The sequence below is a fragment of the Rhinopithecus roxellana genome, chromosome 20 (assembly GCF_007565055.1).
Source record: "Rhinopithecus roxellana isolate Shanxi Qingling chromosome 20, ASM756505v1, whole genome shotgun sequence".
In the NCBI taxonomy this organism is placed as follows: Eukaryota; Metazoa; Chordata; class Mammalia; order Primates; family Cercopithecidae; genus Rhinopithecus; species Rhinopithecus roxellana.
Genome location: NC_044568.1, coordinates 15,920,158 through 16,155,267, shown reverse-complemented (window position 1 = coordinate 16,155,267; position 235,110 = coordinate 15,920,158). Strand labels below are relative to the sequence as shown.

The 235,110-nt window shown below is 44.3% G+C and overlaps 3 protein-coding genes across 7 annotated transcripts; 1 reads left to right on the top strand and 2 right to left on the bottom strand.

Moving 5' to 3' along the window:
• Positions 1–7,359: 7,359 nt before the first annotated feature.
• LOC104660506 (liver carboxylesterase 1-like) lies at positions 7,360–38,221 on the top strand. 2 transcript variants are annotated; one of them, XM_030925663.1, is made up of 14 exons: positions 7,360–7,484; positions 9,320–9,527; positions 12,359–12,503; positions 14,957–15,090; positions 17,349–17,502; positions 18,390–18,497; positions 21,800–21,904; positions 24,739–24,777; positions 28,606–28,746; positions 30,678–30,758; positions 31,022–31,169; positions 35,253–35,384; positions 37,465–37,537; positions 37,845–38,221. In XM_030925663.1, exons 1-14 carry the CDS (start codon positions 7,433–7,435, stop codon positions 38,026–38,028), a joined length of 1,704 nt encoding a protein of 567 aa, XP_030781523.1. In that variant the 5' UTR covers positions 7,360–7,432; the 3' UTR covers positions 38,029–38,221. The 2 variants fall into 2 exon arrangements, with proteins under 2 accessions (XP_030781523.1, XP_030781524.1); XM_030925664.1 differs by having other exon boundaries at positions 7,383–7,484; positions 9,323–9,527.
• Positions 38,222–43,354: 5,133 nt separating this feature from the next.
• Positions 43,355–73,146, bottom strand: LOC104671477 (liver carboxylesterase 1-like). Of its 2 annotated transcripts, none has more exons than XM_010374979.2 (14): positions 73,095–73,146; positions 69,487–69,694; positions 66,837–66,981; positions 64,636–64,769; positions 61,317–61,470; positions 59,559–59,666; positions 58,763–58,867; positions 55,933–55,971; positions 52,359–52,499; positions 50,392–50,472; positions 50,017–50,164; positions 45,871–46,002; positions 43,832–43,904; positions 43,355–43,535 (listed from the first exon to the last, which is right to left on the bottom strand). In XM_010374979.2, exons 1-14 carry the CDS (start codon positions 73,144–73,146, stop codon positions 43,355–43,357), a joined length of 1,701 nt encoding a protein of 566 aa, XP_010373281.2. The 2 variants fall into 2 exon arrangements, with proteins under 2 accessions (XP_010373281.2, XP_010373282.2); XM_010374980.2 differs by having other exon boundaries at positions 69,487–69,691.
• Positions 73,147–108,993: 35,847 nt separating this feature from the next.
• Positions 108,994–158,558, bottom strand: SLC6A2 (solute carrier family 6 member 2). 3 transcript variants are annotated; one of them, XM_010374981.2, is made up of 15 exons: positions 158,459–158,558; positions 157,657–157,981; positions 144,928–145,059; positions 142,483–142,720; positions 129,529–129,667; positions 122,606–122,740; positions 120,511–120,614; positions 119,217–119,341; positions 118,405–118,517; positions 117,107–117,235; positions 116,567–116,666; positions 115,488–115,588; positions 114,837–115,004; positions 113,200–113,271; positions 111,362–112,811 (listed from the first exon to the last, which is right to left on the bottom strand). In XM_010374981.2, exons 2-15 carry the CDS (start codon positions 157,928–157,930, stop codon positions 112,788–112,790), a joined length of 1,854 nt encoding a protein of 617 aa, XP_010373283.1. In that variant the 5' UTR covers positions 157,931–157,981; positions 158,459–158,558; the 3' UTR covers positions 111,362–112,787. The 3 variants fall into 3 exon arrangements, with proteins under 3 accessions (XP_030780856.1, XP_010373283.1, XP_030780857.1); XM_030924996.1 differs by lacking the exons at positions 111,362–112,811; positions 158,459–158,558 and adding an exon at positions 108,994–109,955 and having other exon boundaries at positions 157,657–157,974; XM_030924997.1 differs by lacking the exons at positions 122,606–122,740; positions 158,459–158,558 and having other exon boundaries at positions 112,359–112,811; positions 157,657–157,930.
• Positions 158,559–235,110: the final 76,552 nt, after the last annotated feature.

The following is a 235,110-nucleotide window of genomic DNA, read 5'->3' as shown; positions in this document are numbered from 1 at the left end:
CCACACTGGCTGGGTGTAGTGGCTCATGGCTATAATCCCAGCACTTTGGGAGGATGAGGTGGGTGCATCACTTAAGGTTAGCAGTTCAAGACCAACTTGGCCAACACGGTGAAATCCCATCTCTACTAAAAAATACAAAAATTAGCCGGGCGTGGTGGTGTGTGCCTTTAGTCCCAGCTACTTGGGAGGCTGAGGTGGGAGAATCACTTGAACCTGGGAGGTGGAGGTTGCAGTGAGCAGAGGCTGCACCACTGCACTCTAGACTGGGTGACAGAGCAAGAATCTTTCTCAAAAAAAAAAAAAAAAAGATAAGATAATAATCAATCAATCAATCAATCAATCAATCAATCAATCAATCTACACTGAGCGTCTGATATATACCAGGCGTATCCCCACCAGGGATACAGCAGTGAACAAAACCTGGCTGCTACCCAAGAGTGAGCAAACAGATATTAAGCAAACATTCACACAAGTGGATATCTCATTCTGTAACTTTGATAGGTGTTACTCAGGAGAATAAGGTGTTTTCAAGAAAGTGTAACAGAGGTAACCTAAGTTAGATTAAAGTCTAGGAGGCTCTCTCTGGAGAAATAGCATTTACATAAGAAAGGACAAATCAAAATTAGTCACAGGGTAGGGAGAGTGTTAAATACCGTCATTCAAAGGATGCACTCTTACTTTGTATAGCCACATAATCCATATTATATCCATATAATTCACCAGAGTCATTATTTTTTCTTTGCAATTGCTTCAAGATTACATAAGATGCATAGAATAGGAGGGTTTCTGAGATGCCAGCAACTCGTCTGGGTGAGAGATCTCCAACTCAGAGCCTGAATCTGACCCGCTGAAGTGTTTTGTTTGGCTCACACAACGTTAAACCTGTTTTGGAATTTGTTGTCAGCAAATTTTAAATTAGGGAAATTTCACATTAAATGCCATTTTTCCAGCTTCTTCAGGAAACAACAATAACAAGAAAACCCAGAAGATACTATTACAGAGCTGCATTCCCACATGATAACCAGCACTTCTGGCGGGCCATACAACACCTTTTATGCAAATTACAAGGTGCCCCTTCCTCAAAACCTTCTACAGACATCTTCAGAAACTGCCATGGATAAATGTCTGCATCTATGATGCAAATGACACCTTCTGTAAAGTGTATCCTTCTGCAGTGCACTCCCTGTGCAATTATCCTTAGCAAAAATAGAGTAATCTCCAGGAACTGAGTGGTGGCTGCCCCCTTTACAGAGGCATAAGTTCTCAACTTTCCCCAGTCTGCACCATTCCACTTTGTGCTGTGCCTGGTCCATTTTACTCACTGTTATTACCCAACCTCTGAAGGTGTTAAACTTTGGACCCTTGACCTCTCATTTCATAGTGAACCTCAGAGAGGTGAAAGGATTCACCCAAGATCACTCAGCAAGTATGCAGTGTCAGCAAGCTAGCAGTAAGTCAAAACTAGACCTTAAGGCTCTTGTCACTTCGGAGCAGGACTCTTACTGCCATGCAGCTACCTCTCTCACCAGATGGTCCAAGGCATTCGGTTGTCTCTGGATTAGGTGGTTGTGGGAGGGGTGGATCAGTGATGCTCTGGGCCACTTAATGTCTCTAGGCCACATGAAAGCAAGCTGGAAACTGAATTACCTCTACAGCTGCAGAAGACTAATTTCTATATTGATATTTGGAAAAACTGAGAGCTAGAAAACACCACTCAACTCTTTTTTTAAAATACAATCATATTAGATGACATTACACACATCATTTATATATTGCTCGCAGTGCCAGCATCCTCAAATATGGTTCTAATTTTGGTAGATATCTTGCTAGGGGGAGCACATTACTAAGTTATCCAGATATAGGGCCCTCTTTCCTTCTCTTTCTGACCACATGCAGTCAGATGTTTTGTGGAATTAAAGTTGACATTTATTTAAGTGCCACTTGGTGTCTTTTTTTTCCTCTTTAATTTAGAGTTTTCCATCAGGGGTGTAAGTAAAAGAATCACTTGGAGGGCTTTTCCAAAATGCCAATGGCCAGGCCACTAGCCAGTCAATTGGAAGCAAAATTTCCTTGGATGGGACCGAAAAGTCTTTTTCAGTTTTCCGGCATTTTAATGAACACCCCTGATTAAGAATCACTGGGTCTTGGATGCTTTGTTCATTTCTTTTTACTCGTTTTTCTCCTAGAAATATGGGATTATGTGAAAAGACCAAATCTACATCTGATTGGGGTGCCTGAAAGTGACAGGGAGAATGGAACCAAGTTGGAAAACACTCTGCAGGATATCATCCAGGAGAACTTCCCCAACCTAGTAAGGCAGGCCAACATTCAAAATCAGGAAACACAGAGAATGCCACAAAGATACTCCTCGAGAAGAGCAACTCCAAGACACACAATTGTCAGATTCACCAAAGTTGAAATGAAGGAAAAAATGTTAAGCGCAGCCAGAGAGAAAGGTCGGGTTACCCACAAAGGGAAGCCTATCAGACTAACAGCAGATCTCTCTGCAGAAACTCTGCAACCCAGAAGAGAGTGAGGGCCAATATTCAATATTCTTAAAGAAAAGAATTTTCAACCCAGAATTTCATATCTAGCCAAACTAAGTTTCAAAAGTGAAGGAGAAATAAAATCCTTTGGAGACAAGCAAATGCTTAGAGATTTTGTCACCACCAGGCCTGCCCTACAACAGATCCTGAAGGAAGCACTAAACATGGAAAGGAACAACCAGTACCAGCCATTGTAAAAACATGCCAAAACGTAAAGACCATCGATGATAGGAAGAAACTGCATCAACTAACGAGCAAAATAACTAGCTAATATCATAATGACAGGATCAAATTCACACATAACAATATTAACCTTAAATGTAAATGTACTAAATGGTCCAATTAAAAGACACAGACTGACAAATTGGATAGAGTCAAGACCTATCAGTTTGGTGCATTTAGGAGACCCATCTGACATGCTGAGACACACATAGGCTCAAAATAAAGGGATGGAGGAAGATTCCTCCATCCAAGCAAATGGAAAACAAAAAAAAAGCAGGGGTTGCAATCCTAGTCTCTGATAAAACAGACTTTAAACCATCAAAGATCAAAAGAGACAAAGAAGGCCATTACATAATGGTAAAGGGATCAATTCATCAGGAAGAGCTAACTATCCTAAATATATATGTACCCAATACAGGAGCACTCAGATTCATAAAGCAAGTCCTTAGAGATTTACAAAGACACTTAGACTCCCATACAATAATAATGGGAGACTTTAACACCCCACTGTCAACATTAGACAGATCAGCGAGACAGAAAGTTAACAAGGATATCCAGGAATTGAACTCAACTCTGCACCAAGTGGACCTAATAGACATCTACAGAACTCTCCACCCCAAATCAACAGACTATACATTCTTCTCACCACCACATCACACTTATTCCAAAATTAACCACATAGTTGGAAGTAAAGCACTCCTCAGCAAATGTAAAAGAACAGAAATTATAACAAACTGTCTCTCAGACCACAGTGCAATCAAATGAGAACTCAGGACTAAGAAACTCAACCAAAACCGCTCAACTACATGGAAACTGAACAACCTGCTCCTGAATGACTACTGGGTACATAACGAAATGAAGGCAGAGACAAAGATGTTCTTTGAAACCAATGAGAACAAAGATACAACATACCAGAATCTCTGGGACACATTTAAAGCAGTGTGTAGAGGGAAATTTATAGCATTAAATGCCCACAAGAGAAAGCAGGAAAGATCTAAAATTGACACCCTAACATCACAATTAAAAGAACTAGAGAAGCAAGAGCAAACACAATCAAAAGCTAGCAGAAAGCAAGAAATAACTAAGATCAGGGCAAAACTGAAGGAGTTAGATACACAAAAAAACATTCCAAAAAATAAATGAATCCAGGAGCTGTTTTTTTTTAAAAGATCAACAAAATTGATAGACCGCTGGCATGACTAATAAAGAAAAGAGAGAAGAATCAAAGAAATGCAATAAAAAATGATAAATGGGGATATCACCACTGACCTCACAGAAATACAAACTACCATCAGAGAATACTATAAACACCTCTACGCAAATAAACTAGAAAACTTAGAAGAAATGGATAAATTCCTGGACACATACACTCTCCCAAGACTAAACCAGGACGAACTTGAATCCCTGAATAGACCAATAGCAGGCTCTGAAATTGAGGCAATAATTAATAGCCTAGCAACCAAAAAAAGTCCAGGACCAGATGGATTCACAGTTGAATTCTACCAGAGGTACAAGGAGGAGCTGGTATCATTCCTTCTGAAACTATTCCAATCAATAGAAAAAGACGGAATCCTCCTTAACTCATTTTATGAGGCCAACATCATCCTGATACCAAAGCCTGGCAGAGACACAACAAAAAACGAGAATTTTAGACCAATATCTCTGATGAACATCGATGCAAAAATCCTCAATAAAATACTGGCAAATCGAATCCAGCAGCACATCAAAAAGCTTATCCATCATGAGGAAGTGGGTTTCATCCCTGGGATGCAAGGCTGGTTCAACATATGCAAATCAGTAAACATAATCCAGCATATAAACAGATCCAAAGAAAAAAACTACATAATTATCTCAATAGATGCAGAAACGGCCTTTGTCAAAATTCAGCAGCCCTTCATGCTAAGCCTCTCAATAAATTCGGTATTGATGGAGCATATCTCAAAATAATAAGAGCTATTTATGACAAACCCACAGGCAATATCGTAATAAATGGGCAAAAACTGGAGCCAAATCATGAATGAACTCCCATTCACAACAGCTTCAAAGAGAATGAAATACCTAGGAATCCAACTTACAAGGGATGCAAAGGACCTCTTCAAGGAGAACTACAAACCACTGCTCAGTGAAATAAAAGAGGACACAAACAAATGGAAGAACATACCATGCTCAAGGATAGGAAGAATCAATATCATGAAAATGGCCATACTGCCCAAGCTAATTTATAGATTCAATGCCATCTCCATTAAGCTACCAATGACTTTCTTCACAGAATTGGAAAAAACTGCTTTAAAGTTCATATGGAACCAAAAAAGATCCCGCATTTCCAAGACAATCCTAAGCCAAAAGAACAAGGCTAGAGGCATCATGCTACCTGACTTCAAACTATACTACAAGACTACAGTAGCCAAAACAGCATGGTACTGGTACCAAAACAGAGATATAGACCAATGGGACAGAACAGAGCCCTCAGAAATAATACCACACATCTACAGCCATCTGATCTTTCACAAACCTGACAAAAACAAGAAATGGGGAAAGGATTCCCTATTTAATAAAGGGTGCTGGGAAAATTAGCTAGCCATAAGTAGAGAGCTGAAATTGGATCATTTCCTTCCTCCTTATATGAAAATTAATTCAAGATGGATTAGAGACTTAAATGTTAGTCCTAAAACCATAAAAACCCTAAAAGAAAACCTAGGCAATAGCATTCAGGATATAGGCACGGGCAAGGACTTCATGTCTAAAACACCAAAAGCAATGGCAACAAAAGCCAAAATTGACAAATGGGATCTAATTAAACTAAAGAGCTTGTGCACAGCAAAAGAAACTACCATCAGAGTGAACAGGCAACCTACAGAATGGGAGACAATTTTTGCAATCTACTCATCTGACAAAGGGCTAATATCCAGAATCTACAAAGAACTCAAACAAATTTACAAGAAAAAAACAACCCCATCAAAAAGTGGGCAAAGGATATGAACAGACACTTCTCAAAAGAAGACATTCATATGGCCAACAGACACATGAAAAAATGCTCATCATCACTCGCCATCAAGGAAATGCAAATCAAAACCACAGTGAGATATCATCTCACCCCACTTAGAATGGCAATTGTTAAAAATCAGGAAGCAACAGGTGCTGGAGAGGATGTAGAGAAATAGAAACACTTTTACACTGTTGGTGGGCCTGTAAACTAGTTCAACCATTGTGGAAAACAGTGTGGCGATTCCTCAAGGATCTAGAACTAGAAATACCATTTGACCCAGCCATCCCATTACTGGGTATATATGCAAAGGATTATAAATCATTCTGCTATAAAGACACATGCACACGTATGTTTATTGCTGTACTATTCACAATAGCAAAGACTTGGAATCAACCCAAATGTCCATCAGTGACAGACTGGATTAAGAAAATGTGGCACATATACACCATGAAATTCTATGCAGTGATAAAACAGGATGAGTTGGTGTTCTTTGTAGGGACATGGATGCAGCTGGAAACCATCATTCTCAGCAAACTATCGCAGGAACAGAAAACCAAACACCACATGTTCTCACTCACAGGTGGGAATTGAATAATGAGACCACTTGGACACAGGAAGGGGAACATCACACACCGGGGCCTGTTGTGGGGAGGGGGGAGAGGGGAGGGACAGCATTAGGAGATATACCTAATGTAAATGACGAGTTAATGGGTGCAGCACACCAACATAGCACGTGCATATATAGGTAACAAACCTGCACGTTGTGCACATGTACCCTATAACTGAAAGTAAAATAAAAAAATTTTTCAAAAAGCAAAGGTATATGGTTAAAACCAAAAAAAAAAAAAAAAAAAAAAAAAAAAAGATGCTGAACCATTTCTTGAATTGGCCTTTGTATCCATTATACGTGGCCAGGTGCCCAGCATTTTGGTTAATGTTCACAGAATGGGTGGGTACATGGATGGGTGGATGATTAGAGCCAGGGACTACGAATAGATGAAGTTCATTTTTTACATTATGTCCAAAAATTCCTGCTTTGAAAAGTAGTGAGTTCTCTGACACTGATGGTGTGTGACAGGAGGCTGGGCCAGTTGGCAGGACACTGTGAAGGTAATTCAGGCCTCAGAAAGGGGACTAGATGAAATTTAAAATCGTTTCCAAGCTTGAGAGCCTGCAACGCTATGAAACACAAGCTCTGGGAGCTGAGATATGTCCTAACTTACCCAGCTGAGCTGTGAGGTGTGAGTGGCTCTAACATTTTACAGTTTTTTTTCTGAGGACCTCAGATTAAAGCTCCCCTTTGCCTAAAAGCATCTGCCTGCTGGTGCGGGCCTTTGAGGACCCTCACAGCGCACTGAGGTTAAAGTCCTGCAAGGGAGAAACCCTTATCTAACAAGTAGTTGGGCGAGGTTTTAGCTCTCTGTAATCTGAGAGTATAGTCCAGAGTGGTTTGATGAAAGAGAGTAAACTGCGGGTGGGCGTGGCTTGAGGTCCCAATAGAAGCCCAAGGAAATCTGGGGAAAGGGAGGGCTTTTCTGCTAGCTCCCAATTAGAGGATTAGGCAATTGGCAGCTCAGGGCGGTAACTCGGGGCGGGGCTGGGGTCCAGGACTGAATAGGGCAGTCCCTCTGAGCTGCAGGGAGACCTCGCAAGCCCTGGGTACTGTCGCCCTTCCACTATGTGGCTCCATGCTCTTGTCCTCGCCACTGTCGTTGCTTTCACGGCTTGGGGTGAGTCCTTCTGAAATCAAATATGCGGGGCACTTTTTGAAATCCTTGTTCTGGGCCAAGGTTGACGCAGATGCATAGAAAGGCAAACACACAACAGGTCCGGCTCCGCGACTGTGCGTCCTCACTACTTGGACTTGGACTTGGAGCTGCTGAGCCGGATCAAACCAGTCCACGCGGAGATACAGGGAGGTTGAACATCCTGAGACCGCCCTGCACTGCTAGCCCCCATGCAGGCCGGCAGCTGGCCTACCTCAGGCCTCACACACGAGAAATTTAGGCAGCTCAGTTTACTGTCCCTTAATTAGTGCCGTTATGGCTGGATCACGGAGAGCGGCTCAGCAGAATATTCAGAGCATCGTCTCTGTACCAGAGTGCGTGGGTCTGAGTTCCCGCTGGGCGCTTCATAGGTGTGTGCCCTTAGACAAGGGACTGAGCCTTTCCGTGCTTGGGTTACCCCCTCTCTGAAATAGAGGTGGCAGTGCTACCTACCTCATTGGGCTGTGGTGAGGACGAAATGAGTCCTTGTTTTTAAAGCACTCTTGGCAGCGCCTGGTATGTAGAAAGCACGAAAAAGGGGTGGATAAATATAAAGGCCTTGTTTAAAAATGTAGTGAATGAGTAGAAAATTTGAGCAGTGGTCAGGCCACTATATCAGGACCTCTTGCCATTAAAAAGACAGTTTCTTACTCATGATCTCAAAAGGAGGAGGACACCAGTGTGGGGGGCACAAGGGGAAGTAGCAGAGCATGAGGAGGGGACAGGGCGGATCTCCGGCCAAGGGGCTTTTACTGTGGCTTCCAAGGATAGAAGAGGAAAGGCACGACAGGCAGGCTGAAGATTGGAGAGTTGGGATAATTCAAGGGTCTCTGGGGCACAGGGGCTGTTCCTGGTTGTCTGTACCTAACCCTGGCGTGATTAGGGCAGGTGGGTAGTGGCCAGGGCGTGGCCACCAGATCAAAGAGGCGGTTGGGATGTGGGATCCGGGTTGGCTGGACTCTGGGAGGGACAGTTTCTCCAAGGTCAACAAGGCCTCAGATGCCAGAGCATCAGAATACAGAAAGCAAAAGACATGGTACATAGAGGGGTGCAGGGAGGGGCCTCGAAATGCCCCTGTGCCATTTTATAGACGGAGAATCTGAGACTCACACAGGGAAATGTACTTGCCCAAGGTCAACGCGAAAATCATGCCTGGGTCTGTATCTGGGTCCTGAATCCTGACAGCCCAGGCCCTCAGCACATTCCCTTCTCTCTGCTGGGTACCACTCTGCGTCTCATCTTCCCTGATTCAATCCTCCCCTACCGCAAGTGTCAGCTCCTCCATGATGCCCGCAATCAGAAGACCTTGCTCCCTCTTCTAATTCCTAGACTGCCTTATGGGTACCTCTCCCAGGACACGGCCACTTCCTTCCCAGCTGTAGGCCCAGGTGTATATGTGACCCTTCCCTACAAGGGTCAGTGCGTCTGAGAATTCGGGGCACCTCTTGTTCATCCTCTCATCCAGCATGCGGCTCAGTGCCAAGATTGTAATGGATAAATGTTTCCAGAGGCTTCTAACGGGGAAGCTAAATATCTTGTTCTTTCCTAGTAGCTCTCCTTCTTGCATTTATTTTTGGCTGGATGTTTTTATGCCTCCAATTCTAATTTGTTCCTTAAACCAGCTTGATGAGTTAGTAAGGACATTGATCCTCATCCCTATTGTACATCAAGAGAAACTGAGGCCTAGACGGTTTAGGTGACTTTTTAAAGGTCACTCACTTGGAAAGTGGCAAACCCCACCTTGAATCCGGGTCCAGCCTTTTGCCTCTGATGAATCCTGATTTCTTCTCCATGTCCAGCAGGGCACCCGTCCTCACCACCTGTGGTGGACACCGTGCAAGGCAAAGTGCTGGGGAAGTTCGTCAGCTTAGAAGGATTTGCACAGCCTGTGGCCGTTTTCCTGGGAATCCCTTTTGCCAAGCCCCCTCTTGGACCCCTGAGGTTTACTCCACCGCAGCCTGCAGAGCCATGGAGCTTCGTGAAGAATGCCACCTCTTACCCTCCTATGTAAGCCAGGGGTGGCTGTGGCATGTGTCTGTGGGGGATGTTTGCCTCAAAGTGATGCAGGAAGGAGTCAAGGCAGTTCCCCATGGGCTGATCCTTTGCTCTGGAATCCTTAAGATCATTGTAGACCCTTAAGAACATTCCAGAACTCTCACAGCATTCTGCAGTCCATTATTTAACACATATTTATTGACTACCTACTGTGTGCCAGACATGTTTCTGGGTTCTTGGGATCCATTAGTGCACAAAGCCAAGATCCCTAGGTTCATGGAGTGTGCATTCTAGCAGGAGGAGACAGGTAAGAACAACATGCAAATTACTCCATGAATTATGTGATATGTTAGAATGGGGTAAGTGCCTTGGAAACAAAGAAGCAGTTAAGCAGGTGAGGGAGATCAGAAAGAAGGATCTCATGAATTCCTCTGTCTTGAATTTTGACATAGTTGGGTAGAGGGGTGGGCCAGGAAGTGTGTAGGTGGCAAGTGTACTGAGGTGTCCGCTCGGCAAGTGCTCAACTCTCAAGTGTGTCCAGTTCCGTATTCCCGAGGAGAACGATGGCAGGTGTGTCCATTCACCCTGGCCAAGCTGGGAAGAAAAGCCCAAAGGTTCTAATTGGCCTCACCGACACTCCCCAGGGTACCAAGGACCCTACAGGCATCAGAGCAGACCCCACTCATCTCGGCAGCCAGGCATTCGGAGGTTTTCCAGCAGTCCATCTCTGGCTACCTTCTTTACTTTGCTTTTTTTTTTTTTTTTTTTTTTTTTTTTTTTTTTTTTTTTTTTTTTTTTGAGACGGAGTCTTGCTCTGTCGCCCGGGCTGGAGTGCAGTGGCCGGATCTCAGCTCACTGCAAGCTCCGCCTCCCGGGTTTACGCCATTCTCCTGCCTCAGCCTCCCGAGTAGCTGGGACTACAGGCGCCCGCCACCTCGCCCGGCTAGTTTTTTGTATTTTTTTTTAGTAGAGACGGGGTTTCACCATGTTAGCCAGGATGGTCTCGATCTCCTGACCTCGTGATCCGCCCGTCTCGGCCTCCCAAAGTGCTGGGATTACAGGCTTGAGCCACCGCGCCCGGCCTTTTTTTTTTTTTTAATATTTTCTGTTTTTGTTTTGTGACTGCAAATGTAATATATACTTATTACAGAAAATTTAGGAAATTCAGAGAAGGAGATGTAAGAATATTAAAATCACATACAATATCCCACCACCCAGAGAGAACAACTGTCAATATTTTAGATGGTAAAATATTATGATCTAATATGTTGTCTGTATTTCAGTTTTTTGTCTGTTGCTATGCTTTCTCCCTTTAAAGTGGAATGCTACATTAAGATAATTTGGATGCCTGCTTTGCTCATTTATAAGTATGTCATGAGCATCATTCCATCCCATGAAATAGCACAGCCTGATGTTAACAGCTGCATTACATTGGGTATTGAACCATAATTAATTTCCCCCAAGCTTGTATTTCGGTTCATTAAGTTACATGTGATGTTTTTAATAAAATAACATCATGAATGTGAAACCTTTATGCACATTTATGAATATTTTAGGATAACTTCCCAGAAATGACATTTCTGAGTCAAAGAGTATATATCTCTTGTTTGATTTCCCTCCCAAAATATTCCAACTACACTCCTCCCATTGATGTATGAAAATCTCCATTTGGCACACTCTTGGCAATGCTTGGGATTATTAAAAAATGTTTTTGGCTATCGGATAGGCAAAATAATAATAACAATAACAGCAATATTATTTTCCTGTTTAATTTGCATTTATCTGACGACCAGTGAAGTTGAGTTCTTTTTCCTTTTCTTCACATTGGAATGTCTTTTGATTATTATTATTATTGTTATGCCGCTTGTACTTGGTGTTCTGTAGGAAAATCTCCCAGGATGGAAATCAGGAAGTCATCTTTGCTGGCTCTGATTCTGTCACTTGACAGCTGTGTCATCCCAGAGCCCGAGTGCCTCAGTTTCCTCATGTACCTACTGGGGGCGGTGACACCTGCCTTCTGGTACTTTGAGATCTGGGACTGTGGCTTATAATATACTTGTGTATAAGAACCACATGGCATGAATCTTCCTAGCTATGTGAAATTGGTCAGGTTCTCTAACCTCTCTGGGTTTCAGTTTTCTCCATTTTCAGTAAAATGGAGATAATAGAACCTATGTAATGGGACTGATCTGAGGCTTAAATGAGTTAATATACAAAAGGTCATTAAAACAGTGCCTGGAACACTGGGAGGACTCAATAACTATTACCAATGTTCATCTATGTTGTATCCTTGAGATCGTTTATCAGGGCAACACAACAGCACTTTCCTGGAAGAGCCAGATGATAGAATCTTGGCATGTCAGGGCTGCAAGAACCATGTAGAAATCACTGCTCTCACTTAGACCTGGTAGATTTGGGACCCAGAATGCGAAAGGAATTCACCCAAAGTCACCCTGCAAATAAGTGGCAGAGAGAGGACTAGGGCACAGTTCTCCTGATGTTGTCCCACGAAGATTTCACCCCTGAGCTACTGAGGGAAATGTCACCTCCCAGGGAGGATCAGTGTATTTGTTGTCTCCCCTCCTTGATGCTGGGAGTCCCAAAGGCTCCGGGAAGGAAAGAGGTGTGAAGCCCTTCTCACTCTGCTTGGTCTTAGGAGACCTTAGTGAGTCCCAGCGCCCCCACCTGAAGCCCCTGATAGCCTCCTACTCACTACAATGTGGTAAGTCTGTAAATATCAAGTTCATTTTCAGGCTTAAACCTCCCAGTCCAAGGCCCTGCCAAAGAAGACACCTGGCTTAGATCCAGCTGAACTTCAGGGGTTCTTTTCTCCCCCTCCCCAGGTGTTCCCAGGATCCCAAGAGGGGGCAGTTTCTCTCAGACCTATTTACCAACCGAAAGGAGAACATTCCTCTCAAGGTTTCCGAAGACTGTCTTTACCTCAATATTTACACTCCTGCTGACTTGACCAAGAAAAACAGGCTGCCGGTAAGCCCTGGGATGCCCTGGTCAAGGCGTGTCAGTTCCAGGACCGTGGATCTTCTGGGGCAGACCAGAAGGGGATGAAGGCAGCTTGAGGAGGGAGCTGCACAGGCCAGGACTGTTTCAGGGACCCCAGGGCTTCCACAGGAAATACAGGCTTTCCACACCTCAGTTTCCCCTCATGACACAGGGACTCTGGGGGAGTTTGCTGTGCATCTCTAATGAACATCTTAATTGTTCCAAGTTCCCTCATGCTAATAGAAAGATGAGAATGATTACTTTTAGTTACTAGATGAACAATCTGTTACCCAGAGTGGGTAAGACATGATTTCCAATAATGTTAGCAGCGGAAGGAACTTAGAGAAAAGCCTACACCCCAACTCTTCTTTTTTAAATGGAGAAACTGAGGCCCAGACTGGGAAGGAGAGGTCACTGAGTAGGGTAGTTTTGGCTCAAGTCTTCTGATCTTCAAACCAGTGCTCTTGACACAGAGTAGGGCATTGAGCTTGTAGGTGGCCTTTCTCCAGCACACCAACATTCATCTGGGGTCACTTTCACTGTCCGGGTACGGGCTTTAAGGGAAAAACGTGGGACAAACCCAGAAGCACTTCCTTTTGCCTTTGGCCAAATATCTGGGATTTTTCTGTACCTATTTTCCCTCCCTAATTGTCTTGGCAAAGGCTGATGACCCAATGAGTCAGCATTTCCCAAATAAATGAAGGGCAGGAGGTGGGGCAGGCTGCCAGCTGAGGGTTGCAGGGTGGGTAGGATCTTCTGGCAAAGGAGGCCACTCCAGGGTGTAAAAACAAGGGGTGTTGCATCCGACCAGTCTCCCAGGGGCACCGTGGCATGGTGCCCAGGAGTCGGAGAGCAGGTTTGCAAATGTGGGACTAGAAGTTGGCTCTACATGTGCTTTGTAAGACACAGGAAGTGGGAGAAAGGCTTACTCATTCATTCATTCATTCATTCATTCATTCATTCTTCTATTGTGTACTCAGTGCTCCATATACACAGTTAGACCTGGGGTTTCCGCAAAAGGAGGAACATGAACCCCGTCCACGCAGCCCCTGCCTTCAGGGATCTTGCCACCTGGGCTGTAGAGACATATTCTCTCTTCAGTATGTTATTGCAGGCCAGCCTGAGGGCTCAGCCTTCACACAAAGATGAATGTACATTCAGTCCCTCCCCAGGACGCAGGCAGGGATTAGAGGTGTGGGAGAAACAAGGTCTCTGAGAATCTGGAGGCAGGAGAACCTCCCGGAATGGCCACAGGTTCTAGAACTACACAGTCTAGGTTTAAATCCTGGTTCTCCCTTTGACTAGCTGGACATTTCTTAACTTTCTTAAGCCTCTGTTTCCTCAAAATGAGAGTTATCACACAGTCAAGGGTGACCACTGAGCTTGATCTCAGTCCCTGGCTAAGTAGGCAGAGGCAGGCTCGTACCTCTACCCTAACAGTGGACCCACTGCAGTGTGGCCAGTGCCTGCAGTATGCTGGGCAGGTCAACATGTGGACTCTGGAGCCAGATAGCCTGGGTTAAAGTCCTGCTACTACCACTTTTAAGTTGTAGGACCTTGGGCAGTTTAAGTGCCTCCATTTTCCACCTGGAGAATGGGACAGTATTAGTATCTACCCAATGGATAGTTTATTTTACTGTGCTTAGAACAGCACTTGGGACATAGTTTATGTTATGAGTTATTTTATATTTTATTAGTATTATTATTACAATATTATTATTTTAACGCTTTCACTTCTTCCCTGCTATGTGGACTTTTAAAATGCAAGAACCATGCGTGAGGAATTGTATCCACTCTCATCCTCGGGTATTAGCAGAGTCCCTGGCACATAGTAAGTTCTCAGACAGTGTTAGTCCATTGATTGAAGGCATCCCGAAGTGGGTGGGTTTTAGTCTGGGCTCCTGAGGGATGGATAGGATTTGGGGATGCAGCGGCATAGAGGAGGCATTTGAGGAAGAGACACCATCACAGGCATGTGTGCTTCCCGAGACAATCATTCATGCACAGAGAAGTTTAATTCACCAGGAGAGAGTTAACTGAGATGAAACTGAGATACAAGGGCTCCCCAAGGGTACACTGAGCTGCATGAACAGTCCAGGCTTGAGGGTGATGGGAGTGAGAGGGAGAACACAACATCCTTAGCCTTTGCTATACCCATGATGATGTTGTCAGCATGAAGAGCCTTGGGAGGAGGAGGCACTGGAGGCTGGGTAGAAAGGAAGCGGCAGCTGAAGTGTGTACAGTGGGGTGGTGGCTCGGGCCCCGGTTGGGAGAATTTTGGAGGAGAGAGACTGCCTTTGGCAACCTTGCTGGGCGCTGGTGAACTTTGGGTAACATCCTCCTTCAGTTGTGACCCACAGGTAGGTCACCAAACAAGACGCCTTCTGAGTGCTCCCTGGCTCTGCGTCCTGTAACTGGTATGTTGCTTCCTCCCTGCCCAGGTGATGGTGTGGATCCACGGAGGGGGGCTGAGGATGGGTGCGGCATCAACCTATGATGGGCAGGTCCTCGCTGCCCATGAAAACGTGGTGGTGGTGACCATTCAGTACCGCCTGGGCATCTGGGGATTCTTCAGGTAAGAAATGAGACTCTCCTCACTGCACTTTGGCCCCCAACAAGAGGATGCTGGGTCCCAGCTCTGGTCAAGCCAGACCTCAGGGGACCTTAGCTAGGTTCCACAGTAAGGCATCCAAGCCTCATCACAACTGGACACTACCTACCCTCTCACTCCCCAGCCACACTCGTCTGCTTGCCTCTGAGCTTTTGCATGTGCTGCTCCCCCTTCCTGGAATGCTAACTCTACCTGAAGAACTCCTCTTCATCCTGCAAGACCCAAACCCCAGTTACCTCCACTGAAAGACTCATCTCCTCTTCACCTATGTTTCTCCAGCACATTGAATTTCTCTGTCATGACACTTAGCAGGCAACACAGCCCTTGAAGGTTGACACATCTGACTTCTCATGTAAAGGAGGGACAGGGCAGAGTCACAGAGGGAGCTCAGAGCATGTTGTGGGTAAAGGAATGGGGGCTTCAGATGGTGGGGTGTGGGAGCATCTGACCCCTTCTTGTAGGACTAATAGGGCCACCTCACCCCGTTTTCTGCTTGAAATCTGGCAAGTGCAGGAAGCAAGGATGGAGTCTTCCCCATCAGGTCTCCATGGGGACAGGAGTCAGATCTCCTTCAAGGTGCAATTACTATGAACCTTTACTAAGTGTTAACATCCCAGCACCCTAATCCCAAGTGAGTAATAGGAGGGCTGTGGGAGGGATTCCACTCTCTGATGAGAAGGCCTAGGGAGATGGAGGATGGGTTCTGGTCTACCCATCAGCAAGGCATCCCAGGCCAGTCTTGGCAGTATCATCTTCATCCCTTTCAGCCACAGACTGTATCTCTGTTCCCCATTATAATAAAGCTGCTTCATGATCTCTCTCCACTTCCTCTTTTCTGTGTATCTCCTCCACCCATGCCAGTCAAGTTTCTTCCCCATCATGCCACTGGGCTGGTCTCCTCAGGGTCACCAGTGACCTCCCCCTGATCTCCACTCAACCTCACAGGACCTCCTAGCAGCAGTGGATGGCCACGCAGCCTCTGTGACATGCTTCCTTCCCAGCCCTTTCCTGGTCCCCACTTCCCCCTGTCCACAGGCCTTTCTTGTCTCCCTCTCCCTCCATACTAAGTCCCAGTGATCCCAGGGAGCAACCCAGAGCCCCTATTTCCAGCTCACTTCAACTTTGAAGCCCGAAGGCATCACTCACTGCCTTCTCCCTGCCCCTGATGTCTAAAGGGCGCCCCACTCTTCCCAAGGACAAGCTGAATCCTTGACTCCCACTGCCCCTCCCCAACAGAGATCTCCTCCTCCTCCCACCATGCCTCCCCTCATGCTGCTGCTGTATCCTCCCAGGGACTCACGAGAAGGCCTCATGGGCAGCCTGGACGCTCTCTTTTCTCACAACCCTCTTGACTCCACCTTCAGAATCCACTAGTTTGCAATCTTCCCTGGCTCCTATCCCAGGCAAAGCTCTCTGTCTCTCACCTTGATTATGATCCTAACACTTACTTTCAGATTCCTGCCACTTTTATACTGAGGCTGAGTCGCACAGTACCGAGAGTGATCACTTAACATGTGCGTTGAATCATGCAGTGCCTCTGCACAAAACCCTGCGGCGACTTCCCATGTTCCTTACGATGACGGCCAAAGTTCTTGCCAGGCCCCAGGGCCCTCTCTAGCTGCATCTCCTGACTCACACTGTCCTTCACTGGGCCCCAGGGCCTTTGCACTTGCTTTTTCTTCTGTCTGAAATTTCTTTCTTTGGATATTTGCAAGGCTCATGTACTTGTTGTGCTTGTTTTATGAAGGTCTTTGTCTCCAAAACCTCAAATGCCACTGCCTCCAAAAAGCCTTCCCTGATTGCAATCTGAAATGGCATCCCCTGTCCCACCCCTGTTTTTTTCCTTATTCCATTGTATTTACCTCCATGCACTTTGATTACCTGACATCGTTATATTCTCTCTATATATCTATTTATCTGCTTGTGATCTGTGGTGGGAGCTATGTGTCATCACAGGTTTTGCCTGTTTTGCTCTCAGATATGCTCTAGCTCATAGGATAGTGTCAGGCATACAGTAGATGCTCAGCAAATAGTTGCCAGTTGAGTGAATGTAGAACCATACATCACCACAATGCTGTAGGAATAAAGGCAGGGTCTTAGAGATGCTGAAGCCCAGTCTTATTCTTAAAGGCTCTCTGAGAGCCCCCAGCCCTATCTCTAGTCCTGAAGGTCCTGCCATGACATCTCTGCTCCCCACCCTCAACCTGTTCTCTTCCTCACAGCACAGGGGATGAACACAGCCAGGGAAACTGGGGTCACCTGGACCAGCTGGCTGCCCTGCGCTGGGTCCAGGACAACATTGCCAGCTTTGGAGGGAACCCAGGCTCTGTGACCATCTTTGGAGAGTCAGCGGGAGGAGAAAGTGTCTCTGTTCTTGTGAGTGCTCCTGGCACCAGGCCCAACCCCACACTGGATGTGATGCTGATGAGACCTTTTGGACACCTGTCAATCCAGCTATGCACACCTCTGATTACCCTGATACCTAGTTTCAGGACTGACGTTACTCACTGCCTAGCATCAGGGGGTGGAAAGCTAAAGACCAAGCTCTCCTTGGCCCCCAGGAAGCTCAGATCTCAGCTTAGTGTCCTGGGGCCATATGAATCTCTAGTTGTGGCCTACAATGGTGGCATTCTCCTCTTCTAGCTTGGTTGAGCTCTTTCTCTCTTTCTCTCTCTCCTTTCCACTCATTTTCACATAAGGACTCACATCCCTTCTCTTGGGCGGTAGGGATAGGCATAAATTATGAGTGAGGGCAGGCAAAGACAAGAGATGGACAGAGGTCATTGTTTAGTTAAAACAGAACTAGGTGTGGAGGGGACATGGACACTGAGCAGGCTGGGGATTCCTCTGGGGTGGTCTGATGGCTGGTCCATGCCTAAGAAGGAGGCAACAGTCTCTGTGACTGTGGGGCCTGGTGGGCTAGGGGAGGCGGGCTAGAGGAAGGAGGGAGGGAGCCGGGGATGGGGAGGGATGGGGCAGGTGTTGTGGGACACAGACACAATCTGGATGTGTGAGAAGTCCTGCTGGGGTGGGGTATTAGGTGCGGAAGATACTGGGGAAGCTGGGTTGAAAAACCAGATGAGTGGTACCAGGAGCTGTAGGAAGCCTTCTGCCTGCCTTGAGGTGGGCAGACGGTAGCCCACTACTGGATTCTTCAATCCTGTGTCGGTTTTATAGTGTGGTTTCATGTAGCCTGGGAGAGCGAGCAAGTCGCTGACCCTACCCCTGAGCATGAACTCTCCTCCCCTTCACTCTGCTCTCAGGTTTTGTCTCCATTGGCAAAGAACCTCTTCCACCGGGCCATTTCTGAGAGTGGCGTGGCCCTCACTGCTGCTCTGGTGAAGAAAGGTGATGTCAAGCCCTTGGCTGAGGTAGGTCTCCCGCTGGATACCCCCACCCCCTTGGTTCTGTGCTCCTGAATCCTCAGGGGTCTCTCTTGCGGTGGGTTCTAGCTAATGTTCTCCTGCAATCACTGAGACACCAATGGCTGAACAGGAAGGGCGAGGAGACACCTTGATCAGCATCCCAGTTTCATAGCCGGGCAAACCGACACAGGGCTTGGAAGGGATTTGCCAAGGGCAGCTGGTGATCAGGGCAGAGCTGGGAGTCCAGTTCATGGGCCAGCAGGCAGTACAGTGCCCTTTCAGTGCCCACACTCCTCCTATGTGCCAGGGCCTGGTGCCATGTTGGGCAGTGATGTTGTCTTGTGTCTCTTAGGGTCTGAGTCCTGTGGACCCACTTGTGGGCTGTCGGCCTGGAGCGGTTCAACACTGAGCACCTGATAACCAGGGTTGCTCCCTGGAGAATTCACTCATTGATTCATTTGTTCACACAACAAAACTAGGTGAATAAATGAAGGCAAGAACAAGAGGTGTGCAGAGGTCATTGTTTGGCTCAAAACCAGATGTCCGTGTGGAGGAAATGTGGACACTATATGGCCTTATGTGGCTCTGCATTCTAGCCAAACACCTAACACCTCCCCAAACTTCTGCTATAGTGTAGGGAATAGATGAGTAGTTACAGAATCACACAATTACAAAGCATCACCTGTGACAAGAGCAGTGAAGGTGAGGTACTTGCTGCCACAGCAGAATCTAAAGCAAGCAGTGAGTCCCGGGGCAGGAAGAGGTTACCAGGGAAGGCTTGCTGGAAAAGTGACCAATGAGTCAGGAGCAAGGAATGTCCAGGGAGTGAGAGTAGCACATGTGTGTGTCCTGTGGCAGGAGGACGCATCCCAATCATGAGGGAGAGAGAGAGACAGGGTTGACGGGGCCAGCGCAGGGAGAGCAGGGGGAGCATGGCAAGTACTGAGAGTGGGAACGTTGGCAGGGGCCACAATGCACAGGACCCTGGCAAGGATTTTGTCATCGTCTGGAGAATGGTTGTAAGCCAAAGGGAGAGGTGATCAATAGGAATCCAGAACTAGGCCGAGAATTCCCCACTGGAGCCAGTGACCTGGAGGATTTCGGTAGATATGAAAGCTTGTTTGAGGACAACGTCCAAATTTAAAGGGCTAGTACATAGGAGGAGAGAAAATGGGGATGCCAAGAAGTTTTAGCATTTCTGAGAATTTTTTAAGAATTAATTGGTTATAAGCAACAGTTGCCCATTGACCCGACTTAAGTCAAGAAGGAGCATTAGCCTGGTGTGGTGGCTCATGCCTGTCATCCCTGCAATTTGGGAGGCCGAAGCAGAAGGATTGCTTGAGTCCAGGAGTTTGCGACCAGCCAGAGCAACAAAGTGAGACCCTATCTCTACAAAAAAAAAAAAAAAAAAAAAAAAAAATTAGGCTGGGCATGGTGGTGCAAGCCTGTGGGCTCATCTACATGGGAGGCTGAAGAGGGAGGATCACACCAACCCAGGAGGTCTAGGCTGCAGTGAACTGTGTTTGTACCGCGGCACTCCAGCCTGGATGACAAAGCAAGACCTTGTCTCAGAATCTTCTTTATAAAAGTAGAATTAATTTTTGAAGGAAATAGAGGTCTGGGATGAGGCTGAACTTTGTGAAAAAACAGGAAACAGAAATTGCACAATGATGGGAATCCTAGACTCTCTTACTCTTTTTCCTCTCTCTCTCTCTGAATGTCTTTGTCTCTCTCTTGCCCTCTACTTCTCCTGGTCCCTGTTTATTTACTTGAGAAACACCCTGGCCATTGATTCTGTCCCAGATCCTGTACCAGGCTCTGGGGGCCTGTGCACTTGCCCTGCCTCCCCACCATGGAGCCTGCCTGCTCTCCCTCTGTGCCCTTCTTTCTGGCTGCACTTTGCTTCCAGTCTGCATCAGCACCTTATCTGCCCCTAAGCTTAAGGACTCTTTTTGGTTCCAGAAAGTAGTCAGGCTGTCTTTTCTGTTGTGAAAAATGAGCGTTTTCATATTAGCAGCTCTCCGCCCCAATTCCAGGTCACTTAGGAGAGAGGCTCACTGTCCTGTCTTTGCTTAGATGTCCCTGGACTCTTAGAAAAGAAGGAAACCAGAGTGTGCTGGGCAGGCGGACTCCAATCCCCAGGACAGGCAGAAGGGAGCCTCTCCCCAGGACAGTTATTTTATTTTTATTTTTTTTACATTTTTTTAAAGATGGAAAGAGGTTCTTGGTCCATTAATTGGTGTTGCTCTGTGGCTTGACTTAGGACAAAGGTGAACAGACCATCGCTCATGGCCACATCTGAATCTATGCCTGCATGACCCTTGAGCTAAGGATATTTTTTTAAAATTTTTTTTGATGATTGAAAGGAATCAAAAGAAGAATAATATTTCATGCACCATAAAATTACATGAAATTCAAATGTCAGTGTCCATAAAAAAGTTTTCTTTGAACACAGTGACACCCGTTCATTTACCTCATGTCTATGGCTGTGTTTCATGTCAACAGCAGTGCTGAAGTTGCAGCAGAGACCATGTGGCCCACAAAGCCTCAAATACTTACTATTAGGCCTTTGATGGGCACATTGCCAACCTGTGCCCTAAAGAGTCGTGCTTGATTACTGCTTGGGACTCTAGTACACAAATGTGCAGCTGGAAACTCCTGGCTGTGCCACAGACACCTCACTCAGCTGAGAAACCCCAACTATGTCTTACAAGGGACAACATCGTGTTTATATTTAGAACTCACTTTTAAAGCACATGCGCTACCTTCTGAAGTGCCTCTGTGTGAATCGTCTTATCTAGGCCTCCTGCAATTCCGCACGTGTGAATTGTGTGGGAGACATGGCACTCTCCCACATGTATTAACTCATGAGGTAGGTGCAGTCATTATTCCCATCCATGGGTGGAGAAACCAAGACCCAAAGAAATCAGGTGGACTGCCTGAGGCCTAATGGCTGGTAAGTGGAGCAGCCAGGATTTGAAGGCAGACAAGGAAATTCAGGAATCCATGCTCTCTACCCCAGCTCTACCTCACTTTCTTGACACATTCAGCTTGAGATCATTATATCCATTGCAGTGGAGATAAGGTAGCAGAGATGAGAGATTACATAATTGACCCATGGTACAATTGAGATTGGTAAGAGAGGCAACACTCTGTGGGACCTGGAACCCACACCTGTGGGTCTACAGTATCTTCTGCTGCCCCCTTCCACTTGTACAAGGTGGGCTTGGTGTAGAATGCCACTTTCCACGTTGATGGAGGGAAGGGACATCGGTCTTGAACTCTACCACTGCCTGTGATCTTTGCAGAAATTTGCTATCGCTGCTGGGTGTCAAACCATCACCTCAGCTGTCATGGTTCACTGCCTGCGACAGAAGACGGAAGAGGAGCTCTTGGAGACGACATTGAAAACAGTAGGTGTAACTGTTCCCATAGCCCAAACTCTGTAAACTTGGTCCCAGACTTCTTCATTTCAACTGTCCTCTTTCCCTGGGTCAGTTACCTGTGACAACTTCTCAACTCTCAGGAGTGTGAGTATCTGAATGGGGAATCTAATTTGTCCTTTTTAAATTGTAAAATGGCACAAATGTAAAAAAAAAAAAAAGTCCAAAAATAACATGATAAAGAATTGACCAAATTTAATATTTGACCAAAATTTAATATTTTGCCATTCTTGTTTTCAGATGTATTTCTGAGAAACTAAACATTACATATTCCCACGGGATATCATCATCCTGAATTTGGAGGATGGAGATATTAAGCTCAAAGATTTTCAGAAAGATGTCACAATTTATCTTGGTTGACTTAGAAACTGTCTGTGTTAGACCTGGTGGTGGTCCAGTTTTCTAGATTTTCTGAGACTCTGACTCAGTTGTCATTCTAGGATAGCCATCTGTCCACTCAATCATTAATCCATCTACTATGATCTTCTTGTCCATCTATCTGTTCACTAATTCATCCAATTCACTGATACATTTTTATCAATCTAATATCAACCTGTTCATAACTTTTTATTTATCTCTTTTCAATCCAGCCACCATTCATGGATCATCCAGCCACTTTATATCTTCACTCCATCACCCATTCCTCCAAAATCAACAATCCAGTTATCACCTATCCACTAGTTTTTACCCATCTATTCATGCGTTCATCCAATTCAATTGTACCTCATGTATTGACCAACTCCATCCATACCTCTAATGATCCATGCTCAGTATGTAGGGGTGGGTGTTAGAGGTAGTGAAACAGACATGAAGGGGACATACTCCCTGCTCACAAGGAACTATCCAGAGAGAAACACATTCGTGTACTTCGCAGGTTGAGTATGGTGGCAGCACAGAGGGGAAATATTCATTATAGTAGTCATCAGAGATGCTTCACAGGGAAGGTGGAGGAGCCGGGTTTGAGACCAGACAGCAGAATTTGAGAGTTCATGCCCTTAACCCTGACTCCACCTTGTCTTTCTTGAGAAATTCAGCTTTGAGATCATTGTGCCCATTTTAACAGAGGTAACAAAGATAGATGAATTTTGTAGTTGCCCCATGTCACAGTTCAAATCAGTCACAGAGGCAACACTGTGGGACCCAGAACTCACAACTGCAGGTCTAGAGTATCTTCTGCCACCCCTGCCATCCTCACATATTAGGACTTGTGGACCTTCAGGATTGATGGACGGCCATGGCAGTCTCTCATCACAGGGAAGGCCAGCAGGACAAACACCCAGAGGATACAGCACCCAGGGACACTGTAAACTATTGCCTTTGAGGGGGAAGAGTGTGAATTCCAAGCATAAGAGTAGCCTGATCCCTGGATTCTCTCCTTGGACCTTTGGCTACTCCTGGGTCTCAGGGCCAGCCTCTACCACTGGACTCTGCTTGTGTTTCCATGGGTTGAGTCCAATGTGGTCTTGGGACTTAGGTCTTGGTTCAGACTCTAAGTGACCAAAGTGTTCAAGGAATTCAAACACACTTGTTTTCTAATGCCTGGAAGGAGGGAAATATCCCAGCAATTCTGCATGTGGCTTCAGAGGACCCAGACTAAAAGGGAAGAGTTGAGTCTTTGGGGAACCCATCCCTAAGATCCTGGGACATCCTTTTGAGTTTCTGAGATCTTGTGGAAGCGCTTCCATGATTACCCCCTGCCTCCAGTACACACACATATAGACACACAGACAAACACACATAGACACACACAGAGAGAAACACACATAGACACACACACACAGAGACATACAGACACACAGAGACACACACCACACAGACACCCACACACAGACACACACACACACAAAGACACACACACACACTCTCTCCTGGCTAGTGGGACAGCAATCCTTAATGGAGGAACCTGCACTGGTTATGTCCTGAGCACAGGTCAGATGTGTGGGAACTGCAGGGCAACAACTACAGTTACCGCAATCTTGGTGAACACACACCAAAGAGAAGCATGGGGTAGGATGAGTCTCAGTGAGCTTGTGTGAGTCAGGACTTTCTAATAGGAGATGAGCAAACTCCCCCAAGTGCCTTGAACAGAAAAAGAAATGTGTTGTGATAGCATTCTCGTGTAAACTGAAAATTTCACGAGTTGATGGCTTCAGGCATGGCTGGATCCAGATGATCACAGGATATTATTGAAAATCTACCATTCTCTATCCTTCAGATTTGCACATCTCTGTGTTGGCTTCACTCTTAGGCAGATATGTCTCCTGGGAAGATTAAAGACAATGGCACTTATGTTCTAGCTACTTCAAAACTCTGTTACTAAACAATTCCTGCAGAAGTTTTGTGGTAAACTCTATTGGATTGACATGGGTGTATGCCCATCCCTGAACTAATGTTCATGTTCAGGGAGATAGAGCACCCTGGGTCACATATCAATATCTGAATTCATGGAGTGATGAGGGAAGAAGGAGGTCTCCGAAAGAGAATTGGCGAGTACTTCCCAGGGGAAGAGGAAGGGGAGAGGGATGGGGGGCCAGTCAGTCTCAACGAGCGGGCTTCCTCTCCAGAGCTCCATCGACTCTGGCTCAGAGTCCCCGGCCCATCTTTCCCATGCTGGAGCCCACCGCTCCCTGCTATGCCTTCACCCTGTGCTCAGGCCCAGCAGAGCCAGAGTCCTGCCCACTTCCTTTCAGCCCAGCCAGCATGGCACCAGGAAGGAGAACCTGAAACCTCTGTTGTCCCAGTCACCCAGGTCAGTGTTCTCCTGGGAAGCCTCTAACCCACTTCATCTGCCTTTGTCTTCACAGATATCCTTCTCTCTGGATTTACATGGAGACCCCAGAGAGGTAAGGACCTTTTGTTTCTTGATTACAGGTTTTGAGTCTTAGCACCTTTAAGCTCCAATTAACTGTGAGTGAAAGAATCCTCTCTCAGGTAATTATAGTAACTCCTGTGTGTTTGTTGCTGAGGCCTAGAGAGGGGCAGTGACTCACCTGGGTAACACAGCCAGGAGGACTAGCGGCAGGCCTGGAACCCATTTTCTTGACTCCCAGTCCAGTGCTCCCAGGCATCACCTCTGCATGCACTGGGCTCTGCCCACTCCCCTTCTATTTTGCATTGTCTGCTCCTCAAAATGGCACTATGGGAGGAGGCTGAACCAGAACCTTCCACTATCAGGAGGCAGAGATAGCAGGGATGATTAGGCATGGAGAGGGTAAGCCTGAATCTCAGTCCAAGGACACTCGCCTCCTCCCAGCACACAGGAAATTCCAACATATCCTCCCGATCTCCTCACCCCCACCCCCATCTCCCAGTGGGTTGACTGTTTCTGATGACATCACCTCTGCAGCATCTTACAATTCTGTCCTCTATGCTGCCTCCCTGGAGGTCTCAGCACTCTCCTTAAATGGTCTTGGGTGGAGTGCATGAGATTCATTCAGCAAAGACTTAATAAACACTTCATATGTTCCAGGACTTGTTTTGGAGCTGGGGATATAGCAGTGACACAAGAAAAATTCCCTGCCCTCTTGGGACCCTCCATTACAGTGCAGGGAGAGTGCAATAGAAAATCAAATCAAGTGTGTATTCTGTTTGATGGTGTGTAGCATTAGGGGATAGAGTTTGCAGGTGATTTCAATTGAAGTAGCAGGATCAGGGAATGGCTCAGTGAGAAGATGGCATTTGAGCCAAGCTCTGGAGAAGGCAGGAAGTCAGCTGTCAGGAAACCTGGAGAAGCCTATTCCGGGCAGAGGGAAAAGCCACTGCAGAGACCCTGATGGAAGTGGCCAGTCTGGCTGGAGAGGACTGACTATACTCTCCAGTACTGAATCCAAATTACTTGGATTTGGATTCAGAGCAAGATGGGAAGCCTTTGGAGGATTTGAACAGAGGAGTCACATGATCTTAGATCTCACAAAGGTCTCTGCCTCTGGTGTTCAGGTAGACTGTAGGAAAGGGGAAGAGTGGATGCAGTTGACCAACTGGGTGGCCACTGTATTGCCATAATCCAGGCCAGGGCTCCTGGCTGCTTAGACAGGGCTGTGGCAGTGGGGATGAGAGGAGTGGTTGGAGTCTGGATATCTTTGAGGGAATAGCTGAGAGGATTTGCTGATGGACAGGATGCAGCGGGTGAGAAAGAGAGAGGAGTGGAGGATGCCCTGAGTTTTCTGACACAAGGAAGGTCATGCCCACACAGGGCAGCCCACTTGAAAACTCAGAGTGGACAGCGGCAATCACTTGTCATAGTTGCTAATGGCAGTCTTCCGCATGGCTGCCATCCAACTGGGGTGCTCCTGTCTCTCTCCTCAACTTTTATATCTTCTACTTCACCTTCCCTCCCCATTTCCATGTCTCTTGGTGCAGCCAGACTCGCCTTCCTTAACAGAGTTAGAGCATGTCACCCCCACTTCTTAAAAGCCTGGCCTTCCTTATGAGACAAATCCCCTTCCCTCCATGGAGTTAGTCCTTCAAAGCACACCTGCATGCACACTGTGTGCCAGACTGTGCAGAAGGTAGGCTCTGCACCTGTCCCTCCCTCTAGACCCTGCCCCATGGCATTTCTCCAAGCCCAGAACTCTTGGGTGTTTCTGGAATTGACCCTGTAGAGAGACCCCTGTGTCCTTTTGCTCATGCGATTCCCACTGTTTAGAAATTCTCCCTCCTTTCCTCACCTGTCAATATCATTCACTGCCCAGAGCCCACCGCAGGCGGGCAGCGCCTCCTCCATGTAGCCTGCCCTGCATCTCCTTCCAGAGGGGCTGCTCCCTCCTCTTGCTGCCCTCCCAGGGCAGGCCTACCTAAACTGGACAGCCTCTCAAGGAGGCCAGACTTGCACCCCAATCCTGTTCTGTATTTTCAGCCATATTGGATTAGGATCTGTACCTTGTCCACCTGGGTCTGGTCCCCGTCACAGAACATCTCCCCCAGGCAGCCCAAACTAGCTTATCAATCATTGGCTTTTGTAGAGCAGATCAAAGGTCCCTGAAGCCATAGGGTCTCAAAGGCTAGGAATTATCCAGTTCCATCTGATATCCAGGAGGGAAATGCAGCCCATGGAGTGTGGAACTGGGAAGATGGCACAGAGGACTGAGGTCTAGCAGAGGGACCCGCAGCAACCCTGCTAACAAGTAATACCTAACATTCACTCAGCCCTTCCAGACACCAGGTGCTGTGCTAAGTATTTCACATGTGTTCAGCCATTTAATCCTCATAATAACTCACCTCTTAGATGAGAAAACTGAGGCCCATACAGGTGAAACTCCCAGCCAGTAAGTAGCAGAGCCAGGCTTCAGATCCAGTTAATCTGCTTTCAATATCCATGCTCTATCTTAGCAACTACACCATTGTGACTAAACATGAAATATAAAAATATAACTGTACCCAGAACCAGCTGCCCTGATGGCAACACGTGAGTCAGGCTCTCTCTAATCTGTGACAGTATAAAAATTATTCATCAAAGGTAAAACCTAAAATTAAGACATGGATCAGTATACTGTGAGTTCATCACTGATTCTTTCCTTAATGATTTTCTCTCTAATAGGGAATCAAGTCCTAGTCTAGGCTCTTTGAGTGATGACGGTTCAGTACCTCCTCTAAGCCACCCATGGATCAGTAACAGCTCTTGTTTAAATACAGATAGATAGCAACATCTCTCCTCATTAATCATGGATTCTGCATTTATAAATTCACCTGCTTGCTAAAATGTCCTTGTAACCCCAAAATCGATACTGGTGGCACTTTCATGGTCACACACAGGCAGGTACAGAGCAGGGGAAGCTGGATTTGCATGATGGGCACGTTCCATCTGAGATCCGGCGAGGCCACCTCTGTCTTCTCGTTTCATCTCTCGTGCTAACAAGCGTCCTCTTCGTGGTCTATTTAATGCCATGTGTTCTGCATTTTTGTGCTTTTTATGGTGATGTCACTGTTTAGAGTGGCCACAAGAGTAGCGTGGCTGTCTGGCATTCCTGAGCTAAACAGGCTGTGCTGTGCCTTACGGGGAAGGTGCCTGTGTGAGACAAGCTTGGGTAAAGCAGGAGCTGCAGTGCTGCTGGCCATGCATTCGGTGTTGAAAAATCCACAAAATAGCACATTCAGAAAAAGGAGAAGGAAACTGGCAGATTCATACATGAGGCTGTGGTGGAAAGGGCTAAAGTAACATCTCTTGTGTGGGATGGAGCTGTGGAAGTGTCTTTCAACAGAAACCCACACATAAAAGAAGGTTGATGAAAATGTTGTGGCCAGAGGTTTGCAAGAGCCTAACCCAGTATTTCCCCTTTGAGAGATGACTCTGTATTCTCTAATTCAGCACTCATGGGAGCTTTATCGGAAGCAACTGCCAGGACTACCTAAAATCAACTGTGGACAGAGAGAGGGAAATGCACGCACTTCAAATTGAAATATATAGACATGTAATTTTATATAGATAATACATATATTTCAATCTGAGTGAAGATTTCTTCCTCTCCTCATCACCTGACCAGTGTCAGTCTCTGCCTGAAGTTCTACCCCTGAGTCACAGAGATCCACCCCCTTAAGTTAGGACCCGGAGCATGTACAGCCATGGCCCATAGTCATGCCAGTCTGTGGTACCTGTCTCACCCTCGGACAGGCACTGTTGGGGACATGGGTGTGACCAGGGAGGGAATCACAGGCACTGCATTGCTCTCTCCCAGAGTCACTCTTTGTTTACCACCGTGATTGATGGGGTGCTGCTGCCGAAAACACCTGAAGAGCTTCAAGCTGAAGGGAAGTTCCACACTGTCCCCTACATGGTCGGAATTAACAAGCAGGAGTTTGGCTGGAATCTTCCAACGGTGAGAAGGCGCAGGCCTCTTGGAGGGGCTCACCCACCCCCAAGAGCCCTCCTGTCTCTGGTCCCAGAAGTGCTTCCCTCTCTGAGCCCCACTCTGAGTCCCGGGCAGCTGTCCCCTTCAGAAGGTGTTACCATTTCCATGGAAACCTTCTCCAGGAGGGCACAGAGGCCACCTGGGTTTCAGGGCCCTGGGATTCCCTCTCCCTATATTCTCTGATTGTCTTCCTTGAAGAATCCTGAAGTGGCTGTTCTGGGAGGGCCCGTAGAGAAAATAATTGGAGAAAATAATTGTGCAGATGGGAAAACTGAGGGGGCTTAGGAGGAGGAAGGAGTTGAGGAGTACAGAGAGGCAGTCAGTCAGGGGTTTCCTGGCTTCCCGCCTCGGGCTGGCTATGCCTAGTTCCCCCGAAAATCACTCATGTTCTTCATCATCTCATTGGAAATATCCAAAGAAAGTGGCTCTTCTTGAGTTACTATTGACTTCTAGGGAATAGTAGACATCAGACAAGACATCTCAATGCTTGAGAGTGCAGGGTCAGAGGAAGATGAGGATGGAAAAGCTACCTAATCGGGTGCCATGATAAATACCTGGAGATAAAATAATCTATGCAGCAAACTCCATAGACCCAAATTACCCATGATCAAACCTGCACAGGCATCCCCAAATCTAAAATAAAAGATGGAAACAAATAAATGGAAAAACTGATTGGCTTCTAAAAGTAAAGATGGGTTCTCCTTCCAGCTGAAGATAAACAAAGCTGACCCTGGTTAAAGTTGTAGGACGGGTTTATTCAGTAACATGATTGCAATAGGGAAAACAGTCCAGCATGGACTGGACTCACATCCCCGAACCAAAGCCTGGCAATGTTTCATAGGCCAGGTGTGTCAAGGGAAACACACTGTGGTCTGTGGGGAGGGGCTTGGTCCGTGTGACTAGGCCACCTGGATGTCTTCATCCTGGCTCACCTGGGGCAGAAACAAACTTCTCTTATCTTCAGGATAGGAAGCCATGCGTTAGACTGCAGGAAGAACCCACTGAAGTCAGTCTCTACTCCTTCCACAGGGACTGGGAAGATCAGGAGTGAGCTCCCTGAATGTTTGCATCACAAAGAGAAGGCTCTCAGGTCCTCCAGGAAACAGGGTTGGGTGGTAGATTCACATCCCAAAGGGCAGAGAAAGGGTTTATCATTGCAGGCTTTGTAAAATAACTGCTCTAATTGGGTTCAGCGGCCTTTCTGCTTCTGTCCAGGTTTTGGTTGGAGCAGAGTAAATTGTCCTGGCAGGGTTGAGCCTTCCCAGGCAGGTATGTTAAGGATACTGGGGTCATTCTAGGGACACAGCGTTAAGCTGCTATAAGCGATGCTAGAGTTTGGTCGAGTCTCTGAGTTCAGAGGTTTGGGAAGAAATGTTATGTGAGTAGAGATGTGCAGTTCACCCCTCAGAAGGATTTCAGAGGTTCTACCAAAGACCAAAGTCATGAAGGCAGGATCTAAGGCTTTCAGTGTCATATGTGATACGTGGCAGTACTTGGGAGGTCTACATCCTCTTCTCCAGGAGTCCTCCATTCCACACTGGCCTGGCAGAAACCTTGGCTCTCCATGTCACTGACCACTATAGGGATCCCAGCCACACACACACACACACGCATACACACACACACACACACACACATGCACAGCAAAATACTGCCACAGCTTCTCCAGTTTTTTTTTTTTTTTTTTTTTTTTTGTAATCTTTGCAATGCTTGAGTTTCTGGACATAAGCCCATTTGATTAATTGATTTTGCCCATTTCAGTAAAGACCCACGTCCTTAAAAGCCCCCAAAATGAGAGGACTTTCAGTCTGCATTGGTTTGGTCAGTTGGTCAGTTTGTTTGTTTCTTCTCATTAATTCCCAATGATTCATAAATGCTTAACTTTTCTTTTTTAACAGTTGATGGGCTATCCACTCTCCGAAGGGAAACTGGACCAGAAGACAGCCATGTCACTCTTGTGGAAGTCCTATCCCCTTGTTGTAAGAGTCTAAGAATCATGGGAATTAGCTGAGACGCAGAGAGGGACAATGACTTGCCACAAATCGTAGAGCAATTAAATGGCAAAATGAAGACTGGGCCTCAGGGTTTCCCCCATCTTTCCACCTTTCCCACTTCGCTTTCCACCTTAGCAGGAAGTAGCACAGAGCTGGTAAGGTTCACCATTGAGGTAGACCTTTCCAGTGGGCTGGAGATGGTGCATCACTCACCAGGGGATTATGGTAACTTTATTGATCTATTTCAGTACATTGCTAAGGAACTGATTCCAGAAGCCACTGAGAAATACTTAGGAGGAACAGATGACCCTGTCAAAAAGAAAGACCTGTTCCTGGACTTGATAGCAGATGTGATGTTTTGTGTACCGTCTGTGATTGTGGCCCGGCACCACAGAGGTGAGTCCCAGAGGTCGAACAGGGGAGGGACCTGGACCCCACCAGCTTCTGTATGTGACCCACCTACCTCCCAGCATAGACAGACCTGGAAACAGCTGAGTGTCAGGCTTCAAAGGCTGATTCCATATGGCATCGAGTGATGTGCTGTCTTATTCTGGTTTATGCCAGCAGCAGATTGTTAGAAAAAAAAATTCCAGAGGCAAGTGGTTTTTTAAGGTGATGATCCCAGATAACAGCAGTAGGGATGTGGGGAAGTGAGAGAGGAAAGAGATTGAATCCAATCCATGATGCATTACCAAGGGAGTATCCACTGTGGACAACTGGAGCTGGGAAACTCAAGGAAACATGGAGAATACAGTGCTCAGGGGCATCCCATCTGAGTGGCAAGGGAGACGGTATTTATCTCCCAGCTTCTGCTTGTCATTGGTTGAAGGTTCTTGCAAGGAGTTGTTTATTCCCTGTGACTTTGACCTGCTGCACACCAGGGCAGAGTAGTCTCTTGTAACCAGACAAAGGCCTCAGGCCCGGAGCTACAGATGCTGGAGATGGAAGTCAGGCTGGCATGACTAGGAGGAGGGGATATGGGTGAGATACTGACAGCATCTGCTGCAAGGGCTCCATGCCTGGAGTTATTGTGGGACACAGGGCTGCTGTGGGACAAACACTGAAAGATGAGTCGTGCAAGGTATTTAAGGTCCAAGCCGGCTGCAAACAAGTTTATTAAGTATTGGAGCTGGATAAAAAGTGGGAGCCCTGCATGGGATCTGGAGGATTGTCCAGGACCAAGAAGGCCAAAGGGAGGAGCCAGGGCGGGTGTAGGGGAGGTGGTCTGGAAAATGGCAATGTGTGCAGCTGACTTTTGTGCATCTCAGTGGATGCAGTAACGGGCAAGCACAGGTCCAGGGCAGGGTCTATGCAGGACCTTTTACCACTGACCCAAGGCTGTGTGGGTGGGGCGTGAAGTTAGGGATACTTGGGCGCATCTAGAGAGGAGTGTCTTTTCCTGGGTGCCAACTAGAGAGAGCTAACAGGACTCTTTCTTCCAGCTCTCATTTGCCTAACCTGCAAGCCAGGAGATGTCCTTTCTCTAACCATGCTGGAAGGGTTTTTAAATGTAGAACTTCATAAGCATGATAAAAACTAGCTAAAGCTGACCTAGCAGGTGCCCAGACACTGGTTTGCACAGGAGGGGGCAGGTGCTCATAACTCTCACTTCTTCGCAGGGTCCTGATTAATCCCTATAACCAGGACCACTGGAGTTGAATCTGTTCTTAAACTTGGCCTTGTCCCATGCTCTGCATCTGATCTATATATAATGTTCGCATCTCCATCTTCTGATGGCTTGAGCAATACTGAGCTTCTGTCTTTCATCTGATTTCCCATAACTTTGAGTTCAGCGTTTTGTTTTTTATTTCCCAGGACAACACAGATTTTATCAACTTTCTCCTATTGTCGTGTCTCACATTTTTTGATAAAAATAACATTTCTGGATATAAAATTAATATGTAAAATTATAGAAAGTTTAAAAAATATGGAAACACTGAAAGAAGAAACTAGGTATCACTCGTAATTCCACTACCTGGAGGCAAGTGGTATAAATTTTTTGTGTTTTCATCTAATGATTTTCCATGTCCTATACGTTTTAAAAATCAATTTTATATTTTACTTTTGTTCATAGAACACTATGTTGTGAGGATTTTCTGAATGTTGATACAAACTCATCAAAGCATTCCTTCTTCCATGGAATGGCTGTATTAAATTGACTTCAATATTCCTATCCTATTAGACATTTAGCCTGGCTGCTCACACTCTGATGCTACAATAAAATTGTGCTCAGCCTAATGTTCATAAGTCTCTAACCACATGTCTAACAATTTTCTTTGGATTATTTTTAGAAGTGAATAACTATGCTGGACAATAGAAAAGTTTTAGAACTCTGGGCAAATACTGCAAAATTGCATTCCATTGCATAAGAATGTGGACCTCTTAATTTTCCCTCTCATTTGGGATGCTAAGGTTAAATGTTAACATAAGACTGCCAGTTTCATAAGCCTTCCCCACCAACAAGAAGCACATCAGCCTGTTTTAATCTGCATGTCTTTCATGGCTAGCCCTCTCATTGTCTCTGCTTCTCTTATTGTGCCAAATTGTCATGACCCAAATCTGTGCCCTACTTTCCTGTGAAGACTTGTGTTGTGATTGTAAGAATTGTATAAATATCAATGGCTTTAACCAAAGAGTTTCACAAAGTACGTTTGGGGCAGCATGCTGCCTATAATAAGTTCTGTCATTCCCAAAAGCTCTTTCTTCTATGGTTGGCTCTGAGTTTCTTTGGAAAATGTTCAAGGGGCAAAGGCGAGGTCAAACCCTCCCTTTAGCAAGTTTTGCTTGACCTTGAAGCAGCCATTTAACAGGTGGATTACAGAGCCACAGAAGGATGGCATCTTCCCAAGCGCGTTTCCTGCTGAGCCGAGGGTGCAGTGAAGGAGGCTGACAAAGATGAGTGAATAGATTCCTCTTCATTCTTACATTGAAATGACATGTGCGGGTGGGGCATGAGGTTAGGGATGCGTGAGCTCCCATTGTTAAATCCTTTTGTGGATGAATATTTAAGAATGTTAAGAAATGATGGCTGGAGGTGGTGGCTCACGCCAATACTCTCAGCACTTTGGGAGGCTGAGGTGGGAGGACTGTGAGAGCCTAGGATTTCAAGACCAGCCTGGGGAACATAGTGAGATCCTGTTTATACAAACACATTTAAAAAGGAAATAATTATACTACAAAATACCGTATATAATGTATGGTATATATATACTACAAAATACTGTATATAATATCATCCCAAGTTTATATACATGAATGAGAGATATGCTAAAATCAAAAAGAAGCATTCTCTGAGTGGTCGAGTTACGAGTGATATTCTAAATTTGATTGTTAAAATGGATTTTTAAAAGATAGGATATGGAAAAATTTTAGAAGGAATTCCAAAAAATGCATAGCCCTTGCCTCAGGTAGTGGAATTATGAGTGATATCTAGTTTTGCTTTATGTGTTTCCATATTTTTGTCTCTTCTAATTATTCCTAGATGTTTTTGTTTTGTTTTCCAAATTTCTTACTGTACCCAAAGGGGAAGACATTGTAAATTTTCTCCACCAGCCTGGCATTGCCCTGACTCTTTCCTTCTCAGTGTCACTTCTCGGTGGGTATCATGACCAATGCAAAGTGCTGAGGCACAGGGCCGGGCGGCCCACAAGGTAGTCCTGAAGGGGCAGCGGTGTGTGGCTCCAATGAGCCAATCATTGGGAAACTGGCATCTTCTTGGGGCTGGGACAGGAGAGCTTTGTTGCTGGGATAGGAGGGCAGAGCAGAAGGAGAGAGGGCAGGGGAGAGGCAGGGTCACCCTTGCTCAGCCCCTTCTTTTCTCTTCCAGGACTTTAATGCCTTAACACCCTAACACTCCCAGGCCGGGCAGGCAGCAAGACACATGGGGACAGTGAGATATAAAGCAGTGAGTGCCGCAGATTCCTGAGACACAAGAGGCAGATTGTTCCTTCTCTGCGTATGTTTGTATTTAAATAGCCTCACATTCAGACAAGCAACTTGGATTTGCTTCAGTCTTCTCAGGATGGGTGAGAAAAACACTGGAAATGCTCAAAACAAGGCAAAACAGAAGACACCTGTCAGGGTGGAGATAGTGTCCAAGTGAATGAATGTGAGACTGTTATCAGTGAATTGCATCGAGTGTAACCAGATGTAGAAAGATTTCTTCTGTGAGAATTCACCAGCAGGCAAAGGGGTTTATGAGGCTGAGTCAGTGTCCCTGCACTGGCACTTATTTTAAATGAATTGACCCAGGATTTCCACATTCGTTCATTAAAGATTTGTTCATTGAACAAATATCTGGCTCAAATTCCAGTTCCACATCAACCAGCTATGCAGCCCGGAGCATGACACTGAGCATTCCCGTGACTCTGTTTCTCTACTGTGCTGACAGCCAGAGGTTTCCTGCAGAGCTGGAGACCTTGGTAGCATCCAGGTGTCTGTCTGGCAACATGAACTGTGCATGAATCCTTGTCTTCTCAGATGCTGGAGCACCCACCTTCATGTATGAGTTTCAGTATCGTCCAAGCTTCTCATCAGACATGAAACCCAAGACGGTGATAGGAGACCATGGGGACGAGGTCTTCTCCGTCCTTGGGGCCCCATTTTTAAAAGGTAATGGTTCCTTGCTGTCCGTGAGCTTGGAGTTAGGAGACCTGGGCTCCAGTCTTGGTGTGGTGAGCTTCAGCAAGTTTCTCCTCTCCTGGTCTTAGTTTCCTGATTCTCTATAACAGGGTTGAACGTCATTGGGTAGTCCCTGAGCTTCCTCCCGCTCTAACACATGTGAGGGGGGATGTGTCTTCATGTGCCTTCTGCACAGACACTCAGAATCCTGGGCTGTGTCATCAACAAGACAGGTGTGGGGTGGTCTCCTGCAGGATTCACTATGACAGGGTTTAATGCCATTGGGTTGTCCCCCAGGTTCCTCCTGCTCTAACACACCTGAGGGGGGATGTGTCTTCACGTGACCTCTGCACAGACACTCAGAATCCTGGGCTGTGTCATCAACAAGATAGGTGGTGGGACACATGCAGGGCCCTGTTCTAGGTTGAGAAGCCACCGATCAATTTCCCTCTCCCAGGAGTGCTGAGAATGTGACTGAGGGTGAGGTTAGAATTGGTGTTAACCCTGAGTCAGGTCTAATGTGTGTCTGTGTTTCTGTCTGTCTCTAACAAAAACTCATAAAACTTTAAATTTGATACATTTAATAATTGTTAATTTATAAATCACAGGATGTATGAATTTGGAATATGAAAGGAGACTTTATTTTTGATATGCTTTATAGTTCACAAGGTGGCCATCCCACAGGCTGGGAAGGTGCCTCTGGCCAAGCCCAGACATAGGCTCATCAAATGAGGAGGGGTTGCATAGGAGCTTTGGGTGAACGGATTGACTAAACATACATGTTCAACAGGTTACAGGGGAAGCAATGGATATTCATGAAGACAGTCCTGACACATGTGTATTAAACATGCATGTAACATGACCCATGTTCACCTGGTGGTGGAGACCTAATACTTAAATGTATTATAATTAGGGCCTATAAGTCCAAAGATCTTCTCAGGACATAAAGCCCAGCAAGTGAGCAGCCTCTGTACACCGGTCAGGTCCAGTGCATGGTTGGTGATGCTCTTATGTGGAGAAAGTTTCTGAAATCAGTCTCTTATGCAATCAAAGCCATAGTTAAGACTGGAGGGTCAGGGTTCTGTTTGCGTATCTGAGCAGCAGCCGTTGTAATTGTTTTCATTTTGCTTAACTCCAAGCCAGTGCTTGTTTAGCTGCTAGAGAAACAGAAGCACCTCGTGGCAGTGAGAATAGAGTGGATTCTTTAAGGGTAGAGATGTAGGCCTGAACCCTTGCCCGACGTGGACTTAGTCTGATTTTTAATTTGGTGTCTTATTGCCACAAAGAGTGTGTTCTGTCAGAATGATGACCTTTATTTTATTGCTGATGCTGGTCAGTGGTGTCTAAACCACAAAAGAGAGGGAGTATTATGAGGCGTGTCTGACCTCCTGTCCGTTCCCAGGCAGGAACACAGTTGAAGGATTTTCTGGGCTCCCTTTAGCCCAGAGAGGGTCTGTTCAGTCAGTTGGGGGTGTTAGGATTTTATTTTTAGACAATATTTTTACATTACACAGTGTACATTTTACATTACACAATATTTTTAAAAGTCATTTCACAATGTCTTCTAAACCTTAACTCTCAGCAGTTACAGAACACATGGGACTCACCCCATGGCTGCTCAGAACACACCAGCGCCTCTGGGCATCTCGCTGTGCAGGCTTAGGAGCCTTGCGGTTCTGTTGGTTTCCAGAATGTGAATTGTAGGTGTGTGCCGGGGAGGCAGAAAAGACCCAAGAGAGAGCAACCCTGGGAGGTGGGGCTGCTGTAGAGGAAACCCTGGGGTGTGGCATTGCCTGTGACCCTGAGCGAGGAGGAGACAGGCGAGAGTCACAGGAGAGAAAGGCAGCCAGCACATGGAATGACGCATGCCCATTGCTGAGCCCTCAGTCAGATATGGTCAAAGGTAAAGTACACACAAATCCACCAGGATCTTCTAGAACTGCAGACCTCAGCTCAGTGGGTGTGGAGCATTCACCAAGACTGTTTCTAGCAGGCTCGCACGTGATGTTGATGTTGCACATCTGCGGACCACACTTTGAGTCACAAAGGCTTTTTTTCTTGTTCCCCACAGAGGGTGCCTCAGAAGAAGAGATCAGACTTAGCAAGATGGTGATGAAATTCTGGGCCAACTTTGCTCGCAATGGGTGAGGCTCTTGGCAAAGACAGAGCAGGACTGGGAAAGATGAGTGGGGGTGGGGTGGGGCGGGGCATGCCTATTGGGAAGGGGCAGCTTCTAAGGTTCTAATGATCAAACTTCTGACCCTGTGATCAAAGCACTTTGACAATGAGAGCACTCTACAAATGGAGAGGCCACCCTGTGATAGTGAGCTCTCCATCTCAGGAGGTATACAACCCTCTTAACAGAGATAACTTGAGCATCCTCGCACATCTCAGAAGATTGTTGGGAACACACAGCAGCTGTGGGGCAATTCTATTTGATTCTGTTTGCAGAAACCCCAATGGGGAAGGGCTGCCCCTCTGGCCAGAGTACAACCAGGAGGAAGGCTACCTGCAGATTGGTGCCAACACCCAGGCGGCCCAGAAGCTGAAGGACAAGGAAGTGGCTTTCTGGACCAAACTTTTTGCCAAGAAGGCAGTGGAGAAGCCACCCCAGACAGAACACATTGAGCTATGAATGGAGGATCCAGCCAACCTTGGGGACCTGGAAGAGCAAAGACTGGGGTCTTTTGCAAAAGGGATTGCAGGTTCAGAAGGCATCTTACTGTGGCTGCAGAATTGTCTGGTGGTGGAGGGCAGGGAACAGAGGCCATGAAGGAGCAAGTTTTATATTTGTGACCTCAGTTTTGGGAATAAAGTATCTTTTGAAGACCAAATTGGTGCTTGTGTCTTGTACTGGAGATTAGTCCATTGTCCTTAGAGACAGAATAATGCTGAAATAGGCAATGTGAGAAGGAAGGTGGCTCTTCTGGGGATGACCGGGCCTCAGGACAAGCAGAGCCCAGAGGGCTCAGCCATGGACGGTGCTCAGGGGAACTCTGGGCCTGTTGATCATTTCTGGGCCCCCAACAATTTCCAACAATAGGAGCTGGGATGGCCAGAGTGTAGCATCCAGACCCTCTATTTGGAGCTGCCTGTGGAAATGGAAGTGGTCCAGGCTGAGAATGTGCCTGGACCAGGGAAGAGGGAAACATGCTGAGGTGATCCTGTTGCACTGTTGCATGGCATTTACTGACCCTTGCACAGGCCTGCAACACCTTTCTAGTATGTACACTAGCCTCTCACAACCCTCCATGAGGCTGAGTCTTCCAACAACTGGTCTAAACTCCTTCTGTAGCCTGGACCACTTCTGGTGCAGGCAGTGACCACCTTGGAGTAAGTCTCCAGAGGGTCATCCTAATACTGTGTCTTTCAGAATCCCACGGGTGATTTCTGGATTCTGTTAGTACATAGAAAGCTCTACAGCATGTCATTACTGCCTTATCAGCAAGAGGAAGCTGGATCATCCTCAAAGTCATAACTTTCCTGCACGAAAGAGCTGAAGTTGCAAGGCACATGGTTCCCTTGAAATCGAAGGAAAGACAAGCACCCAGGGGGAGCAGTGGGATGTGCAAACTGGCTTACTTCTTACCTGCAGGCAGGAGACAGGTTGACCTTAATGAGTAGAAATACTTTATGAATTTTTGTTTTAATCAGTGCTGAAGGCCAAGTCTCACGCGTGTGTGCAGGAGGGAGCAAACATCTTCTTGGGGCTGGGACAGGAGAGCTTTGTTGCTGGGATAGGAGGGCAGAGCAGAAGGAGAGAGGGCAGGGGAGAGGCAAGGTCACCCTTGCTCAACCCCTTCTTTTCTCTGCCAGGACTTTAATGCCTTAACACCCTAACACTCCCAGGCCGGGCAGGCAGCAAGACACATGGGGCAGTGAGATATAAAGCAGTGAGTGCCGCAGATTCCTGAGACGCAAGAGGCAGATTGTTCCCTCTCTGCGTATGTTTGTATTTAAATAGCCTCACATTCAGACAAGCAACTTGGATTTGCCTCAGTCTTCTCAGGATGGGTGAGAAAAACACTGGAAATGCTCCAAACGAGGCAAAATAGAAGACACCTGTCAGGGTGGAGATGGCATCCAAGTGAATGAGCAACCCTGGGAGGTAGGGCACATTGAACGATGCATGCCCATTGCTGAGCCCTAGGTCAGCTGTGCTCAATGGAAAAGTACATACACATCCACCAGGATCTTCTAAAATTGTAGCTCCCTGGGTGTGGAGCGTGCGCCAAGACTGTTTTCTAGCAGGTTTGCACGTGATGTTGATACTGCAGGTCCACGGATCACAGTTTGAGTCACAAAGGCTTTTTTTCTTCTTCCCCACGGAGGGTGCCTCAGAAGAGGAGATCAGACTTAGCAAGATGGTGATGAAATTCTGGGCCAACTTTGCTCGCAATAGGTGAGGCTGTTACCTGAAGCTCTTATGACTCAGCAAAGCCACTCGTAGGTATATATCCAAGAGAAATGCACTCATGTGGTCATTAAAAGATATGTCCTAGAATATTCTTCATAACAACACTATAATAATCTAAAACTAGAGACTATCTATTATGGACTGAATTATGTTCCCCCCAAAATTCCTATGTTGAAGCGCCAACCCCTCATGTAACTATATTTGGAGATAGAGCCTTTATGAAGTTAATTATAGTTGAATAGGTCGTAAGTGTGTGGCTAGCGTCCAGTGAAACTGGTGTCCTTATAAGAAGAAGAAACACCAGAGCGTGCTCTCTCTCTCTCTCTGTGTCTGTTTCTCTGTCTCTCTCTCTCTGTCTCACTGCTCATGCACAGAAGAAAGGCCACATAGGACACAGTGAGAAGGCAGCTCTCTGCAAGCAGGAAGAGAGCCCTCACCAGGAAATGAGTCAGCTGGCACCTTGATCTGGAACTTCTAGCCTAGAGAACTAAGCAAACGTGGATTTTAGCTGATTAAGCTGACTCATTTCCTGGTGAGGGCTGTCTTCCTTGTTTGCAGATTGCTGCCTTCTCGCTGTGCCCTGGTCTGGAACTTCTAGCCTTGAGAACAGTGCAAATGCAAATTTCAGTTGATTAAGCCACCCAGTCTATGGTATTTTGTTACAGAATTCCGAGCAGACTAATACATTCTCCAAATGCCCTAAACCAGTAGAATGGATAAATTATGGCATATCCATACAATGAAAGACTATACAACAATGATAACAAACTGCAGCCATATACAACAATACACGTGAATCTCCTAAACATAATATTGAGGGTAAGGAGCCAGATGCAAGAGTATGTGATGCTATTCATATAAAGCACAAAACCTGGAAAAAGTAATATTGCTGCTAGATGTCAGGACTGTGGTGACCATTTTGGGTAGATAGGCAAGGAGGGGGAAGTGAGCAGGGCCTGGAATTGAGCTCCATATGGCTTCTGGTATGCTGGTAATGTTGTGTCTTGATCTGGGTCCTACTTACACAGTGTTATCAGTTAGTGAAATTACTAAGTCGTAATATATACATAGCATGTGTGTGTTTGTGTGAATGTGTATGTGTGTGTGTATATATATATTTCTTATATGTATGTTTTATTCAATAAAAAACTTAAATGTTTGTACCAGACCTTAAGAACCTGTTATCTAATACAGGAGACAAGATTGATACAGATAAAATTACTGGTGATCATATAAATTATAGTTACAGGATAGAATATAAATGCTCAAATGCAGCAGTGATTTTAATCAGGACTCTATTGTATGTACTAAGAGAAATCCAAATGAAACTTACCTAAAGCATATATTGAATAAATGTGGTCTTTCACATGAAAAGTTCAGGAGGTAAACAGAGCTTGAAACACAATTACATAAATAAATGTAATTAATGAAATAAATAGATTAGATAGATAATAGATAGATAGATGATAGATAATTGGTAGAAAGATGATAGATAGATAGATAGATAGATAGATAGATAGATAGATAGATAGATAGATAGACAGATAGATAGACAGACAGACATTTTATGGCATTATCTTCCTATAAAGAGAGAAGTCCGTTTCCCACAGGTCAAGGTAGAAAAGCTGTCCTCCAGGCACCCATGATGTGCTTCAGCAACCTTGCCAACACCAGCCCTGCTGCCCGTGGGCTGGCCCCCTTGCCACCACTGCTCAGGGTTACACTTCCGCCACGCTGTGGCTGGCCATCCCCTTTCCTACCCATCCTGTAATTTCAGACTTGAGCTCCACCCCATTCGTGGAGCACAGTGAGCTCTTTGCAATGAATTCCCTTGTATTTTGACATAATCATGGTGAGGTTTTTTCTCCCCAGTCCTTCCCGTCCCAAAGAATAATGAGGCACATTATTGATAGAAATTTTTAGCAGAGCACATGGGGCAGGAATGAGTGGGATCTGTCCCTGCTTGGGGAAGGGAGTTTCATTTAGTAGGTGGGTTACCCGGGGCAGCACCAGGTGGGGCAGCTACCCAGGTGCAGGGCCTGAGCCCGCTTCCCACCCTCCCCTGCAGCTCTGCTCTGGGGGAATTTTTTTTTTTTTTTTGATACGGAGTCTCCCTCTGTCACCCAGGCTGGAGTGCAGTGGCATTATTTCCGTCACTACAAGCTCCTTTTCCTGGGTTCACACCATTCTCCTACCTCAGCCTCCCAAGTAGCTGGGACTACAGGTGCCCACCACCACGCCCGGCTAATTTTTTACATTTTTAATAGAGACAGGGTTTCACCATGTTAGCCACGATGGTCTTGATCTCCTGACCTCGTCGTCTGCCCACCTTGGCCTCCCAAAGTACTGGGATTACAGGCGTGAGTCACCGTGCCTGGCCCTCTCCATTCTTACTATCTATCCAATCTTTCTCATGGGCTCCCGATAGACGTCCATTGGATAGAGTCTGTGAATGGAGTCAACTCCTCCTTGGGTCCATAGTTCCCAGAGATTTTATACTCTCACAGTGGCCCGCACTTGGCCTTCAGCACTGATTAAAATTCATAATATTTCTGCTCATTATGGTCACCCCGTCTCCTGCCTGCAGGTGAGAGGTAATGCAGTGTTCAAATCCCACCACTCCCCCAGGTGCTTGTCTTCCTGTTGATTTCAGGGTAATCATGTGCCTTGCAACTTCAGCTATTTGGTACAGGAAAAGTTATGATTTTGAGGACGATGCAGCTTTCTCTTGCTGGTAAGGCAGGAGTGACACTCATTAGAGCTTTCTACATTCTAGCAGAATCCAGAAATCATCCCTGAGATTCTGAAAGACACAGTATTAGGATGACCCTCTGGAGACTTACTCCAAGGTGGTCACTGCCCATAGCAGAAGTGGTCCAGGTTACAGAGAGAGTTTAGCTGTTGAAAGAGACAGCCTCAGGGAGGGGTCTAGGAGGCTAGTGTACATACTGAGGAAGGTGTTGCAGACCTGTGCAAGAGTCACTAAAGGCCATCCAACAGTGGCAAGGGATCACCTCGGCACCTCTCTCTCTTCCCTGATCCAGGCAAATTCTCAGCCTGGGCCACTTCCATTTCCATAGGCAGCTCCAAATGGAGGATAGGGATGCTGCACTCTGGCAATCCCAAATCCTATTGTTGGAAATTGTTGGGGGCCCAGAAACATGCAGCAGGTCCAGTGCTCCCCTGAGCACTGTCCATGGCCCAGCCCTTTGGACTCTGCTCGTCTCAAGGCCAGGCAATCTCTAGTAAAGCCAACTTCCTTCTCACATTGCCTCTTTTATCACTTTCCTGTCTCTGAGGAGGATGGATTAATCTTCAGTACAAGACACAAGCACTGATTTAGCTATCGAAATATCTTTTATTGCAAAAGCTGAGGTCACAAATAAAAAATTTGCTCCCTCATGAACTCTGCCCCCTGCCCCCTGCCCCCCACCAACAGGCAATTCCCCAGCCATGGTAAGATGCCTTCTGAACCTGCAATACCTTTTGCAAAAGACCCCAGTCTTTGCTCCTGCAGGCTCCCGAGGCTGAATGGACCTTCTATTCACAGCTCAATGTGCTCTGTCTGGGGTAGCTGCTCCATTGCCTTCTTAAAGAGGTTGGTCCAGAAAGCTACTTCCTTGTCCTTCAGCTTCTGGGCCTCCTGGGTGTTTGCACCAATCTGCAGGTACCCTTCCTCCTGGTTGTACTCTGGCCAGTGGGGCAGCCCTTCCCCATTGGGGTTTCTGGAAACAGAATCAAATAGAATTGCCCCACAGCTGCTGTGTGTTCCCAACAATTTTCTGAGATGTGCGAGGATGCCCAAGTTATCTCTGTCAAGAGGCTTGTATATCTCCAGAGATGGGGAGCTCACTATCTCCAGGTGTGGCCTCTCCAATTTTAGAGAGTTCTCATTGTCAGAGTACTATGGTCACAGGGTCAGGAGATTGATCACTAGAACCTTAGAAGCTGCCCCTTCCCAATAGGCATGCCCTGCCCCTGACCCTCACCAACCCTGCTCCGTCTTTGTCACCAGCCTCACCCATTGCAAGAAAAGTTGGCCCAGAATTTCATCACCATCTTGCTAAGTCTGATCTCCTCTTCTGAGGCACCCTCTGTGGGGAACAAGAAAAAAAGCCTTTGCGACTCAAACTGTGATCCACGGACCTGCAGCATCAACATCACATGTGAACCTGCTAGAAACATAGTCTTAGCGAATGCTCCACACCCACTGAGCTGAGGTCTGCAATTTTAGAAGAGCCTGGTGGATTTGTGTGTACTTTTCTATTGAGTATGGCTGACCTAGGGCTCAGCAATAGGCATGCATCATTCTATGTGCTTGTCCTACCTCCCAGGGTTGCTCTCTCTTGGGTCTTTTTCCCCTCTCCTGCACACATCCACAATTCATATTCTGAAATATAACAGAGCTCAAGGCTCCTAAGGGTGCACAATTGGGACATGCCAAGCGGAGCTAGTGCATCCTGAGCGGCCATGAGGTGAGTCCCATGTGATCTATAACAGCTGAGAGTTAAGGCTTAGAACACATTGTGAAAGGATTTTTAAAAATATTATATAATATAAACTAAAAATAAAATCCTAACACTCTCAACTCACTGAACTGACCCTCTCTGGTCTAAGGGGAGGCCAGAAAAGCCCTAAACTGAGTTCCTGCCTGGAAACAGACAGGCGGTCAGACACACCTCATAATATCCCTTCCCTTTTGTGGTTTAGACACCACCGGACCAAAATCAGCAATAAAATAAAGGTCATCATTCTGACAGAACACACTCTTTGTGGCAATAAGACACCAAATTAAAAAAAGATCTAAAACCATGCTGGGCAAATGTTCAGGCCTATATCTCTACCCTTAAAGAATCCACTCTGTTCTCACTGCTGCAAGGTGCTTCTTTTTCTCTAGCAGCTAAACCAGCACTGGCCTGGAGTTAAGCAAAGTGAAAACAATTACAATGGCTGCAGCTTGGAGACGTGGATGAACAGAACCCTGACCTGCCAGCCTTAACTATGGCTTTGATTGCATAAGAGACTGATTTCAGTAACTTTCTCCAGATAAGAACATCACCAACCATGCACTGGACCTGGCCGGTGTACAGAGTCTGCTCACTTGCTGGGCTTTGTGTCCTGAGAAGACCTTTGGACTTATAGGCCTTAATCGTAATACAATATTAAGTCTCCATTACCAGGTGAACATGGGCCACGTTACATGCATGTTTGTTTAATACACATATGTCAGGGGACTGTCTTCATGAATATCCATTGCTCCCCCTGTAACCTGTTGAACACGTATGTTTAATCAATCCATTTACGTAAAGCTCCTACCCAACCCCACCTCGTTCAATGAACCTGTGTCTGGGCTTGGCCAGAGGTACCTTCCCAGCCTGCGGGATGGCCACCTTGCTGGCTATAAAGCATATCAAAAATAAAGTCTCCTCTCCTATTCCAAATTCATACATCCTATGATTTCTAAATTAACAATTATTAAATATATTAAAATTAAAGGTTTATGAGTTTTTGTTAGAGACAGAAAGACAAACAGACACACATTAGACTTGACTCGGGGTTAACACCAATTCTAACCTCACCCTCACTCATATTTTCAGCGCTCCTGGGGGAGGGAAATTGATTGGTGGTTTCTCAACCTAGAGCAGGGCCCTGCATATGTCCCACCACCTATCTTGTTGATGACACAGCCCAGGATTCTGAGTGTCTGTGGCAGAGGGTACGTGAATACACATCCCCTTCAGGTGTGTTAGAGCAGGAGGAACCTGGTCACATGAATCAACCCTGTCATAGTGAATCCTGCAGGAGATCACCCCACCACCTGTCTTGTTGATGTCACAGAACAGGATTCTGAGTGTCTGTGCAGAGGTCATATGAAGACACATCCCCCCTCACATGTGTTAGAGCGGGAGGAAGCTCAGGGACTACCCAATGGCGTTCAACCCTGTTATAGAGAATCAGGAAACTAAGACCAGGAGAGGAGAAACTTGCTGAAGTTCACCACACCAAGACTGGAACCCAGGTCTCCTAACTCCAAGCTCACGGACAGCAAGGAGACATTACCTTTTAAAAATGGGGCCCCGAGGACGGAGAAGAGCTCATCCCCGTGGTCTCCTATCACCGTCTTAGGTTTCATGTCTGATGAGAAGCTTGGACGATACTGAAACTCATACATGAAGGTGGGTGCTCCAGCATCTGAGAAGACAAGGATTCATGCACAGTTCATGTTACCAGACACACACCTGGATGCTACCAAGGTCTCCAGCTCTGCAGGAAACCTTGGGCTGTCAGCACAGTAGAGAAACAGAGTCATGGGAAAGCTCAGTGACATGCTCTGGGCTGCATGGCTGGCTGAGGTAGAACCGGAATTTGAGCCAGATATTTGTTCAATGAACAAATGTTTAATGAACGAATGTGGAGACCCTGGGTGAATTCATTTAAAATAACTGCCGGTGCAGGGCCACTGACTCAGCCTCATAAACGCCTTTGCCTGCTGGTGCATTCTCTCACAAGACAATCTCTCTACATCTGGTTACACTGGATGTACTTCATTGATAACAGACTCGTACTCATTTACTTGGACATTTCCCAAGTGTTTCCAAGCATTTCAGTGTTTCTCTCACCCATCCTGAGAAGACTGAAGCAAATCCAAGTTTCTTGTCTGAATGTGAGGCTATTTAAATACAAACATACGCAGAGAAGGAACAATCTGCCTCTTGTGTCTCAGGAATCTGCGGCACTCACTGCTTTATATCTCACTGTCCCCATGTGTCTTGCTGCCTGCCCGGCCTGGGAGTGTTAGGGTGTTAAGGCATTAAAGTCCTGGCAGAGAAAAGAAGGGGCTGAGCAAGGGTGACCTTGCCTCTCCCCTGCCCTCTCTCCTTCTGCTCTGCCCTCCTATCCCGCCAACAAAGCTCTCCTGTCCCAGTCCCAAGAAGATGCCAGGTTCACAGGGATTGGCTCACTGGAGCCACACATCGCTGCCCCTTCGGGGCTACCTCATGGGCTACCCGGCCCTGTGCCTCAGCACTTTGCATTTTCCACCTCTTAATTTAAAAATCAGTTTGAAAATCCATTTTAAAAATCGGATTTAAAACTTCAATCGTAACTCTACCACAGAGAACACTTCTTTTTTTTATTTTAGCATATCTCTTTTTTATGTATATAAACTTGGGATGATATTATACATGTTATTTTGTAATATACTACCATCACATTTTAAAAACAATTTTTTTGTAGAGACAGGGTCTCAGTATGTTGCCCAGGTTGATCTTGAAATCCTAGGCTCTCACAATTCTCCCACCTCAGCCTCCCAAAGTGCTGAGAGTATTGGCATGAGCCACCACCTCCAGCCATCATTTCTTAACATTCTTAAATATTCATCCACAAAAGGATTTAACAATGGGAGCTCACGCATCCCTAACCTCATGCTCCACCCGCACATGTCATTTCAATGTGAGAATGAAGAAGAATCTATTCACTCATCTTCGTCAGCCTCCTTCACTGCACCCTCGGCTCAGCAGGAAACGCGCTTGGGAAGATGCCATCCTTCTGTGGCTCTGTAATCCACCTGTTAAATGGCTGCTTCAAGGTCAAGCAAAACTTGCTAAAAGGAGGGTTTGACTTTGCCTCTGCCCCTCGAACATTTTCCAAAGGAATTCAGAGCCAACTATAGAGGAAAGAGCTTTTGTGAATGAGAGAACTCATTATAGGCAGCATGCTGCCCAAAACGTACTTTGTAAAACCTTTTTGGCTAAAGCCATTGCTATTCATACAATTCCTAGAGTCACAACACAAGTCTTGAGAGGAAAGTAGGGCACAGTTGTGCGCAGTGACAAATAGGCACAGTAAGAGAAGCAGAGACAATGAAAGACATGTCATGAAAGACATGCAAATGAAAACAGGGTGATGTGCTTCTTTTTGGTGGGGAAAATTGGCGGCATTAACTTTTAATCTTAGTATCCCAAATGAGAAAGGAAATTAAGAAATCCACATTCTTATGCACTGGAATGCGAATTTGCATTATTTGCCAAGAGTTCTAAAATATTTCTAAGGTCCAGCCTAGTTATTCACTTCTAAAAATAATGCTAGGAAAATTATTAGACATGTGGTTGGAGATTTATAAACATCAGGCTGAGCTCAGTCTTACTGTAGCATCAGAATGTGAGCAGCCAGGCTAAACATCTAACAGAATAGGAATTTTTTTTTTTTTGAGACGGAGTCTTGCTGTGTTGCCCAGGCTGGAGTGCAGTGGCGCGATCTCGGCTCACTGCAAGCCCCGCCTCCCGGGTTCACGCCATTCTCCTGCCTTAGCCTCCGAGTAGCTGGGACTACAGGCGCCCGCCACCTCGCCTGGCTAGTTTTTTGTATTTTTAGTAGAGACAGGGTTTCACCATGTTAGCCAGGATGGTCTTGATCTCCTGACCTCATGATCCACCCGCCTCGGCCTCCCAAAGTGCTGGGATTACAGGCTTGAGCCACCGCGCCCGGCCAGGATAGGAATATTAAAGGCTATTTAATACAGCCATTTCATGCAATAAAGAATGGTTTGATGAGTTTTTACCAACCTTCAGAAAATCCTCACAACATACTGTTCTATGAACAAAAGCAAAATAGAAAATTGATTTTTAAAGTATATAGGACATAAAAATATTTAGAAGAAAGCACAAAAAAATGTATACCACCTGCCTCCAGGTGGGGGAATTAGGAGTGATATCTAGTTTCTTCATGGGTTTCCATATTTTTGAAACTTTCTGCATATTAACTTTATCACATTAACTTCATATTCAGAAGTGTTGTTTTTATCAAAAAGAGTGAGACACGGCAATAAGGGAAAGTTGATAAAATCTGTGTCTTCCTAGAAAAATAAAAACAAACCTGAACTCAAAGTCATGGGAAATCAGATGAAAAACAGAGGCCCAGTATTGCTCAAACCATCAGAAGATGGAGATGGGAACACTATATATAGATCAGACACAGAGCATGGGACAAAGCCAAGTAAGAGTTAGGAGCACATGCCCCTTCCTGTGCAAAGCAGTGTTTGGGCACCTGCTAGATCAGCCTTAGTTACTTTTTATCATGCTTATGAAGTTCTGCATTTAAAAACCCTTCCAGCATGGTTAGAGAGAGGACATTTCCTGGCTTGCAGCCTAGGTGAATGAGAGCTGAAAGAAAAAGAAGAGTCCTGTGAGCCTCCTCTAGTTTGCACCCAGGAGAGGACACTCCTCTCTAGTGAGCCCACGCATCCCTAACCTCACGCCCCACCCACACATCCTTGGGTCAGTGGTAGAAGGTCCTGTATAGACCCTGCCCTGGCCTTGTGCTTGCCCATTACTGCACACACTGAGATAGACAAAAGCCAGTCTCAGGCATTGCCATTCTTCAGACCACCTCCCCCACACCCACCACAGCTCTTCCTTTTGGCCTTCTTGGTCCTCAACAATCCTCTGGATCCCACTCAGTGCTCCCAGTCTTTCCCCGGCTCCAATACTTAACACACTTGCTTGCAGCCGGCTTGGACCTTAAAAACCTTCCACGACTCATCTTTCAATATTTGTCCCACAGCAGCCCTATGTGATAACACCAGGCGTGGAGCCCTTGCAGCAGATGCTGTCAGTGTCTCACCCATATTCCCACTTCCTGGGCATGCCAGCCTGACTTCCACCTCCAGCATCTGTAGCTCCCGGCCTGAGGCCTTTGGTCACAAGAGACTGCTCTGCCCTTGGGTGCAGCAGGTCAAAGTCACAGGCAATAAACAACTCCTTGCAAGAGCCTTCAATGACAAGTGGAAGCTGGTGGATAAATATCCCGGCTCTCTTGCCACTTGCCACTCAGATGGGATGCCCCTGAGCGCTGTATTCTCCGTGTTTCCTTGAGTTTCCCAGCTCCAGTTGTCCACAGTGGATATTCTCTTGGCAATGCATCATGGATTGGATTCCATCTCTTTCCTGTCTCACTTCCCCACCTCCCTGCTGCTGTTACCTGGGATCATCACCTTAAAAAACCATTTGCCTCTGGATTTTTCTTCTCACAGTCTGCTACTGGCACAAAACCAAAATAAGACAGCACCTCACTCCATGCCATATGGAATCAGCCTTTGAGGCCTGACCCTTGGCTGTTTCCATGACTGTCTATGCTGGGAGGCAGGTGAATCAGATACAGAAGCTGGTGGGGTCCAGGTCCCTCCCCTGTTCGACCTCTGGGACTCACCTCTGTGGTGCCGGGCCACAATCACAGATGGGACATCGAACAGCACATCCCCCATTAAGTCCAGGAACAGGTCTTTCTTTTTGACAGGGTCATCTGTTCCTCCTAAGTACTTCTCAGTGGCTTCTGGAATCAGTTCCTTAGGAATGTGCTAAAATAGATCAATAAAGTGACCACCAGAAAGGCCTGCTTCAATGGTGAACCTCGCGAGCCCTGTGCAACTCCCCCCTAGGATGGAAAGTGAAGTGGGGAAGGTGGAAAGATGGGGGAAACCCTGAGGCTCCAGTCTTCATTTTGCCATTTAATTGCTCTATGATTTGGGCAAGTCCTTGTTTTTCTCTGGGTCTCAGCCAATTCCCATGATTCTTAGACTCTTACAACAAGGGGATAGGACTTCCACAAGACTGACATGGCTGTCTTCTGGTCCAGTTTCCCTTCGGAGAGTGGATAGCCCATCAACTGTTAAAAAAAATTAAGCATTTATGAATCATTGGGAATTAATGAGAAGAATCAAACTGACCAACCAACCAAACCAACGCAGACTGAAAGTCCTTTAATTTTGGGGGTTTCTAAGGGCATGAGTTTTTACTGAAATGAACAGAATCAATGAATCAAATGGGCTTATATCCAGAAACTCAAGCATCAAAAAAATTACAAAAAAAAAAAAAAATTGGAGAAGCTGTGGCATTGTTTTGCAGTGTGTGTGTGTGTGTGTGTGTGTGTGTGTGTGTGTGTGTGTGTGTCTCAGGCTGGGATCCCCACAGTGGTCAGTGATATGGAGAGGCAAGGTGTCTGCCAGGCCAGTGTGGAATACAAGGCTCTGGGAAGAGGACGCAGACCTCCCAAGTACTACCACGTGTCACATATGACACTGAAAGCCTTAGATCCTGCCTTCATGGCTTTGGTCTCTGGTAGAACCTCTGAAATCCTTCTGAGGGGCGAACTTCATATCTCTTCTCATAAAACAACTCTGCCCAAACCTCTGCACTCAGAGATCACCAAATTCTAGCATTGCTTCTAGCAGCTTAAGGCTGTGTCCCTAGAATGACCCCAGTATTCTTAACATACATGCCTGGGAAGGCTCAGCCCTGTCAAGACAATTTTCTCTGCTCCAGCCAAAACCTAGAGAGAAGCTGACACACCCCTGAACCCAACTAGAGCAGTTACTCTAGAAGCCTGAAATGATAAACACTTTCTCTGCCCTTTGGGATGTGAATCTACCACCCAATCCTGTTTCCCTGAGGACCTGAGAGCCTTCTCTTTGCAATGCAAGCATTCAGGGAGCTCACTCCTGATCTTCCCAGTGCCTGTAGAAAGAGTAGAGGCTGACTTCAGTGGTTTCTTCCTGCAGTCTAACGCATGGCTTCCTATCCTGATATAAGAGAAGTTTGTTTCTGCCCCAGGTGAGTCAGGATGAAGACATCCAGGTGGTCTAGTCACATGGACCAAGACCCTCTCCACAACCCACAGTGCCTTAGCACGCTCAGCCTTTAAAACAGCACCAGGGGTTAGTTTTGGGGATTTGAGTCCAATCCATACTGGACTCTTCTTTCCCTGTGCAATCATGTTACTGAATAAATTCTGTCCTACTGCTTTAATCATGGTTAGTTTTATGTGTCCTCGACTGGAAGGAGAACACTTTTTTGCTTTTAGAAGTCAATCTTTTTTTTTTTTCATTTTTCCCCCAACTTTTATTTTAGATTTGGGGGCACGTGTGCAGCAGGTTTGTTACATGGGTAAATTATGTCTCTGGAGTTTGCTGTGTGGATTATTTTGTCACCAGGTATTGAGCATAGCACCCAATTAGGTAACTTTTCCATTCTCACCCTCCTCTGTCCGTCATCTCTCAAGTAGACACTGGTATCTACTGTACACTAGAAGTCAATGGTAAATCAAAAGAAGCCACTTTCTTTGGATCTTTTCAATGAGGTGATGAAGACCACGAGTGATTTATGGGGGAACTATGCATACCCAGCGCGAGGTGGGAAGCCAGAAAGCCCCTGACTGCCTCTCTGGACTCCTCAGCTCCTTCCCTGTCCTAGGCCCCCTCAGTTTTCCCATCTGCACAGTTATTTTCTCTACTGGCCCTCCCGTCACAGACCCTTCAGGATTCTTCAATAGGAAGACAATCAGAGAGTCTGGGGAGAGGGGATCCCAGAGCCCTGAAACCCCGGTGACAACTGTCCCCTCCTGGGGAAGGTTTCCATGGAAGTGGTAACTCCTGCTGAAGGGAACAGCTGCCCAGGACTCAGAGTGGTGCTTGGAGATGGAAACACTCCTGGGACCAGAGACAGGAGGGCTGATTTGGGTGGGTGAGTCCCTCCAAAAGGCCTGTGCCTTCTCACCGTTGGAAGAAACCAGCCAAATTCCTTCTTGTTAAATCCAACGATGTAGGGCACAGTGTGGAACTTCCTTTCAGCTTGAAGCTCCTCAGGTGTTTTTGGCAGCACCACTCCATCAATCACGGTGGGCGTGTGGGGGTAACTCTGGGGGAGAGAGCAGCACAGCGCCTGTGATTTTCACCCAAGGTCACACTCATGTCCCCAACTCTGCTTGTTTGAGGGTGAGACCCACACCCCAGACTGGCGTGACCATAGGCCATGGCTACACACACTCAGGGTCCTAACTAAGGAGGGTAGGTGTGTGGCTCAAGGGTAGAACTTCAGGCAGAGGCTGACACTGGTCAGATGATGAGGAGAGGAAGAAATCTTCACTCAGATTGAAATACATGTATTATCTATATAAAATTACATGTCTATGTATTTCAATTTGAAGCGCATGCATTTCCCTCTCTCTGTCCATAGTTGATTTTCAGTAGTCCCGGCAGTTGCTTCTGATAAAACTCCCATGAGTGCTGAATTAGAGAATAAAGAGTCATCACTCAAAGGGGAAATACTGGGTTAGATTCTTGCAAACCTCTGGTCACAATATTTTCATCAACCTTCTTTTACGTGTGGTTTTCTGTTGAAAGACACTTTATATATGTCTCACAAAGAGTGAATTATAAGTAGGATTATTTTTAATAAAACACCAGCTGGAAAGCGCTTCCCATTTTTGTGACCCTGGGTAATATGACTTCAAATTTCCTTAGTTTTCTACTTCACAACAGTGCTGTCCACCCTGCTTTTTAAAAATTCCTTCATCATCTCGTGAATCTCCCAATGTAGTTGCTTTTCCATCTTTCCACATCTCCATCACACACAGTAGGTGTTACTTTAGCACTTCCCATCACAGCCTCACGTATGAACTGGCCAATTTCCTCCTTCTTTTCCTGGACGTGCAGTTTTGCGGATTTTTCAACACTGAATGCACGGCCAGCAGTACTACCGAAGCTTGTCTCACACAGGGGCCTTCCCTGTAAGGCACAGCACAGCCTGCTTAGCTCAGGAACGCCAGACAGCAGCGCTACTCTTGGGGGCTACTCTTAGCAGTGACATCACCACAAAAAGCACAAAAATGCAGAACACAAGGCACTAAATAGACCGTGAAGAGGATACTTGTTAGCATAAGAGATGAAACAGGAAGACAAAGGTTGCCTTGCCAGATCTCAGATGGAATGTGCCCATCATTCAGATCCAGTTTCCTCTGCTCTGTGCCTGCCTGTGTGTGACCATGAGAGTGCCACCAGTATCGATTTGGGGGTTACAAGGAAATTTTAGTAAGCAGGTGAATTTATAAACGCAGAATCCGTGATTAATGAGGAGAGATTGTGCTATCTATCTGTATTTAAACAAGAGCTGTTGTTGATCCATGGGTGGCTTTGAAGAGGTACTGAACCCTCATGACTCAAGGAGCCTAAACTAGGATGTGATGCCCTATTAGAGAGAAAATCATGAATAAAAGAATCAGTGATGAACTCACAGTATATTGATCCATATCCCAATTTTAGGTTTTACCTTTGATAAATAATTTATATATGGTCACAGATTAGAGAGAGCCTGACTCATGTGTTGCCACCAGGGCAGCTGGTTCTGGGTACAGTTATATTTTTATATTTCATGTTTAGTCACAGTGGTGTTAAAAACGGAGCATGGACATTGAAAGCGGATTAACACCATCTGAAGCCTGGCTCTGCTACTTACTGGCTGAGTTTCACCTGTGTGGGCCCCAGTTTTCTCATCTAAGAGATGAGTTATTGTGAGGATTAAATGGCTGAACACATGTAAAATACTTAGCACAGCACCTGGTGTCTGGAAGGGCTGAATGAATGTTAAGCAGGGTTGCTGCAGGTCCCTCTCAGAGATATCAGTCCTCTGTGCCATCTTCCCAGTTCCATGCCACATGGGCTGTATTTCCCTCCTGGATATCAGATGGAACTGGACAATTCCTAGTCTTTGAGAACCTATGGCTTCTGGGACCTTTGGTCTGCTCTACAAAAATCAATGAATAATGAGCTAGTTCGGGTTGCCTGGGGGAGATGTTCTGTAAAGTGAACCAGACCCAGCTGGACAAGGTGCAGACCCTAACCCAATATGGCTGACAATATAGAACAGGATTGGGGTGCAAGTCTGGGTGCCTTGAGAGGCTGTGCAGTTCAGGCAGGGCTGCCATGGGAGGCCAGCAAGAGCAGCCCCTCTGAAAAGAAGATGCAAGACTGGCTACATGGAGGAGGTGCTGCCCGCCTGCGGTGGACTCTGGGCATTGAATGATATTGACAGGTGAGGAAACGAGTGAGAATTTCTAAACAGTGGGACCTGCATGAGCAAAAGAATACAGGTGTCTCTGTGCAGGGTCAATTCCAGAAATATCCAAGAGTTCTGGGCTTGGAGGGATGCCGTGGGCTAGGGTCTAGAGGGACGGACAGGTGCAGAGCCTACCTTCTGCACAGTCTGGCACATAGTGCGCATGCAGGTGTGTTTTGAAGGACTAACTCCATGGAGGGAAGGGGATTTGTCTCATAAGGAAGGTCAGGCTTTTAAGAAGTGGGGGTGATGTGCTCTATCTTTGTTAAGGAAGGCCAGTCTGGCTGCACCATGAGACATTGAAATGGGGGGGGATGTGAAGTACAAGAGGATAAAAGTTGAGGAGAGAAACAGGATTGCCCCATTTGGGTGGTGGCCAAGTGGGAAGACTGCCATCAGCAACAATGACAAGTGATTGTTGTCCACTCAGAGTTTACAAGAGACTGCCCTGTGTGGGCATGACCCTGGTTGTGTCAGAAAACTCAGGGCATCCTCCACTCCTCTCCCTTTCTTACCCCTTACATCCTGTCCATCAGCGAATCCTATCAGCTATTCCTTCAAAGATATCCAGACTCCAACCACTCCTCCCATCCCCACTACTACAGCCCTAAGCAGCCAGGAGTCCTTGCCTGGATTATGGCAATGCAGTGGCTGCCCAGCTGGTCAGATGCATCCACTCTGCCCCTTTCCTGTAGTCTATTTGAACACCAGGGGCAGAGACCTTTGTGAAATCTAATATCAAGTGACTCATCTGTTCAAAACCTCCAAAGACTTCCCATCTTGCTCTGAATCCAAATTCAACTACTTTAAATGATCCCTCTCCCACGTCCCATTACCTCTTTACCCTCAAGCCAGTCTGTCTGCACACTTGGTTCTCTCCAGCCAGACCTGCCACTTCTGTCAGGGTCTTTGCAGTGGCTCTTCCCTCTGCCTGAAAAAGGCTTCTCCAGGTTTCCCGACAGCTGGCTTCCTGCCTCCTCCAGAGCTTGGCTCAAATGCCACCTTCTCATTGAGCCATTCCCGGATCCTGCTACTTAAATGGAAACCACCTGCACTAGGCCTGCTACTAGTCTTCTTGGCTGTGTTACCCAGGTGGGTCACTGCCCCTCTCTGGGCCTCATTATCAATCACACAGGAGTTATTATAATTACCCAAGAGAGGATTCTTTCACTCAGTTAATTGGAGCTTAAAGGTGCTAAGACTCAAAACCTGTAATCAAGAAACAAAAGGTCTTTACCTTTCGGGGGTCTCCATGTAAGTCCAGAGTCAAGAAATTCTGTGAAGACCAAGACAGAGGATGTGGGTTAGAGGCTTCCCAGGAGAACACTGAGTGGGGTGGGTGGGGCAACAGAGGTGTCAGGTTCTCCCTCTTGGTGCTGAGTTGGCTGGGCCCAGAGGAAGTGGGCAGGACTCTGGCTCTGCTGGGCCTGAGCACAGGGTGAAGGCGTAAAACGGAGGGATGGGCACCAGCATGGGAAGGATGGGCGGGCCGGGGACTCTGAGCCGGGGTTGCTGGAGCTCTGGATAGGACACCTGCTTTTGGAGTCTGACCTGTCCACCATCCCTCTCCCCTTTCTGTTCCCCAGGGAAGAACACCCCCATTCTTTTTCAGGAAACTCTTTCTTCCCCTATCGCTCCATGAATTCAGGTATCTATAAGATACCTGGGGTGCTCCATCTCCCTGATCGTGGATACTAGTGCACGGATAGGCATATACCCATAACAGTCCAATGAAGTTTACCACAGAACTTTTGTAGGAATTGTTTGGAAAAAGGGTTTCTAAGTAGATAAGATATAACTCTAGAGCACTGTTGTCTTTAACCTTCCCAGGAGACATATCTGCCTAAGAGTGAAGCCAACACAGAGTTGTGCAAAGAAGAAGGATAGAGAATGGTAGATTCTCAATAACATCCTATAGGCATCTGGATCCAGCAATGCCTGAAGCTCTCAACTCCTGAGTTTTTCAGTTAACATGAGATGCTATTCCAACACATTCCTTTTTCCATTCACGGCACCTTGGGGGAGTTTTCTTATCTCCCATTACACAGCTCTGACTCATACAACCCACTGAAACTCACCCTACCCCATGCTTCTCTTTGGTGTGTGTTCATGAAGATTGTAGTCATTGTAGCATTGCACTGTAGCTCACATGTCTGACCTGTTCACAGGAAGTAACCAGTGCAGGTCTCTCCATTAAGGATTGTAGTCCCACTAGCTAGGACAGAGAGAGAGAGAGAGAGAGAGAGAGAGAGAGAGAGAGTGTGTGTGTGTGTGTGTGTGTCTGTGTGTTTCTGTGTGTTTCTCTGTGTCTGTGTCCAGTGTGTGTACTGGAGGCAGTGGGTAATCATGGAGGCACTTCCACAAGATCTCAGAAAATCTCAGAAGGATGTCCCAGAATCTTAGGGCTGGATTTTCCCAAAGTTACCAACTTTTTCCTTTTAGGCTGAGTCATCTAATGCCACATGCAGAATTGCTGGAATATTTGCCTCCTTCCAGGCATTAGAAAACAGGTGTGCTTTAATTCCTTGGACACTTTGATCATTTAGAGCCTGAACCAAGACTTAAGCTCCAAGACCACATTGGACTCAACCTATGGAAACACAAGCAGAGTCCAGTGGTAGAGACTGGCCCTGAGACCCAGGAGTAGCCTCAGGTCCAAGGAGAGAGACCAGGGATCAGGCTACTCCTGAGCTTGGAATTCACACCCTTCCCCTCAAAGGGAATAGTTCCTAATGGCCCTGGGTGCTGTGTCGTCTGGGTGTTTGTCCTGCTGGGCTTCCCTGTGATGAGAGACTGCCACGGTCATCCATGAATCCTAAAGATCCCCAAGTCCTGATATGTGAGAACAGCAGGAACGGCAGAAGATATTCTAGACCTGCAGGTGTGGGTTCTGGGTCCCACAGTGTTGCCTCTGACTTACTGGAACCGTGACATGAGCCAATTACAAAATTCATCTGTCTTTGTTACCTCTTTTAAAATGGGCACAATGATCTCAAAGCTGAATTCCTCAAGAAAGATAAGGTGGAATTAGGGTTAAGGGCATGAATTCCCAAATTCCACTGTCTGGTCTCAAACCTGGCTCCTCCACCTTCCCTGTGAAGCATCCCTTATGACTATAAAGAATGCTTCACCTCTGTGCTGCCACCATACTCAACCTGCGAAGTATACGAATGTGTTTCTCTTTGGATAGTTCCCTGTGAGCGGGAAGTATGTCCCCTTCATGTCTGTTTCACTACCACTAACACCCACCCCTACATACTTATCATGGATGGATGGGTGGATAAATGGTGGAATGGATGGATTCTCCAATATATGAGGTACAGTTGAATTGGATGGATACATGAATAGATAGGTTTAAACTAACAGGTAGGTGACAACTGGATTGTTGGTTTTGGAGGAATGGATGATAGAGTTAAGATATATGGTGGCTGGATGATGCATGAATGGTGGATAGATTGAAAATAGATAAATAAAAAGTTGTGAAGAAGTTGATGTTAGATTAATAAAAAGATATCAGTGAATTGGATGAATTAGTGAACAGATAGATTCATAAGAAGATCATAGTGAATGGATTCATGATTGAGTGGGTGGATGACTATCCTAGAATGACAACTGAGTCAGAGTCTCCGAAAATCTAGAAAACTGGACCACTACCAGGTCTAATACAGAGAGTTTTTAAGTCAACGAAGATAAATTGTGACAGCTTTCTGAAAATCTTTGAGCTTAATATCTCCATTCCCCAAATTCAGGATGATGGTGTCCCCTGGGAATATGTACTGTTTAGTTTCTCAAAAATACATCTGAAAACAAGAATGGCAAAATATTAAATTTTGGTCAAATATCAAATTTGGTCAATTTTTTATCATGTTGTTTTTGGACTTTTTTTTTTTTTTAACATTTGTGCCATTTTTCAATAAAAAAGAACAAATTAGATTCCCCATTCAGATACTGAGACTCCTGAGACTTGAAAAATTGTCCCAGGTAACTGTCCCAGGGCAAGAGGACAGCTGAAATGAAGTCTGGGACCAAGTTTACAGGATTTGGGCTACAGGAGCAGGCAACTTAACCATTTTCAATGTCGTCTCCAAGAGCTCCTCTTCCGTCTTCTGTCGCAGACAGTGAACCATGACAGCTGAGCTGGTGGTTTGACACCCAGCAGTGTTAGCAATTTTCTGCAAAAATCACAGGCAACAAGGGAGTTCAAGAGTGAAGTCCCTTCCCCCCATCAGTATGGAAAAACGTGTTCTATCCCAATCCGGACTTGTACAAGTGGCTGGGGTAGCAGAAGAAACTACATAGGGCCATGTAGTGTCCATGTCCCCTCCACATGGACATCTGGCTTTGAGCCAAAATGACCTCTGCACACCTGTTGTTTTTGCCTTCACTTATTCACCTAGTTTTGTTGTGTGAACAAATGAATCAATGAGTGAATTCCCCAGGAAGCAACCCTGGTTATCAGGCGCTCAGTGTGGAACCGCTCCAGGCCGACAGCCCACAAGTGGGTCTACAGAACTCAGACCCTGAGAGACACAAGACACCATCACTGCCCAACATGGTACCAGGCCCTGGCACACAGGAGGAGTGAAGACACAGACAGGGCACTGTACTGGCTGTCCAGGCCCATAAGCTGGAGTCTCAGCTCTGCCCTGATCACCTGCTGCCCTTGGAAAATCCCTTCCAAGCCCTGCATCCATTTGCCCGGCTCTGAAACTGAGAGGTTGGGTGTCTCCTTGCCCTTCCTGCTCAGCCACTGGGGCTTCAGTGGTTCTAGGAGAACATCAGCTAGAACCTATGGCAAGAGCGACCCCTGAGGATTCAGGAGCATAGAACCAAGGGGGTGGGGGCGTCCACCGGGGAACTTACCTCAGCCAGGGGCTTGATGTCACCCTCCTCCAACAGAGCAGGAGTGAGGGCCACACCACTCTCAGAAATGGCCCGGTGGAAGAGATTCTTCGACAATGGAGAGAAAATCTGGGAGCAGAATGGAGGGGAGGAGAGTTCATGTTCAGGGGTGGGGTCAGTTACTCACTTGCTCTTCCGGACTACATCCACCTCAGCTCTGCCCTGGCCCCACCCCAGTTCTGCCCTGACCCATTCCCCTCAGATCCTGGGGGTCACTGGACACGGTGTCTCCTCCACTCACTTGGCCTGCTTGCCAGACTCACCTCCCACCCAAGAGAACCTCCCACCCAAGAGGACCTAAGTGGGATCAGGACAGGGCACAGGGCAGGGACATGACAGGAGGTGTGTGGCAGCTGAGCCTAACCAACAAAGGTATTGGAAAGGCAGCTTAGCATCTCCTAACCACAACTTCTGATTCAGCACCTCCATTACTCAGAGCTTATCCTATAAAATGATCCTGGAGGCACACAAAGATTTCTAAGGATGCCTCTGCTGTTTACAATGGTACACACTAGACATAACCCAAGGGTCCAATATTATGAGATTGGGCAAATAAATGGTTTTTCATTCTTATCGTGGAATACTGTACAACTGTAAAATACATTATTAAGGGACAACATTTAATATTTAGTAAATTGTGTTGTATTATAATATTCAGGACAGTATTTTCATGAATAAAAAAGACAAAGATTGATAATAGATGATAGACCTATTGATCGGTAGATTGATGGATAGATGGATGGACAGATAGATATAAAGTCATGGAAAAGAAGACTAGAAAAATCCATGTCAAACTGAGCACGGTGACTATCCCTGGGTTATGGGATTGTAGATGGCTTTTGTCTTTCTCGGGCTTATCTGTATTTTTCCTTTTTCTCTACTTTAAAAAGTATAAAAATGTTTTCCTCTGTGTTTTCAACTACAAAGCCAACACAGGAGTGAAGACTCCAGCAGTGGGCTGACCCTCTGCCCACCTTGTGGCAGGCGGAAGGCTTCCTACGGCTCCCGGTACTTCTCATCTGGTTTTTCACCCCAGCTCCCCCAGTTTCTCCCGCACCCAATCCCCCACTCCAGCAGGACCCCTCACACCCACAGGTCGCGTCTGTGTCCCACAACCCCTGCCCCATCCCTCCCTATCCCCGGCTCCATACCTCCTTCCTCTAGCCCGCCTGCCCTAGCTCACCTGGTCTCTCAGTGGCAGAGAGTGTTGCCTCCTCCCTAGGCATTAACCAGTCGTCAGACCACCACAGAGGAATCCCCAGCCTGCTCAGTGTCCATGTCCCCTCCACATGTAGATCTGGCTTTGAGCCAAACAATACCTCTGCCCACCTCTTGTCTTTGCCTGTCCTTACTCATAATTTATGCCTATCCCTACTTCCCAAGAGAAGGGAAGTGAATCCTCATGTTAAAATGAGTGAGAGAGAGAGAGAGACAGAGAGAGAGAGAGCTCAACCAAGCTAGAAGAGGGGAATGCCACCATTGCAGGCTGCAACTGGAGATACATAGGGCCCTGGGACATTAAGCTCAGCTCAGATTCCTGGGGGCCAAGGAAAGCTTGGTTTTTAGCTTTCCACCACCTGATGCTGGACAGTGAGTAGGGTTGGTCCTGAATCCAGGTATTGTAAGCAGAGGTGTGCATAGCTGGATTGACAGGTGTCTAAGAGGTCTCATCAGCATCACATCCAGTGTGGGGTTGGGCCTGGTGCCAGGAGCACTCACAAGAACAGAGACACTTTCTCCTCCCGCTGACTCTCCAAAGATGGTCACAGAGCCTGGGTTCCCTCCAAAGCTGGCAATGTTGTCCTGGACCCAGCGCAGGGCAGCCAGCTGGTCCAGGTGACCCCAGTTCCCTCGGCTGTGTTCATCCCCTGTGCTGTGAAGAAGAGAACAGATTGAGGGTGGGGAGCAGAGATGTCATGGCAGGACTAGAGATGGGGCTGGGGGCTCTCAACGAGCCCCAAGGCGGGTGAATCATGATGTCAGGAGATCGAGACCATCCTGGTTAACATGGTGAAACCCCATCTTTACTAAAAATACAAAACACTAGCTGGATGTGGTGGTGGGCACCTGTAGTCCCAGCCACTCGGGAGGCTGAGGCAAGAAAATGGCGTGTACCTGGGAGGTGGAGTTTGCAGTGAGCCGAGATAGCACCACTGCACTCCAGCCTGGGCGACAGAGCAGGACTCCATCTCAAAAAAAAAAAAAAAAAAAAAAAGAAAAAAGAAAAAATAGAAAAGAATCAGGCTGGGCTTCATCCCACAAATGGGTATATACCCAAAGGATTATAAATCACGCTGCTGTAAAGACACATGCACACGTATGTTTATTGCGGTGCTATTCACAATAGCTAGACTTGGAAACAACCCAAATGTCCACCAATGATAGACTCTGGATTAAGAAAATGTGGCACATATACACCATGGAATACTATGCCGCCATAAAAAGCTATGAGTTCATGTCCTTTGTAGGGACATGGATGAAGCTGGAAACCATCATTCCGAGCCATCTATTGCAAGGACAGAAAACCAAACACCGCATGTTCTCACTCATAGGTGGGAACTGAACAATGAGAACAATGAGCTGAGAACACTTGGACACAGGGTAGAGAACATCACACACCAGGGCCTGTTGTGGGGTGGGGTGTGGGGAGGGATAGCATTAGGAGATATACCTAATGTAAATGACGAGTTAACGGGTGCAGCACACCAACACGGCATATGTATACATACGTAACAAACCTGCACATTGTGCACATGTACCCTAGAACTTAAAGTATAATAAAAATAAAATAAATAAATAAATCATAAATTAAATAAATAAATAAAAATAATAAATTTTATTAAATTAAATAAATAAAAAATAAAATAAATCAAATAAATAAATAAAAATAATAAAAAAATAAAAAAGGAATAAGGCTGGGCTTCAGCATCTCTGAGACCCTGCCTTGCCTTGCTACAGTGGTGATGTATGGTTCTACATTCACTCAACTGGCAACTATTTACTGAGCATCTACTGTATGTTTGACACTATCCTATGAGCTAGAGCACATCTGAGAGCAAAAAGGGTAAAACCTGTGATGACACAGGGCTCCCACTACAGATCACAAGCAGATAAACAGATCTATAGAGAGAATACAATGATCTTCGGTAGTCAAAGTGCATTAAGGTAAATACAATGGAGTAAGGAAAAAAACAGGGGTGGGACAGGGAGTGCCATTTCAGATCGCAATCAGGGAAGGCCTTCTGGAGGCAGTGGCATTTGAGGTTTTGGAGGCAAAGACCTTCAAAAAACAAGCACAACAAGCACATGAGCCTTGCAAATATCCAAAGAAAGGAATTCCAGGTAGAAGAAAAAGCAAGGGCAAAGGCCCTGGGGCCCAGTAAAGGAAAGTGTAAGTCAGGAGGTGCAGCTAGAGAGAGCCCTGGGGCCCTGATAAGAACTTCGGCTATTGGCTATTATCGTAAGGAACATGGGAAGCCCCTGCAGTGTTTTGTGCAGAGGCATTGCATGATTCAACACACATGCTAAGTGATCACTCTTGGTACTGTGCGACTCAGCCTCAGGGTAAAAGTGGCAGGTATCTGAAAGTAAGTGTTAGGATCATAATCAAGGTGAGAGACAGAAAGCTTTGGCTGGGGTAGGAGCCAGGGAGAAGGTGCGAAGTAGTGGATTCTGAAGGTGGAGCCAAAAGAGTTATGAGAAAATAGAGAGTCCAGACTGCCCACAGGGCCTTCTCCTGAGCCCCCAGGAGGATGGGGCAGCAGCAGCTGAGTGGAGGCGTGGTGGGAGGAGCAGTGGGAGTCAAGGATTCAGCTTGTTCCTCCTTCCGGCACCTTTAGACAGCCAGGGGTGGGGAGAAGACAGTAAGTGATGCCTGTGGGTTTCAAAGGTGAGATGGGCTGGAAATGGGGGCTCTGGGCTGCTCCCTGGGATCACTGGAAATTAGTAGGGAGGGAGAGGGAGACAAGAGAGGCCTGTGGACAGGGAGGAGGAGGGGCCAGGAAAGGGACTGGGAAGGAAGCATGTCACAGAGGCTGAGCGGCCATTGGCTGCTGCTGTGAAGTTGGGTGGAGAGTAGGGGGAGGTCATCGGTGACCGCGAGGAGACCAGCTGGGTGGCGTATCCAGGAAGAAACCTGACTGGCATGGGTGGAGGAAACATACGGAGAAGAGGAAGTGGAGACAGATCATGAAGCAGCTTTATTATAATGGGGAGCAGAGACACAGCCTGTGGCTGAAAGGGATGAAGGTGATACAGCCAAGACTGACCTGGGATGCCTAGCTGACGGTAGACCAGAACCCATCCTCCATCTCCCTAGGCCTCTTCATCAGTGAGGAGAATTCTTCCCACAGCCCTTCCAGCACTCACTCGAGATTGGGGTGCTGGGATGGTAACACTTAGAAAAGGTTCATAGTGGTTGCACCTTGAAGGAGACCTGACTCCTGTCCCCATGGAGACCTGATGGAGAAGACTCAATCTCAATCCTTTCTTCCTGCACTTGCCAGATTTCAAGCAGAAAATGGGGTGAGTGGGCCCCAACACTCCTCCAGGAAGGGGTCAGATGCTCCCACACCCCACCATCTGCAGCCCTCATTTCTTCACCCACAACATGCCCTGAACTCCCTCTGTGACTCTGCCCCTTCCCTCCTTACCATGAGAAGTCAGATGTGTCAACCTTCAAGAGCTGGGCTGCCTCCTAAGTGTCATGACAGAGAAATTCAATGTGCTGGAGAAACATAGGTGAAGAAGAGATGAGTCTTTCAGTGGAGGTAACTGGGGGCTGGGTCTTGCAGGATGATGAGCAGTTCCTCAGGTACTTAGCATTCCAGGCAGAGGAACAGCACATGCAAAAGCTCAGAGGCAAGTGGATGAGTGTGGCTGGGGAGTGAGAGGGTAGGTAGTGTCCAATTATGATGAGGTTTGTATGCTACAATGAGGAATCTAGCTAAGGTCTCCTGAGGGTTGACATGACCAGAGTTGGGTCCTAGCAGCCTTATGTTGGGGGCCAAAGTGCAGTGAGGAGAGTCTAACTTCCTACCTGAAGAATCCCCAGATGCCCAGACGGTACTGAATGGTCACCACCACCACGTTTTCATGGGCAGCGAGGACCTGCCCATCATAGGTTGATGCCGCACCCACCATCAGCCCCCCTCCGTGGATCCACACCATCACCTGGGCAGGGAGGAAGCAACATACCGGTTACAAGACACAGAGCCAGGGAGCACTCAGAGGGTGTTTTGTTTGGTGACCTACCTGTGGGTCACAACTAAAGGAGGATGTTACCCAAAGTTCACCAGCGCCCAGCAAGGTTGCAAAAGCCAGTCTCTCTCCAAAATTCTCCCAACCGGGGCCCGAGCCACCACCCCACTGCGCATACCCTGGCTGCCCCTTTCTTTCTACCCAGCCTCCAATGCCTCCTCCTCCCAAGGCTCTTCATGATGAGAACATCATCATAGGCTAGCAAAGGCTAAGGATGTTGTGTTCTCCCCCTCACTCCCATCACCCTCAAGCCTGGACTGTTCGTGCACTCAGCGTACCCATGGGGCAGCCCTCGTATCTCAGCTTCATCTCAATTTACTCTCTCATAATGAAGTAAACTTCTCTGTGCATGAATGACTGTCTCAAGAAGCACACATACCTGTGATGGTGTCTCTTCCTTAAATGCCTCCTCTATGACTCTGCATCTCCAAATCCTATCCATCCTGCACAGCGCAGCCTAAAACCCACCCGCTTCAGGATGCCTTCAATCAATGGACTAATGCTGTCTGAGAACTTACTATGTGCCAGGAACTCTGCTAATACCCGAGATGAGAGTAGGTACAATTCCTAATGGAAGGTTCTTGCATTTTAAAAGTCCACATAGTGGGGAAGTAGTGAGAGTGACTAAAATAATAATATTGTAATAATATTGTTCATGAAATATAAAAGAACTCATAATATAAACTATGTACTAAGTGCTGTTCTAAGCACGTGTAGTTCTAGAACCTGTGGCCATTCCTGGAGGTTCTCCTGCCTCCAGGTTCCCAGAGTTCCTGTTTCTCCCACACATCTAATCCCTGCCTGCTTCCTGGGGAGGGACTGAATGTGCATTCATCTGTGTGTGAAGGCTGAGCCCGAGGGCTGGCCTGCAATAATATGCTGAAGAGAGGATATGTCTCTACAGCCCAGATGGCAAGATCTTCGAAGGCAGGGGCTGCATGGAGTGGGCTCTTGTTCCCCCTTTCCCTGAAGCCCCAGGTCTAACTGTGTATATGGGGAACTGAGTACAAAATAGAAGAATGAATGAATGAATGAATGAATGAATGAATGAATGAATGAGTAAAACTTTCTCCCACTTCCTGTGTCTTACAAAGCACATGTAGGGCCAACTTCTAGTCACACATTCACAGACCTGCTCCCCTACTCCTGGGCACCATGCCAGAGTGCCCCTGGGAGACTGGCTGGATGTGACACTCCTTCCTCTTCCACCCTGGGGTGGCCTTCTTTGCCAGGAGACCCTCCCTACCCTGCAGCTGGCAGCCTGCCCCATCTCCAGCCCTTCGTTTATTTGGGAAATGCTGACACATTGGGTCATCAGCCTTTATCAAGACAATTACGGAGGGAAATTAGGTACAAAAAAATCCCAGATATTTGGCCAAAGGCAAAAGAAAGAGCTTCTGGTATTGTCCCAGGCTCCGCCCCCAACATCTGTACCCAGACAGTGAAAGTTACACCAGATGAACGTGGGTGTACTGGAGAAAGGCCACATAAAATCTCAATGCTCTACTCTGTGTCCAAAGCACTGGTTTGAAGATCAGAAGACTTGAGCCAAAACTACCCTACTGCGTGACCTCCCCTTCCCTGTCTGGGCCTCAGTTTCTCTATCTGAAAAGAAAGAGTTGAAGTGTTGGCTTTTCTCTAAGTTCCTTCCACCGCTAACATTATTGAAAATCATGTCTTAACCACTCTGGGTGCCAGCTTTTTAATCTAATAACTAAAAGTAATCATTTACATCCTTCTATTAGCATGAGGGAACTTGGAACAATTAAGATGTTCATAAAGATGCACAGCAAACTCCCCCAGAGTTCCTGTGTCACGAGGGGAAACTGAGGTGTGGAAAACCTGTGTTACCTGTGGAGGCCCTGAGGTCCTGGCCTGTGCAGCCCCCTCCCTAAGCTGCCTTCATCCCCTTCCGATCTACACTAGAAGATCCGGGGTACTGGAACTGACAGGCCTTTACCAGGGGATCCCACGGCTTACCGGAAGCCTGTTTTTCTTGGTCAAGTCAGCAGGAGTGTAAATATTGAGGTAAAGACAGTCTTTGGAAACCTTGAGAGAAATGTTCTCCTTTCTGTTAGTCAATAGGTCTGAGAGAAACTTCCCCGCCTTGGGATCTTGGGTGCACCTGGGGACGGGGAAAGAAGAATCCCTGAAGTTCAGCCAGATATAAGCCAGGTGTCTTCTTTGGCAGGGCCTTGGACTGGGAGGTTTAAGCTTGAAAATGGACTTGATATTTACAGACTCACGACATTGTAGTGGGTAGGCGGCTATCAGGGGCTTCAGGTGGGGGCACTGGGACTCACTAAGGTCTCCTAAGATCAAGCAAAGTGAGAAGGGTTTCACACCTCTTTTCTTCCCAGAACTTTGGAACTCCCAGTGTTGAGGAGGGGAGACAACAAATACACTGATTCTCCTTGGATGGGGACATTTCTCACAATATCTTAGGGGTAAAATCTTTGTGGGACAACATCAGGAGAACTGTGCTCTAGTTTTGTCTCTCCCACACATTTACGGGGTGACCTTGGGTGAATTCCTTTCGCATTCTGGGTCCCAAATCTACTAGTTCTAAGAGAGAGCAGTGAGCAGTGATTTCTACATGAGTCTTGCAGCCCTGACATGCCAGGACTCTACCATCAACCTATCCCAGGCAAGTGCTGTTGGTGGCCCTGATGAAAGATCTCAAGGATACAACATAGATGAACACTGGTAATAGTTATTGAGTCCTCCCAGTGTTCCAGGCACTGTTTTAACTACCCTTCATATGTTAACTCATTTAAGCCTCAGATCAGTCCCATTACATAGGTTCTATTATCTCCATTTTACAAATGAGAAAACTGAAACCCAGAGAGGTTAGAGAACCTACCCAAGCTTACATAGCCAGGAAGATTCATGCCATGTGGTTCTTATACACAAGTATATTATAAGCAACAGTCCCAGACCTCAGAGTACCGGAAGGCAGATGTCACCGCCCCCACTAGGTACATGAGGAAACTGAGGCACTCAGGCTCTGGGATGACACAGCTGTCAAGTGACAGAATCAGAGTCAGCAAAGATGACTTCTTGATTTCCATCCTGGGAGATTTTCCTACAGAACACCAAGTGCAAGCGGCGTAACAATAATAATAATAATACAAAGACATTCCAATGTGAAGAAAGGGAAAAAGAACTCAACTTCACTGGTCTTTGCATAAATGCAAACTAAAGAGGAAAATAAGATTGCTATTATTATTTTCGTTCTGCCTACCCAATAACCAAAAACAATTTTAATAACCCGAAGCACTGCAAAAAAATCTAATGAATGGAGATTTTTGTCCATCAATGGGAGAAGTGTAGTTGTAATATTTTGGCAGGGAATTTTAACAAAAGATACATACTTTTTGACTCAGAAATATAACTTTTGGGAACTTATCCTAAAATATTCATTCATTGGCATAAAGGTTTCACTACAAAATATTCATCACAGTGCTCCCTATATTATCAAAAACATCATATGTAACTTAGTGACCCCAGATAAAAGCTTGGGGAAATTAATTATGGTGCAATACCAAATATAATGCAGCTGCTAATATCAGGCTGTGCCATTTAATGGCATAGAATGATGCACATGATATACTTAATGAGCAAAGCAAGCATCCAAATTGTCTGAACACAGTACTCCTTTTTAAAGAAAAAAAGTATAGCAACAGGCCAAAAAACTGGAATACAAACAAAATATTAGATCATAATACTGTACCATCTAAAAGATTGACAGCTGCTCTCTTTGAGTGGTGGGATATTGTATGTGATTTTAATTTTCTTACTTTTCCTTATCTAAATTTCCTAAATTTTCTGTAATAAGTATATACTATACTTGCAGTCAGAAAATAAAAACAGTAAATATTATTTTTTTAAAAAGGAAAGAAAAGAAGGCAACCAGAGGTGGGCTGCTGGAAAACCTCTGAATACCTGGCTGCTGAGATGCATGGGGTTTCCTCTGATGCCTGTAGGGTCCTTGGTACCCTGGGGAGTGGCGGTGAGGCCAATTAGAACCTTTGGGCTTTTCTTCCCAGCTTGGCCAGGGTGAATGGACACACCTGCCATCGTTCTCCTCAGGAATATGGAACTGGGCACACCTGAGAGTTGAGCACTTGCCAGGAGGACACCTCACTTCACTTGCCACCCACACACCTCCTGGCCCTCCCTTCTCCCCACTGTGTCAAAATTCAAGACAGCAGAATTCATGGGATCCTTCTTTCTGATCTCCCTCACCTGCTCAACTGCTTCTTTGTTTCCAAGGCACTTATCCCGTTCTAACAGATCACATAATCCATGGAGTAATTTGCATGTTGTTCTTATCTGTCTCCCCCTGCTAGAATGCATGCTCCATGAACCTAGGGATCTTTGCTTTGTTCAATAATGGATCCCAAGAACCCAGACACATGCCTGGCACACAGTAGGTGCTCAATAAACATGTGTTAAATAATGGACTCCAGAATGCTGTGAGAGTTCTGGAATGTTCTTAAGGATCTACAATGATCTTAAGGATTCCAGAGCAAAGGATCAGCCCACTGGGGAACTGCCTTGACTCCTTCCTGCATCACTTTGAGGTGAACATCCCTATGGACACATGCCACAGCCACCCCTGGCTTACATAGGAGGGTAAGAGGTGGAATTCTTCACGAAGCTCCATGGCTCTGCAGGCTGCGGTGGAGTAAACCTCAGGGGTCCAAGAGGGGGCTTGGCAAAAGGGATTCCCAGGAAAACGGCCACAGGCTGTGCAAATCCTTCTAAGCTGACGAACTTCCCCAGCACTTTGCCATGCACGGTGTCCACCACAGGTGGTGAGGATGGGTGCCCTGCTGGACATGGAGAACAAATCAGGATGCATCAGAGGCAAAAGGCTGGACCCAGATTCCAGGTGGGGTTTGCCACTTTCTAAGTGCATGACCTTGAATAAGTCACCTAAACCCTCTAGGCCTCAGTTTCTTTTGATGTACAATAGGGATGAGGATCACTGTCCTTACTAACTCATTGAGGTGGTTTAAAGCGTAAATTAGATTTGGAGGCATAAAAACATTTAGCCAAAAATAAATGCAAGAAGGAGAACTACTAGGAAAGAACAAGACATTTATCTTCCCCCTTAGAAGCCTCTGGAAACATTTATCCATTAGAATCCTGGCACTGAGCCACATGCTGGATGAGAGGATGAACAAGAGGTGCTCCATATTCTCAGATGCACTGACCCTTGTAGGGAAGGGTCACTTATACACCTGGACCTATAGACGGGAAAGAAGCGACTGTGTCCTGGGAGAGGTACTCATAAGGCAGTCTAGGAATTAGAAGAGGGGGCAAGGCCTTCTGATTGCGGGCATCATGGAGAAGCTGGGACTTGCAGTAGGGGAGAATTGAATAAGGGGAGATGAGACGCAGGGAGTGGTACCCAGCAGAGAGAAGGGAATGTGCTGAGGCTCAGAGCAGCAGAATGCAGAGCCTGCCTGGGGAAAGAGGCATGGCCCACATGCACCAGGTGGTGTCTGAAGGGAGTGGAATACATTCCTGGAATGAGACAGCGCATGTCAGGGAGGGCCTAGAATGCCAGGTTAAGGGCTTGAGTTTTCTTTAGTGGACAAATAAGCAGCAGGGACCATTCCAGATAAGGGAAATGATCAGGTCGAAGAACATTTTTCTCGTGGCCCTGGGCACATCTGATCCATTCTTGCAGCACAGACAATGCTTCCTCATTGAGCTGAAATTCATTTCCCAGCCTCCACATCAGTCCTGGTTCTACCTGTCATGGGACCGCACTGGCCTGATCTGATCTGTGGCCTGTGGCCTTTCAGACACTTGATTACGCAAGCCAACCCCTCAGGTCCTGTCTGACTCCAGTGACCTCAATTTGTCTAAGCTTCCCTCCTACGAAATGATTTCCAAACTCTTGTCCTCCCAGTTGCCCTGCTTTGGATATAGGCAAGAAGGCAATATCTCCGTCAAAGTGGGGCCAGAGCAGAACAGAACAATTCAGATTTGATCTTACAGGGGAATATCCAATCGCAATGGAAACTCCCTATGCAAAGCCCAGATACACAACAGCATCCATGTCTCATTATCAGCCAGCCCCACACTGAGAATATTTAACTTGTTTTCTTCTGTTGTTGTTGCTAATTACAAATAATATTGAGATAATTTCCTCGGAAGCATGTTTATCAACATAGCAATGGGTGGTGGCATTACATGTGGCCTGTTTTCTTGGTGATTTCCATGTTTTCTGCACTGTATGGGATTTCTAGTCTTCACCTGAAATCCTTCCCACCCCCATATTAATTATTTTAAAATTTTAAATAAAAAAGAAAATATTTATGAAGAAATATGATGATGTCTAAAAGGTATTTTGAAAGACTTGGAGACTGGGCACAGGGGCTCACATCTGTAATCCCAGCACTTTGGGAGGCCGAGAAGGGCAGATCGCTTGAGGTTAGGAGTTTGAAACCAGCCTGGCCAACATGGCAAAACCCCGTCTCTACTAAAAATACAAAAATTAGCTGGGCATGATGGCGTGCGCCTATAATCTTTGTTACTTGGGAAGCTGAGGCAGCAGTCCAGGAGGCAGGGATTGGAGTGAGCCAAGATTGCACCACTGCACTCCAACTTGGGTGACCGAGTGAGACTCCATCTAAAAAAGAAAAGAAAAGAAAGAAAAACTTGGTCCCTGACCAGTTTTGGGGGACATGGAAGATGAAGACCAAAGAGCTGGCTTGTGATGCTGGATCCTTGTTTACATAGGCTCAGTGGAGATGTCAGTGGGTTATCCTGGCAAGATGGTGCCACAAGACGTGGGCACTTCAAGACTGGAAGGAAGCCTGGTGAGAGAGCAGGGTAGAATTTTCTCCTAGATGGTGAGGGTACACACCATGGATGTGTATGGCTTCATCGAAGATGCCAGTGTGAGAGGGAAGGGAAGAAAACAAAGATCAAACACAAGGACCACTACAACCAAGACCGAAGATCCATCAGAGTGGGAAGGAGAGAACATCCCAGCATCCTGGAAGTCCAGGGAGAAGAGGATAAGGTGCGAGCTAAGATTACTGAGGGCTTCAGGGAAGTGGAGGAGTGTCAAGGCAGAGAAACCATTGGGCTGGTCTTTCTCAGCTCAGGGATTCACTTCAACAGGATGAGGTGGATGGCAGCCAGATTGCCAAGCATGAAAAAGTGGGTGAATGGGGGGAAGCAGAAAGAAGAATGGGAACAAGAGCAGTTGTCGCTGATGTTATATGAAGCATGAACATGGTGGGCACCTACTATGTGTCAGGCATGCATTCCAGTTTGTTTAATCTTCAAAAAAGCCTTGCTGGGTAGGCATCAACACGCCCAATTTACAGAGAAGGAAATTAAGGAAGTGGAGGCAGCCTGTATGGTCTTCCTAAGGAAGGAAGTGGATGGTATTGCCAGGAGTAACCAGAAGTAAAGGAACATTCAGCTCCAAGTAGGGTTCCTCTCTTCCTCTGCCCTTCCCCACAATTCCAGAACTCTCACAGTGTCAGGCTGTCAGAAGGAAGACAGGATGCAGATGGGGCCTGGGCTGTCGGGATTCAGGATCCAGAGACAGACCCAGACATGATTTGTACTACATTTCCCTATGTGAGTCTCAGTTTCTCTGTCTATAAAGTGGCATGGGGGTATTTTGAGGCCCCTCGCTGCACCCCCTCTAAGTACCATGTGTTTTGCTTTCTGTATTCTGATGCTCTGGCATCTGAGGCTTTGCTGACGTTGGAGAAACTGTCCCTCCCAGGGTCCAGCCAACCCGGATCCCACACCCCAACCACCTCTTTGATCCGGTTGCCATGCCCTGGCCACTACCCACTTGCCCTAATTTTGCCAGAACTAGGTACCAGACAACTAGGAACAGACCCTGTGCCCCAGAGACCCCTGAATTATCCCAACTCGCCAGTCCTCAGCCTGGGGATGGCCAACTGAGCTGCCTAAATTTCTCGCGTGTGCGGCTTGAGGTGGTCCGGCCGCCGGCCTCCTTGGGGCAAGCAGTGTAGGGCGGTCTCAGGGTGTTCACCGTCTGTGCGTCTCCGCCCGGGCCAGGCTGACTGGGCTTAGCTGCTCCAAGTCCAAGTCCAAGTCCAAGCCCGGAGGGCGCGCATCACCGCGGAGCCGGACCTGTTTTGTCTGCCTTTTTACGCATCTGCGTCCACCTCAGCCCAGAGCAAGGATTTCAAAAAGTGCCCGGCATCTTTATGTTTCAGAAGGACTCACCCCAAACCGTGGAAGCAGCGAGAGTGCCCAGGACAAGAGCGCGGAGCCACATCCTGGAAGGACCACTGGTCTCGGGGCCTGCAAGGTCTTCTTGCAGCTGATCGGGACTGCGCTGTCCAGCCAGGAGCTTAGCCCCGCCCTGAGCTACCGCCCTGCTCTAATTGTGAAATTTCGGAAAAGCCTTCCCTATCTCCAGAACTCCCTGGGCGACGCTTACCTACAGTCCCAACTCGCCAGTTCTCAGCCTGCCTGTCCTGCCTTTCCTCTTCTATCCTTGGAAGCCGCAACAAAAACACCTTGGCCTGTTTCATCAAAGCAGTCTGGTCTACACTCTCAAATCACAGAGAGCTAATAAATTCTACCAACTACTTGTTGTATAAGGGTTTCTTCCTTGCAGGACTCTAACTTCAGTACACTATGAAGGCCCCGAAAGGCCCGCACCAGCAGGCGGATGTTTTCAGGCAAAGGGATACTTTAGTATGAGATCCTCAGAAAAACTTTAAAAATTTTAGAGCCACTCACAGTCCCACAGCTCAGCTGGGTAACTTCACACACATCTCAGCTCCCAGGGCTTGTGTTTCATAGCATTCCAGGTTCTCAAGTTTGGAAGCGATCTTAAATTTTAACCAGTCTCCTTTCTAATGCCTGAATTAGCTTCACAATATCCTGCCGACTGGCCTAGCCTTCTGTCACACAGCTCCAATGTCAGTTAAATCACTATCTTCCAAAGCAGGAATTTTTGGACAGAATGTAAAAACGATTCCATCTCTCAATAGCCCCTGGCTTTAATCATTCATCCATTCATGTACCCATCCATTCTGTGAACACTTACCAAAATGCCTGGCACCTGGCCATGTATAATGGATACAAAGGCCAATTCAAGACATGGTTCAGTGTCTGAAGGGACCTCCATTGGTAGACAAGACAGATGGGGTGGAGAAGCAGCAGGGGTGATGTCAAGGCTATGTGAAATCACCAAATCAGGGTGATACTGAGTGCTCTGGGCACACCTGGAAAGCTGTCATTTACAAGATGCTGGGGACACAAGGAAGTCACTTAAAGCCTCTTTCAGGAAATACAATGTATTCACTCAAAATAGTGATGTGCACAGCTATTTGCTAACAATGAAGACAGGATGTGTTGTGAAAGGAGAAAATAACAGGTTGCAAACTGTTGTGTTGTGTAGGCAGCTCCTCAGAAAGTTCTACATAGAATCTCCATATGACCCAGCAATTCCCCTCCTAGGTGGCTACCCAAGAGAACTGAAAACATGTCCATAAAAAAACTTGTACACAAAGAGCAGTGTCATTCATACTAACCAAAAAGTAGAAAAAAACCCAAATGTCCATGACCTGATGAATGTGGAAATGAAGTGTGGTCTATGCGTGCAGAGGCATATCATCCAGCCATAAGAAGAACATGCTACAATGTGGATGAAGCTGGAAAACATTTTAAAGGAAAGAAGCCAGCCACGAAAGGTCACACATCATATGATGCTTTTTATATGTAATTTAGATTACGTATTAATTTAATATTTAATAGGCATATTAGGCAGAATAGGCAAATCCATGGAGACAGAAAGGGGTTATCAGGGCCTTTGGAAGGGGAAAGAGACGGGAATGAGGAATGACTGCTAATGGGCATGAGTTTTATCTTGGGGGTAGTGAAAATGTTCTGGGATTAAATAGTGATGATGTTAGCACACCTCTGGGAATATACTAAAAACCACTAGCATGTACACTTTAAAAAGGTGAACTTTATGGTTTGTGACTTCTATTTCATTAAAATAATGAAATATTTTTGGAATATCTAGGTAAGTATAATATCCCATTTTAGTAGTGACATATGTATTTGTCTGCATAGGAAAATACTGGAACGCTATATACCTAATTAGAATTACAACAGCCATTTTCTGGCTGTAACCTTGTCAGTGTTTTTGCTTATTTGCATTTTCCACTTTTATTTCTTCATATATTCATTGACAAATATTTGCTGAGTGCTTACTGTGTGGCAAACACTATGCCAAGAGTTTTGTATGCAGGATCTCAGTTCTCAAAATAACCCCGTGAGATTAATGCTGTCTCACGATCTTAAATTGATTTCTGTTGTTTAAGCCACCCAGTCTGTGATATTTTGTTCTGGCAGCCTAAGCAGACTAATACATAGGCTCAACCAAGTCCGTTCTTTATTCCCAGAAGAAATTAAGGCCCAGAGATGGGGAGGGATTGCCTAAGGTTACACAGCAACTCAATGGCAAAGTCAGAACCAGAACTTGAGGCTTCTGCCTTCCAGCACAGTGTGGCTGGCAGCCATTTCTCTTGCTTTAATACATCAGGAAGATGTTCTAATTGGCAGCCTTATCTAAGGTAAAACACCATGACTTTGTACACAATCGGCTTGTCAGTTCATTGACCCAGGCTGAGCATGGTCAGGCTAACGGGTTAGAAATGGCTAGGGGAGGCTGGGCATGGTGCCTGTCCCTCTGTAATCATAGCAGTTTTAAGGGGCCAATGTGAGAGGATTGCTTGAGACAGGAGTTCAAGACCAACCTGGGAAACATAGCAAGACCCCATCTGTACTAAAATAATAATAATAATAATAATAATAACAACAACAACAATAATAATAACAATAATAATATGAAGAAGAAGAAGAAGAAGAAGGAAGAAAGAAGGAAAGAAGGAAAGAAAGAAAGAAAGAAAGAAAGAAAGAAAGAAAGAAAGAAAGAAAGAAAAGAGAGAAAGAGAGAAAGAGAGAAAGAAAAAGAGAAAGAGGGAAAGAAAGAAAGAAAGAAAGAAAGAAAGAAAGAAAGAAAGAAAGAAAGAAAGAAAGAAAGAAAGAAAGAAAGAAAGAAAGAAAGAAAGAAAGAAGGAAAGAAAGAAAGAAAGAAGGGGGTGGAGCAAGATGGCCGAATAGGAACAGCTCCAGTCTCCAACTCCCAGCGCAAGCGACACAGAAGACCGGTGATTTCTGTGTTTTCAACTGAGGTACTGGAGTCATCTCACTAGGGAGTGCCGGACAATCGGTGCTGGTCAGCTGCTGCAGCCCGACCAGCGAGAGCTGAAGCAGGGCGAGGCATCACCTCACCTGGGAAGCGCAAGGGGGAAGGGAATCCCTTTTCCTAGCCAGGGGAACTGAGACACACAACACTTGGAAAATCGGGTAACTCCCACCCCAATACTATGCTTTAAGCAAACGGGCACACCAGGAGATTATACCCACACCTGGCTGGGAGGGTCCCACGGGCACAGAGCCTCCCTCATTGCTAGCACAGCAGTCTGCGATCTAACCACAAGGCAGCAGCAAGGCTGGGGGAGGGGCGCCCGCCACTGCTGAGGCTTAAGTAGGTAAACAAAGCCGCTGGGAAGCTCGAACTGGGTGGAGCTCACAGCAGCTCAAAGAAACCTGCCTGTCTCTGTAGACTCCACCTCTGGGGACAGGGCACAGCTAAACAACAACAACAAAAAAAGCAGCAGAAACCTGTGCAGACGCAAACGACTCTGTCTGACAGCTTTGAAGAGAGCAGTGGATCTCCCAACACCGAGGTTGAGATCTGAGAACGGACAGACTGCCTGCTCAAGTGGGTCTCTGACCCCTGAGTAGCCTAACTGGGAGACATCCCCTAATAGGGGCAGTCTGACACCCCACACCTCACAGGGTGAAGTACACCCCTGAGAGGAAGCTTCCAAAGTAAGAATCAGACAGGTACACTCGCTGTTCAGCAATATTCTATCTTCTGCAACCTCTGCTGCTGATACCCAGGCAAACAGGGTCTGGAGTGGACCTCAAGCAATCTCCAACAGACCTACAGCTGAGGGTCCTGACTATTAGAAGGAAAACTATCAAACAGGAAGAACACCTATACCAAAACCCCATCAGTACGTCACCACCATCAAAGACCAGAGACAGATAAAACCACAAAGATGGGGAAAAAGCAGGGCAGAAAAGCTGGAAATTCAAAAAATAAGAGCGCATTTCCCCCTGCAAAGGAGCACAGCTCATCGCCAGCAACGGATCAAAGCTGGTCAGAGAATGACTTTGACGAGATGAGAGAAGAAGTCTTCAGTCCATCAAACTTCTCAGAGCTAAAGGAGGAATTACGTACCCAGCGCAAAGAAACTAAAAATCTTGAAAAAAGAGTGGAAGAATTGATAGCTAGAATAATTAATGCAGAGAAGGTCATAAACGAAATGACAGAGATGAAAACCATGACACGAGAAATACGTGACAAATCCACAAGCTTCTTCACTTGATACTCAACTGGAAGAAAGAGTATCAGCAATTGAGGATCAAATGAATGAAATGAAGCGAGAAGAGAAACCAAAAGAAAAAAGAAGAAAAAGAAATGAACAAAGCCTGCAAGAAGTATGGGATTATGTAAAAAGACCAAATCTACGTCTGATTGGGGTGCCTGAAAGTGAGGGGGAAAATGGAACCAAGTTGGAAAACACTCTTCAGGATATCATCCAGGAGAACTTCCCCAACCTAGTAGGGCAGGCCAACATTCAAATTCAGGAAATACAGAGAACACCACAAAGATACTCCTCAAGAAGAACAACTCCAAGACACATAATTGCCAGATTCACCAAAGTTGAAATGAAGGAAAAAATCTTAAGGGCAGCCAGAGAGAAAGGTCGGGTTACCCACAAAGGGAAGCCCATCAGACTAACAGCAGACCTCTCGGCAGAAACTCTACAAGCCAGAAGAGAGAGGGGGCCAATATTCAACATTCTTAAAGAAAAGAATTTTCAACCCAGAATTTAATATCCAGCCAAACTAAGTTTCATAAGTGAAGGAGAAATAAAATCTTTACAGATAAGCAAATACTTAGAGATTTTGTCACCACCAGGCCTGCCTTACAAGAGACCCTGAAGGAAGCCCTAAACATGGAAAGGAACAACTGGTACCAGCCATTGCAAAAACATGCCAAAATGTAAAGACCATCGAGGCTAGGAAGAAACTGCATCAACTAACGAGCAAAATAACCAGTTAATATCATAATGGCAGGATCAAGTTCACACATAACAATATTAACCTTAAGTGTAAATGGACTAAATGCTCCAACTAAAAGACACAGACTGGCAAACTGGATAAAGAGTCAAGACCCATCAGTCTGCTGTATTCAGGAGACCCATCTCACATGCAGAGACATACATAGGCTCAAAATAAAGGGATGGAGGAAGATCTACCAAGCAAATGGAGAACAAAAAAAAGCAGGGGTTGCAATCCTAGTCTCTGATAAAACAGACTTTAAACCATCAAAGATCAAAAGAGACAAAGAAGGCCATTACATAATGGTAAAGGGATCAATTCATCAGGAAGAGCTAACTATCCTAAATATATATGCACCCAATACAGGAGCACCCAAATTCATAAAGCAAGTCCTTAGAGACTTACAAAGAGACTTAGACTCCCATACAATAATATTGTGAGACTTCAACACTCCACTGTCAACATTAGACAGATCAATGAGACAGAAAGTTAACAAGGATATCCAGGAATTGAACTCATCTCTGCACCAAGCGGACTTAATAGACATCTATAGAACTCTCCACCCCAAATCAACAGAATATACATTCTTCTCAGCGCCACATCGCACTTATTTCAAAATTGACCACATAATTGGAAGTAAAGCACTCCTTAGCAAATGTACAAGAACAGAAATTATAACAAACTCTCTCTCAGACCACAGTGCAATCAAACTAGAACTCAGGACTAAGAAACTCAATCAAAACCGCTCAACTACATGGAAACTGAACAACCTGCTCCTGAATGACTACTGGGTACATAACGAAATGAAGGCAGAAATAAAGATGTTCTTTGAAACCAATGAGAACAAAGATACAACATACCAGAATCTCTGGGACACATTTAAAGCAGTGTGTAGAGGGAAATTTATAGCACTAAATGCCCACAAGGGAAAGCTGGAAAGATCTAAAATTGACACTCTAACATCACAATTAAAAGAACTGGAGAAGTAAGAGCAAACATATTCAAAAGCTAGCAGAAGACAAGAAATAACTAAGATCAGAGCAGAACTGAAGGAGATAGAGACACAAAAAGCCCTCCAAAAAATCAATGAATCTAGGAGTTGGTTTTTTGAAAAAATCAACAAAATTGACAGACCGCTAGCAAGACTAATAAAGAAGAAAAGAGAGAGGAATCAAATAGACGCAATAAAAAATGATAAAGGGGATATCACCACCGACCCCACAGAAATACAAACTACCATCAAAGAATACTATAAACACCTCTACGCAAATCAACTAGAAAATCTAGAAGAAATGGATAATTTCCTGGACACTTACACTCTCCCAAGACTAAATTAGGAAGAAGTTGAATCCCCGAATAGACCAATAGCAGGCTCTGAAATTGAGGCAATAATTAATAGCCTACCAACCAAAAAAAGTCCAGGACCAGATGGATTCACAGCTGAATTCTACCAGAGTTACAAGGAGGAGCTGGTACCATTCCTTCTGAAACCATTCCATTCAATAGAAAAAGAGGGAATCCTCCTTAACTCATTTTATGAGGCCAACATCATCCTGATACCAAAGCCTGGCAGAGACACAACAAAAAAAGAAAATTTTAGACCAATATCCCTGATGAACATCGATGCAAAAATCCTCAATAAAATACTGGCAAACCGGATTCAGCAGCACATCAAAAAGCTTATCCACCATGATCAAGTGGGCTTCATCCCTGGGATGCAAGGCTGGTTCAACATTCGCAAATCAATAAACGTAATCCATCATATAAACAGAACCAAAGACAAGAACCACATGATTATCTCAATAGATGCAGAAAAGGCTTTTGACAAAATTCAACAGCCCTTCATGCTAAAAACGCTCAATAAATTCGGTATTGATGGAACGTACCTCAAAATAATAAGAGCTATTTATGACAAACCCACAGCCAATATCATACTGAATGGGCAAAAACTGGAAACATTCCCTTTGAAAACTGGCACAAGACAGGGATGCCCTCTCTCACCACTCCTATTCAACATAGTGTTGGAAGTTCTGGCTAGGACAGTCAGGCAAGAGAAAGAAATAAAGGGTATCCAGTTAGGAAAAGAAGAAGTCAAATTGTCCCTGGTTGCAGATGACATGATTGTATATTTAGAAAACCCCATTGTCTCAGCCCAAAATCTCCTTAAGCTGATAAGCAACTTCAGCAAAGTCTCAGGATACAAAATTAATGTGCAAAAATCACAAGCATTCTTATACACCAGTAACAGACAAACAGAGAGCCAAATCATGAATGAACTTCCATTCACAATTGCTTCAAAGAGAATCAAATACCTAGGAATCCAACTTACAAGGGATGTGAAGGATCTCTTCAAGGGGAACTACAAACCACTGCTCAGTGAAATAAAAGAGGACACAAACAAATGGAAGAACATACCATGCTCATGGATAGGAAGAATCAATATCGTGAAAATGGCCATACTGCCCAAGGTTATTTATAGATTCAATGCCATCCCCATCAAGCTACCAATGACTTTCTTCACAGAATTGGAAAAAACTGCTTTAAAGTTCATATGGAACCAAAAAAGAGCCAGCAATGCCAAGACAATCCTAAGTCAAAAGAACAAAGCTGGAGGCGTCACGCTACCTGACTTCAAACTATACTACAAGGCTACAGTAACCAAAACAGCATGGTACTGGTACCAAAACAGAGATATAGACCAATGGAACAGAACAGAGTCCTCAGAAATAATACCACACATCTACAGCCATCTGATCTTTGACAAACCTGAGAGAAACAAGAAATGGGGAAAGGATTCCCTATTTAATAAATGGTGCTGGGAAAATTGGCTAGCCATAAGTAGAAAGCTGAAACTCGATCCTTTCCTTACTCCTTATACAAAAATTAATTCAAGATGGATTAGAGACTTAAATGTTAGACCTAATACCATAAAAACCCTAGAAGAAAACCTAGGTAGTACCATTCAGGACATAGGCATGGGCAAGGACTTCATGTCTAAAACACCAAAAGCAATGGCAACAAAAGCAAAAATTGACAAATGTGATCTAATTAAACTAAAGAGCTTCTGCACAGCAAAAGAAACTACCATCAGAGTGAAGAGGCAACCTATAGAATGGGAGACAATTTTTGCAATCTACTCATCTGATAAAGGGCTAATATCCAGAACCTACAAAGAACTCAAACAAATTTACAAGAAAAAAACAAACAACCCCATCAAAAAGTGGGCAAAGGATATGAACAGACATTTCTCAAAAGAAGACATTCATACAGCCAACAGACACATGAAAAAATGCTCATCATCACTCGCCATCAGAGAAATGCAAATCAAAACCACAATGAGATACCATCTCACACCAGTTAGAATGGCAATCATTAAAAAGTCAGGAAACAACAGGTGCTGGAGAGGATGTGGAGAAATAGGAATACTTTTACACTGTTGGTGGGATTGTAAACTGGTTCAACCATTATGGAAAACAGTATGGCAATTCCTCAAGGATCTAGAACTAGATGTACCATATGACCCAACCATCCCACTACTGGGTATATACCCAAAGGATTATAAATCATGCTGCTATAAAGACACATGCACATGTATGTTTATTGTGGCACTATTCACAATAGCAAAGACTTGGAATCAACCCAAATGTCCATCTGTGACAGACTGGATTAAGAAAATGTGGCACATATACACCATGGAATATTATGCAGCCATAAAAAAGGATGAGTTTGCATCCTTTGTAGGGACATGGATGCAGCTGAAAACCATCATTCTTAGCAAACTATCACAAGAACAGAAAACCAAACACCGCATGTTCTTACTCATAGGTGGGAACTGAACAATGAGATCACTTGGACTCGGGAAGGGGAACATCACACATCGGGGCCTATCATGGGGAGGGGGTGGGGAGAGGGATTGCATTGGGAGTTATACCTGATATAAATTTCGAATTGATGGGTGCTGACGAGTTGATGGGTGCAGCACACCAACATGGCACAAGTATACATATGTAACAAACCTGCACGTTATGCACATGTACCCTAGAACTTAAAGTATAATAAAAAAAAAAAAAGAAAGAAAGAAGAGAGCCAGGTACCTGGAGAGCCATGTTCTATTTTCCCAATGTTATTTGGCAAGCCTGCCCTTGTCCAGGCCAAACCATGATTGACATCAGGAAAGACTGGGCAATCAGCAGCCATAAATCACACAACAGTCCCAGAGCTGCTGATGGGTTCTTGCCTAAGGCTATGGACTGTAGCTGAAATGAAGCTTCTGGAGACCCAAATTCAAAAACGGATGCTCATTAGCACTCATTCCAGCCACTTGCAGGCTGGTGAGGGTCATTCTGTGATGGGAATGAGGATGCTGTGACAGCATGAGAATCAGTCCCCATAGCTAATTGACTCTACAAAGATTGACCTGAGTGTTAGGGTTCCTCCCTTGCTTTATGCAGGACAGAAACCTGGTTGATAAACAGCAAGCTAATAAAAAGCATCCTGGCCAGGCGCGGTGGCTCACGCCTATAATCCCAGCACTGAGGGAAAATAACCTCAGTTATTTTCATACTAATATCATGGTTTTTTGCCTCATCAGTGTATCATCTGTACTTCTATGAGCAGTTTTCTTTAAAAGAAGTCACTCTTTTTACTTCAACATGCTCACTCAAAAAGGAGACTTTATACCGTTTCCATAAGTGCAAGACCTGTATAACCTGCCATAAATTAGAGGTATGCATGGAAAATGTGTGACTGCGTTTTTTAAATTAAAATGATGGCAAAAATAAAGCAGTGCATACAGAAATGCCAGAAAAAACACTTCTAATTTATAAAAGTGTGTAACTGAAAAAAGTCACTCAATGGGAAAAGTGAACCATTGAAGGCCAGTTAGTCACTTGAAAGCAGGGCCAGCCTTGATCGCCATCATGATCACCAGGTAGGTGACAAAGCAAGGGTTACCTACCTTTGGCAAGGTCATTGTCACCAAGGTCATTTCCTTCTGCTTCACAGGACGTCTTCCTGTTAACATTCAGTTCAGTGGGCAGAAATTGTACTATGTTTACACCTTCCCAGGACCGTTATACTTAGGGGGTCAGACTCCCTGAGGTCAATCAGGTCCTAGGACTGACTGATCAGAGTATCTGGAGGAAATTTTGGCCTGGTGATGGGTCTCAGAGGAGAGAGCTGTACTCCCATGGGCATAACTAGTCAGCCTCAATGGCTCAAACAACTGACGATCGGGCCATGTACATTCACCAGTCAATCACCCTGTGACTGCTGAGCAAGAATTATTAGTGAGAGTAGGGTAAACTATGGTAGCAAATAGGCCCAGAATTTCAATGGCTTATTTTTCATTTACGTGAAGAAGTAGAGTGTTGTTGTTCAGGTCAACAATGTGGTTGTCCTCCATATGGTCACTCAGTGATCCAAATTAGAGTATCAGCAAACTTTTTCTGTAAAGTGCCAGATAGTAAATATTTTAGGTTTTGCAGGCCATGTTCTCTCTTTGGCAACTGCTGTGATAGTAAAGGCACCCATGGATGATACCTATGCAAATGGATATGACTGTGTTTCAATTGTTTCATTCTTCTGCATATGGCTGGCCAGTTATCCCAGCACCATTTACTGAATAGGGAGTCCTTTCCCCATTGCTTGTGTTTGTTGACCTTGTCGAAGATCAGATGGTTTTAGGTGTGTGGCTTTATTTGTGAGTTTTCTCTTCTGTTCCATTGGTCTGTGTGTCCATTTTTGTACCAGTATCATACTATTTTGGTTACTGTATCCTTATAGTACAGTCTGAAGTTGGGTAATGTGATGCCTCTGGCTTTGTTGTTTTTGCTTAGGATTGCTATGATGATTCTGGCTCCCTTTTGGTTGCATATGAATTTTAGAATTGTTTTTTCTAACTCTGTGAAGAATCAGCACAGGTAGTTTGATGGGAATAGCATTGAATCTGTAAATTGCTTTAGGCAGTATGGCCATTTTAATGATATTGATTTTTCCTATCCATGAGCATTGAATGTTTTTCCACTTATTTGTGTCATCTCCAATTTCTTTGAGCAGTGTTTTGTAGTTCTCCTTGTAGAGATCTTTCACTTCCTCAGTTAGCCTTATTCCTAGGTATTTCATTTATTTGTGGTTATTGTAAATGGGATTGTGGTCTTGATTTGACTCTCAGCCTGGATAATTGATGTATAGAAATGCTAGTAATTTTTGTACATTGACTTTGTATCTTGGAACCTTGCTAAAATAATTTATCAGTTCTAGTAGCCTTTTCGGGGATTCTTTAGGGTTTTCTAAGTATAGAATTATATCATCAGTGAAGAGAGATAGTTTGGCTTCTTCTTTTCCTGTTTAGATGCCTTTTATTTCTTTTTCTTGCCTGATTGCTCTAGTTAGGACTTCCAGGGCTATGTTTAATAGGAGTGGTGAGAGTCAACATTTTTGTCTTGTTCCATATCTCAAGGGGAACGCTTCCAGATTTGCCCATTCGGTATGATGTTGGCTGTGGGTTTGTCATAGATGGCTCTTATCATTTTGAGGTGTGCTCCTTTAATGCTTAGTCTGTTGAGGGTTTTTAACATGAAAGGATGTCAGATTTATTATTGTCTATTGAGATGAACATATTGTTTTTGCTTTAAATTCTGTTTATGTGATGAAACACATTTATTGATTTGTACTTGTTGAACCAATTCTTGCATCTCAGGGATAAAGCCTACTTGATCATTGTATATTAACTTTTTGATGTGCTGCTGAATTTGGTTTGCTAGTATTTTGTTGAGGAATTTTGTGTTTATGTTCATCAGGGATATTGGTCGGAAGTTTTTTTTTCGTTGTGTCTATACCAGATTTTGGCATTAGGCTGATGCTGGCTTCATAGAATGAGTTAGAGAGGACCCCCTCCTCTTGGATTTTCTTGGAATAGTTTCAATAGAATTGGTCTCAGTTCTTCTTTGTACATGTGGTAGAATTTGACTGTGAATTCATCTGATCCAGGACTTTTTTTTGGTTGGTAGGGTTTTGTTGTTGTTGTTGTTACTGGTTCAATTTCAGAGTTTCATATTAGTCTCTTCAGGATTTCAATCTCTTCCTGATTCAATCTTAGGAGATTGAATATTGCCAGGAATTTATTTATTTTCTCTAGATTTTCTAATTTGTGCACATAGAGTTGTTCATAATATTATCTGAGGATCATTTGTATTTCTGTGGTATCAGGTATAACATCATTTTTGTCATTTCTGGTTGTGCTTGTTTGGATCTTCTTTGATTTTGTTAATCTAGCTAGAGGTCTATTGATCTTGTTTGTTTTTACTAATAACCAACTTGTAGCTTTATTGATCATTTGTATGAATTTTTACAACTCAATGTCAACTTCTCTAATTTTAGTTATGTTTTCTTTTGCTAGCTTTGGGGTTGGTTTGTTCTTTTTTTCTAGTTCTTTTAGGTGCAAACTTACATTGTTAATGTAATCTTTCTAACTTCTTGATGAAGACGTTTGGTGCTATAAACTTTCCTCTTAACACTGCTTTAGCTGCATCCCAGAGATGTTGGTAAGTTGCATCCCTATTTTCAATAATTTCAAATAATTTGTTGATTTATGCCTTAAATTTTATATTCACCCAGGAGTTATTCAGAAGTAAGTTGTTTAATTTCCATGTATTTATGCAGTTTTGAGAGATGTTCTTGATAATATTTTTATTTTTATTGCACTGTGGTCCAAGAGTGTGCTTGGTATGATTTCAACTTTACAAAAAAATTTTAACACTTGCTTTATGACTGAACATGCAGTTAATCTTAGAATATGTTCTGTGTGGCCAGGTGTGGTGGCTTATACCTATAATCCCAGCACTTTGGGAGGCCAAGGCAGGCAGATCATTTGAGGTCAGGAGTTTGAGACCAGCCTGGCCAGCATGGTGAAACCCAGTCTCTACTAAAAATACAAATATATATATATATATATATAGCTGGCCGTGGTAACAGGTGCCTATAGTCCCAGAGATACTCAGGAGGTTGAGGCAGAAGAATCACTTGAACCTGGGAGGTGGAGGTTGCAGAGAGCCAAGATCACACCATTGCACTCCAGCCTGGGCAACAAGAGTGAAACCCCCTTTCAAAAAAAAAAAAAAAATAGAATTTGTTCTGTGTGCAGGTGAGAAGAATGTTTGTTCTGCGGTTGTTTGGTGGAGTGCTCTGTAGCTGCCTTTTAGGTCTAACTGGCCAAGAGTCAAGTTTAAGTCTAGAGTTTCTTTGTTTGTTTTCTGCCTCAATTATCTATCTAATGCTGTCAGTGGAATGTTGAAGTCTCCCACTATTATTGTGTGGTTGTCTAAGTCTTTTTGTAGTCCAAGAAGAATTGTTTCATGAATTGGGGGGCTCCAATGTTGGGTGTGTATTTATTTAGGATAGTTAATCCTTCTTGTTGAATTGTACCTTTTAGCATTATGTAATACCCTTCTTTGTCCTTTTTTTGTTTTTGTTTTTTTATTATTATACTTTAAATTCTAGGGTACATGTGCATAATGTGCAGGTTTGTTACATATGTATACATGTGCCATGTTGGTGTGCTGCACCCATTAACTCATCGTTTACATTAGATATATCTCCTAATGCTATCCTTCTCCCCTCCCCCCACCCCACCACAGGCCCTGGTGTGTGATGTTCCCCACCCTGTGTCCAAGTGTTGTCATTGTTCAGTTCCCATCTATGAGTGAGAACATGCAGTGTTTGGTTTTCTGTCCTTGTGATAGTTTGCTCAGAATGATGGTTTCCAGCTTCATCCCTGTCCCTACAAAGGACATGAACTCATCCTTTTTTATGGCTGCATAGTATTCCACGAGATATATATATGCCACATTTTCTTAATCCAGTCTATCATTGATGGACGTTTGGGTTGGTTCCAAGTCTTTGTTATTGTGAATAGTGCTGCAATAAACATACGTGTGCATGTGTCTTCATAGCAGAATGATTTATAATCCTTTGGGTATATACCCAGTAATGGGATGGCTGGGTCAAATGGTATTTCTCATTCTAGATCCTTGAGGAATCGCCACACTGTCTTTCACAACGGTTGAATTAGTTTGCAGTCCCACCAACAGTGTAAAAGCTTTCTTATTTTTCCACATCCTCTCCAGCACTTGTTGTTTCCTGACTTTTTAGTGATCGCCATTCTAACTGGTGTGAGATGGTATCTCATTGTGGTTTTGATTTGCATTTCTCTGATGACCAGTGATGATCAGCATTTTTTCATGTGTCTGTTGGCTGCATAAATGTCTTCTTTTGAGAAGTGTCTGTTCATATCCTTTGCCCACTTTTTGATAGGGTTGTCTGATTTTTTTCTTGTAAATTTGCTTAAGTTATTTGTAGATTCTGGATATTAGCCCTTTGTCAGATGGGTAGATTGTAAAAATTTTCTCCCATTCTGTAGGTTGCCTGTTCACTCTGATAGTTTCTTTTGCTGTGCAGAAGTTCTTCTGTTTAATTAGATCCCATTTGTCAATTTTGGCTTTTGTTGCTGTTGCTTTTGGTGTTTTAGTCATGAAGTCCTCGCCCATGCCTATGGCCTGAATGGTATTGTGTGTGTTCTTCTTAATAGAAATTGATTTAATGTCTATCTTATCTGATATAAAAATAGTGACTCTTGTTCTTTTTAGTTTTCCATTTGCATGGTAGATATTTCTCCATCCCTTTACTTTGAACCTGTGGGTGTCACTACACGTGAGATGGGTCTGTTGAAGACAGCAGATGGTTGGGTCTTGTCTTTTATCTGGCTTGTCACTGTGTGTCTTTTCAAGTGGGGGCATTTAGGCCATTTACATTCAGGGTTAGTATAGGCATGTGAGATTTTGAGCCTGTTGCTGTGTTGTTAGCTGGTTATTACGTAGACTTGGTTGTTTAGTTGCTTTATAGTACCTGTGGGCTATATTCTTAGTGTGATTTTGTGGTAACCAGTATCATTCTTTTGATTCCATGTTTAGCACTCCCTTAATGACCTCTTGTAAGGCTGGTTTAGTTGAAACAATGTCCTTCAGCATTTGCTTGTCTGAGAGGATTTTGTTTCTCCTTCACTTATGCAGCTTAGTTTGGAGGAATATAAATTCTTGGTTGGTATTTCTTTTCTTTAAGGACACTAAAAATAGGCCCCCAATCTCTTCTGGGGTGTAAGATGTCTGCTGATTGGTCTGCTGCTAGCCTGATGGGGTTCTCTCTGTATGTTACTTGACCCTTCTCTCTAGCTGCCTTTAAGATTTTTTCTTTTGTGTTGAAGTTGATGAATCTGATGACTATGCTCCTTGAGGATGGTCATCTTGTATAGCATCTACCTGGGGTTCTCTGTGTTTCCTGAATTTGCATGTTAACCTCTCTAGTGAGATTAGAGAAATTTTCGTGGACTCTAACCCCACATATATTTTGCAAGGTTGCTTATTCTCTTTTTTTTCTCTCAGGAATGCCAATGAGTTGCAGATTTGGTGTCTACATATTTCTTGGAAGTTTTGTTCATTAATTTTTAAAAAAAATTTTGTCTGACTGAGTCAATTTGAAGAACTGGTCTTTGTGCTGTGAGATTCTTTCCTCATCTTGGTCTATTCTGCTGATAATACTTTTAATTACATTATAGAATTATCGTAGTGAATTTTTTAGCTCTGGAAATTCAGTTTGGTTCTTTCTTAAAATGGCTATTTTGTTTTTTAGGTCTTGGATTGTTTTACTGGATTTCTTGGGTTAGGTTCCAACTTTCTCCTGAATCTTGATGAGCTTTCTTGCCATCTGCATTCTGAGTTCTATGCCTGTCATTTCGGTCTGGTTAAGAGCCATTGCTGGAAAGCTAGTGGACTCATCTGGAGGTAAGGGGATGCTCTGGCTTTCTGAGTTGCCAGAGTTCTTGCACCAATTCTTTCTCATCTGGGAGGGCTTATGTTCCTTTTACTGTGGTGTAAGTTGAGTATTGTCAGTTGGCTTCTGGGTGTTTTCAGAAGGTCAAGGTTCTGTTCAGGGTCTTTATTTGTGGTTAAATTCATGCCCTTGGTTTCATAGGAGGGCATGATAGCAAAATATTTTTGATGTGACAGTTTAGGCTATGATCTACTAGATCTTAAAAGATGCAGAGTGGCTTAAGGGTAATGGGCAGTAGATAGGCTCTTAGCAGTGTGTCTCCTCTGTATTTCCTTTCGTTTGCAGCCAGACTCTGCTTTGCAGTGGAGGAGAGAGGTAACCCTCTCACCAGGTTTGCTCCTGGGCCTTGGAGGAGGCCCCTCCTATCACTGGTGCTGTGCCCATGTTTCTTTTGTTGGATGTTCCAGACTGCAAGGGTCCCTGGCTGAGGCCAGGGCCCAAATATGCATTTCTTATGATGTCACAGCCCATCCTTTTGGGTCACTCTGGCCAGAGACCCTTTACAGCAAACAATATAGAACTCAAAAAAAATACTGACACATTACTAGAATCCCATTCTATCATTAATAATTAGTCTCACTCCATCACTGTATTGTATGAAAATGTCTTCCAAGGAGAGACCACTTGGGTTGGTAGACTTATTGGAGAGATCTTTTTGGGTTCCAAAAGCAAGACTGGACTCTACAAAAATACAGTTTTAGCCTTTTAGGCATCCATATAATTGAGCTAAGAGACAATATCATCACTTGCTCTGAGCCTCTTTTGAGGCGTTAGTATATATTGGATTTCCCTCATTACACAACCCATTTATTCATTCCTTTGCCCTCAACTACTCTTCCTCCTCCCCATTTTTGCCTAAACTTTCCAACTTTTGGAAGGTACATTAGTTTTGACCACTGTGCTGGTCCAGATTGCAGGCAACAATGCTAGTCTAGCAAGTGCCTCCCCCTTAGTCCACTCCCATTCAGATAGGGTGAGGTTACACAGGTGCAGAACTAGTGAGGTATTTCTACCACCTGGTAAAATATAAATGCATTTACTATGAACCCCAATTTTTACAGATGGGATCAGAGCACAACCCACCCCATCAGGCCCTTAGGAATTTATACTTCTTTTATAGTTGGAATCAGCCCTGGTCCTATAACCACTGCATCAGGTAGGAAAAAGAAAAAAAAGTTGATATAGTGTGAAGAAGATCAAAAATTTATAGTCATTATATCAGCATATTCTTTCCCTACTAAGAATTGCATAGTCACACCAGCATTCTCCCCATCTCCTCCTTCCCAGATTCACCAGGAAATCAGAGGAATCTATCCAGTGGGGGCACTCCTTCATCCCCTCCTGCTGAGTGTGAGCACACACTTGTGAAGGTGTGCAAGTCAGCCCTTCATGCCTTGATCTCCCTCCATTTCAGATAACCAATGTTTTAGTTATCTGTTCCAGTTTTCTATCAAACTATTATTCTGAGGAGGAGATCTCTCTGCCCACTGTTGGACATTATAGGCTATATTGTGTATTTCTTGGTCTGAGGAAATGTGACTCAGCCATCCAAATTGGTGCAATATCTTCTATTCCAGTTCTTTTATGGCATTCTGAGTATTTGCATCTTCCATCAGGTAAGCAAAGCCCAGTCCAGAGACAGTGTCTATTCTGGTCAAGACCCATTTGTATCTCCCCGACCCCAGGGCTACCACCATCAGTGTCACTTGCCAGCTATGTTCAGGGCCTTCACACCAGAGTCTGCCACATAGCCCTCTGGAATGTCTGCCTCTTGTTGGTAAGCAGAGCAGTTCTTATTGGCATTTTGTGCCTCAGAGGATGCAAAAGGAATATGCCTAGATTCATTCCAGCTGCATTGCTGCCCTACCCCAGCGTCCGTTTATTTCACAGAGCCAGGTGACCACCTTAAGCAAGCACACAGGGACATCTATTTACCAATTCCAATTACCTTTCAAATCTGGAAAGGGATTCTTCTGAAGGGCATTGACATGTCCTACTTTAAGGCACCCCTCAAATTCCCATAGGACCATGCCCCATATGACCATCCTTTTACTAGGCCAGTTTTCCATTGCCCTCTGGCCTGAGTGTGTGGCCAGGCCACTGGCCCCAACATGGGGGCTTTTCCCACTGTTCAATTCTTCCATCGTGCTAGGTAAACAGCATGCAATTCAACCCATTGAGCTGATTTGGTTTTGCCTTCTTCAAACAAAGTGGTGGCCTTCCAAACAGGATGTTTGTTCACCTTGGAATTGCTGTCCACAGAACAAGAAGCTCTTAGTGCTCAGTTAAGAATGGTTTATAGGTCACTGTACAGCTAATACAACTCAGAAGGTCCTCACACAGCTCTGGAATCAGTCCTAGGGTGAAAGAGTCTCTCTGTTTGTGAGTGCCTCCTCCTTGCACTCCCAGATAGCATGATCCTGTATAAACCATTTCCATTGAATTCTATTTCCACTGAACTCATTTTAATGGAATACTTCTGAACACTACCTTCCCCCTAACCCCAGTAGAGTGTTTCTTTCACATCACCCAAGATATCATGGGCATTTCAGGATTTAAGATCACTTTATGTCCTTCAGCCACTGAAGTAGCTTTAATTAATGTCCAATCACGAGGTAATAAGTGACCCTCATGTGGAAATTCTCTAGTTCAAAGTCCCAGTGTTCATCACTGGGAGGTACTCACAGGCTTTTGCCATAAGTCCCGGTTTATGTTATCCCCACCGCACCCCCGCCAGGGCTATCACACTGAGAATTTGTTCCTACCAGTGTTCCAGCTTCTAGTTTACACTGTCTGGGCTCAGACAATCTTACTGGTTCCCGTTTATCATGTTTAATTAATATTGCTTGGAGGTTGGATATATATGCCTTCTGTTTTACAGTGCTAGGTAGGGTAAACATTCCCCAGTCAGATACAATGTCTATTCCCATAATACAATCACCTAAAGGAGATGCGAGCAGTTCACATAAAGCCTGCCCAGACATATTAGTTTTCATCCAAATGTTCACCCTAATTCCCTCAACTCTTACATTCCTCTAACTGTAGTCTCCATTAGGACTTCATCAACAGATTTCAGTTTTATAATACTAGGTAGGAGAAGTATTCTCCAGCTAGACAATATCCCTTCCCACAAAACACTCAGGCAGGCCAGGCTCGGTGGCTCAGGCCTGTAATCTCAGCACTTTGGGAGGCCGAGACGGGCGGATCACGAGGTCAGGAGATTGAGACCATCCTGGCTAACACAGTGAAATCCCGTCTCTACTAAAAATACAAAAAATTAGCCAGGCATGGTGGCGGGCACTGGTAGTCCCAGCTACTCCGGAGGCTGAGGCAGAAGAATGGTGTGAACCCAGGAGGCGGAGATTGCAGTGAGTCGAGGTCGCGCCACTGCACTCCAGCCTGGGGGACAGACCGAGACTTCGTCTCAAACAAAACAAAACAAAACAAAACAAAAACAAACAAACAAAAAAAGTACTCAGGCAAAGGAGAAACTGCTTCCTTACGTAAAGCCTGTTCAAATAATCCAACTTTCATAATCCTATCAGCCTTTACAATTGTATATTCTGTAAATCTAACCAGAGCCCATGTCGGGGCTTCACCACAGCACATGGGGGCTTTGGTATCAAGGAGCGCTGGAGTTTTTCTTCTCCAACTCCTGACCATTTCACCCCCTCTTGTGCACAAAGCTTGGGTTTCCAGCAAGATGTTTAGCAAAGGGACCTTGGCCCTTTTGTCAGTTGATTAACCTCCCTAATCATAGCTCCCTGCAATTTTTGGTCAGGTGTCTCATTGTAATCTTTCCTTTCTGGCTTTTAGGGTAAATAGATCAGACTTCTTTGGGGGTCTTTTATGTTGGGGTATGTTTGGCCTGCCCAACCTTTTGTAGTGTTTTATTAAAACCTTTGTTTTAGGAACATAAAGTCAAACAAAGCTTGTTCTCACTCATAGTGAGAAGCTTTAAAAGTTGACCTCATAGAAGAAAAAACTAGAACAGTGGATGCTAGAGGCTGGGAAGGGTAGGGAAAGGCAAAGACAGTGAGAAATTTGTTAAGGGAGACACAATTACAGTTAAAGAAGAGGAATACATTCTAATGTTCTATAGCACTTTAGGATGACTATAGTTAACAATAATGTACTATGCAGTTCCAAATAGCTAGAAGGAGAATACTGAATATTCCCAATACAGAGAAATATTAAATGTTTGAGATGATAGCTCTCTTAATTAACCTGATCTGATCACTGTACATTATGTGTAGTGAAACATCACTACATGCTCCCATAAATGTGTACAATTATTAGGTTGATGCAAAAGTAATTGTGGTTTTGGATTGTGAATTTTAAATTATTATAACTAGGCTCAAACACATCTTTATTAATCAAAATAAAAACCATTACAATTAATACATTTTTACCAATGAGAAATAAGTTTGTTTATTCCTGTAGCATAAAAGTCCATGCTTCGGGATTCGATGAACTCTTGGAAAGCATTTTCTGCATCCTGCTGGTTGTGGAAGCATTTTCTCTGCAAAAAGTTGTCAAGATCCTTGAAGAAATGGTGGTCAGTTGGCTAGAGGTCAGGTGAATTTTGCAGATGAGGCAAAACTTCATAGCCCAATTAGTTCAACCTTTGAAGTGTTGGTTGTGCGATGTGCAGTTGGCTGTTGTTGTGGAGAATTGGGCCTTTTCTGTTGACCAAGACTGGTTGCAGGAGTTGCAGTTTTCAGTGCATCTCTTCGATTTGCTGAGCATACTTCTCAGATGTAATGGTTTCACCGAGATTCAGAAAGCTGTAGTGGATCAGACTGACAGCAGACCACCAAACAGTGACCATGACCTTTTTTTTTTTTCTTTTTTGATGCAAGTTTGGCTTTGGGAAGTGCTTTGGAGCTTCTTCTCAGTCCAACCACGGACCTGGTTGTTGCCAGTTGCCATATAAAATCCAATTTTCATCACACGTCACAATCTGATTGAGAAATGGTTCATTGTTGTTGCATAGAATAAGAGAAGATGACACTTCAAAAAGGCAATTTTTTTTTAAATTTTCACTCAGCTCATTAAGCACCCACTTATTGAGGGTTTTCACCTTTCCAACTTGCATCAAATGCCGAATGATCGTAGAATGGTCAAGTTGAGTTCTTCAGCAGCTTCTCCTGTAGTTGTAAGAGGATCAGCTTCAATGATTGTTCTCAATTGATCGGTGTTAACTTCTGATGGCTGGTCACTATGCTCCTGGTCTTCAAGACTCTTGCCTCTTTTGCAAAATTTCTTGAACCACAACTGCACTGTATGTTCATTAGCAGTTGCTGGGCCAAATATGTAGTTGATGTTGCAAGTTGTCTCCACTGCTTTAGCATCCATTTTCAACTCAAGAAAATCGTTCAAATTTGCTTTTTGTCTAACATTATTTCCATAGTCTAAAACAAATATGAAATAAACAGCAAGTCATAAGTTATTAGCAAAAACCATAAAGCGAGATATGTGCATTAAAATCATGTATAGCATAACCACATTTATTTAAAGATGTATTCCAATATCAAACAGCACATTTCAACAGTGCAAAAACTGCAATTACATTTGGAAGAACCTAATACTATATGTCAATTAAAAGTTAAATTTGGGAGCAGTTCCAAGATGGTTGAATAGGAACAGCTCCAGTCTACAGCTCCCAGTATGAGCTATGTAGAAGATGGGTGATTTCTGCATTTCCAACTGAGGTACCAAGTTCATCTCACCGGGGCTTGTCGGACGGTGGGTACAGAACAGTGGGTGCAGCCCACCGAGTGTGAGCCGAAGCAGGGTGAGGCATCACCTCACCCTGGAATTCCCTTTCCTAGCCAAGGAAAGCTGTGACAGATGGCACCTGGAAAATCGGGTCACCCCCACCATAATACTGTGCTTTTCCAATGGTCTTAGCAAATGGCACACCAGGAGATTATATCCTGCGCATGGCTCAGAGGGTCCCAAGCCCACGGAGCCTTGCTCATTGCTAGCACAGTAGCCTGAAATCAAACTGCAAGGTGGCAGCAAGGCTGGGGGAAGGACGCCCACCATTGTTGAGGATTGAGTAGGTAAACAAAGCAGCAGGGAAGCTGGAACTGGGTGGAGCCCACCACAGCTCAAGGAGGCCTGCCTGCCTGCCTCTTGTAGACTCCACCTCTGGGGGCAAAGCATAGTTGAACAAAAGGCAGCAGAAACCTCTGCAGACTTAAATGTCCCTGTCTGACAGCTTTGAAGAGAGTAGTGGTTCTCCCAGCACAGAGTGTGAGATCTGAGAATGGACAGACTGCTTCCTCAAGTGGGTCCCTGACCCCTGAGTAGCCTAACTGGAAGGCACCCCCCAGTAGGGGCAGACTGACACTTCACACAGTTGGGTACCCCTCTGAGACAAAGCTTCCAGAGGAATGATCAGGCAACAACTTTTGCTGTTCAGCAATATTCGCTGTTCTGCAGCCTCCACTGCTGATACCCAGGCAAACAGGGTCTGGAGTGGACCTCCAGCAAACTCCAACAGACCTGCAGCTGAGGGTCCTGACTGTTAGAAGGGAAACTAACAAACAGAAAGGACATCCACACAAAAACCCCTTCTGTACGTCACCATCATCAAAGACCAAAGGTAGATAAAACCACAAAGATGGGGAAAAAACAGCGCAGAAAAGCTGAAAATTCTAAAAATCAGAGCACCTCTCCCCCTCCAAAGGAACGCAGCTTCTCACCAGCAACAGAACAAAACTGGTTGGAGAATGACTTTGACGAGCTGAGAGAAGAAGCCCTCAGACAATGAAACTTCTCTGAGCTAAAGGAGGAAGTTCAAACCCATTGCAAAGAAGTTAAAAACCTTGAAAAAAGATTAGACGAATGTTTAACTAGAATAACCAGTGTACAGAAGCTCTTAAATGAAATGATGAAACTGAAAACCATGGCATGAGAACTATGTGACAAATGCAGAAGCTTCAGTTGCCAATTCAATCACCTGGGAGAAAGGGTGTCAGTGATTGAAGATCAAATGAATGAAATGAAGTGAGAAGAGAAGTTTAGAGAAAAAAGAGTAAAAAGAAATGAACAAAGCCTCCAAGAAGTACAGGACTATGTGAAAAAACCAAATCCACGTCTGATTGTTATACCTAAAAGTGACAGGGAGAATGGAACCAAGTTGGAAAACACTCTTCAGGATATCATCCAGGAGAACTTCCCCAACCTAGCAAGGCAGGCCAACATTCAAATTCAGGAAATACAGAGAACGCCACAAAGATACTCCTCAAGAAGAGCAACTCCAAGACACATAGTTGTCAGATTCACCAAAGTTGAAATGAAAGAAAAAATTGTTAAGGGCAGTCAGAGAGAAAGGTCGGGTTACCCACAAAGGGAAGCCCATCAGACTAACAGTGGATCTCTCGGTAGAAACTCTACAAGCCAGAAGAGAGTGGGGGCCAATATTCAACATTCTTAAAGAAAAGAATTTTCAACCCAGAATTTCATATCCAGCCAAACTAAACTTAACAAATGAAGAAGAAATAAAATCCTTTACAGACAAGCAAATGCCGAAAGATTTTGTCACCACCAGGCCTGCCTCACAAGAGCTCCTGAAGGAAGCACTAAACATGGAAAGGAACAACTGGTACCAGCCACTGCAAAAACATGCCAAATTGTAAAGACCATAGATGCTAGGAAGAAACTGCATCAACTAATGAGCAAAATAACCAGCTAATATCATAATGACAGGATCTAGTTCACACATAACAATATTAACCTTAAATGTAAATGGGTTAAATGCACCAATTAAAAGACACAGACTTGCAAATTGGATAAAGAGTCAAGACCCATCAGTGTGCTGTATTCAGGAGACCCATCTCACGTGCAGAGACACACATAGGCTCAAAATAAAGGGATGCAGGAAGATCTACCAAGCAAATGGAAAACAAAGAACGTCAGGGATTGCAATCCTAGTCTCTGATAAAACAGACTTTAAACCAACAAAGATCAAAAGAGACAAAGAAGGACATTACATAATGGTAAAGGGATCAATTCAACAAGAAGAGCTAACTGTCCTAAATATATATGCACCCAATACAGCAACACCCAGATTCATAAAGCAAGTCCTTAGAAACCTACAAAGAAACTTAGACTCCCACACAATAATAATGGGAGACTTTAACACCCCACTGTCAACATTAGACAGATTAAGACAGAGAGCTAAAAAGGATATCCAGGAATTGAACTCAGCTCTGCACCAAGTAGACCTAACCAACATCTCCAGAACTCTCCACCCCAAATCAACAGAATATACATTCTACTTGGCACCACATTGCACTTATTCCAAAATTGACCACATAGTTGGAAGTAAAGCACTCCTCAGCAAATGTAAAAGAACAGAAATTATAATAAACTGTCTCTCAGACCATGGTGCAATCAAACTAGAACTCAGGATTAAGAAACTCAGTCAAAACCACTCAACTACATGGAAACTGAACAACCTGCTCCTGAATGACTACTGGGTACATAAGGAAATGAAGGTAGAAATAAAGATGTTCTTTGAAACCAATGAGAACAAAGACACAACATGCAAGAATCTCTGGGACACATTTAAAGCAATGTGTAGAGGGAAATTTGTAGCATTAAATGCCCACAAGAGAAAGCAGGAAAGATCTAAAATCGACACCCTAATATCACAATTAAAAGAACTGGAGAAGCAAGAGCAAACATATTCAAAAGCTAGCAGAAGACAAGAAATAACTAAGATCAGAGCAGAACTGAAGGAGATAGAGACACAAAAAACCATCAAAACATCAGTGAATCCAAGAGCTGGTTTTTTGAAAAGATCAATAAAATTGATAGACCACTAGCAATTGATAGACCACTAATAAAGAAGAAAAGAGAGAAAAATCAAATAGATGCAATGAAAAATGATAAAAGGGGTATCACAATCAATCCCACAGAAATACAATCTACCATCAGAGAATACTATAAACACCTCTACGCAAATATCCAGAAGAAATGGATACATTCCTGGACACATGCACCCTCCCAAGACAAAACCAGGAAGAAGTTAAATCCGTGAATAGACCAATAACAGGCTGTGAAATTGAGGCAATTAATAATAGCCTATCAACCAGAAAAAGTCCAGTACCAGATGGATTCACAGCTGAATTCTACCAGAGGTACAAGGAGGAGCTGGTACCATTCCTTCTGAAACCATTCCAATCAATAGAAAAAGAGGGAATCCTCCCTAACTCATTTTATGAGGCCAGCATCAGCCTGATACCAAAGCATGGCAGAGACACAACAAAAAAAGAGAATTTTAGACCAATATCCCTGATGAACATTGATGCAAAAATCCTCAATAAAATACTGGCAAACCGAATCCAGCAGCAGTCAAAAAGCTTATCCATCATGACCAAGTTGACTTCATCCCTGGGATGCAAGGCTGGTTCAACATTCGCAAATCAATACACATAATCCAGCATATAAACAGAACCAAAGTCAAGAACCACATGATTATCTCAATAGATGCAGAAAAGGCTTTTGACAAAATTCAACAGCCCTTCATGCTAAAAACGCTCAATAAATTCGGTATTGATGGAACGTACCTCAAAATAACAAGAGCTGTTTATGACAAACCCACAGCTAATATCATACTGAATGGGCAAAAACTGGAAAAATTCCCTTTGAAAACTGGTACAAGACAGGGATGCCCTCTCTCACCACTCCTATTCAACATAGTGTTGGAAGTTCTGGCTAGGGCAATCAGGCAAGAGAAAGAAATCAAGGGTATTCAGTTAGGAAAAGAAGAAGTCAAATTGTCCCTGTTTGCAGATGACATGATTGTATATTTAGAAAAACCCCTGTCTTAGCTCAAAATATCCTTAAGCTGATAAGCAACTTCGGCAAAGACTCAGGATACAAAATCAATGTGCAAAAATCACAAGCACTCCTATACACCAATAACAGACAAACAAAGAGCCAAATCATGGGTGAACTCCCATTCACAATTGCTTCAAAGAGAATAAAATACCTAGGAATCCAACTTACAAGGGATGTGAAGGACCTCTTCATTGAGAACTACAAACCACTGCTCAAAGAAATAAAAGAGGACACAAACAAATGGAAAAACATTCCATGCTCAAGGATAGGAAGAATCAATATCGTGAAAATGGCCATACTGCCCAAGGTTATTTATAGATTCAATGCCATCCCCATCAAGCTACCAATGACTTTCTTCACAGAATTGTAAAACTACTTTAAAGTTCATATGGAACCAAAAAAGTGCCTGCATTGCCAAGACAATCCTAAGGAAAAAGAACAAAGCTGGAGGCACCATGCTACCTGACTTCAATCTATACTACAAGGCTACAGTAACCAAAACAGCATGGTACTGGTACCAAAACAGAGATATAGACCAACAGAACAGAACAAAGACCTCAGAAATAATACCACACATCTACAAACATCTGATCTGTGACAAACTTGACAAAAACAAGAAGTGGGGAAAGGATTCCCTATTTAATAAATGGTCCTGGAAAAACTGGCTAGCCATATGTAGAAAGCTGAAACTGGATCCCTTCCTTCCACCTTATACAAAAATTAATTCAAGATGGATTAAAGACTTAAATGTCAGACCTAAAACCATAAAAACCCTAGAAGAAAATCTAGGCAATACCATTCAGGACATAGGCATGGGCAAGGACTTCATGTCAAAAACACCAAAAGCAACGGCAACAAAAGCCAAAATTGACAAATGGGATCTAATTAAACTAAAGAGCTTCTGCAGAGCAGAAGAAACTACCACATAGTGAACAGGCAGCCTACAGAATGGGAGAAAATTTTTGCAATCTACCCATCTGACAAAAGGCTAATATCCAGACTCTACAAAGAACTTAAACAAGTTTACAAGAAAAAAACAACCCCATCAAAAAGTAGGCGAAGGATATAAACAGACACTTCTTTAAAGAAGACATTTATGCAGCCAACAGACACATGAAAAGATGCTCATCATCACTGGCCATCAGAGAAATGCAAATCAAAACCACAATGAGATACCATCTCACACCAGTTAGAATGGCGATCATTAAAACGTCAGGAAACAACAGGTGCTGGAGAGGATGTGGAGAAATAGGAACACTTTTACACTGTTGGTGGGACTGTAAACTAGTTAAACCATTGTGGAAGGCAGTGTGGAGATTCCTGAAGGATCTAGAAATACAAATACCATTTGACCTAGCCATCCCATTTCTGGGTATATACCCAAAGGATTATAAATCATTCTGCTATAAAGACACATGCACATGTATGTTTATTGCGGGACTATTCACAATAGCAAAGACTTGGAACCAACCCAAATGTCCATCAATGGTAGACTGAATTAAGAAAATGTGGCACATACACACCACGGAATACTATGCAACCATAAAAAGGATGAGTTCATGTCCTTTGTAGGGACAGGGATGAAACTGGACACCATCATTCTGAGCAAACTGTCGCAAGGATAAAAAAAGCAAACACTGCATGTTCTCACTCATAGGTGGGAACTGAACAGTAAGAACACTTGGACACAGGGTGGGGAATATCAGATACCAGAGACTGTGGTGGGGTGAGGGGAAGGGGGAAGGATAGCATTAGGAGATATACCTAATGTAAATGATGAGTTAATGGGTGCAGCACACTAACATGGCTCATGTATACATATGTAACAAACCTGCACACTGTGCATATATACTTTAGAACTTAAAGTATAATCAAAATACATAAGTAAATAAATAAAACTTTTTAAAAAGTTAAATTTGAACTTAAAAAAATAAACTAAAATCTTTGTTTTAAACCCACCCTTTGCCTCTCACCTGGGCTGGTGTAAGACTCCTAATTGGTCTCTCTATCACTACTCTCCCTGCTATAGAGGCAGAGTGAGCCATCTGAATGGCCACATTTGTTTTTACCTCTCTATGTATCAGCCTTTGCATGCGGTTTTACAATAATATATGGCAGACATGACAGTGTGCCAGTTCTCAGCCAAGGCCATAAAAGGCCTTACAAGTGTCCAATCACTCCCTTGAACCCACATGATTTCCCTGGGGAATGAGACACTGCATGGAAGGAAGACATCCCAGGGGAGGCAATATAAGACCAGCCAGTTTCCAACTGACACGCCAGCTACAGACACATCAGGAAACCCAGTCAACATGTGGAACTTGGTCCATATCTGCAGAACTTCCTAGATGGGCTGCAGATTTACAAATTAAATACATGGTTGTCTTTATAAGTTTGGGGGTACTTTGCTACACCACAATCGTTCACTAATGCACCATCTACACCCAATTATGATTGTATCATTCCACCCATCTAAAACCCTTGGCTCCTTTTTGCCTTTTGGAAAAAGTTCCACTGCCTTATCTCAGCACAGGCTGCCTCTCACATTCTGAATTTTATGCTCTCCTACAGCCCCTTTGCTTGGATCCTGAAAATTTCTGCAGATCTTGTACTCTCTGCTACTGATTCATGCTTCTGTGCTGTCACTTTTGCTATTCTTATGACCTGGAATTTCCCTAAGACACAACTCTAGCACCGCCTGCTATGGGGAGCCCTCTCTGATCTACCCACATGGGGCTCTGTGCATGATTTATCTGCTAGGTTATGAGATGCCCTTGTCTCATTCATCTCTATAAACCCAACCACCCCCTTAAGGCCTACATGTGCCAGATCCTCATCTAAGCACCAGGCATACAAATATGAATAAGCAGTCATTGCCTCCTGTCTCAAAAGTTACTCATCCCCTGAAAAATCATTTCAACAAACATGGCAAATGTAGTGATGGATAGGTTAGGAAAGGCATTTTTTAGGGCCTGATATCTTGAGTGATAGACAAGAGTTAACCAGGTCAGAAAGATGAGAGAGGGGGAAGAGCCCAAGGCTGAGCCTCAGGGAGACAGGGTGTGCTTGGGTTATGTGCAGCTAGTGTAGGGTGATGGTGTAGAGAGGTGGGGTGAGATGAAGACAGGGAGGTAGAGGACTTGAATTTACCTAGAAGGAAATGAGGAGCCACTAAAAGGCTTTCCATGAGCATGCAATAGGTGCTCAATAAATGTTTCTTTATCAACACATAATCCCTCTACCCATTAGACTGAGAGCTCCTCCCGGGCAGGACTATTCCTTTTCTGTTTTCCATTGTTCTTTCCTGGAACTTAGTAGGACCATGTTTGATTCTGATCAATGAATAAATGAATGAACGAATGAGTGCAACCAAGATATAATAGTGACAAAACAAAATGGATCTTTTCATTCACACAAAACTGTTTTTCATTCCCCTGGTTCCAGAGAGTGTTGAGGATTCAGATGGGCTCTGAGTAAGGGTCTGGATTCAGCCTCTGCTTAGTAGCAGAACTGTGTGTTGGTGCCACCTGGTGGCCACGGTGCTCATATTATCAGTTAGAAATCTTCCTCCGTTGTTGCTAAGGCACCAGTCAGGCCGGGAAAGGGGAGAGGGAACTTAGAATGGGCAGAAATACTCTGCTCAATGAACATATCTAACCACCAGCTCAGTGGTGCCTCTGCGAATGCCATCCCCAGGTCTGTCTGTCTTCCTCCTGCAAGACCTGAGTCCTGAGTCCCCACAACTTGAGCCCAAGGGAGTAACTAATATCAGACCATAGAACATAGATGCCCTTATCTGTGGCCTCTCTGTCCAGGGTGCTTTCCACAGAGATGCTCTTGTTCTCAGCAGATGAGGGAACCTGGGGCAAGGAAGCTGCACAGAGGGAGGCAGTGATCAGTATCTCCTCAATGTCCTTCCCATCCTCTCCCTAAGAGAACCATGATTCTGTTCAGGGCAGCAACGTACCCAGCAAAAGTTCTTACTTCTCCAGACTCTCTTATAGTCACAGGTTGCTGTGTTGCACAGATTTGGCCAGTGGGGTGTAGACAGACTGTGGAGGGGTTCCAGGGAAACCACTCTTCTCCAGCGTGACAAGAGATGACTCAACTGTCTTCTGCCTTTACCTTTTCTCTCCCTCCCCCTTCCTCCTGCCTGAAACGTGGGCAAGGTGTCTGCAGGTGGCTTCACCATCTTTTCTCTATGAGGATGAGCACTACATGCTATGGATAGTGGAACAAGAAGCTGGAAGGCATCTGATTTTTTAATTACTTTTTAAAGCAGCTCCAGAGCCATCTGAGGCTTCTGAACACATCCAGGAAGGGGCCCCTGTCGAAGTCCTTCTCTAGGACCAAAGTTACTTCTCCATCTTCTTCCTGCTCAACACCTTCTCCCTGACCCATTGCCTGTTTGTTACAAGAGGATAAGAAAACCCCATTTATGAAGAAACCATAGTTACATTTCTGTTAGATGCAGTCACTTGCATCCTAACATACATGTGCCTAATCTTTTTGCTTTTGGCTAGTAAGCCCAGACTAAACCTGTATCTGGCATAAAGAACCAAAGAGTAAAGGATTGGGGTGTTTCTGGAGAAAGCCAGGATAGGTACTTTTCCTAGGAGACAGGGAGCCTCTGTCCAAACTGAACTCCCTCTTACTATGTGATCTAGAGCAAGTTGTTTGCTTCCTAGCACATTGTAGGCACTTAAATGTGTGTGTGTGTGTATATACATACATACATGTATATATCTACATATATACGTATATATCTGCATATATACACGTATATATCTACATATATACGTGTATATATGTAGATATATATGTATATATGTGTATATATATGTATACACATATATACGTGTATACATACACGTATATATGTGTATATACGTGTATACATACATGTATACATATACACACATGTACATGTGTATATACACATATATACATGTATATATACACACATCTACATGTGTATATACACATATATACATGTGTATATACACACATCTACATGTGTATATACACATATATACATGTGTATATACACACATCTACATGTGTATATACACATATATACATGTGTATATACACACATCTACATGTGTATATACACACATCTACATGTGTATACACATGTGTATATACACACATCTACATGTATATACACATGTGTATATACATGTACATACATATACATATATACACATATATGTGTGTGTATATATACACACATATACATTTACATATTTTTGTTAAAAATAGGCATATATGTGTATAACACATATATGTGTGTTAAATTACATATATGTGTACAACTTACATATGTATACACATAAGTAAAGATATTTATTTAGTATTATGCATTTGCAATTGAAGAAGGGATGGAAGTAGAGGAGGACTCACGTCCATACCAGCCTGACCGTGTTATGCCATGTGGCCAGGAACCAGGGAAGGGCGCAGATCATTGAATGGTTAAAGACACAGACTGGAGCCAGACTTCCTGGGTTCAAATCCCAGTTCCAACAACTAGTAAGTTATTTCATCTTTTCGTGTCTTAGTTTCCCCCATTTATAAATGAGAATAATCATGCTATCTCATGGAGTCATTAGGAGGGTTCAGTGACTGATATTTGTAAAGCACTCAGAACAGTAACTGACACAAGGTAAACCAACCTATTTGCTAACTGAAGGCAGCGTAGCCAATTGGCCTTGTCCAAGGTGCTGATGCTCCAAAGCCTTGGAGGGCATGTGTGACCGGGATGTGGCCTTATCCTCTCAACTGTTTTAATGAAGCCACATACTCTTTGTGCTGTGTTGTACTTCCAACTCCAAAACTCAAGGACAAGGGCTCCACAAATGTAGCTGTGGAGCCCCAGATTCCCTAATCTCGTCTCTGACACTCCCTGGTCTGGCTCTGCAGCTCATTTGACAGGCCAGAGCTGCAATGCTCTCCTTATGTGAGTGGGTATGCCCCAAATGCTGGCCCTACACTGTCCCCTCTCCCCTTGATAGGGGATTGTTACCACCAAGTGACTGCAGATGTGGGTCAGGGGTCGAAGGCAACTACAAGGGGGCAGTTTTGTTGCCGTGGTGCAAGAAAAGAGGTTTAGCAGGGTCCTGGGAATGGCTCGAGGTGGACGGCAGGCAGGTGCCCTGTTGCTGGGCTGACTGTGACCAGGTGCTACTGCTGTGTTAGGCCTGTCTTCTTCTGACTCCGTGTCTGTCCCTCCTGGGCTGGGGTCTGGACTGCAGCCTGGAGCTGCAGGGGTGCGAGGAGTACTCCCCACCTAACAACTATCCTTTGCTGCAGAGATGGTGGCTCTGTGACTCCTGGGCATTCCAGGCTGTGGTGGGCCTTCTCTGGGGACAGAGTGGTCCTCTTTGATGTACTGCAGCCCAACCCTTACCCTCATGCCCTGCTAGTCTGACCCAACCCAGCCTTCCTCAGGCCTGAGGCTGGCAGAGCTGGTAGCTGATAAGCAGGACACCAGGACCCAGACAGTTGCCAGCTCTTTGAGGAGTCTGCCTCTGTCTCCTCCCTTTCCAGGTCATAGCCAAGACCAGGGCCAGCCTAGAGTAACATCTACCATGCCACTGGTCTAATGGGGGCTGACAGCCGAGGGCTTACAGGGGAGCTGGGTCCTGCAGGAGGAAAGGTCTGTGGAGCCCGGGATTTCCAGAAGCTTGAACTTCCTGCCCAGGTGGTTGCATGCACTCGGGCCCAAGGAAAACTGGATTTGGCTACCCAGATCCAAATTCAAGGACACCATCCAAAGGAGGGCCCATCCTAAGGAGGGGATCCAAGAGGACGAGGAAACAGACACCGATTTGGCTTTGTGAAAATACGGTGGTAGCTGGGTTGCCTTTGAAATGGGCAGAGGTGATGAGAGGAGGAAATAGACATTCATCCTGTAACAGACATGAACCAAATATACAATAGGATAAACGGTGTAACTGGTACTATTCTGAATACAATATTAACATTTAATTCTCCCCATGGTCTTATCAGGGTTCACTACTGTCTTTCCCATTTATCAAAGATAAATGGAGGCAAAGGGAAGTTATGTAACTTGCCCAGGGATTCACACTGTGGAGTGCTGGAACCAGGGGTTGAATCCAGGTACTGCAGCCACAGAGAGTTGCTCTAAGTGTACATCACCTTGTTTCATCTTCCTGAAAACTCCCTTGTGGGAATCTTATTCTCACTCTTCAGAAACAAGAAAGCCTTTGGAAGTTTTACATAACTTGTCCAAGTTTTCACAGCAGTCAGTGGCAAAGCTGAGACTCAAACCCAGGTCTAGTCCAACTTCAGACCCTTCACTCTTTCCACCATACCAAAGGTCTGCAAACCACAGACCTCAGACCAAATCCAACCCACCACCTGGTATTTATAAATAAGATTACTTTCATGCTACAATAGCAGTTGAGAAGTTGCGACAGAGACCTTTACAGAAATAGTTTGCCAAGCCCTGCACTAAACTTATAGGATGAACAAAAGGCAGCAACTCTCACTTTTATCTGTCACTGTCTGCCTGACAAAGTAGCCATTTATGTCTTCATATGAATTAGCCCATCAACTTCATGCAGGCTCCCTGAGTGTATCTCATAGAGTCAGAAACAGAAAGGACTTTAGAAAATCACCCAATCCAACATTCTAATTTTACAGCTGGGAGAGTCAAGGCTTAGCAATGACTTTTCCAACATGACTCAATCATCACATCAGAGTAGTTGGTCTCAAGTGGGCACTGGGATACCAGAACTTTTCCTGAGCATTGATCCCTAACAGCATTGATCCTTCCAGTCCTGTTTGAGACTGTGTGACGAAGCAATGTTCCCAGTCCCCTGCAAGAAGCTCCCATTAGGTGACCAAGTCCTTATAACTCTGCAGTCTCTTCCCATAGTTCTTTGGTACCCGTCAGGACTTGTCTGTTCCCTACTTTACCCTATTTCCATAGGGCAGCGAATATAATGTGAAGAGCATTGACCCAGGCATGAGGGGACCTGACTTTGTCCATCAGTAGCTGCGTGACCTTACGTGCGTCACTTCTCAACTCCAGCCTCAGTTGTCTCATCTGCCTAGTGTGCACGGTGTTCTTGTTGCTGCCTATCTTGCAGGCTCATTGTCAGGGGGAAAAAATGAGGTATTTGCTGTGGGATGGTTGATATGAAAAGTCAAGCCAGGCCCAGTGACCTGGACCTGTGATCCCAGCTACTGAGGAAGCTGAGGCAGGAGGTTTGCTTGAGACCAGGAGTTTGAGACCAGCCTAGGCAACCTAGCGAGTCACTGTTTCTACCAAAAATAAAATTAGCCAACTGTGGTGGCATGCACTTGTAATCCCATCTACTCAGAAGGCTGAGGTGGGAGGATCACTTTGAGCCCAGGAGGTCAAGACTGCTGTAAGCTGTCATCGCACCACTGCACTCCAGCCTGGGTGATAGAATGAGACGCTCTCTCAGAAACAGACAGACAAAAAAACAAAGTCAACATAATGCAGGGCAATTGAGATTCAGAAATAAGGTCTATTGTCATCCTCATTTAGTTTGGGGTGAAGGGCAGAGACCTATGCCATGTATCATCAGAAGAGAGAGGCCCCAAGGTAATATATACTTGTGGGTTTTAAATATTTGAAAACTTGATGAATGTATGGATCCTCTTTCCCCCAAATTGAGCACAAATTCGTTCAAACAAAAGTTTGAATTTAATCTCAGAAGATTCTGAAAAATTTTGAAGCCCATTCGTGAACACTCAGTTCTGACCACTCCCAAGCCACTGTAGAGAGGAACAAATGGAGCCCCAGAGAGAGACTACGTGTATCAGTGCCTTTGGGGAGGAGATAAAAATGAAGCTATCCAATCTCCAGAAGTAGGATGGGGTGCAATTAAATTGGGGAAAATTCAGAAGCCCACCAAGTGCCTAAGGTGAGGCTTATCTGTGTTTCTTTGTCTTCTCCTGCTGTGTTGTCAGCCTAGGGGACAGGGTGGAAGCCTGGGCCACCAGATCCTCCATCACCCCCACAAAAGAGTTGCCCTTTCCCTCTCTGGACCAGCCGCTCTCCCCTCCTCCCACAGGACCACTGCTCACCAGATCTCGTCAGGCACAAGGGAATGCCGGAAGTGCAGCTGCCTTCTGTTTGACTCACTATAATAAAGCCCAACTCCAATTTTGGGTTGAAACAAAATGATCAGAATGATAATAGCCTCTCTGGGATATCTGCCCAACTCTAATTTGTGAGGCTAAACCACTCCTACCCCAGGGTCCTTGGCATGAATATATTTGCATCTCCCAGTGCTGCTGTACAAGGCTGGTTTATGACTGTCAAAAAAAAAAAAAAAAGCAAAAAACAAACAAACAAAAAACCTAGGAGCTTCAAATGGAAGTGATCTTAGAGGTTGCGCAACCTCCCTCCCCTCAATTCCACCTGACATTGCATCCCCAGGAGACATTGCCTGCTATCTGCTTGCATATCTCCACAGCTGGGATTACCACTTCCAGCAACAGCCCATTCTCTGTTCTGGTCGAATGTTGCAAGTTATCTTCCTGGACTTCCTACCATTGGCACCATTTCAGCACTTGGACCCACCACACACTCTCTGAGAGGCTTTACATATTTGAAGACATTGACTGAACAGTTATTTGACAACACCTCTTTTATATTGGTATCACAATCTACTTGCTGGCTTACATTAAAAATAATCACCTGTAAGTTCACATCTTCCCCAAACAATGACAATATTCAGTTTACATCTTCCCCAGACAAAGACTTAGATCTTCTAAGGGTCTAAATGTGAATGTATCCCTCTCCCCAGAAAACTTCACACGCGCACCAAATTGTGCATTTAATTCAATCCAACAGGAGGTTCTGAGTCCCTCGAAACTCAGCGTTAGAAATGAAAACTAAACTGATCTAAACCTGGTATCACTTGGTGACCTCTTTTTATTTAAAAATACATGTTAATCTCAAAGCTAAGATTACAGATTTAACCCCTTCCAATCTCCTTTTCCATAGGTTATAAAAAGAGTTATTTGATGAAAAGATGGGTCACTATGACCAGACGCTCTTCTTTACTAGTAGGAAGTTGATCATAGACTCACCCACCTCCCTTACACAATTTGTAGCATTCCACCTTCATGGAAGAAAGTATTCAGAACTCTACTATCAGAGACACAGCCCAGGAAATATTCTTTATTATTCTGGACACTTATATTTCCATGAGGAGAACAACTTTTAAAATAAATCCAAATCAGACACAGAAATCTGCATGACATTGGAACAGTCCATGACACAGAGAGGACACAATTGAAACAGTCTTTATTTACACAGAAGCAGAGAGACAGAGGGATGAGGGCAGGCACCCCAAAGTGACTTCACATTCACCAATGTTTCAGTGGCTTCTGAGACCACAGCAGAGCTGTGGATCCTGGGACTCACAGGGTACGACAATGTGTTACCTCCAAAACAAAAGGGTTGGATTAAAAACAAATACCAAGTGTTTGGTATTTCTCAATGATCTGAGAAAGAGGAACTATTGAATGTCCAGAAAAATCAAAGTTCTGGAGGCTAGAAATCTGACATTTCTCTGATAGAGAGATCATTGCTCATCAGTTCAGTTTGGAAAATTCTTATGGTTAAGTGATGTGCTTCCTTCATTGTAAATTTAACAGGAGAGCATCATTATGAGACATGCAGGGCTTTCTTTAATGGAATGGAAACTTTCATGATCTGATATAACTCCTGATTTTAAAGACAGAGAATCTTGAAGCTCCAAAAGATGAAGCCACTATCCCCAGGCCACTCAGCTAGTCAGCTGCAGACCCAAGTCTGTAAAACTCTATGCTGTGCTTTTTCCACCGTACCACACACCTTCTCTGTTTTTCTCTCTGTGACTTTCGAAGGAAATAAACAAATGAAGTGAGTTCAATGGGCTTCTTTACTAAGAGATGATTTCTTTGGTAAGAATGCTTCCGTCTCACATTAGGAAGGCTGGAAAACAGATCATGTAGCAGGAACTGGCTCCCATCTGAGTGGTAACTCCCTCTGAGAATTAAGGCAGCTTCAGGGATTTCTGTTCAGCAGGATATCTGGCAAGAGTTGGTAGCTCTCCTTCTCCCTTGTCTCGTTTTCATCTAGAATGAAGGCTAAAAGGTGGGTGCTAAATAACTAGACATTGAGTAGATGTAAATGTGATGTTCTCAAACTAATATTTTACATTTCATGAAAAACAATAATTCTTTAAAAACCTGACAAAATATCAAAAGTGTCAAGTGTCATATACAGTACACAGCACCCTTGTCCCGGGTGACCTCTGCTATTAAAAACAAGCTGCACAAAGGAAGTCAAAGATGACTTAACATAAAGCACATACTCTCTCTCCATTATATGTGGGTGAAAAGGTAAACCCAAATGGTCTCCGAGCACCTCCCCGAGAACTTCCAAGGGCTTTCTGGGTACCCCCACCCTCCCAGGGGACCCAGGCTTGGAGCCAAGTTCGCATCCCAGATTCAGGAGCCAACTTCCGCCACAAGGCAGAACCACTGCGCTGGTTTGGTGTTGGTTCAGCTAGCACCACATCCCCGATTCACGCCGGGACAAATGTCTGGAGGCAGAAGGGGCCACATGCAGATGGCAAAGAGGAAATGGCAGGCTGTCTCGGAAGCATCCCCCTGCTCTAATGCACAAGGCTTTGCTGACTGTTTGCTCTCATTTCAGAGAAGAAGACTCAGCTTTTCACATCCAACTGTTCCAAAGAGTGATTATTTTCATCAAAAGGGAGTAGCTAAATAATTTCCTCTCTGGAAACCAGCTAGAGGAAAATAAATGGCATTCTCTCCCCCCTTCCCATCCTCCAACACATTGTTCTTTTGCTAAGAAATTTTCCTTTGCCGTTTGAATGAGTTTTTACAAATGACAGCCCTGGGTTGGGTGAACCATATTGTGCAGGGAATTTCAAAATAATCTGGGCTGAGAGTCAGGGGATGTGAACTGAAGGTCCAACTTGATCTCTTAGTTGCTAAGAAACCTTGAGCAAGAGTGACTAAAATGCTGGGTCTTGGTTTTTTCACCTGGGAAATGCGGAGACAGAAGCTATAGCCCTGCAGTCCTCACTGGGCAGATGGCAGGTAATGTGCATAAAAGTGCTTTATTACAAAAAAAAAAAAAAAAAAGGGAAAAGAAAAATGGTAACACGTAGGAAGAAGTTACCTTTTATGGGAGGATTTTAAGTCACTAATGGGACCCAGAGCCCGACCTGATTGTTCTCCTCTATTCTCAAGCCTCACTGTTCACAGGGCTCCAAGACACCTGCCACCTGGGCTGTCTCAGGCATTCTGCTGACCTTTTTATATGGAAAGATTCAAAGTCTCTCAATTTTCCCTCTTTTCTCTATAGAATGACCTGAGGACCCTGACCCAGCAAGGAAACCTCAGAACCCTGGGAGACAAAACCATCTTCCTGCCCCACCTTCCTGCATGAACCCTCTTCATGCAGGATCAACCAGGCTCAATGACACCCCAGTTTGAGGCAAAGCACCTTCTTGACGTGCGAGTGCAGTGACTTCTTTATTTTTTCCCAAGATCCTGCAACAGAAGCTCCCACAGTCAGAATAAGAATCCCTCCAACAAGGGTATAAGAGACTCTAATGATAAACAGAAACCCCTCCAAAGATGCCACCAATTTAGCAAACTAGGAATCATTTCTCTTACTGAACTAAAAGTAACCACCACCACCACCACCAGAGGGCACCAAGTGCAAGTTTGTATCAGAAGTAGATCCAAGTAGAAACCTAGAAAGTCTCCGAAACCACCAACCTGTCCCATCCACTCTCAATATTCTCCCCTCCACTTGAGAGAGTATTTCTGGGCTGCTTGTCTCGCCCTACCCTCCAAGGTGCTACATCTAGTGCATGAGAGTTTTGCAGCCAACTCTCCATTTCTCAAGACCCCTGGTCCACTCCAGGTGGGACTCCCAGAGGGAGGCTGTGCAGGTGTCCACGAACAATAAATTAACATGACAGCCTGCCAGGCTCCCTTTGGACACCCACCTGGCCTTGTGAGGAGAGCACGGTGAAGACACACATGTGGCCTCACTTGGTCCCTGTCCCCGTTTCCCCAGGCAGATCTCAGCAAGTGCAGATGGGTTTCTGGGCTCCGTGTCTTACAGAGCAAGAGCAGCATGAGGCCTCAGTAGATGTGGCTTGCCACGTGGCCTCTACCAGCTTGTCTGATGTAGGTACCTCCTAGAACCTGCTCACTAAGGTTCATTTACCCTCTTCCTCCTGGCTCCCATAGCTCTGGGCCATCTGACCACCAAAAGCTGGAGGAATGTTCCAGAACACACAAATCAAACTCAGATTGCCCAGAGTGAAAATCAACTATGAATGTTTCTACTCAAAATCCCTCAAAGCATCTATCCACTGACTTCATTTTAGGGACAAATAAATCTAACTCCCAGGCTGAGGCTCAGACATGAGAGGGGTGTCTAGGGTGGGCAAGAGGAGGGTCTATGTACCTTCCCTAACCACCCCACTAAACTCAGCCGGATTTTGTTTGATTTTTGGGTTTTTTTGGGTGTCTGATCAAAAGCCCATCCTCTCTCTGATTTGGTGGACTAAGAACTTCTGTGCCCAAAGTCTAGGCAAATGTGGTGGAGGTTTCCGACCTCATGAACCTAGCTTTGGCAGGATCCCAAAGTGGGAGAGATTTCCCCCAAAACAACGGGGACAGAACAGAAGTCATTTTCCTGTTTGTTCCTCTCCTCTGAGCTAACAGCCCCCAGGCCAGATGCACAGAAGGTGAACAAAAACTACAGTCACAAAATCATTTGTAATTGGGAAAAGAAGAGAGGATAAGAAATGACAGCTTCCAGGGGAGGAATCCCAAGACGGTGTCCGGGGTGGGAGCGAAGTGGATGCCTGTGACCTGGACATTGGCATGGGGTTCCTCCTTCTCCTCCAGGCAGGTTCAGATGGCCAGCCAGTGTTGCAACTGCAGAGAAAGATGGCGAGGACTTGATGACACGGTGGGGACCGACAGGAGCAAGGGCCAGCTGGCGGGGGCAGCAGGAAGCCGAAAGGAGGCAGAAAAATGCCCCCTCCCTTCACGGACCTCAGGGAACATGTAGGTCGATTCCCTAATTGTCACAGAGGCCCAGAAAGGGCAGCAGAACCTCCCCAAAGTCACACGGCAAGCCTGAGGCCATGGGCTCGCAGGGAGCCTCCCTGTCCCCCATCCCGATGTTTCTAAAGGGAAAAGGCAGCTCACACTGGGTTTCTGGGTTTTCTGGCTGTGAGGTCCAGCCTTGGGCAGTGCACAGCAGGAAACAGTCAGGGCCCACCTTTGTGATCTCCACCCCAGAGGTTTAGGGTGCACCCACCTGGAACTGTCTGACATCCCTCTGAGCCACCAGGTGGTGCTCGTTCTCTGGCGTGATGCCATAAGCCAGTCTCTGAAAGGAAGAGAAGGGGAGGAGGCCTCAGCTTGGCCCAGGGACACCCTTCTGGCAGCCTGATTGCACCCCCAGATGAGGGCCACCTGCTATTTGACCCTGCAGCCCCACGTGGATAGCATTCAGGGTCTGTACAAGACACCTCCAGCCTTGTTTGTGGAGCTGGTCCATTGAGTCATTCATTCAGCCACTGTTTCTTGAGCTGCCTACTGTGGTCAGACATGGGGCTAGGCCCTGTGGATCCAGACTTGAAGGAGACCCATGCAGTCTCTACTTTGGAGGAGCTTACAGCCCATGTAAGGGATTGGAAATGAAAACACACACACATCGTCTTAGACCCAGAATGGAGAAAGTACAGCAGGGAGAGTGTGGAAGGAAGCCTCTGGCCCTGCAGGGAATCAGGGAAGCCCTCCTGCAGTGGAGGCACTTGTGGGGTCTCAAGCCATGTGTTCTGAACCAACAACTGATCACTGATAGCGGGAAGCCTCTCCACTCCCAAAGTGTGGAGAATAGAAGGCTCAGGTCCCAGTTCCCATGTCTAGAATGAGGTCACCGAACACTGATCCTCCCAGTGACCAGGAACAGAGGTCCCCAGACTTAGGGATTTCACAGACAGGAAACGTATCACAAAGAATGAGGGTGAGGACTCTCTGTCTGGCATGCCCTTCCTTGAGTTTCTGCACAGCTCCCAAGGATGCCTTCCATCCTCATTTTGTTTACCTGCCCTTCGTTAGAATGTGAACTCCATAAGGGTAGGAATTTTTGTCTAGCGCCTCGAATACTGCCCAGCATATATCTGCATCCCAATAAATACCTTCCAAGTGAGTGGATAAAGGAATGAAGGAATGAAATCTTTGTTTTGTAAAGTAAGGATATGAGGAAAAGACTACCACTATTAGTTTACAAAAGAAAGGGTATTTTAATCAAACAGGAATGACATAATTTCAGAATAAAGGGCACTGTTTCCTAAATATTTATATAAATGTGTGTGTATATATGTATATATGCATGTATATATACACACATGTACATATATACACATGTATAAATATTGGCATATATGCAGAATGCATAGAAAGAAAATATAGTTCAGAAATCTTTGGTTTAGGCTGATCAGATTATTAGGTTCTGGAAAGAGGCAGGTGAAAACCAGAAGGAGCAGATCACAGTGTGATTGGATGGGGAGAGCTGGGACATCTGGGGAAATGACAAAGCTTAGACGGAGACACGAGAGTGAGCTGGGTCCAGGCAGTCTGTCTAATCAATCCTTAGTGAACTCCAGGGCTGAGCTCACCCCCAAGTAACATGTACTGAACACTTCCTGCGTGCCAGACACTGTGCTAAGTACTTCCTTTTTTCCAGGGTAGGTAATACTATCCTCAAGATACAGATGTGGAAACTGAGGCTCATGGCGGAAAATAACCTGGGCAATGAGGTGGGTCCATCTGACCCTGGTGTCTGTGTCCTTCTCTCTCCCTGCCCCCACCCCAACAGGAATGAGAGTCCTCCCATCATCCCCCTCAGCCACCTCCCACCCTATTCCCTTGGGGAGGCCCAAAGCTCACCTCCCAAAGAGAGCCCTGCGTGCTGAGGAACTTGTAGATGACGTAGATGGGCACCAGGACCATGGAGGACAGGGCAATGCCCCACCCCACCCAGTTGGCCCAGGGCGGGAAGATGTAGTCGTCGTAGGTCAGTGGCTTGAAGTTAATGATGCTGACCACAACCACGAACTAGAGATGGGCAGGGAAGGAAGAGAAAGGAAGACAGGGCAGGAGAGAGACAAGAAAGGAAAGAAAGAAGGAGGTGGAAGAAAAGTGGGAGAGAAATGAAGAGCAGTGAGCATCACAGCAAAGGGAGGAAATAAGGAAGGAGAGAAAGAGAGAAAGATATGGAGAAATGAGAAAGAATCAAGAAGCAAGTGGTAATCAAAAGGAGGCAGATATGACAGGGAGCAAGAAAAGAGGAAGAACAGAAGGTGACTTTGGAGGAGGCATAACAACCCCCAGGGACCTGGCCCCAGCTCAAGAACCCCCGAGTAAGGTGGATGTCTGCCACATTGTCCACAGGGCCAAGCAGCCCAAGTGACCCTTCTGAATGACCAGGGCCTCTGGATCCCAGAGCCTCCTCCCCTAAGAAGCAAATATCCCCACCCAGCTCCATCCTGGACACAGCCCCCTCCCCACACACAGGGCTTCCCTGCAGACACTACACACCAGGAGGAAGGCAGGACTGACGAACTTCCAGCATAGTCTCCAGTATAGACCCGGCCTGAACCCCATCATCTGCTGGATGTCATTGCTGAACCTGTCCACTCCTGTGCACACACAGAGCAGGGCTGTTACCATGGCCGCCGCGATAGCCCAGCCAGGGCCAGGTCCTCCCATGAGGTTCTGGCCCGAGCTGGAGAACAGGGCAGTGAGGCGAGATGCTGACACACAGAACTTGGGAGACTTGGGGATAGGCACTTTGTAATGCAGAACAAGGGAGAGGACAAACTCTAGGACAGTATCCCCTTTCATGTGCCACCCCAATTAACCTATCAGAGGGAAACCTGGGCTCAAAGAGGTGAGGGGATTTGCCCCAAGTTCCAGAGCTAGTTGGCCTGACTTCAAAGCCCAGCTCTTTCCTCTTGCTCTGAAAATAACAACAACAACTATGCATACAGCACATTCCCTGACTTCAGTCTGATAGGAGAGCCCAGACTCTTCCATTGACTCTCTTTCTGAGTGGCAGCAGAGTGAGAACTAACATGTTGGTGTGACACTTGTGGGGAAAAACAAACAATGAACACATTTAAGGGTTTGTAAAATATTCTCTCGGTTCATTCCAGAATAAGTTTGCCAGAAAAAATACAGGATACCCAGTTAAGTTGGAATTTCACATAAATAATGAAAAAAACTAGTATAAGTATGTCTGATGCAATAGTTGGGCTATACTTACACTAAATAATTGTTATTTATCTGAAATTCAAGTTTAAGTAGGCAACCTGTGTTGTGTTTGCTAAATCTGGCAACCCCCTGGTAGAATGAATTATATGACTCAGGGGTCAGCGTTTTCCTAAGGGTTCCTCTTTCAGGAGTTGATGCTGGATACCTCAGCGGCCTTTGCAGCCTCCTGTTAAAGGCAGGTTCATCCAAAGGTGAGCCAAGGATTGAGATTTGTTCCCAAAAACTGACTTGCTGGACTCTGGAATTTTCGGTGGCTGTTCTGGAAATGGAAGGCCTCTCTGCACCTCCAGGTTAAAGGATTCTAGGAGGACTGGGAGCTGAGGCTTTTCCACACACTCACATACCATAAAACCAGGAAACTCCGATGGCTTCCATGAGGACAGCAAAAAGGATGGAGGTGCCCGCAGCAAAGGTGTCCAGGAGGGTCAGCACATAAATTCCACCCTGGTACAGGAAGAGAAGAAGCCAAGAGGCCTTCTTTGGTCAAACGTGGGAACTGATTGTTGTGTCCATCAACTCTTACCTGCCCTGTCCCACTTGCTCAGAACCCTATTTGAGAACACAGGGCATAGGGTTGTGGTGCTGTTGAACTGACGTCACAGTCACCTCAGTTTCAGCCAATAAAGAGTTAGATGGGTTCCAAAGGGACTTTTGCTGCCCTTCAAGTCAATAAGCAATAAACAGAGCTGCGTGGAATCCTCAGCATCAGAGATGGAAGAAGACAACCAGGCCTAACCCTAGTGGGTCAGGCTGCTGAATTGAGGATGCTGGATCCCGCATTGTTCTCCCTGAGCTCAGCCCCAGTTCCAAGGCTAGGAATGTTTGACTTTATTGAAATGCAGCCTCAGAGGCCCCCAGGTGACCAGAAACCAGCCCCTACTCACCTTGGTTATGCAGAACAGGGCAAGAAGGAAGGTGCCGAACGTGACGCCAAATGTGAAGAGTTTCCGGTGTCGCTTCAGGACCTGGAAGTCGTCTGCCAGGCCCGTGATGATAGCCTCCATGCCTCCCATCTGGAGAGAACCAGGCGGGGTGGGGTGCAGGAGTGAGGGTCTCTCTGGACCTCAGTCTCAGGCCCCAGGGTTCCTAGCGCCTCCTGCAGCCCAGGACTCACGCAGGCTGCCTTGCCTCTCTTGAGAAATCAGCATGTCCTGCCTTCTTCCCCATCCTCTTGTCCCATTTCTGTCCTGTTCTGAGGCAAACTCAGAACTCAGAAACTATGTGGGAGAGGGTAAGGGTTAAGTCAACTCCTGTCTCCCCTACTCAATAGCTACCTGTCTCCTGCCTACTCAGCCAGAGTGGGTACAGATAAGCTGATAGTGGAATGAAAGCAGTAAAACACCAAAACCCGTGTCACACATTTACATGTCAATAAGGGTCTCTGGAAACAACTCCTGCAGAAGAGCTTCTAGTGATGGGAACTTCAGGCAGCAGTTTTTGATATGGATTTTTGGCTGCCTTTCTAATGATCAAGCAAAGTGGTCACTTCAAACTCCAGACTCTTAGAGTCTGAAAGGGTCTCATATCCCACTGCTATGGGCAGATTGCTTCCTTATAAGGACACTGTGAGGGTAGACAAGAAGCACACAAGCTACCACTCTCCTCTCCTCTCCCCTCCTCTTGGCAGACACTGTTAATCAAAATCAGTATTCTTCATTATAAGCCCAGAAGCAGCCTCAAAATCCTTCTCAACACCCTGCTCCTGGCAGATCTGATGATTGAAAGCAAAAGGCAGTGGAGGGAAACCCAAGTGCCAGCTCTTCCATAAGATTTTTTGCAAACTTCCAGGCATGATGTACTAAGTAAGGGTAGGCATATCTGAATGTCAGTACAACAGCACCACAACCCTATGCCCTGTGTTCTCAAATAGGGTTCCGAACAAGTGGGACGGGGGCAGGTAGGCATAAGGCTGACTTGTCTGAAGTCTCTTCTTACTTGAATTTCCAAGATGTCAAAGGGATTCCTATGGCTCTTGGCTTTGGCCTAAGTCTTATCTTTTTGAGTGAGGACTCACTTTTTTTTTTTTTTTTTTTTTTTTTGTCTGCATTTAAATAGGGCCTTCTGGAAACAACTATTAACCTGGTGTTTGAATAGTGGGAACTTTAGGCCCAGCACTGTGTGTTGGGGAAGGGAGTCAGGCCCAGTGGGATGGGGGACAGGTATCCTGAGCAGGGTCACTCACTGAGCTGTCAAGGCCCAGCGCCAGGAGCATGATGAAAAACACGACAGCCCAGAATGTAGATCCAGACAGGGTAGAAATGGCCTCTGGATACAGGATGAACACTAGGCCAGCTCCTGTAAGAAACATCAAGGACTTCATCAATGGCTGAAACCATTGGTCTGAGCTGCACATAATAGGGGAGCATCTGCGGGCCCAATTGTTCAGTCATGTGTGGGTGGACAGAACACAGGTCTAGAGATAACAGATGAAGCCAGCATGAACTTACAGCTCACCTGTGCATTGGAGAGGTTGACCCCCAACAGCCAGGCTGGAGAGCAGTTCCCTGCCTGGACAGCTACAGGCTACATGCTGCAAACCCCACCTCCTATACTCTACAAGGGATCTACTCTTACTCACAAAAGCTTGGGGTCCTCAGAAACCGCAATTCAATTGCTCACTAGCTGGGTGATGCCAGACAACGTATTTAGCTTGAGTCTCAGTCTTCCCGTTTGTAAAGTGAGTCTATTGACACTTGCCTGGCAGCCTTGTGAGAACTAAGTGGAGGTATTTCAAGTGCTTAGCCCAAGGCTGGTACAGAGAGGACATTCCAAAATCTGTTCCTTCCATCCTGACTCGCAGGGTGCATGGGGCCTGGGACTGCTTGGAATTCCCACTAATAACCTCAGGGGAAAGTCAATCACATTGGTGGTTTGGACACCTCCATGGACAGCCTAGAGGTCCTACAGCCATGTAAGAGCCATGCAGCCAAGAATAAGGTAGGCTTTTCAGCTCCCTCCTCAGTGGGCTGGGGCCCAGGAGGGCTGCCCACCCACCTTCTGTGGCCACATCCTCAATGTTGACCTTGTGTTCATGGGCCATGTAACCGAGGATGGAGAAGATGGCAAACCCAGAGACGAAGCTGGTGATGCAGTTGATGCTGCTGGTCAGCAGGGCATCCCTGGGGGAAGAAGCACAGTGAGGTCAAGTCCCTTGACACCCTCAACCCTATGCATTGACTGCTGGGCTGGCTATAGAACCTGCAGCCTGGCCCCAGCATCAAAGGCCATCCCCCCTTCAGCAGCTCCTGCTGCCACATGGATCCAGGGCCCCACCATCACTGGTGCAGGAAGTAGGCTAACTGCTTATGGATGGAATAGCCTGATACCAGAGTCTACTGGCAAACTGCTGCCAGGGAATTGAGTCACCAGTCTCCTTCAACAAACCTTCCATGGCTGCTCCCCAGTGCCTCCAACTCCTCATCCTGTCATTCAAGAGCTTTGCAAAGAAGACCCAGCCTTCCTTATACATTTATCTTCCAAGACTCCCAAGGTGTACTCTGAACGAACCATAAACTGGTCCATAAACAAACCACTTCTTTGCATTTGCCTGTGTTGTCCCCCTTCTCCCCCAGTGCCTGCTGTCCACTCCACATCTGCCTAGCATAATCCTAACTATCCTCCAAGGCTCATCTCAAATTCACCTCCATGCACTGGTTTTCTTCTGTCAGGGGCTGATCACCCCATTTCCTTACCTCCCTATAGCCTGTCCCCCTGGTATGAATTCATCAGACTCTGTCATGTACCAAAGACACTGTGATTCTGCCTTAAGCCTTGGATAGAGTGTAATGGAAGTGGACCCAAATTTGTGCCTGTGTCTGAAGTCCCAACAGCACTGGGCCAACAAGAGGTAGCATTGAGTGCTTCCTGAACTGAGCTAGATCATGGCCTTCTGAGTCTCAGTCTCCTATGGAGTCTCACATCTGACCCTGCCAGGCCCTCAGCAGCTGGGATATTCCACCCCTGCCTGCCTGGGCATCTGATGGACAGAATCCATACTGAAATCTTCACAGTTCTGCTCTGTCACAACTACCCATCTCCCAGTGCTGGTAACCTCAACTTTTCCCGTTCCACACCCCACATTTGTTTAAGAGGCATCCTGAAATGAAATGTGTTCATCAGAATCCTTAGAGGACATGTTCCAGTTTATAGAATGCCCAGGATGGTTCACAAGAAGAAAATTTGGCTTGCCCAGGGAGAGTTGGCTTCCAGACCAGAGCCCTCTCTGCCATCCCCACAAAAGTCAATCCCCAGGATTTACAGCTTCTCGGAATTCTGAGAAGAATCTTACCTGTAACAGTTGTTGTCAAATTTGTTGTAACTGGCAAATGCAATCAACACTCCAAATCCAGCCCCCAAGGAAAAAAATATTTGAGTTGCGGCATCAATCCACACCTGAAACCAGCAGACAAAAGCCATCAGCCTCTGCTTCCTACACCACTGGAACACCTCACTGCTCTGGAAGGGCTGAGAAACCCTGGGGATGCTCTGAGACCAGAGGAAACATGGTCTGAACCAGAAATGGGCAGCCCTGGCAACTCCTTCCCCTGCATCCTGTACAAAACAACTGCAGAGAGAGGCTGGGCCTCTCTAGCATCTCCCAGCCTTGGGTAGTCATGAGTGAGCTCACCCTGTAGGAAATCATTCACTCCATTTCATGCCCTGATTTTCAAAGAAAGTTAACAAAATGAAAAGTTCTAGGCTAGAGTGTGAATGGGGCAAGAACACAGGGTTATGGCCATCTTAGGAGTTATGGAGACGGCATCGTCAGAAAGTGAGGACCATTCCTAGTAGGCTTCTACAAGCCATAGACAATGGTGACTCCTTGGGGGCCACTGGGGCTTACTTATTCCATCAGTTGGGTGATAAAAGCACATGGATAGAGGCCTGAAGATCTGAATTCCTTTCCAACTTCTCTGTCTCATGTTCTAGCCCTGGTCAAGTTCATTTCTCTCTGTCTGTTTCCTCATCAGTATAATGGGAATAATTATACTTCACCCATTCAGACTAAGAGCTGAAATTCAGATTTTTTTTTTTTTTTTTAAGCCAGGGTATCACTCTGTCACCCAGGCTGGAGTGCAGTGGTGTAATCTTGGTTCAAGCATCCTGAGTAGCTGGGATTTCAAGTGCACGCCACCACGCCCTGCTAATTTTTGTATTTTCAGTAGAGACAGGGTTTCCCCATGTTGGCCAGGCTGGTCTTGAACTCCTGACCTCAAGTGATCCGCCCGTCTCAGCCTCCCAAAGTGCTGGGATTACAGGCGTGAGCCACCACACCCAGCCTTGCAATTCAGATTTGAGAGATGTCTGTCATGCCCCTACTGGTGTTAGTCCAGGCTTCCCCAGCTGTGCAAACAGAGGGCAGCATGATCTGATGGGGGAAGACAGATCTGCTCCTTGATACTGCACTGAGGGCTTAGCTTCTACACATCTGAAAAGCTTAGCATAAACAGTCACAGAACAAATAGAAGTCTAACTTATTTTGCAATTTACAAGGCTGATTTGTGTCTTATGCTCTGTTATCTTTCTGGCAGCTACTACGAAAATAGGTTTTCTCTTGGTTACTGGTCTATAACACTGCAGTATGTTGGAACATTACAACTATGGAGATGCATATTGGGATGCATCTCTCTTCATCCTGTGCTGCTTAGGCCTGCCAGGATTATTATGGGTTCAAATAAAGAAGCCCGGAGAATTGTAAGATAGCAATTGTAAGATGTTGAGGTGTTCTCACTGAGGGGCCCTGCAAGAGGAGGCTGGAAGTAATCTCAGCAGTTATCTTAAGATGCTCAAGGTACTGAGTACCTCTATGATAGTCTCTGCTCCCACCCTCCCTGCTCTGCACTGGACTCCACTACCAAATTCACCCACTTTCACCATAATTTGGGCCTCTGGACAGGGGCAGTGGTTGGATGAGGGTTTTGGGGAAGAGAATTGGCAGGGCCTCCCTGGTGGCTAAAACTATCCTTGTGCCGACATCACAGGATGGTGGCAAAGACCAGGTTTGGGGATCCGAGAGTAGCAAGAGGGCAGGGGGTGGCTGGGGTTGGCTAGGGAGCTGTGGGCACAGGACAGGAGCAAGGTCCCAGGACATAATGTCCTCTTCACAGGGAATTTCTCTCCTCAAAAAGAGTAGTCTGTGAAGACCACCAGATGGAACCGCAGAATCTCAGGCCTCCAGAGAGAGATGGGTGGGCTTATGGAGCCTATCAGGTGCAAATCCACATTGGTCAGATGGGGAAGCTGCAGCTCAGACATGGAAGGATCCTGTCCAAGGCTACACTGTACATTTGTGGCAGAGCTGGGACCAGATTTTCCATCATCACCTGCTCCTGAAAACCCTCCCACAAGCCTGGCCCAAGGCTTGGTGGTCACTGAGCACTGACCGTGGCCTCTTTCAAGCGGTAGAAGTCGATGTGCAGGTAGGCATTGATGCCGTTGGAGGCGCCGGGCAGCGTGACGCCGTGAACCAGGAGCACGAACAGCACGAAGTAAGGCAGCGTGGCTGTGATCCACACCACCTGGGCAATGGATAAGTTCAGGTGAGAGCCTTGCTCTGGCCCCAATCCCGTGGTGGGCTGGCGGGGCACAGAGTCCTTTCCCAGGGAGCCAGTCATGCTCTTTCCCACCTTCCTTTACCCAAGGCACATGCTACAAGTTCCAGTTCTAGGCAAGGCCCTGAGGCAGAATCCAGGGCTAGACCAGTAAACGGACACAGGTCACACCCTAGAGAAGCTCAGAACCCAGGGTGAGAGTCAGCTGCACTGGGGATAGTACTATGATGGAAGCCAAGGGCACAGCAGGGCAAAGACTAGGTCCTCATAGCACAGGATACCTCCTCATCCACAAAGCCACCTCTCCTGACTCCTTCAAGGAAAGACTGTTGACTCCATAAAATGAAGAGCTTTCCCATAGATAGAGCTCTCTAAAGGAAAAGAGCCTAGAGAGGTGGTGAGGTACCTGTCATTGAAGTTGTCCAAGTGTTGCTATGAATACAGGCATTGGCAAAGGATTGCCTAGATCAAGGTGCAGTTCATGGACCAGGTAGAACTAAGTCCACCCACCTTTGTGCTCTCCCCTTTCCCCCTCAGTCCTGTGTCCATCACACCATTGCTACTGGTTGCTGCATGCACCTATCTGACTGGCAGGATATTTAGAAATATCAGTCAGTCTCTCTCTCTCTCTCTCTCTCCCCCCACTCTCTTTTTCTCTCTCTCCATCCTCCCTCTCTCTCTTCTTGCCCTCCCCTCCCTCGTCTCCCTCTCCTCCACTCTCTCCCTTTTGTTTACATCTTCCTCTTTTTCTTTACCCCCCCTTCAAGCATATTTTCTTTCTTAAGCACATTGCCCAGGAAGGGATGTGGCTGGACAGAAAGCAGAACCTCTGACCATTTTTCATCTTAGTGGGAACAGATGTGGGATACAGACAATGTATCTTGTTCAGGAACACACAAAGGAAGATATTATTCCAGACTAAAAAGAAACACCCCATCCCCTTGTCCAAGTTGGAGGAACAGAAAAGAAAGGTAGAGGCAGGGATGGGGGTGTTATGTGGGTTTCCTTGCTGTTCCTTCTCAACCTCGGCTACACATTCAAATACCCTGGGGGGAGTTATAGGTACAAATGTTAAAGCTCAGATCTCATTCTTGGAGTTTCTGGTTTAGTTGGTCTAGCGTGAGCCTGAAATGAGTATTTTTTTAAAGCTCCCCAGATGATAAAATTGTGCAGCCAAGGTGAGAAATCACCACTAGGTAGAGACAGCCATGGGTAGCCTTGCAGAAAGAAGGCTGTGCCCAAGTAAAAACTCAGGTTAAGGTCAAGGTAGTCAGACTCAAGGAGGACTCAGCTGAAACATGAGAAAACCTATAACTTAAATGCCAGATGGTTCCACCCCCGCAAAGCCCTCGAACTACGTAGCCCCAAGAATCTTCACACATCCCTAAGGAGAAAGTGAAAACCTTGAAACATGAAAGTTCTTTGCCAGGATAAAAAGATATGGGCTCTAAATGAAAATAGAGACATAGAAAATAAAGCCATATGTTTTTTATACTTGTGTTTAAGGATGGCGATTTATCCTCTTCTTTTACTTGTCTTTCCCACTACATCATGAGCCCCTTAGAAGTAAAATCCTACATTTTTCAAACTTGAATCCCCAGAACCTGGCATATATGAGTCCTAATAAATGTTTATTATATGAATGATTGGACTAGGCAGCGGTGTAGATGAATGATTGGATTGTTAGGTAAATGGATGGATGAGTGGATGGTTGGATTATGATTGGGTAGCTGGTTAAAAGGATGGATAAGATGATTAGGTGGGTGGAGGGTTGAGTAGATGGATGGATGGATGGATGGATAAATGGATGGATAGATGGATGAGTGGTTGAGTGATAAATCAGAAAGTTAGTGGATGACTAAGTCAAAGAATAAATGCATGAACAAGTGAATGAATGAGTAACTGAGTCAGCATGGGAGTGAGTAAATGCACAGTGGTAGACACATCTTCTGGGCTCAGAAGGAATCAGGAAAGCCTCCTCTATTTCATGTTATCCACTTGTTTCTCCATCACTCCCTTGTTCTAAGAAGGTCTTTGTGGAAATGGGATTTCCACTTGTTTTCTTTCAGGGAGGCAAGAACAGGAAGGCCAAATTGCATAACAAATAAGGAGGGAAACATGCCCTGGAAAGTGAAGCTGTTGCATCTGGGTGACCTTATGTTAATCAATCTTGGATTCAGTCTCCTGATCTAGGACAAATAGGTGTAAGCTCTTGGCAAAAGGCACAAGGAGGAGCTCTCACATCTCCTTGTGATTGGTTCTAACTGCTCTGGTCTCCTAAAGCTTACATCAATAGCTGCAGCCCAGCTGCAACGCTCAGCCCAGCAAACCAGGTGAGACTACACTCCTGTCATCAGAAAACAGTATCTTGACTTCTGACTCCAAGGAATCTCCCATTGGGCCTGGAGGTGGCCCTGCATTGGCCATTTTTGATGGCTATGGATTCAGTTTCCCTAAGGAATACATCAGGCCGTGACTGAGCTGAGACCCTGACTATTATAGTCAAGCATCAAGATAGCAGGGAACTTGTTTTGTCTGTGCCCATGAGTTCAAAGCTAAACCATCTGAGTCCTGTTGAAGATTCTCAGAATTGGCAGTGGGTGTTACTTCAGCTGCCTAAGATCTTGTGTTGAAAGAAGGATTCCTGGATCTTTGGCCAACAGTTCACTCATGCTCACATGTACCCTGAATGCACAATGGGTAAACAGAAGAAAGGCTCAGGTTCTGTCATCTCCACCCCAGGCTTCTCAGCTCTCAGAATTCCAACTTGCAACACAGCTCTGGCCATGAGAACCTAGACTTAGTCCAATTTTGAGCACAAGATCAAGAAAGTAATGAGCAGCCCATTGGTCTTGGCAAATGTCCTTAGTCCCTAAGGGAGGTCACTGGTTTCTATCACTTTAAATCCATACCTGCTGGTGTTTCTATGGATAATTTGTGGGGTTCTAGGTTACCAAATTCAAACTGATGGCTCACAATCAAAATGAGGACCTTGGCTCCACAAAAGAAGGAACTTTCAAATTGATAGAGCTCTCTCAAGGGAAAGAGCTGCCCAGGAAGGTGGTGAGGTGTTTGTCACCAAAGTCGTGCAAGCCTTGCTATGAATCCAGGCATTGAGCAGAGGGCTGCCTAGATCAAGGTGAGGTCCACAGACCAGCAGCATCAGCATCACCTGGGAGCTTGTCAGAAATGCAAATTCTCACCTCATACCCACTGAATCAGACTCTCTCAAAGAACGACCCAGGAATGTGAGTTTTAGCGAGCCATTTTGGTGATTCTTACACACATGAAAGTTTGAAAAACACGGCCCAGGACCTGCTCTAAGGTTGACTTGGAAACAGATGACACATGTCTGCACTTTATCACTGTGCATCTGAATCAATTTACCCTTTACTGATTAAGAATTCGTGATCCTCTGAACTGGGTTTTAGGGACATTTTCACTAACAATAAAGACACGATCTTACAAAGTGGGATTTGTGGGGTGTGGGGTAGGCACTGATGTTACTGAAGAAAACACCAAGCTACAAATATTTTAGTCTATGCCTCACTCATGTGTGAACGATGCTGTTCATTATAACTGAGTCCAATCCAGTCACTAAAGTAAGCTAGGACCAGCACAGCCTTCACTTGCCAAGACTGGAGGTATGAACATTTGCAATTCATTTGAGGCCAGCTCTGAGGCTATGGAAGCCTGCTAAGAAAAGCTCAATGTCCTGTTCCAGGTTCAGTCTGGAAAGAAATAAGCAATACTCTTGGTTTTCTCATAAGCCAGTTTATAAAAACAATTAAAGACAGAGTACAGGAATGTCCTGAGTGAAGCTCCCCATTCTAGAAATCTCGTCTAGAAATCTCGTCTCCATGGACTGCCTGTGGCATGCCTGCTTAGGGACTTATGCAAAATGTGTGCTGTGGCTTCAGATGGCACATGCAGAGGGGACTCATATTCCTCTCTCATTGTGTTTCTACATGGGGCACTTTCCTAGTGTAACACCCTGGTTCGTGCCTCACCACCTTCTCTGAAGGTGCATTTTAGAAAGAACTGAGCATGCTCAGCCCCACTCCTCCTGGTCTCTTTTGCACCAGCCTGCCTGCAGACAACATATACTCCACTCTAGCCAAGAGGTAAACTAAGTGGGACAGGCTCTACTCTCTTTGGTGATGGCCATGGGGAACCCAGTCTCGGAGTGCAATATTAGAAGTCTATGGTTGTCCTGTGCCAAGGCCAGAAGCAGTATAAAGCTCATACATCTTCTGCAGTTCACAGGAGTGGGCCCTGTCTCCCCTCAGGGTCTCTGTCTGTGCCTGCAGAGGCCAGGAGAACTCTGTTCCTGGTACCTAGGAAAGGTGCAGAGAGTGCTAGACCAGGCTGGCCTGGGACTTCCGCATCTCTACGACTTTGCTTATGTAGTTCCTTCCACTGAGAATCCCTTCCCTCCACCCCACCTCTACCTGTGCCTGCCTGACCTTGTAGACCCAGCTCGAATGCCACCTTCTCTATGGTCTTTGGAGACACTTTCAGTTGAAAGAGCTTCCTTTCTCCACTAACGCAGCATCTCACACTTTTTGACCACGACTCATGCTAAGAAATACCTTCAATATCAAGACAAAATACACATAAACTTACAGATAGCTATAACTGAAACAAAAATTCCAACAGACAGCTCTTACTTTACTATGTGCAATGATCTCTTATTATCTAGACTTTTTCATTTTTAAAAAGTGTGATGACCCACTAAGCTGATTTAATTATGGTTTTTAAACCCACAGTTTGTATTTCTATTGAAATGTAATTCGACTACTGGATGTGAAACTATCTCCAAGGTAAAGTTAAGCTTAAAAAATAACAAAATATATAATAGTGCACATAGTTTGTGACCACTGGTTGTTATTAAATGGGGACGCACACATATGTCTCTGGATAGAGACCCAAGAAGCTGGTGACATTGGTTGATCCATAACCTGCCTGCAATACACATAGACTAAAGCAACTGAAGAAGGAACCTGTCTTATTCTCGCATCACTAGTACTAGCATCAAGCCAGGTACATAGTAGGTGTCCATAAGTGGTTGATAATTTGAATTAAATTCAAAAGAATACTTAATGAAGTTCCCCAAACTTATATACCCACCCATCCTTCAATCACCCAATAAATATTTACTGAAGATGTACTAGGTGCCAGGCATCAGAATGGTAATGGTCCTATCCTGGTTTTGCTCAACCCTAGACTTTCTCCAAGCCCTGGTCTGCATTTTGTTTGAGTGTTTTCTTAGGGTAGATACTGTGTCTCCAACATGCTGATAGGAAATTCTATCTTCAGTTCTCGATGGATTGCATCCCTACTGGCTGCTGCTCCCCTGCTACTTTCTTTGCTGTCAATGGCATGACCAAGAACTCTAAGAGTATCAGAGAGAACTCTGGTGCACACCCCCTTTACAAAATCAGTTGCCTAATGAGGCTTCTCCCAAATTAACAACCATTAAGGTTGATTAAGGTAGACTGTTGAGGTGTGGCCCCCAATGAACTCACACCTGTGTGTAATTCCTTCCCATATGGACACTAGGTTTTACCACAACACTTGTTTTAGCCATGGGGACAATAGCAAGAATGATGCAAGCAGAGACTGGAAGAGCTACTTGTACACCATTGTGGCTTGTCTGCTTGGAACATGTTCTTGGAACTCAATTGCCATGCTCTGAGAAGCTCAAGCACCATAGAAAGTCTATGTGGAAACATTCGAAGATGCTCTGGTTGGCAGCTCCAACTTAGCTCCCAGTTAGTGCCAACTGCCAGCAATGTGTATGCACCATCTAGAATAGCCAGCCCACTGAAGCCATGTAGTCCAAGGAATATCACATGAAGCAGAAGCACGACCCAGCTGATCCCAATCAACCCACAGAATTGTGAGAAACAGTAAAATGGTTGTTATTTTGAGTCACTACATTTTGGAGTGGTTTGTTACACAGCAGTAGCTAACCAGAACACTGGAAAGAATATTTCCCATCCACATCCTCTTTAATACAGTCAAGCTTCTAAATAGACCCTGTAGAGCCCAAATGGGGTTGTTGTTCCCATGATGTTCCTCGGGCTAAAAATCAACAGGAGCCATTTCCTGAATATTCCTCACCCCTGAGAGGCTGACTACAGGGAGACAGTGTCACCCAAGTTCAGAATGCCAACTCTGGACTGGCCCCCATGGGTCATCTAAAGCTATGCTCTTCTCGTGAAGGCACCTGGAACTCTGGGGGCACTTCTTTCTGTATCGGAGGAAACACAAAATCCAGCATACATCTGAATATCTTCTAGAGCATTGTTTTTTTCCTAAAAAATTCAGAGGGGGGATTTATTGATTTTACGGTCATATTCCAGAGTAGGATGCAACATTTGCAAGAAGATTTAGGTCGAGATTCAAGATTCATCAAGGGCATATTGATAGCATCTCTAGACTTTGTCCTGAGACCTTTGGGGTATCCCAGTCCCTGGTCTCTGCTATTAGGGAAGCTTTGGCAGGAAAGTGTGAGAAACTCTGATCCACTTATACCCCTTCAACCTATTGTTGGCGAGACACAGACTTGGGGAAGGGAAGGGAAAGGAAGGAAGGGGTTTGTCTAAGTCAGTGGCAGAATTGGGGCTTGAATCCAGGCTTTGCACTTCCAGCTCCATCTTTTTTGTCCACCAACTACATAATTATTGCTAGAAATAATCACACCCACCAAGGTTGATCACCCAACTGAAAGAGAAACAAAGAGATATTACCTTTCCTGATGTTTTCACCCCTTTCCAGAGGCTAAAATACAAGACGATGACGACGACCATCAGACAGAGCAAGAGCTGCCACTGGGGCAGGCCGATGTCATGAATCCCGCTGCTCTCATGAAGGTGCAGGACACCACGCCTGCCCAGAGGAGAGGGGAGAGGACCAGGGTAAATGGTGTCAGGGAGGACAACAGGGGCCGTGACTACAGGCCAGTCCCTGCAAATGCACACTGATGGAGACAGGACCTGGCCACTCTCCCCTAACTCGGGGGTCCCAGCCACTGCCATGCACCACAATGGGCCTGCCCTGGTCAGCCATGGCCTGTGCCCAGGACCAGTCTGTCCTAGGAGAGGCAAATCATCTGGGGAGATTCCAGGCTTATGGCTGCTGTTAAAAGACAAAAATCTCTTAAGTGCCTGCTGCTTGCCTAGCCTTGGAGTAATAAATAGGGAAGGTTCCTGTCCTCATAGAACTCACACTGTAAAGAGCAGTTCTCAGCAGGAGGGAGGACTATTTTGCCTCCGACCCCCACCCCAGAGGATATTTGGCAATGTCTGAGATGTTTTTTATTGTCCTGACTTAAGGAGAGGTGGTGCGACTGGCATAGAGACTATAGGTGCTGCTAAACATGCTGCAGTGTACAGGACAGTCTCCAATAACAAAGAATGACCCCTCCCAAAAGGTTCATATTGCTTAATCTGAGAATCCCTGGTCTAGAGACTGAGACAAGAGTGAGCATTTCTCCTATTGGAGAACAGCTACTAAAGCTAAAGATATGCTTATCCTGTGCCCTAGATATTGACTCAATAGAAAATTGTACACATGTTCACCAAAAGATATGCTCTAGAATGTTTATGGCAGCATTATTTATAATAACCCCAAATTGCAAAGTACTCAAATATCCATCGACAGTGGAATGGATAAATTAGGATATATTTATAAAGTGGAGTATTTTTTTTTTTTTTTTTTTTTTTTTTTTTTTTTTTGAGACAGGGTCTCATTCTGTCACCCAGGCTGGAGTGCAGTGGCACCATCACGGCTGACCGCAGGCTCAGCCTACTCAGGCTCAGGTGGTCCTCCCACCTCAGCCTCCCAAGTAGCTGGGAGTACAGGTGTACATCACTACACCTGGCTAATTTTTGTATTCTTTTGGAAGAGACTGGGTTTTGCCATGTTGCCCAGACTGTTCTTGAACTCCTGGGCTCAAGCGATCCAACTGCTCCAGCCTCTCAAAGTGCTGAGATTACAGGTGTGAGCCACCACATCTGGCCTAAGTGGAGTATTATACAGCAATTACCTCCAGAGGGATGACTCTCGCACACACTGCTGAGAAAAAGAAGTCAAAGCCAGAAGAGCACTTCCGTCTGACTCCAGTCATATAAAATTCAGCAACAGGCAAAACTGACCTAAAGGATTAGAAGTCAGGAGAGGTGTACCCTGGGATGGGGGTGAGGGGGTTACTGACTGGGAGAGAACATGATGGGGACTTCAGGACACTCATCATGCTCTTTCCTGAGCTGGGTGAGGTTACTGGCTGCGTTCAACAGGTATCATTTTCTGAGCTGTCACTTGATGATAGTCACTCCTTTGGAATATGTTAGCTATCAATAAAGTGTTTTTTTGTTTGTTTTCATTTTTTGATTTTGTTTTTGTTTTTGAGACGCAGTCTTGCTTTATCTCCCAGACTGGAGTACAATGGCGCAACCTCGGCTCACTACAAGCTCTGCCTCCCGGGTTCATGCCATTCTCCTGCCTCAGTCTCCTGAGTAGCTGGGATTACAGAAGCCCGCCATCATGCCGGGCTAAATTTTTGTATTTTTAGTAGAGACGGGGTTTCACAATGTTAGCCAGGCTGGTCTTGAACTCCTGACCTCAGGCTATCCATCTGCCTTGGCCTCCCAAAGTGCTGTGATTACAGGCATGAGCCTCCGTGCCCAGCCTGGTTTTTTTAAGTAAGAAAAACAAACAATCCTAAGGTGGTCTGAGAATATTGGGGTCCCTTGTACAATCTACAATGAAGAAATGATAAAGAGAATTGTAAACAAAATGACCGTTTGCTAATGAGAATCTAATCAAAGTCGGTTAGGAGCTAAGGAAAGGTCAAATAAGACAGACTGCTGAAACAATACAGCAGGTCCCAGGGGAGAAGGGTTCCCCTGACCATTCTGCACCCTTGCAAAGCAGAGCAAACAGAACTGGGAACAACTTGGTGTAGTATTTGCTCTGCACCCTAATCGTTCATTCCTCACTGAAGGCCCGCTGTGAGCCAGCCCATCTGGGCCTTGGACACACACAGGAACTGCTCGTGCACCGTCCTGACTCTGCCTTGGTGGGCTTGTATCGTAGCATGGGAGGCAACACTACATGCAAATTCACAATAAAGCATGACACATGTTGGGAGGTTCAAGGGAGCTGCAGGGGCCCCCACAACGAGTTCCCACTTCTCTGTGTCCCACACTCAGAGGCAACAGTCAGCTGCACATTGCCCAACACCCTTCAAACCCAAATCCAGTGTCACCTCTCCTAGGAGGCCCCCCTGATCACCATTGATAGGAATCCTTCAACCCTTCCAGTTCCTGTGGCTCTTGACTCAGTTGCTAAGAGAGTCTGCCTGTTCCTGCAAGGTCAGGGCTAACTGTATACAAGGGTCTCCCAGGATGAGGAGGTGAATTAACCATTCCTGGTCCCCAGTGCTAAGCCCAGAACTGGCAGTTAGACCTGTTAGCTCATGAGAGATCATTAGATTAGAAACAGATAAATGCTCCCAGCCTTTCTTGCTAAACCCAACAATCCCTCTACTACTGAAAATGAGATTCCAGGATCACCCCAAGAAGAACAAGGAAGGAAAGAGGGTCAGTCTCCCACATACCCTCAATCTTTCTCTTAGCAACTCCTCCCCTCACTTGTGGCAAATTTCTAACCCTTTTGCCCAGATCTTTCATACTGCCCAGGGCACCACACATTTTCCCATGTGGAAACTTCCCTGTCTCATTCTATAGGCGTTTGCACTCAGCTAGAGGTCCATTCAGAAAGCAGCTGCTTAATAGATTTATATAGCCAGGCATGGTGGCTCATGCCTATAATTCCAGCACTTTGGGAGGCCAAGGCAGGTGGATCACCTGAGGTCAGGAGTTCAAGACCGGCCTGGCCAACATGGCGAAACCCCATCTCTACTAAAAATACAAAAATTAGCTGGGTGTGGTGGTGCATGCCTGTAATCCCAGCTACTTGGGAGATTGAAGCATGAGAACTGCTTGAACCCTGGAGATGGAGATTGCAGTGAGCAGAGATCTTGTCACTGCACTCCAGCCTGGGCAATAGAGCGAGACTCCATCTCAAAAACAAAACAAAACAAAACAAAATAAATTTGTACTAGGTGTTAGAGGCAAACAGCTTAACATATCATCCTTCCCTGGAAGGTGGCTTTAATTCCAAAACACACATTAATGGCAAAATTGTACACACCTGCAGTGGATAAGATCAATTGTCTGTCTGCCAGAGGCAGATGACAGCCCTTGCTGGAATCATCACAAATGATGCAGGAAGATTCCGACTTGTAAGGAAAACATATACCCTGAGTCTGGAAACTTACTTAGCTTATCCTTGGGTAGGAATTAAATTTGTTTCCAGGCAGGTGAGAGAAAGGCTGAAGGCCACCAGCGAGGCTGATTCATTCACTCTTTCATCATTTATCCACTCAAAATAGATGTCTGTTATTTGAAAGAATGTGAAGGAAAATAGAAAAATGTGGCACAGAAATTGTCTGAGCTCTGGGGTCAGACAGACCTGGCTTCCCACCCTAGCCTTACCACCAGCTCCCGTGTGACCCGAATTCTTTTATTGATTCCACAAACTCTCTCTGCACCTCTGTTCTGAGCCAGGCAGTGTGCCACGGGCTGGTGGCATGGCTGTGGAGAAGCAGGTGACGGCTCCAGCCCCCTGGGGCTCTCAGGCAAGGGGACAGTAGTGAGTGTAAACATTCCCCATCACCGAGTCTTTCCCTTTTCAGTAAAAGGACTCTGATGAGGGCCGAGTTATAGAATATCAGATAATAATACCCTGAACCCAGGAAATGCTCAATAAATGGTAATTACAATGATCATTATGGTTGAGTCCTAGGCTTCAAGGAGCAGCAGGTGTCAGCAAGGGAGTTAAGGGTACCCAGAAAACTCAGTAGAGGGGGTCAGTTGGGGAGACTCCGCTGTGAAGGTGGCAGGTGCCTTCTCTGCTGGCCGGAAAGGTGACAAGAGGTACACCGGTGTTGGGGAGGGAGCAGTCAGGAGAGGGGATGTGAGCATGCATGAATGAATGAGCAGAGTTGGGTAGGTCATCAAGGTCTACCCAAATCAATGTCCCCTCCCCAGAATGGCCCCCATCCCTGCAGCTCTCAGGCTAGCTGTTGTGGCCTTAAACTCTCACCCTGCATCATCTCCCCCATGCAATCAGTTGCCATGTCTGGTCCCCGCTAATGCTATCTCTTGGTTGCTCCCTCCATCACCACCCCCACTCTCCCCATCCCAGGCCAGACCCACATTCTGTCTGTGATGGTTAATATTCAGTGTCAACTTGATTGGATTGAAGGATGCAAAGTATCGTTCCCAGATGTGTCTGTGAGGGTGTTGCCAAAGGAGATTAACATTTAAGTCAGTGGACTGAGAAAGGTAGACTCACCCTCCGTCTGGGTGGGCACCATCTAGTCAACTGCCAGTGTGGCCAGAACAAAAGCAGGCAGAAGAACATGGAAAGACTAGACTGGTGTAGTCTTCTGGCCTACATCTTTCTCTGGTGCTGGATGCTTGCTACCCTCAAACATCAGATTCCAAGCTCTTCAGCTTTGGGACTTGGACTGGCTTCCTTGCTCCTCAGCTTGCAGACAGCCTATTGTGGGATGTCACCTTGTGATCGTGTGAGTCAATATGACTTAATAAACTCATATGAGATGTATATCATTAGTCTGTCCCTCTAGAGAACACTGACTAATACACTGTCCTTCCAGAGTTACTGTAAATGACTCCCACCCTCTCCCAAATCCAGTCTCTCTGCCTCCTGTCAGCCCCCTTACATCCACTGTCTGTGCCACTGCAGAACCATCCATCCCAAGTGCTGTTCTAACCTTGCCACTCTCCTGCCTCCAAAGCCTTAGAGGCTTCTTAGCACCTAAAACAGTGGTTCTCACTGGGGGCAACTTTGCCCTTGCCTTCCAGGGACATTTGGCATGTCTAGAGAGACATTTTTGGTTGTTACATCTGGAGAGGAGGGAGAAGCTGCTGGCACCTAGAGGGTAGAGGCCAGGGATGCTGCTAAACATCACAGATACACAAGACAGTGTGCACCCCTGTCCCCCAACAAAGAATCATCCAACCGAAAAAGTTGAAAGCATCGAGGTCCAGAGGATAACAATGTAAGTCTCTCAGAATCTGAGGCCTTCCATAGTCCATCCCGTGCCAAGTTCATCCCCGGCCTTGCCACACCCTGCCTTTCACCCCTGGCAGCAGCAAGCTACTTGTCAGTCCCTGGTCATAGGGTGCATCCATGGCTCTGGGCCTGGGACCTTCTGTTCCTTCAGCCAGAACACACGTCCGAGCCCAATTTGTCTACCTGGCAAACTTCTCATCCTCATCTCAATTCAAAATGATCCCCTGACTTAGACCCCTCTGCTATGTCCTAAGAGAGAGAGAGAAAGCAGAGGAAAGGGTGGCAGGGCATAGGCATATTTAAAAAGACAGAGGACCAGGCTGGATGCGGTGGCTCACACCTACAATCCCAGCATGTCAGGAGGCCAAGGCGGGTGGATCCTTGAGATCAGGAGTTCGAGACCAGTCTGGTCAACATGGTGAAACTCTCCTCTGCTAAAAATACAAAAATTAGCCAGGTGTGGTGGCGTGCACCTGTAGTCCCAGCTGCTTGGGAGGCTGAGGCAGGAGAGTCACTTGAACCTGGGAGGCAGAGGTTGCAATAGCCAAGATTGAGCCACTGGGTGACAGAGTGAGAATCTGCCTCAAAAAAAAAAAAGAGAACCAGAGGCGTATAATGACCCTATCTGATGCTTAATTCCACTACTTCCTGTGGTTTTATGGGACAGGTGTTGAATAATGTCAATTGTCATTTGGTTGACTTGACTATCCAAATAATGGGGTGGGGGGAAGCATGGAACCAATCGTCCTTCCCCTGAAACTTGCCAAAATGCCTCTGGTGTCCAATCTCATGGTTGAAATGCCCCCCAACAGGCCCAGCTGATGCCCCATGCATGCAAAGTCCACTTTCAGGGTTGTAGAGGTTGTTTAGGTATTTCATCAGTGAAAAGATCTGGACTCCCAAGCTTACGCCCAAGAAAAGCAATGAGAATCCAGCCCCCTCTCCCCAGCAGGCCCAAGCCTTGGGGGTTAGTACAAGAAACTTGTTCTAGTTTTCCAGAAGTTTAATGAAAATGAATCATCGTTAAGTGTACCATCCAGGCTTTCTGAAGTCTACACGCCAAAAAAGCTCAATTTCTCACTTGATATTTAGCACAGATGATTAATACTAGGGTGGAGGGAGACTTTTCTTCCTCACCAGAGACCGGCATGGGGTGGAAGTTTTCTGTTGCTAGGCACATGTTCACCAAAGGTGGCCTTTTACAGATAAAGTTACAGAGCTGCAGTTTCTTTTAGCGTGGGGCTGCTTGGCTTTGGGCCCAGAGCCTGGGGAGAATAGCAGTTTTGTTCCCTTGAATGATATGCTCAGTCCATCAGCCTAAATGAGTACAGGGTGATAACAGAATTGGCCAGGAGGTTTGGGGAAAGAGAAAAAATTTTCTATTTCCTCAGGATTGGCACTACAAGTCCCACTCACTGGGTTCCCAAACTGAGTTGAGGGGACGTTTTTCAAGCAGAAACATTTAGAAAAAAGGGCAGCATGCCATTAAAAAAAAGTCCAGAGGCAGCTGATGACAGTGCTGTGCATTACAAAGCACAGAGGCAGGCTCCAGGCAAGAAAGGGCGGTGTGAGAAGAACTCCTATCTTCATGCATGACCAGGCCCCTGCACTCCCAGCTCCGCCACTTACCTAAATCCCGAGCCTCTACTCTCTTATCTGTAAAATGGGAATAATTTCCACCTCCATGAACTGTGAAGATTAAATGGGATTTGGATGTGAGGAGATCCTCAGTGCTTGGCTGATGGTAGCAATGAAGGTTTGCATGGTTAGTGGAGGAAAGGTGAAGGAGAGGAAAAAAAGAGGGAAGATCTGTAGGGCAGAAGGCTCCTAAAATAAGCCCTGTAGGCTGGGTGAGGTGGCTAACACCTGTAATCCCATCACTTTGGGAGGCCAACGTGGGTGGATTACCTGAGCCCAGGAGTTCAAGACCTGCCTGTGCAACACGATGAAACCCCATCTCTACAAAAAATACAGAAAGTTAGCCAGGCGTGGTGGTGCATGCTTGTAGTCCCAGCTACTTGGGAGGCTGAGGTGGGAGGATTACTTGAGCCTGGGAGGTCAAGGCTGCACTGAGCCGAGACTGTGCCACTGGGTGACAGAGCAAGACCCCATCTCTTTTAAAAAAACAAACAAACAAAAAACCCTGCATTCAGTTCTACCTGGATCCCCCAACCCTTTCAGCCCAGTGCATGAGGAGGCCATCTTTTCCCACCACTCTCTGCTTACAGCTGAGCTTGGAGGAAGCTTAGGGCTGTAATTAAAGTAAGTAGGGTCTCAAAACCTATCTCACCTCTCCCTCCTGTTGGGTGTCTCTGCTGGGGCCGACATACTAGCCATGAAGACATCAGAGGAGGAATCAAATGCAAACTGGACTAGAGACAAAGTTATCATTTCCCAATTTAACTTACAAAACAAGGGTTGCCAAGAGTAAAAAGAAAAATCATGCTTTTTCCTTCATGGGAGGATGAGGGGGAGAGCGTTCAACCAATCACATGTGTCGGCAGCACTCTCTGCTCCACTATTCTTTACCACCTTCCCCTCCAAACCATGTTCATAAGGCAGAAAGGCCTAAAACCCCCACCTGCAAGCTCTCTGATGGTTCTGGAATTTTCTGAGACCATGCTCCTCCTCAGAAGATTGAAGGATGCCCTAGATTTTCCATGACATGAGACTAAAGAGATGTCAGCCTGACTCTAGCAGGAGTCTTACTCCAAGACAGTAGAGTGCAGTGAGTAAACAGGGGCTTCCAACATTGGCTGGATGTTAGAATTGCAGGAGGGGCTATTGATGGAAATTTCTGTGCCCTGGTTGTACCCGGACCAATGAAATCAGAATCTCTGGATGTAGAATCCAGGCCTCCATGCTCTCCAGGTGATTCTGATGTGCAGTTAAGGTTTAGAACGCTGGGCTAAGATCTTGGGCTTTGGAGATAGACTACCTACGTCCAAACCAACTTTTAATGCCACTTCTAAACTCTATGACCTTGGACAAGTCACTTACTGATTTGTGCCTGTTTTCTCATTCAAAAAAAGAATTTTAGACCACTGTGGTCAGGATTAAAATATAGTATAGAAAGGGTGCTTTGCACTATGGCTGGGATGCAATCTAAACTGGGTAAATATGATGTGTGACCATGACAATATTTCTGCATAATAACAAACATGTATAATGGATAGAGGCCGATATAACACAGAGGTTAAGGGTGCATGCTGTGAAGTTCCCCTGCCAGGCAGGGCTGGGGTTAGAGTGAGGAGAAGTAAGCTCCTACAGTGCAAAATGGAAGGAGATGCCCGTTCTCAGGGTCTTGCAAATGCATGCTGGCTGGGTCCAAATCTTGGCTCTGTGCAGTAATAGTTGTGTGGTTGTGAACTTTGCTGTCTCAACTGCGAAATGAAGCCTCCCCAAGAGTGTGATGAGGATAAGAGTTACAGAAACCTCATTAGGTGGGTGTGAGGCTTAAATCGAAATAATACATACAAGGAAGTTAGCAGAAAACCTCATACACATGGTAAGAGGTTAGCTATTAATGTGATGGTGAGGAAGACAGGTTTCTTACAGCAGATGCTCACGTTCAGTGACAGCAGTGGTTCAGATCCTCCAGGAGGGCTGGAGAGGTATTTGAGAATTTGATGACAACTTAACTATAGACCCTCTCCAAGAAAAATTCTAAAACACACAATTTTTACACATGCACGTTAGAAGTCCATGGAAATCATGGATGCAGACAGGTGGATGCAGGTACAGGACCCTTAGCAAATTCTCTGCAGTGAACCATGAGGATATTTCCTGGATCCTGAGAACACTGACTCCCTGAGGAGGCAGTAGACTTTTCAGAGGTCACTTTCAACCAAACTAAATCCCCTTGGCCCTGCTGCACCAAGATGGCAGGGAAAGAGATGGTCCCAGGATAACCCCCATCTCCAGATAATCAGGACTCATTCCCAGGTTCTGGGCTTGGGGAATCCATAGGACTGAAGGAGAGGAGCACTAAAGTTTTGTTGTTTGTGAATATGGTTTTTTTTTTTTTCACACTTTTTTGCACTGGCCACATATGTCTATTTAAAGGTAAATAAATTAAAATTAAATTAGAAATACAACTCATCAGTCACACTAGCCACATTTCAACTGTTTGGTAACTGCCTATGGCAAGTGGGTACTGTGGTGGATTGCACAGATATAGACCATTTCTATCATGGCGGGAAGTTTTACTGGGAAATCTTGCACTAGGCCAGGACTCAGCACACCATGGCCCCCAGGCCAAATCTGAGCTATGGACTGGTTAGCTATGACCTGTGAGATAAGAATGGTTTTTAGAGGTAAAATAAAACAAAGAACATGCAATAGGAACATATGTAGCCCGCAAATTCTGTAATATTTACTCTATGATCTTAAGCAGAAAAGTTTGGGGACCTCTGCTCTAGACCATGAGTGCCCTGAGGGTAGAGTTCAGGGGGAATCTATCCTGTCTGCCCCACAGCTTGTAACAGGTACTTTCTGCTTACCTGCTAGCATGTTTATGTAGGGATTGATGAAATGGAACTGACCCATGCCTGAGGGATGAAGACAATGGATGCTAGCTACATTGTGCACAGAGCGCTATGCAAACATTTTAAATCAGGTGGCTGAAAACAAGTCAGTCATCACCCTCCTCAAGGACATAAATGGATGAAGTAGAGGCTGAGAGGATTCAGGGAAGCCACAAATTAAATAATGATGGTTATGAGCTCACACCCAACAGAATGGCTATTAAAAAATCAAAAAATAACAGATGCTGGTAAAGCTGCAGAGTAAAGGGAAAGCTTATACACTGTTGGTGGGAATGTAAATTAGTTAAGCCAGTGTGGAAAGCAGTTTGGAGATTTCTCTAAGAACTAAAAATAGAACTACCATTCGACCCAGCAATCCCACTACTGGGCATCTACCCAAAGGAAGATGAATCATTCTACCAAAAAGACACCTGCGTGTGGATGTTCACTGCAGCACTACTCAAAATAGCAAAGAAAATGTGGTGGCCAGGTGCAATGGCTCATGCCTGTAATCCCAGCACTTTGGGAGGCCGAGGCAGGTGGATCACCTGAGGTCAGGAGTTTGAGACCAGCGTAGCCAACATGGTGAAACTTCGTCTCTACCAAAAATTCAAAAATTAGCTGGGCGTAGTGGTGGGTGCCTGTAATTCCAGCTACTTGGGAGACTGAGGCAGGAGAATCACTCGAACCCAGGATGCAGAGGTTGCAGTGAGCCAAGATCGTACCACTGCACTCCAGCCTGAGTGACAGAGAAAGACTCGGTCTTAAAAAAAAAAAAAAAGAAGAAAAAGAAAAAGAAAATGTGGTACATATATACCACGGAATATTATGCAGCCACAAAAAGGACAAAATCATGTCCTCTGCAGGGACATGGATGTGGCTGGAGGCCATTATCCTAAGTAAATTAATCCAGGAACAGAAAACCAAATACTGCATGTTCTTATAAGTGGGAGCTACATACTGAGTACACATGGACATAAAGACAGGAACAGTAGACACTGAGGACAACAAGAGTGAGGAGGGAGGGAGGGAGGGGGACAAGAGTTGAAAAACTACCTATTGGGTACTATGCTCATTAGGTAGTTTTGAGCATAGTACCTGGGTGGCAGGTTCAATCACACCCGAAACCTCAGCATCATGCAATGTACCCATGTAACAACCTGCTTGTGTACCCCAAATCTAAAATGAAAGTTGAAATAAAATAATAATAATAACAACAACAATAACAGTTATGGATTAAGACCACAGAATAAAATAAATATCCAGGGGCTCATACTGATATAAATGAATAACTGAATAAATAAATAAATAGGGGAGAAGGGACAATTCTTCCTTAAAGAAGAATTCCAATCAACTAATCTAGAAGGAATGATAGGCTGTCTGTGGTGGCTCACGCCTGTAATCCCAGCACTTTGGGAGGCCAAAACGGGTGGATCACCTGAGGTCAGGAGTCCGAGACCATCTCTATTAAAAATACAAAAATTAGCCAGGCGTGTTGGTGCACACTTGTAATCCCAGCTACTCAGGGGGTTGAGGCAGGAGAATCACTTAAATGTGGGAAGTGGAGGTTGCAGTGTGCCGAGATGGTGCCACTGTACTCCAGCCTGGGTGACAGAGCAAGACTCTGTCTCAAAAAATAAAAAAATAAAATAAAATAGAAGGAATGATGGAAATTATAAGTAGATAAACATGATGGTAATAGTCCTTACTTGCAAGAATCATCAATGAATGCTAAGAAATGTGGACAAAAATGAGAATCAAGATATTTGTATAAACTCAATGTATGTCCCTAAAAGACACTTATTACTTATTTCTCTACACAGGAAGAAGCTGGCAATCTCCACCTTAATCAAGTGTGCAAGGTTAACATCACAAGCAACAAGACATTGATAGCATGTCTCCCCACCCCTGATGGAATGCACTGAGGAAGGCACAGCATCCTTTCTAGGATAATCTTGCCAAAATGCATAACCTCAGTTTAATTATGAGAAAACAACAAACAAACTCAAATCAATATTTCACAAAATACCTGGCCAGTACTTTTCAAGTGTCAAGGTCATGAAAATCAACGAAGAGCAAAGACTGGTGAAGATTAAAGAAACGTGGCAATTAAATACCAGAAAAGGACATGAGTGGGGAAATCGGTGAAATTCAAATAAGGTCTGCAGCTTGTTAGCTAACAGTGTATCAATACTAATTTTCTGGTTTCAAACTCATACCATGGTTACCCAAGGCGTCAACACTAGGGGAAACTGGGTGATGGGTATATGCACTATTTTTACTACTTGTTTTGTATAATAGTATTTCAACATAAAAGTTTCTTTTTTTAAATGATATTCTGTCTTGCACCAACGGCCAGGGCTTCTCATGCATACATGGTCCAGATAATTTCCCAGAGTTGCCAACAGCTGGCCTGCTTCCCACTTCTTGAATTTTCTCCAGGCTCTGATTATGTTCCCCCACAGGAACTCCAGAGGGACAGCAGCCCAGGGTGAGTCAGACTACAGCTTCAGGGTCAGATCAACTTGGGTTCAACCTGCAGCTCATCGCCTGCCCTTGAGCCCCAGCTCTTCCCTTCTCTGACGTCATCAGTTCCCGTGTCACCTCCTCAGAGGGGTCTGCCCTGACTACCCACGCAACCGTTCTTTTCCCTCCAGGATTGATTTTTCCCACATACCTGGTTTCAGTTCCTTAAGAGCAGTTACACACCCCAGAAAGTGTTGCATTCCCTGCAGTGCACACACACTCTAAAACATCCTCACTCCCTTACCCGTTTACTTGTGTATTATCTTCCCTCCTCCACTTTCCTCCCCCAGAATGCAAGCTCCTCCAACTACCTCGACCATAGCTGTGTCCTCAGCCCCTCACCCGGCATCAGGCCAGTGGCCGCTCAGTAAACATTAACATCCTGACGGCATGTGTCTCCTTGGTCTGTGGCTTTCCTTGGTGTTTGGCTCAGGTCTTATCAAGCACTGGCCTCAACAGGCCCAGCACAAGGGGTCTGTGACTTACTCATAAAACTCCGCTGCCGGCGTGAACTTGTACTTGGAGTACTTGGTGTGGTTGCCAAGCACGGAGCCATTGAGGAGCTTGGGGTCGGTACAGTTGGGGCTGTTCCAGGTGTGGCCACAGTCGGTCCAGGGCAGGTTGAGGGTGAAGGAGGAGAAGAGGTAGTAGAGTGACCAGGCGATGATGACGTTGTAATAGAAGCCAACGTACAGGGCGATCAGGATGACAGCATAGCCAACGCCTGGGTGGGAACAGGGGGTAAGGCAGGGGTCTCCCAGGCCCTGCCCCACAGCCACCTCTCTTTGGGTATCGCTCCACCACTGCACTCCCATTCCCTCCGCCTCTCGTTTCCTGTAGCACAGCGGTCGCCAACCTTTTCAGCACCAGGGACCAGTTGCATGGAAGACAATGTTTCCACAGATTTGGGGGTGGGGATAGTTTCGAGATGAAACCGTTCCGCCTCAGGTCATCACGCGTTAGTTAGATTCTCATAAGGAGCACACAACCTAGATCCCTCGCACGCACAGTTCACAGTAGGGGTTGTGCTCCTGTGAGAATCTAGTGCTGCGGCTGATCTGACAGGAGGCGCAGCTCAGGCGGTCATGCGAGACATGGGGAGCAGCTGTAAATACAGATGAAGCTTCACTTACCCGCTGCTCACCTCCCGCTGTGTGGCCCGGTTTCTAACAGGCCGCCGACGGCACAGTTAGCAGATTGCCAGAGTCCATAGGCGCCTGCCATCTCTTTGCCTGATAACTCTCTTTCCACTGGAGCTCCCCTGCCCACTCAACCACCTTCTTGCTCCCAGTGGGCAGCCATGTTAGGAGCTGGATTGTGAGTATCCAGCTCCCTCGCCCCATGGGCAGGATAACACTGACGGGTGTTCATATTCTCCCCTGATGGGACTGAGCTCCCTGCCCAGGGTGGCACTGATTTGGTGCACGCCCTTTATGGCTGCCACCCCTTCCCTACCTCCAGCTGCTGCTCTCTAAGGATCACCTCCCACACTAACTACTTACACTTAAATCCTGTCTCCGAACTGCTTCTGGGGAAACCCAACCAAGCACTCCCTGACTGGAATTTCAGCCCTGTGTGCTTTCTGGGTCCTATTCTCAATCACCTGCTTCGGGTGCCAGTATCGTGTGCCTCAATGTATCATAAGCTCCTTTAGGGGTAGTTCTATAGCTTTTTTCTAGGGTAGATGTATTGTTTACCTACCCAACATTGCTTTTTAAGGAATTAGCCTTAAGTTATGATTAGCCTGTGAGGTGTGGGTGAGGCTATTCCCCACTCTTCCTCCATCACGAGATGTATACCTGGCCAATCAGAGCACTGCTTTCTTACAGTCACAGTGATTGGTTAGTAGATGGGCATATGACTCAAGTTAAACCAATGAGAATCTTCTCTGGAACTTTTAAGGAAGCTATGACTCTATAGAGGTTTTTGTTTGTTTATTTGTTTGATTTTGGTAAAATTTAAACTTGGTAAAATTTAAGCCTGGAGTTGCTGATGGCCATCTTTGCAGGTACTTGAGAAGAATTTACCTGAGACTGACGCTAACAGAAAAAAAACAGATCTGAAACACTAAAAGAGAGAGAGATTCCAGACATCATTATTTGGGCATCTGGATCTATCTATACCTGAAGCCAATCCCCGGACTTTACTGTAACAGAAGTCAATTCTCTTTTATATTGAAGCCAGTTTGAGTTGAATTTCTGACAATTAACAACAAGAAAAGTAATGAATGCACATGTCTTATAAGACTGTTGCACCAGCTGTATCTCCCACAGGACTGAGTACAGAGGAGGTACTCAGGAGACACATGCCAGCTGAGAAGAGGCTCATGGGAGTCACACTGGCCCTCGTTGCCACCTGTGCCCAGTTCTCCAACCAGTGCTTGGGAGAGACTAACTCTTCCTCCATGCCTTTCTCCCAGCTGTATAGGGGCCAAGAAATAGCAGTTGCTCTGGCTACTTTCTGCAGATGTGTTCTTAGTCCCAAATGCAAGTAGGCTTCATGTTATATTTCAGCTGCTATCAACTAGTTGTGGCTATTGTATGAATCAGCTTTCAGGCTGGGCTCAAAAAGATCCATGATCAACTTCTAATGTCTGCCATGGGAGCAAAAGGAGAGACTAGTGGTATATGTGCTCGGTACTTCTGATACTTATGTAAAAATTTCCCATACAGGAAATAGACTCTCTGGTCACTCAGCAGGTAAAGCTGGATTAGAACCCAGGTTTCCAGAATTTCTATGCTAATGCTATTCCCAACACACTGAATGCTCTCCATGTAACTTGGAATGGTGGACAGTCTTGACCTTGTCAATACCTGTGAACCCCACATGACAGGAGGTGTACCTTAGATCTCACCACTGGAGCAGATTCCCCAGGGGCAACAGGGAATCCTTTGTGAACAACCATGAAACTTCCTCCCACCCCTTCTTTACCTTTGAAGAATGGGCAGATTTTCCACACGGTGGCAGCCCCCTCCCGGTTGTACTGTCCCAGAGCCAGCTCCATGTAGAACAGGGGCATCCCCGCGATGATAAGGAACAGTGTGTACGGGATCAGGAAGGCACCTGGAGGACACAGGGGCAGAGTGTGACCTGACAGACCCCTGCCCCCTCCGCCCAGGTCTTGGATCCGTGTCTGCAAGAGCTGCAAAGATCCCGGGCATCTGCTCAGCTGGCTGTTTCCAAAGGTGACGCACAGCAATCAATACTAATCATCATAACAGTAACAGTATTTGTGGTAGTAATAATCATAACCATAATAGTGAGATTCTGTGGTCAAATTAGTATTAAGCAAAGCAAAATAGATTTGCTTCTTGCAGGCTTCTCCTAGTCTTTGATACACAAGTGCATGCTGTGATGTGTCAGGAGGGGCATCACAGGTGTAGCCTTTACCAGATTTATTTAAACACTGAACATTTTCTTTCGTGAATCATCACTCTGGGAATGCCAATCTAACCCAAACCCTTCCTTTTACAGGCAAGAAAATTGAGACCAGAGAAAAAGAGACAGTGCCTAAATTTACATGACGGAGTTTCTAATTTTGCTGGTATCCATATCACTTAGGGTTGCATGTGGCTTTCCCAAACATGATCTCACTGGATTCTTCTTAGAGTTTCACAACAGCCTGCAAACATAATAACCAGTCAGGGTCATTACGTACCCCCAGGGCAAGCTGAGGGGCAGAGAAGGGAGTCTAATGGCTCCTCTTGGTGCTGCTGGTAGGTAAGGGAAGCTGGATTCACATTCCAGCCTTCCAACCCACTAGGTCCCCACTGTTATAGGTGGCTGAAGCAAAGGAGCAGAGGTTCAAGTTCCTGACCAGGGAAGTTATCCACCCAGAACATCACAGAAACTTGATGGGGTCCCTGGGCACGAGGCAGCAATTAATTCCTGGGAGAATTCCCTTGTGAGTGGAAGATGGATCAGTGGTGGGGGGCAGGGCAGAAAGGGGGAAAAGGTAAAACTACTGGGATATGAGCATCTCCTATGGACTTGCACGAATCTGAGTTGCAGAGACAATTCTCAGTATACCCTGGCAGCCCGGGGTGTGCTTAGTGGGCTCTGACTCTGCAAGGTGACTCACTGGGACACATGTCATATGAGCCCCAGCTTGCAAGTGTGCCCAAAGCAAAACACCAGCTCCTTTCCACACACAGCTGGAGGTGGCCAGGCCAGATCTAAACTCCTGTTACCACTGGCCTTTAGCTAAGGTGTTGTAACCCTGGAAACCAAATACTCTCTGACCTACCCACATCAAGAAAACAGGAAATACTTTAACAATGGTAACATTAGCACTATTAACAATAGATACCCGCAGCTCACACTTGCTTGTCCCCTTCTGAGCTCCAAGCACTTTCATTCAATCCTCACCACAAAGATCAAAGATCATTATTATTTCCATTTTACAGATGTGGAAACTAAGGCTTCAAGATAGCAAAGAACTGTGGCAAAGTCACATCATACCTAGGGTCAAACTCACTCAGCTACTCAGACTATCAGTCTCCACTTGTTTCTCAGGGCACCTCTCCTAAGTTGGAAGCATGAAGCGTTGGCCCCAGTGCTGAGAGACCCAGTCCCTTCTGAGTGGAAGATGGATCAGTGGTGGGGAGCAGGGTGGAAAGGGGGAAAACGTAAAACTACTGGGAAATGAGCATCTCCTGTGTATCAGGCAGGACCTGGGCACTGGCTATCTGTGATCCCACTTACACAAACCCTCTGACATAGCAACTGCTATACCCATTTTTCAGATGAGGAAACTGAGGGTTGGAGAAATTAAGTGACCTGACCGACCTTAACCTGCTGGTAAGCTGTGGATCTGGGATTTGGGTCCAGGTCTGCCTGGCTCAAGAACTCCAGAGCTGTTTCCAACATGCCCCAAAGATTCTAGAACATTCCAACCTAGATGAAGGACATGAGTCTGAATAGGATCAGAGGGTAGGTTGTTCTGAAATGGGGGATCTGGGACCAGCTAAGCCATCTGGTCTATTGGTCATAGGCTGGCCCAATGCTACAGCCACTGCTCCAGGTTGGAAGTCTCTGGAGTGGCCATGTGCCATTTTTCTCCTTCCTCATTTCTTCCTTTCATTCTCTGCCTTTCTCCCTCTCCCACATAGAGAGGGCTGGTTTGCCACCTGACCCATGTCTCTATGCACATTGCTGACAGTAATGGTGGTGCTGGTGTGCTGATGTAGATGGAGGTAGTCAGTGGGGTTGGTGAAAGTAACAAGTACTGTTTGTTGAGCACCTGTTATATACCAAGCTGCACACAAGTTTTTACATAATTATTTATTTAAAACCACCCCTGAGAGAGAATTACTACAATCCGTTTTACAGATGAGGACACTGAGGCTTAGAAAGGTTAAGTTGCTTGTCCAGCTAGCAAGTATGAAGCTCGGCTTCAAACCTGGATATGTCTCAGTCCCACTCTGCCTTGCGGCCAACTGCTACTCCCCTTGAGGATCTAGAGCCAGGGCAAGGGGCAGTTAGATAGGTGTATTAAACTGTTTAATAGGGCCAGGCACAGTGGCTCATGCCTGTAATCCCAGCACTTAGGGAGGCCAAGGCAGGAGGATTGCTTGAGCCCAGGAACTCAAGAACAGCCTGGGCAACAGAGTTTGAGGCTGCAGTGAGCTATGATCACGCCACTGCCCTGTAGCCTGGGTGACAGAGTGAGATGCTGACTCAAAAATAAAATATATATATATATATATGAAAACAAAACAAATAAACAAAAACTCTTTGATAGGCCTGAATATGGAAGTCAGTGGCCCAAGGGAACATGGGGAAGGAAAAAGCCAGGAGTCACTGCTCAGACCTCGCCACTGTGGGTTGCCCCCAGCAACTCCATACTCTGCTGCATGGCCAAGGAAGGGGAAAAGTAACATCAGCCAGTTAACCAGTCGACTCACTTTGGCCAGTTTCCTCAACTCTAAACCTCTGGGTGGCACTGCCAACACATAGGTAAACTGCCCAGTTTGGAGTCATTCTTCCTCTGCTGGCTGGGAGGCACAACAACATGAGAAAAGGAGGGAAGATGATGGGTCTGCATGCACCTGCAGCTCTTCTCTGTGAGTGCATTTGATATGGGCCAACCAAAGCTTCATTCAGGTGGAAACAGATTAAGAAGACCAAAGAGTGGTGAAATGGCTAAGTAGGAATGAAAAACAGCCAGCTACTCGTGGCCAGTAACTTATTCTAAAAGAGGACAGCTAGCTTGCCCAAGGCCTCTTGCAGAAGGAAACCTGGGAGTGTTTCCTTCTCCTCTTGTAGAAGTAAACTCTTCAGGCTGAAGAGTCAGGAAGGGGCTCCAGAGATGAGTGAAGTCAACTGAGGTTGCCTCTTTTATAAACAGCTCTGCAGTGGTTCTCTGGAAACCGAGGCTGGTTGCAAACCCCCTAAAAATTACTGCTCTGCAAGGCTTGTAACTACCATACTCGTGTGGTCCTGCTCCATCTCCACGTGTGGTAGTGCCAGATGCAACCAGCCTCACACAGGGTCCAAGAGTTTAAGAACTGCAAAGCCAGAATCTTATTTTGGGTCTGGAATGCCCTGGCTGCATGGGTGCTGGGCAGGTGAGGGCAGACCTGGAAAAACACAGGCAGGGCATGCCTCATGAGGGGCTCAGTGCCCAGTGCCTGGGAGTCTCCAAAAACCATATGCATGCACAAAAATGCACACCTATGCATACTTATGCAAAAGGACACAACTTTTATGTCGACACACTCACACAACCACATGAGAAAAAGAACTGTCGACCATGAAAGAAATTCTGAGCAGTGATCTTTGGATGAATTTAGTAAGAAAAGCATTAGTCCCATCACCTCTGGCCCAACCACACTGCCTCCCATCCCACTGTTAATGAGAAACTCTTCTGGGTACAGAAGGGCTCTGGAAGCCTCTGTGCAAATGCCAAGTACCCAGGAGGGGAAGCCCAGGGGTCTTAGGTTTAGAGTGGGATGTGCTGGAGCAGGACCTAGCAGGTGAGGAGGACCCCAGGTAGAGGGCTGGAAAGCCTGGAGGAGGGGTTCAGTGAGGGGTGAAGTGGCCAAGACCTGCTGGGGATCTGAGGAGAGGTGGAGGGAGTGTGGTCAAAGAGGGGCTTCAGGAAGGAGAGAGACTCCCCTGACACCTAGTTTGTTGAGGACAGGATTCCTCAAACTGTGAATTCTGGCCATACCCTGATATATATGCAAGAAGTGCCAATCCGCAGAATAGTTCCCTTGATACACACAGCTCAGCTACAGGCTGTCGCTGCTGGTGTCATGCACCAGAGCCCCAAGAAAACCTTGGTCCATGCTTAGGGAAGCTAGATTTGTCCCCCTTCCCCAAGGGTGCCCTAACAGCACAGCAGGCATTGGGATGCAGGAGAAGGTGAAACTTTAGTCAGGAGACAGGGTTGCTCACACTTCGACACATTTAAAGGTGACAAATCAACAACTGTTAAATAAAACATGTTCTGTCTTCCTACTTTGATAAAGAGATCTTTGTAATAGTTCTATTATAAAGTTCAAGGTTGGAATTCTCAGCTCTTGGAGCTCCAGGCTGGAATGTGGAGGTACAGGGGAAGACCCGTTTGCCTTGCCCCTACTTCCTCCATGTCAGAGCTCTTGCACATAGGTGTCCGAGCTATGTCCACAGACCTTGCAGACACCCCCACCTCCGGCAGCACAGCCCACACCACAGAAGAGGGAACCCAGCAAGAGGTTCATGTAGACCCAGAAGGGTGCCTGAGGCTGTTTGGGCAGGGAATTCCACTGTCCGGGTATTGGAGGGTGGTGGGGTATTTGGATGGGGAGTGTGCTGGATGGGCAGGCACACTTGCCTCCCATGAGATGGAAGGGGGCAGAGTTGTGCTCTCTGAAGCATGGAGGTAGGGCAGGCCTTCATGCCTGGACCTAAAGATAATCCTGTCCCTCAGCCCTGCTATGTATAGCTATGTGACCTTTTCTAAATGTACCTTCTCTGAGCCTTAGCTCCCCCTTTGTAAATGGCATAATAACACCTGTGTCACTGGTTTGCTGTGATAGAGATGACGGAGGTGAAGTGCAAGGTACTTAGTGGGTGCACTGTAAATGGGACTCATGTCTTGTCATTATACTCAAGAGCAGATGTGCAGCAGCTCCGTCCACTGGAAACAGGAAGTAAAGGCTCTCTTGTGTGGTGGAGTGTGGCGGGGTGCTTTGTGGAGCACAGCGTGAATGCTGGCTGGAGGCCACACACAGGACTCTGTGGCAGTGCTCCGGGATCCTCATGTCCCTGCCCCAAGTGGGGCTGGCTACTCTACCCTTGCATGCAAACAAGAGTGCTGACCATGAACAAATGCAGGACAAAGGATGCCCCCAGGCCACAGCCAGCACCGTTACCTAGAAAGAATGCCCTGTGGTGCTACATGAAGGATGGCATAAAGGTAGTGGGAGGGGAATGCATGCAGTGGAGAGATTTAGGGAATGGAACCACCGGCCATAGTGGGGGACAGGATATGCCAGGCCAAACCTTAGCTGACCCTAGAAGAGTTCTGAAGCTGAGATGGCTCCTCAGACGTTTCCTACTCAGGAACCTCCATGTGTTTGACTCTTTTGAAGCTCCTGAACCCTGTCCTCTTGGGCTTTCTATGGAGGTGTCATTGGATAGGCATGATTGGCCACCATGATTGAACAGAGTATGATGTAATACTAATAGGCTGAGTGGGAAAGCCCAGCAAGGCCTGTCTGTTCAGATTCTTCTCGGTCTCTGTGGAGCATTCCTTCCCCCAGGGCCTGGGGCAGGACTCCTTCTGAAATGGGGGTTTTATGACTCACAATTAGAAAGATGGGTCAGAGAATTTCTTTACTGCCAGCTCCAAGAAAGGCAGGCCAGGGAAAAGTCCTGCCTTGGAGAGATAAGGGGGCAAATGGAAGGAGGGCAGGAGAAGGTCAAAGAGAGAAAGGTTCTGTTTTCTGAGGCCTAAAGTGCCCCAATGTTACAACAAGGAGTATTGGTATTTTGAGCCAGGAATAATAGATCAATAGATAGACAGATAGATGGATAGACAGATAGACTGATAGGTATCATAGTAGTACACAGATCTACAGTAAGAGCTCAGCTGGAGGGACCCAAGGTGAAGGCGAGGTAGTGCCTTGGTCCGTTTAGCATTGCTATAACAGAATACCTGAGGCTAGGGAATTTATAAAGAAAAGAGGTTTATATGTCTCATGATTCTGGTGGCTGGAAAGTTGAAGGTTGGGCAGCTGCATCTGGTGAGGGCCTCTGGCTGCTTCCACTCATGGCAGAAAATGAAAGGGGAGCAGGGGTACCAAGCAAGAGGGGAACCAAGAGAGTGGGGCAAGCACCCACTTACCCTCTCCAAAGAACATTAATCTATTTATAAGGGATTCGCTCTCATGATCCAAACACCTCTCACTAGGCCCCTTCTCCCAACACTCCCACACTGGGGTTCAAACTTCAACAGGAGTTTTAGTGGAGACAAACAAACCATGTCTAAACCACAGCAGAAAATGTAATAAAGTGTTCCTCTGAGTTCTGTGAGCCACTCTAGCAAATTAATCGAACCCAAGCAGGGGGTGGGAGGAACGCTGATTTATAGACAGTGGGTCGGAAGCACAGTAAAACAACCTGGGGCTTATATAGGAACATAAAGTCCGGGGCATTCTTGTGGGACTGAGCCGTCAACCTGTAAGATCTGATGCTATCTTCAGGTAGACAGCACCAGAATTGAATTGAATCGGAGGTACTCAGCTGGTGTCTGCTGCAGACTTGATTGCTTGCCTGATGTGCTGGGAGAAACCCCCAAACATTTGGTCACAGATGTCTTCTGTGTTGATTGTTGTTGTTGAGTGGAAGACCTGGAAACAGGCCCACTGAGGGAACACACCCACTCCCCTGATGGATTAAACCCAGCTGCTCTAAGCAGAAAAATGGGGGTGGAATTCAGGGAAACTGGCGTGGGGCTACCCCTCCTCATGTGGTAATTCTCCATGTGCTGGTCACTTTGGAGGATCTGGACTTGATTTTTCCTAATAAAGCTGTGGCTTTAGTAAAATCTCTGTGAAGATTCTGGTTTCCATTTCCTCCATCCTGGTCTCTTTAAAAGAAACACATCAGAGGGAGTTTGGGTTGCTCAGAAGTACATCACAGAGGGAAACACGGCCCACAAATAACAGAGCAGGACCTCACCTCCCTCATTTGGGATTAACACCTCCAATATTGGAATCGAAAATGACAGACTTTTAGGAGATCTGCAGCAGACCATGAACCCCCTTAAAGGCAAGGATTTTCTTTTGTTCATCTCCATATTCCTGGCATATGATAGGCATTTAGTAAATTTTTTTTTTTGGCTAAATAATGGATCTCAGCAGTGACTCACATGAAGGATGCAGCTAATGAAAGCCCTGGGGCCTTTCTCCACTTGTGCTGTGGCCTAATCCTTACTTAGGCAGTTGGGTTTGGGACTGCAGGGCAGGATGTAACATTTATCCCTATTAAATCCCAATCTTGTCAGGAACAGCCCCTTTCAGATCCTTTTGACAAGCTTGGAGTAACAAGCCAAACCATGCCAGTGACCTCAGATCAGGGTCCCAGATGAGCACCACATTTCTGCCAAGGGGTGTACAGACTTGTCAGCTGAGTGCCACACCAGCTGGCTGGCTCATTGTGCATCTGAGCTGACAATCAGTGTCTGGCTTGGCAAGCCTGGTGTGTAGGTGGCCCCCTGCAGCCAAGCCAGATGTAAGAGCACTGAGTTTGGAGATTCCTGACCTCTCTAGCCGCCACTACTTCACACTTGGTGTTAAGGATCCCAGATATTTCAGCCACAAGGGCTCCCAAAGGGCTGGGGGTCCCTGAGACTCTGAGCTTCCTTGGGGACAGAAGAGAGTCCGCTGGGGACGCAGAACCACAAAAGGTCATGGGACCCCATGCAGGAATTATAAACCCCATTTGCCGGTGAGGAATCTATTTTGAGATAAGGTTAGGCTGTCAGGAGATGGAGCAAAGCCCAATCCCTGATTCCTGAGTCTGTCATGCTTGGGCTCCAGACCCAAGTGGGACTACTTTCCAGCATTATTTCCTTTTATCAATTTCATCTTAGGATGAATTCTGCTACTTCCAAAATCAGGATCTTGCCCTACTCCTAAGTCTAGCATGCAGTTAAAATCATTGAACAACAACAAAATACTAATGACTACATTTATCGAGTCCCTATTATGTGACATCATTTCAAGGAGTTTACATATATTGTCTCTGATGCCATCTCACCCTGCAAGAAGGTGCTGTGGTTATTCTCCTCTTCTGTGTAAGGAAACTGAAGCTCAGATCAGCAAAGGTGAGTGATTTGTCTGTCGTTACCTTTCTAGCAAAAGTTAGACTCAGACCCTGAACCTAAAGACTATATTTCTCTACAATGCACAGCTCTAAGCTGTCCTCAGGACGGGACTCAAACAGAAGCAGCCATGTGCAAAGGTTAATTCACAGCGGCCACTTCCCTGGAAGAAAGGCAAACATGAGCACCCAGTCCATCTTCCTGCTCTTCCCCAGGGACCAGCACAGACCAGGATCACAGGTGCAAAGGGAAACTCTAGAATTATCACCTGGTACTGCCTCCTCATGGAAACCAGCTGTTTGAGAAGGCTCTGAACAAAGCTCCGGAATTTCCGAGAGTGGCTTTCCGCTCCCAAAGCCTCCCGCAGGCCGTGCATCCCAGCAGCTGGCCATGGGGAAGATGATCAGACAGGCTGATCTTTTCCAGTAATTTATTCAGAAAACATTAGCCAGGGGCCTAAACCACTGGCACCTTCATCATTTCAAAACATCCTCCAGTCTGGGCCAGCAAGAACAGTCAGAATTGCAGAGGTTATAGTGTTAAGACTGGCACCAGAAGAGCACACTGACAGCTGTTAAATAACAGGCCGGGTGAGTCCTGGCTTTGGTGTAACCCTGAGCCAGGGCATTGGAAAGGAATAAATCTTGTATTATCCCAGGTCATGTTCAGCTATAGCTGGGAACTTGAGGCTCAGAGTGGGGCTGTACTATGCCCGAGGTCACACAGTGAGAGGCAGAGCTCAGATTCAAACTCCAGTCTTCCGGCTGCTTCTGCAATTGCAGGAGACCCACCTTCCTGACCACTTGTTCATCCCTGGGGCTAGTTTGGGAATTACTGAATGAGAATTGAACCACAAAAAGACAGAGAAGCCAGGAGGCCTCAGCAGAAATAAAGCCCAGAGGGGGCTAGCTCAGCATGTCTGAAGGGATGAGGAGTAAGTGAGAGAAGGAGTTACTTCATACTCTGAGATGGACGACTGTACTCCTCCCTGACACCAACTGTGAACATCTTAACCAGAAATGGAAATTCACTGGTATAATATCCCCACCCCTTAGCCTGGCATTCAAGGCCTCTGCAGCCTGGCCCCAACTTGCCCCTGCACCCTTATCTCTCCCGGCTTGCCCTGCAGCCAGCCTGCACTCCTGTTCTCTGAGATGATTCCATGTACATTCCTGCCCCAGGTGCACAGCTGGAGATCTCCTCCCTTCTCACTGCTTGTCTGCACCCTGCCCATCCAGAGCAGCTGAGCTTTAACCACAGCCCACCTCCACCCAGCCCTTCCTAAGCAGCCCTTCCTCAGGCCTTTAGAGCATTTGTCTAAAGCACTTGTCTCTCCAACCATGTCATACATCATCATAATGACATTAACAAAAATCAGCAGCCACCTTTCCTAAGGTCACGCTCCATTCCAGACTCTCCTTGAGTTATTATATTTGGTCCTCACAACAATGTTCCAAGCTGAACAGCATTATTTCCATTTGACAAGTGAGGAAACTGAGGCGTGGAGACTTGCCAAAGCCATACAGCTAGAAACTGGAACCCAGGACTCCACAGCTAAGACCGCGGATGAATAGACTGCCCCTGCCCCACCGGTGTATGTGGCTTCACTTTATTAGTTACCGCTGAGTGTTTCTGTTGTTGTTTCTGAATACGGTTGGAGGTCTCTGAGGGCTTGGAGCATTTCATTAACTTATTCAACAGTAGTTTCTTGGGTATCTTCTACCACATTCCTGTGATCTAGGCCTTATCTTGGGCATTAGACATATAGGGATAAAAAAGTTACAGTCTCTGCCCTCATTGTGCCTTTTCCTGTTTGGGAGACAGACCCACAAAGAGACAAACCACCAAACAACTTGGAGTGAGTTGTGTTTTAAGCTAGCAAGCCCGGGAGAAGGAGTTTTCGGCCAACTTCACCTAAAGATTGGAACTTGTGACAAGTTTGCTCCATTTTGCATCCTAAGAACCTGGTCTAGTACCCTGCATACAACAGGTGCTCTTTATTTGCATTGCTGGCAATGACTAAATGAGCACACAGTGTCAATGAAAGCTCTGGAATATCCATCTAGCTGACTTGTCAAATTGGCCATCTGGATGCTTTTAGTTTCAACAAACACATAGTGCAATGGGAAGAACTTGTAGCAGCATGACAATAAAGAATCGGGTGATTAAAGCTCCTGGCAGGCAGAAGTGGTGGTTCACGCCTCTTGGTGACCGTGACCCCTGTAGAGCCTAGCACTGTGCCTCATACCAAGAGGAACCAGAAAAATATTGCTGATTAATGATAGAGCCTTCCACTGTCTAGAGACAAGCAGTCTGGGACGGTCACTGAGGACAGGCGGGATGGCGGGTCTTAAGGTCTCTCATTCATCATCTCCCTGCCTGTTAAAAAATATAGAGAATCTGCATTTTCTCCCTTCCTGGGCCCAAACAGCCATGCTCAAACCTACCCAGTAACCCTTGAGAGGCTACAGTGGCCAAAGGTGGGAAAGTTTCACCTCTGGATTAGCTTCTCCTTTTCTCACCTTTCTCTCTCTGCCCATGACCATCCCAGGGCCAGACACAAACATTGAGCTTGCAGAGTCACAAGTTTTTCCCCCAGGGATCAGGCCCTAGATCTCATATGCTCCTGAAGCTCAGGACTGCTATCCCAGCTATCTGGTCTCAGAGTATCTGACAATGACAGACCCATCTCAGGAGGTGCTGGGGAGACCATGGACACAAACCTCCATCTGTCAGCTCCAACCTTGGGTTAACTGTCTCGTAGGAAGAGCTAACTGCTTTCTTACTCAGCATCCTCTGCTGAGAACCACCTGTGCCCTACGGTGATCCCACTCCTTTTTCTTTTTGAGACAGAGTCTTGCTTTGTCACCCATGGTCCAGGCTGGAGTGCAGTGGCGTAATCTCGGCTCACTGCAACCTCCACATCCTGGGTTCAAGTGATTCTCCTGCCTCAGCCTCCTGAGAAGCTGGGATTACAGGCATGTACACTACGCCCAGCTAAGTTTTTGTATTTTTAGTAGAGACGAGGCATCACCATGTTGCCCAGGCTGGTCTCGAACTCCTGAGCTCAGGCAATCTGTCCACTTTGTCCTCCCAAAGTGCTAGGATTACAGGCATGAGCCACCACGCCCAGCCCCACTCCTTTTTTGCAAACACCGAGTATTGCCATCCCAAAGCAAGTGTCCAGAGTACACATAGAAGCAAGGGTTGTAAGTCCTAGAGCCTGTGAACAGGTCATGAGCTTTCCCTCTACCCAGCTCCAAATTCTTGCCCTTCCTCCCTCTGACCTCCCTTAAGTCCAGAGTCACAGCTACCACCAAGCAATGCAGCCCAATGGAGAAACAGAGGCTTTCAGACCTGGGTCCTCCTTCTCCAGTTTCTTCCTCTAGAAGGTCTATTTTCCCACACTCTTTGCAGGGTACCTCTGAGCTCATCCCAACAAAAGTGGCAGGACTGGGCACCCTGACTCCCAGGCCGCTTCCCTGGCCTGGAGTTCTATGTTATTCTTCCTGGATTGGCTGTAGGTGATCTCTAGGCTCTCATTCTCAGGCAGGTGGCCAACTGGAGCACCCAGCAGGAGAAGGGCTGTTCCACTGGAGTCTTCTTCAGGCCCCTCTCCCACTCCTCCCTGCAATGCAGCTAGGACTTGAGGAGGTAGAGGTTTCACCCCAATCATCTAGGCCTCCTGACTTGAGCACCAGGCCAGTTCTTGGCACCTACTGGCCTGATTTCACCTGGGCTGTGCTCCCTGAGAGTGGCATTCTTTCTGATACTGGCTTCTTCTTGTGTGTTTCTATCCCCAAGACCACAGGGCCTCCCCAGGTGCTTTCAGAGAACCCAAGTGTTCCCACTGCTCCTGGCCCAAAGGTTCCTGCCCCCAGGTTCAGAGTGCTAGATTTGGGGTCACTGTGGGTCTGGTTGTCAAATCCCACCCACTTCTGGTGCCCCTTCAAGAGCTCTTAGAACCTCCACCTCTCTTCCAGCAGACCATCAAATGGTCAGGCTCCCCTACCCAACCTGGCACCCCAGATTCTCTCCTTTCCATCCATGCCCCTATCATGACTTTAGGGTCATGCCTCCGTTTACGCTGTTTTGCTTCCAGGGTGCCCAAATCCTGACACTTCCACAGGAATGAACTCGAGGTACTCTGCAACGAGCCTAGCAAAATGACCTTCCAGAGGACTCCAATTCTTTTTTTTCCGTTAGCCCTGTCCAGTTCTTTCTGCGCCCCAGATTTGCCCATGTCTCCTGGCTTCCCTTCCGTGTGTATTCCAGCTCCTGTCCCAGCCACCGCTGCAGACAGCGGACCTCCCAAATTCAAATTCCCAGCCCGACCCCGCGCTCACCGCCGCCGTTCTTGTAGCAGAGGTAGGGGAAGCGCCACACGTTGGCCAGGTCCACTGCGAAGCCGACTACGGACAGCAGGAAGTCGATCTTCTTGCCCCAGGTCTCCCGGGGCTGCGCATCGCCGTCGCGGGGCGCCAGCAGGCACTGGACCCCGTTGCGCTCCTTCACCACCAGCAGCTCCGCAGTTTTGCGCGCCCGAAGGGGCTGCTCTGGACCCGCGTCCGCGCCGCTGTTCTCGGGCTGCACCTGCGGGTTCATTCGCGCCAGAAGCATGGATGCGGCTGGCGTGAGGAACTTTAGCGGTCCTGGGGGCACGCCGAGGCACTGCTTGGATAAAGGGAAAAGAGGTGGTTACTGGGCCATTCTTCCCTACTTGCAACTCCCAAGACCACCTGGGAGTGCCTTGGACACTGGGATGAGCGCGCGCTGAGCGAACGCAGGGTTCCCAGACAAGGGCGCGCGTCCGCTGGAAAAATTTGGAAACAGAGGTTGGGGCAAGCCGGAACTCAAGAGTTGGAGACCTCTTCTGACAGCCCTGTGGGTGCGGCTGAAGACCCTGCAGCACTCTTCCTCGTTCACGCACTCTCGCCTGCCCCAAATGGTTGGGATTGAACTCACCCAGGCTGAGGGCAGCGTGCCGACTCACTCCCCAGCTCGGGTCCGCGCCACTTCAACAACCCCGGGAGCCTCCCCGGACACTTAAAGTCACTGCACTACAAACTCGCTGGCCCTCTGCTGGTGCGTCTCGGCCCGGGCCTCCCCGGCACACCTAGCTCGGTCCCGCGCTCAGGGCGCACTCACGTGTCCGGCAGCGAGGGGATCCCTGGTGCCTTGCGCCCTGCCGGCCCCCGACCGGCGGCGCCTTGGCAGGCTCTGGGGCGCGGGCTGGGGCTGGGCTCCGCCGCGTGGCGTTCGGGCGGGGCCGGGGAAGAGCTGGAGGCGCGGGGCGGCTGGCAGGGCGCGGGCTGACTGGTTCTGGCCGTGCCTGGCGGGGGCCGGGCTGGTAATGTAGCCTGCGCCCCAGGTAACGCGCCGATTGCATTAACCCAGCGCCCGGCCCGCTCCGTCTGGAGCCTGTTAGCGCTAATGGAGACTGACAGCGCGGCCGGGGATGGGCAGGGGCGGGAGCGTGGCGCGGGCTCCCAGGGATCTGGGGGACCCGGACGCGCACTCTCTTTCTATCCTGCGCCGAGCACCGCTCGCTGCTCCCAAGGACACCAGGCTATGATCTCCCACCACGGGGAGCGAGTGATAGACTCTCCAAAACTGGGGTCTGCGTCGTGTCAGAGAGGAGACCAAAAAAAAAAAAAAAAAAAAAAAAAAGACCTGGGGAAGCAGCGACAGGTGCTGCACCAGCTCTGTCGTCCGCAGCAGGCCACTTAAACTATCTGGTCAGAGTTTCTTTATCAACGAAATGGGAATGTGCGGTTCAGGGCCCAGTACTGCAAATAGGCGGCCAGCAGGCTGTTGGGCAATTTTGTTTGAGCGGCTTAGCATGTTGACAGGTCACAGCCCCAGCACTTACTCCTGCATCTCTGTTATTTATGGGCAGGGTAGCAGGGCATTTGAGGTTGTGACCCGTGTTCTATGAGGCTGAGAACTACTATTTATTCATTCAATTCTTCATTCATTCACCCCTTCAGACATTTATTCTTCCATATGCCCGCTGTGTGCCAGGCACTGTTGTGGGCTCTTGGATTACACTGACGCAACACAACTCAGAGATTCCTGACCTCATGGAGTTTACTTTCTACCAGCGGAGACAGAGGAAACGGGAAACATAATAAATACACACGTTATATGACGGGTGAGGGAATGGGGGGTCAGTGGGGCTGCAGTTTGCATAAGGGGTCAGGGAATTTGAGAAGGTAACAATTAGACAAGTAAAGGAGTGAGCCATTTGGACCTGATAGTCGTTTTCTCATTCATTGATTCATCTATTGATTAATGTATTAATCCATGTAGCAGATGCTGATGTGTGCGTGAACAGTGCTGGCTAGAGAGGAGATAGCCCCTGACTTCAAGGAGCTCCCAGACCAGTGTGTAGGGTCTATCATAACCCAGTGTGGTCAGGATGGATTGTGACCACAGATGTGTGGGAGTAGGGTGGAGCTGAATCAGCAAGAGAAGCATCCTGTTGATCCAAGGAGGCTTCAGAGAGGTGGCAGTGCTAAGTGGGATGGGTGGGGCTTGATCAACCCAGCCACACTGACTTTTCCATTCTGTAAACACCCTGACCTCAAGCCCACCCCAAGACCTTTACACGTGCTGTTTTCTCTGCCTGAGTTGTTCAAGTCTCAGTCCAGAGGTCCCTTCCCGACCACTCAAATCGAAAATACACCCTCACTCTCCATCCTATCACCCTATTTATTCCTTTGTTACATCACTATCCGAATTGGTCCTAGTTGTTTAATTTTATGTCCCCCCTTGGGCGGTATGTGAGCTCCATGAGCACAGAGACCTTGTCTGTCTTTTATAGCACATGTTCTGGCACCTGGAACATACTAGAGCATCAACCAGCATGTGAAGTGAATGAGTGAATGAATGAAAGAATGGTGGTGCGTGGGGGTGTTTAGAGCATCTGTACCAGAAGGACAATCATGACAAACGTCCTCTGGGCAGGATGCAGAGGGGAGAGGAAGGGAAACCTAGAGGGGTGTGGGTTCCCCTGCCTTCTGGGGACAGACAACAGAAAGCAGGTGAGGAAAAAGACTGAGCAGAGGTTTGAGGACAAGAGCTCAGAACTGTAGGTTTCCACACGTGAAAGGTGTTTATCTCCTTTGATCTATTGGACCATCATGACAATCCTGTAAGGAAAGCAGGAAGAGAATCATCTTTCCATGTTTCAGGTCAGGAAACTGTGGCTCTGTGGGCTAAAGGGACTTAAAGGGGCAGGGTCCCACAGACTGGACATCATAGAGTGGAAATGAGAACCCAAGTCTCCTGGCTTCCAGCCTCTACTCCCTCCACCAAGTCATGGTGGAGACGCTCAGAATCTCTCTAGTAGTCATGGTCCCCTCCTCTCCTCTACCCCACACCCCATCCAACTGGTTTTCAAGTGCTGAGAATCCCACCTCTGAAACACCCTGCAAAGCCACAACAAAGAACCCTCATCACCCCTCACTGCAGCAGCCTCCTAGCTGGTCACTCCACACTCAGTACCTTTCCAGCTGCATCATCATCACCAACTGCCAGAGCTCTACCTAGAACTCAAGTGTGACCACCTCATTCCTCTGCCTGAAACTCCTCTGAAACACACCAACACATAAACATGATTGAATTAATTCTGGATTTGAGGTAATTTTATTTTCTTCTCTATACTTCTCTGTATATGCCAACTTTTCCACAATGAGCATTTGATACTTATCCAATCAGAAAAAGATAACTCACAACTTAAAAAAATCCTCCAACCTTTCCAAGATAATGCCTAAACACTTTGAGGAGTACAGACAAGACTCTGGCTCTTTAACCACACCTCCTGCTATTCTAGTTCTCTCCCCATTTTTCCCGCAAATTCTTTATCACCTCCAAAATATGCTTTATTCTCCAGTAATACGAGAGATACTAAACTGCTAGTGGTTCCCTGAATACCGTGTGTTTTTTTACACTTCTGGATTTTTTAATATGCTGTTTCCATCACTCTTTTTTCTACCTGGAGAACTCCTATTCATCCTCCAAAACCTCCAGTCACCTTCACTATGAGGCTTTCCCTGATAACCACCTCCTACAACAGAGTCAGACTCCTCTTTTATACTGCTGTGTATATTTGCCTGTACCGTTATTTGTGAGACCTCCCTACCAGGGTCAAGGACAGTGCCTGATGTATTCTGTTACTTAAATGGTGCTCCAGAAACATGTACAATACAGAACTAGAAGAGATCTCTTTCTTTGGTTGGGTTTGGTGTCTTTGGTTGGTTTCATTTTGTATTAGATTCCTCAAGAAACAGAACTGGAAACAAAGATTTGAATACAAGTAATTTATTTAGGAGATAATCCTGGAAGCACTCGTTGGGGGGAGGAGAAGTGAGACAGCAAAGGGAAGGATTAAGGAGCACTTTCTGCTGGGGAAACTGATGCTCAGCCCTGGTGGGGGCCTCGGGGAGACTGCATAGAGCATACCTCAGGGTTGTCTCACTTGAGGAAAAGGAAACTGGAGCATCTATCCATGAAGGATGCCCCCAGAGTGTCAACTTCCCAGCAAGTCCAGCCTGTCTGATGAGAGGGATGAGCCTGTCCTGCTGCCAGAGAAAGGCTACCAGCAGAGCCCCAGGTACTGGCAGCAGGAAGCCACTGGGTTGGATCTGCATTGGCAGGAACAGTGGATGATAAGGGGTGTGGGCATGGAGCTGGAAGTGTTTGCTACAAGGGTGGAGGGAGGCATTTCCCCCTAACATGCACACCATCAGAGGGCCAATCAACAAGTCTGGGAGCTCCACCTGTGGTTTCAGAGACTACTGGGGGTCAGCAGCGAGAACACTAGGCTGGGACTGGGCTGAAAGGGAAGGCGTCTCTCTCCGTCTCTGGCCCAGACTCCCTGCCATGGGGCCATGTGGCTTCTCTAGGTGCCCTTCTTCCTGCCCAGCCAGGTGGCCTGAGGGCAAGTTGTGCACGGGAGGCTGGAGCATTATCAGAGCTAATGTGATCTCTGGGGAGGCATCACTTCCACTTACCATGGCACTTGGTGACACAGGCCATGGGATAAAAGGCAATGGCTGATGCTGTGAGTCCATCTTTGACCATCTCCGCACAGACACTGGAGCCCTGACACACAGCGGCTGGGCTGGGACACATTTAGAATCCAAGGGCCTGTGTCCCCTGAGGACGCTATCAGAACCTACACCTCCATGGCACCAATGGGGAGACTAAGGAAAACAAGGAGGGGAGGTTTGCCTGCATATTTGTTTCCTCCCTCCCTCCCTTCCTCCCTCCTTTCCTTCCTTCCTGCCTTCCTTCCTTCCTTCCTTCCTTCCTTCCTTCCTTCCTTCCTTCCTTCCTTCCTTCCTTTATCTTTCTTTTTTCTTTCTTTCTTTCTTTTTTCTTTCCTTTCTTCCTTTTTCTTTCTCCCTTCCTCCCTTTCTTTCTCTCTTCTTTCCTACCTTCCTTCCTTCCTTTCCTTCTTTCACCCCCTCACTTCTTTCCTTCCTCTTTTTTCCCTCCCTCCCTCCCTTCATTCCTTCCTTCCTTCCTTCCTTCTTCCTTTTTGTTTTGTCTTTCTTTCTTGATCAGGGGACAATAGGCCTGTGTCACACTGCAGCTGACCTGCCCTGAATTCATTCATCATTGGTATAAGTTGTGCTGGATTTACAAATAGCATAAGACCTCCATCAGCTGAAATCCGCCTCCTTCAGGACACCTCCCACTAAAGAGTCCTGGGGATACCTGAGACTTCCGACCTGTGCAGATGTGGCTCAGTGCTTAGATTTTTCTCTTAATTCCTAGCCCAGCTGACCATATTCAGGGACTGGCATTAAAGAGCATCTGTTGCCTGCTGACTTCACATTCACATCCTCTCCCTGGGCTGCTCCCCTGAACTTCATGTGCCTTTATCAAACTACAGACTGGATGTCACTACCTAGGTAATCAAAGGCCCCTGGAAGTCACCATGTCAAAAGTAGGATCCTTGACCTCCCCTTCCTGACCCACACCACACCTGCTCCTCCACAGTCTCCCTACCAAGGTGATGGCATCTTCTTCCTTCTAGTTCCTTGGGCCACAAACCTTGGAGTCAGCCTTGACTCCTCTTTCTCTTGACCTTCATCCAATCCTACTGCAAATGGCTGGTTCCAAATCACGTCACACTGCTCCACCTCATGGTGACTTCCCTGTTCCAAGCCACGTCACCTTTTGCCTGGATTAATGTGATAGCCTCCGAATGGCCTTGCTGACTTCTCCCCTTATTCCACGAGGTTTAAGTTCCACATAGCTGCTAGAAAGACCTTCTGGAAAAAAGTTCAGAGCCCATCACCGTCTCTCCCCAATGGTTTTTATCTCCTTCAGAATAAAATCCGAAATCTAATCCCAGCACTTTGAAATGTTGAGGTGGGAGGAGTGCTTGAACCCAGGTTTGAAACCAGCCTGGGCAACATAGTGAGACCCTGTCTCTACAAATTTTTTTTTAAATATTAGCCGAGGGTGGTGGGGCGCACCTGTAGTCCCAGCTACTCAGGAGGGTGAGGTGGGAGGATTGCTTGAATCTAGGAGGTGGAAGCTGCAGTGGGCTGTGTTTGTGCTACTGTACACCAGTCTAAGTGACAGAGTGAGACCTTGTCTCAAAAACAAACAAAACTCAAAGTCCTTCCATGGGTGACATGGATGAATAGATAAATGCATTCTTTGGTGGACTTGCCAATGCAAGTCCAACTGAGCCCTGCAGTCCCCATGGGAAGTCAGATCAGAGAGGGACAGAGGTGCTGGGGGAGAAGAGAATAGGAGTGGCCAGTGGTGTGGCAGAAAAGCACTGGGCTGTGAGACAGCACCCTGGGTCCTGACTCAGGCTCTGCTGTTTTCAGGCTGTGCAGTAATGGCCAACTCCATCAGCAAGATGTAGATGAACCACAGAAAGAAGAAAGAGGCAGAGCACATGTCGAAGAGCCAGGGAAGGAGAAAGGGAAGGAGATGCCCAGGGCAAAGGGACTCAGTCTCCCAGGAGGAAAAGAGGAACTTTGCCCTCCCCTACATGAGACCCCAAATATATCCTTTGGCCTTAAGATAGTCATGTGAGTTATGGAGGGAGAAGACTCACAACTGGTTTAGCTTCCTTTCTAAGACAGAGGGAGGTTTGGCCAACTGACTAGGCTGCCAGCCTGTACAGGGGCTCTGTGCACCTGAGAATATCAGAATTGGACAGAATCTCAGAAACCTTACATCCAGTTGTCAGTCTGTTAGAACATCAGGTATTCCTTAGATAATCTGATGAGACACGGAATTTCCTCCCAGAAATACACACACACACACACACAGCATTTTAAAATTTAGTATGAAATTTCTCATACTTAAGAAAAAAGTGTACACAGTACATCTTTCCATGTATTTGTCTTTTTTCATGTACACAGCATTTTAAATAGAGTTTGGGGCAGATTTGCAAATCCTGCTTGAATCTCTTATCTCTCTTATCTCTCATCTCAGAATCTCTTAAAATAAAACATGTATTATCTTTTTCACAGTTCAGATAATAATAATATGAACATACAAGAACCCACCTACCCCTCCGGGTTAAGAAATAAAATATCTCCATACCTGACAAGCCCACATCCACCCCACACCCCCTAAGCACACTCACCCCTATTCCCTGCTCCAAAATAAACATTATCCTGAGTTTAGCAATCACCACTTCTTTGTTTTTCTTTATAATATTACCATCTATGAATGTATTTCTAAACAATGCATTGTTAGTTTATTCTTCTTCAAACTTTATGTAAAAGGAATCACACTATAGATAGTGTTCTGTGACTTTTTTGGCCCAATATCATGTTTCTGAGATTCATCCTTGCTGATGGGGTTGGCTGTAGTTCACTCGTTTTCATTGTCGTTTATATTCAGTCTATTGTATGAATAATAACAATTTATTTATTCACCCAACTGTGAAGGACATTTGGATTTTTTCTGTTTTTTTTTTTGTTTTGTTTTGTTTCTGTTTTTGCATTTTGAAAAATACTGTCTATATATGCTTTAAGATGTCACCTACACATATGTGCAAGAGTTTTCCTAGGGTTTATTCTTAGGAGTGAATTGCTGGTTTGTAGGGTATGTGTTTGTTTAGCTTTATCAAATAATGCCAAACCATTCTGTAAAGTGTTTGTACTAATTGAAACTCCCTCTAGCACCATGTCAATTCTTCATGTCTAATTTCTTCACATCCTCCCTAACCCTTGGTATTACCTAGGCTTTTGCCAAACTTTTGGGTGTGAAATGGTATCTCACTGTAATTTTCATTTGCACCTCCATGACTTCTAATGATGTTCAACATCTTCTCACAAATGTATATGGGTCATTTGTGTTTCTTTTTCTTCTATGAGATGATGATGCATATTGTTTGTGCAATTTTCTATTGGCTTGTTAATCTTTTTCTTATTAATTCACAGTACTTAATAATATATCCTGGTTACTAATCTTTGCAATGTTGCCAACATCTTTTCTTGGATGCATTGTAAGGCTTTTTGCTCTGTTGGGTGACTTTGATAAGTAGAGGTTATTAGCTTCAATGCAATTTAATGTAGCAATCTTTTCTTTTGGTTTCTGTATTTATGTCTGGTTTAAGAAATATGTCCCTAGCTGATATTTTCCAAAGTTATATTTTAAAATTTGACAGTTTTGTTCTTCATATTGATGTCCACCTGGAGTCGATTTTTGTATAGGGTGTGAGGTAGGGATTCCACTTCATTATTTTTCATTTGACTAACAGATAACAAATTGTCCTGACCCAGTCCTTAAGTAGTTTCATCTTCTCTGCTCTAATCATCAGAGAATTATCTATCATAAACTAAGGTTCCTTGTACAGTTGGGTTTTTTTCTGGGCTCTCTCTTCTGCTCTGTTGGTCTATTTATCTGTGCCCAAGAATTACCACACAGTCTTTTTTTTTTTTTTTTTTTTTTTTTTTTTTTTTTTTTTTTTTTTTTTTTTGAGACAGAGTCTTGCTCTGTCCCCCTGGCTGGAGTGCAGTGGCATGATCTTGGCTCACTGCAAGCTCTGCCTCCTGGGATCATGCCATTCTCCTGCCTCAGCCTCCTGAGTAGCTGGGACTACAGGCGCCTGCCACCGTGCCCAGCTAATTTTTTGTATTTTTTTTAGTAGAGACGGGGTTTCACCGTGGTCTTGATCTCCTGACCTTGTGATCCGCCTGCTTCGGCCTCCCAAAGTGCTGGGATTACAGGCATGAGCCACCGCGCCCGGCCACCACACGGTCTTAATTAACATTGTTTTATAATACACTTTCCTATCTGGTGAAGCAAGATTCTCGAGCTCCTTTTCTTTGGAAATGACTTGGCCATGCTCTTCCCTACAAATTTCTGAACCACCTTGCAGAGTTCCATGAAAAACCCCACTGGAATTTCAATTGTTATTGCATTAAATCTATAGATCAATTTGAGGGAGAACTGACATCATCACAGTGTTTAGTCTTCCCATCCAATAGCACAGTACATGTTTCCATGTATTTGTCTTCTCTAACGTACACAGCATTTTAAATAGAGTTTGGAGAGAATACGCAAACTCCTGCATGAAATCCATCTCAGAGTCTCTTAAAATTATTGCCCTCTAGTGTCTGAGCTCTTTTCTTTTTGCTCAGAAAACACTTCCCAATGACTTCACCAGGAATACATTTGGACCAAAGTGATTCTTACAGTTATCTTCCCACTTCTTTTTTACTTGTCTCACTGGCTCTCTGATGTCTATTCTTGGGAAACAGCAAATTAAGCTTTTGTGGAGCCTGGAGAGACAGAATGGTATCTAGGCTAAAAGCATGAACTTAAGAGCCACTAGCCTGAATTTTAACCCTGACTCCACTGTGGGCTATCTGTGAAATCCCGGCCAAGTTCCCCTACTTGTCGGTGTCAGCGGAGTGGAAGGATGGAAGTGACCAGAATGGAAGGGAATGGTGAAGTACAGGAAGCGGCAGGACGGAGAAAGAAGAAGAGAACGAAAGGAAGAGGATAGGAAAAAGAAGGACGGAAGAGGGACAAAGGCAAGGACGGCAACGGAGGAAGGAAGGAAGGCGGTCAGGACGGGACGGAAGGACAGGAAGGGAGGAAGGCAGAAGGAAGGTTAGGAAGGAAGAAGGACGGAAGGAAGGGCGGAATGGAAGTAAGGAAGGAACGAATTGCAAGAAAGAAAGAATGAAGGAGGCCTCGCAAGGAAAGAAGTCGGAAGGAGAGTTTCCTTCCTTCCTCCTTCCTTCCCTCTTCCTTCCTTCTTCCTTCCTTCCTTCCTTCCTTCCTTCCTCCTTCTTTCTTTCTTTCTTCTTCTTTCTTTCTTTCTTTCTTTTCTTTCTTTCTTCTTTCTTTCTTTCTTTCTTTCTCTCCTTCTTTCCTTTCTTTTTCTTTCTCCCTCTCTTTCTTTCTTTCTCTCTCTCCCTCCCTCTCTCCTTCCCCCCCTCCTCCTCCTCCTCCTCCCTTCCCTCCTCCTCCTCTTCCTCCTCCTCCTCCTCCTCCTCCTCCTCCTCCTCCTCCTCCTCCTCCTCCTCCTCCTCTTCTTCTTCTTCTTCTTCTTTTCTTCTTCGTCTGTTTCTTCTCCTTCTTCGTCTTCTTCTTCTTCTCCTTCTCCTTCTCCCCCTCCCCCTCCTTCTCTCTTTTCTTTCTTCTTTTCTTCTTCTTCTTCTTCTTCTTCTTCTTCTTCTTCTTCTTCTTTTCTTCTTCTTCTTCTTCCTCCTCCTCCTCCTCCTCTTCTTCCTTTCTCTCTCTCTTGTTCTTCTCTCTCTCTCTCTTTCTTTTTCTTTCTTTCTCTCTCTTTCCCTCCCTCTACCCTCCCTCCTCTCTCTCTTTCTTTCTCGCTCCCTCTTCCCTCCCTTCCTCCTTCCCTCCCTCCTTCCTTCCTTCCCTCCTTCCTTCCTTCCTTTCTTCCTTTTGGTATAGATGGGGTATTGTTATATTGCCCAGGCTGGTCTCATACTCCTGGGTTCAAGCAATTCACCTGTCTCAGCCTCTTGAAATGCTTGGATTACTGGCATGAGCCACCAGGCCTGGCCTCAGTTTCTCCATCCATGAAATGGGTAAGATGATGATGAGGATAAGGGCACTTAGCTCATAGAACTGCTGAGAGAATTAAATGAGTAAATACATGTAAAGCACCTAGACAGTGCCTGTATCACATACACGTTACTTCTTATTGTTGTTGTTATCAAAACATTTAATTTCTCTGTGTCTGCGGGAGGCAGGGATCTTCTCCAGAATTTTAATTTAGATTTCTCTAACTTCAAATGACAAGACTGGGTATAACTATTACAAGTGTGGCCTTTGGACTTACAAAACAAAAACTGGGTTGAAAGCCTGATTTCATTACTTGCTGGCTAGGTGACTTTTGGCTTCTAAGCCTTAGCGTTCCCACCTATAAAATGGGGATGACAACACCTGTGAAGATAATTAGTGGGTAGCACTGTATGAAGGGTCACATTTCTTAAGGCTCTACGATGCAGTGGTAGTTGTGTCCTCAAAGGTCACTGTTTCTTCCTAGTGACCTTTTGCCTCTTTTCTACTTTTCCAGCTCATGCCTCTGGCAGATTTGTTAAAAGTGCAGATTCCTGGGCCCCACCCCAGAAATTTGAATTTAGTGGGTCTGCAGTGGGAGCCAGGAATCTGCGTGTTAGTGGCATGTTTATTCCTGTTAAAAAAATAACTTGAGCTTTCAGATAGTTGAACATGGGGAGGTTCCTGGAGGGTGGTGCACCAGGGAGAGCATGGAAACTCCAACCCTCTTCCCCCAAAAGCCACCCTACTCATCTCTTCATCTATATCCTTTGCAATATCCTCTATAATAAAATGGTAAATGTGAAATCACAACAGAATCTATTCAGTAAGGTAATGCCCAAAGCAAGGAAATCATATAGCCAGCACCCACGATGGCTCCCCAGTGATCTGCACTTCCCAATACTCAGGCCCCTGTGGAATGCCCTCCCACACCGAGTCAGGACTGGCCTTGTGTGAACAGTAGAATGTAGTAGGAATAATGCTCTGGGACTTTCCAAGTGAGGTAAGTAAAACAAGCTTTGCAGCTCTGCCCACAACTCTCTTGGAACCTTCAGTCTCCATGTGTGAAGTCCAACTTCCCTGAGGGTGCCATGCTGGAGAGATCACAGAGAGAGGCTCTGAGACCACAGAAAGAGAAAGAAATGTCCAGCCAGCCCCCAGTCATTCTAGCTTCAGCCAACCAAGTTATCCCAGTTGAGACCCTTGACATCATGGAACATCAATGAGTCATTCCCTTTAAGCCCTGCCCCAAATGAAGACTCATGAGTAAAATAAATAATTGTTGCTCTTTAAAAAAATAGTAAATCCAGTATTAGTGACATGTTTCATAACCTTTGTCCCAAGTTGAGAGTGACTAGCAATTTGTGGACAATTCAGCTCCCTCAGACTGGTGTGTCCTCCTTTTGCTCTGACCACTTGGCAAAAAACAGCCATTTCCTGCCTGGGCTCTCTATTCCGTGAAGACATGAATGGGTCCCTTCTTAAACATGGAAGGGAAAAAAGCTGCCTCACTTTCACTGTCTAGGGGACCATCTAGGAGGTAGCAGGAGCATCCATCAACCCCCCAGAGCAGGGGCATGGAAGGGTGAAGGGACAGAGGTGTGAACTGCACCCTCTTCAAGGGAATCATGAGGCCTTAGCTCAGGGTTGTCTGCAATGAAGCCAAGGCCTGGGGGATGCACCTAGTCTGGGCTGGTCCTGCTCTGCATTCGTGCCCAGGACCCTGAACCTACTAAATTATTTAGTGATGGTGGTACACGCAGTAGTCCACCCTCTGTGGACTACATACAGAGAACACCTGCCTGAAACATGTTCTTAAGGAGTCTGCCTCCTTCTCTGTATTCTCAGCCCTCAAAATGAAAGCTGGGTGGTCTTTGGGTAAGGACAGGGGAACTAAGAGGTAGGGCGCGGGGTAATGATTTGCTACCCCTCTTTCTGGTAAATACCACCACCCTCCCTTCCTAGTTCCTTAGGAGGCCCTTGATCTCTGGATCCCTTAATGTGATTAGCAGGAATAGTGACACTCAACTTCTGTACTGCCTGGGAGTTCAAATCCTGGCTTTCACTTAGCAGCTTTGCTACCTCAAGCTGATGTGTGCCTCAGTTTTCTCACTTATCAAATGGGGCTTAGGGCTGGGTGCGGTGGTTCTCACCTGTAATCGCAGCACTTTGGGAGGCTGAAGCAAGTAGATTGCCTAAGCCCAGGAGTTTGAGACCAGCCTAAGCAACATGGCAAGACTCTGTCTCTACAAAAAATACAAAAATTGCAAAAATTAGCCAGGTGTGGTGGTGCACACCTGTAGTACCAGCTACTCAGGAAGGCTGACATGAGAGGAACACTTGAGCATGAGAGGTCAAGGCTGCAGTGAGCCATGATCACGCCACTGCACTCCAGCCTGGGTAACAGAGTGAGACCCTGTCTCAATAATAATAATGATAATAAAATTGGGCTCATTATAGTATCTATCTATTGGGGGAGTTGGAGGGCTTAATTGCATCAGCGACTGCAAAGTGCATCAGCAGTGATGAGCACATACTATAAACATGATAGACATTTGCTATACACTTGGCAGTTCTATTCACTTAACAAGATGGGTGAGGGTACTATGCTAAGTATCATTTCATACGAGACGATCATTGTTCTCATTTTGCAGATTGAAGACAATGTTGAAAGTGGTTAGATGTCCTGTCCTGGACTGCATGGCTAGAGTGGGACAGAGGGTGGGGTTTAAGCCCCGATCCCGGCGGGCTCCAGGGCACACACTCTTCACCCCTGTTCTATCTCCATGGCTCAGCGGTTGCCAGTTTGGGCCTCACTTGCCTCACTCCATCTCTCTGCTTGAGCTCCCTATTCTCAGCAGGGCTGCTCACCCTTTTTGGCTGGGAAACTTGAGGCCATGGCTGATGCATTTCTGAACCCAGACATTGTGGTTTGTCAACCACCATCCCCTTTGACCCTTTCCCCTCAAGCAGCTAGAGTCCTTCCCTCTTCAAGGCTCACCTCCCACCTCAAGCTCTTAGATCCACCCCTCCCAGCAGTTCTGGGATCTGCCCCAACCCCATTTTGTTTCTCTTCTATTTTTCTTCTCTGCCCCCTCTGCCTTTGTCCTGCCCACCTTCCAGGTCTTCAGCATCTGCTGCCAGTCTCCCCTTACTGCTGTGTGTCATGAGCTTTGCCCTTCCTCCCAGGTAGCTGGCAGAAGAACCCTCCACTTCTTTGCCCCACTTTGTACCTCCCTGCCTCACTTCCACTCCTGAAATTATACGGGGTAGCAGCAAAGCAAGAGGTCAGACCTGACTCCGACACGTGGTCCCAGGGTCTTCCCACACCTACGTCCTCTCTATGGAATATTTCTCAGAGCAGGTAGTTGAACATTGCTCTGGCATCACTCTGAAGGAAGGAGATGTACAAAAGATAGGTTTTGATGAGGAGGCTGGGAAGAGTTGGAAGTCCAGGTAGGGGTGGCAGTGAGGGGAAGGTCCAGGCTGGGAAGGATCTTTGGTGATAACAGAGGTGGGGAGAGGTCATCATGAGGCCACTCTGCCTGTTCCAAGTGCCACAGGAATCCTCACTGAGTCCTCCAGCACACGCTGGAGGGAACTCTTGCAAGGGGACTGGCAGCTGGTCTACACTGCCCACGTGTGGATGTGAGCCATGGAGCTGAAGCTGAAGTGCATGTCCTGGGGAGAGTTAGGTCAGGAGTTGGTGGAGAGACTTAGGCCTTAGGAGAAGACTGAGGGATAGACCTGCTGGCCTCAGGAATGGACATGCAGTCACCAGGGGGTGCTACACATATATTCTGTGTGGCCCAAGAGCAGACCCAGAGCCACAAACATGTGCTTCAAGGAATCAGATCCCAGCTCAATGTAGCCCAGGAGGGAGGTGGAATGGCTGTGTCTGGGAAGGCTGGGGGCTGCCCTCCAAGGAGTGAGTGCCTGCCCGCCCCTGCCTCAGGCTCAGGGAGAACCAGTCTGGGTAGCTGGAGAATGGAATGGGGCTTTGTTTCAAAATTTTCCAATTTTGCTAATAGTGTCCCTCCCTTTTTTTTCTCCCTATCCTCCAGGCCACCTGTAACAAGACCTCTCACCATGCCCCCATCCCTTAGAGACCATGATGGTCAGAGCTTAGAGGGACTTTGCAGATCTCTCCTGAAGTAGAGAATTGCAGCCCCAAGGAAAAGGGGCAATGGCTCAGGGCTGTGCAGGCCCTGCTTTGAGTGACTTTGAATCACAGAGGGAGAAAGTTCCACTGCTTTTCATGCTGTTTTAGCCCTGATTATGAAAGGAGTGAGTCTCAATCTGGTGTTCACGTGTCTGTAACGACTTTCACTTACTAATCACCAGTTCAACAGAGGGAAGTCAGGCTTTGGGTCAGAACTTTCAGGCCCAAACCACATCAAACTAGAATCTTCTATCAGTGATTTCTTTTCATTGCTTTATTTTTACAGTTATCTATTTATGGCATGTGATGTTAGTGTTTTATTTATTATACGATGACAATATAAAGTTTCTTTCTTTATTTCTTACTGTTAACTTAAAAAATATGGTTTATTCCCAAGCATGTATCTACACTGTCACTATAGAGTATTTCTGCTCTCACTAGATACCTGCTCTGTAGTGTTCATAGATGCCAGATAGTGAAAGCTTAGATACAAGTTTGGGAATAACCTGTCTTATCTACATACATAATACTTACCTAGATAGCACATATTAAATATATGGTATACATATATAATGCATAATTATATAACAATATGTATTTATTATTAAATGTAAATATATACTATTAGGAATAATCGATATACATACCATATACACACAAACACACATATTCAATATATACACATACTGTATATGTACCTATGTATGCACTATATGTATATATTATTACTTACAATTACACATGTACATTTACATATAACTAAAATGTTGTGTATATCCCTAAAATTTTATACATATAAACTATATATGAAAACATATATATAAATTTTTATATATAAAACATATATATCTTTGCATGAGGCTTAACACACAGAACATTGAAGTAATTATAAATGCACTTTTTACATAGTGAAAACACCCATGAAACCATATCCAGGCCATTAAAAAAAGAAGAAGAAAAATGACCAGAATCTGAGGAGTCCCCCTGGTTGCCCCTCCCTGTCAACATCTCCCTCCTCCCCAAAGGTAACTGCTATCTGGACCTTGAACCTCATAGATTTATTTTGCCTGTCTAAACCATTTTATGCATCACTTTTGTGCATGTTTAAAGTTTATACAGTTGGCCTTATTCCGCATGAATCCTCCTGCAAATATTCTTGAGGTTTTTCCATGTTGATACTTGAGCTTCCTTTTTAAAACAAATGTATTTAATTAAGAAGAATGAGTTGATTTAAAGGAAACATCAAATTCATACTAGGACAAGTTGATCAAGAAGTGCCAGAATTCGGGCAACATTGGCTCTAAGCCCAGTATCTTCCCCTTTTAGAGGCGTGCAAACTGAGGTCAAGGGCCATAAGAGCTGTACCACAGGTCAGTCTGCATGTTCACGACACAACTGGGATGAGGTTCCAGCCCAAGTGCCTGAGGCCAGAGATCTTTCCTACTACGTCATGTTGGCAAGAACATTCCCCTCCGCCTTACCCTACCCCACAGCTCTATTTCCTAGCCAACGTTGGCTCTTAACCTTGAACTGCAGAAAGTAAGCTGTTTTTGTTGTGTTTTATTGATCATTTTAGAATTAAGCCTAGAGTCAGGGTGGTGTGTTATTGGGGGACCAAGTCCCACCAAGGCAGCTGTCCAGCCTTCAAAGTTATGACAAGCCTTCCACTTGGCAGCCCACCTCGGTGACCTATATTTTAATATGTGCTATTAGATTATTGCTAATGAGACATCTTAGGGATAAAAGAATTATGCTCGCTGCCGGGCTATGGTAAAAGTACAATTGAATTAAAGGCTGAAATCGTTTAGGACTCTGCTAGACAACCTGTCCCCCAGGCTGGGCCCGAATGGAGATATTAAGCTTTGGAAATTACACAGGAAAAATAAGTATAATTGATCTAAGGTAACTTCACTCGTCTAAATTAAATAATGTGATTGTTACAGGCAGAAAGGCTCAGGATGAGGAGCCGGGCGGAAAAGGCTTGCTATCTGCAAACAAAGTTATAAGTGAAAGCCCCAGGGAATTGACTTTCCCCTGATGAGCCGAGCACCCTCCTGATGGCTTCTGAGAGTCCACTTGGGCATCAGCAGGAAATGGACCTGGTCTGAATGTTATAGAATCTGAGGTTTACCAGGCGCCTCTGACCACCATCCTCACCAGCCCCTTCCCAATGCCCTAGCGAGCTCATGCCCCACCCGGCAAATTGTCCAGTGCTGTGTGCACAACTCTCTTGCTTAGAAGAGATTTCTCTATCCCGGCACTTTGAGAGACCATGGTGGGCGGATCATCTGAGGTCAGGAGTTCGAGACCGGCCTGGCCAACATGGTGAAACCCCGTCTCTACTAAAAATACAAAAAAATTAGCCAGGCATGGTGGCAGGTGCCTGTAATCCCAGCTATTTGTGAGGCTGAGGCAGGAGAATTGCTTGAACCCAGGAGGCAGTGGTTGCAGTGAGCTGAGACCATGCCATTGTACCCCAGCCTGGGCAACAGAAACGAAACTTTGTTTCAAACAAAGCAAAACAAACAAACAAACAAACAAAACAAGAAGAGATTTCTCTGCTGGTAGCTATAGCTGCTTTTGTTTCCATCCACAGGAGTCTTGTGCTCTGCGAAGCCTAAGGTCCATGCACCCTCATCTACCTGGAACCGGCCTCCAGAACCCCATACCATCATCTATAAATTGTACAACTGTGTGCAGAGTGCCAATTACAGACCAGTCTTTAAATGAAGATATTGTATTTGCAGAACTTTGGAGCTCTGTCTCCAAGGCGCTCCCTTTCTCTGGCCCAAATATTTGCACTCCACCAACCCTCTCATTGATTCCAGGTTCTTCGGGCCAATGCTAGTCCTGATGCTGTTCATTGAAAGGCAGATGCTGGAGTCTCCCAGGCAGGAAGAGGTCCTGCAAACATATGAGGGCTGAGATTTCCCAGGTCCTCCACTGATTTCTTTCTGCCCCCACTGGCGGCTCCCTTTGCTTTCCCTAGCATCTGTCTGTCCCACCCCTAGGCAACACAGCTGACTGCCAGCAAGGTGAGACTTGGGGGTTCCCCAGCTATTCTTACCTTGTCCCAAATATTGCTGTTCTTAGGCCATAAAGCCCATAGTTGAGCCTCATGTTTTAAGTATCATGCTTCTCTGGCTAAAAACCAACTAGAATATGTTTAAAAAAAAAAAAGAGAGAGCGAGAGAGAGATTTCCTCTCTCCCTCCAATCTTTCTTTTTACCTCCTTCCCTTCCTCCCTCCTTTCTTTCTCCCTTCTTTCTTCCTTCCTTCTCTCCCTTCCTTTCTTGCCTCTCTTAAACATTTCTTGAGTCATCCCTATGTATCAGGAACAATTCTATGAGCCAGGTTTATAGTGGTAAACAAGACAGGTGAGTTTCCTGCTTAAAGTCAAGCCAGGAGAAAAGTCTAGAAACAAATAAACAAGGAAATAAGTAAGATGTGGATAGATCTTAACAAGTTCCCAGAGTGGTAAGTTAGACTCAGACTGTCTGGGAAGGACCTGCAGCCGGGTGCTCAGAAATGTCCTCTTCAAGGTCTCTTGGGTTGAGCCCAGCCCTGCAGAGAGCCACAGAGGAGTGAGTTAGGAAGAGGCAGCACCAAGTTCAAAAGCACTGGGGAGAGTTGGAGGGAGGCTGAGCAGAGAAAGAAGGGCAGTGCCATCCAAGTTGTGAGCAAGGGGAGATGAGGGTGAATGAAGCAGTGGGAGTGACCTGATTTTTAAGTCACCTTTTGGCCACTGTAAGGAGGGTGGCTTTTACTCTGAACACAGTGGGAAAGCCATTGAAGGCTTCATAGCTCAGTAGTGTGATCAAGTTTGTATTTTAAAGGGTCTGTCCTACTGCTGTGTATAGAATGGTGGGCAGGGGTGAAGCAGGGACTGGTCAGGAGGCCCTGGAGCCACCCAAGAGGGGAGAGGGTGAGAAGAGTTGAGGCTCTTCATCCAGGCAGGAGGAGAAAGATTGGCTGGAAAACAGAAGTGGTTGTAATGACTTTCTAAAGTCCATCACACAAGGACCGCCTGGGGACATTTTCTGATTCTAAAAAAATATAAAGAAATAAATTTAAAGACTAAATGAACATTCTCTCTCTAGTTCTTTACAGATACAATTGCCCTGGCTCAGAAAACTTGCTAACTTGTCCCATCCTGCTGGGAAACCATCTTTGGGCCTTTCCCTGCCTTTTAAAATCGGACAAACAAGCAGCTTCAAAGGCCGCTGGCTCTCTTGATCAGTCTGTGAATAGGACAGAACACAGATTATGGTGGTTCTTAAGTACATCCTCAAACCTCACCCTGTCAATGAAAAGGTGGGTTTTTAGAATGTGGAACATGAGAAGTCTCTGTTTCTTAAAAGCCAGTTATTGAGTTTGAGAGACTGTCCACATTCATCCCTAGAGATGATGCTTTTTAAAGTAGAAGCACAAGCTACAGCTCTAACTTTCCCAGTATGGGCCTTTCCTGTTAATTCAGGAGGGAAAAATGAATTGAATCTCATATACCTCAATCCTCCCCATTGCACTTTGCACAGGATCCACTCTGGGCCTCAGCTTTTCCCTCTGTATAATGGGTGAAACATTTCCCAGCATTCACACCTGCTCTGACTTTCTTTGTCAGGGGGAGACAGATTCTTACCAAGAGGGAGTCGGTGGCCATGATGGACTTATGGACACTGTCACTGGCGGCACTACCCGAGAATGCTTTGAGTGAATGGTGACCCCCCCACCCCTCTAATTGTGTCCTGGGGCGGGGAGCTGCTACTGACCAGGCAGGACTCAAGTGAGAGGGGAGGGCCAGAGGCAGGATGGTCTGGCTCAAAGGGCTCACATCAGTGTTGTAATTACGTTTTCCCGACTTCTCCTGTTGTTTTGGCCACCTGGGGTCTTTACAAAACCTTCATTACTTTCCAATTGTCTGATTTTCTGTTTTCCTGTTACCTTCAGACTTTGAAATTAGTTCAGTGACTCAGCCATTTGACTTCTTATTAATTCCAGGCTCCTGTATCCCATCTGTCCATTCCCCTTCCCGTTTTTCAGAAGCCTGGCTTGTATAATACTTTAACCCTTCCCAGGCAGACACAGATGAAGCCACTGCCAGTCACTCCCTGTTACCTGTGCCTCTGAAGTGTCATGGTTCTGGGTTACTTCCCACTTGTTATATTTTATGTGCAGAGAGTCTCATTTCCAAAATAGAAATTCTGAAGTTTCTGCACATTTTCTTAAAATAAAAAGTCAAGACCCCAAATAAACGGGTCAGTTGAATACCACAAAATGTTGCTAATGAGATAAATCACAAAATTTCTAGGATAGAAAGGACTTCAGAGTTTATCCAAAACAACCCTTCTCTTGACCATTCAGTCCCAAGGGTGGTCATTTCCCATGTGCTTGAAGTCCTCCCATGATGAAGTGTTTGCTACTTCCAAACACAACTGATTCCACCTTCAGACATCTCTCATTGTTAGGGAGTTCTTTAGGTCAAGATCTGCCTCCCTGTAGCTTCCACCGGCTGGCCCTGGGTTTAGCTCCTGGATCCACACAAAATAAGTTTGTCCTCACTCTTCTACATAGTAACTCTGCAGACATTGAGGACAGGAACTACCACTCCCTCTCTCCACCTCCATCACCACCACCCACCCTGGGTTTGCTCTTCTCTGGGTACTCCCTGCCTTTAGGTGGATCTTAAGAGACTGGCTTCAAATCAAAGCCACTAGAATTGCCTTTGGAATTCAACAGCTGCCAGGGACATCAAAGCTAATCACTTAAGAGGCCACGGGGACACATTTCATCCCTGCCTCAGCCACTGACTTTCTCTGGTTTCATTTATCTGGTTTACATCGATTGCATCCCTGAGAAATGCAAACATTTGTACTGCTTCACTACCCTCAAGAGACCTGCCCCTCCTCTCTCACCAAGGACAGGTCATAACTATTTGGAATCACTCAAGAAGGTGCCTCCCAAGGGTCACTAGGGAAGCTGTGGCATTGCAGAGCCCAATGTTCAGGGCAGATCATGGAAGGAGTTACCTCTATTACCGGGAGTCACCACCAACCAGCGCCTTGTAGGCCAGCTACAGCCTCCAGTGGTGTTTGTTTGGTACACCCAGTGCTTTGCAATCCAGGAAATTTCACATAAAACCTCTGCAATTCTGGCTCCTCATAAAGCATCAGGAGCTCTGTCTGACCACTGTGTGTGTGTGTGTGTGTGTGTGTGTGTGTGTGTGTGTGTGTGTGTGTGTGTGTGTGAGAGAGAGAGAGAGAGAGAGAGAGAGAGAGAGAGAGACAGACAGACACAGGGTCTCCCAGGCTGGAGTGCAATGGTGCAATCTTGGCTTACTGCAACCTCTGCCTCCCCATTTCAAGTGATTCTCCTGCTTCAGGCTCCCAAGTAGTTGGGATTACAGTCACGTGCTACCCATACCCGGCTAATTTTTGTATTTTTAGTAGACACCGGGTTTTGCCAGGCTGATCAGGCTGGTCTCAAACTCCTGACCTCAAATGATCTGCCCGCTTCAGCCTTCCAAAGTGCTGAGATTACAGGTGTGAGTCACTGTGCCTGGCTGTCTGGCCACTCTTGAGTTAGGAGAGGGCACAAGCTCTTCTGGTGGGCCCCAGGCTCCTTATTTCCTACCTGCCTTATGTTTCTGACCAGCCTCTGTGATGTTTGGAGGTTTGTAATCCCTGCCCTGGACACTTCCACCTGTTTGCACCAGCACTGGCCTGATGGTGGTGGAAAGGGCTATCACTGTCTGGGAAAGGGCTATCACTTTGCCTCTATATGAACACCCAGGATTCTCCATTCCCACCAACCTCCTTAGCCATTGCTGGCCATCCACCTGAACTCCTACTTGTGGGAGTGTTGCCATTCGTCTTTGCACATACCATTCTCTCCACCTAGGGCACTCTTTCCCACACCCGCAACCTTACCCCACTGCCCACCCCATTGCCTGATAAAGGAGTATCCATCCTGCAGGATGTTTCTTTCTCTGAGTGCATGGTGTTCTGGTGTGAACCTTCATTTCCCTGGGCTCCCTTAGCATACTTTTTTGTTTGTTTGTTTTTATGCATTTGCATCTTTTTATGCTTTAGCATCTTTCCCATGGGAAAGAAGAAAAAGCAGAGCTCCTGCAGGCAGTGTGATCTCAGATCTACACGCGTGAAACAGAAGATTATGTAATCTGATAAAATCATGGTTATTGTTACCCTCAAAGGACTGTAGAATCTCAATGTGTGTTCACATTTATGGTGTCCTAGATGAACCAGAAATAAATTCCAGAGTGACACCACTCAGGGTGGGGGCATTGTACATCACTGTACAAACACCGGGCAAACCTGGTGTTTGGAGTGTAAACCAACATTAAAATTCTAAGCCTCCCAAACTACTAAATGGAGCCCCTGCTCTTGGCCAAGGAGATTCCTAAGTAAATCTGAAAAACTAGTTTGGGCCATGATGGGAAGGCAGGGGTCAGGCATGTTTTATCATGTTAGCAGCGGTGAATCTGTACAGGTCTGCAGCAACCTCAATTCTTGCCTCCTCAGAAGAAAGAATTCAACTGAGGGGCATAAAGCAAAATAAGAGACCAAGGCAAGTTTTAGAGCAGAAGGGAAAGTTTATTAAAAGGTGTTAGAGCAAGAACAATAGGAAATAAAGTACACTTATAAGAGGGCCACAGAGGCAACTTGAGAGACTCAAGTGCATGGTTTGACCTCTGACTTGGAGTTTTATACATTGGCATGTTTTCAGGGGGTCACATCTTTTCTCCCCTGATTCTTCCTCTGGGCTGGGCAGTCTGGCCTGCCAGCACTTGGGAGGGACCACATGCACAGTGCATTTAATAAACTTGTGTGCATGCTCACTTGAGGTGTTCTTCCTTCACGAGTTGAGTGTTCCTAGTGGAAAGTCATATACCAGGTTAGCTCTGCAATTTTGCCTGTTAGTGTGCATGCTTAAGTCCACTTGTCCAGCTCCAGAGATCTTATCAGAAGCTGCCAATCAGCAGCTTCATGTGTTTTCTATCTATTGGGAAACTGCCTTTCCCTGACTCCAGCTGCAACCAATTATTATTCTGTAAGAACAGTTTAACAGTCACCTGACTATCACAGGATGATCACCTGACATTCCTGGTGGGGAGAGGACTCCCTTGCCCTGCTCATGTCTGACTACCTACCTACTGAAACATTTCCCTTTTCAAGAGTCAAAGACCCCAATGCTTTGGGGAAAATGGATAAAGATCACTTTTCTGTAATTGCTTCCTGGTGATGGAGGGATAGTGGTGGTTGTTTTGTGGGTCTTGGCCTCTTGCTAGGTGTCAGGGCAGGGTGGCTCTGTAGGTTGGTGGAAGTGGTATCCATCCAGGTCCAAAGCAGACAAGGGCAGGATTTCACCTTTGTCATGTTCCTCTGATGGGCAGTCTAGGAATTCTCTGTAGAAGAATGACTCTTGAATATTGAGAGTATGGCATCCCTCACTGAGGATCATCTAGAACTTGATGGCCTGAAGGTGAGAGCCAAAATAAAATAAGGGGTTGAGGACAGCTCCAAAAAATCCTGAGGCTGCCGACATGCCCAGGTAGCTGGTGACTATGGTCATGCCTGCTAAGACTTGGGTGTGTGGGGTTGCTAGCCAATTCCAATATGTGCCCAGAATTAGAATATTGATCCCTCTTGTTTCATCTGAGCTGCAACCAGAGATCACTGGTTGGTTCCAGGAATAAGCAGGGTTAGTCTAAATTAGAGACAAAAACTCAAAAACAACTGATGAGGGTAGAATCTAATAACAGGCATACCACGGTCATTAAAAAATAATTTTTCTCTCTCCAGTCCTCATTTTTATTAAAAACAAATTATGGTAAGACTGATTTGTTTGCAAAATAAGCTTTCATCTTGTTATGCTTGGCCCAATTATTTGCATAAAGGGCAGCAAGAATAATTATCTGCCGTATAGGCACCTTTTTAAATTGGCTTTGATGGAATTTCATTTCATAGGACATCTTAGATAAGATTTTTTAAATCCTTAACTCCAGCCATTGGACTGTGCCATCAAACATCTGTATAAATTGGGTAAATTTCTCTTCTCTTGAGGTCCCAAGATAACTTGGCCTCCTGGGCCTGTAAAAAACTGACATTCTTTACTTACCACGAGTCAGGAATTCTGCACAGGGAGTGTATAGGCAAGGTATGAGGCCAGTTTTCCCAAGGGGCTTTATTGGCGCTATAAGTCAAATTTGATTCTTTAATGGAAAGCATGTCATTCCACTTAAAGCCTTGGTAAAATAACCAGTGTCTCCAACTGTGTCCTGCTACAAAAGAAAACAGATTCTTTTTGCACTTATGCAAATAACTATATTGCCATAAGTTAAGAATACTCATAAATAGTTTCCAAATTTTGGAGAAATTTCTCCAAATTTTGTTTATAGGAGTACACTTTACTCTATTGTTAAAAGCTGTAAATACCTCAAAAGAAACGTTTTCTTGGTTTTGAAAAACAAAGGATTACCAACATTTTAAGCAAAAATTCATAAAAGTATTATTTTAGTCTTATATTATTTAGTCTTGATATTCATAAACATTTCAGCTCTCCATGAGGGTCCTGAAAGTTTTTCCCCTATTCTGATGTCACAGTCTCCAAAATTTTCAGAAACCTGTATTTAAAAGTACCTGTTCGAGTCCTATAGCTGATTAGAAAATCAGCTTTTAAAGAGGATGAAAACATCACAATTGTTCATGGATGACAAAAAGTCTTAGGGTAGCCATAGTCAAAGATACAATTGACAAGGAAATTTGTTACCTTGGTATCACACAATAATTTAACATTGACAATTATAATTATTATTGGTAATGTATACTAAGTCATATCAGAATTATAGGAGTTTTTCATAATTTTGGAATGTATACCAATAACACATTTATACCAATACAATACTAAGAAAGCCAAATTTTACCTTTGCATTCGTGTACTATTGATGTCAAGCCCAGTTCTTAATAAAATCTTATAGACAAATCTATCCAATCTTAACCAGTTTGACCATAAGGTAAGATTCTCATAAGCCTCTTACAATTTTATGTTAAAGAGCAGAATAATGCTTTAAGAAAAATCAAGTTGTGCTTTTATTTCAATGTTCAATTTATGGATAGGCTGCATAATGCTCCTTTAATTTTAGCTAGTATGTTCACACACATAATTTCTTTTAGAAGATTAATCTTTTATAAACCTTTCACAACTTCCTCAAATCTTCAGCTTTATCCTATCTAACTTAAAACAATCCTTTAACCCTCTAAACTAGGCCAAAAAATTTATATTCCCATGCCTTTTTATTATCTTTTGCCAAAAGCACATTCTACTTTCCTTACATGCCTTGCATGTAAAACTGTTTTTCCAGTAGCCTCAAGTACATGTTACACTGTTAACTCTTAACCAATTTAACTTTTGGTGAAAACCTGGTAAGTAAATAATTCTAATTATGTACTAGGTTTGGAGCCAAGGACACCAGATAAAGTGCAGATAAACTCTGACTCTTTCCAGCATAGCTAGGGGGCATGGCTAACTCTGTATGTTCTTAGGTCTTACCTAGCTTTAAAGCAGGCGAGTTGTACAGTTAAGAGTCATAGTAGCAGTTTATGACCTTAAAGCAGTTAGTAGAACTAATAACCTTTAAAATTGTATAACATTTATTTTATAAATTCCTTTTCACAAACCATTTTATTACTATCTATGACATACTTGGACTTTCTTATTCTAAACATCGCTCTTTTTTTAAAAAACAGTCATTTTTACTTTAGGACAAGAACTTATCATTTTAATATAATATCTATTTTCTTTATAACCTTCCTTACCAAAACTATCTCTTTACCTTTATAACCTCTGGATTAGACAAGTCATTTTCCTTCTGTTAGAAAGTCAAGATTTGTATTGCATGTTGCTGTGTGAGTCCTGTGAAGGGGGTGCAGATGAGGAGGTTGTGTGTATACTGTGGAAGTTATCCTCCTCTCAAAAGATTGTTCAGTTAGTTTTGCTAGAGTTTGTCTGAACAAGTGTGGGCTATTTCTAAACCCTTGAGGTAGGACTGTCTAGGCTGAAGTTATTGGTTAAAGATTTAGGTAGTTTTCCCAGGACAAATAGGACTATTAGAAGAAAAGATGAATTCAAATGTTGGGTAAATGTTAAGTAGGTATCCATCTTGAAAGTATATTTTTGCCTCAAAGAGGTGTGTATAGACTTTACCAGGGACTGGTGGGAGAACGTTAATTGGTCCCTTAAGTAATATAAAGGGGGTGTGAATCTTTTTTTTGAAGGGAGGGTATGACATTTGCCCCCATTACCCAATAGGATTTGGAGGAGAGTTGCTTAGAGAAGGAGATTAGCAAAGAGTAAGTAGCGCATGAGCCCAAAAGGGAAATTTATCATATTACTTGCTGACTCCAGAGTTGCCCTTGTCCTGTTGATGACAATGTCTGATTTGGAAGCCTGCTGGAGTGCAGAGCACCTTCAGCTCAAGGGCACCAGGGGTTGGGATTCTGTCCTGGAGAACATTCAGCCTTCAGGACAGTGCTGATTCCTATGTCCAAGCTTGTGGCAGAGGGGGCAAGCCTTGTGGGCCTTTCTCCCATTTATCCCACTGGGGCAGTTTGCTTTCCAGTGGCTTGGCTTCCTGGAAAGCAGGAAGTTGGCAGGAAAGATGGCAGTTACCTGGGAGGGTATTCTGAGGCCAACCTGGAGGAGGTTGGTAGGTTTGCAGAGAAGCCAATAGTTGAGCCTTCCTCTTGTTCCTGCATTTCTCTTTTTTCTTAGCCCTGTTTTGCTTGTCCTGATCTTGGTTATAAAAGACTGAGGAGGCTAATTTGAGGATTTCCTGCATAAGGACACTAAATTCTAAGGCTGACTTTTATAATTATCTCCCTGTTAATTTTTAGGCCAAACAGTATTACAAAGGAAACCTAGTTTTTTAAGATTTTGGGGATCAAACTTTTCCCAGTTCTTCAGGATGCACCCAAGGGGCATGTCCTGTGGCAGGGAGACATGGTTATCCATCTGCAAAAAAAGAGAACAGAAGAGAAAAAAAGGAAAAAGGAAAAGATGACGTTCCCTCTTACTTTCCTATGATCCTGAACAGGGCATCCCCCATTCATCCTTAGGGTTATAGAATGAACTGATCTTACCGTGTACTTAACCTAGGTCCCATCTCGTCACGATTACCCACCTGAGAACAGAGGAGATACTGGAGTGAATAGGAAGGCCCCTATTCATCATTGGGGTTCTGGAATGAACTGGTATTGCCATGTACCCCTAATCTTGCCTCCATCTCTGTTCAAATAGTAATATGTTAGCCTGGGATCAAACTTCTTCTCTGTCCTATAGGTCTCTTGTACCTGAAGCCTTAGGCCAGCCTATATCCTTATCTTCATGACATTACAGTGACTCTCACATGGAGCATTCTTGCAACAAAATGATTATCTCTTTTCTCAGATTCCCATTTCTCATGTTCTTTGGGTAAACAAGAAGCCTGTTTCTCAGCTAACTGCTGCAAGAGGGATGGACTTCCCTCCCTTTGAATATGATCTTGAAGGTCTTGATGCATAATGAGAAGGGCATGGAACTGATTAGAGAAATAGAGGCTACAGGAGGAAGTGGGAGGAAGCAAGAGGAATGCTCATGAAAAGCCTTCATATACTTATAAAAATAGCAGCCCTTGGATTCCAGAGGGTGACATTTATTTACCCTGTTGACATCAAGAAGGAACCTCCAGAGGACTTAGGCCCTGGGATAAGGGCTCACAAATGGCAAAGGAAGAATACCCCTCCTCCCAAAGGAGTGGGTGCTAACTCAAAAAATCCAGGTGGGGGTCCTCAAAGGACCCGGAGTGAGGCCCTATTCAGTCAGACAAACTGCTTCGAAAGCCACAGGAGAACTTAGCCCTGATGTGTAACGGAACAAAAAACATAAGGTAAGTAAGTCATAAGGAGCTGGCAGAGCTGGGCTTCTGATGAGTATCTGTCCCAGCAATATGCCAGCAGACAGGTGAAGGGTTGGAGGTCATCTGAGCTGGTAGGGTAAAAATAGTACAAGTCTCAGGGGATATCTGCAAGGGAGCCCATGTCTTTGCTGCCATGCAAATGCAGCAAGAGCCATAAGCGCAAGCATAACAGAGAGTGTTTTTAGGGCAGAGAAGGAAGTCATGCAGCATGCGAAGTGAAAACAGAAAAGGCAGACTTGCCCCTGAGGTGGACAGTCTGGTGGGTGTGCAAGGCCATTTCGGAATACATTCAGAGAAAACAAGAGAATAGGCAAGGCAGGTTTTTGGGAAAGAACTGATTTCAGCTGAAAAAGCAAGGAGAAACCCCACACATTGAACAGTTTTAGGCTTTAGCTCTGCCATTTGTATGAGCCTCCTGTACAGGAGGGCCATTAGTGTCTCCAGTCTACTTGGTGCAGATTCCAAGGTCATTCCCACCCTTGCGAGCCACCCATCAGAGTGAGCTGAGAGATCAGCTAGGGGAAGCAGAGCCACTGGGGTTGAGAGGAATCATTCTGGGGGTTGGTTAGTAAGCAGGAGAGTGACTAGGGAGAATGAAACTGCATACAAGGGTTGAATGCCTCCAGACATGTATGGGCAACTTGAGAGATTCAAGTGTGTGGTTTGACCTTTGACTTGGGTTTTATGAATGGGCATGCTTCCAGGTGGAAGGAGTTGCATCTCTTCTTCCCTGATTCTTTCTTTGGGGTGGCCTGTCCACATGCGTGTGTGTTACTGAAGTTGTGCACATCTCACTTGAGGTGTTCTTCCCTTACCCGTTGAGTATTCCTAGAGGAAGGTCATATACCGGTGAACTCCACCATTTTGCCTCTTGGTGTGCATGCTCCAGCTGAAGAAGGTGAGGCATAGAGGTATCTTACCACCAGGAAATACATCCAAGTCATGCAACACCAAAGTATGTTAGCAGTGGTGAGTCTGTAAGAGTCTGCAGCAACCTCAATTCTTTCCTCCTCAGAAAAATGAATCTGACTGAGGGGCATAAAGCAAAGCGAGAGACCAAGGCAAGTTTTAGAGCAGAAATGAAAATGTATTAAAAAGTTTTAGACAGGACTGACAGGAAGTAAAGTACACTTGGAAGAGGGCCAAGAGGGCTACTTGAGAGATTCAAGTATGTGGTCCATTTTTTTTTTTTTTTGAGATGGAGTCTCGCTCTGTCGCCCAGGCTGGAGTGCAGTGGCCAGATCTTAGCTCACTGCAAGCTCCACCTCCCAGGTTTACGCCATTCTCCTGCCTCAGCCTCCCGAGTAGCTGGGACTACAGGCGCCCGCCACCTCGCCCGGCTAGTTTTTTGTATTTTTTAGTAGAGACGGGGATTCACCATGTTAGCCAGGATGGTCTCGATCTCCTGACCTCGTGATCCGCCCGCCTCAGCCTCCCAAAGTGCTGGGATTACAGGCTTGAGCCACCGCGCCAGGCCGTGGTCCACCCTTGGACTTGGGCTTTATACATTGGCATGCTTCTGTGGGTTGCATCTCCCCTGATTCTTCCCTTGGAGTGGGCTGTCTGCATGCGCAGTAGCCTGCCAGCGCTTGGGAGGGGCTGCATGCTCAGTGAGTTTACTGAAGTTGCATGCATGCTCACTTGGGACTCTCTGCCCTTACTAGTCGAGGGTTCCTATAAGGTCATATACCAGGTAAACTTTGCCATTTTGCCTCTTAGTGTGCATGCTTGGGTCCCCTCGCTCAACTCTTGAGATCTTATCAGAAGTTGCTAATCACCAGCTTCAGATGTTTTCTATCTACTGGGAGACGGCCATTCCCTGGCACCAGCTGTGACCAAATATTATTTTAGAGAGTCAGTTTAAGAACCACCTGACCATTACCTGATGGTCACCTGACATTCCTTTGTGGGGATGGGGATGGCTTTTTCCTATCCTGTTTATGTCTGACTATCTACTATAACAGTTATACCCTCCTCCCTTTGGAATTCAGGCACAACGGACCAGCATTAACATTAAAACAGAGATCTTAACATTAACAACACATACTCTGTAGCAATAAGATACTGAATTCCAACCTGACTCTAGACAGACATCTAGTATAGCATCACATGACAAATAGCAGGCCCTAAAAAAACAAGGTGCTGATTTCTGCCCCACCTTTTCATTCTTCAGGCTTCTCTCTGCTCTCTTCAATAACAGTACTTTGTCCATCATCGTATTCACCATATACCCCTAGCTGCTACCACAGTCCCGGCACCAAGCTACTTTGTTGACTGTCTGACTTGGCATTTAGGGTCTGACCCGATGTTGTGCTGTATAGTCAGGAGCGTGTGGGAAAGCATCCTTCTAATGTGCACACTGCCCAGTTGCCCCAAGAGTGTGTGGGCATGCGCTTCTGCAGTAGAGGCCTGAGGATCTAAAGCGTTGTTGCTGAAGCTTGTTCAGCTCTATCTTTGGAAACAATATGTTCACATAAAGTGCTGTTTTGTTTTTCTAAGACTGTTACCTCAAGTACCTCAAGCTGGTGGCTTAAAACAACAGAAATGTATTATTCCACAGTTCTGGAAACTAGAAGTCTGAAATCAAGGTGTCAGAAGGACCACGTTCCCTCTGAAACTTGCAGGGGAGCCTTTGTCACCCCTTCCAGCTTCTGGGTTTGAAGGCAATCCTTGGCGTTCTTGGCTATTTCCAAATAAGATCACATTTTAAGGTACTGGGGGGATAAGACTTCAACATATCTTTTAGGAGCCAGGGGGACAAAAGACGTTAGACCCATAACAGGTACTAAGGTCTCTTTTCAGAAACTGCCAACCATTGCTGCCTCCAAGCTGATGGCCAAAGGATGACTTCAATGACAAAATCAATTGAGACGCTGCCATGAATGACCCGAGCTAACTGGGTCTCTCAGCCCATGCTGGCTCACCCACAGGCCCACTAAGGGGCAAAGTGGGTGAAGCAGGATGCTGGCGTGCTGGTGTGGCATTTCCTAATCCTGTTTAATCTGTACAATGTGACCCTGGTCGGGATGTGCTGACTCCATCAGACATACCAGTCCTATCTGGGTTGTAAGTGGTTAGGTATTATTAGCGTAGGTCCCAGAAAGCTGTCCTTTTCTCTTCCTTCCCTAAAGAAGTATCAGTATTGTGAGTTGCTCCAGATGTGGGCCAGAAGCTTTCTGGTTGCTTCTCCTGATTGGGCTCAGACTAAGGACCTTGAAACTCTGGTGATGTCCTAAGTGGGTGTGGTCTTTTCTTATGTGGCACAACCTTGGCCACAGACCAAATCCAGTGAGTTCAGATAATATGATGGAATTTAGATATTTTTATAGTACACTAGTTACAGTGAAAAAATGATAAGTTGATTCGTATTGGAATGGATCTATTAGCGGATGTTGGGGATAAGTGAGAAGCTGTAACTTAGCTTTCCTTTGTAACTCAAGGGGGAAAAGAATATATGGTTTGATGCAAACTTTAGAAAATAAGCTTGATGTTTTTTCCAGTTTGGAGTTCTGGCTCACTTTGCTAAAGTTTCCCATTTGACAAGACAAGAAAGCCTGCCTGTTCTGAGAAAGGTAATTTATACTCATCAGGAGTTGTCAATAGGATGGTGAGAGGCTAGAACATAGTAAGCACTCAATCCACCCCCACCCCACACTGCCCCCATCCAAACTGAATTATGAGCCATCATTTATGCCAGGGATCAATCAGAGTGCATTCCTTCATTCCATTTCTTCCTGGCCGTCGTTTGGAAGTGGTTTGGAAAATGAGTACACATCCTCCCAATCTCCTTGGTCCTACCTCTGTCTCCCTCCACACATCTGTAAAACGGGTATCCTAGAATATCTGAAGGACAACTCAGGCAAGATCTCTACTGACCTCAGAGAACCTTGGAATAAAAAATATCACATTATATCCATTAGGTTCTCTGAATTTTCCAAAGCTCAGATAATAATGTCAGCTTTAAAGAAAATACTTTGCAGCCAGGCATGGTGACTCATGCCTGTAATCCCAGAACTTTGAGAGGCTGATGCGGGCAGATCATTTGAGGCCGTGAGCTTGAGACCAGTCTGGCCAACATGGTGAAACACTGTCTCTACTAGAAATACAAAAATTAGCTGGGTGTGGTGGTGCACGCCTGTAGTTCCAGCTACTTGGGAGGCTGAGGCATGAAAATCGCTTGAAGCTGGGAGGAAGAGGTTGCAGTGAGCTGAGAATGCATCACTCCATTCCAGCCTCGGTAACAGAGTGAGACTCTGTCTTAAAAAAAAAAAAAAAGAAAGAAAAGAAAAGTAAGAAAAATACTTTGTATTTGCATAGGGTGTTACACTTCCCAAGGTTTTCTTTCACTCTATTTTATTTTATTTTATTTTATTTATAGAGGCAGCATCTCGCTATGTTGCCCAGGCTGGTCTTGATCTCCTGGACTGAAGCAATCCTCCCGCACCCAGCCTCTCTCACCCTCATTCTCTCAGTTTCTTTCTGTCTCTGTTTCTTTGTCTCTCACCTGCACACACACGTGCACAGTCATACACACACAGAGAGACACACACATGAGTCTGGTCTGAACTGACCCTCACAAAATTTCAGTGACAGTGTATAGATGAAATAGTATCCCCCATTTTACAGATGAGGAAACTGAGTCCCAGGGAAGGTAAGGGATATGACAGTAAGTCTGTGGATAAACACAGGGACTAGAACCTACGTATCTTGACATTGGTGCTCTTTTCTCTGCATTACAGGCTCACTTAGAAGAAGAACAGCTGAAGCACAGTGAAGGTGTGGAATGGGAATGGGGAAGGGTTAGGCTAGAGGGTCAGTGCCTAGATTTCTTCCCGAGCTGCTGCCCTCTGCAGCCTGTTCTGGGTGCAACACCTGACCTAAAGTGCATAGATATCCTGGCCCCGAGCCTGGCAGGCAAACTCTCTGGGAGTAAACAAGGCTTTTCCTCCCACCCCCACAACCCTCCCATCTCCCCTCGCTGTCTCGTGATGCTGGCCTCATCCTGGAGCGCATGCGTCAGAGCTATCAGGGCACTGGGGCTGGGTGACCTCTACAGGAACTCATCCATAAACACACAAACAATGGCTCAGGAAGTGCAAGCCTTTGATGTGGCTCAAGGGCCACCCTGTGAGCACGTGGGGCTCCCTTCAAGGTCATTTTACTCATGTGTGGCTTCACCAGTGTCCAAGAGCCCTCTCCCATCTAATTTCATCTGATCTCTCTCAGGCCCTGTGTGGTAGACAAAGCAATGATCATTATTTCCTTTTAGAGATGTGCAAACTGAGGCTGAGAGAGATTGAAGTGGCTCGGTGGTGGTGTGTAGGAATCAGAGCTGGCCGACAAGTTAGGGATCTTGGAATACTAAGACAACTGTGTCCTCAGAGCTGGGGGACCTCTGTCTGTATTCAGAGTTGGCTCCAAGCAGTTGTTCTGCCTCACAGGGCTTCACCTCCTTCATTTGTCAAAGAGAGCTACTGCTTCTTCCAGACATTGCTAGGATCCAAAAAGGTAGCTTCTTTATGATGCTACTTTGAAAACCATTAAAGAACTAAAATGAAACAAACAAAACTTTTTGGTCTCATGATTCCAATGATCTACTGAATCAATGACTGAATGAAAAAAAATTGGGGTATATTTATGGCTGTTATGAGTGAGCCCAAGCTAGAAAGCAAAATCATTCACTAAATATGTTCTCTGAGGATCAGGGTGCCATAGAACATATCACAGGTCCAACTGTCTGGTTCCTTCTCTTCTGAGCCATTTGTGGATTATGTTTATATCTTCCCACAGCTGTTTTCCATTTGCCAGACTTCTTTATAATGTGCATGACGCAGACATTGTGGGCTAGTGATGGGGAAAGGGGCACTCTTGGCAGTTTTAAAGGCAGCATCCGCACAGCTTTGGTTTTCATTTACATGTTACTTGCACAATGAGTCCAACTGCCATTGGGAAAGTGACAGCACTCCTCTTTTAGGATTTCTGTGTTTTGTTTTTCTTCTCCAGGAAACTTTCAGATTGAGAGTAGGTGGTTACTTCTTAGTCCAAAAATATCACAGCAGGAGTGGATAGGTAAGGTGAGGCCTACAAATGTGGCTGGATGTGGATGAAAAGGAAATGGAATTTGTAAAGAGTAAACCAGTGGCATATGTATGATACAGTAAGAGATTAGCAAACCAATGTCTCATTTTGTTTCAGGTTGAATCTATTTACTGAAAAACACTTGTGTTTTTCAGAAATTAGCTATACCAGGAATTTATTTTAGCCTTCCCAACCTTTCCATCCATTTTCTTTGAGCTTTCCTCTAGCCTATGCATCTGAAAGTTACCCCACATCCAGTGAAAAGTGACTTCAGCAGGCCCATCAGCTGTTCAGAAGGCCTGTGTTTACCTTTCAGAAGAAATGGATTTTTCCTAACAATTATGCCAAGCACAGAGATTTTTTTCAGTTATCTCAATTTAATTTGTAGTGCCTTCTAACCTGAAATGCTGACAAGCAGATGACTGACTCTAAGAAATCTAGAAAAATTTGCAAGTTTATATTACAAATGTTTTTCCACTGAATAAAACTTTGTGTGTGTATGTGAATAAAATACATTTGGGGAAACTTCTACTATAGAGAAGTGAATTAAAATTCAGCAATGCTAGTTCAAGCAACCACCCTAGAAGGGGTTCTAGCCTTCTCCTAACTCCAGCTTCCCAAATTATCAATTAATTCACTTGAACCTTCTTCAACAGACACATATGCTCTATCTTTCTACATGGCAAAAATGCATGCCACAACCAAAAATGCCTGCAGCTGCCTACTGAGGAAGTAACTCTGAGAAACACAGAATCTCAGGGATAGAAGAAATACTAAAACTAGATGTTTTCTAGTGTAATCTTCTTAATTAACAGAGAAGACTTTCTTGCTTCATTTTCCCACTTTTGGCTACAGAGAGGAGGAGAGGGTCTTTTCCTTCTGTTTTTTTTTTTTTTTTTCTTTCCACTAGCAATAAGTGGTCTGTGTTTTGAACCTGATTCATATAAAATATCCATAAAAATCAATGACATTTATGAGATTTTGAACTTTGGATATGTGATATTAACAAAATAATGGTTACTAGTTTTAGTAAACTTTAAAATACTTATTTTTTTATTTTTTTTATTTTTTTTTATTATACTTTAAGTTCTAGGGTACATGTGCATAATGTGCAGGTTTGTTACATATGTATACTTGTGCCATGTTGGTGTGCTGCACCCATCAACTCGTCAGCACCCATCAATTCATCATTTATATCATGTATAACTCCCCAATGCAATCCCTCCCTCCTCCCCCCTCCCCATGATAGGCCCCAGTGTGTGATGTTCCCCTTCCTGAGTCCAAGTGATCTCATTGTTCAGTTCCCACCTATGAGTGAGAACATGCGGTGTTTGGTTTTCTGTTCTTGTGATAGTTTGCTAAGAATGATGGTTTCCAGATGCATCCATGTCCCTACAAAGGATGCAAACTCATCCTTTTTTATGGCTGCATAGTATTCCATGGTGTATATGTGCCACATTTTATTAATCCAGTCTGTCACAGATGGACATTTGGGTTGATTCCAAGTCTTTGCTATTGTGAATAGTGCCGCAATAAACATACGTGTGCATGTGTCTTTGTAGTAGAATAATTTATAATCCTTTGGGTATATACCCAGTAGTGGGATGGCTGGGTCATATGGTACATCTAGTTCTAGATCCTTGAGGAATTGCCATACTGTTTTCCATAATGGTTGAACTAGTTTACAATCCCACCAACAGTGTAAAAGTGTTCCTATTTCTCCACATCCTCTCCAACAACTGTTGTTTCCTGACTTCTTAATGATTGCCATTCTAACTGGTGTGAGATGGTATCTCATTGTGGTTTTCATTTGCATTTCTCTGATGGCGAGTGATGATGAGCATTTTTTCACGTGTCTGTTGGCTGTATGAATGTCTTCTTTGGAGAAATGTCTGTTCATATACTTTCCCCACTTTTTGATGGGGTTGTTTGTTTTTTTCTTGTATATTTGTTTGAGTTCTTTGTAGATTCTGGATATTAGCCCTTTGTCAGATGAGTAGGTTGCAAAAATTTTCTCCCATTCTGTAGGTTGCCTGTTCACTCTGATGGTAGTTTCTTTTGCTGTGCAAAAGCTCTTTAGTTTAATTAGATCCCATTTGTCAATTTTGGCTTTTGCTGCCATTGCTTTTGGTGTTTTAGACATGAAATCCTTGCCCATGCCTATGTCCTGAATGGTACTACCTAGATTTTCTTCTAGGGTTTTTATGGTATTAGGTCTAACATTTAAGTCTCTAATCCATCTTGAATTAATCTTTGTATAAGGAGTAAGGAAAGGATCCAGTTTCAGCTTTCTACTTATGGCTAGCCAGTTTTCCCAGCACCATTTATTAAATAGGGATTCCTTTCCCCATTTCTTGTTTCTCTCATATTTGTCAAAGATCAGATGGCTGTAGATGTGTGGTATTATTTCTGAGGACTCTGTTCTGTTCCATTGGTCTATATCTCTGTTTTGGTACCAGTACCATGCTGTTTTGGTTACTGTAGCCTTGTAGTATAGTTTGAAGTCAGGTAGCGTGATGCCTCCAGCTTTGTCCTTTTGACTTAGGATTGTCTTGGCAATGCGGGCTCTTTTTTGGTTCCATATGAACTTTAAAGCAGTTTTTTCCAATTCTGTGAAGAAAGTCATTGGTAGCTTGATGGGGATGGCATTGAATCTATAAATAACCTTGGGCAGTATGGCCATTTTCACGATATTGATTCTTCCTATCCATGAGCATGGTATGTTCTTCCATTTGTTTGTGTCCTCTTTTATTTCACTGAGCAGTGGTTTGTAGTTCTCCTTGAAGAGGTCCTTTACATCCCTTGTAAGCTGGATTCCTAGGTATTTTATTCTCTTTGAAGCAATTGTGAATGGAAGTTCATTCCTGATTTGGCTCTCTGCTTGTCTGTTACTGGTGTATAAGAATGCTTGTGATTTTTGCACATTAATTTTGTATCCTGAGACTTTGCTGAAGTTGCTTATCAGCTTAAGGAGATTTTGAGCTGAGACAATGGGGTTTTCTAAATATACAATCATGTCATCTGCAAACAGGGACAATTTGACTTCTTCTTTTCCTGACTGGATACCCTTGATTTCTTTCTCTTGCCTGATTGCCCTAGCCAGAACTTCCAACACTATGTTGAATAGGAGTGGTGAGAGAGGGCATCCCTGTCTTGTGCCCGTTTTCAAAGGGAATGTTTCCAGTTTTTGCCCATTCAGAATGATATTAGCTGTGGGTTTGTCATAAATAGCTCTTATTATTTTGAGGTACGTTCCATCAATACCGAATTTATTGAGCGTTTTTAGCAAGAAGGGCTATTGAATTTTGTCAAAAGCCTTTTCTGCATCTATTGAGATAATCATGTGGTTCTTGTCTTTGGTTCTGTTTATATGCTGGATTACGTTTATTGATTTGCGAATGTTGAACCAGCCTTGCATCCCAGGGATGAAGCCCACTTGATCATGGTGGATAAGCTTTTTAATGTGCTGCTGAATCCAGTTTGCCAGTATTTTATTGAGAATTTTTGCATCGATGTTCATCAGGGATATTGGTCTAAAATTCTCTTTTTTTGTTGTGTCTCTGCCAGGCTTTGGTATCAGGATGATGTTGGCCTCATAAAATGAATTAGGGAGGATTCCCTCTTTTTCTATTGATTGGAATAGTTTCAGAAGGAATGGTACCAGCTCCTCCTTGTACCTCTGGTAGAATTCAGCTGTGAATCCATCTGGTCCTGGACTTTTTTTGGTGGGTAGGCTATTAATTGTTGCCTCAATTTCAGAGTCTGCTATTGGTCTATTCAGGGATTCAACTTCTTCCTGGTTTAGTCTTGGGAGAGTGTAGGTGTCCAGGAAATTATCCATTTCTTCTAGATTTTCTAGTTGATTTGCGTAGAGGCGTTTATAGTATTCTCTGATGGTTGTTTGTATTTCTGTGGGGTCGGTGGTGATATCCCCTTTATCATTTTTTATTGCGTCTATTTGATTCCTCTCTCTTTTCTTCTTTATTAGTGTTGCCAGCGGTCTGTCAATTTTGTTGATCTTTTCAAAAAACCAACTCCTGGATTCATTGATTTTTTGGAGGGTTTTTTGTGTCTCTATCTCCTTCAGTTCTGCTCTGATCTTAGTTATTTCTTGCCTTCTGCTAGCTTTTGAATGTGTTTGCTCTTGCTTCTCCAGTTCTTTTAATTGTGATGTTAGAGTGTCAATTTTAGATCTTTCCTGCTTTCTCTTGTGGGCATTTAGTGCTATAAATTTCCCTCTACACATTGCTTTAAATGTGTCCCAGAGATTCTGGTATGTTGTATCTTTGTTCTCATTGGTTTCAAAGAACATCTTTATTTCTGCTTTCATTTCGTTATGTACCCAGTAGTCATTCAGGAGCAGGTTGTTCAGTTTCCATGTAGTTGAGCGGTTTTGATTGAGTTTCTTAGTCCTGAGTTCTAGTTTGATTGCACTGTGGTCTGAGAGACAGTTTGTTATAATTTCTGTTCTTTTACATTTGCTAAGGAGTGCTTTACTTCCAATTATGTGGTCAATTTTGGAATAAGTGCGATGTGGTGCTGAGAAGAATGTATATTCTGTTGATTTGGGGTGGAGAGCTCTATAGATGTCTATTAGGTCCGCTTGGTGCAGAGATGAGTTCAATTCCTGGATATCCTTGTTAACTTTCTGTCTCGTTGATCTGTCTAATGTTGACAGTGGAGTGTTGAAGTCTCCCAATATTATTGTATGGGAGTCTAAGTCTCTTTGTAAGTCTCTAAGGACTTGCTTTATGAATTTGGGTGCTCCTGTATTGGGTGCATATATATTTAGGAGAGTTAGCTCTTCCTGTTGAATTCATCCCTTTACCATTATGTAATGGCCTTCTTTGTCTCTTTTGATCTTTGATGGTTTAAAGTCTGTTTTATCAGAGACTAGGATTGCAACCCCTGCTTTTTTTTTGTTCTCCATTTGCTTGGTAGATCTTCCTTCATCCCTGTATTTTGAGCCTATGTATGTCTCTGCATGTGAGATGGGTCTCCTGAATACAGCAGACTGATGGGTCTTGACTCTTTATCCAGTTTGCCAGTCTGTGTCTTTTAATTGGAGCATTTAGTCCATTTACATTTAAGGTTAGTACTGTTATGTGTGAACTTGATCCTGTCATTATGATATTAACTGGTTATTTTGCTCGTTAGTTGATGCAGTTTCTTCCTAGCCTCGATGGTCTTTACATTTTGGCATGTTTTTGCAATGGCTGGTACCGGTTGTTCCTTTCCATGTTTAGGGCTTCCTTCAGGGTCTCTTGTAAGGCAGGCCTGGTGGTGACAAAATCTCTAAGCATTTGCTTATCTGTAAAGGATTTTATTTCTCCTTCACTTATGAAACTTAGTTTGGCTGGATATGAAATTCTGGGTTTAAAATTCTTTTCTTTAAGAACGTTGAATATTGGCCCCCACTCTCTTCTGGCTTGTAGAGTTTCTGCCGAGAGATCTGCTGTTAGTCTGATGGGCTTCCCTTTGTGGGTAACCTGACCTTTCTCTCTGGCTGCCCTTAAGATTTTTTCCTTCATTTCAACTTTGGTGAATCTGGCAATTATGTGTCTTGGAGTTGCTCTTCTGGAGGAGTATCTTTGTGGCGTTCTCTGTATTTCCTGAATTTGAATGTTGGCCTGCCCTACTGGGTTGGAGAAGTTCTCCAGGATGATATCCCGAAGAGTGTTTTCCAACTTGGTTCCATTTTCCCCCTCACTTTCAGGCACCCCAATCAGACATAGATTTGGTCTTTTTACATAATCCCATACTTCTTGCAGGCTTTGTTCATTTCTTTTTCTTCTTTTTTCTTTTGGTTTCTCTTCTCGCTTCATTTCATTCATTTGATCCTCAATCGCTGATACTCTTTCTTCCAGTTGATCGAGTCGGTTACTGAAGCTTGTGCATTTGTCACGTATTTCTCGTGTCATGGTTTTCATCTCTGTCATTTCATTTATGATCTTCTCTGCATTAATTAGTCTAGCTGTCAGTTCTTCCACTCTTTTTTCAAGATTTTTAGTTTCTTTGCGCTGGGTACGTAATTCCTCCTTTAGCTCTGAGAAGTTTGATGGACTGAAGCCTTCTTCTCTCATCTCATCAAAGTTATTCTCTGACCAGCTTTGATCCGTTGCTAGTGATGGGCTGCGCTCCTTTGCAGGGGGAGATGCGCTCTTATTTTTTGAATTTCCAGCTTTTCTGCCCTGCTTCTTCCCCATCTTTGTGGTTTATCTGTCTCTGGTCTTTGATGATGGTGACGTACTGATGGGGTTTTGGTATAGGTGTCCTTCCTGTTTGATAGTTTTCCTTCTGACAGTCAGAAGGACTGTCTGTTGGTCTGTTGGAGATTGCTTGAGGTCCACTCCAGACCCTGTTTGCCTGGGTATCAGCAGCAGAGGTTGCCGAAGATAGAATATTGCTGAACAGCGAGTGTACCTGTCTGATTCTTACTTTGGAAGTTTCCTCTCAGGGGTGTACTCCACCCTGTGAGGTGTGGGGTGTCAGACTGCCCCTAGTGGGGGATGTCTCCCAGCTAGGCTACTCAGGGGTCAGGGACCCACCTAAGCAGGCAGTCTATCCGTTCTCAGATCTCAACCTCCGCGTTGGGAGATCCACGGCTCTCCCCAAAGCTGTCAGACAGAGTCGTTCACGTCTGCACTGGCCCCCGCTGCTTCCCCTGTTGGTCTTCAGCTGTGCGCTGTCCCCAGAGGTGGAGACTACAGAGACAGGCAGGCTTCCTTGAGCTGCTGTGAGCTCCACCCAGTTCGAGCTTCCCAGTGGCTTTGTTTACCTACTTAAGCCTCAGCAATGGCTGGCGCCCCTCCCCCAGTCTCGCCACTGCCCTGCGGATAGATCGCCGCAGACTGCTGTGTTAGCAGTGAGGGAGGCTCCGTGGGCATGGGACCCTCCCGGCCAGGTGTGGGATACACTCTCCTGGTGTGCCTGTTTGCTTAAAGCGCAGTATTGGGGTGGGAGTTCCCCGATTTTCCAGGTATTGTGTGTCTCAGTTCCCCTGGCTAGGAAAACGGATTCCCTTCCCCCTTGCGCTTCCAGGTGAGGTGATGCCTCGCCCTGCTTCAGCTCTCGCTGGTCAGGCTGCAGCAGCTGACCAGCACCGATTGTCCGGCACTCCCTAGTGAGATGACCCCAGTACCTCAGTTGAAAATGCAGAAATCACCGGTCTTCTGTGTCGCTTGCGCTGGGAATTGGAGACTGGAGCTGTTCCTATTCGGCCATCTTGCTCCGCCCCCCTAAAATACTTTTTAAAAAGTATTTTAAAACCCTAAATTTTACTTTAAGAAGTATTTAGTAATACTTTTTTTTAGAGTTCTTTTTTGGAGATTTTTAAAAAATTAATTAAGTTATTAATTTTATTATACTTTAAGGTCTAGGGTACATGTGTACTATGTGCAAGTTTGTTACATATGTATATATGTGCCATGTTGGTGTGCTGCACCCATTAACTCGTCATTTACATTAGGTATTTCTCTTAAGGCTATCCCTCCCCCCTCCCCCTACCCCACTACAGGCCATGGTGTGTGATGTTCCCCACCCTGCGTCCAGGTGTTCTCATTGTACAGTTCCCACCTATGAGTGAGAACATACAGTGTCTGGTTTTCTCTGCTTGTCATAGTTTGCTCAGAATGATGGTTTCCAGCCTTATCCATGTCCCTACAAAGGACATGAACTCATCCTTTTTTGTGGCTGCATAGTATTCCATGGTGTACATGTGCCACATTTTCCTAATCCAGTCTATCATTGATGGACATTTGGGTTGGTTCCAAGTCTTTGCTATTGTGAATAGTGCCGCAACAAACATATGTGTGCAAGTGTCTATATACTAGCATGATTTATAATCCTTTGTGTATATACCCAGTAATGGGATGGCTGGGTCAAATGGTATTTCTAGTTCTAGATCCTTGAGGAATTGCCACATGGTCTTCCACAATGGTTGAACTAGTTTACACTCCCACCAACAGTGTAAAAGTGTTTCTATTTCTCCATATCCTCTCCAGCACCTATTGTTTCCTGACTTTTTAATGATTACCATTCTAACTGGTGTGAGATGATATCTCATTGTGGTTTTGATTTGCATTTCTCTAATGGCCAGTGATGATGATTATTTTTTCATGTGTCTGTTGGCTGCATAAATGGCTTCTTTGGAGAAGTGTCTGTTTATATCCTTCGCCTACTTTTTGATGGGGTTGTTTGTTTTTTTCTTGTAAACTTGTTTAAGTACTTTGTAGATTCGGGATATTAGCCTTTTGTCAGATGGGTAGATTGCAAAAATTTTCTCCCATTCTGTAGGCTGCCTGTTCACTATGTGGTAGTTTCTTCTGCTCTGCAGAAGCTCTTTAGTTTAATTAGATCCCATTTGTCAATTTTGGCTTTTGTTGCCATTGCTTTTGGTGTTTTTGACGTGAAGTCCTTGCCCATGCCTATGTCCTGAATGGTATTGCCTAGATTTTCTTCTAGGGTTTTTATGGTTTTAGGTCTGACATTTAAGTCTTTAATACATCTTGAATTAATTTTTGTATAAGGTGGAAGGAAGGGATCCAGTTTCAGCTTTCTACATATGGCTAGCCAGTTTTTCCAGGACCATTTATTAAATAGGGAATCCTTTCCCCATTTCTTGTTTTCGTCAGGTTTGTCACAGATCAGATGTTTGTAGATGTGTGGTATTATTTCTGAGGTCTTTGTTCTGTTCCATTGGTCTATATTCTCTGTTTTGGTACCAGTACCATGCTGTTTTGGTTACTGTAGCCTTATAGTATAGATTGAAGTCAGGTAGCATGGTGCCTCCAGCTTTGTTCTTTTTCCTTGGGATTGTCTTGGCAATGCAGGCACTTTTTTGGTTCCATATGAACTTTAAAGTAGTTTTACAATTCTGTGAAGAAAGTCATTGGTAGCTTGATGGGGATGGTATTGAATCCATAAATTACCTTGGGCAGTATGGCCATTTTCATGACATTGATTCTTCCTATCCATGAGCATGGAATGTTCTTCCATTTGTTTGTGTCTTTATTTCGTTGAGCAGTGATTTATAGTTTGTAGTTCTCCTTGAAGAGGTCCTTTACATCCCTTGTAAGTTGGATTCCTAGGTATTTTATTCTCTTTGAAGCAATTGTGAATGGGAGTTCACTCATGATTTGGCTCTCTGTTTGTCTGTTATTGGTGTATAGGAATGCTTGTGATTTTGCACACCGATTTTTTATCCTGAGACTTTGTTGAAGTTGCTTATCAGCTTAAGGAGATTTGGGGCTGAGACAATGGGGTTTTCTAAATATACAATCAAGTCATCTGCAAACAGGGACAATTTGACTTCCTCTTTTCCTAATTGAATACCCTTTATTTCTTTCTCCTGCCTGATTGCCCTGGCCAGAACTTCCAACACTATGTTAATAGGAGTGGTGAGAAAGGGCATCCCTGTCTTGTGCCAGTTTTCAAAGGGAATGCTCCCAGTTTTTGCCCATTCAGCATGATATTGGCTGTGGGTTTGTCATAAATAGCTCATATTATTTTGAGATACGTCCCATCAATACCTAGTTTATTGAGTGTTTTTAGCATTAAGGGCTGTTGAATTTTGTCAAAGTCCTTTTCTGCATCTATTGAGATAATCATGTGGTTTTTGTCTTTGGTTCTGTTTATGTGATGGATTACATTTATTGATTTGCATATGTCAAACCAGCCTTGTGTCCCAGGGATGAAGCCAACTTGATCTTGGTGAACAAGCTTTTTGACTGCTGCTGGATTCGGTTTGTCAGTATTTTACTGAGGATTTTCGCATCAATGTTCATCAGGGATATTGGTCTAAAATTCTCTTTTTTTTTTTGTTGTGTCTCTGCCAGGCTTTGGTATCAGGATGATGCTGGCCTCATCAAATGAGTTAGGGAGGATTCCCTCTTTTTCTATTGATTGGAATAGTTTCGGAAGGAATGGTACCAGCTCCTCTTTGTACCTCTGGTAGAAATCGGCTGTGAATCCTTCTGGTCCTGGACTTTTTTTGGTTGGTAGGCTATTAATTATTGCCTTGATTTCAGAACCTGTTATTGGTCTATTCAGGGATTCAACTTCTTCCTGGTTTAGTCTTGGGAAGGTGTATGTGTCCAGGAATTTATCCATTTCTTCTAGATTTTCTGGTTTCTTTGCATAGAGGTGTTTATAGTATTCTCTGATGGTAGTTTGTATTTCTATGGGATTGGTGGTGATATCCCCTTTATCATTTTTTATTGTGTCTCTTTGATTCTTTTCTCTTTTCTTCTTTATTAGTCTTGCTAGTGGTCTATTTTGTTGATCTTTTCAAAAAACTAGCTCCTGGATTCGTTGAGTTTTTGAAGGTTTTTTTTGTGTATCGATCTCCTTCAGTTCTGCTCTGATCTTAGTTATTTCTTGCCTTCTGCTAGCTTTTGAATTTGTTTGCTCTTGCTTCTCTAGTTCTTTTAATTGTGATGTTAGGGTGTTGATTTTAGATCTTTCCTGCTTTCTCTTGTGGGCATTTAGTGCTACAAATTTTCCTCTACACATTGCTTTAAATGTGTCCCAGGGATTCTGATATATTGTGTCTTTGTTCTCATTGGTTTCAAAGAACATTTTTATTTCTGCCTTCATTTTGTTTTTTACCCAGTAGTCATTCAGGAGCAGGTTGTTCAGTTTCCATGTAGTTGTGTGGTTTTGAGTGAGTTTCTTAATCCTGAGTTCTAATTTGATTGCACTGTAGTCTGAGACAGTTTGTTGTGATTTCTGTTCTTTTACATTTGCTGAGGAGTGTTTTACTTCCAACTATGTGGTCAATTTTGGAATAAGTGCAATGTGGTGCTGAGAAGAATGTATATTCTGTTGATTTGGGGTGGAGAGTTCTGGAGATGTCTATTAGGTCTGCTTGATGCACAGCTGAGTTCAAGTCCTGGATATCCTTGTTAACTTTCTGTCTCATTGATCTGTCTAATATTGACAGTGGGGTGTTAATGTCTCCCATTATTATTGTGTGGGAGTCTAAGTCTCATTGTAGGTCTCTAAGGACTTGCCTTATGAATCTATGTGCTCCTGTATTGGGTGCATATATATTTAGGATAGTTAGCTCTTCTTGTGGAATTGATCCCTTTACCATTGTGTAATGACCTTCTTTGTCTCTTTGGATCTTTGTTGGTTTAAAGTCTGTTTTATCAGAGACTAGCATTGCAACCCAAGCTTTTTTGTTTGTTTGTTTTCCATTTGCTTGGTAGATCTTCCTCCATTCCTTTATGTTGAGCCTATGTGTGTCTCTGCATATGAGTTGGGTCTCCTGAATACAGCACACTGATGGGTCTTGACTCTTTAGCCAGTTGGCCAGTCTGTGTCTTTTAATTGGTGAATTTAGCCCATTTACATTTAGGGTTAATATTGTTATGTGTGAATTTGATCCTGTCATTATGATATTAGCTGGTTATTTTGCTCATTAGTTGACGCATTTTCTTCCTCGCAGTGATGGTCTTTACAATTTGGGATGTTTTTGCAGTGGCTGGTACCGCTTGTTCCTTTCCACGTTTAGTGCTTTGGTCAGGAGCTCTTGTAAGGCAGTCCTGGTGGTGACAAAAATCTCTCAGCATTCACTTGTCTGTAAAGCATTTTATTTCTCCTTCATTTAGGAAGCTTAGTTTGGCTGGATATGAAATTCTGGGTTTAAAATTCTTTTCTTTAAGAATGTTAAATATTGGCCCCCATCCTCTTCTGGCTTGTAGAGTTTCTGCTGAGAGATCCACTGTTAGTCTGATGGGCTTCCCTTTGTGGGTAACCCGACCTTTCTCTCTGACTACCCTTAACATTTTTTCCTTCATTTCAACATTGGTGAATCTGACAATTGTGTGTCTTGGAGTTGCTCTTCTCAAGGAATATCTTTGTGGTGTTCTCTGTATTTCCTGAATTTGAATGTTGGCCTGCCTTGCTAGGTTGAGGGAGTTCTCCTGGATAATATCCTGAAGAGTGTTTTCCAACTTGGTTCCATTCACCCCGTCACTTTCATGTATACTAATCAAACGTAGATTTGGTCTTTTCACATAGTCCCATATTTCTTGGAGGATTTGTTCATTTCTTTTCACTCTTTTTTCTTTAAACTCCTCTTCTCACTTCATTTCATTCATTTGATCTTCAATCACTGATACCCTTTCTTCCACTTGATTGAGTCAGCTATTGAAGCTTGTGCATGTGTTATGTAGTTCTTGTGCCATGGTTTTCAGCTCCATCAGGTCATTTAAGGTGTTCTCTGTGCTGTTTATTCTAGTTAGCCATTCATCTAATCTTTTTTCAAGGTTTTTAGCTTCTTTGCAATGGGTTTGAACATCCTGTTTTAGCTTGGAGAAGTTTGTTATTCGTGACCTTCTGAAGCCTACTTCTGTCAACTCATCAAAGTCATTCTCCATCCAGCTTTGTTCCATTGCTGTGAGGAGCTATGATCTTTTGGAAGAGAAGAGGCACTCTGGTTTTTAGAATTTTCAACTTTTTGCTCTGGTTTCTCCCCATCTTTGTGGTTTTATCTACCTTTGGTCTTTGATGATGGTGACCTACAGATGGGGTTTTGGTGTGGATGTCCTTTTTGTTGATGTTGATGCTATTCCTTTCTGTTTGTTAGTTTTCTTCTAACAATCAGGATCCTCAGTTTCAGGTCTGTTGGAGTTTGCTGGAGGTCCACTCCAGACCCTGTTTGCCTGGGTATCACCAGCAGAAGCTGCAGAACAGTAAATGTTGTTGCCTGATGCTTCCTCTGGAAGCTTCGTCTCAGAGGGGCACCTGGCTCTATGAGGTGTCAGTTGGCCCCTACTGGCAGATGTCTCCCAGTTAGGCTACATGGGGGTCAGGGACCCACTTAAGGAGGCAGTCTGTCCATTCTCAGAGCTCAAACTCCATGCTGGGAGAACCACTGCTCCCTTCAGAGTTGTCAGACAGGGACGTTTAAGTCTGCAGAAGTTTTTGCTGCCTTTTGTTCAGCTATGCCCTGCCCCCAGAGGTGGAGTATTCAGAGGCAGGCAGGCCTCATTGAGCTGTGGTGGGCTCCAACCAGTTCGAGCTTCCAGGCTGCCTTGTTTACCTACTCAAGTATCAGCAAAGGTGGACGCCCCTCCCCCCACCCAGGCTGCCACCTCGCAGATAGATGTCAGACTGCTGTGCTAGCAGTGAGCAAGGTTCCGTGGGCATGGGACCTGCCAAACCAGCCACAGTATACAATCTCCTGGTGTTCCATTTGCTAAGACCACTGGAAAAGTGCAGTATTAGGGTGGCAGTATCCCGATTTTCCAGGTACCATCTGTCATGACGTCCCTTAGCTAGGAAAGAGAAATTCCCCGACCCCTTGCACTTCCCCGGTGAGGCGATGCCCAGTCCTGCTTCGGCTCACCCTCTGAGGGCTGCACCCACTGTCCAACCAATCCCAGTAAGAGAACCAGGTACTTCAGTTGCAAATGCAGAAATCACCCGTCTTCTGCATCGATCATGCTGGGAGCTGCAGACTGGAGCTTTTCCTATTTGGTCATCTTCCTTCTGTTCCTCTTTTTACTCACTTGATAAACTGATAACAGGCTAAAACTTGATATTCTTTGAACTACATCTTACTGGTGTGTCCGACCACAGGGTCTCCCTGCTTAGTGACATGGGTGTATGTGGGAGACACTGTTCTCTGTCACTTTCACAGTGAGCTACTTAGGACTGGGTGCAAAGCCATTCTGTGGTTGTTTCAACTGCCAAAACAAGTGGATGCAGGCATTAGTTTTACATAAAATGGAAGGAAAATCAAGAAGATCATTCAAGTTTTAGGTTCTTACCTTGTCATGGTGGTACAGAGGGTTTGGCAACCCAGACACTAAGGAATTAAGCATATACAGGAGCAGAGAAAGAGATGTCACACACAACTCTTACAAGGAAAGGGCAGTGGTGGCTCCCCAGTGCCTAATAAACCTTGGTCTGACAACACGGTAAAAAATGCAAATGCAGTACAATATCCTGGGGGCATTAATTACTTTAGGGCATCTTGCTGCTGCCCTGTTAGACAGTAATTTGTTAATCCTTAGGATTTCCTGACAAGATAAGGTTTGTATGCTCTTGCTGCCTTTAAGTTACACAAAAGCTTCCAACGTTCCTGGAAATGTTATCAATTGCAATATATTTGGAAACCAAGCATTATATATCAATCACACTTCTTGAGTTTCAAATTATAACTAACTACCATAGCACACGAGGCCCTTGACAACCAGGCTGCCATTTATCTCTCCATGCTTGACCTCATGCATTACTCTTAGGCTCTCATTTACTCCAAGTCAGACTGAACTGTGTGCAGTACTTAGACCACTAAGCCTCTGTGGATCCCTCCCTTGCTTGTACGTAGCTAATGCAAGCTTCCAGACTCAGATTGGATTTTGCTTCTTTTAGGAAAATATTCCAGGCCTCTCTCACAAGGCCAGACTTAGTAAAAACTGACTATTTTTCTGGAGCACTTAGGGTTTATTTTAAATTCTAAATGACCTGAATTCTATGGATCCCTGAAAGAAACCGATTGAACAGTCAAATTAGGGTAACTTATGGGGGATTTCAAAAAGGGTCTACTTCATAAAGATGTGTGCAAGATCCAGGGAAACCACATGGGATACAGTACTCTGGGACTAGTAACAGTGAAGGCCATTACTACCTTTAGGCCAGAAGGAGGAAGTGGTTATCAGAATTCTGATAGGACAGTAACATTTCATTTCCTTGAAATGAGCTGTGATCTTCAACAAAGGGATGTAGTCAGCATAAGAACACTATAGGGAAAAAGTTAGGGTGATAAGTATTCTGACTTCATCCTCTTGCCATCCTCTGATCTCCTACTAGGTCTCCACATGAGCTGAAACCAATAGGACATAAGAGAGCAAGGAAAATACTGCCTAAATAGCCTCCCAAGACTGAAAGCAGGCTGAGTATAATGGCAGATTACATACAGAGAAACAATAATAAAAATGACAGCTAACTTCGTATGCAAAACAATAGAAGCCAGGAGATAATGGAAATGGTATATATAAAGTAGTACCAAAAAGCCCTCTCAATCCAGAACTTTATATTTAATAAAACTATGCTTCAAAATTAATGATTGAATAAAGAAATTTTCAAATCAACAAAGACAGAGACTTTCTCACATGCAGAACTACATTACAAAACATGTTAAATGAAGTTCTGGAGGGTGAAGCGAAATGACAGTAGATGGTGACTCAAATCTATAGGAAGGAATAAAGAACATGGGTAATAGTAAATAACTGGATAAATATAAAAGTCTGCATTTATTTTTTCCTCTAAATTTATTTAAAAGACATGTTACTATTTTATTTTATTTTATTGAAGAAAAAACTAATCTGCTTATTGGCAACATAGTATTTGGGAAGAAAACTTCAGGTTTAGAAACTCTAAGGACAAAGAACAGTGGGCACTAATGTGCGTATGGAATGCCAGGCCAATATCCAAGTGGAAAAGTAGGATCCCTCAATCATGGACTGAAATGCAGAGACCCACACTGATCTCAAGACAGTTATGATTTCCAAATCAAACAAGTATGTGACATGATTCTTTGCAGCAAAAATTATAAAGAGTTGCTACACTTGTAATAATGTAGCTATATACATGATAATTGCACAAATAATTGGAGTTATAAATGGAACTATAATGTTGAGAGTTCCTATATTGTATATGAAGTATTGCAATACTGAGAAGATTTTGATAAGTTGTATAATGTAAACCCTACAGCAATCACCAAATAATAATACAAAGAGGAATAGATAAAAATCCAATAGATGAGTTAAAATGAATCTTAAAGGCCATTCATTTAATCTAAATAAAGAAAAAAATACACAAGAAAGAAAAGATGGCAAAATGGTATACATAAATCCAACTGTGTCAATAATTATAATAAATGTAAATAAACTAAGCACTCAAAAGGCAGAGAATGTCAGTACTGGATACAAAACAAGACCCACTTATAGGGTATCTAGAAAAGATATTCTTTAAATATATAGACATAAATAGGTTGAAAGTAAATGGTTTTGTGTGTTGGAGTCTAGTTCAGGAGCTCAGTCTAAAACAATGGCCTCCCACAAATTTTATTTAACATTTCCTAAATAAGCAATTAAATTTATGCATTTTTCTCTAAACACTACTTTCATTGCTTTCCACAAATTTTGTATTTGCATTGTCATTCAGTTTCAAATATTTTCTAATTCCTCTTTTAATTTTCTCTTTGACTTTTGGCTTGTTTAGAAGTTAATTGTCTAACTGTAGAATAGTTGGAGTCACTTGTGCTGAGTACCACATAATCAAACTGAAATGGTAAGGAAGCAGGAAAATCTCCAAACAGACCAGTTATTTCTAAAAATAGGAGATTCACAGCAACCAATCAGAAAGACCAGTTAACCTGAGCTGGTATAATAATGAAATCCCTTGCTTTAACCTTTCCAAGGAAAGCTGCATGGAAGTAACCTGATTTTTACCAATTTGCCTTTTGTACTGCTCTGTTTCTTTGTTCCTGCTCAACCTACTTTATGAAAATAACCATTCAGCCATGTTCAACAGAGCAATTTTCTATTTTTTTTAATAGATGGGGTGCTTCCTGATTCAGGAATCACTAATAAAAGACAGTTAGATCTTTAAACTCAATTCATTGAAATTTTGTTTTTGGCAGAAATGAAATAATGCTTAAAATCAATTATCTTAAAATCCATGTTAAGTGGCTAGAAAAAATACGAGCAAATGAAAACCAAAACTTGAAGAAAGGTAATAAGAAAGATAAGAACACAAATCTATTGAAAAGAAAATAAGCAACAGTTATAATTCATAAAGTATAAGATATACTTTATAAATGTCAGCAATAAGAGAGAGGCTACGACTTAGATTCTGCAGATATCAAAGGAATAACACAGGAATATTATGAGCAACTTTATTGTAATAAAATGAAAAGCTTGGATGAAATAAACAAATTCCTTGAAAATCACAACCTATAAAATTAAAAATGATGACACCATCAAATGTTGGTACGACTGTAGAGTGATCATGGCTCTTATCCATTGCTGATGGGAATGTAAATGGGTAAAGCTATTTTAGTTTCTTATAAAGGTAAACCTACAGTCACTTAATGACCTATTGATATTTCTAGGTATTTGCTCTAGAGAAGTATAAATGGAGGTCCACAAAAACACATCACCTAACACAGGAGTGCCCAGGTTCACAAAGCAAGTTCTTAGAGACCTACAAAGAGACTTAGACTACCACACAATAATAAGTTGGTACTGGCAGTAATAGATAGATCATCGAGGCAGAAAATTAATAAAGATATTCAGGTCCTGAATTCAACATTGGACCAAAGGGATCTGATAGACATCTACAGAACGCTCTATGCAAAAACAACAGAGTATACATTCTTCTCACTACCACATGGCACATACTCTAATGTCAACCACACTATCAGATATAAAACAATCCTCAACAAATGCAAAAGAACTGAAATCATACCAAGCACACTGTCAGACCACAGCACAATAAAAATAGAAATCAATAATTTAAAAATCAGTCAAAATTATTCAGTTACATAGAACTTAAACAACCTACTCCTAAATGACTGTAGGGTAAATAATGAAATTAAAGGAGAAATCAAGATGTTCTTTGAAACTAATGAGAACAAAGATGCAACATACCAGAATCTCTGGGACACAGCTAAATGCAGTATTAAGAGGAAAATTTAGGCCAGGTGCAGTGGCTCATACCTGTAATCCCAGCACTTTGGGAGGCCGAGGCGGGTTGATCATGAGATCAGGAGATCGAGACCATCCTGGCCACACGGTGAAACCCCTTGTCTACTAAAAATACAAAAATTAGCTGGGTGTGGTAGTGTGTGCCTGTAGTCCCAGCTACTCAGGAGGCTAAGGCAAGAAAATCGCTTGAACCCAGGAGGCAGAGGTTGCAGTGAGCCAAGATCACACCAATACACTCCAGCTTGGGTGACAGAGGAAGACTCCATCTCGAGAGAGAGAGAGGAAAAAAAAAAAAGGAAAAATTTATAGCACTAAATGCCCACATCAAAAAGTTAGAAAGATCTCAGATTAACAACCTAACATTACCATTATGACTAAAAGAAATAGAGAAAGAAGATCAAACCAACCCCAAAGCTAGCAGAAGGCAAGAAAACCAAAATCAGAGCTGAATTGAAGGAGACCAAGACACGAAAAACCATTTAAAAGATAAACAAATCCAGGAATTTGTTTTTGGGAAAACAAAATAGTAAGATAGATAGGCTGACAGCTAGGCTAATAAAGACAAAAAGAGAGAAGATCCAAATAAACACAATCAGAAATGACAAAGGGGAATATTACCACTGACCCCACAGAAATGCAAGTAATCATCAGAGACTACTATGAACACCTCTATGCACACAAACTAGAAAACCTAGAAGAGATGGATAAGTTTTTGGACACATACACCCTCCCAAAACTGAACCATGAAGAAATTGATTCCCTAAACATGTCAATAATGAGCTCTGAAATGGAATCAGTAATAAATAGCCTACCAACCAAAAAAAGCCCAGGACCAGACAGATTCACTGCTGAATTCTACCAGATGCACAAAGAGCGCGTACCATTCCTACTGAAACTATTCAAACAAATTGAGGAGGAAGGATTCCTCCCCAACTCCTTCTATGAGGCCAGCATCATCCTAATACCAAAACCTGGCAGAGACACATGAAAAAAAAGAAAATTTCAAGCCAATATGCTCGATGAATATTGATGCAAAAATCCTCAACAAAATACTGGCAAACTGAATCTGGCAGCACATCAAAAAGTGAATCCACCACAATCAAGTAGGCTTTATCCCTGGGATGCAAACTTGGTTCAACATATGCAAATCAATAAATGTGACTCATCATATAAACAAAACTAAGGACAAAAATTATAAGACTACTTCAATAGATGCAGAAAAGACTTTCGATAAAATTCAACATTTCTTCATGTTATAAACCCTCAATAAACTAGGTATTGAAGGAACATACCTCAAAATAATAAGAGCCGTGTATGACAAATCCACAGCCAACATCATACTGAATGAACAAAAGCTGGAAGCGTTCCCCTGAAGAACTGGCAGAAGACAAGAATGTTCTCTCTCACCACTCCTATTCAACATAGTATTGGAAGTCCTGGCCAGAGCAATCAGGCAAGAGAAAGAAATAAAAGCCATGCAGATAGGATGAGAGGAAGTCAAATGATCCCTGTTTGCTGATGACATAATTCTATATATAGAAAATCCCATAGCCTTGGCCCAAAAGTTCCTTCAGCTGATAAGCAACTTCAGCAAAGTTTCAGGATACAAAATTAACATACAAAAAGTTCCTACACACCAACAGCAGCCAAGCTGAGAGCCAAATCAGAAACACAATCCCATTTGCAATTACAACAAAATGCATAAAATACCTATGAATACAGCTAACCAGAGAAGTGAAAGATCTCTACAATGAGAATTACAAAACACTGCTCAAAGAAATCAGAGATGACACAAACAAATGGAAAAACATTTAATGCTCATGGATCAAAATAATCAATATCATTAAAATGGCCACACTGTCCAAAGCAATATACAAATTTAATATTATTCCTATCAAACTTCAATGACATTCTTCACAGAATATGATAAAGCTATTCTAAAATTCTTATGAAACCAAAAAAAAAGAGCATGAATAGCCAAGGCAATCATAAATAAAAAGGACAAAACTAGAGGCACATTACCTGACTTCAGAGTATGCTACAAGACCACAGTAATCAAAACAACATGGCACTGGTACGAAAATAGACACATAAACCAATGGAACAGAGTAGGAAGCCCAGAAATAAAGCCACACACTTACAACCATCTGATCTTTGACAAAGCTGACAAAAACAAGCGACGGGGAAAGGACTCCCTGTTCAATAAATGATGCTGGGATAACTGGCTAGCCATATGTAGAAGATTGGAACTGGACCCCTTCCTTACACCATCTACAAAAAACAATGCAAGGTGGATTAAAGACTTAAATGTAAAACCCAGAACTATAAAAACCCTGTAAGATAAGAAGTTAGGTGATACCGTCTGGACATAGGAACCGGCAAAGATTTTATGATGAAAATGCCTAAAGCAATCACCAAAAAGCAAAAATTGACAAATGGGATACAATTAAACTTAAGAGCTTCTGCACAGCAAAGGAAACTATTAACAGAGCAAATAGACAACCTACAGAATAGGAGAAAATATTTGCAAACTATGCATCTGACAAAGGTCTAATATCCAGCATCTATAAGGAATTTACACAAATTTGCAAGAAGAAAAACAAGTAACTCCATTAAAAAGTGAGCGAAGGAAATGAGCAGACACTTCTCAAAAGAAGACATATATGCAGCCAACAAGCATATGAAAAAAAGTTCAACATCACTGATCATTAGAGAAATGCAAATCAAAATCACAATAAGATACCATCGCACACCAGTCAGAATGACTATTATTAAAAAGTCAAAAACTAACAGAAACTGACAAGGTTGCAGAGAAAAATGAACACATGTACACTGTTGACAGGAGTGTAAATTAGTTCAGCCATTGTAGAAAGCAGTGTAGCAATTCCTCAAAGATCTAAAAACAGTGCTACCATTCAACCCAGAAATCCCATTACTATGTATATACCCAAAGGAATGTAAATCATACCATAAAGACATGCACATGTATGTTCATTGCAGCACTATTCATAATAGCAAAGATTATTAATGGTAGATGGGATAATGAAAATGTGGTACACATACAACACGGAATACTATGCATCCATAGAAAAGAATGAAATCATGTCCTTTGCAGGAAAATTAATAGAGCTGAAAGCCATCATCCTGAGCAAATTAACGCAGGAACGGAAAACCAAATACCGCACGTTCTCATGTGTAAGTGGGAGCTAAATGATGAGAACACATGGACACAAAGAGGGGAACAACAGACCTGGGGCCTGCTTCAGGGTGGAGGGCAGAAGGGGGAAAGGATCAGAAAAAATAACTATTGGCTACTAGATTTAGTACCTGAGTGACGGAGTGATCTGTACAACAAACCCCAGTGACACGAGTTTACCTATATAATAAACCTACACATGTACCCCTGAACCTAAAACAAAAGTTAAAAGAAAACACTTGTACATGAATGTTCAAAACAGATTCTGTGAATACTCTTATTCATAATAGGAAAAACTCAAAACAATCCAAATATCTATCATTAGGAAAACAGATAAACAAACTGAGATATATTCATACAATATAATCCTACTCTGCAATAGTATTCGTCAACATAGATGAATCTCATAGATAATGCAAAGGAAGCTGGACACCAAAGGGTGCATATTTTATGTACTTAAAGCATGTACTGTATAATTTCATTTATATGAATTTCTAGAACAGGCAAAGCTAATTTGTGGTGATAGAAATTAAAACAGTAGTTGTCTCTGTGGTGATAAGGATTATTGGCTGCAAATAGACTTTAGGGAACTTTTTGAAATAAGAGTGTGGTTTACATGGGTGTTTCCAGATAGATTTTTGCATTCCATTGTTTACATATTTTAATTAAAATACCTATAAAAATAACAAAAATGCATGAACAAACTTTTCTCAGTCAGAAGTTTTATAATATTCCCTCTTCTTTGTGTATTTCCATTTCACAAGTTTTTGCTTTAAAATCTTTTATTTATCACCCTATCATGATATTCTTAGTTTTTATGTAAATTGAGGCCATAAGCATTAAAACGTCTTCTGTATTGAATGTGTTGAATGGAATGTATTATATATTTTACTACTATCAAATACAACAGCAAACTTTCATTGGAAGTGCATCTTTTTATGAGATGAGCAGGATTTCTTTCTAATTAGTTCATGCATCTGTTCGTGAATATTACTTATTGCTAAAAGGTCATGGTTTATCATTAGTACTATTCCTATTTTCATTTTTATAGATAAAAGCCCTGAAAAAAACATTCAAATATATAAAAGATGGGAATGGAAGAGTGTGTTATAAAAAAATTATTTGAATTACATTTATTTGCCAAAATCATATAGTGATCAATTATCACAGATTATTTGTAATTATTCACCAGTTCATGAGTTGATTAGTCCTCCTCCAATTTTGTTGAAAACAATGAAAACCACCTGATTTACAAAAGTATTTGTTGCCCAATTATTTGACGATTATATTTTCCCACCTGTCACTATTTCAAATTGTTCCTTTGTTTCATGCTCAGGAAATTCTGACACCCCTGGGTTAAAATATGACCTTAAGACTCAGAATAGATGAGAAATATACCTTTTTCTCTGTAAAATATAGGAAATGTAAATGTAAAAGGGGTCTCCTTTAAAGCAAAGCAGATTAATTTTAAGAGGTCATTCTCCTTCTTATCTCTCCACCCCAACAAACTACATTGCTGTGAGTTTCATGAATAAACATTGCTTGTTCCTGAATATTTTGTTTCATCTGAAGAATGTGTTTCATAGTGTTGGCTTATGATTTTAAAAAAATATTTCTCAATATGTAGTAATGTCCATTTTTAGGTACTTAAAATTGTTTTTCTCTTAATTCATTTTTCTGGAAGTTTTTAAAACTGATCTTTTTATTTTGAGATAACTATAGATTCACAAGCAGTTGTAAGAAATAACACAGAGAGATCCTGTGCATCCTTTATCCAGTTTCTCCAGTGGTAACATCTTGCAAAACTACAGTACAATATTACCACCAGATGACATTGATATAATCAAGATACAGCACATTTCCATCACCAGGAGGGAGGAGTCCTCATTTTGTTTGTTATAGCCACTGCCACTTCCAACCCACTCCCATCCACACTACCCACCTTAGTCTCTGGAAACCACTAATTGGTTCTCCATTTCTGTAATTTTGTCACTTCAATAATGTTACGTAAGTGGAATCATGCAATATGTAAGTTTGGGGGATTGGCTGTTTTCACTTGGCATACTTCTCTAGAGGAGATTAAGTATGGTTTAAGGGGGTCTGTATGGGTACCAAGGAGTGGAGTTTTGATGATTAAATTTATGTGTCAACTTGGCTAGGTCGAAGTATTCAAATGTTTGGTCAAACACCAGTGTGATGCAGCTGTAAGGACATTTTTTAGAGAAGATTAACATTTAAATCAGTAGACTTTGAGGAAAGCAGATTACCCTTGACAATGTGGGTAAGCCTCATTCAGTCACTTGAAGGCCTTAAGAGAAAAGAGACTGAGGTCCCCAAAGAACAGGGAATTCTGCTTCCAGGTTGTCTTTGGACTCCAACTGCAACATTAACTCTCCACTGGGTCTCCTTGCCAGCCAACATTGCAGATCTTGGACTTGCCAGCCTCCACAATTATGTGAGACCATTTCTTAAAATCTCTCTCTCTCTCTTCATGTATCTATCTATCCATCTTCTTATTGATCCACTTATCTACTGGCTTTAATTCATTTTATATATATATATATATGTATGTATATATATACACACACAGAGAGAGATACATATACATATATATTTTTGCATCTTTCCCACATGTTATTTTGATGTGTTTTGGGGGGTTTTGGTAAATATCTGCCATGGAATTCTAACTTGGCTAAATTTTAGTTAGAGTGCTTCTTGGTGCTTCAGTATGTGGTCAAATTTCATGTATGCTTGAGAACATGTATGCTTGAGACTGGTATAGTCTCTAATTGTTGAGTGCAAAATTATATGTATTCTATGTATGTTCATTAGCTCCAATTTATTAATTAACTTGTTCTAATATTTTACAATCTTACTAATTACTCTCTGCTTTATCTATCAATTACTGACAGACATGTATTAAAATCTTTCTCTGTGACTATGGATTCTTCATTTTCCTGGTTAATTGTCACTTTTTCTTTGCATATATTTGATGTTAGATCATTAGATGCCTGTAGGTTTAGAATTATTGTATCCTCCTAGTGAATTATACCTTTTATCATCATATACTGACTTCTCTTTATCCTTCCTAATGTCTTTGAAGTTTACTTATTTTAATATAAACTTATATTTCGCATGGTATATCTTTCTCTCCTTTGATATTCAGCTTCTTTTTCTTTTTCTTTTTTTTAACATTTATTTTAGTTTCAGAGTACATCTATAGATAAATTGCATGTCACAGGGCTTTGGTCCATATACCATTTCATAACCCAGGTAATAAGCATAGTATCCAAAAGACAGTTTTTTAAAATTCTTACCTTCCTACCACCCTCCACGCCCAAGTAGGCCCCAGTATCTATTGTTCCTTTCTTTGTGCCCATGTGTACTCAGTGTTTAGCTCCCACTTATAAGTGGGAACATGTAGTATTTGGTTTTCTGCTCCTGCATTAGTTCACTTAGGATAATGACCTCCAGCTCCATCCATTATGCTGGAAAGGATGTTATTTTGCTCCTTCTTATGGCTGCATAGTATTCCGTAGTGTATGTATACCACATTTTCTTTATCCAGTGTACTGGATAATCAATTTAGGTTGATTCCTTGTCTTTGCTATTGTGAATAGTGCTTCAGTGAACATACATGTGCATGTGTGTTTATGGCAGAGCAACTTATATTCCTTTGGATACGTACCCAATAATGAAATTGCTGGGTCAAATGGTAGTTCTGTTTTAAATTCTTTGAGAAATCACTAAATTGCTTTCCACAGTGGCTGAACTAATTTATATTTCCACTAGCAGTGTATACACATTCTCTTTTCTCTGCAGCCTTGCCAACATGTGTTATTTTTCGACTTTATTAATAGCCATTCTGACTGGTATCAGACGGTATCTCACCATGCTTTTTATTTGTATTTCTCTAGTGATTTGTGATGTCGAGCATTTTTTCATATGCTTGTTGGCTGTGTGTGTGTCTTTTTCATATTCTTTGCCCATTTTTCATAGAGTTTTTTTGATTTTTTCTTGTAAATGTTAAAATTCTTATAGATTCTGGATATTAGACCTTTGTCAGATGCATAGTTTGAAAATATTTTCTCCCACTCTGTGGGCTGTCTGTTTATTGATAGTTTCTTTTGCTGTGCAGAAGCTCTTTAACTAGGTCCCATTTGTCAATTTTTGTTTTTGTTTAAATTGCATTTGGTATCTTTGTCACAGAATTTTTATGAGGGCCTATATCTAGAATAGTATTTCTCTAGGTTTTCTTTAAGGGTTTTTATAGTTTTAGGTTTTACATGTAAGCCATTAATCCATCTTGAGTTAATTTTGTAAATGGTGTAAAGAAGGAGGCCTATTTTAGTCTTCTGGATATGGCTAGCCAGTTATTTCATCAGCCATTTATTGAATAGGGAATCCTTTCCCCATTGCTTTTTTTTTGTTGACTTTGTCGAAAATGAGGTGGTTGTAGTGTATGGCTTTTATTTCTGGGCTCTCTACTCTGTTTCATTGGTCTATGGATCTGTTTTTGTACCAGTACCATGCTGTTTTGGTTACTGTAGCCTTGTAGTATAGTTTGAAATTGGGTAATGTGTTGCCTCCAGCTTTGTTCTTTTGGCTTAAGATTGGTTTGGTTATTTGGGCTCTTTTCTTCTGATTCTATAAAAATTGTAGAACAGTTTTTTTTTTTCTAATTCTGTGAAGAATGTCATTGGTAGTTTAATAAGAATAGGACTGAATCTGCAAATTGCTTTGGGCAGTATGGCCATTTTAACAACATTGATTCTTCCTATTTATGAGCATGGAATATTTTTGCATGTGTTTATGTCTATTTGTTGTGTCATCTCTGATTTCTTTGAGTAGGGTTTTGTAGTTCTCATAGAGAGGTTTCACCTCCTTGGCTAGCTATATTCCTAAGCATTGTTTCTTTTCTGTGGCTATTGTGAATGGGGTTGTGTTCTTGATTTGACACCTTCAACGTTATTGGTGTATAGAAATGCTAGGGTTTTTTGCACATTAATTTTGTATCCAGAAACTTGGCTGAAGTTGTTTATCAGATTTTGGAGCTTTGGGGTAGAGACAATCAGGTTTCCTAGGTTTAAAATCATATTGTCTACAAATACAGGTAGTTTGACTTCCTCTCTTCCTATCTGCATGCCTTTTATTTCTTTCTATTGCCTGTTTGCTCTGGCTAAGACTTCCAGTACTATGTTGAATAGGAATGGTGAGAGTAGGAATCCTTGTCTTGTTTCAGTTCTTAAGGGGAATGCTTCAGCTTCTGCCCATTCAGTATGATGTTGCTGTAAATAGTTCTTATTATTTTGAGGTATGTTTCTTTAATGCCTAATTTACTGAGGATTTTTAAATAAGGAAATGCTGAATATTATCAAAAACTTTTTCTGCATCCGTTGAGATAATCATGTAGTTTTGTTTTAATTTCTGTTCATGTGGTGCATCACATTTATTGATTTGCCTTTGTCGAACCAAACTTGCATCCCAGGGGCAAAGCCTACTTGACTGTGGTGGAATAGTTCTTTGATGTACTGCTGTATTCAGTTTGCTGGTGTTTTGTTCAGGATTTTTGCATTTTTGTTCATCAAACTTATTGCCTGAAGGTTTCTTTTTTTGCCTCTCTTCGCCAGGCTTTTGTATCAGGATGATGCTGGCCTCATAGAATGCATTAGGGAGGAGTGCCTCCTAAGTTTTTTTTTTTTTTTTTTTTTTTAATAGTTTCAGTAGGAATGGTACCAGCTCTTCTTTATATGTCTGGTAGAGTTCGGCTGTGAATCTGTTTTCACCTCAGTTTTTCTGGTTGGTAGACTTTTTATTACTGATTCAATTTTGGAACTCATTATTGGTCTGTTCAGGATTTCAATTTCTTCTTGATTCAGTCTTGAGAGGTGTGTTTCCAGGAATGTATACATTTCTTATAGGTTCTCTATATGTGTGTGCATAGAGGTGTTTGTAATCATCTCTGGTATTTTTTTTGTTGTTGTTGTTGCATTTCTAGGGGTCAGTGGTAATGTCCCCTATGTTATTTCTGATTGTGTTTATTTGGATCTTCTTTTCTTTATTAGTCTAGCTAGCAGTCTATCTATCTTATTTATTCTTTCAAATAACCAATTCTGGTTTCATCAATCTTTTGACTTTTTTGTGTGTGTCTCAATTTCATTCAGTTCAGCTTTGATTTTGGGTATTTCATGTCTTCTGCTAGCTTTGGGGTTGGCTTTCACTTGTTTTCCTAGTTCCTCAAGATGTGATATTAGGTTGTTAATGTGAGAAATTTCTAACTTTTTAATGTGGGTATTTAGTGCTATAAAGTTTCCTCTTAACTCTGCTTTAGCCATGTCCCAGAGATTCTGGTATGCTGTATCTTTGTTTTCATTAGTTTCAAATAATTTCTTGAGTTCTGATTTAATTTCATTGTTTACCCAGAAGTCATCTAGGAGCCAGTTGTTTAATTTCCATGTAATTATAGGGTTTTAAGCAATCCTCTTGGTATTGATATCTATTTTTATTGTACTGTGATCTGAGAGTGTGGTTGGTAAGATTTTGTTTTTCTTTGGATATGCTGAGGATTGTTTTAGCCTGATTGTGTGGTTGATTTTAGAAGATGTGCTATGTGGTGATGATAAGAATGTATATTGTGTTGTTTTGGGGTAGAGAGTTCTTTGGAGGTCTATCAGATCCATTTGGTCCAATGTTGAGTTCAGGTCCTGAATATCTTTGTTAGTTTTCTGCCTCAATGATCACTGTTATGGGGTGTTGAAGTCTCCTATTATTATTGTACGGTTTATCTAAGTCTCTTTGTAGGTCTCTAAGAACTTGTTTTATGAATCCAGATGCTCCTATTTTGGGTGCCTATATATTTAGGATAGTTGAGTCTTCTTGTTAAGTTGAATCCTTTACCACTATGTAATGCCCTTTCTTGTCTTTTTTGACCATTGCTGGTTTAAAGTCTGTTTTGTCTGAAATTAGAATAGCAACCCCTATTTTTTTTTCCAATTTGCTTGGTAGGATTTTCTCTATCCCTTTACTTTGAGCCTATTGGTGTCAATGCATGTGAGATGGGTCTCTTGAAAACAGTATACAGTTGGGTCTTGCTTCTTTATCCAACTTGCCACTCTGTGCCTTTTAATTGGGGCATTTGGCCCATTTACATTCAAGGTTAATATTGATATGAGAAGATTTGATCTTGTCATTATGTTGCCAGCTAGTTATTATGCAGACTTGACTGTGTAGTTGCTTTTTAATGTCAACAGTCTATGTACTTAAGTGTGTTTCTGTGGTGGCTGGTAATGGTCTTTTGTTTCCATATTTAGCATTCCTCATGTAAGGACTTCTTGTAAGGCATGTCTAGTGGCAACAAATTCTGTTAGCATTTACTTGTCTGAAAAGGATCTTATGTCTCCTTTGCTTACGAAGTTTAGATTGCTGAATGTAAAGTTCTTGGTTGGAGTTTCTTTTCTTTAAGAATGCTGAATATAGGCACACAATCTCTTTTGGCTTATAGAGTTTCTTCTGATATTAAACTTTTCTTGTATCTGTTACAAACTGCATAGCACTGGATTAACTTTAGCTATTTTGATAATTTAGTTTACATATTTAATCCATTTATATCGGTTTGCTTATTGGTTAATTTGGATTTATTTCAGTCATATTGTTTTTGTGATATTTACCTTGCTTTTTCCATGTTCTTGTCTCTTTTATGCACTAGTGGTTGCTTGATTTTTAATGAAATTAAAATTTTAAATTAAAATTCCCACAATAGTTTCCACATTTCACCAGCTATTTCTGTTCTTTTCATGGTTCCCTTAAAATCTTAACACAGAAAATTAATAAAATCTAAAGAAATCCAAATCTCAATCCTACTCCTGACTAAGGCTTTAAACCTGATCATAGTCCTCTCCTCTTTTATGTTATGATTGTGTAGCATTTTAGTTCCACTTTGTTACTGATGTTTATTCACTGTCCACTGTCTTCTCCTCTTCTTCCTCCTATTTCTTTTTCTTTACAGTCAATTTTTTAAAAAGAGTTATCTACCACTTATTTTATTTATCATTCTTCCTTGAATTTTGGTCTTTACATCAAGGTTCATTTTCTTTATTTTTGAAGTATATACTTAAGATGTTTCTTGAATAAATTTTTTTTGTTACAAACTGTTTTTGTTTGTCTGAAAATAGCTTTATTTTACTCTCAATACTTAAAAATTAGCTTAGTAGGATATACAATTCTAGGTTGAAAGTTATGTTCTCTCAGCACTTTAAAGCTACTATTCCACTGTCTTTTGGCTTTTGTGGTTGCTGCTGACAAATCTAGCAGTGCTACTGACAAGTTTGTTCCTCGGTAAGTAACATACTTACTTCTGGCTGCTTTAAAAATCTTCTTGGCCGGGCGCGGTGGCTCAAGCCTGTAATCCCAGCACTTTGGGAGGCCGAGACGGGCGGATCACGAGGTCAGGAGATCGAGACCATCCTGGCTAACCCGGTGAAACCCCGTCTCTACTAAAAAATACAAAAAACTAGCCGGGCGAGGTGGCGGGCGCCTGTAGTCCCAGTTACTCGGGAGGCTGAGGCAGGAGAATGGCGGGAACCCGGGAGGCGGAGCTTGCAGTGAGCTGAGATCCGGCCACTGCACTCCAGCCTGGGCGACAGAGCGAGACTCTGTCTCAAAAAAAAAAAAAAAAAAAAAAAAAAAAAAAAAAAAAAAAATCTTCTTTTAGTTTCTGCACTAATCCACTATGTTGAATTGAGGTACAGATTTCATTTTATACATTTCCCTGGGGCTCATTACAGTTCTGAATCCAAGGGATTCACATTTGTTGACTCCAGAATAGTATTATCTATTAGTTCTTCAAACAATGCTTTTTTTCCTCATTCTTACTACTGTCTCCTCAAATTCCAATGAAATGTGTGCCAATTATTCTTATTCTTGTATTTTTTTTTTACTTTCTTTTCCTCATTTTTCTCTCTTTGCCTCTGTATGCTGCATTCTGGATAGTTTCTTCAAATCTATTATCAGTTTCCTAATTCTTTTGTACAGCTGTATCAATATTTACAGTTTAACTAATCTATTTAGTGTAATATATAGTTTTATATTCTAGATGCTCTATTTCTAGCAGCCTTTTTCAAATAGATCTGGTCTTTTTTATGGTACCATGTTCATGTCTCATAGTTTCATCATTTTCTTAAACAGCCTTTAAAGTCTTGCTTTAATTTTTATATTCAACAATTCTATAATCCAAAGATTCTGAGATTTTTCCTGATGTTTGTTTGTGCTGACTCTTGCCTTATCTCCTTGCATATTTCATAACTTTAGAACTTTGGTTTGGCTGGGCTTCACTTGGCAATCCATCACATGTTAGGTTGAAGATGTATCCTTCCAAAGATTTACATTTCTGTCTAGTTGGTATCCCAGGGAATTCTTAATTCTTAGCGTTGGGGATTCATGGACCATATCAGTAAATTTCAAACTTTGAAAACATGTGAGGTCAGCTCTATGTTTTAAAATGCTTGGGATGGAGGCAGTGAGGAAACTCTGCTTCCACCTATGATGGGATAGCTAGTACTTGGTTAGCCCTCTTGCTATAAAGTATTATTAAAATGAACAAAACATATGAAAACTATTTTCAGACTTCGGACAAGAGGCAATGCAGGACTATGATTCCCAAGAGAAGGAAAACAAATGAGGTGATATAATAACCACTCTGTTTTATTCTGTCTAGAAAATTTTCTGGACTGTTTTGTAGAGTGCAAGAGCCCAAACAGAATACAGAAGTGTCACTTAGCTAAGGAGACAGAGATTAGAGCCTGAGGAGGCTAAGTTGGTTGGAAAGTGCGGAGTATGGTACTGAGAAAAAGGAAGTTGGTTATAGATAGAGCTACAGAAATCTCTATAGGAAACCTCTTAAGTCTTTGGTTAATTATTGTTATGAACTGAATTGTGTCTTCATCCCCCTCACCTAAATTCATGTGTTGAAACCCTAGCTCTCAACGTGCCTGCCTGTGGAGACAGGGCCTTTAGAAAGGTAAGTTAAGGTTAAATGAGATCATAAGAGTTGTGCTCTAATGCAATAGGAATGGTGTCTTTATAAGAGAAACAGATACCAGAGCGCTCTCTCTCTCTCTCTCTCTCTCTCTCTCTCTCTCTCTCTCTCTCTCCAGACATGTATAGAGAGAAGAGATCATGTGAGGACACATGAGTAGGCAGCTGTCTATAAACCAGAAATCCTACCAGAAACCATCCTTAATAGCATCTTGATCTTGGACTTCTAACCACTAGAACTGTAAGAAAATAAATTTCTGGTTTGTTAAGCTTCCCAGTCTGTGTTATTTTGTTATGGCAGCCTAAGTAGACGAATATAGCTACTAAGCCGCACATGCTCAGTGAAAGACTCCATAAGGCCAGATAAAGAACATCTATTGAAGAAACAAAAAAGTACTGAGGTAAGAATATCTACAAAGGAAGCTGTATATTGAATAACTACTGGAGCTCACATAAGGTTAGAACATAGAGCATAGAGCCAGAGCATAGAGACTTTGTTGAATATCCAGGAGATTCAAAAGAGACCCTCAGAAAGGCTACACCTTAGGCACAAGGCTAATCTAATCCTAGAGTAAAGAATACTATGGCTCCTTTATTGTAAAACCTTAAAATAAGCCTAGAAAGAGCCAGGCTGATCTGCAAGTAAATTAACTACCTGGCAAAACAAAACTATACACCCAATTTAAGTATGACAGCCAAATCTAGACACTTTATTAAGTGGCATCTATAATGTCCAGGATATAACACAAAATTATCAGACATGTGAAGAAAAAGGAAATATGACCTATTACTAGGAGGAAAATCAGCTGATAGGAATAGAAACAGGAATAACAAAGACAGAATAAGAAATAAGAACTTTAAAACTACATATAAATATATTCTAGAAATTTAGGAAATCTGTGAACACAATGAGAGAATAGGAATTCTCATTAGCCAAATAGAAGCTAAGAAAAAAACTAAATAAAAATTCACTAAGCAAAAAATGTGGTATCTGAAATGAAACATTTATACTGCAGTAGATACAATTGGTGAACTTGAAGAGCAACAAAAAATATGAAAACCAAAGCATACAGAAAAAGGAAGATGAAAAAAATTAACATAGACTCAGTGACCTATGGAGTAGTTCAAATGGTCTAACATATATGTAATTAGAGGAGAGAAATGAGAAAGATTAGGGGCAGAAAAATTATTTGAAAAAAAATAGTTGAAAAATTTCCAAATTTCATGAAAACTCTAAACTTACAGATCCAAGCAGTTCGATAAACCACAAAAGCATAAAGAATATCACACCAAGGCAAATCATAATACAATTTTTCAAAACTAGTAATAAAGAAAAAAATGTTAAAAGTAGCCTGATGATAAATTACATACAACAGAACTAGGAAGATAATTATTGTTAATTTCTCATCAGAGATAATAAAAAGAAAAAGACAATGAAATCTGTAATGTACTAGAAGGAAAAAAAATCAACCTAGAATTCTATATCCATCAAAAATATTCTACAGGGGCAGAGCAAGATGGCCGAATAGGAACAGCTCCAGTCTCCAACTCCCAGCGCGAGCGACACAGAAGACCAGTGATTTCTGCATCTTCAACTGAGGTACTGGGGTCATCTCACTAGGGAGTGCCGGACAATCGGTGCTGGTCAGTTGCTGCAGCCTGACCAGCGAGAGCTGAAGCAGGGCGAGGCATCGCCTCACCTGGGAAGCGCAAGGGGGAAGGGTATCCCTTTTCCTAGCCAGGCAAACTGAGACACACAACACCTGGAAAATCGGGTAATTCCCACCCCAATACTGTGCTTTAAGCAAACGGGCACACCAGAAGAATATATCCCTCACCTGGCCGGGAGGGTCCCATGCCCACGGAGCCTCCCTCATTGTTAACACAGCAGTCTGCGGCGATCTAACCGCGAGGCAGCAGCGAGGCTGGGGGAGGGGCGCCCGCCATTGCTGAGGCTTAAGTAGTTAAACAAAGCTGCTGGGAAGCTCGAACTGGATGGAGCTCACAGCAGCTCAAGGAAACCTGCCTGTCTCTATAGACTACACCTCTGGGGGCAGGACTCAGCTAAAAAAACAACAGGGGAAGGAACAGAGGCCTGAGCAGACGCCAACGACTCTGTCTGACAGCTTTGAAGAGAGCAGTGGATCTCCCAACACCGAGGTTGAGATCTGAGAACGGACAGACTGCCTGCTCAAGTGGGTCACTGACCCCTGAGTAGCCTCACTGGGAGACATCCCCTACTAGGGGCAGTCTGACACCCCACACCTCACAGGGTGGAGTACACCCCTGAGAGGAAGCTTCCAAAGTAAGAATCAGACAGGTACACTCGCTGTTCAGCAATATTCTATCTTCTGCAACCTCTGCTGCTGATACCCAGGCAAACAGGGTCTGGAGTGGACCTCAAGCAATCTCCAACAGACCTATAGCTGAGGGTCCTGACTGTCAGAAGGAAAACTATCAAACAGGAAGGACACCTATACCAAAACCCCATCAGTACGTCACCATCATCAAAGACCAGAGACAGATAAACCACAAAGATGGGGAAAAAGCAGGGCAGAAAAGCGGGAAATTCAAAAAATAAGAGCGCATCTCCCCCTGCAAAGGAGCGCAGCCCATCGCCAGCAACGGATTGAAGCTGGTCAGAGAATGACTTTGACGAGATGAGAGAAGAAGGCTTCAGTCCATCAAACTTCTCAGAGCTAAAGGAGGAATTACGTACCCAGCGCAAAGAAACTAAAAATCTTGAAAAAAGAGTGGAAGAATTGACAGCTAGACTAATTAATGCAGAGAAGGTCATAAACGAAATGACAGAGATGAAAACCATGACACGAGAAATATGTGACAAATGCACAAGCTTCAGTAACCGACTCGATCAACTGGAAGAAAGAGTATCAGCGATTGAGGATCAAATGAATGAAATGAAGCGAGAAGAGAAACCAAAAGAAAAAAGAAGAAAAAGAAATGAACAAAGCCTGCAAGAAGTATGGGATTATGTAAAAAGACCAAATCTACGTCTGATTGGGGTGCCTGAAAGTGAGGGGGAAAATGGAACCAAGTTGGAAAACACTCTTCAGGATATCATCCAGGATAACTTCCCCAACCTAGTAGGGCAGGCCAACATTCAAATTCAGGAAATACAGAGAATGCCACAAAGATACTCCTCCAGAAGAGCAACTCCAAGACACATAATTGCCAGACTCACCAAAGTTGAAATGAAGGAAAAAATCTTAAGGGCAGCCAGAGAGAAAGGTCGGGTTACCCACAAAGGGAAGCCCATCAGACTAACAGCAGATCTCTCGGCAGAAACTCTACAAGCCAGAAGAGAGTGGGGGCCAATATTCAACGTTCTTAAAGAAAAGAATTTTAAACCCAGAATTTCATATCCAGCCAAACTAAGTTTCCTAAGTGAAGGAGAAATAAAATCCTTTACAGATAAGCAAATGCTTAGAGATGTTGTCACCACCAGGCCTGCCTTACAAGAGACCCTGAAGGAAGCCCTAAACATGGAAAGGAACAACCGGTACCAGCCATTGCAAAAACATGCCAAAATGTAAAGACCATCAAGGCTAGGAAGAAACTGCATCAACTAACGAGCAAAATAACCAGTTAACATCATAATGGCAGGATCAAGTTCACACATAACAATATTAACCTTAAATGTAAATGGACTAAATGCTCCAATTAAAAGACACAGACTGGCAAACTGGATAAAGAATCAAGACCCATCAGTCTGCTATATTCAGGAGACCCATCTCACATGCAGAGACATACATAGGCTCAAAATAAAGGGATGGAGGAAGATCTACCAAGCAAATGGAGAACAAAAAAAAGCAGGGGTTGCAATCCTAGTCTCTGATAAAACAGACTTTAAACCATCAAAGATCAAAAGAGACAAAGAAGGCCATTACATAATGGTAAAGGGATCAATTCAACAGGAAGAGCTAACTCTCCTAAATATATATGCACCCAATACAGGAGCACCCAGATTCATAAAGCAAGTGCTTAGAGACTTACAAAGAGACTTAGACTCCCATACAATAATAATGGGAGACTTCAACACTCCACTGTCAACATTAGACAGATCAACGAGACAGAAAGTTAACAAGGATATCCAGGAATTGAACTCATCTCTGCACCAAGCGGACCTAATAGACATCTATAGAACTCTCCACCCCAAATCAACAGAATATACATTCTTCTCAGCACCACATCGCACTTATTCCAAAATTGACCACATAATTGGAAGTAAAGCACTCCTCAGCAAATGTGAAAGAACAGAAATTATAACAAATTGTCTCTCAGACCACAGTGCAATCAAACTAGAACTCAGGACTAAGAAACTCAATCAAAACCGCTCAACTACATGGAAACTGAACAACCTGCTCCTGAATGACTACTGGGTACATAATGAAATGAAGGCAGAAATAAAGATGTTCTTTGAAACCAATGAGAACAAAGATACAACATACCAGAATCTCTGGGACACATTTAAAGCAGTGTGTAGAGGGAAATTTATAGCACTAAATGCCCACAAGAGAAAGCAGGAAAGATCTAAAATTGACACTCTAACATCACAATTAAAAGAACTGGAGAGGCAGGAGCAAACACATTCAAAAGCTAGCAGAAGGCAAGAAATAACTAAGATCAGAGCAGAACTGAAGGAGATAGAGACACAAAAAACCCTCCAAAAAATCAATGAATCCAGGAGTTGGTTTTTTGAAAAGATCAACAAAATTGACAGACCGCTAGCAAGACTAATAAAGAAGAAAAGAGAGAGGAATCAAATAGATCCAATAAAAAATGATAAAGGGGATATCACCACCGACCCCACAGAAATACAAACTCCCATCAGAGAATACTATAAACACCTCTACGCAAATCAACGAGAAAATCTAGAAGAAATGGATAATTTCCTGGACACTTACACTCTCCCAAGACTAAACCAGGAAGAAGTTGAATCCCTGAATAGACCAATAGCAGGCTCTGAAATTGAGGCAATAATTAATAGCCTACCCACCAAAAAAAGTCCAGGACCAGATGGATTCACAGCTGAATTCTACCAGAGGTACAAGGAGGAGCTGGTACCATTCCTTCTGAAACTATTCCAATCAATTGAAAAAGAGGGAATCCTCCCTAACTCCTTTTATGAGGCCAACATCATCCTGATACCAAAGCCTGGCAGAGACACAACAAAAAAAGAGAATTTTAGACCAATATCCCTGATGAACATCGATGCAAAAATCCTCAATAAAATACTGGCAAACCGGATTCAGCAGCACATCAAAAAGCTTATCCACCATGATCAAGTGGGCTTCATCCCTGGGATGCAAGGCTGGTTCAACATTTGCAAATCAATAAACATAATCCAGCATATAAACAGAACCAAAGTCAAGAACCACATGATTATCTCAATAGATGCAGAAAAGGCTTTTGACAAAATTCAACAGCCCTTCATGCTAAAAACGCTCAATAAATTCGGTATTGATGGAACATACCTCAAAATAACAAGAGCTATTTATGACAAACCCACAGCTAATATCATACTGAATGGGCAAAAACTGGAAAAATTCCCTTTGAAAACTGGTACAAGACAGGGATGCCCTCTCTCACCACTCCTATTCAACATAGTGTTGGAAGTTCTGGCTAGGGCAATCAGGCAAGAGGAAGAAATCAAGGGTATCCAGTTAGGAAAAGAAGAAGTCAAATTGTTCCTGTTTGCAGATGACATGATTGTATATTTAGAAAACCCCATTGTCTCATCTTATCCTTAAACTGATAAGCAACTTCAGCAAAGTCTCAGGATACAAAATCAATGTGCAAAAATCACAAGCATTCTTATACACCAGTAACAGACAAACAGAGAGCCAAATCATGAATGAACTTCCATTCACAATTGCTTCAAAGAGAATCAAATACCTAGGAATCCAACTTACAAGGGATGTAAAGGACCTCTTCAAGGAGAACTACAAACCACTGCTCAGTGAAATCAAAGAGGACACAAACAAATGGAAGAACATACCATGCTCATGGATAGGAAGAATCAATATCATGAAAATGGCCATATTGCCCAAGGTTATTTATAGATTCAATGCCATCCCCATCAAGCTACCAATGACTTTCTTCACAGAATTGGAAAAAACTGCTTTAAAGTTCATATGGAACCAAAAAAGAGCCTGCATTGCCAAGACAATCCTAAGTCAAAAGGACAAAGCTGGAGGCGTCACACTACCTGACTTCAAACTATACTACAAGGCTACAGTAACCAAAACAGCATGGTACTAGTACCAAAACAGAGATATAGACCAATGGAACAGAACAGAGTCCTCAGAAATAATACCACACATCTACAGCCATCTGATCTTTGACAAACCTGAGAGAAACAAGAAATGGGGAAAGGATTCCCTATTTAATAAATGGTGCTGGGAAAATTGGCTAGCCATAAGTAGAAAGCTGAAACTGGATCCTTTCCTTACTCCTTATACAAAGATTAATTCAAGATGGATTAGAGACTTAAATGTTAGACCTAATACCATAAAAACCCTAGAAGAAAATCTAGGTAGTACCATTCAGGACATAGGCATGGGCAAGGACTTCATGTCTAAAACACCAAAAGCAACGGCAGCAAAAGCCAAAATTGACAAATGGGATCTAATTAAACTAAAGAGCTTCTGCACAGCAAAAGAAACTACCATCAGAGTGAACAGGCAACCTATAGAATAGGAGAAAATTTTTGCAATCTACTCATCTGACAAAGGGCTAATATCCAGAATCTACAAAGAACTCAAACAAATATACAAGAAAAAAACAAACAACCCCATCAAAAAGTGGGGAAAGTATATGAACAGACATTTCTCAAAAGAAGACATTCATACAGCCAACAGACACATGAAAAAATGCTCATCATCACTCGCCATCAGAGAAATGCAAATCAAAACCACAATGAGATACCATCTCACACCAGCTAGAATGGCAATCATTAAAAAATCAGGAAACAACAGTTGTTGGAGAGGATGTGGAGAAATAGGAACACTTTTACACTGTTGGTGGGATTGTATACTAGTTCAACCATTATGGAAAACAGTATGGCAATTCCTCAAGGATCTAGAACTAGATGTACCATATGACCCAGCCATCCCACTACTGGGTATATACCCAAAGGATTATAAATTATTCTACTACAAAGACACATGCACACGTATGTTTATTGCAGCACTATTCACAATAGCAAAGACTTGGAATCAACCCAAATGTCCATCTGTGACAGACTGGATTAATAAAATGTGGCACATATACACCATGGAATATTATGCAGCCATAAAAAAGGATGAGTTTGCGTCCTTTGTAGGGACATGGATGCAGCTGGAAACCATCATTCTTAGCAAACTATCACAAGAACAGAAAACCAAACACCGCATGTTCTCACTCATAGGTGGGAACTGAACAATGAGATCACTTGGACTCGGGAAGGGGAACATCACACACCGGGGCCTATCATGGGGAGGGGGGAGGGGGGAGGGATTGCACTGGGGAGTTATACATGATATCAATGATGAATTGATGGGTGCTGACGAGTTGATGGGTGCAGCACACCAACATGGCACAAATATACATATGTAACAAACCTGCACGTTATGCACATGTACCCTAGAACCTAAAGTACAATTAAAAAAAAAAAAAAAAGAAAGAAGAAAAAAAAATATATTCTACAAAAATGAAGCCAAAATAAAGACATATTTAGACAAAATAAAGTTGAGAGAGCTTATCGACAGAAGATTTGTGCTACAAGAATTGTTCAAGGAAGGTCCTCATGCTTAAGGAAAATGATGAAAAGTGGAACTACATAAAGAAACGAAGGGTGCCAGAAACAGTAAATATGTAGATAAATACAAAATACCTTTCTTTATCAAAGCCTTACTTTCTCTTAAGGGTAATTACTTATAACAAAAATAATTAAAGTGTCTTGTGGGGTTTAAAACACACAAATAACATAAGACAATAGCAGAAATAATAAGGTAGAGTAAAATGAAAGTATATTGTTGTAAGTTTCACATGCTATAGGTGAAAAAGTATACTATTATTTGAAAGTAGACTATATTACATTAAAGATACAGTTTAGATGTGAAGGATATTGTAAGCCTTGGAGCGACCATTAAAAATAGGTAATTATATCTAATAAGTCAAAAGAAAATATAAAGTGATAAAATGTCAAAAAATGATTAATTCAAAAGAAGTCAGAAAAAGAAGAGAGAGTATCCTAGAACAGATGGAACAAACAAAACAAAAAGCAAGATAGTAGACTCTGTATGGTAGTAAACCTAACTGTATCAATAATTACATTAAATGTAGGTGGAGTAAATTCTCCAACTAAAAGACAGAAAGTGTCAGATAGAATAAAAAAATCAAGGCCTGAATGAGTCATAAAATGTTCATTTAGGAGATGTATTTAAAAAATAAGGACACAAGTTAATAGTAAAAGGATGAAAAAATATAAACCATGCAAATACTAATGATAAGAAAGTTGGCATGGTTGGAGTAGTTATGGTAACATTAGGAGTATTACTAGAATTAAAGAGGAATATTTCATAATGATAAAAGGGTCAATTCATCAAGACTATGAAAATCATAAGTGATTATGAATCTAAGGGCAGGACATCAGACAAACTGACTGCTGATAAAACCATGGTTGCAGTTGACAATTTCAATATCCCCTTTTCAATAATTATAGAATAAACGGACAAAAAGTCAGTGAGGCTATAGAGGGTTTATATAGCATTACCAACTAACCGAACCTAATTTATATTTATTGAACATTACACTCAACAAATGCAGAATACATATTCCTTTCAAATGCACATGGGACATTCAACAAGACATACACAGACTGGGCCATAAAATGAGTTTTGAAACATTTTTTAATTGAAATTTTTTGCAAAATCAGAGATTCTTTCCCCCTGCTCCAACCAAGCACCCAGCCCAAGATGGAAAACTTTCCTCATTGTCTTTTTTGTCAGAAGATGGATTTTTCCGGTTCTTTCTTTTACTGAGCCTCTAGCTCTTCATCTGTTTTTTCTCCCATGAGGTCTGAGTTTAACATTCCCACCTTATACAAAAAGCTTGTCTTTTGTCTTCCATAGCCAAAAAATACTAAGTCCCTTTGTTACCGAGATTGACGAATGTCTACAGGACAACTGTAACTTTTAGGCTTTTACACAGTTCTGGTTTTCAGCTGCTTTCCACTTTTGGCCATTGAGGAGTTCCCTCAGTATTTTGCATGTTCATCTTATGCATTTCAAAATACGTTTGTGATATTGTGTTCAGTATTCTAGGGGTTTTGTGCCCAGCAGGTTCTCAGGTTATCTAGTTTCCATGTTACTGGAAGTTAAAGCCTGTCAAACAATTGTTTGGTTATTTTAAGGGTTCAGGTTACTTTGGCCGAATCAAACATCCCTTCATTTAGAGTCAGGCAGACTTGGGTTTGAAATCTAGCCCTGGTATTCACCAGTTATGTAACTCTGAGCAAGTGATGAAACTTCTCTAAGCCTTAATTTACATATGAGTTTTAGAGATCATAAGTCTGGGTTTTCAAGTCTGTTGTAAGGATTGTCTCTAATCTTACACAATACAAGGCAGAATAAGCAAAAAAAAAAAAAAAAAAAGTTATCATTATACATTATTTCATCAAAGATCGAGTGTTTACTATGTGTCAGGCATACTTTCTATGTGCTAGGAATAACAGACAATAAATATATCAACAAGTAAATAATTTCATGTAAGTTCAAGTGTAATAACAAAACAGGTAGTGGGATTGAGAATGTCTGTAGAAACATAATGGGCATTTCTAATTAGTGATTGGCGTTCCTACTGGATGATGTGACATTTGATTTAAAATCTGAACCAAGATGAAAATGATCTGAAATTAGATTGTGGTGATAGTTGTACAACTCTGTGAATATAGTAAAAACATTAAAATATATACCTTAAATGGATAAATTGTATGTATATGAATTATATCTCAATGAAGCTGTTTGTTCAAAAGACTAAATGAAGAAGAGAAAGCCAGATAAAAATCCTGGGGAAGAACACTGTAGCTAAGAGAACAGCAGCACAAAACTCTGAGGCTAGAATAGGGCATTAGCCAGTTTGAAGAAAAGATTTGCTGGTAAGAGTTTAATGAGGGAGGAGATTGGAGACAGTTGAGATTTAGACTGTGGGTACGAGTCAGACTCAACACCCTATTTACGGGTGACAGGGCTTTGTAGGCCATGTTGAATATTTTGATTTTTTTTCCAAAATGCAATGGGGCCTTTGAAAAAAATTAAACTGGAGAAGTGATGTCTGGTTTATGCTTTGAAACAATCACTGTGCTTTCCATAAGGCAACAGAATTAACAGGATAGAAAAAGCACAAACAGGAAGAAAAGCAAAGGAGATAATTCCACGGTAACTAGAATGAAGTCCTAGGTATCCCACTTTTGACTTAGTCCTCAGTTCCCTCAAACTCTACTTTTTTGATTATATTCTTATTTTGAGAACAGAGATGTGACTGAAAGGGCCATCACAGCAGAAGGACTGATAAGAAGTAGAGAATTCATGCTCCACCACTACCCACAAAGGAAAAAAAATTATTGTAGTATCCTAAAGTTCAATTTGTCTCTGATTTCCAGTACCTGGACTACTCATAGAAGGTTTTGACATTTTTGGCTGACTGAAAACAGGCCATTCTAAACCGCCTCTGTCTTCCATTTAAAAACTAAGTCAACATTTGATATATATCATTCATCAGTAAGAAAATATATGGCAGAAGCTAAATCTATAAATTCTATAAATCAGGCAGCTGTATTGTTTTATATAAATGATTAAAAGTATGGCCTTTACAATCAGACAAAATTTGATTTAAGCTTTGTCATTTAATGAGTGACTTAGAAATAGTTTTAAATTTTGTTAAATAAAATAAGAGACAAACAAAACTATGAGTCATTGAGGTTCAAATGAGTTGAACTGTAAATAAGATGCCTGTACATCACTTAGCACAATGACTAATACATAGTAGGCACTCCAAATAGGTAGCCATTATAATTATTATTGCTTACTGTAATAATTGTTAAGTCTCTTACTTTTACAAAGGAAAAAATATTTTGAAGAGATGAAATCTACTCACCTTTAAAAGACATGAACCTGTTAACTTCACATAAAATTACCTTCAGGCTAAGTTATGGTTAAAATTACCATACTCTATGTAATCTATAATAATATCAAAATTTTCCTGTGATAAAAGTAGTTTCAAACCAATTTTAATAATTGTAAAATCTTCAGCAGATTTTTCAGTAAGTTTTAGCAAACTATTTCTAATTATGAACTACTATGGAATTTTGAGTTGGATTTTTTAATACATCCCAAATGAAAGTCAAACTCATATTGAGAGGTGAAGCTAGCTGGGCTTCTGGGTCGGGTGGGGACTTGGAGAACTTTTCGGTCTAGCTAGAGGATTGTAAATGCACCAATCAGCATTCTGTAAAAATGGACCAATCAGCACTCTGTAAAATGGACCAATCAGCAGGACCTGGGTGAGGCCAAATAAGGGAATAAAAGTTGGCCACCTGGGCAAATAGGGGCAACCTGCTTGGGTCCCCTTCCACACTGTGAAAGCTCTGTTCTTTTGCTCTTCACAATAAATCTTGCTGCTGCTCACTCTTTGGGTTTGCACCAGCTTTAAGAGCTGTAACACTCACTGTGAGGTCTGCAGCTTCATTCTTGAAGTCAGCCAGACCAGGAACCCACGAGGAGGAACAACCAACTCTGGACACACCACCTTTAAGAGCTGTGACACTCACCGTGAAATCCGCGGCTTCATTCTTGAAGTCAGCGAGACCAAGAACCCACCAGAAGAAATAAATTCTAGACACAATATGTTTAATATTAGAAGAATGATTACACAGTTTGTTACAGATTTCCAAAAAACAGTAGGTACACTTTTTCAAATTTACATTTGCAGAGAATTTTAATGACATTGAAAAATGTTATGCTATAAGTGAAAAAGTAGGATATAAAACAGCATATACACATTGTTGTTTTGAAAATGTAAGAAACTTTGAAAAAAGATGGAGTAAAATATGTGTAAAATTGGTAATAGTTGATTTAAACTGGTAGAAGTAAACATAATTTTTTCTGTTTATATTTTTCTCTACCTTTTTAATTTTGCTAATGTACATAGGTTCCTTCAAAATAAGAAAATAATAAAGTTAATACGTTATAAAAAATAGGGAGCTGGCTGAAGTGCAATGGAGACAATTTGTTAGAACATGTTGGTTGTTACACAGACACTTGACAGGTTTGTTGGGAGAGAACGATTACCTAGAAACAAGAGTTACAGTAAATGAGGTAGAAAGGGCAAAAGTTCTTCAGATTACTATCCTATTTACCCAAGTTTGTGATACGTATTTTGTATATGAAGAGTTTCACCTCTATCAAGCCATAGCACTTATTTATCACTCTGATATAACAATTTAACAAAAACTTGAGGCGTTCATTCAAACGAGCAGAAAAGGAAACAAATGTAAGAAGTCTGCCTTCCCGGGAATGGTCTTGTACCAGTATCTTTCTATCCATGTTAGCATTTTCT

Bases quoted from the DNA above. Each gene is read 5' to 3' on its own strand.
- LOC104660506 (XM_030925663.1), top strand. From the start codon at position 7,433: ATGTGGCTCCATGCTCTTGTCCTCGCCACTGTCGTTGCTTTCACGGCT. The intron at 17,503-18,389 runs GTGAGTGCTCCT...CTCTGCTCTCAG, and splicing joins GAGAAAGTGTCTCTGTTCTT to GTTTTGTCTCCATTGGCAAA. The intron at 31,170-35,252 runs GTGAGTCCCAGA...TTGTCTTCTCAG, and splicing joins TGTGGCCCGGCACCACAGAG to ATGCTGGAGCACCCACCTTC.
- SLC6A2 (XM_030924996.1), bottom strand. From the start codon at position 157,930: ATGCTTCTGGCGCGAATGAACCCGCAGGTGCAGCCCGAGAACAGCGGC. The intron at 122,741-129,528 runs GTAATATCTCTT...TCCATTGCCCAG, and splicing joins GGGTGAAAACATCAGGAAAG to GTGGTGTGGATCACAGCCAC. The intron at 116,667-117,106 runs GTGAGTAGGGGC...TTCCTGTACCAG, and splicing joins CCCTGTTCTGCATAACCAAG to GGTGGAATTTATGTGCTGAC.
- LOC104671477 (XM_010374979.2), bottom strand. From the start codon at position 73,146: ATGTGGCTCCGCGCTCTTGTCCTGGGCACTCTCGCTGCTTCCACGGTT. The intron at 52,500-55,932 runs GTAAAGACCTTT...TCTCTCCCCCAG, and splicing joins TACATGGAGACCCCCGAAAG to AGTTACCCCCACACGCCCAC. The intron at 43,536-43,831 runs GTGAGGCTGGTG...TTCTGTTTCCAG, and splicing joins GCCAACTTTTCTTGCAATGG to AAACCCCAATGGGGAAGGGC.